Source organism: Colius striatus, chromosome 15 (assembly GCF_028858725.1).
Source record: "Colius striatus isolate bColStr4 chromosome 15, bColStr4.1.hap1, whole genome shotgun sequence".
NCBI classification, from domain to species: Eukaryota; Metazoa; Chordata; class Aves; order Coliiformes; family Coliidae; genus Colius; species Colius striatus.
This window is the reverse complement of record NC_084773.1, coordinates 2,874,465-3,162,822: the sequence shown is the minus strand read 5'-3', so window position 1 is coordinate 3,162,822 and position 288,358 is coordinate 2,874,465. Positions and strand designations below refer to the sequence as shown.

At 43.1% G+C, this 288,358-nt stretch overlaps 3 protein-coding genes across 15 annotated transcripts in view; 1 reads left to right on the top strand and 2 right to left on the bottom strand.

The window, feature by feature from the left end:
* Positions 1–108,267, bottom strand: part of FBLN2 (fibulin 2) — a 129,914-nt gene extending 21,647 nt beyond the window's left edge. Inside the window, exons 1-9 of one of the 7 annotated variants that reach the window (XM_062008453.1) lie at positions 90,344–90,376; positions 88,890–89,055; positions 59,644–61,111; positions 17,396–17,507; positions 12,690–12,819; positions 8,549–8,735; positions 6,934–7,140; positions 4,496–4,612; positions 3,957–4,058 (exon numbers count right to left, since the gene is read on the bottom strand). In XM_062008453.1, coding sequence (XP_061864437.1) covers positions 3,957–4,058; positions 4,496–4,612; positions 6,934–7,140; positions 8,549–8,735; positions 12,690–12,819; positions 17,396–17,507; positions 59,644–60,982 — 2,194 coding nt within the window. In that variant the 5' untranslated portion in view covers positions 60,983–61,111; positions 88,890–89,055; positions 90,344–90,376. Of the gene's footprint in view, positions 1–3,956; positions 4,059–4,495; positions 4,613–6,933; positions 7,141–8,548; positions 8,736–12,689; positions 12,820–17,395; positions 17,508–59,643; positions 61,112–77,678; positions 77,767–88,889; positions 89,056–89,442; positions 89,496–89,844; positions 89,932–90,343; positions 90,418–108,224 lie in introns of those variants that run through there. The other 6 variants (XM_062008452.1, XM_062008454.1, XM_062008458.1 and 3 more) reach the window with 6 other exon arrangements.
* A 53,751-nt stretch (positions 108,268–162,018) lies between these two features.
* Positions 162,019–217,957, bottom strand: HDAC11 (histone deacetylase 11). 7 transcript variants are annotated; one of them, XM_062007977.1, is made up of 11 exons: positions 217,566–217,957; positions 217,184–217,275; positions 187,714–187,862; positions 184,635–184,735; positions 179,474–179,590; positions 175,057–175,099; positions 173,705–173,781; positions 172,065–172,127; positions 170,627–170,723; positions 167,391–167,569; positions 162,019–163,951 (listed from the first exon to the last, which is right to left on the bottom strand). In XM_062007977.1, the coding sequence occupies exons 3-11, from the start codon at positions 187,778–187,780 to the stop codon at positions 163,709–163,711; spliced, it is 987 nt and encodes a 328-aa protein (XP_061863961.1). In that variant the 5' UTR covers positions 187,781–187,862; positions 217,184–217,275; positions 217,566–217,957; the 3' UTR covers positions 162,019–163,708. The 7 variants fall into 7 exon arrangements, with proteins under 7 accessions (XP_061863961.1, XP_061863962.1, XP_061863963.1 ...); XM_062007978.1 differs by having other exon boundaries at positions 217,612–217,957; XM_062007979.1 differs by having other exon boundaries at positions 217,814–217,957.
* A 113-nt stretch (positions 217,958–218,070) lies between these two features.
* On the top strand, positions 218,071–287,790 carry NUP210 (nucleoporin 210). Its single transcript, XM_062007974.1, has 40 exons — positions 218,071–218,251; positions 228,359–228,495; positions 229,274–229,405; positions 233,215–233,311; positions 236,045–236,195; positions 237,972–238,104; positions 238,924–239,082; positions 239,541–239,609; positions 239,948–240,054; positions 242,223–242,363; positions 243,574–243,711; positions 247,230–247,385; positions 251,048–251,246; positions 252,968–253,113; positions 255,188–255,409; positions 256,656–256,829; positions 258,100–258,292; positions 258,569–258,675; positions 261,292–261,396; positions 261,533–261,634; positions 263,294–263,422; positions 264,124–264,251; positions 265,155–265,290; positions 265,604–265,666; positions 266,274–266,453; positions 267,773–267,853; positions 268,752–268,883; positions 269,056–269,211; positions 270,497–270,588; positions 272,019–272,193; positions 276,208–276,383; positions 278,171–278,388; positions 278,919–279,055; positions 279,795–279,918; positions 280,846–280,992; positions 283,639–283,889; positions 284,475–284,685; positions 285,260–285,364; positions 285,533–285,613; positions 286,504–287,790. Exons 1-40 carry the CDS (start codon positions 218,091–218,093, stop codon positions 286,602–286,604), a joined length of 5,652 nt encoding a protein of 1,883 aa, XP_061863958.1. The 5' UTR covers positions 218,071–218,090; the 3' UTR covers positions 286,605–287,790.
* The last annotated feature ends 568 nt before the right edge of the window (positions 287,791–288,358 follow it).

The following is a 288,358-nucleotide window of genomic DNA, read 5'->3' as shown; positions in this document are numbered from 1 at the left end:
GAAAATTGAGATGGGAGTAGCAAAGAAAGTAGCAAAGCAGTCTCCCATCAGTGTGCATGTGGGTGGTGGTAATGACTTTGCCTGAAAGTCATCAGGAAAAGCAATCCACATTAAAAACATTCAGCCTGGCTCTTATCTCTGGAGAACATGGAGCTTTCAAGCCTAAAGACATTTTAATATCTGTTCCCAAAGTTACATAAAGCTAGTGTGTGCAAGCTATTTGAACAGCTGGTGACTCTTCATTGTGCATGGTTGGCTTTCAAGAATTCTGGATATCTGCTCTTGAATGCACCTGGAATTATAATCTCCCACAGTCTGACTAAAGGAAATTCAACAGATAAAAGGTTATCAGTTGTTTTGTTGCTGTGCAAAGATTGTTCCTCCCATCCCTAAAATATGCAAAGAGTAACATCATTAAAACGACGATTGGCAAACAAATCACCAAGGCTTCCCTGTGTTTGAGACAGCTCAAGATGGAGCACAAAAGCAGGGAAGCTGGAAAAGGATACCTTAGGCAAATGTGGCTGCAATGAGGCAGCTGAACAAAGCAGAAACCATGGTATGCTTGTGGTTTTCCCCTTTGACTAGAGAAGAAGGAAAAATGTTAAATATGGCAAATGTCCCCCAGGCGCCACACAGAGCAGAGCTATATATGAGTAAGGGAGTACACAGGGTGTAGCTATCCAAAAAGAAGGAGAAACTACAGGGTTTTCTAGATTATTTACAAGGATACCTGTAACAACCTGCCTTACATTACAGAAATGCAGAGGGTTATTATTCAGTGAGGGAGAAGATGATCTTCCAGCTTTACAAATGAGAGTTGTATCTTTCATTTTATTACCAGGCTTGAGGTTTACCTTACATCAGTCACAATAAAACTCTGTTAGAATGTCATAGTGTAGAGGACAGGAGAGGAAGAACGTGAATGAAAGGAAGCACTTTGCATCTTTTATAGTATCTTCTGCCAAAGCTGCTGACAAACGTGCATTAATTCAGTTTCAAAATGCTCCTGGGAGATGCAGAAAAGGACAGAGGTATCCCAACTGCATAGTCCAGGGAGAACATCAGAGGATTAAATGGCAACATTTTGAAGCAGAAAGCAAGGTGAGGCAGTTCCTTCAGCTGCTCCCTCGCAGATGTTATAGTCAGAAGTGTGGTCCACACAGCAAGCACTGTGAGGGCCACAAAACACACCACGCAGCCTGTGGCCAGCTATAAACACCATCTTCCATCTCACAGTCTGTAAAGGCATCCTTCCTTCCAGCAGTGTTCTCTCAGCCACTTAATTTAAACTAAATAATTCCATTCATTTGCCATGCTTACCAATATCTCTGCTTTAAAAATAAATCAGAACAATTGCTTTCCAAAACTCAACTTTTACAATTTAAGGGAAACCCAAGAAGACAGAAAATCACATTTCTGCTCTGAACTCTGACTGTGTATGTGTGATATAGGCCATATCCTCACACCACATGATGGTCATCAGTAAGATGAGACCATGAAGAACAAAATCAAAGCTGTCATGGTCAGAAAAATTATGTTATAAATGTAAGGAGAAGGACAGGAGTGGAGGTGAATGCATTCACACATGACATTACAGCCACAGGCACTGCTGCTTTCATTAATGACCAGCAGTCTCCAGAGGCTCAGGTCTTGGCTTTTTGAAGCAAATCAAATCAAATGAAATCAAATCCTCATAAACACACTTGTAAAAATGGATTGGCTTCTTGTATGAACTTATGTAGCAGGGATGATACAGCAGAATTGTGATGCAGCTTTGACTTTTACTGAAAGAAATTTATGCCAGAATCGACAAAGTACTAGTCTGAATTTTAAAATTCCATCACTTTGGAATGGATCTTTCCTACTACCTGGACTTCTGTAGATTTCTTGAGCTGTAGTTCTGAAGTTTGGTTCTTTGGTGTCTAGGGATTTGGCAATATTGAGATCTCTGTCCAGAGAGACCAACTGCTATGTTTTCTTAGTCCAATTAATAGTCATCAGTACTGCTGTGGTCATCACACCTATCAACTTTTATGACTTTTGAGCAAAGTTTTACGTATCCTGAGAATGTATTGCTAGGGAAAAAGCCAAATAGCATACAACTCATGATGTTAAGTCACTGAGCAAATGCTGCACATGTGTTTTTACTAAGTCATATTGAAATGTCATATGCAAAGATGGCCAGAGCATTTTAGCACAAACGCTTTAAATGCGTTGCAGAGCATGAAGAATTATGATGCTGTGGTGAATGGCTTATACCTATCATCTTACCAACACATTTTCTATGCCTGTGGAGTAGAAAGCCCTCTGCATAGATCACTCTGTGGTTGACACAGTAGAATGATCCCAATGTGTTCACACATAATTGTCCTCTGGAACAAGAGTGAGCACCTGTGAGGCACTCATCCAAATCTACATCAACGTGTTGCAACCAAAGGGGAAAACCAGAATTCTACTAGAACAATTGCTGAAATGGAACAACACTCCTTTCATGCTGGAGATGTCTAAATGAAGTGTGTTGGAGCTACCTCATCAGCACCACACTATAATATATACAGTGTTACACTTAGAACAAGCCTGGAATAAACCCTCAGAGATCATCTAGACCTTGCTCACACCCCTACGCTTTTGTCATTCCAGAAAGAGCCAGTCTTAAAAACAGGCAGTCACACAGAGGCAACACAGACTGCCAAAAACCTGTTCCATTGCACCCCCAACCCCACCATCAAACACTTACATTAATATAGATTATAAATGCCCCTTGCTACGATTTAAACTCTCTGCTTCCACTGACATTTCTGGGTTTTTTTCACCTCCTGTAGGGAAACAATTGCCTTGAAATGCCTCTTTTGATTCTGACATTAATTAATCAAATTAGCTTCCACCACACTTGAGTAAGCAATGTACAGTGAATATTTTATCCACTGGTATTAAATTCCCATTTTCTTCACAGACTATCTGGAATATCATGAAAATCATTTGTTATTCAATAAGATCTGAGATTAAGGGAAATGTGGATCACTTGTGAGCAATTCTGAGCATCAGAAACTTCTCCCTGCCTTTCACTGCTAGCTGTTACTGCTCCCAGATGTACAGATCTATAATTAAGATATGTCACAGGGCATTGCTTAGAACCATTTTGGTTGGAAAAGACTTTAAGCTCATCAAGTTCAACCACTAACCTCACACTGCCAAGCCCAGCACTAACCCATGTCCCTCAGCATCTCAGCCACACAGCTTTGGAATCCCTCCAGCGATGGAGAATCTACCTGGGCAACCTGTGCCAGGGTTTTTGAGCCTCAAATCTTTCCTGGGTGAACATACCCTGTGTCACTACCCAAACATGTCCACTTAAAACTGATATCATGTGGACGATGATGACGCAGCTTTGGAGTAAACTGTTCATCATTGTGCAGGCCTGAGCTTTGGTGTCAAGTGAAGCACACACAGAGACAAACCAGCTCACAATAGCACATTCTTCATAGCAATGAGGCCTCATTGAACTCAGGTTTTCAAAGAAAGCATAAAAAAACCCACCCCAAAACAAACAAAAGTGCCAGAGCAGAGCTGTAGCTCTGAGCAGGCTCCTCAGAACAGTGAGCACGTCCATGACCTACTCCCATTCTCAGGAAGAGAAGCTGCATGTTCCTAGAAAGGCAAGTGAGGAGAGAAATTGAGAGAGCTGAAAAACAAGCCTGGAATGTCAGAGGGAAATAGTACAAACCCAGGCTTGCTTTCACCTCAAGTGCCTAGGTAATAGACACACTGGACAGAAATGCTTCAGGAGTTATCTGTGAAGCAGCTTCTGCCAAATGGTCACTGTACTGCCACTTGCAATGCACAATACTGAAAATAAAGAACTCTTAAAGAAACATTTAGGGGTATGAGATCAATGAGATCTATATATAAAAAGTGTTTTAACCATGTCTCTCTGGTGAACCTGAGCCACTCACCTTCACAAGAGATCCCATCAGCCATGATAGTATACCCAGCCAAACATGAGCACACAACATCTCCTTCCTCAATATTGCAGATGTGCTTGCAGGGGCCATTATCTGTCCACAACAAAATTGCAAAATACATTAACATTCACAACACAGATCAGCTGAAGTTACAAACCTCCAGGTCATCCAGGCAATGGGGAATGAAGTTTGTAAACAATCTGCCCAGGTAGCCCTAATCACTACTTACAACCCCTACTAGTAAATAGAAACACACCCTGTGCCACTCTTACCTGTACCGTTCAGGTTGTGCTGCACAGCTGCACTGCTTACCTTAAACTAAATAGCAGGTGTGTAATAACTCTGAAATGAGAGCGTAGCCTCAAATTACTTCCTCAGGTTTCCCCTTAAAATTCCTCAGCCTTACACTAGAGGTAACAAATTAAGGATGTGCACTGAAATCAGATGGGTGAAGGATTGTGTGGAATTTTGTAGCAGCTCTTTAAACTTTCCTCACTCATTTGCATTTGCAATTTACACCCCCAACACACCTTTACACTTATCCTGCTCTTCTTGTAAGGACACAATGAGAAGAGGTTGAGAAGGGGAGGCTGGTGGTGGGATGGTGGCTTCTGCTTCCAGCCTTGTCACCTGGCCTCTGTCAGGATCTGTAAGGCAAGGGAAGTGGAAATGGATCAGGAACATCATCATCTTCACCAGACACCCCATGGCAAAGACCTGGTCCCATTCTCCCCACTCCATCGTGGTTCATAGGAGGAAACATTTTGGTGAGCTGGACAGAGTGCTGCATGTTAATGGAGACACACGTGTTGTGGATACAAACTGGGGAGCTTGGCTGGAAATAACTTCTGTAGAGTAAAACATTGCATCTCCTAATGAATCAAACAGAAACTGTTAATTTTACCCTTTAAAATGTTGCTACATTGTGAAAACAGTGGCTGTCTCTTTCAGTGTATGAGGAAAAAACAGCCATACCCAAAACAAGCCTTCAAACTTATCCTGTCCATCTTGTTTCAACGTAGACGAAAAGCAGACACTCACCTCTGCAAGCACAGGATACTCTGGAATGACTTTTACACAGCCAAGTGGAAAACATGACAGCTGATATCTGTCACTAAGATTTTCAACAAACAGTATTCTCAGTGGTGTCAGAACACTGTTTGTTTGTCTGTTTTTAAAAAAAGCTCTGCTACATCTAGAAGAGTGATCCAGTCTGTCAATATCATCAAATCAGAAGCCTAAATCCATATGGCTAAATTCTTCCTCAAGAGGCATGTGTTGAAATGTTATTGCAATACAGGTTTGAAGGATAGAGGAAGAGTGGTTTCATTTAAAGGAACAAATAAATGAAAACCCAGAGATACAATGGGCTATGACACAGAGGCAAATACAAGACGCCTGCTTGTGGCATCTCTTGAATGATTTCCCTAGGAAGAGGGCAGAGAAGTGAGAAGCAGCTTTTGAAATTTCACCAGCGTAGGCTTTCTCCTCACTTCACAAAACCATCACAAAGAACATCACCTCTTCCCAGCCTTGTGAAAAAGCATGACACGTTTTAAAAAGCAAAAGTGAAACACAAAAATGTTCACAGTCCGGCAGAGAGCAGGAAATGTACTGGGGCAGGTACAAACACAACAGCATTATATCCAGTCACAGGAGTAAAAACGACCAACAGTAAGAGATTTAAAAGTAGCTGGTGTGAGTTTCCATGTACAGACCACATGACAGAGGAAAAAGAAAGAGAAAGGCACTGTGCCACGTTGCCAGGCAGAGCACACGCAGTGCAGCCAGCAAGGTGTTCTGCCCTGCCATCTCCTTCAACTAGCCTTTCATTTGACCCAGGACTCCTGAACAGCAGACACAATCCTTCACTGCACTCTTCCTACATATCTCAGATGTCTCACTTGCAGTCCCCTAACCTTGTTGCAGCTCTCAACCTCAACCAGGCTCTGTAAATCCCTCTCCACTTCTTGGCACAGCCATAAGCACTGCAGATCTTGCAGATCTGCCAAGAATACTAACTATCCAGATACAAGATGGATTAACCCAAGCCTGCACCTTGGTGGAGTTAGTATTGGGAGAAGCAAAGCAAAACAAACCCACACATATGTTCCAGGTGAGAGACCAAGCCAAATTTCACAGTGCTAAAATAAGAACCATTTTCTATGCCTCTTTTGGATTAGGTTCCTTCCCCAGAATATTAGTATAAACAATAGAGCAGACAGCTGCTACAAAAACACTGTCCAAGGCATTATTCATGTGAGCACCGTAACAGCGTGTTAAGAGGAATGACATAATGAATGCTCATTGTTTGGCTTGGGCAGAAAGTATTTGAAGTCTAAGCAGTTTGGTCATTGGATGACAACACTTATTTTGCTTGTTGAATAACTGAAAGCACTTGTAACTGATGTAAGGTTTCAACTTCTCGGGTTATCCGATTTGAAATCTTGCCATTGGAGAACTCCAGATATCAAAACAATTACAACACAACAGCCCTTCTCTTCAAGACTTGCACCACACTGGATATTTTTAGATTCTGAATCACTGAAAGATGCTAATGAATTTTAGATAAAAATCAAAGTTCAGGAAGCAATGCCGTCTGTCTGAACCAGGGAAAGTTTATGTAAAGGGAAGCTCGCTGTTAATTACAGAGTGACTTAGAGAAGAAAAGTTAGTTCATTAACAACCTTTACAAATCCTCCCCTGAAAAAAGAAAACAGTCTTGAACATATTAAATATCACCCTCATCTCATGACACTGGTACACACAATAAGGCATAATTAAGATTCCTCAGTGGTGGTTTTCCTTGGCACTATTAACCTGTCCAATCTCTATGGAAAATATCTATGTATCAACATCCATAAAAACCCTCACAGGACATACAGAGAAATTAAAGCAAAGCTTGGTAGATCAATGCAGGTGGCACAAAGACATCATCATTCATAGTGTTTCCTGCCCGTTTGCTCACCTGGAGAGCAGCTGGTCCCATCTTCTTGCAAAACGAATTCTGGAAAACACGAGCACTTGTAGGAGCCCACGGTGTTGATACACAAATGCTGACAGAGCTCCCCACCATAGAGCAGACATTCATCCAGGTCATCTCCAGGCAGGCTGTTTGACAGTTCAGCTTCGTTACTGATGGACAAAGCTTCATTGTGATCTTCTGTCTCTGAAACTGCAACAGAACAACACTTGGTGCTTCTCTAAGAGGCTTTTGAGCATTAGGACTGTACAGTATGGAGCATTTGGTCACACAAACTCCAGCTGAGGTCAAATCTACCCAAAGCAGTTACTCCATGGACAAGAGCAAATGAACCCATCCTGAAGACAAGACCATTGTGCTGAAGGTCACAGAATCTTAAGGGTTGGAAAGGACCTCAAAAGATCATGCAGTCCAACCCACCTCTGTAAGGCTGAAGGACTGGCATTTTACACTGAGAAACAGGGTGACCCTGGGAGGTCATAAGCTCACCTGTCACACTGACTACTAACACCATCGCTATTCTTATTTTAACTCATTTGAACCTCCATCTGAAACTTGTCCCACTGAAGAATCCCACTGAATTTCTGACTTCAGGATGATAACGTACTCTGTTTGAAAAGTCTTTTCAACAGCACTATTCATTTATTGTCTATTTCTGAAGGTAGCATTACAAGCATTCTGGTACCCATGGCTATCCTACCTATTGATTTTAAACACTGGCAAAAGCACCATCCTTTCCATTTCCTGTTTGACAAGAATTTCTGTGACACTAAAATTAATTTTTCAGTGAGTTTCTCAGTCAGCTTTTCTTAAACACGCACATGCAAACTTCCTTGCTCGGTGAGGGCTCAGCTAGGTCAAAATAAACACTTACAGTTATGGGAGAGAAAAAAACCCAGCACATTTAGATCATGAGAATGGGCAAAAATTGAACTCTAGCATATGCAGGAGGTTATCACACAACTCATGCATGACGTGTGGCTACAGAGTAATGCTGGAAGGAGCGTGACCTCGGGCTGAGGGAGGAAGCAGAGCTGTCCAAGCTCCAGATTTGTCATGCTCCCTTTGTCCTGCCTCTAGTTGCAGGGATTTGATGCAGCTCTTCAGCATCACTATGTTCATATGCTGAAAGAGTGAAAACAAACTTGCAGTGTTCAGGGACTTGTACAGAATGCCCTGTGAGAAAGCTGCTGTGTCTTTCAGCAGTACCTTAGGAAATCCATTCCCAGGACATTTCATTGGCATAATTATCCATGGGACTACTGTGGAAAAAAACCTTATAATTTAACTTCTGCAGAATCTTTCAGGATTGCTTCTGTGAAAAGACAATGACCAGCTTCAACTTTGCTTCTTACCAAGGGTTAGTGGCAAGTCTCTGTACAATGTGGTGCAGGGGAAAGAAAAACAAAAGCCCATACTAAAGAAGGTATGTTTTTAAGGACCAGAAACAGCTACATCCTTTTTCAAAGGATCCTTTTTTAAGAACAAGGAATATGTAATCTGAGAGAAACTGCTCCTGTAACATTGCTTCTTCCAGCTCCATCTTGTATGAGACAGAGATCTTATCTGCAATGTCTTCACATCTTAAATGGACACTTACCTTTCTCAGGTGTCACTGTTGGCAAAGGCTCAGGATGCCTTTTTATTTCTGGATGGACAAAGTGATCTCCTCCTTCACAACAAGACAGCATCACATGACTGCAGGGATAGCCCAGATTAACATTGGACTCACAGGTTTTCCCCTCGCTCCTTAACCGCAGGCCCAGGTTACAGCAATCACAGCATTGCTGCAAAAGAAGGAGACTATCAGTAACGAGGGTTGACTACAGTCTGCTTCAGGGATGAGCCCACACACATACCTGGAACTCAGCTGCACTTCCCTTAACAGTGGAGCGTGTGGAAAAGTACTTAAGGTTTAGACAGTTGCAAACATCAAAGCTTTACTTGTGTTTTACTTGTGCTAGTTTTTGCCATCCTGCACAAGTGGGTCAACTGCAACCAGGCTCAACAGAATCTCACTGTGACGATGATTTCAGCAACCTGGCATGCTAGGAAATGGTGGTGCCACAGATCACCTCTTTCTAGCTCTCTCACACAGCCCTTGCCATGCATTAGATCTCAAAAATGCAGTTACTTGTTTGAAGCAATGTGAAAGGAATTGTCCCTCTATGTATCCCTGCCCTGCAAACCTACTATGACCTTTATATTTACCTAGCTATCCTGCACAGCATACCACTGAGGCAAGTAGCTAGAGAAGGGACAGAGTATGAGCTATTGGCCTTCCTTTTCTTTTCTGAGTGCATTTAAACAGCAGCTTCACTGGCAGGCTGATATAACGGGACACCCCAAAATGACTTCTGTCCTCTGGTTTCCTCTGCTGCAGGTGGCAGATAAAAACTGTGTTGTGCACATATAAATCTACTGCATGGTCAGGCCAGAAAAATGCATCAGATAAACAGTATCCAATTCAAAAAGTCCCTACTGTGTATGCATAGTGGTACCTAATCAAGCAAGGAAGCTACAGGGCCATACGTGAATTGAAGATGCCTGTCTGGATTTAAGTGTCCTGACATCCCTAATAGATATCTATCTTTAGATGCTTCCACTGACAGAATAGTTATAAAATGCAGAGTTGCTTTCCCTCTGCAGCTCTTTTGCCAGTGCAGCCAGCCAGCCCAGCAGCACTCATCTATCATCTGCAGCTGCATTGAAACAGGCTCTCTAAAAACAAGAGTGGAGATTTCAGTCCATTCAAGTATTTGATCTCTGAAAGGTGTCAGACACAGAGAGTGAAGATCATGGTTCACAGTGGCATCAGCAGCTCCATAAACAGAAAGCCCAAGGACGGAAGAGAAGGAAACTGAATTAAACTTTCACTTCCCAGGAGGGAGATCTCTGACCTGAGGACAGCAATTAAAAAGCAGGTTTCATGATTTACAATCCTAGACAGGCATTCACATTAAACCAGAGTCTGACTCCACCAGGGAGATGGGGAAACTCAGCTGCTAACAGCTGCATCTGCAGAAACTTCTCTGCTGAGTCATGTTTTTCAAGACTCAAACACTGTACCTTTGGGGTTGCTTGAGCATTTCACATGTGATATGTATCCCTTGCGTGTTCAGCCCAGTACCTAGGACCATAGCTCATGTCTTATGTCCCTGCTTTCTCAGCTGAAAAATCCCCAAACATCATAAACAGCAGACATTATTCACATTTGCAAATATGCACAGCCATAAAGAGTTGCCTTTACACACTCAGACACATGTTTGTGAAAAATTAACAGTACAGGTCCTGAAGACGACGAATGTTTGTTGATACTAAATGGTCTGAACCATCTTTTCAAATGAAGTATTTAAATAAACCCCCAAGAAATCTATTCTGTAAACTATAATGGATTGTGGTCATGCATAGAAAAGAGAAAATTCCTGCTTTCACCTTCCTCAAATTCAAAACGTTATGAACTGAAAATTTTACTGTCTGTAAATTCTGGCACAAGTTTTTCAGCTTCATTATGCAAAATAAAAGAAGTGAAGGTTAGCAAATGTTTTTAGTGAAGTACTGTGAAATACTGGAGTAGTTCCCTTGAAGGATATGGCTTTTTCACTCATAGTTGTGATTTGCAGAGAGTATTAAATTGGTCATACATGTTTGGGTTTACATATTTTCCAGATGAATATAATTGTCTCATTTTCCAGCAAAAAGCTTGTTTGTCAAATAGTTCCTTCTAAAATGCAAAAACTTGAAAGTCTTCATGTTCTCTTGGCTATGTTTTGAATTTCACCACAGTTCTACAACTGATTTGATAACAAATATGACTATTTTTACATTGCAATCGAGAAACATGCTTTGAGAAACCACTGTTTGATTCACAACTTTCTATGTTTCTCTCAAAAATAATTGTGCTGAAATCTAGCATAATTGCATTTACCACGGTGGCATTCTCATCCACTAGGGAAAAAAAAAAGTCCCTATGCATGTGCTTTTACTCTGGTATTTCCATCCAAAAGTCCCTAAGAATGTGCTTTTAGTATGAGAGTAAATCACAGTTAGAAACAGCCTCAGATTAAGTTGTACTGAACACAAGCTGAATGTTTGGATCAAAAAACCTGGCACTGTAGCATTCACCTTGAAGCAAAAATAAGGACTTCACATCTAAAATGACTGAAGAAGAGCTATACATATTTGTTACCTGGAAGTAAACCCCTTGGCTTTTGGCAGAGCAGTGTAAGTGTCTCACAAAGTGTTTGGGCAACAAAGTTATCTTTCCCCACCATTCCAGACAAAGCTGTTTAATTCCTGACACTCAGCCAGAGCAGTCACTAACAGTGGAGCCAATGAGGGGAGACACAGCTATACACTGTCAGCATTTGCTGTGAGGTCACCTCTGAATGTTTAACTATAATAAAACTCAAAAGTCCTTCTTAAAATCTCAACACTCTCAATATTTTTTTCATTTCTATTCTTTGTTATGCAATTGCTCCAATAACTAAGGAGCTAAAGGAGTTAAAGAGCAGAGCAAAGCTGTTCCTTCGGTAATATCACCAGTTCGGATGCTTTCTCTTGAAGGAAAGCATTACACTGACAGTGCCAGGAGTGTCAGTTGAACTGACACGAGGAGCTATGGCACGGGAGTATTTTGTAACTTGTTTCAGTTCAGACAGGAATGATTAAGTTTACCCTCTCTGTTTCTTTCTGAGGAATGCCATGTGTGACAAGACTTACTCCATGGCTTATGCTCTGTCTGGCATGCAAAAGAGCCATGGTGAAAACCCAAAGAATAACATCTGTCAAACTTCAGAAATATTAATGTCTTTTCCCAAATGCATGAATCCTCTTCTTATTCTAAAGGCAGACTCTAGACTCAAGTAAATAACAGTTCTGAAAATGACAAATTGGCATAGCTAATTAAACTGTAAACTCTGCAGTAGGTGTCCGTGCATTTTGCTCTTCCAGTGAGCAATTATCCACAAGAATCACCGATGTATAAGAACAGACAGAACTAATCAGTCTCCTGCTGAGACAACAGAAGCTGCACTTAAGCTTAGATACAGCTATGTAAATTATTATCAGAGTGAAATGAATTTTGAAATGCACTCTTCTGATAAAAACAAGACAAGTGAGCAAGGAAGATGCTGAATCTTCAAACTGGTTTAAATTGGTTTGGCTCCACTGACTCTCGTAAAGCAAATCTCATTTATATAAGCTGAGGCTGCGCCTCATGATTTGTGATTTGAACCATTTGTTAATGGTCTGCCTTTATGTATGAGGAAAAGCTTCCATCATCATCTAAAATGCTTGTTCCTCTAGTCCACTGTTTTGTTTAACTGAGAAATGAGGCTGCAATTCAACACTGTAACCCAGCAAACTATTCAGTAATGGGTTTTGCATTATATCTTTGATTAAGTTTTGCCCTACCATTTTCTTCTACACCATACATTAAAAAAATCTCCTAAAATGGTCTTTTCAGCTGTTTCCAAACTGAGGCAGCAGAAGTAATGCAGCAAGTACAATCTTAAAAATGAAAATGGAAATAATTCAAACTGACATTACTGTGAGGTTTTAAACGGGGCTGCATCACCAGGCCAAAGAAACCCAAACACAGTGTCATTTCCCTGCCACATTCCTGCAACTTCACCACTCCCTCTGCTCCACAGCAATGTTTGAAGAAATCGCTGCTAAAGGCAGGAATGAGTTACACCTTCTGTTTGAACAAAACCTCTAGAAACATGACAGAGACACACCTTATACGATGATCCCCCACAGGACTCGCTCTCCTCGGGCCCGCACGCATCACCCTCCTTGGCAGCGATCATGCCGGCCAGGCAGCTGTTCTCCCTCACGCTGGACACGCAGCACTGCTTCTGAGCAACTCTGCAGAGGAGCAGCAAGGTCAGGCACTCACTGACAGCCAGAAGACATCAGGATGCAATGGAAAAAAAACCCCAGGTCTATTGAATTCATAATACATCCCATAGATTTGGTCTCTCTTTGACATGTGTGTGAATACCAGTAGAATATAGACGACAGCACTGAGCTTTGCAGGACCCTTCCCCCACCACCCTCCCCCATTTCTAAAAGATCACAGAATGGTGGGGGTTGGAAGGGACCTCAAGAGCTCATCTAGTCCAACCCTCTTGCTAAAGCAGGTTCCCCTCAATCAGGTCACACAGGAACGTGTTCAGGTGGGTTTGGAAATGTCCCACGAAGGAGCCTCCACACCCTCCCTGGGCAGCCTGGGCCAGGGCTCCCTCATCTCACAGTGAAGTAGTTTTTCCTTATGTTTTCCTTTAAGTGTAATGTTTTGTGTTCCAGGTTATGGCTATTACCCCTTGTCCTGTCACTTGAGACAACAACAAAAGGACAACAAATGCCTTTTAAATATTTGTAGCTATTAATGAGATTCCCTCTCAGTCTTCTCTTCTCCAGGCTGAATATTCCCAGGTCCTGCAGCCTGTGTACCGATAAATGCTCAAGAAGTCTCATGTTTAGATCACTGTCTCAAAGACTGGTCACCAATACCCCTTATAGCTCTTCTATCTTTATGCAGCAACCCTTCTTCCCCGTGTTTTGCTTCTCAGAAGCCTTCAGAAGGTTTCAGAATCAGAAAACAGACACAAACCTTCTTCTCTGGAAAGTAAGGAATGGAAAATGCATTCATACACAGTTCCTTCCCCATCAACCAGAGAACTGAGCCTCTGGATAAGACATGAAGAACGTGTCATATCACAAAACACTTATAAGCTCCAGAATTTAAGCTTTCCTCCAGCTTCAGCTGTCAAAGAGAAGGTTGTGGTTGACTCAGTCACTGTATAGGAAGTACTTTGGGAACACATCTTTAGTATATATGACTCTTCAAATCAAACATTTTAACAAGATTCACTGAAAGTTGAAGTGAAATAGATTCAAAATCTAAATGGCAAATTCCTAACTGAAATAGGATAGATGTTAGTTGAAATAATAAGACCATCTTCCCCACTACTTTAAAGTCTATAGTGGCTTTTCCCTCTATCCCTTGAAAGGGTGTTTCTCTCATTCCTGTACAAAACCACACCATCCCTTTGGCTTTACTGCATGACCCTGCCTCTCAATCCATGCAGCATGGAGACAAGCAGCACCCAGGAGGCAAAGAGGGATGGCTGAGAGCTGTAGGACACAACAGTTCTCCTGGGGGAGAATTATGCTATGTTGAGTATGTTACCTATAGATTGGGCATATGTGACAGATGAACATGTTAAAACTCAGATGAAATAATATCTTGTGTTTTGAGTGAGGGTAAATTTCTGTTCTGGACAGATTTGGTGGTAGGAAAGAATCAAGCACTAGGAAGGAAGGAATCCTCTCTGTCTTTTGCTGCTGCGTTGTCACAGGGCACATTGCCTTATGGGGTATCTTGGCCAGGATGAATGGGAGGTTGAGGCATTTTCACAGTCACTGCCTCATAGCAAAGCAATTCTCCTGCAACAGAATGTTTGCAAGTGAATAACTTTCATCAGTCAGCTACGGTTATTATGGCAATAAAATACAGTTGGCATAGGAAACAAAACCTTTCTTTTCTGAGGAGAATCTATTTCCAATCCACAGCTCTCATCAATTGAAAAGGGAAAAAGAAATCACCAGGAAAGTGATGTCTCTCATTCCAATAGAAACCAGGCAGTGATGGCCACTTGGCCACTTTCCCAAGACCAACGGCTTCTGGTGTCAGCCTCACACTAACATTTTCCTGGTGGGTAGCAGAGGAGAGATGTGACCAGGAAGCAGTGGTTTCAGTTTGACTACAGGAAGGGGATTACCACCTCCACATGCTTTGTTTTCAAGGAAGTTAGTTTTCTAATCCAGTATTAATTGCCAACTGGAGAAATAACAATTTCTTGAGCAATGAATGCTTATTCTCAAAATACATTCAAGTACCAGCAACTTCAGTATTATTGCTCACATGAGACTTAGAAGCTTTCATGGTTTTATTTATTTAAAGAAAAACCTGACTGAAAGTTATTATCATTTGTAGAAATGATAAAATGCTACCAGGAGCAGTTTTATATAGGATTTATGTTTTTTATGTAGAAGGTGTGCAAAGTGTTTACTGTATTAAAACACTGGGATCTCTATAGATTCATGCTCTTCTGAAATTGACTTTTAGCCATGAAAAAAAGCATACCATATATTTCCCACATGAAAGGAACAGTACTGTCTGGAGCACTGGAATATTCACTGGCCATTTCTTATTATGGTATTTCTTTAACTATCAGCACAGCTCTGTTTCTGTTACCCTATTATGAGAATGTAAATGGGAAACTGTGTTACCCACATTCTCTTGTTTCTTCCTTACAAACCTACTCATCCACAGACCAGGTAAACGTGCTGTTCCTTCAGAGAAGATCCAGAACATTTCTGCTTTAGAGGAAGTTAATGAGTTAAGATCAGCAAAATGAAGTCAATGTATTAAACTGATGTGTCTAATTGGGACACTGTGTCAGCAAAAAGCAGGATCCATACTTGTACAGCTGATGTAAATGTCATCCAGATAAACATTGCTCTGTTATGATAAAACATGTATCAGCTATGAGATAAAATGTACTATACTGGGTCAGATGAGATTTCATCAGCCTAACATCCTACTTCTGGTACAGCCAGTGATAAAAGCTCTAGGAGTATTTTTACAGCTGGCTATCAATTGTCTATCTAAGAATTTCCTGCAACTCACTTTAAGTTCATTCATCTTGTTACTGCACATGCTTTCTTTCAGGTAGTCCCAGTTAGAAACATACAATGGTAGAGGTTGAAAGGGACATTTAGAGGTCATCCTACAGTTCCCATCCTATAGTCAGTGGTGTTGGTTACTACACAGAGACAGGCCAAATGAATATCCAGAGACATTAAGACACACCAACAAATAGCTTTAACATTTATGTTTTGCCACTTGAAAACCACAAAATAGCATTTGTAAACAACAGACATCTCAATCTGCAACCTCTCTGTAAACACCTATGGCCTCAGCAGATGCAGAGGAGGCTTCACTTCTTTGCCTCAAATGAAAAAAGCAATAAAAATCAATCCTTTAGTGCAGTGATGGACATTGTAAACCCCAAGGACTGATGGAAAACTACCCTGGCAGAACAGCAACTAATTTTTATCATTAGTCTCTATCTTCTACTTTTCAAAATCTTTAGATACTGAGCTGAGTTAGTGGACAGACTCTCTGGAACCTGTACCTACTTGCAGGCATTCTAGCACATGAAACTGAGCACTTGAGTATGGGTATATATGCAGTGACCAGCTCTCCACACTAGCACACCTCCCAGTGGGAGCAGCAAAGTCTTGTCTACCCTTTTCAAGGTTCTGAGGCCATGGGTTTGAATACTTTGTTAAATGAAATGTTTTCCTTTCACAGAATATTTACAGGTGGCTCCAAATCTTTAAAACAGGGGCACAAATGAAATACTGAAAGCAAAGCAACTGAACTGCTGATCTCTTATTCTTTTAAATCCCAATAGCTTCACAGAGACTGGAACACTTAGGATCTGGCTTTTTCATCTAAACCCAGGCTCAGATGTGCAGGTGCAACTCATTAATGTATTGGATTTGCACCTACTTAGGCTAAGGCTGGATTTTTTTAATCTGTCTTTACCTCATAGACAGTTGGTATGTGGCAGTTATGTTATGCCAGATCCCAGTGGGGGTGGATTTTAAGCTCCCAGTAACTTCAGAAAGGTGCAATGATACTAACTTTGATAAAAGTCTCTGTCAAATTCTTTTCAAGCTGAAAACGTTGGGATCACTCAGAAATCCATCCAGCTTATGGTGCACTGTGTGAATCTCAGATAACTGCCTTTATCCCTTCCCAAGGCCTGCTTCAGACTAGGGGGGAGGAGAGAGAGAGGGGATGAACTGTAGCTGGCGTTAGATGTTGTCCACATTACTCTGCACTCATTCTTCTTTTCTTGCTGTGCAGTTTGAATCTGGCACCCTCACTCAGAACAGATGCTACTGATACCAGCAGCAGTATCAAGGCCAACGTTCCCCACTCCAGCTGAACACAGACATCAGAACCTGGAGCCATTCACAGTAGATAATAAACACGTCCTTTAATGATTTGGATAATCACTGCATTTAGCACTTGCCAAGTGGAAGACAAACTCTGCCCTTCTATTCATCTGCAACTCCACAGATGCACATCAAACTGGGAAACAAAAATTTGTGCTCTGCTCATGTGAGAGAGGAAAAGAAACCTTAAAGGCTGGTGTTCAGATTAGATTTTGGGGAAAGGGAGGGGAAAAGCCTTTCTAATTTGTCATGACATATTGCCAGTCTACCAATAAATTATTCAATGAATGAAACAGTTCCCAGTCTCCTGGACATCCCAGGAATTGCATGATCATTTCATCAAACGGGTTTGATTAAAGTGCTGCTCTCTGTGTTAATCTGAAACGCTCAGGTTTGCCTTACATACCTGCAGATATCACCATCTGTTCCACTTACAGGGATCTCTGTGCACTCCCCGTTGTCTATAGCCCACTGCTGGCCAGCTCCACAGCAGCTCTCAATCAATTCCTTTGTGGAACCTGTATAAAACACACACCATTTTTTTTTTAGTATGGACTAGATTTGGTCCATCTCTGTTTTCTTAATTGAGAAGATCTTTAAAATAACAATAGCTCTTTTTTTGGTCTTTTTCTCCCCCTCTTTTTCTTTCTTTCCACATTTCATTTAATTATATGCAAAAAAAGCAAGGCAACTGATACCTGCAGTGTCTTGACATAGTCAATCACTTGGTAATGTCTATCAGTGAGGAACAGCAGAAGCAGATTAGGTTTTAACACAATATAAGACATAACTGATTTGAAGACAAATCCATCTCTGAACAAAACAAAACAACTCTGAAAAGTCCAATTTGGCTATTTAAGTTCATTTAAGAAGTCATTATGCTGTTGAAACAGTGACTTCACTAGCACTAGCTGAGCATGCATGAAGGTGTCCAAGAAAAGTCCACAATAAACAAACCAGAGCACACAGAATGCACACCAGTTTGGCACAGGGCACACAGAGGCTTCAGTAATTCTCTTATACCATACTATAAATATGAATTTTCACTGATGAGTAACAAGGAACTGAAGCACATTCCTTGTCACAGTCCCTTAATGTTCTTAGTATTTAGGAAGGGTGCTTTTAGTAGGTTTGCCATATGTAGCATTAAGAAATTGTTTCCATAAGACAGATGATGAAATTTCACTCCTTGGATTTACCTAGAGAACATACAGCTAGAGTGCCCTGCAGCTGAATTTGAGGGTTCAGCTGGTTTAAAACCATAATGAAAGGGTTTGAGAGACAAAGCTCTAACTGCCAATGAGCTCATGTAAAATGCTGGCACTAAGGTGCAGTAAGAGATGGACACATAGAGTGCTGGACTAGTTTTTACAATTTTCCTTGTGGATTACCACTTAAAATGCAAATATTCATGTTACAGGGAAATATGACTGAAGCTAGTAGATTGGCAATACACTACATACCTACTGTAGAAAACAGACTCAGGTCACATCAGACTGGAAAGAAACAGCATTTTTTGGAAGTCTCTAACAGAAGTTTACTTCATTTGCCACTCTACTGGGGTGCAAACACCAAACACAAACTACTATAAGCCAGCTAAACTGATGGTAGATTGCAAAGAGCCTGCTCCATGGCAGCAGCTGGCAAGTGCAGTGCCCTGTCATTAGGAAGATTCCTCCTGCAACTGCTCACACAGTGGATGGGCTAATGGGTCATGGGGCTGACGAGGGGCAGCAGCACCTGCTCTCTCCATCGGCACATCAGAAGTGCTGCAGTTCCTTTTAAAACAATTGATATGGACATTAGGAACTTTTTGTGCATTTTATTCCTACTTTCAGGCCAGTCTTTGGCACAGCTTGGGGTTAACATTAAGAGGAAACAAGACAAAACCACCCCGAAGCTGAGTTATGGGAGGTGTGTAGGTGCAATGGACATTGGGTAGCTCCCCATCTGAGAACTCCTTAATTAAAACCCAACAACTCACACTGCAGACCAATGTATTTTCAAGGACCCTCAGTCAGTTTTTAGGTAAATCCCTCCTGAACCAGTCCTGCTGACAATGGGATGGGGAAAGCTCTTTCTCTACACAGATTTTAGGGAAAATGGCAGGGCTGCAGAACAGCACTGCTGAAGGTGCAGGGCTCTCCTGACAAGGCTAGGCAACAAAGCTATATATTTGGAAGCCAGCCTCTGCTGGGCTGGCCTTGATCTGTCAGGGAACTGTTTTTAGGGACTCTGCATTCAACTCATTTGAAGGAGAACCCTCTCCTCCTGCACATTAACAGCAGTGTTAGCTGGCATCTTCTCCCATAGGCCAGATTTGATGAGAAAGTTCAGAGAATCCTTGGTTTTGTCTGCATTTGGTACATGGTATTAAGTAAAATCATCTTTCTTTCCAAATTTTAATGCTTTTATTTTAATAGATGACATATTTTTAGAAAAGGCTACAATACAAAACATCTGGGTTTGTGCATCCATGCTGTATAATCCAGAAGAAACAGAGACAGTACATTTCTGCTGTTGTGTACTTACAGCAGTTGTCCTATGCTACCAGTTGTTCTAGAGTTTCTTGTAAAGCTAAGTAGTCATTAGATATGAAGAGTCAGATGTTTAGGGGAAGTGTAGCTCTGTCTTCGGTGTTAAAAAATATTGGCACTTGGACAAATAATACAACCCCCTGCAGCAGAAGGCTATTCCTTTATACTTGTTACAGCTGATTTAGGGGATAATATTACATTTTGGAAACTGGGAAGTTCTCATCACCAGCAGGGCTTGCTTTAAAAAGAGCAACTAGAAAAATTAAACACACATACACAATATAGTGGTTGTGATCATGAGATATTTGCTCATGAGAAAACAACAAGGAACTGTGTCTAACAGGAGGGGAAAACAAAAAGGGAGAGAAAGAAAGAATACATGTCCCATTACTGACCAAGAACTTGTGGGAGAGATCTCCCAAATTCCCTTTCATTCTGTGATCTTTGATCCCTGATAGCACTCGTACTCTATAAGGAGTGCATTAACAGCCTCGAGTTTGATTTGGCTGAGCAGTGTTGACCACTCCAGTTGCCAGATGAAATGCAGTTTAGAGGGTGGTCTGGCAACACAATGAAGCCATGGCAGAGCACACGTGGGGGTGTGGGCTCTGTGGTGGGGGGGTTCTGCACAGAACTTTGTTTCTGACACAGGCTCCATGCTCATGAGAAGATGGGAACATTAAACATTTCCAAACCATGATTTCCAGTGAAAATCATTCAACTTTTTAATTACATTTTTCACAGAAAAGATAAAATAGTCTGGAAAAATAACTTCATCACTGGCTCAAGAGGCTCAGAGGAGGAGATTAGAGAAGTGACAAGACACAGCTCCTCACTGCTCCAGCCATGTGTGCCCAAGCCACATGGAGCACCAAACCCTGCACCACCTGCCACCCCAGTGCCCTTCTGCCCAAGCTCTTCTGCACTTTTTGTTACTGCATCCATCAGCAGTAACTCCAAACAGGCAGTAACAGGTTTGACAGTTGACAGAAAGAGGGGAAAGTTGGGCTTCCAGAACCAACCTCATCCTTTTTGTGTTCACAAGCTCCACTGGTGCAACTCCATTGTTACAAAGAGAAGGGGAAAGGTGTTAAGGTAACTAAATGTAGCATAAAAGCCATGTGCACGGTAAGGAGTGCAGATGAGTTGTGGCACAGAGAGCTCCATCTCCACCCCAAGTTCTCACTTATATGTTGGGAAAAAAATAATAGGAGTGAGGGAGAAAGTGAGGATGCACTTCAAACTTCTGTAAACTTCACTTTGTTTTCTTTGTGGCTTCAGGTAGAGACAGCCCAAAAGAGACTTGAAGTCATTGCAGCCTTACCCTGTACAGGTCAGCTGCAGAGAGGTTTTGATGACTGAAGCTGCTTCTATCCTCCCACATTGCCATGTTCATGCTCACACACCAGAGCACATAGCACTGTAACAAACTGCAACTGGACTTCATTTTATGCAGCAGATTAACAGTGTTGAAAATATACTCCCATCTTGAAAGCTGTATTACGTGTAAGAGTTGCTATATGACGTGAGAGGGATGATGTGTGCAGTTAGACTGTGCAGGAAATACACCTGGTACCAGATAATTACAAACCATTGCCATAAAAGTTTTGCAACAGTGTTTTAATTGAGTCCCTTGGTGGAAACACCATTCATTTTACCAAGTGTTGAATCACAGATGTTGCTACAGCATTGCTAGCTTTAAAACATCAGAAGTTACTAATCTCTATTGCAGTAATCTAAGTGATTTATAACTCAAGTGAAATGAATTGCTCATTCCTCACTAAAGACTCGATGTCAGATTGCTCTACTGAAGTGCTATGCTAGTAAGCAGTCTTATTTACAAAATACAATGCCTTTTGTTATGATCTTATGAATAATTACATCTGAATGCAGTGATAGTAAAATGAACAAACTGTTGTGTTTTACCTCAATCAGGGATTGCAAAAAGTAATTCATAATAAGACTCAGAGTCATTAGCATGGATTGATGATATTTTGATTAGGCATCAGTAAGAACAAATATATACAACTAGATACATGCACAAGGCTGAAGATCACACAGCTTCTATGCTGGATGGAGACTTCCAGTTGTATGTTTAACAGACTTTGAAATACTTCACACAGAGCTTTGATTGTTTGAGGCTTTCACGATATTGGCAGATTTTGAAGTAGATTTGCATCTGCTCATGGAAAAAAAGGGAATTTGATTTGAGAACACCATAATCCTGAATATTTGTCATACTGTGTGCACCTTTGATACTCCATAGAATCATTTAACAAGCTCTACTATAAAACAGCATCATGTCCCCTCACTTGTTTTCAATTTCTAACTTATCTCCTGCAACTATCACACTACATCACTCTGAAGATATGAACTGAAGTACACTTTGGCCTAATCTCAAAAGTTTGTGTATTGTCATTTAGGGACACTTAGAATTTAATTCAAATATTTAAAGAAACTTTGACTGTCATGTCTCAGTGCCTGGTCAAACCCAACTCGCAGTGGGATGGCCCCCCACTGACTTAGGGTCACATCAAGGTTTTCCATAGCCACATGATATCCACACAGCTTGTACATGTTGCTATCCAGCAATTTCACCTTTCAGCTAGAAAAATATGGTATGGGGGGGGTTGTGTATGTATTCTCACAAGTGTAGCTGAAGCTCAACACATTACCCTGAGCAAAACACACAGTTGAAGTCTACTGAATAATTTCTCCCCAGTCACACAATAGTCATAAGTTTGTTAGGGACTTTTTTTAGGGTTTGAAAAGGGATTTTAAAAGAAAAGCCTCTTTCCCTTTGTTTCCTCAGCCTTCACAAATCATGTTTCCAGAGTGAGAAAACATCAGACAGCTCTCTGACTGCTCAAAAAGGGACAGAATAGTTCAGTTTCTTGCCACTACAGTTTCACTGATTTCGGCTCCACCTGAATTGCCACTCAGAACATTTAATTGGCTTAACACCTTTATTTCATTCCTTTCTTCCAATCTCACTTTAGCTTTGCAGCCCTGCAGAATATTTACATTGACTGACCAACTGCTGTTGTGCAAACAGCCATTCTTTGAGCAAATGCATTAACTCACTGACTAGTCACTGACAAGTAGCAAATCACTGACTGAGCTATTAGGCATGGTTTATCTACCACTGTCCTGTTTCAAATGCTGCTTCTCTCTATGCAGAACACAGACAGATAGATCTTAAGACTATAGCACCTCCTCTCATGATTAAAGCAGCGAGCACTGACAATCACACCAACCAATCCATGCAAAGCCTTCATGGGTTAAATCTTGGCCATTAGCTTCAACAGTACCAAGATTTCATTCAGTTGAAGCACATAACGATTTTCCTTCCTACTAAAATTATTATAGGAACCATGACATCTTAAGTGACCCTTTAAGAGTCTCAGACAGTAATTTTTATCTACAGAGATCTCTGTAGACAGACATAATGCAGGAGTTGGATATAACCCCTTGATCCAAGAGACAGGTAAACTTCAAAAACAGTGTTATTTCCAACTAACATTACCTGTTAGCCAGGGAAAGTTAGTGCACCGTGTTCCAGCTAAATCACCAGGCATTTTAGAGTCAGCTTGACCTTATCAATCCTGAGCAGCTCTGTCTCTTCACTGCAGGCTTTAATCTCATGTTAATTGCTCCCATGTGAAAGAGGCAATGTTCATACCTCCATAACTCAGCTGAGCTCCTGTTCTTGTGATGAAGCATGTTATTCAGCAGGAACATAATTTATCTCCCCTAAAATTACAGTACTTATTCTTTTGGAAGTGGGGGATCTAAACCCCAACAAACAACACAGGATCTTGCAAGGAAATGAGCTTGTGCACTAACATTAATTTTGATCTGGAACATGCTGGAAATGAGGCACTCCATCAAGATGCAGCTTGATTTTGAGGATCTCATTGCTCATCCACAGGGACAACTGGCAGCTGTGACTGCTATAACATCAGTTTGAAAAAAAACAGCTGCACAAACTGCCCAAGTCCTGAGGCAGCATAAAGCAATCACCCCACAGAGCTCAGCAGAGCACCCTCACAGCCCAGCATCACCTGGATGAAAGGCAGCAGCATCACATCAGGTTAGCAAAGGTGCCTCTGAGAGCAGTTAATGAGCCTCCCCAGCAGAACCTGTGGTGGTTTATGATTTGCCAAGTAGCAAATCACAAAGACTGACTCCTGAGGTACTGGACTACATTAGCACCTTTTCACACCTTAAAAGAAAGCTGATCGTTGGTATAAAAGCTGATGCAAAGGGATAAGTTGCTTTCACCACAGCCTGGATGCAACCATCCTCAGACACCTAAAATGACTGAAAAAAGAGGTAGTATAAGAGCAGAAAAGGAGCAGTTTCCATGGTTTTTCCATGAGCACATGACTCAAGGAAGGGATCAGAGTCCTGCTTTTCCTCTCTACTCAGTGCTCATGACTTGTTTCCTACTCCCTTATAGAAAAAAACCCAAACCACTTTGACAATATCTTTATAGTCTTATAACTATCTTTCTTTTTAAAGGAATGGGTATCTAGACCTGCAATGCACCCAGCACACACATTTCACAAGCATTGTTTGCTCACACTGGAGAAAAAGGTATTATATTATTTCCTTATCAAATATCTGCCTAAGAACATAAACCCATCTAATATGGCAAATAATGAAGAAGGCTTCACAGAACAGTGATTAACTTGATGAAGTTCTTCAAATGCTGGAAAATACCCATTTCCAGTGGGTCTTTTTTCTCTTCTGGTCTCTTCATCATTTAAAGTTTTAATAAGCAATAAAAAAGTACTGTAGCTTTACCCCTTAACAGGCTGTCACTTCTTATCTCAGCGACAGCCTGAGAGGCTTTATTGAATTCCCTCACTGAATTTCACCATTTGGTTGTGCAGTGTAACATGTTCTTAACTTGATTTATCTCAAATGCTAGGAAGACATTTTAATGAGCAAAGGTAAAGAGGAGATGAACATTTATCTTGGCAAAGATAGCAGAGGGGAGAGTGACAACACAGCCCCAAAGCCAGCTGCTTTCACTTGAAACTGAGCTATCACTTACGTCATTAGGACTGGTTAAGCTTTCCTCAGGACCTGTTCCCAGATAAATTAGTGTATGCTTTATTCTGTGCAGGTTACTGCAAAGTGCCTCAGTGTTCAGGAGCATATTTGACTCTAAATCTTACTGAAATGAGAGTAGTGCTCAAGTGTTTCCATGATCAAATCCTCAGTTAGCTCATTGCTGGGGAAGGGGCTTTAACCCACATGTACTCATTAGACTTTTAGGCAGCAAAAGAGCAGAGTGCAGAAGAAATACAGGCTGAGCTGGGCGTTCAACAGACATCTCATGGCATCAGTCCAGTCTCTAAACCTTCTCTCCTCCATCATCCTCTTCCATTCCTACTGGACTCAATTTGCCATGCCATCACCACAGTAATCTAAGTGAGGTCCATCACACTTGCAGCAATCTGCCTTCATTTTAAGCTTCACATGGCAGAAGTATTTTTCTACAGTGACATACCTTCCTCTGAAGTCACCTGCATCTCTTTAGAAATCCACCCCACCATTCATCCAGGACAAGTTCCTGTTATATTGCCTTCACTCCTTGGGAGGCATCTGCTTTCCATTTCAACCTGAAAATGCTCTGTTTCTACATTGTTCTCTTTTTTTCATAAATTCCTCATGCTGGTTTGCTTGGCAAAATATGAAGAGTTGTGTCTGCCCAAAGGCACAATGAAAATCTGGATAAAACAAACCCAATGTTCTCATTTTACTGTGCGCTGTACAATAGAGACATACATCAACATAACCTCGGCCAGGATTGTTTTGGCAGATTTTGTTCAAAGTGTGAATGAATAGCAACCTTATATTCCCTCTGGCTTTAGTTCTGGATAATCCTTGTAAGCCAAAACTTGTATTACCTGTGCCAGAGGTCAGATAATTTAGACTATGTTTGGTCTTTTAATGTTTCCATGACAGCACCCTTTATTAGCTCCAGGTGAAAGAAGGGGGGAAGAGGGGGAACAACTAAATAACTCCTTTAGCCTTTTTCACTAACTAAAAAGCTAAGCAATTTCTTTTCCTGCCTTCTGAAAATTTGGCTCACTTGGATCTATCCTTCTGTCACTGAGTTTAAAGTGCAACGGTTCATACACAATCATCCTTCTATTAGCTACAATAATAACTCAAGGTAGGCATAATGTTTCTTGCCTTTCAGCGTAGTCTTGGCTGTATTTTTGTCCTCAACTTTCCTTCCCCAGATATTGCACAGAGTGTATTTATGCTGTCTATTAACTTTAGAAAGAGCTGAGGCTTTAGAAAGCCTGATTCTGATTATCCAGTCCAAAGAACTTTTATCTGGGAGGAGAGCATTCTCTTTGCATGCTCCTTTTTGTGGGTAGGTAGGCTCCTTTCTTTAAAGCCAGTATTTCCACCAGCCCTGTTTAATTTTGAAGTAAAAATTGAGAAGGCATAGTGTTTCTCAGGGGAGGTAGTCAGGGACTGTCTGTCAGAGCACTTGGGAAATAGAGCCAGGACCACTGAATCAAGCATTTAGTCACACAAGCTCTTGCAGTATGTTCTTAGCCACTTACAAATTGAGCTGAGGTTGTACTAGTAATTAAATTATACAAATAATATTCCTTTTTATAAAAAAAGGAAAAAGCTAACAAAAGTGAAGAGGACAATGGACATTGTAAGGCTGTAGTTTAGTTTGTGTGATTCTCCTGTTTCTGTGTGTTTAACTACAGAAAAAAATGTATTAGTTCCACCACGTAACTATTCAAACCCCCACACTGGGAAGCTGGGGACAGCCATCCATTAACACATGTTGCTGCCTTAAATTTTAAGAGTGTGGCAGTGAAAAAAGTCTTTGTTTTGGATTGAGAATGTTGATCAAGGACAAGTCAAGGTGTTGTGCCATTTTGGAGTTCAATTGCATAACAACACTAGACGCATCTTAATCATGCAACCCATGTAGATACGTAACTTGATCTCACACCAGTCACACTAGAAAATGTACTTTTGTTTGAAGTCATAAAGTAGGATTGTGCATGTGCACCTGAATTGTATCTTCTTCACTCGGGGCACAGATCACAAGTCTAGATACTGCACACACGCTGGCAGAGTTAAGATATAAGAGGGAATTGGTTCGGAATAGTTCATAGAGTCACAGAATGGTAGGAGTTGGAAGGGTCTTTAGAGATCATCTAGACCAACCTCTGCAGAAGCAGGTCCACTTAGATCAGGTCACACAGGAACACATCCAGGTGAGTTTTGAAGACCTCCAGAGAAGGAGCCTCCACACCCTCCCTGGGCAGCCTGTGCCAGGGCTCCCTCACCTCAACAATGAAAGAGTTTTTCCTTATGTTTAAATGGAACTTTTTGTGTTCCTGCTTCATCCCATCACCCCTTGTCCTGTCACTGGATACAACAGAAAAAAATACTGCCCCAACCTCCTGACACCCACCATTTAGATATTTGTAATGAGATCCCCCCACATCTGTTTGACAAAGCCAGCCCTGAAGTACACTCATCTTTCAAGTTGCAGTTGGGAGCTTTTAGGTAGCTTGGAGTTTTGCAGCTTTGGTAACCATAAAAAAACCCCAATCCCAAGCAGATGAGCAGGGCTTGATCTGCTTCCACCAGTGAAAACACATGCAGCACAGGCCAAAAACATGCACCCTCAGCTGTGCTCCAGGAGAGCTCATCCAGACAGGGTTCACAGAAAAACTCTGGAAGCATTTGGGGGTATAAAAAAAAAAAGCCCAGTATTTTCTTTCTCTTTGTATCCAATTCACAAAAAGTAGAAAACCAGTAAAATTCATCAGAGGAGTTATTCACTGTGAATTGAATGCTCATCTCTATTCAGAACATTACTGAAACAAACTGTGACAATTCACTCCCTGACTCATCCCCAGCTGCTGGTGACAGCCTGTTTCCTCTGCTACATTTCTCAACACCACTCTCAAAGTAGCTTAATACAATACATTAACAGAAGCAGCAGCCCCAGTCACACAGCCTTGCACACCTTCAGGAAGGGTAAGATCACACAATAGCATCAATCAGTGAGCCACAACACACCCCAGGACTCTATGTACCCCCTAGCTCTGTTTGCATGGGAGAACTGAGGACTGCAGACCACAACAATTTGAACACCAGGGGAAGGAATCCTCTGAGTTTCATTGATTTTCTAATTAGTGCACAGGGATGCTTAAGCTGTAAAGAACAGTTGGTGTAGGGCTCCTTACTTGAGTATTCTACCATACTCCCTGCTAGTCCTTGTCAGGTTTATAATCACAAATTGCATTGTTTATTTATTTTACGGTGTTCTGAAGAGCTCTCTCATTTCCTTTGGCTCTTCTTTATGAAGTTCTGCAATCAGTGTTTGTGCAAGAATTTCAGCAATAATGACTGTGGCCCAGGGCACTTCCTGGATTAATGATGGGCTGGAAGAGTTGATGGCCCACAGTTCTGCCTTCACCCATTAACCTCAAAGAGGTTTAAACTCTCCAAGCAAGCAGCCCCTGCCAGAGTAGTTATTGTGAAGGGAATTCAGTGCCATGCTTTAGTCAACAGCAATAGAACAAACTTCCTTTTATCCCTCACAAATGTAGGGGGAAATATTAATTCAAATGGGTTGATAATGATGGCTCAGAGTGTTTCAGGGGAATTTAGCCACTGCTAGCAGGAAGCACAGCAAGAAATCTCTCTTTTACCACACACTATGTGTCAGAACCAGAGCTGTTTGGAAACAAGATTTTTCAATTCTCTTAAGAAATTTATGATTGGGGGTGCAAATTAGGAAAATGGAGTTTTCAGCTTGTAAATGAAGCACCTCGTATGCTACTGTTGTTGTGGTTTCACACCAGAGGTATTGGGTGATTCATTTTGCCTATTTCCACTCCAGACTTTACCTCCAGCTCAAACTACCTCGTGTCCCACGTTGCAGCTCAGTATAACCCTACTGAAGCCTTTGGCCATGATATACCAGGAGAAATACAATGACAAGGTGTTTATTTCCCTGATTTCTGCCTGTCAAAAATCAACAGCACTCAGGTTGGACACAATATTTGTAGGTTTTGTTCCAGCTCCACATTCCTGATTCAAAGTAGCACCTCATGCTCCTACGTGTTCATTAAGAATAATGATGCTATTGTATACTTGCAAGCTCTGTTACTCAAGTCTCACTGCTAGCTTCAGATAAGGCAACAACTTTCAAATTATTACTGACAGAAGTGGATGTTTTCACCGAAATCTTGTGTTTGAAGCAGTGCCCATGGGCACATACAGGCTCTGTCTGCTCCTTTACTAAGAATCAGAGCACAAAGCTGTTGAAGAAGCAGAGTGACTATGAACATGTTTATATGTAAGCAAGTGCATAGAGCTCAGAAGCACTGATAAAACTCAGACAAGTGTTGAAGTCCTTTGCTGACTCGAGTCCTGTATGAGGCACAGTGAGATGGAGTACACAGTGCTTCCCACAGGGAACATTCCACAAGTAACATCTGCCTCCTACAAAGTACGAAATAATCACAATGATGCTGTGAATAGATTAGCATTTCATTAGCTGACAGCTTGTATCTGTCTCTAGGGAAACTATTTCTTCAGCAATCTCAGCATTTTACGCTTTCTCTAAGCTGCAGAGATAGTTGCAATGCTCTTCCTTCTCGAGCTCTTACATATACACCTCCCAAAACAAGCACAAACAGGGCTGGAAAGATAGAGCCTCAGTCCAGGTAAATCATGCTCCACAAACAGCTGGGAAGGATATTTCTCTTTCTGATCCTGACCAGCCCAAGGAGGAGGAGGACTGTGTGCCACAGCAGCACTGGGGCAGGCTCCACCAGCCCACATGCAGCACCTCAAACAGGCGTGAGTTAAATCTCAGCTGGAATTCCATCTCCTGCAATGGACTCTGGCTACACTTCCCACTTGGAAACTGCAGGCTGCAGCCAATTTTAAAGGAATTTACATTCCTGAACATATTTTACTTTGGAACCAGAGATGAAGAGAGAGAAAAGGGACTGACTTGTGAAAAGCTCCAACTCTGTGATTTAAATGTGTTTTGGAGCATTTGGGATAAGGCAGCAAATTCTAATGAAGGGTGGAGGAGTCTCTTCATCTCTCCCACAAAGACTCAGAGCAGTTACTTACTGCAGCAACATCTGAAACAGAGCAAAAAAACACTGAAAGAGGCAGAGCTGTACATACTACTTCATCCATGCATTTTAAAAACCCAGGTTTTATGATTTGAATGTCAATAAGTACAGAGCTCACTGCTCATTTTCTTTCTTTTTTTAATGCTCAACCAAGAACTGGGCAAGTAACATTCACTGCAGGCTGGGGGAACAGGAGCTAGGTAAGGGAGGAGCTGATGGAGAGCAGAATCAACTGAAAAACAGGGCATGGAAGGGCTCTTAGTGCTTCGTGTTCAAAGATCAAATTGTAAGTGAATGATCAAAGCATCAGCTTGGTTCAATTCTGAAACTTCTTATCCAGGTTTGTAGTTCAAGCCAGCCTACTAATAGCTAGTGATAAGTCTTAGTTCAGTACCAGAGGCTGTTGATAGATCCATACAGAGCATTTTGTGGTGACAGAAACCTCTGTGGGTGCACATAAGAAAGGAACTGAGTGTCTGTGTAGTCAGAGCCAGAAAAGTCTGGACATAGCTACAAAAAGCAAATAACTTGCTGAGTCATGGCCCATGAAATAGGGATCCAACACCAGGCTCATGGTGGTGGAGAGGTTTTGGAGCACCACCAAATTGCACAGGCTCACACAGACAAGCACAATTCTTAGGAAGGACAAGGTCCTTTACAGTATTCTCAGCATTTTAGCTCTTAGCTGAACAACTGTGCTTCATTAGCTGAGTTAGCCAACAGCTTCAAATGGGACAGTGTTTGTTTATAGACTTGGGCTACAAAGTGTTGATGTAGAGTCAAGCTTTTTAATGTTCACATGTGTTTAAAAGAAAAGGTTTCCTCTGGTCCCTCTTGAGTTCTCAGTGGTCTATTCATTTCTAAGGAAAATGAGCACAATCCTTGCATTTCACTGAGGAAATGCCCATTTTTTTTATGGAGAATGGAAAAATACATCTGCAGCCCAATAAAGCATAAATTTTATCTTCACAGATGAGGCAATTACTTCATACAGAGCTGCCTGCATGATGAAGAGCTACAAACACAAGCACAATACTGGTAACTACCGACACATCATTAAAAGCATTGTTTACATGCCCTGCATTGTGTCTAGAGGTGGCTTCACAGCCTGGACTCCATCTGAAGTGTGTGGTTATCACTTCAACAGTGTTTCAACAATCTGGCTCCATTTCCCCCCTTGAAATGAAAGGGTTGTATTTATATCCTGCACAGACACCAAAATCACTAAGCAGGTATTTTTCCTTTGGTGCTTTTCTGATGTCAGCACACTTCATGAAAAAGACATTCTTTAAATAAGGTCAGAGATCATGGAGATGATGTGTGACACATAAACCCTCTCTTGTTTTTTCAATAGTTCCAGACCAAAAAGAGAAGTATTTTAGTGCTATCTATGCACACTGGCTGTGCCACTTATAAACACTGACATCATTCTACAAAAGGGACTGTAATGTAGATTTTTAATCCTGTCATTGATTTAATCTGATTTATCCTGTTATTTACATACATGAAGGTAAATCAGCACAAACTAGGTCTTTTATGAAGTACTCCATAGAAGCAGGACTCTGTGTGCAATTTCTGGTCTCTACAGCAATTTTAAGACTTTGAATTCTTGCTGAGCTCTAGTTTGATTTTGTTTAGATTTACCAGTTGCACATTTCTATGATGTATCAAATGGATATGAAACGGGTCTAGAAAAGCAAAATGTAACACTAGGGAGCATCCACAGGCAACCCATGGATCTCAGTAAACTGCCAGTGGTATCTTCCCATTTTCTTCCCTTCATTTTCCTCCTCAGATACAATTTCTTCCTCCTATTAACCTCTAAAAAAAAGCCTTTTTTCCGTGAAAGGACTCTGATGAACTAAGTAGCACATCCTGCACATCCCAAATGGGATCCTGTAGGCAGAAAGGGAGGCAAGTTCCTCTAGGAAGGACTCCCCTTACCTCTACCAGGCTCCAGGTCACATTTAAACATGCTTAACTTGCAAGCTCAATACCCAACTCATGCGAAGGGAAATCCTCCTTCTTAAAGTGCTAAAACTCAAACGTTTGAAGACTTCAGATGTGAAACCTGACATAAGGCAGACATGAACTCCAGCATAATGTGCCTTCCAATGACAGCTATGAGATCAGAGCTTCTGCACTTTGCATTTCCACAAGGGCTACACCTCCCTGTACCCTCCATTGCCCCCATCACTTATACACTGATCCAGACCTCAGTGGGAGGGGGAAAGGGAGCAACGTGCAGGACAAAGAGGAAAGCAGTACAGCACGTTCTTGGCAGTGGCTGGGCACCAGCCAGATCCCTCCCCCCATAAGGAATGCATCTTTCTTAATCAAGGGAGAGATTCAACTTTGAACTTGCTGCTTCTCCCCATCAACAAACGCTCTTTGTTAACTGTCAGCTGTTTCCTAATCACTGCAAGACATCAGCTTTCACGTAGGACAAGGGCCATGCAGGGGGAAGAGGTGAAGAACTGTTCCCCTCTACCAGACAGCTGAAAACATGAGGCCAAAATCTGAATTGTGCTGTGGCTCTGCCACTCTGCACAAACCTACAGTGAGAAGGAAGCTGGGAGGAGGGAAGATGGGGTCTGTATGACTGAGGCAGTGTTATCAGCACAAATCTTCACAGTGTCTGCAAAGCCAAATGAAAGCCAGAAATTCTTACCACATCAGATCCCTGAGTCCTTTTAAAAAGCTCAAGAGAAATGTGTCTGTTTCCAACAAAGGAGTGCTCTGGAAGTCCACTGACCCAACCAGCCCAAGCTGTAAGTAGCTAAGACACATTTTGATTTGATTTTCCAGTCCTTTCCACGGATGAGACAGAAAGCTTCCAGAGACCTAACACTGCCCCTATGGCTCTGAGGCTCAGCGTGAGGGCATGGGAGAAGGCTTTTCTGGAACAGCAGCACAACCAAAGGTTCGGGCTGCTGTGCCAGAGGGAGCTCCAAAGCTGCTGGGAGCAGCACCAGCTCTGAGCTGTCCTCCCACCAGCAAAGGTTAGGACCACACACAGAGTTTATTGGCCAGGCTGCTTTCAGGGAGGAGTTGTTTGTTTTTAACTTCAAGTTAAATGCGCTGCGACCACATTCTAATGAAAGATTGGCTATCTGGCAAAAGACAAATAGCAAGCCTCTTGGGATCACAAGCTTTCTAGGCAATTTGTTACAAAACTTTCACATCAAAGATGAATATTCAGCTGTCAGCAACAGAGAAGTGCCATTCACATGGTTCAGGTTAGGACTGCTTTCTTTAATCTTCTTGTCTCACCCAAATGCCACCGGGCAAAGGCAGCACTGTGCTGGCAGCTGTGACCAGGAGCTGAGCCTGCAGCTCGCCTGGCACCCTACCAGGTTGATAAAAGCACCAGTCATCCAGCTGCCAGGGCAGACAGACCTAGCTACAGCAGCGACAGCTCCCTACAAAACTAAGCCATGTCATCTGTGTCCAGCTGGCTTTCTGCAGCCCTTAGCCTGGAAGGTTTCTCCATTCTGCTGGTTCTTTTCTGAGTTCCTTAGTCTTCCCCCTTTATTGCCTGCATACATCAGTCCTATTTTTAATGCCCTCTTTTTCCTTTTCTCCCCCCAGATGCCATCTCTTTTCCAGCAGCTTTTAGGAAACTCTACAACAGAAAAAAAACTCCTATCCCTTCCCTCCTGTGTCAGGACACAAAACAACCACCCAGTAAGCCCACAATTATTGATGCTACATTTACTGGCCACCACACTTCTCACATGGCTCACACATTTCCCCCACTCTTTGTCAGTCTGAAACCTTTTTGCACTTTCGCTCGCTGACTCAGCAAAGCTTCCACTGTCAGTCAGGACTCTCAGTGTTTTCAAAGTGCTTTCTAAAGTGCTGCCAGCCCTGAGCTGGTTTTCAGCAGGTGTTAAAGGTCTGAGAAGATCCATTGTGCTGGTGCATGCTGTGCCTGCACTGCACCACCCCACTGCACAATACCTGTTTGCAACCACCTCAAGCCAGTGGGTGAAATCAGAGTAATATGATACTTTCACCTAATTCATACAATTGGAAAAGATTTTATTCCTGTGCAGCAGTTCATTGGTTTTTATATGAGTTTTCATCCCCAGTGTCTGCACAGAAAACTGACTGGCACTATAACAGAAAGAATAACGTTTCAAGAGCTTGAGGGAACGTGGAAGCCTGAGTTAACAGTTCCATGAATTCATAATGATGTTAAGATGACTTACATTTACAGTGTATGAGTATCAAGCAAAACTGTCTGGTGCAGTGCAACAATTTGATATCGAAGCCTAATTACTTTTCCACACAATCATCTGTTAAAGTAATGATTAGCTCAACTCTGTGTGCTTGATTTGTGGGTTAAAGCGAGGAAGTAATACTGAATACTGAAAGGAAGGGAAAGAAGCCTTCTAAATACAGTTTTGCTTTCCACATTCTCTTCCTCTCTACAAATGTTCCCATATTATAGTTATTTAACCCCCTAAGAATGGGGGAATTCTCTTTCACCACTCCCAGCTTTCCAAGACTTATATCAATTTACATCTAACACAAAGAAGTTTGAGGATATAATTGTCACTGAGAGTCAATGATTAAAAAAGGTATTTTACAACCATCTGTACATTGAGGTTGGCACATGAAGCCAACTGGTAACAAGGAAAATACACTGGCATTTAAACACAGGTTACATTCATTCCCAAGAGCCAACATCTGGCTTCAGACAAAATCAGCCAAAGAAAAACCAGCAAGACCAGCAAGAGCCCAAACTGCCCAGTTTTCTGCCAGCAACATACACAACCAACTTGAACAAGAACAGCACTGCCAGGTAGGGCTTTCTAAATGGTATTTCCATGGAATAGTTCCAAAACACTTCATATGTTTAAGAAGTCAATTAAGTTTGATATGTTTGCTTGACATCCAGTGACATTTGCTGAAAAGAAAGACTCAGTATTTTTAACTCTTGATGTAATATTTTCACATCCAGTCCAGTATAAGAAAACAAGTTAGAAGTTGAACGTATGAACCATGTATCCAGCACCATCCATTACCAGCCCTGCTGGGGGAATGCAAGTGATCTGAAATGTGACAAAGATATACCTACAATCAGCAACTGAAAAAAATTACTATTGATTATAAGTACAATCACAGCTCCACAAATGCTCAGCCTCTCATGATTTCTCTCCATTGCACAGCATTTGCTTTTATAGTAACTCTTTTATTACTTTAAATTCTGAGGACAGATTGACCTGACACTAATTAGATGACTTCAAGCTGAGGAACTTTCCCTTCAATATGGCCATGAATTTAAATCTCAGCAGTCTCACTCACAGTAATCTCTCTTAATGCATATCTTGAAAATCTTCTCAGTGCCATAAAATCTGTTTTGGCTGCTAGTGTGTGGTTTTGTTCCCAGCTATAAATTTATGTACAGCGTGGCTAAGATCATCTTCATCTCATACACATCTCTTGCTCAGATGACTTTTTCTTTCCTTTGTCACCACAGATAAACAAATGGTTCCATCACACATTGCCTTTACAGAGTGATTTTGTTTTAAAGCACCTAAGCTAGCATGCAATTTATATATATATCTCAACCATATGATCAAGGTACTTTTCCCTTAATAGCAGTAATTGTCACTCACCAGAGCTGATACAATACAACCCCCCCAATCCTTCCCCATAGAAGATTATGGATTTTTTCTTCTTTCTTTTTGTTTTCTTCATTAACCACATTCATTTTCTTTTTTGTAGCTGTCAGGATTTGAGGAAACTAAGGTAAAAGATAAACATGCAGTGGGGCTACGGTCCCCTGGGCTCCTGACAACTGCAGGGAGGGACAGGCTCCTCCAGACAGCAAGGCAAAACATTTACACTGAATTCCTGCTCCACACCACTTTCTCAAGCAAATGTTGCCAGCTCTTGTGCCAAAAGCCTTTGCAGGTGCCAAGTCACAGCAGCTGCCAAGCCAAAGGGAGGGGAGGCTGCAGGAATGGCTCCTGCACAGGGAAGTGCCAGCAAATTCCCTGGAGCTGGATGGATGGCCCGACACACCCGGGTCCTGGGATGACCCTCCAGCACTCACCCGCAGCCCACAGATGGGGCCTGAGGCACAGCCCAACACTGCGGGGTCTCCAGGCTATGTTCCTCCTTCATCTGGGGAAGGAGACTAGTGATCAGCCTCTCCAGGCAAAAGCTTTCTCCTTTGTGAGCAATCCCCAGCTCTGCTGGCTGCAGAGTTCATGCAAACTGCATGCACTGGTCACTCGGTGTAAAACTAACACATTCCTGCCTCCCTCCAGAGCTCAGCTAGCTCCAGCTCATAGGTATGAGCATTGTGTTAGGCTTCATTTACTGTCACATAGATATAAGTTTATTTCAGCTGACAGAAAAGTAGAAAAAATAATACAGATAAAATAGAGGAGAGGAGAGGAGAGGAGAGGAGAGGAGAGGAGAGGAGAGGAGAGGAGAGGAGAGGAGAGGAGAGGAGAGGAGAGGAGAGGAGAGGAGAGGAGAGACAAAGGGAAGGGACAAAGAAAAGAGATAAAGGCCAGCTATATGTCCTATTAAATCCAGAGGATTGCACTTTCTACAGCTTAATCCAATGTTGTGAAAATCTGAGCTCTGCCTTGTTTCACAGTATATGGCTTTTGAAGGACATTCCCAAGGATTACATTTGTAAATAAGTCATAACTTTAGTAAAATGAAAGACTCAGGTCAAAAAAAAAAGCAATGCTCTGGCAAGAAGCCAACAAAAAGGAAGAACTACATGTACTGCTAAGTTGCTTTCTGACTTCCTTAAAAAGGGATAAGGTTATTCACCAAAAATCCCTCACACTTTACTTATTATTCCCTGCTTCTTTAATAATATCTGAGAAACTGTGGTGCCAAATATACAGATGCCTGTAAAATAGAGCTGAAGCTGCAATTACTTACCTATTCTATTACCCTGATGCAATGCTTTGTTTTCTCTTTCTTTATTTCATTAGATTTCACAGAAATTGACTTTTTACCTGTAGGGATTAATGATGCTTATCATAACACTGTACCCAGAGGTAAGTCATTTTGTATACATTAATTGTTCATAGGAAGACAGTCCTTCAAACTGCAACAACAGCTGAAGCAAAGATGCTGAGTACATCTTCCATCACCCCGAATCTCTCTTCTGTATGCCTCATGGCAGCTTTAAGCCCTGTGTGATGCAAAGCTGTTTGCTTTGTCAGACTGTTAGGAGGTAAAGTTAGCTTTTTCCTTTTCTTTCCTGACTCAAGAGCCCAAGTGAAAGACCTTGTGTGTGACTGTGCTAAAGTGCAGGTGATCCCCACAGCCCTGCACAGGCCTCCTTGTTACTCCTTGCTCCCTCAGCTACGTCAGCTACAGGCTTCAGCAGCAGCGACTTTCCAGTTTAAATGTCTGATTAGAAAAAGCAAAAGGAAAAAAACAAACCCTAAATGCTGTTATGGGACCCACTGGAACAGCACACATTCTCCTCTGCTCTTCTGGCTTTCTCACTTTCATACCTCATGTCAAAATGAAGTGTCCCACAGAACTGCACATTACACGTCTCTGTAACAATTTCCAGTCTCATCCATTTATTCAGTTGTTAGCCAAAGTTCCAGCTGAAGTTGCCAGAAAGACAGTGTCATCAAAGAGGTGAGGCTCCTGGAAACGTGAGGCTGGCTGGTCTGTGCCAGGAAAGGCTGGCCTGTCCCAGGGAGCACCAGCTTCATGTCAGGCAGGACCTCACTGCAGGCACACTGAAAATATCTCTGGAGGATTTCAGTACCTGTCCTCCCAAAACTCAGCTTGCATAACCAGTATTTAGGACAAATGACACCATATTTCAGTGCAACATAGGCTTTGATCATTTAAAAGTTGGCAGATCCACACCTTCTCACACATATTTTTCTCAATTTAGAGATGGGAAGAGGAAAACCAGCTTTGCTAGACCTTGAGATCCCCCACCTCAGAGCAGTTTCCAGGCTCCAGTGAAAGGAATGGTTGGATTAAACTGGCATCATCATGGAGATGATACTCTCTGGGTCTGCAGCAGAACCTGCAAGTCCCCAACACCAATTTACTGCTTGGTGAGGTCGGTGCCCAGGCGTCAAATTCACCCCTTTAATTCAGTTCAGTTCAGTTCCCTTCCTTCTTTTGAGAGAACTTCAGCTGCACACACTAATTGTTTCAGCAGCATTAAGTTAAATCCCAGCTACTTCATTAGTTAACTAAGGCTTTTCTTATCTTCTGCACACACAACCACTGTTGCTCATTCTCTGTTTCAGTCACTGAAATCCTTATCCAGTAGGAAACATATCCATCTTAACCCTTCCCAAAACAGATATTACAATCACAAGCCATCTTCTTCGTATCAAGCCCCTCTCAACCTGGAAGAGGCCGCACTTCTGCACATCAGTGGTGCCAGTCCTGTGTAAACCCTTCTTTACTTGGGCACAGGCATGTTTCAGCCACTAAACTTCCATGTCACTTAGTAAAGCAGCACCATAGTTACTTATATTTCTCTCAGCACACCTCAGGTGTTCTTTCAATCATGACCTGGTGACATTTCCCTGGTGACACTGCAGAACCAGGTGGATTTGCACTGCATTAGAGCTCTGCTGTGCAAGATGCTTTCTTGGACTCTGCAGCTCAAGTCAAAAGTACAAGTGATGAACAAGTTCAAAATCATTAAAATAAATATAACTCCTTCAAAAAACCCTTTAAAATTTTCTTACAGTACTGTTTCTGCAGATCCCAGAATTCCCAAATGGTGGGGGTGGAAAGGGCCCTGCAGAGCTCATCCAGCCCCAGCCCCTGCTAAAGCAGGTTCCCCTGGCTCAGGGGGCACAGGAACGTGTTCAGGTGGGGTTGGAAACCTCCCAAGAAGGAGCCTCCACACCCTCCCTGGGCAGCCTGGGCCAGGGCTCCCTCACTTCAGCACCAAAGGACTTTCTCCTCATGTTCCAGTGGAACTTTTTGTGTTCCAGCTTGTGCTGGTTATCCCTTGTCCTGTCACTGGCCACTACAGAAAAAACATTGGCCCCATCCTCCTGACACTCACTCTTTAGGTACATATCAGCATTAATAAGGTCCTCCCTTCAAGTCTTCTCTTCTCCAGGCTGAACAGCCCCAGGTCCCACAGTCTTTTCTCATCAGAGAGATGTTCTATTCCCCTGATCATCTTGGTGTCCCTGCACTGGCCTCTCTCCAGCACTTCCCTGTCCCTCTTGAGCTGAGGAGCCCAGAACTGGACAAAGGACTCCAGATGAGACCTCAGCAGGGCAGAGGAGAAGGGGAGCAGAACCTCCCTTGACCTGCTGGCAAAAACAATTACAAAAATAACATACAGATATCCATAGAGCTGGGATATCTGGTGCATTCCAGCTGTACCAACTCTGTTATGTATCAAACATCAAAGAAATGCCTCTAAATTAAAAGAGAAAGTCTCTTGTTCTTCTTTTAACTAATGGAGGTGTTTAAAAACAAGCCCCACTAAAACACATAGAAGCTACCACAACAGCCTGCTACCTGTCCCAGAGAGAACAAACTCCATTTGTAAAAGCACAGCCCTGAAGTGACAACTCAAGGTTTTAGAATGATAGAAAAATGTGCTCCTCTGCTCGTAAAAAGACAATTCAAAAAGAAATTTCTCATTCTGTTGAGCCAAATGACTAGCAAACAGCTATTAAATGCTACTGAATAAATCTTTGCAGGCCTCAGACTCTTAATTTCTTGATTGTATGTGTAATAAATACCAAGAGCTTGAGGTAATATGATATGCAAGAGGACTGAATCATTTTTTGGCCATAGAAAGAGGAGATAATTTTAAAACTTTACGTAATCTTAGCAGACTGATGGCTGAGGTAACTACCTCAAATGACAGATATATCTAAAGAACTATATGAAGCATGGCACTATCCCAAAGGTCCTCTCTCTAGCATCATTCATTGTGGGAAAGCTATTGTCAGTGGGCAACTTTTAATACTAGAACCTGTTTTCAGCATAGAAAGAAAACCTTTACCTAAAAATGACCTAAGAAGCTTAAATAACTGGCAATAAAACAAGGAATGGAAAAGTTGACTGAAAGTAAAGATGATCTGCTATCATGAAGCAGTGACAAGAAGGTAACTCCAGTAGTACAATGGCAGTGTCAGTTCAGAGTGCAAAACATCAGTGATGAAGGCCCTAGAAAAGCATAACAAATTATTTATTCACTGCAATGCATGGTATATTAAACATCAGATTCCGTTTTGCTCATAGGAGGATGAGGGTGAGTGAGAACAAAGGAAAAGAAAGCTTATCTCTACAACTGGATGAGTTGGACAATGGACCAGTAACCCAGACAGACACGCAGAGGAAATACTGAGACGGGAAGGAAAGTGTCCCCTGCATCAGAGACCTTTGCTTCCTCCTCACACACCTACTGATCACCCACAGGACACTTGCTAGAAGCTTTTGGCGTTGCTTCAGGATCAAAAATTCATTGTAGCCTTGAACTAAGTTCTGCTGTACCTCCCAAAGCTGACAAACGTGTCACACTAGCAATGCAGACACCAGGGGAGACTTGTCCTCAGCCACACCACAGCTTTGAGGGGTCTGAATTTACATGGGTTAGGACATAATGTCTGGAAGCACATAACACCTCAGAGTCTTGTCCTCTGAGTTGTATATTCAACACAGATTTCTTTGAATGCTGTGGTTTAGTTTCTTAGTGCACTGTCCACCAATTTGTTTCCTTAAAACTTTTTATCTACCCACAAGCTTCAGCAGCAGAATCTCAAACCCTGCTACAAAGGTGATAGGTGACTGAGCAGCACTCCACACAGACCAATGCACCACACATGTCTTTTAACTCCTCAAAGTCTAATTGAAGCTATAGGATCACACTGATAATTTTTTATACCAGCAAACCACTACAGCAAATCTGAAAGGAAGAAAGGCTTATTCCCACTATAGATGCAGATAAGGACAAACAGGCAAACAGATTTTGCAGTCTGGGCTTCTCAGCTGCAGACTCAAGACCTCAGACAATCTAAAAACCATGAAGTGTGAATCTTTAACTTTAAACTTGCTTTGAATTTGAGTTAAATTTGAAAGTGTAGCCAGCAGTGCCAGTCATTTTTAAGCCAGGGGGAGAATGAAGTCCTTAGCAAGGCATACATTTTCACAGCACAATAGCAACAAGAGAAGATGCTGATGATAAAGAAGCTGAGTCAGATTGAGAATAGACAGCTTGAGAGCATCTGCAGAGCAGAATGGATGAGAACTCTGCTGTGATGAGTCACCAGAGATATGCAGGAAATGAGGATTACTCAAAACAGGGACAATTATCAGAGCAACATAATGTATTTTAATGGGAAATTAATGTTTTATTCAAGTGATGTTTGCTAGATGTAATTCCTTGTATCCAAGCAAGTCCAGAAATCCAGCTCCACCTTCAAGACTTGGATGTCATTTTCTGCTCATTGATGAACTCCCACAATTGCACAAGCCTCTTGAACGACAGACTGTGCCTTTTCACGAGCTGGGAGGCTGAATGGTACAAATCAGATTTCTCATACATAATCTCCTATCGACATGGATGAATGGTGTGGGGTTTTTTTCCTGAATAGATAAAAGCTCTTTGGGAACAAACATTTACCCCAGTATACAGTATAAAAGATAAACAAGCACTATAAAGTCTTTCATAGATTTTGAGTAAGACTGAACCACAAAGAACATTCAGCTCCAGCCTTATCCAGCAATGTAAACAGTTTAGGGGGGCTGGTTGTTTTCCACAGCCTGCAAGTAATTAAGCACTAATTCTCTACCACCTACCAAGCAAGAAATTGGAGAGGAAATACGACACAACATGGAGTGTGCACTTTTCAGGCCAGACTCAACTGATGTATTCGGTGCATCTCCGTCATCTTCTTTGTACAAGTGGTGATTTGCCCTCCCCATCTAAAAATGGACAGATGAAACTAGAGATCTCCAAAGGCAGAATGACAGATTATCATCTCAAAGAGAGGGATTTCCAGCCTCAGCTGAAATTGTCCCAATACTTCCACTACCATTCACAAAGCCCAGGGATAGAGTACACCATTTCCAACTCCCTTAAGTGGAGCTCATTTGTGATAACCAAATCCTTGAAAAGACCTTCATACATTGCAGAAAACATTTTCCACTTTGTTTGCAGATTCTTTCTCACTGAAAGAAGATGAAACGCTTAGTTGTCTTATCTGTAATTAGATACACATTTGCCACACATTCCTGGGACGAATAAACTGAAGTTACCTTACTAGGATGCTTTTATCCAGCTGAACTACTTTAAACTTGCTGCTGCTTTGTTGCACAGTAACACAGTTTAAAACAAAATCAAGCCCAGTCCCAGGACAGCAGCATTCCATGGCCTTTTTTCCGAGCTCTACAGGCCTCCTGGGGCACAAAAAAAGGAGGAAAACCTTTGAAGCATGAAGGATTTTTCCCTTCCCAGAGTCTCCAGGCCTATGTGAACCCTTGCTGGAGCTGCTCAGTGACGTCAAGCACATCCACATCCTCTGAATCATTGACTGTGGCATCGCAGGTTTCAGCATGACTCCTCAAACCCACTCAGGTTTCATCACTCCCGTCCAAGTTTGGCTTTGGTGGACCGACTAGAAGCTTGGTCCAGACTTATATTTTTCTTCTAGACAAGTATCTATGGCAACTACAATACTATTTTAAACCATTGCTATTTAACCGCCTCCAGGTTGAAAGCAAAATAGAAAGAATGCAACATCCATCCCATCACCCACTCCTCTAACAGCTCATAGCGTGCAACTATGTAGGACATACCTGTCTGCTAATTTCCCTTCTCTGGTTGTTCCCTCTTGAGTGATTTCTGGGGGTCTCAGCAAGCATTAATTTAGCTCTCATACTCCAAATCTATCTGGCTTCCTTTTAGTTTTTCCTTGCTGCAGTAACCAGAACCACCCCACCACCACAGCCCCTGCCACCACAGTGCCCAACTGCAGCAGGGCCTGGGCAGAAACATGTACCCATTAGAATCCTTTTCATCTGGTATCTATTTACAAGGTGGGGGTGGAGTTGGTTGGTTTAAACATGTCAGATTTAGTTTTTCTCCTTAGGAAAGGCGCTGTGGCTCTCCTACTGTTTGGTTTTTTTTAAAGGTGATATTTTTGTGCAGCCACTCTGGGAGATGGAAACTTACAAATAACCCAAATATCAGATCGTTTGAAACATCTTGTAGGATTTGGCACTCCTTATTTAATTTTGTAGGTGATGTCCAAGACATAGATTTCCATGCTGGAAAGTGTTTCTTAGTCTCCTTGACAAGTCAGCATGGGGCAACATTTGATGAGAAACTTTACCACACTCTACTTTTTCACTCTTCCTCATTCTGAAAGTGGCCTACTCCAAAAGGCAGAAATTGGCCCAATTAATCAATTTGCATAGCTAGCAGTTATGGATGAAAAAGCCAGGCAAGTCTGAGCTGAGAGAAATGCTGCAGTTCAGTGTGAAACCAGGTGAAATCTGTTTACATATCCCCTTGCTATCAAGCTGCAGTTAGAAGGCATTTGCTGTACTGTGTTGATGTTGCAAACCAGGACCTACTTTACGTTACTCTGAGGATTTTCTGAGCCCTGGGGCTCAACTCAATTACCCAAGCAAAGGCTCTTTGATTCCCTAGGGAAGCCTTGCTGTATGCCTTGACCTTCAGCTCCCAAAGCCATGGATGGGGCTCTCTGCAGCACTACACTTCAAAGGAACATGAATGAAGCTTTTACATTGAGCTAGCAAGCATTCCTACAGCACCATGCAAACCTGGGGAGTAATTCTGCCACTTAGAAACTCCTGCTTGCAAAACTTCTGTTTTCAATTATGTAAGTTGTGGCAATGGCCATCTCTACTGCAGAACTGAGCTCTCCCTGTCTTGACAGACTCACTCAGGGAATGTGTTAGGAAGGATTTTAGTGTCAGACTGAGATAGTTTAAGTATAGACAAGTAGTTAAAAGTTGCTTGCAGTTTGAAAGTTAGAAACCTGGTCTTACCAGGGAATTAGAAGAGGGCAAAAAAGATAAAAGGCATTTTCCAGCCTTACCACACAACTTCCCACAGCTGGAAGTTACTTCACAACATTTTTAAGGCATTTGATACCCAACAGAGTCTCACACAATCTGTCCATCAGTGTTGGCTGCATTAGACATTCATCCTGCACGCTCTCTGTGTGTAATTTCTGCAATGAATACCCACTTTACATTCTGCACTATAGCTCAGCCTGCACATTTACACACATGGGTATAGCTGGCTCCTTACTCTCCACCATCTGCATGCATAGACACAGGCCTGAAACTGGTCTGCAGTTGCTGCATGTAGGTCTTCTCCTAATTAGATCAAGATAGAGCATAGACAAAGCCTGAACTTTACCTTTCAGTCCCATGAGAAGCACTGCTGAACAAACCTGTGTGGTGCCACTAGCACTACCAGAGCAGCAGAGAAGGAGACAGGTTATGAAAACAGATGATCTGCTTTACATTCTTGGGAGAATGCACAGATAGGGAAACACATACCCATGGTACTGAGCGTGCCATGGGCTAAGACACCAGAAACATCAGTCCTCTTAACACTATTCCCTAACTTGTGTTCTCTTTGCACTGCACCAGTAATTGCTCTCCTTTATTTCTCATCAGTTTTGGTGATTTTCAGGTTCTGAAGAGTCTGGAACAGACTCAAGGAGCAAAAGAAAATATCTCAGCAAGGTGGCAGCAAACAGCCAGCCAAAACAAACAAGCCAAGTTTAGAAACCCTCTGGAGTTCATCTTTGAGAACAGAACCAGTCACCATTTCAGCAGTGTGGGACTCTGGCCTTCCAGGAAATGCACTAATTCCCTACTCTTGCAGTATACAAATATGTTTGTTTGTTTATTTATTGCCATTAAAGAATACAAAATATGAAAGCACTGTGAGGATTTCTTTGCTAGTATCAGGGCTTACCTGTGTTGCAATTGTGCCAAAGTAAGCCAAGGTCTGCTCCAAGAACAGCAGTACTCTAGCCTAGTACGCAAGCAGTACCCGAGGACAATTCTCTTACCAACACATTTAGGAGACAGTGCAACCACTCTGGTTTATACAGTAGCAAAATAATTAATTGCTGTCTGGCTAGTATCTGAAATTCAGAGCTATATCCATCTACAAAACTGATCATAATCCACATACTTATGGCCAAGAGTATGATTTACTATCCGGGGGAGAGTCTGGACTTTTCTGTGTCACACTTGAAACACACCAGTGCGAATCTCAGTTCTATTATACGAGCATGGATGGGGGAAGCACATTCATCCATCAACTTCAGCCCTTTTTTTCTAGAGGAATGTGGTTTGTGATGCTGTCACAGGGAGAGGGGCTCATTTGTGACCCTGGGCACCGTGCTGTGCAGTGGGCTATCAACTGCATCTCCATAAACATCCATTACCCAGACATTCAATTTGTGGAATTTACACACAGAAAGACAAATGGCTCTAATAATGTATTTGTATAATGATCCTACTTTTGATGAGGTATTCATTTACCATAAATTAACTCTAAGATCTGGGAGAGGAATTTGAGTCTGCATGAAGAATCTAACAGACAAACAAGCAAGTTTTTTTGTGACTGCAACGAAAGTCTTGTGAAGTGAGACCAGCTGCTGTATGTTCATATCAGATGTAAGGAGTTTTTTCTTACAGATGGCATTTAATTTTTAAAACTTCTAATGCTTAAGAGTTGCCCTTTACCATTTAAAGTAATATAGAAGGAAGCAATACAGCTAAAATGAGTGTCTACCTTACTGAAACTAATGAGGTTTATATGGCATTGACAGGTCAGGATTTGACCTTCAAAGTCTTCTTTCAAGAAAACTGTTTTTCCCATTTAAAAGCTGAATAACAGTGAGTAATCTCTCTGAAATATCAGGGTCAGATTTCAAGACTCTGTAAAGCTGTTCACCATACCAAAATGGAGCTTTAATATTACCTAATAAAGGTCAAATCCCACAGTTGGAAGGAGTGCAGGCAAACAGGAGTGCTGCTGAAGCGTTCCACTGTTAAAGTCACTGGTGGTACCTTACACATGAGCTGCTTGCCCTGCCACACTGCACTGGCATTCTGCAAGGCTGCCACTCACCAAAATGAGAATGAAGACTTGCAACTGAAGGTTAAAGGATGCTGAGTTTCATACTCAAAGCCTCATTTAACTGTAGCACACGAGTGTGAGCATAAACAGTAAGTCTAAGCTGGCCTCTCTGTCACATGCCAGAGTTTTTCGGCATACCAAACTATTCACACTGGAAAGCAAATGTATCTGGTTGACTCCAAAAGCTCCTATTCATTTTAAGTGGTTGGTTAAATTCATCAAGAATAAGAAAAGCAGGAGTATAACTCTTTTTTTCTTCTATTTTGCTTAGTTTCACCTAATCCCAAGGCAGTGAGGGAGTCACTATACATCCCACATGGGATTTTTGGTGATGCCACAGGACAAATCACAGAATGGTGGGGGTTGGAAGGGACTTCTAGAGATCATCCAGTCCAACTCCCCTGCCAAAGCAGGTCCCACCTAGATCAGGTCACACAGGAACACGTCCAGGTGGGTTTTGAAAACCTCCAGAGAAGGAGCCTCCAACACCCTCCCTGGGCAGCCTGGGCCAGGGCTCCCTCACTGAAACACTGAAAGTTTTTCCTTATGTTTAAATGGAACTTGTTGTGTTCCAGCTTCTTCCATCACCCCTTGTCCTGTCACTGGATAGAACAGAAAAAAGTGCTGCCCCAATCTCCTGACACCCACCATTTAGATATTTGCAAATATTATCGAGATCCCCCTGCAGTCTCCTGCTTCTCTTGTCCCCAAGGCCAAATACAAAGAAGAAAGAGTACAGTCACTACCAGGAAAATTGCTTCCCAGGGCCAGAGGCTGAGGAAGGCAAAAGTCCATATTTCAAGAACATAACTGAAGCACGTTCATTAGTTTAATGCAGCAAGCAAATCTTCTGAGACTAGTGCACAAGATTTTGGAAAGTCTTTGTATTTATCTTCCACCTCACTTAAAGATACAAGCAAAACAACAATTTGCTTGAGACTGCATTCAATCCAAGCTGATTGAAATTAAACATTTATATAACCTTCTATTGTAAAGCCTAGTCATACTGATGCTTACCATACTTCTCTTTTGATTCCAATGCCATGAGTTAAGACAATGCTTATCAACTTTGATCCAGAACCAGTAAAAGTATGAATTTTATCATTCTTACATGAGACATTACTTAAGTGGATGTTATCTTCAATGAAAACAGTTCCTTAGAGTAAATCTCTTACAAAATCATTTGGCTACAATACTGTAGTTTTGAATCTGGAAATGAAAACCACTAGTAGTTCATGCAAGGCAATTCCAACATGAGGAAAATTAATGCACATTGCAGAGGAAGAATTCTTGGATAAGAGGGAGAGCTATACTAATCTTCAGCTGTTTATAGGCCATAAACAAGACACTTTATAGAAGTAGCTGAAGACTTACAATTGGGTCTACTTGAGCTTTAGAGAGAAATAGCCATCAACTCAAAGTTTGATAGCCAAATACTGACAGCACTTGGCAGAGTTTTGGAGTGGGTTTTAGGCTTTCTATGCCACCAAGCAGATAATGGGTTTACTTAATACTGTTATCTAAAAGTCCTCCTAGTGATTTCTCAGTCATTATTTCAAAAGGCTCCTTAAACACCATTAAACTAGATGGAAGATTTCCTAGTCAGCTTGTTCAATGCAAAAGGGCTCTTTAACCTCATGGAAAGAGTAATAAGAAATCAGCATTATACATCCTAAGTTCCATTTTCATTTAAAAAAGTACATTTTCAGTAATGAACTTTGGTTTTTTGTGACAGACTAACCAAGTGTTAACATGAATCTTCTACAAAGCTTACCCTCCCAAAGCACACTGCCTCTATGGGGCACACAGGGCCATCCACACATGCTGCTGGAGCACATTATGTGCTGTTTATTTCAGTGGTCCCTTTTCAGGAACTTCTGCTCCCCACTGAAGCAAGGTTTGTGTTCCTGGAATTCCTTTTGTGGGTGCATTGTGCTGTTGGCACACTGTAGGTTTGGTATTAAGTATCATAAATTCTATGTTGTAAACCACTGCTAGCAAAATAGAATTGTTTCCTCAGTCCTTGTCGGATGTTTCATTCAGAGAATGAACACAGGAAGCCCTTTTGATGCTTCACTTCATAGAAGATGTTTAACTCTAGAATATTAATCAATTTAACTTGTGCTCAGAAAATGATTCCAGTAAGTAGCACATACAATGCCTTTCAAAACTCTGACAGAAACTAACATATGAATAGTGAGAGGTGAGAAGAAAAGGAAACTTAAGTATAGCCAGATGTTCCTGTTGCAAGAATTCATTCATTTTCTTCTCAATTCTGTTCCCTGCATATGAGCCAGCTTCAGTCAAACTCCAGCTCCCCTGCTCCAAACACAGCTGATGCTGTTGCTCACAGTGAATGTAAGGAGGACGTGAGTGGTGCTACAGCTCAATGCCAGACTGTAGCCCTCACACAGTGCTATTGAGCATTAATCAAAGAAATACACCAAAGGTGTCTTGGTGGCAGGCTAAGACCAGAATGTATTGCGTGAAATTGGCTTAAAATGTCTTGGGCTATGTATGATATCCATGGCAAATGCCATTTTTTCCTGCAGCTCTCCCAGAAGAGTTCCAGTACTGGTCCCCAATATGTAGTAGCCCACACCAGGCTGCAAAGTGTCTGTGCTGGGTCACAACATCTCCATGCTGGGCTCACAGCCACTCACAGCCATTGCAACAGTCAGGGGCTGATGCTCCACCTCCAACCTGCAACTATCAGCATGCCCCAGAGTGCTGAATTCAAGTGAAAGGAAACATTTCTTCAACTGCAAAGCCACAAAAGCTGGCTCTGTTAAAAAGTTACAAGAAGCCTAAGGGAAAGAGAGGAGAAGATACCCAGCAAAGGAGGAGGAGGAAAATCCACAATGATGTCCAGTGACAGCCAAAAAAAGCAGGGAAGGTAGAGGTGCAGCACAAATGGCTAACACAGGAGAGAAGAGGCAAATTCTCCTTGTAATAAAACATCTACATGGTGACCTCATACGAAATAAAGCTTATTCTCAACACTTTCTTTACTCTTGAGATAAACTCATGTGCCCAGTTCAAATGACCTTTATGGAAACATGTACAACACTGTATACAAACCTATTACTTGTGCAGTCTGGTCACTGGAGATGCACACAATAACTTGCCCTATGAATGCAAAGCTACAAGGTTCCATTTGATGATTTTCATTGTTTTTAAGATGCATATTATACACAGAACAATGGTCCACAAGAGCACCAGCTTTTGTAACATCCTTTAAAAGAAGTCATTGATGTAAATCCTTCCCTTTCATGCAACTGTTTATACTGTTGAGAGTTTTAAACCCACAGTTCTTGGAACCATAAACATTTATTTTATTATTCTGGTACTCAAAACTATGGTCAAACATCTCTGAGCTCCATCAGCATCCCTGTGCTTCACAACAGCAACATGAAAGCAACAAGCACTCATAGCAACAAGGGAGAAGGAATAACTGGCCTGTGTGGTTTTCTTAGTGCATGAAGGGGTAGAACTGCAGCCAGTATGGCCAGGCTGTGGAGGGGCAGGCAAGGCAGCTGTGCACACATAGGCTCAGCACATTGCCCACACACCCCTGTTAGCTCCTCAAGCTGTCTGCAGGGACACCCCAGAGCACCTTCGTTCCCAGCTGCTACCATCTAATTAGGTTCTCTATCACCATCAGTGAGTCCCATCCCAGTAATTCCATCATGCAGTGAACAGTTTCTGGCCCAGAGGCTCCAAACTGCTGCAGTGAATTCATTTGTCACAGGCACTCCCCATGCAGCGTCAGAGCAAAGTGGCACTGCAGCTCCCTGCCCCCCTAGGTAAAGACACTGGAGGGTTGCTGGTCCTAAAAAAAGCACAATTACCTTTTTCCCCCCTATCCCTCTGGCTTAGTGGCAACAGCAAGAGTTGTTGGGTTGGTGGTTTAGGATTTTTTGGTGGTTTTGGAGAATTGGTCATCTCAGGCAAGGCACAGACAGACTGGGAATAGTCAATGAAACATAAAATCTTCTCACACATAAGATCTTTATAAAATTCCAATTACTTATGGCTTGTTACCTAAGAATCCCTAAGAGGTAGGAGATATTGCTTGCTGTGAGGCCTGGGGTAATGAAATTACAAATCCCTTCATGAGTAAGCACAAGCTAGAAAGCTACATTTATTTGGCCTACATATTTGAAACTGTTCAAAAGGTTATTGTCTCACAAAGTTTGGATCAGAAATTACTGGTTTTGTTTGCCTTTCTGTAACAAGGAGCTATATTCAGGGTCATTTTTAATTCCTCAGTGATCGATTAGAATACTACAAACACCACTGCAGAGAAGTCTCATTGAAATTCTGTTTTCTGAAGAAATATCAAACATGCATACAAAAAATTACTCTCAAATATATATTATAAATAACCAGCAAATGCAAGCCCCTTGGGAAACCTGGCGAGCCTGACAGCCTTGTCTTTTCCAGTGGTTAATTAAGCTGTACAAGAAACCTCCCATCTCATTTCCATAGTTTTCCTCCAGCATGTCTTAATTACAGAATCAAGATCACAGAATCTTAAGGGTTGGAAGGGACCTGGAAAGCTCATGCAGTGCAACCCCCCTGCCAGAGCAGGAGCACCTAGGGCAGGGCACACAGGAACTTGTCCAGCTGGATTTCAATGTCTCCAGAGAAGGAGCCTCCACAGCCCATCTGGGCAGCCCCTGCCAGTGCTCCCTCACCTCAACAGGGAAGAAATTTTCCTTTATGTTTCTTTGGAACCTCTTCTGTTCCAGCTTGTCCCCATTGTCCCTTGCCCTATCATTGGCCATCACTGAGCACAGCCTGGCTCCATCCTCCTGACATCCGCCCTTTATGGATTTGTAAACATGAATGAGGTCACCCCTCACTCTTCTCCAAGCTGAACAGCCCCAGCTCCCTCAGTCTTTCTTCACAAGGGAGATGCTCCATTCCATCATTTTGTGGTCCTCCTCTGAACTCTCTCCAGCATCTCCCTGTCCTTCTGGAACTGAGGTGTCCAGCACTGGACACAATATTCCAGATGTGGTCTCATGGAGGGCAGAGTAGAGGTAGAGTAGAACCTCTCTCCACCTACTGCCCACAGACCTTCTAACCCACCCCAGGATGCCATTGGCCTTCTTGGCCAGGAGGGCATGTTGCTGGCTCATGCTCATCCTGCTGCCCACCAGAACCCCCAGGTCCCTTTCCCCTGTACTGCTCTCTAACAGTTAACTCATCAAATGTTCTTGTTGCAAACCACTGATGAAGCTGACTTTTCACGAATGGTGATAGGGTACACAGGAGAAGCTTCCAAAACTATTTTGATGCCATCATATGTTAGGTGCTCAACTCCAGCTAAATTTATTGTTTCAACATATAAGATTAAAACTATCTTGTTAACTAAAGGCTACAAAGTTAAGGGTATCTGAAAACCCTAGTCTATGTTCAGTGTCACTGTGGAAAAGCTGCCTTTGGGGCCAGCAGTGACAGCAGTGCTGAGCAGCTCCTGCCAGGATGGGACACTCACACTGCCAATATCCATTCTCCAAACAGGTGTGAATGTTTCACCCCGTTTCACTTTTTCTTCAAACATCCTCTGCACCTTGGTGCCAACACTTAGCACAATAAATTTCCTTATAAAAAACTGCTCCAGACAACTGCACGAGTAACAGTCCAGAAAGAGCCCAGTGAGTAAAATGTGTGATCAGCAGATGGGCAATCTCATTACACCACACCACTGCACCAGGAGCTGGGAAAAATACCTTGTTCTTCAGAATGCATTTAACAAAGGCAAAACTAGCAAGATTCAAAGGAACATATGTGTTTGTTCCACCTGGTACTGCACACTGTACCCGCTTGCCATGGTCCTCAGTGATTCATGGCCTTATCCCTAAAACCACAGTGAAGTGAGGAGCTGTTGTCTTCAGTTGATGGGTAACTCAGGAAGACAGAGCAACCTTCTCAATCATCCCTAGTTACCAGATTGGCAGTTACTGGAGTTTAAAAAGACCTCAAGACCTGAGCATCTCCCTAAGTTGTTTAGGCTCCTAAAAACCTGCATACATCTGACTAGACAGCTTTTAGTAAAGCATGGCACTGAAACTTGTCATTCTGTACACCAGGCTTGTGCTTGCACCACTTCAAAGATCTTCACATCTTTAAGAAAAGATCCTGTAAACCATTTTCTCTCCCTAAAGATCATGAGCTCCTGGTTCAATACATAGCTATCACTTGAAATACTCTAAGGATCAAAGCAGCACCATAAAAGCCTGACACAACAGTATTGTTACTCAGGAGCTTCCAACCCTTGATTACTATCTCCATCTCAGCAAGGTGATGCACATGATGAAGAAAGTCTGTGGCAAGGAGGGCTCAAGCTCTACCATACTATGATTCCATGATTCATCAGAGAAATCCTTGCAAAGACAGAATAATGGTCCAAACGGAGAGCCCACAGCTTTGAGAGGCATGCTTGAAGCCCAGCCGGCTGGAAAACCAGCAGCAGTGACCTGACCTGTAGCAGCTCCCAAAACACAACCAGGCAAGTGGCAGTCATGCAGCAACACATCCAGACAGATCATCTAGACACAAACACCAAACCATCAACACTGACCCCAAAGTATGCTCCATGGTAGGGCAAGTCTGGATACTCAAAATTCGGCTGCTGCCTATGTGCCTTGGCTGTCGGATCAGATCAGATCAGCCCTCCTGAGCCATGCTCAGATCCCTCAAAAGCAGGACTATTCAAAGCACTTGATACAGACCTAATGCTGCATCCACTGAAAGCTTTGGGAATGGAATCCAGGCCCTATCTGGCAATTCAGTGAGATTTGATACTTTTGGCTACTGCTTATTTCAGAGTCTGCCAACAACTAGCCTGAACATACTCCTCCATGCTGGAGAAGCTCTAGCTTTCCTTGCACACTTTAGCACACACACACACTTGAAATTACTGGTCTTGTTAAAGTGGAAAGTACCAAGAGAGCCCATCCCAGCACAAGTGACTCCCTTCACCTTGTCGTCCAGCCTCAGCTCCTACTTATGCTTTTAGGTATTGGAAGGAAGACCAATAAAAAGACAAGGAAACACAACTGTGGTGTCTACGGCACTTTAGGGAGGTTTCCTTCCAAACCTCCCATGCAGGGGGCCAGACCCAGCCATGCTTCATCCCACGTCTGTCTGCTGGAACACAAACTTGAAACGACAGCAGGGCTGGTTGGCAGCAGCCCAGCAGTCCAAATGAGCCAGAGGGAGACTGCTGCATGAGCTGCTCATGGCTCCACCACCAGTGGAGCTGGACGAGGAGTGGGTGGCAGCCCCTGGCCATGGGCACTGGGGTCACAGGACTGCAGTGAGCAAGGGAAAGGGTCTAGGAAGACATTGTGCACTAGAAGCCATGAGAGGATCAGCCTCCCCCACACCATACATGTCATTTTTCATTTGGGAAATGGTTGCACTTCTTTTTTTCCCCTCTTTCCTCCTAAACTCGCATCCAGCTACCTAATCAGGTCTGAATGTCATTATTGGCAGAACAGATCAATCTATTTTGTGATTCTCTCTTAAAACACTTCATTGTTTCTTTCATTGTATAAAATTTTACAGCATTTCAGTCTTTCTGTAAGTACCTCAGCTTGCCTTACACCCATTCACAATATATTCCTCTACAATCTTCCTATCTTGGAACTTCAACTAGCACAGAGGCAACCAAACACTGTCAGCTGGAGCTGTAATTCATGCTGATTCACACTTGCTGGCCCACAGGCTTTATCTCCCCACATCTCACTTTCCTGAGGTTTATTTTCATTCCTCAGTTATCCTAGTTTGAGGGCTCAAAGCTGATTTCTTGCCTTTGCAAAGAGAACTGGTATGAAGTAAACAACATAGGATTGAGCCTGAGGTAATTCAAGTAAATGGGAAAGAACACTTCACCTGATATCAAAAATTACAAAGTAATTGCAAGTAGAATTTGAGTTTCTGAAGCACCATCCATAGCATTCTCCCACTTCCAGCACATTTCATGGTGGCAGTAGGAAGGGCAAAAGGTAGGTGTGTTCAGAGAATGCCTTGGAAACCCCCACTGCAGGACTGCTTTACGGATCTCATTTCTTGTTAGTCTTCAGTTCAGAAATCCAAAGTCATCTTTCTTCATGAGCCTCAATATCAGTTGATAGATTGGTTGAAATCTCAACTGCATCCTTAGAAGTAACACAAGAGCCTCCCAACACCTCCTACCTGATCAGGATACACACGCAATAAACACTGTTCTCACATCCACCGATCTCTGCCTGCAAATATTTACTTGGTGCACTTCAGTCGGAGAGCAATTACACTTATCTCTAAAAATGACCATGATAAACCCATCCACAACTGCTGAGTTTTTTTTTTCCAAGTGGAAAAATACCTCCATTCTGCAACACAATGGTTCCAGCTAGACACAAATTGCTACTCAGCCTGCCAAACCCAGAACGCAAACCGTAAAACATTCCCAACGAAGCTGTTAACTACCTGAGTTACATTTATCCAAGAAAAGGTACTCTCCTGGCAGAGCACAGGGAAATGGAAAACAGGGGGAATGTCTTACTTGACAGTAAGATCTTTAAAGATGTTTTATTCAACCTTCCCTGTTCAGAGCAGTTTTAAGATGAGGAAATAGGAAATTAAAACTGCCTTTGTTTGCTACTCTTGCGGTAAGTGACAGGGTAAGATCGATGTTTGGAAAGAGACTGAATAAAAAGAACAGTCTCCCATCAATCTCATCCCTTCCCTTGGTGAAAGTACTTAATTTACACTTTCTCAGCTGAGTAATTACCTCTACATTACACTTACAGTTCCTCTAGGAATGGACTAATTAGCATTTACCACAGAAACTTCAATAGGGCTGAAGAAAGTTGCTCTTTAGTCTATATTCAAGATCTATGACAAATGCAATCATGCATGGAGTAAGAGACAAATGTTTCCACAGCAGGGATTGCTATGGGCTAGCACAGAGCACATGGGGATGAAGACTCCTGAGATGCAGCACCCACTGAGCTCACACAGCACTGCAGAGCACTTCCAAACGAGCCACCACAGAGGGCCTGACTGCACACAGCACCCAGGTCAGGGGCCAAATGGCTGGTCCAGAAAAGCTACAAGGAGCCAAAAAAAGGAGAGGGGGAATAATTCCCCAAACAAGTGGTAATTCACTGGAGTCCATGAGTGAAGATGCTAAACAGCTCATCTTAGCTGGCTGATGGGATATACAGTGCAATATTACATCTTGCCGTATCTGCTCTTTAAAGGTAGAGTTATTTTGGTTGCTGGGCTGGCTAGAGCTCAGCACATGCCCCAGGGCAACCTCTACCTGGGACCAAGCCACATCTCAGCCTCACAGAATACTGAAACACAGAGGAAAAATAAAATGCAAAAGGAGAATAGAATCAAAACACAGAGTTAATCTTTCCTGAGCACCAACATACACCACGTTGTTTCTACTGTTAGATGACATACGAGCCATCAGAGATTTGGGAGACCAAAACTCAGCTACATATTAAACCCAAGTGAGATACATAAAATGTAAGTAATTAAGCCAGGTTTTTAACCAAAGGCATCAGATGTACAACCACAGCTGAGTTCTAGTGCCAGAATATAGTTAATAGGAAGAACAAATGCAATAGCCGTCTAACTTGGCCTAATTTTTAGTGGCAGCAAATGGTTCTGTGAAGCCTGCTATACTTTTCTAAACTCTGAAGGAAAAGAAAGACTAAAAGAAAAATACCTACAATGTCCCTACAGTCACAAGAATATATCTCCCAGTGACTCAGAAACCCACGTAAATGTATATTTCCAAAAAAGAAAGATGAAATGTTAATAACCATATTGATGATTTCAAGGAAGGAAAAGCCCAAAAGAAAGAAAGCCCATTCCATGCAGAGACTGATGAGAAAAACAGGAAAATGAAGTGCAAAACCCCTAAACAAACCTCTAACCCAGCCCTCTGAGGCAGCCACTTCCAGTGCCTTGGGCTGCAAGCACCTTCCCTGTGCCCCATGACTCTGCAATCACACAGCATTCACGGCAGCCCAACCCCCCTCCTCAGGCTGTGAGCAATGGCCTTTGCACCCCACAGCACCCTGAAAGAGCTGGTTGAACAAAACCTGCACTCGTTGCTGGTGGGCACCCATGGGCAGCGCAGGGTGAGTGGGCAGAGGCCTGGGAGCACTTTGCTTTTGAGACACAAAGGACTCTGTGCCTGCCTGAGGGCTGACTCACATCACACCCCAAAGAGCTAGACGGGATCTGAATGAGGGGATCAAGTGCACATTTGTGGAGGCATATATGTGTGGAGGCATATATGTGTGTGAGGGCAGGAAGGCTCTTCAGAGGGCCCTAACCAGGCTGGAACCATGGACTGAGGGCAATGGGATGAGGTTTAACAAGGCCAAGGGCTGGGTCCTGCACTTGGGCATCACCAACCCCAGGCAACGCTCCAGGCTGGGACAGAGGGGCTGGAAAAGCTGCCTGATGGGAAAGACCCTGGGGGTCTTGATTAAGAGTGGCTGAACATGAGCCAGCAGTGTGCCCAGGTGGCCAAGAGGGCCAGTGGCATCCTGGCTTGTATCAGAAATAGTGTGGCCAGCAGAACCAGGGCAGTGATTGTCCCCCTGTGCTGGGCACTACTGAGGCTGCAGCTCGAGTGCTGTGTTCAGTGTTGGGCCCCTCACTACAAGAGATGAGATGCTGGAGTGTGTCCAGAGCTGAGCAGTGCAGCTGGGGAAGGGGCTGGAGCACAAGACTGATGGGGAGCAGCTGAGGGACCTGGAGGTGTTTGGTCTGGAGAAGAGGAGGCTGAGGGGAGACATGAGCACTCTCTGCAACTCCCTGACAGGAGCCTGTAATGAGGTGGGGATGGGTCTCTGCTCCCAAGTAACGAGTAATAGGACAAAGAGGAAAGAGCCTCAAGTTTCCTCCGGGGAGGTTTAGATTTGAGCTGAGGAAGAACTTTTTCCCTGAGAGGGTTGTCAGCCCCTGTGCCAGGCTGCCCAGGGAGCTGGGGGAGTCCCATCCCTGGAGCTATTGCAAAGCCATAGTGCTGAGGTGCAGGGAGCCATGCAGGCTTTAAAAATTAGGGTGCTGATGCAATTTATATCACACTGCTGATTCTTGAGGGAGAAAAGAAGTTATTTGGTAATTCTGGTAGCTTATGCCATTTTAGAGTTAGAAATACATGTACAGAAGTTATGTTTTTTCATTCTATATGTGAAGGCAAAATCAATTTCTCTTTCAAGTCTGACTAATATCTTTATTTGCCCTCTACCACTGGCTCAGGAGTCACTCAGAGACTGAAGATAGATGTGTTTTATTACTTGAAACTTATGGATCTACTTGCACAAGTCGCAGCCACGTCAATTAACAGAACAAGTGAAAATCCAGCAGCACTTCAGGCACCTGCTTGCCATGTCAAGGGACAGTCCTGATTTTTGGAGAAGGTTCTGTAGTTCCTTTATAACCTGTACAGATCTTCTTCCACCAACTATGCCTAATGGGAACAGTGGAGCAGATGGGGGGCACAGGCAGCAGCTGTGGGATGCTGAACGTGGTGCAATGACACTGATGCTCATACCCAGGATATGCAGCAGCTCTGGGGGTCATGCATAGAACCAGCAGCCTCACAGCTGCACTGTCTGCAGCCTAACAGGGAGTGCTATGCTCTCTAGGGCTAGTTATTTTCATTTCTACTTCTAAACTATTAAAGCAAATGATATATGTATATCTCAGTTACGGCAAAAATGGCATCCAGTGATTTCCAAGACTCCTTCTCTAGGCTAGAAAACTCATGTCTGACATCCATCACATTTTGCTCTTACCCAACGGGTATCCTGACCTTATCCAAACCCCTACCAGACCTGTCTCAGTCAAGTAGTTCCTCAGCAATCACAGATTGGATATCAGCCACTAGACTCTAAAATCTAATAGTTAGCTCTGCTGCTAAACACTTTCACTCCAAAAGGCTTTCTTAAACCCTCTCACTGAAAGTGTCAGGGTAGCCTATCATCCATCTTTGCTTTTTGAGAGGGAAAAAAAGGGTAATTAAATTTTAAATACACTGGTTTTAAGTTGCATCAGAAAACAGGTTATTGCATGTTAGTCCTGACTCAGACCCACATACAGCCTTGATGAACAGATCAGATTAGAGTTTGTGGTAGGCTGCAACAGACATAGGGGAAGAGCTTCATGCTTAAGCAAGTAGGGTAAAATCTGACTACAGCTGAACTCAGTCCACCATGTAGGCAGGTGCTTTTTTCCACTTGTATTTGCCCAAAGCAGATGAAGGTTTTATGGACAGATCCACTTATTCAGACAACACAAACTGGAAGGCTGGGATCAGTTCACTACTCCTCTAGGATAATCAGCCACTCGCCCTTATTTGATTCATCTTTCATGTAACAAAAGGAGTTAGAAGTAAAATTCAACATCTGTGAAGAGAAGGTAGGATAGAGGTAAGACTTGGAGCACACTATCTCCTAAACCACTTGTGAAAGTCTAGGCTCCCTAATGAAATCTCTCTGGATTACATGTATGCTCAGCTAACGTTTTCTCCTTTCAATGTGTTGCCTTCCAACAACTACAGAGCAGGAAGGTCCACCAGGTAAGGCTGGTTTCTGGAGTATCATCTTGGTGAAATGAAGAAGTCAAGGTCTGACTGAGATTATAGCTCCTTACACTATTTGTGAGGTCAATGTTTACAATAAAAATAAGTGGAAATGAAAGAAAAAGGCTTCTGTTTCCATTCATGGACCTCATCCATCCTCTGTGTGGTAAACAGTCATGAGGTGCTGTTTGGGTTGGGAGCCTCAGCTCCAAATCCACTCTCCTCCTATCTCTCTCCAGCTTCTTGAGTAGAAGCACTGGGCAGCTCAAGATGTTTAAGGGCTATCTAGATAACCCAGGAAGAAATATCACTGCCTAGAGAGTAATCAGTATACTCCACTCAGACTGCAAGGATTACACATCTGAGTCTCATGAGAACATTTTGTGCCACGTCTTGAAAAAGGAGATATTACTCTTGATTTGATGAAAAATGAATTGGAAATACGAGCTGTATATGTGGTAATTTATAGCGATGAAGTTTGCATTCATTACAGTAATGAGCACTGCACACAGCATATAATCAACGTTCACTGCAGATGTCAAGAGGAACCCAGAAGCAGAGAGGAAATACGTGCGCTTGCCACAGTTGATCATAAACATCATAAACTTCCAGCCCCCAAAATACACAAAGCAAGAAGCAGTCCTTTTTCTCCCCACTAGTCCTCAGGGGTATTGGAGTATATCTATCAAGTTCTTGTACTAGCAAGCTTAGACAGCCTTTCAATCAGAGGATAAATATTACAACAAGTGCTGTAAATATTTTTGTAGTAGAAGCACAACTGTTTCACTTCCTCCCCAGCAAAAAACAAAAGCTACAAATGTGATTACATTCAGTCCTTAACTGGAGGATCCAAGCAGATAACTAATGAAATCCTTTTATGTAGAGCAAGACGCTTCTTCAACATCACTTTAGTAATTAAAAGTAATGGAACAAAAAGAGCTCATAAACCATCATCTCAGATAAAGTTAAAATACTAGAAAACAGCATAACCACAGTCTGCAAAATCAAAGCAAGGTAGGCAGTGGTGAAATGGTGAACCTATTATGCCAAATGAAACACAAACCATCCTCTGAAAGAGATGAAAGAAGGTAACTGAAGGTTTGCTTGTTTTCATGTCCAGACAGAGCAATAAGGAGAAAGAAGAGTGGATGATGCACCAACGTCATAATGAGTAAACGCTCTCTAGAGATCTACATCAGAAGTGGTTCTTACCTTCGGGTAACCTGGGGTTGGCGTGGATAGAGTTGGGGTCCCCATCTTCCTCAGGGTGGTAACGATAGAGCGTCTGTGACTGCTTTTGGGATGACTGACTACGGTCTTCCTTTAGAGCAACGAGAGGAGAGGTTGTTGCACTGAACTTTACCTTGGGGAAAGCGTTTCCCTCGCGGGTTTCATGGGCAGATTTTGACCGACTCGGCTCTGTTAAATTCACCTCCTTCAAGCCCAGGTACATGCTGTTCCCCAGGTCTTCTTTTCTGGCGTGCTTTTTCATCTTAGAGTGGGGAGCTCTGTCTTGCTCATGCCTCTCTTTGTCCCCATGCTTCCCCTTTGTTCTCCTCTCCGATTCCTCCAGCTGCTTGGGTGCCTCAGTGGTGGCTGTTGTGTGCTCCAGAGGCGCAGTGGTGGTTGCTGGTGCTTCCTTATGCGTTGCTTGCTGCAGGGATGCTGCCGTGGTGCGGGGCACCCGCTTGCGCTCGCTTCTCTCTGTGGCGCTGCGAACTTCTGCCGGGGCTTTCGGCGCTGCCGTGGTGAGCGGCACAGCCAGCTCCTCGGTGTACGGATCGGCTGGAGCCACAGCTGAAGGAGCAACGCTGGCTGGTGGGTAGTCATAATCCTCACCTTGCTCTTGACTGATGCTCTCTTGCTCTAGGTGGGATGAAAAACTCCTGTACTTTTTTGGAGACTCCACCTGGGTGTTGTCTCCCTCTGGTGCCTCCTGGTCATAGCTGTAGGGATCGTCATAATGCCTCTCTGGTTCGCTATCTTCAGCATCTATTGGGCTTGCAGTGTTTAAGGCATAGGTGTTACAGTCTGGAAGCTGGTAACACATCAGCTCCCCACCAGCATTGGGGCAATGGCAGACCTTGCAGGGGGGCATGTGGAAGGTGTGCCCTGCTACGTACTTCTGACCCTCATGGAGGCAACCTATCCTCCCACACTGAGGGCACCCGTCAGCTGGCACCACTGCGTCGATGCAGTTTGGGGGCAGTTCTGGACACAGCATGAACTGGCAGCTGATCTTTCCTCCTCCCTTAGGGCACGAGCACTCAGTGCTTCCAAAGTCCACAAAGTAAGACTGCCCTTCGGGTACTTTGCCGTTGGTGAAGCCCACGTTGACACAGTCGTAGTACTGGTATCCTTCACAGGTGCAGCCATGCTGCAGACACGTGGCACAGCACTCGCCGGGCTCCAGCACGTCTTCAATGCAGTTGTCCAGGGGCTGGCACTCTGCCCCTGTGCAGTCCCTCTGTGCCCAGGAAACGGCGCTCCACAGCAGCACAAGGAGGATGCCATTCCAACAGCTCTGCTGCCAGCTCTGGTACCTATCCATAGTCTTCCCAAACAAGTATAGCTCCAGTCAAAACTTGCACATTCACTGGGGGGAGTTTTTTGTCCTAGAAGGCTGTGGGTTCAGCTCCAAATCTGCAGTGTTTTCTCAAGTTACCTTTTCTCATAGATCCTAGAGTTATGAAAGAAAACTCTGTTAAAGACTATACTCAAGCACATATCCTGTTAAACATTAGAGGTCTTTAAAAGTTGGGACAAAATCCAACATCTGGAAACCTAAGCACAAAATTAATCATAATGTCTTCCAAGCATTGTGGGCACTAAGTCTGGAGTTGCATGCTTCCCTCCCACCCCCAATTTGAAGACAGGGAGAAAGGGGGAGAGACAGAAAGACAGAAAGACAGAGAGATGTGTCTGTTCTCTTTTGAATCTATTCACATAATGTATAGATACCTCAACAAAAAGAAAGCCTTTATACTTCAATGCCTTGTTGTTAATCTTTCTAAAGATAGATTTTTTTGGCAGATAATAAGTAAATACACATGCTGTGTACACATGCTGCTGATGTAATTTTAAGACCATTATTCTTTATGTTTTAACTACAAAGACACAAAACTTGACAATCTTTCTTAGACAAAACCTCGTCTTGGGACATGAGAATTTGGCTGTACACATGTTAACACAAAACAAGAGGATATTTTTTCCGCCTCCTTCCCCCACTTCACAATCATTTGCACTCCAGTCTTCAGCACTAACAGCTATTTTTTTGCCCCAGCAGTGCTAAAATAAAACTTCTTTGTATATTGCGGTTACTCTGTGGTTAAACATCATATTAGCTATCCTGTAATACATATTAGAGGCCGGATCCTCAGCTCACAGAAGTTGGCACAGCTCCACAGCAGGCCTGGAGCTCATGGAGGGAGCGTCTCCGACATCACTACAGAGACAACTCTGTACGCCACCAGCTGAGAAACTATGAACAGAATATAAGTATGTAAAACTGAATTTGCATTATTATGGCATTAGCTAAAATGCCTCACAAAATCATAGAATGGTAGGGGTTGGAAGGGATCTTTAGAGATCATCCAGTCCAACCCTCCTGCAGAAGCAGGGTCACCTAGATCGGGTCACACAGGAACGTGTCCAGGTGGGTCTTGAAGACCTCCCAAGAAGAAGCCTCCACACTCTCCCTGGGCAGCCTGTGCCAGGGCTCCCTCACCCTTGCAGTGAAATAACTTTTTCTTATGTTTAAATGGAACTTTTTGTGTTTCAGCTTCATCCCATCACCCCTTGTCCTGTTGCTAGATACAATAGAAAAAAGGGATGTCCCATTCTTCCAGTTATGACACCCACCACTTATATACAATATTGAGATCGCCCCTGAGTCTTCTCCAGACTAAACAGCTCCAGGTCCTGCAGCCTTTCCTCATAAAGAAGATACTCCAGTCCCCTGATCATCTTGGTGTCCCTGCACTGGCCTCTCTCCAGCAGTTCCCTGTCCCTCTGGAGCTGAGGAGCCCAGAACTGGACACAAGACTCCAGATGAAGCCTCACCAGGGCAGAGTAGAGGGGGAGAAGAACCTCCCTTGACCTGCTGCCCACAGTCTTCTTGATGCATCCCAGGATGTCATTGGCTTCTTGCTTATGAGGGCACGTTGCTGCTCATGGTTAGTTTATTATCAGCCAGGACACTTTTTGTGTTCTTTACTTTTTAATTACTAAACTCTCTGACCATAGAAAGTGTAAGAGTTAAAGTAGCTGTTCTCCTTTAGATCAAAACCATGCTCAAAAAGATACACAATTAACATGCAAAGGAAGTGAAAACAGAAAAAAGCTTGCCCATAGAATTGTATAGGATCAGAGATCTGATTATTTTCCCAGAACCCCTCCCATCATCAAAAGAAAAAATATGAAGTCCCTACAACGTTTATCTCGGGGGTAAAATGCAGTCACATCACCCAGAACAATCAACCACACACGCAACAGGAATCCTGCCAGAAAAATCCATTCAGAAAGATTACTGCTCCCATTCAAACTGGGCTTCCAAGGACTCTGCTTCGGCACTGCTGCAAAGCGGCCAGCCCATGGGAAAAGTGTGCCTGTGCTGATAAGATATGGACAAACTGTGCTAAGAATTTCCCCAGCTCTGCCCTGGAATTTGAACGACACAGACGTACAGTTCTTACAGATGCAGGTTTTCTGTTACCAATTTGAGCGTGGTAGCTGTGTGTGCTAAAGGAGGCTGACTGAAGGACAAATAACATGGACAGAAAGTGTCATAAGGGCTTGGAAGAATCTCACTTCTTCAGAAGTGCCCTCGAAACTATTTCATATGAAGGAGAATTCTCAATGTGTGGTGCTGACATTAAGGCTTCAGAATCCAGCCTGGGAATTAATAATTTATCCTGCTTTCAGCAGCTTTTCCAGGTAATCCAAATTCATAATTATCACATAGCTCTAGCTAGGAAATAATTAATGGAGGGACAATTAAAGATAAGCTGCTTCTGTCATTGTCCCGGGGCAGGATTTTGTCACCATCCTCTCCCCTTGGAACCTCCCAGCTTTAATGCTTCAGTGCATACAAGTCTCTTGGCCAAACTTGGTGGCAGCCAAGCACAGCTCTGCCCTGGCCCATTCTTCCATCTCCTGCAGCTCAGAAAGAGCCTCTCCCCAAGCTCAGAAAGCCTCAGGCCTCTGATTTTGGGCTGTTTAGGTGTCACAGCCCCAGTTTGGAAAGTACAGCCCAGCCTTGCCTCGGTAATCAGCACTCATGGGCCACAGAAAGGGCACTCCTGTGTGTATCATCCACTATATATCCAAAGAGCAACTGCTTGCAGTCACCTACTCCTGTCCTGGTGCAGCATAGCCTGTCAGGTAAGTGGCACAAGACACCCTGGTATTTGCCTGCCCTGCTCCTACATTCCCATTTCCCAAAACAAGGACTCACTTCTCAGGCATAAACTTGAACTCCCAACAAGAACCCCCTCAAATCCTGAAGCGTCCTGAAGCAAGAAGCAGAAAGTCAGTCACAGCTTATGCCTAGAGGCTGAGCTCAGTTGGGACATCAAGGGACAGTTGTGCTTTTGGGAAATGAGCTGATGGATTGCCCTTCCCCTCCTTTCCTCATCTGCACCCTCCTTCTGTCCAAGGGTTTGTTTGCTTGTCCCGGTCACTTCCAGTTTTCCTCTGCTTGCTGCCTTGCCTCTCGCCCACGGAGAGGCCCAGAGAGCTCATGGACCCTCTCCTGCAGCAAGTCCTGTCCCTGCTCTCCGCCTCTCACACTTTCTGCTCAATGCCTCACTCAGCCCCTCTGTACTCTTTCTTCTTTGTTCATTTCCACATCCCTCAACATTTGGTTTCTCGAGCTACCAAGCTAAAATTGATAAGGCTGAAATCCTTACAAATCCCTTTTTCCTCCCGATAACGCCACAATCTTCCCTACCCTCAGCTCACTTTCCTTCATCAGAGGCTCTTGTTTCTGGTGCAATGATTCCAGCAAAAGTCTCTTTTTTATTCCCTTACACCACTGCATTTTCCTTGGGCTTTCTCCATCTGTTCCCCACATCCATTGCCCACCCATAAACTTTCATATCAAAGAAACAGCATCTACTTCAGGCAGAGAAAAAAACAGCCTTGAGTGAAGAGCACAGACAGGATTGTTGAGCCCCACTGAGAAAATGTGTCCCTCCAAACACAACGTGTGTGCTCTCTCCAGCCCACGCAGCTGATGTGCAACTGTCTCTGGATCTCTGCCCTTCCCCCATGCTGAAACGATGCTCTGGAGAGAGCAGCTAATTATTTGGTAATGGCATCAAAAGCTGAAGCTGTGAAATAAAGGTGTCTATAACCAAGAGGGTAAAAAACACACTGTCTCTGGAGGATAGGGGAGTTTAACACCAATAGGTATTATTGCAATAATTTGTTTCCATTAACTGCTCTAATGCTTTCTTTAATGCCTTTTACACCACTGGGACAACACACAAGGGCTTCACCTCAATGAGAATCAGGTCTTTTTACTCTCAACTCTGTCTCAATGTCACTGACTTTTGCTGCTCAGTTGGGTGAGATGTCACCACAAATGAAGCCCTGCATGCCTAAAATAAAGGTCTTTCAAAGTCTCAGCGAAAGCTTTATAGAGCTCTACAGTAAGATAACCCAAGGGCCACCCCCATCCTCATGCACTGTTTCATGACCCAGAAGGCTTCAACTTATGTCCTCTGTTTCCTAACCTGATGTGCTGCACATCCTGCTCTCTTTTGGTTCAGGTGCTAACCCAGTTGGCATTAATGAGGTTGTACCAGGCCATAACTAAAAGTAGCTGTTGCCAGTCCCGTGCACACAGTGCATCCTGAGAAAGCATGAGTGCCCATGCAAGGGAGAGCCAATGCTCTGGATTGGGATTGAATCCTTCAAAGTCAACAGAAGGAAACCTGAGAGGTAAATCATCACCAAAAAGAACAGTCAGAACACAAAGGAATGCCCACTTCAAAAACAATTCCTGGGAAAGGCAAAGCAAAGACACCTCATGGAAAACCAGATTGAAAATGAAACAAGACCTCAGGCACACATCTTCATGGCAAAGGAAATGAGTGTGCTTCACGTTGCAGATGAAACCAGTATCTGTGTGACAGGACATCCAAAGCAGCAACCATCAACATTATGACTAGCACTGGCTGAAAAACATCAAATTCCTGTCTCCTGGCAGGGGAAGTGAGGAGAACAAAAACACCCATCTCACAGTGATTATTTTAATTCAATTTGGGACCAAAAAGTTATAAATCCTGACTTTTTTTTGCAAAACAATATACTCAGAGTGATTTACTTCAATCAAAGCCATAACATAAAGTCGAAAGGAAGAATGTTGACTTGATTAAAACAGTTCAGCTGTATTACTTGAAAATGCTGATGAAACCAATGTGTTCCCGCAGAAGATCTTGGTGTTTAAATGCACAACTTCTTTAAATTAGGAGGAGTATTTTATTGGGAGATTCTTTTTCCAGATGGTTTCATTTCAGTGCTGAATCAGAAAGCTTATTCTAGGTAAGCAGAGGTGACAGCAGGCACTTTCCTTCAAAGACTTCACACCAACACTGTCTTTCTGTGTGAAGGTTGCCCAGAGACAGCAGAACCACTGCACAAGGTGTGCATGTGTGGAAGATATACTGCAGGATCACAAGCATTCTTTCAAATGTTCAGTGAATAAAAAGAGGCAGCCATTTATAATCAAAAAGCAAAGCCAGTCCATTGCAGAGGACACCACCTGCATGAGAACGCACTGACCTCCAGCTATGAGGACATATCTACCATTTAACCAGCTGCAGATCCCTGCAAATAGGTTTGGATTGGTTGTCTCTACCCTGGCTCTCAATTCCTCACTAAATTGCTCTTTTTGAGGAGGATAAAAATAGAAATGCTGTTTTGATACACAGTATATGCGTGGCCATAGGCAAGACTGCAGTGAAAGCAGCCAGTGGCAGATACCTGCGTGGTCCCTGCTGTGCCATGTCCTGGCCACACACTCTCTGCTGCCTGCAGCCACTTCATTTGTCTGTTAATTTACACCCGGCTTTGGGCCATACTAGGAGAGACATTTGCCTATGCACTAAGCCATGGGAAAGCAAATACACTTGTGGCACTCACCAGCTGTGCATAAAGCAAGTCCATCAAGCCACACAGATGCTGTGAATGGTTCTTCTGGACTCACAGCACTACCCAGTCCAAACTGGCTTTCCAGGTTCAGGCTGTACATGACCAGGGACCAAACACAGTCCTCATCTGTGAAGTTAAATCTCTTCTCTGTCACACTGGTGAAAGCCTTGTGAAAAGCACAGTAGTATGAACAGAGGCTAACGTGTTTTGTTGGTCTGTGTGTTTTAGCACCTCTCCCAGGCCAGAAAGTCTGGTCTGCTGCAGCTGCCAGCAGCTCTTAAATGGCTGTGGTCATAGTTCAGACTTAGGGAGGAAGAAGGGAGGGGATGGAAGGAAATATCAATTTAAGAACAATCCCTTTTAAATGCAAGAGAAAACTGAAATTTGAGTGAGATCTTTTTTTGTATGAAAATCAGAAAACCCCCCTAAGCTCAGTAACTCCCCACTGGGCTGTGCCAGCCAGTGGATTAGCTCTTCCTTTCACACCCTCTCAATCCGGAAACTTGTGATCTCATCAAGTGCTGGAAGGGGTTGCTGCTGGCTTCTCCCAGCCCTTCCTGCTAGCAGAGGTAACCAAAGTGCTATTCACCAGACACATGAATGAAAAGGGTTTCCTCTGCTGCTCTTACGCAATATGCAGTGCACAAAGCCCATCATTTCTACCTACTAATTACATTTGAGATATGCTGATCTCATTTGAAGCACCTGGGCTGGGGAGGAAGAGAAGAGGGGTGGGATAAACCCCAGTGTAAATCCAAATTCTATGAGCTCCTTTTCCTTATCGAAAGTAAAGCACGAGATGCTTAGTCACTTCAGTGTTGTCAACACTCTAGTTCTTGGCAAAATCAGCTGGTTTTCAGAAGTCATAGCTTTTGCAGATGGTTTTCCTCAGCTTTATTTTCAATAAGAAATCAGTTACCCTCCCTTTCACGGAAAAGCTTTTAAAAATGGACATTTGAGAGTCAGGAGGATCATTGCTTAATTCAACAGAGAACTTGAGTGGGACAAACAAGCAGCAAGCGATCAAAACTCATGCAGCTCCTGTAAGAGCTCCCACTCCCTTCCCAGCAGCAGCATCCCCATGCAGAGAGAGGTGCTGCTGATGCTCTCCAGGATATCCCCCACGCTCAAATGCAACCAGGAACCTGCCACGCTGCAGTCACGGAAATGCAACACCCAAGGTATTTCAGCTGAAGTAGCCAAGCATTAGCAAGTGTCACCAGGCAGCTCTGGGATGGTTTCTTCCAGAATGTGTAGCTTTGGAAGCCATTTTTGGAGTCCTGGAGAGTTGAAGGCAGCCTTTCTCCAAGTGAACGACAGGGCAGAGCTGAGGAGGGGAGAATCACATCTTGGGTCTATTGTGTCAGTGCTCCCTCTCACCCCAGACTGGCCCAAAATGACAGGACAGGTAGCTGGCTCACTGAGGAGTGAAATTCTGTGTCATTGGGAGTTGCCAGTGCAGGAGATGCAGAGTGACTCAGTGGGAGGATGGCAGTTGCAGAGGAGCCAGAGAGAAATGGCTCACATGGGGACGGGAGGCGAGCAGAGACGCCGTCCCGCCCAGCACACACGGCTGCTCCTCGGCTTAGCCAGAGAGCTCATGCAGGGCTTGGGGGCTACAGCAGCTGACACGTGCCAAGAACACGCCTCTGACAAACCAATCCACAGCTGGTTTCTCTCTGGACAATGCCAGTGCAGTGACCACGCAGAGGAGGCTCAGTCTGATGTTGCAGCTGGGCCAGGGGCACGCAGCTCTGCTGCAGAAGGAGCCTCGCTCTTTCCTTTTAGTTAAAATAAATGTGTTTATTATTGAGACACCTTTTTCTTTCTGTTATTTTACATCACCAGGTTTCAGGTGACTCTATATGCACCTCACAAACACAACTAAATAATCCAGCTAGTTCCACGACAGCCAAAAATATCTGGGAAAAGATTAAAGCAAACTCACAACAGCCACTCAAAAACGTTTCCCAAGGCACAGCCAACAAAAACTTGTCAAAGCTCATAAGTTATGAAATAATTTGCAGGGAGAGAGCTCTTTTGGCAGCAGGTAGGCAGAGCATGTCCCTCAGCTCCAGAGCCCCTCGAGCAGCTGCACACATGTGGAGACAGCCTCAGGAGATGGGGCAGAGCTGCTCCAGCCAGGGTCCTGCCCCAGCAGCCACCGCCAGCACCAGCCCAATCTGCTGGGCTCAGGTGAACACTGGCAGCACTGGCAGCTGCTCTTGATGAGTGAAGGAAAGAAGTTTTTCTCATTTGTTTCAAGAGTTTCACTCCTCCCTTCCCTCTTGGGAAGAAACAAATCCCTAGTTTCCATAATGATTCCTATTATTTAGATAGTCATAGTTTCTCACCAAAAAGTAACTCAAGCAGAACGTACCCCTGTACAGTCTCATAACTGTGCTCCTCATAAAGCATCCTTCCAAGATCCTGGATTAAATTTCTCTCATCCTCTTTTTCCCTGATCTTCCTCCAGGATACTCCAAGCCTCTGCCCCTTCCCATTGTTTTACAGAGCTCACATATTTGCAGGGCTGCTGCTGACTCTTACTGAGCAAAAAGAGCTGCAACCTCAAGGACAGTGGCATGCAAAGTCTGAGCATCTCATTTCCATTCCCTCTGCAGTTCCCTCATTTACTCTTTCCTCAATGAAGTGACTATGATGCTACTTAGAACTTTCTGTGAGCAGCAGATTTAAGCTTTGGGTTTGCTTGTCTTGTTAAACCAGGCTTGTCTTGTGCATGAGTCTTGCCAGCACTTTGAAGCTCACTGCCCTATGCAGTAACCATCAGTAATACAGATCATCTTCTCTTTTTATTTAGGTACCCAGTTCAGGAAGCCCTTTTGCAACAGTTGCAAACAAAAATTGTCCAACTCTCACCCTAAAACACAAATTAGGCAAAAGAAAGCCTGCTATTTAACTGGCAGCTTAGCAAGTAGCCTTTCCTGCCCCATGCACTGCTGTGTGCCAACTTGGAAATAATTAACAACTGTTTTCATTGAGGGAAAACTAAAGGAACTGCAACAGTTTTCCACAGTCTACCTCTGAGGCACAACTGCTCACCAGCCAGGGGAGTGGCAGATCCTCCGTCGCCTGAACCTCAGCTTCAGAACTGAAGAATTTGATCTGAGCCTCTCCAGAGTAACTCAGAAGGGTTTGCTTCAGTCTGTCAATTAACTCCAAATGAGTGTCAACACAAACTGTCAATACAGTAAGTTTGTGGTAAGCAGTTTTTCAGTACATGTCCCAGTCTTGTCACTGTCGTGATTAACAGTGAAATTCTATCTGCTGACTAGGCGAAAATAACACGGAGCATACAGTGAACATTTTATAGCCTCTTGCTAATTTGGCTCCAGTTCCTCCATGTCTTTTATACAGAAGTCTGTCAGTGTGCCTCTTTTGATCCACAACACATAGAGCTGCTGTCTACAATCAGGATTTCCCTGGGACTAGGCTGAATCTTGACATGTTCCCCTCAAAAGGCACAATGATTTTTCACAACGTAGCAAAATCCCCAGACGGATCCAAGATCAAACTCTTTTCATTTATGACTCAACAGGATCCAAATCTGCTCCTCAAGAGAGTAAACGTGCTCTCAGCAACCAACTGTAGCAACAAACCAACTCCTTTCATTAGCTGTACTCTGCTCCACAGCTGAGAAAATACATTTTCCACTCTCCCAGCTGCACAATGCACCTAGCTGAGACTTTCACGGCAGCAGCAGAACTGCTGCAAACACACTGTCCTGCCTGTGCTCTGGCTTTTAAATAAATAACACTTAAAGAGACAGCACACAAGGCCATCACTGTCTTTGTTCCACAGAGAGGGAATTTTCTGCCCTGTTCCTTTGGAAAAAGGCTGGAGGGAAAAACTGGAGAATGAAGACTCTTTAGCTCACTGCAACTGGTGGATAAAGTGCTAACTCATCATAGGCACACCACAGCTTGGGATCCTTTTCAGGTTTTGGAGGCTTCATTGCTGTTGTCTTCACCTTCACTTCACACTTTGAACAAATATCTCTGCATTGAGTCACTGGGTTGATATTTTCTTTGTTACAGTAAGTGTATTCACAAATTTTTCAGCCCTCTGTGTAGCCCTCAGTACATTAGCCCTGGAATCATCCCAGGTCTGCTAGTTCTGCCCTTGAGAACTATCCCAAGAGTTTGTTGCACTCCAATTTGAACAGAGTCTTCCAGTTAGAAGGAAGGGACACGAATAAGCAATGTAAGAAGAAACAATTGTCCTGACCCTAATTCTGCCTATAAGGTAAATAAATATAAACCTTGGAGCTTCATTACAGGACAGGTTCTGTAGGGCCTCTATTGTCAGAAGACAGTCTGTGCCTGAACCTGCACACAAGAATCATGGATATAGGATGAAATGGAGGTGTAAAAAATACAAGGGTGCATGTATCTTCCAAGAGAAACTGGTACCAGTATCACTAAATAGTCATCCATGCTTTGTCACTACTCAGCCCCATGGCTTGATTTCCCAGTCCCAGGGTTTTCTGCAAGCCATGGTGGAGGAGATTGGCTTTAGAAATCAACTCCACAAAGACTGGGTTAAGGGTCCAGTCTCGTAATCTTCCACTGAAAAATGTCCAGCTAATTAATCTCGTTGAGTATCTGCCCAGAAATCCTTTGGTGTGAAGAAAAGGAAGTTGGGCTTATTTCAGCACTCACATTCATGCCCCCTCTCCACCCACTCCCTGAGAGAATGGACTGCAGACAGAGCATATCTGCAGTAGGTGGACTGGATGTACCATGAGGCATATTGCCAATTATAAATTAATGAAATCCAGAAAAAGCAACAATGATCACTCCTGAGGAACAGTTTCCTCTCAGACAGTGACAAAAGAAATCCTGTATCAGGATTATTATATATATATATAAATACACACATACCCTCAATTAAATTCTTTAGCTAAAGCAAAAAATTATTATTTTAATGGAGAAAAAACACCAGAACAGTTGGTTAAAATGTTCTCACAGAAATGTTAATTACCACAGGCATTAAACAAATGGAAATCAAAGCCTGCCATTTGTTGAGTACTTTGAAAAGTTTTAACACCAAAAAAATGTGCTGGAGAGAAACCTTCAATTTTTCCTCATGAATGAGAGCAAATCCCTGTAAATGAAGCGACATCTATCATGCTGCTCATCAGTCAGCAGCCACAGATGTAACACATCAATCAAAACTGTTCCTGCACAAACTTTCCATAAAAGATAATGGAATTAATCTGGTTTGTTGGATATCAAAATGCAAGGAGATGCCTGCTCTGCTATTTCATCTCAGAACCTATCATTCAGACACAACAATAATGCCAGATGTAAGTAATAGGAGTTCTGCTTGCCATACCTCCCGTCTTCCACCCTGTGTTTGCTCTTCACTGATCCTCAAAGACTTCAGAGTGTGTAAGAGAAGCTGGGGGTTGCTGTGGGACTCCCATTTTTGAAAAGTAAACTATCCTGCACTTCACTGGCTGGGCATGAGGCTGAGGAAGCTTTTGCTCCTCAGAGTCCTTGAGGTGATGGGACAAGCAGCTCGGGGCCCATGTACCCTGCACACATGTACTGCCAGGGCACATGATTATATGAACTAAACTTGATGCTGACCAGGAAGATGTCTACCTCCTACATACAGACAGATTCAGTGCTCTGCCAGAGAGAATCTTGATGGATAGTGCTTTCAACCCTATTTATCCTTTGAGAGATGCCAAGGCCTGTAATGCTACCTCACCTACTGAAGATGAAAATGCAGAGAAGAGTTTCAGAGAAGGCATTATAGTAGATGTTGAAGAAAGTCTGGTTTATTTCTTCAGTGATAAGACTTCTTCTCTTCTGGACAGCAAATCTACTGACAAGCAGCCTGAAATAGATCTAAAGCTATTTAGAGGCCGTCAAAGCACGGACTGGTACTCTGAAACTCATAAAAGCAAAATATCTATTATTAATTCCTGCTGAAAGGTTTCAACATAAACAGACACAGAAACACATAAATACACATTCTTTTTGCACTCCCCTGGCATGCTTTTGCTCTCTAAGGAAGGTGCACAGCCCTGTTGCCTGCTGCACATAAGGAACCCGAGATCTTGAACTCCTTCCACTGATTTCAGTGGCTTCGGATTGTCCAAGGTGTAGCCTTAATTTTTTTTCCTGTATACTGTGCAGCATCTTGAGCTGACCAACCCAGTGACCACCAACAGAGAGTTTGCTCTATGTCTAAATACATTTGAACAAGTTCTGCCCCTGAATGCACATATGTAGTTCTTGTGTCCACAATGATTTGTGGTTCTGTACTGTATTTACCCTACGAAACAGAATGATATTAGAAGAGAATGCCTTGTTTACTTTGAAAGTTGTATTATATGTTCTCTGTTACCATAGGAAGCTCCTATCATCTGCTGTATAAATACATAGCTCACACTCCTGAATATTTTAAGTTAGTGACCATCAACAAATACAAATAAACCCATGACCAAACCAAAGGCAGAACATCAAGAATTAGAAATCTCATCAATCCAGAAACACCTTTATGGCAAAATTTGGCTTTGTTCTGAGGGGGGACATGCTGTGTTTCTAGGGCCTCTAACAAAAAGGAGATTCTACTTTAACTGCTGCCCAGAAGAGATCAGGTTGCATCACTGAAGAAATCAATGAGATGTCTCCAAAATTTATGAGAAAAATGCTGCTTGCACAGGTACAGGCTGGGGGTGACCTTCTGGAGAGCAGCTCTGCTGAGAGGGACCTGGGAGTCCTGGCTGATAATAAACTAACCATGAGCAGCAATGTGGCCTCATGAGCAAGAAGCCAATGGCAGCCTGGGATGCATCAAGAAGAGTGTGGGCAGCAGGTTGAGGGAGGTTCTGCTCCCCCTCTGCTCTGCCCTGGTGAGTCTTGTGTCCAGTTCTGGGCTCCTCAACTCAAGAGGAAGAGAAGTGCTGGAGAGAGGCCAGTGCAGGGCTACCAAGATGATCAGGGGACTGGAGCATCTTCCTTCTGAGGAAAGGCTGTGGGACCTGGGGCTGTTCAGTCTGGAGAAGGCTCGAGGGGGATCTCAATATTTATAACTATATAAGTGGTGGGTGTCAGGAGGTTGGGACATCCCTTTTTTCTATTGTATCTAGCAACAAGACAAGGGGTGATGGAAAGAAGCTGAAACACAAAAAGTTCCATTTAAACATAAGAAAAAAGTGTTTCAGTGAGGGAGCCCTGGCCCAGGCTGCCCAGGGAGGGTGTGGAGGCTCCTTCCCTGGAGGTTTTCAAAACCCACCTGAATGTGATCCTGTGTGACCTGATCTAGTTTGGACTGGACTGGTCCTTTCCAACCCCTACCATTCTGTGATTCCATGATTCTTTTAACACACTGGATAGGGAGGTAGCCCCATATTCACATCTAAGATTTTTGGGAAAGGAAAACACTGATGTAAACTTTGCTTTTCATGTCAGACCACACCCAGGTATTCCTCAGCTGCTGGAGTGAGAATGCAGAGCAATCAACTGATGAGAGCACTATTTTTGCATTAAATTATGCACATGCAGGTACTCCTCCTACCATCAAATACTGATTGGATATTTTTCTATGTTACCTTGTAGATGTGCATATGATTTAAACAGGAAGACTATTTCTTCTCCTTTCACAACATCTTGTTTTTGTTGAACACAGTAACCAAACAGCACACTGAGCCTGATTTTCATGGCAACGAACAATACTCCACAACAGTGCTATTTACTAGTACACACAATTTCTTTGCTCTTGGTACATTAAAATACATATATAGGTTTTCATCAATTTTCTCCTGGGAGAGGAGGAAGAAATCCTACAGCTGTACAGATGATTTATGCAAGGGGAAAAAGAAATCATTAACACAAGAGAAGAAGAATGAGTTGATACTCCCTTCTTCCACAGTTATGCACAGTTCAGCACATGACTGGCAAGGAAAATTAAGATCACAAAGTTAGTAATATGCAAAACAGAAAGTCTCCCAAAATGACAGAACAGTGGGTATGAAAACCCATCCCAACAAAAAGCAAACAAAAAACCCCACCAAACAAAACACCAAGGAAAGTGAGGAAAGAAAGTGAAATGAGAGGTGTTCCAGCTTTCCAGTCATCTCTCAAATTCCTCCAAAGGGGGCACCTGCAGAGAGCCTTCCTGTGGCACGACCCTGCCTCACCCCACGGTGATTTGAAACACTTTGGCAGCGCAGTCAGACGTTCACACCCAGTTGACTGAGTCTGGAGGCTGCAAGAGGGAAGGTTTTCACTAGGTTTCCAACAATACAGCTTTGCAGAACCACTTCTGCAAAGAACAAGAATAGGGCAAAGGGGACCATGAATTTAAATTCTCCAAAGATCACAGGTTCAGCTTAATTTCAGTTTTCTAGAAGCTGCCTCAGTGATGAAGCTTCCTCTACAGTCAGTGGTGAGGTGGGTAATAACTTAGAGGGCAACTAACTCCACTGATAACTTGATTATGATGGCTGGATTGCCCCTTAGATGTGAGACTGTGTTTGTGCACCTTATGGGCACCATACATGATTAATTGCTTCATTTTCAGGTAGGTAAAGATGAACACACTGTGATTTTCTCAGTTTGAAAAATGGAACATGAACAAAATTTATGGAATTTAAGACAGACAGAGAAACCAAAGGGGACATTGCTTCACCAAATGTGGGCTAAAAAAGTGCAGAAGGCAGTAAGAAGAAAGCAAACACTCCCCAAGGGGCTAACTGGAAGAATCACAACAGAGCTCTGAAAAACAGTGGATTCCACCATCCCAGCATCTTGGTCATTTGGAAGAATGGAGAAGGAAAGTGGTCCATCTTTTCACAATTCTGCTAATCCTCTGACTTGTAAGACCAGCTTTCATGGAGGGTGCAAGACGTGCATCATGATGGAGATGCCGAACTCAGTTCTGTAGCCTTGGCTACATTACACAGTGACATGATAAGGACTGTCAGGACCTCAGTCTTCACAGCTTTCACACTACTCTCAGAGAGCCAAAGCTCTATAAATCAAACAACACGGAACTGTATTTATTTCAGTTGTTTGACTGTTGATTTTACACAAATGCTATTCCTTTCTTACAGATGGATCTGATCTGCTGAAGACCTGGAACATTTTATCCCATAGCAAAACTCATTCAAAAGTACCATCTGTTCTTCCTGCAGGGGCACAGTAATGCCAGAAACTGTTTAACATTCCATAAATTAAGACCATATAACGGATGGCTCATTGTTAAAGTGAAGCAAGGAATCGCTTGGAACCTGATGACAGACATTTTGCTGGGATTTTGCCTTAAAAATAGTATCCAATGTATTATATTTGGGTTGCTGCTTTAAAAACCTCACGTTCAACATTCAACAGCAAAGGCGTGTCCCAGTCTAGCCCATCTTAGGGCCTGGCTTTAGCCCCACTTCCATCAGTGTCAGCAGGGTCCTTTCTATTAACTTCAGCGGGAGGCTTGGACTGGGCCAACGGGTTAGAACAGATTCACTGACAAACCAAATTCTGTTCTCATTTCCCCTGGTATGTATCTGTTGTGGTTGCATTATATACTTCTTAAGAGAACAGAATGCAATCTTCAAGTTTAGGAGCTATTAAAACGTGTCTTATTTGATAGGTGTTACAGTAACATATTACACACACACGCACAGCTCCCTGCATCGCCTTGTGCTTATTGGTAAGTAACCCTGGCCAGAAATGAACTGCCATTTGCTATTCCTTTCTACATCCAAATGCTAAGACATGCAGATGTTTTATCAATAAAAAGGCTGACATAAAATCCCGCTGTGAGCATGTATCATTCGAGTCAACATGAAAACCTCTGTGTGCCATTCATAGACAACGCAGATTAAAGAAAGTCTGCAACAGCAAACCACGCACAAAAGAAATCAACAGTGCTTAATTGGGGAAAAAAACCGGCACCATAGAATCTTCCACCCAAGAATGGGACTCAAGTGGCACTCTGCCCAGTCTCTGGGCTTCCTGGGGACAAGCAGTCCTCCCTGACATGCAACTCCTGTCACCCGCGCCGGGAGGTGCGTGTGAGCCGTGCTCCCTGCAAAACTTACACTGCTTCCATCAGAAAACTACGGTATCCTGGTGCTCTGCAGAACCCCTTAGCAAAGCACAGAAGTAGGTGACACTTACAAGCTCCAAGTGATAAGAATTATCATTTAACAATGGAGCTATTTAAACCCATAAAGCCGTTATTTAGGACTATGTAAGGATATACAACTATCATCATCTCTTTGCTAAGCTCTTGCATCGCTATAATAAAAGACACAGAAGCAAAGCACTTCTAGCCCTACCATTCCCATTCCCAGAGACAATGCATACATTTTTCCACCACATCAGATCCTAGACAGTGGGGGAAGGGGGCAGGAGTGGCAAGGAGGGGGAAAATGCAACCTGAGAAGTGGTAAGTGTGTCAAAATCTAAATTACTTGGAGATACTTCGCCGCACAATCATCCTTTATGCTTGTGCAGCTTGGTTCATATGGCTCACATTCAGCCTGTCACACTGAATCATTGCTACTTCTTGACTTACATTAACAAAAACAAACCTAACTTTCGCTTCAGTCTGTGAGGTAAAACGCTCTCTGAGCTCCCAGTCAAAGGGCCAGCAGCGGCATGACAAATAATTGCTTTTGTAAGAAGCTCACTTCTGAGGGGAAGATTAAAAAAAGCCCATGGAGATGTGACTAACAGCACAAAAACATGTGCTGCTTATGGAGTGTTTTGCAAAAAAAAAACCCACCCCAAACCCCGTACTGCAAAAAGCTTTGTCCACGAACAGAGCAGACACAGCTCTAGCAGTCTGAGCTAACAAAGCAAATCCCCCCCAGTATCTACTCAAGTCTTTAAACCCTATCAAAGACAAGATGCTTAACAAGAGCTTTAGAGCCTGATGAACAGTTAGAAAGTAAATCTGGAAAGCAAAGGAAAAAAAAGCAGAGAGAAACACAACCTTTGCAACTAGCAGAAGACAAGGCACAATGCAAAGCCAGCACTCAAACAAAGTTATTTTACACTTCTCCTAGCAAACTTGCAACAAATGTCCAGTTAGGAAGGATTTCTGCTGACCTGTGGATGTGCAGGAATGTAGTTGCAGGGAGTTTTCCTATCACCTTTTGTTCCCAGCCATGTCAGCTGTGCTCTGCTCCAAGTGCTGCTCACACTCCCAAATCCCCTTTCCCAGCTCTATCTTAGGAACTGCCCAGATTTTGTAGTGTAATCTGAGCAGGGAAGTACCATGTGCCTATGATATGGTTAATTCACTTCTTACCCCCTCCCTGCAATGCCTAAGGAAGCTGCTTCACATTTCAAAGCCCTGCCTGCGGCCGCCTGACCCAGGTACAGCCAGGGCAGCACTGGGGCTGCCTCTTCCCCTCAAATGGGGCTGTTACCACAGCTTGTTCCCACATACCAAACCCTGGGATGGGGGATTCCCTGGGCCACCAAGGCCCTTGCCTCCCATTCCCTGTGTGCCCAGTGCAGAGGGGACCAGAGCTCCCACACTGAAGCAGGCCACCCTTCTTTGCTCAAGGCCACAGCCACAGTGCTGGGGCCATTCCCAACCCCATGGCCAATACCAAAGCTCTCCACTGAGACAGCTCCAGTGTGGCCCAATGAAGCTCCTTCAGAGCCATCTCCAGACTGGGCATCTGGTCTGAGATCTTTTGCAAGGGAGGTGTTGCACAGGTTGGGCTGCAAGATCCCATTCATTCCTTTCCAATCTTGCCACCAGTTAAGTGAGAGACAATCCCAGTTTCTTTTGCTAACGGGAGAAACCTCTCTACTACCAAAAAACCACCCCAAACCACCCAAACAATTAAAAAAAAGAAGACTCTAAACTTTCTTCAATTAGTTCTTATGTGAATAATCTTCTGTTATCGATCCATTTCTGGTTTGTTTTTGCAATCAGCATCATGTTTAATGATGAGGAGATGACACTTCAGAGGTGAAGACAATGCCTCTTTTTCACTAATTCTGCACAGGGAAGAGCTAACTCAGTTGTGAAGCTACCAAAAATGCACACACCACAGAAGGCAAAGAGAAGAAGGGGCAGAGTAGTCCTCAAGTCTTGTCACTGCTGCTTATCCAGCCCCAACCACCCCATCAGGTTCTAAGCTCTGCACAACACACCCCAGGTGACTAACAATGATTTAACAACTTGCACCAATCTGGTGTTTAGGTCATGACAAGGCTGCAGTGCAAACTGTCATTGGTTGTGCCATTCCCCAGCTTTCTTGAAAGCAAATCCCATGCAAACCCACTGTCACTGTCTGAAACAGCACTAAATGAAGTAACACAGAGAGGTTGAAGGATCCCTCTTGGCAAAGAAATGGGAGAGTTCTCATCCTTCCTCTGCCAACCCCAAGGAAATGGGGGGAGCAGCTATAGCTGCTTTTAAACAGCTGGGAAAGGGCTCCTATAAGAGATTAAAAAGGAGAAACAGGGGAAAAAGAAGGATGTAAGACACAAAGATGGCAGTAAATAGAAAAGATTAGGGGTTACTTAAACTCTTGACCAGAAGATGACAAAGCAATTTCATGCAAGGAACTTGCTGCTTAGATTTCATGTAAGGAACCTGCTCCTTAAATTCTTGGCCTTGTAACACCTGCAAATCTCTTGTGTGGAATTTCTAATGGTTGTATTATGCATCTGTGGAGTTTTACTTTCTCCAGCCTCCAGACCTTTATCCTAAAGCAAAGGTGCCAGTTGCATCTTCCCTGCTGTGTAATTTACTAAAACCTGTAATGTTTGACACCAGCATCTGTGTAAGGTAAAACCTGAAATAATGGACTATAACAGGATTATTTGAGAGAAAAAAAATACACATTGTTCAATGATGAATTCAAGATCTCAGCTCAGAAGTATTTTAATCAGTTACAATGACAATTGCTTGCAATAAAAGTTACAAAAAGGAAGTGTAGTGATATCAGAAGTCAGGAATTGCAGCCAACAGACAGCTCTTATGTTGTCTGCCTGTGCTGGTGACCACAGCCTGGTGACCTCTGATAGACACAGACATTGTTCCCCCTGGTCCTCACCCATTAACATGGGACTCTACAGTCCCCACCCCTGATTCGTGCCAGTGACCCCTCTGATTTCTGTGGACCTCAGGTCCTCCAGGTCAGAGCCAGGGGCTGAGGGCCACACAGCTCAGGCAGGTCACAGCTAACTGCAGGAAGCCTGCTCTTCACTGCTTAATTTCATTAGCTTGTAAAATGGGCTATAATTTGCTGAAATGATGATTAATCAGATCTTATTTTTCTCTTAGGCAGTTAATGAACAGCCAATTAAGTGTCTCAGTAATTCTGAAATAACAAAGGAATACAACTAGCAGCTACTGAACAGCACAAGCTGGCATCCCAGTAAAAGCCAGTCAGGCTGAAAGGGCAGAAGATACGTCACTAGAAGGTCCTTTCACTCAAATTATCACAAAGCTACGGGTTTTTTTCAGCTTCAGACACTCCCTTAGGGCTCAGAGGCCCTGTACTGGGCACTGTGCTGGCACTGAGTGTGCCAAGCCAGGCTGCACCATCCCCACCATCCCCCATCACAGCTTGCTTCCAGGGCTTCGCTTTTTATTCTGCACCTCAGTCTGTAGCCACCTCCTTCCCAGCTGCAGCTCTGCAGAGGGAACCCACCACTGCCTCCAGCCCATCTCCTGTGCCCATTGCTGCACTTCAGGCCAGTAAACAGTGAGGAGGGCCAGGAAGCACTTGCTGTGCCACATAGCCAGGGCGTAGGGAACTCTGGATGGGAACTCTACCATATAGCTTGAAGGGGCTGGGCATTCCCAGCCTCCAAGGTCAGCAGGGCAGCAACTTTCTATCTTGTGGTTCAGTTCACATCTTTTCCAGACTCCAAACAAATCCATGAATGCCTACTTTTATATATCTTAATCCTGCTTTACATGATCAAACACACATAAGATTAAGATATATAAACACAGCTTTGTGGAGTACCCAAGAAGCAAGGACTGACAGTTTTAAAAGAAACCATAATCTTGGGTTTTGAAGTATTTCTTCAGTGGGAATTGTGCTGGAGCAAAGGACACATAACTCTGAAGCTTTCAAGAGTGGGGTCATGTGAAATCACTGCATTTCAAGATTTTTTCCAAATCACTAACACTTTGTTTCTGAATGGATTTGGAAGAACCTGCCAACAAACCATCTTTCACCACCAAAACAGACAAATCCTTTGCAGTTTGTATCCGTCCTCCCTTTTTCCCAGGTTTTAAGAGCAAAGATTTTGCACAGACCTTGTGCCACTTCTGTAGAAACTTCTGAAATCCACAATGACATTGCATATTTTTTCCTTTCCAAATAAAAAGCAAACCTCCCCTAAAAAGAACAAAGAACATCCTTCGCTTCGGACAAAGAATTTCAGGAGAAACCACAAAATGTTCAAGCAAAACATTAAACATTTGGTTTTCCACCCATTTTGCCAACAGTCTCAGTTTTCCCATCGTTCTAATATCAGTGGTAATGAGGAGAGGAGTGGAGGTAGGTCACATGGATGCTACACACCCTGCAACTTAAAATCTGGGCTAATTGCACGAAGATGAAAACAGGATGTGATTTAATTTCTTTAACTTTGCTTTTCTTTTCATGAGGAAATGAGATCTACTAAATTCACCCATCAGGAAAAACAAAAAGACATTGAAAAAACAACTAGCAGTTGTTCCTGGCATCATTACACAAACCCTGGGCTCTGCTCCTGCCCAAAGGCTTCACAGAATCACAAGGGTTGGAAGAAACCTGGAAAGCTCATCCAGTGCAACCCCCCTGCCAGAGCAGCACCACCTGGGTTTGAATGTCTCCAGAGGAGACTCCACAGCCCATCTGGGCAGCACCTTCCAGTGCTCCCTCACCTCAACAGGGAACAAGTTTTTCCTTGTGTTTCTTTGGAACCTCTTCTGTTCCAGCTTGTACCCACTGCCCCTTGCCTTATCATTGGCCATCACTGAGCACAGCCTGGCTCCAGCCTCCTGACACACACCCTTTATATATTTGTAAACATGAATTAGGTCTCACCTCAGTCTTCTCCAAGCTGCAGAGCCCCAGCTCCCTCAGCCTTTCATCAGGAGGGAGATGCTCCACTCCATCATCTCTGTGGCCCTGCACTGAACTCTCTCCAGCAGCTCCCTGTCCTTCTGGAACTGAGGGGCCCAGAACTGGACACAATATTCCAGATGTGGTCTCACGAGGGCAGAGGAGAGGGGGAGCAGAACCTCTCTTGACCTACTACCCATAGCCCTTCTAACCCAGCCCAGGATGCCATTGGCCTTCTTGGCCACGAGGGCACGTTGCTGGCTCATGCTCATCCTGCTGCCCACAGCACCCCCAGGTCCCTTTCCCCTACAGAACTCTCTAAGGGTTCATTCCCCAGCCTGTACTGGTCCATGGGGATGTTCTTTCTCAGATGCAAGACTCTACACTTGCCCTTGTTGAATTTCATTAGATTTCTCTCTGCCCAACCCTCCAGCCTGTCCATTTCTCACTGAATGGCAGCACAGCCTTCTGGGTGTCAGCCACTCCTCTTACTTTAGTATCCTCAGCAAACTTGCTTGCCTGTGAACACTTGGCTCTGCACCCATCAGAGTGACCAAGATGAACATCACATGCTTTGCACTCTTAGGGCTGGGGCTCAGACATAAGGATGCTACTGATGGTGATGTTATTTAGCATCTTGAAATGAGTTTTAGAAAAGCAGGCTTAACAAGAAATGGCAACACTGCACTTTAAGCCCAGTGGTGACTATTTTATTTAACACACACTTGCCTGCCACACCTCACTGCCTAGTTCAGTGTTGGGGTTTTTTTTCCAATGCAAAGAGCTATCACGATTGTGGCAGCACATAGAACCTTAGCTGCATGTGAAAGTTCCACAGTGCCCAGTGCTGCACAAGACATGTAACCAAATGCTAGCTCTAGCCTCAGAGAGGCAACCACAAACTGCAGAAATGTAACCAAAGCTAGGATTAAATACACGCAACTGTCCAGTCTAGAGGTATGTTTCACCCTCATGATAAACACCATAAAGTGCTAATTCATTTTTTCACTGTTTGCAGAAGGAGAGATTTTAGTAAATGTTAAGTATGGAGCAGGGAGTTTCCTTTTTGATCCCTAGCATCTTCATTCTACTTAAACACAGGAATAAAAGCAGCGCTCTCAACCTGTTTGCTCAGACTGAAGAGATATTATTACATATTCTTGGTCTTTTACACATCCTAACTATTCAGACACTTGCAACCCCCCCAGGGTATTCAGTACTATGTCAACACTTTGAGAAGAATGCACGAATCTTAATAAAAATGGAAAGACCTTGCTTATTATGTGCTCTCACTGTTAGTATCTGCACTTCAGGAAAGCCCACAAATCATTACAAACCCTTTCCACAGGACACATCCTTCTGGATATGCAGGCAGCTGCCCCAGGAACCAAACAGCATGTCAGAAAGGAGACTGCATTTTTGGTTTTGCCCTAAAGGCAAACTAATATTTCAGAGCAAAGTGAAGTTCCTCTTACTGAGCAGATCCATTTACACTATTTATCAATTTGGAATGGAGGGATAATACTCCAAAGCAACCTGTTCTGTACAGCATCAGCCTATCTCCTTTCCCAGTGGCCATCCAAGTTTTATACATTAATCATACCCAGCCTTTCAAGATCATCAGAGTGTTATATTGATGATATGACACACTCCATGCATGAGGCAAATTAGATAGAAACACATGATATGCTACCAAATGCTAGTGCTCTGCTTGGGAAAAGTGAATAAGTGAAAAATAAGCCTCGACAGACCTGGTACAGCCCTTGGGCAAACCTCAGCAGTTCAGCAAGAAAGAAGTTCTCCTTCAGTTACGACTTCATGAGGCTGTTAGTGAGCCCATGGTGACTATTCTTCCCCTCTCAGCTGCAGCTGTGCTGGTGAGGAGACCTCCAGCTGCAGGTCCTTACACCCCACAGCAGCCCAGCTCCCTTCAGATGTGGCTGCTTCAGCAGCCTCACACAGTCCTCCCTAATTCACTTCAGGAAGGGGAGAGGCAAACCCAAAGCCACCAGGATTATCTTCAATAGTCTAATTAGTGGCTTGAGATAATCCACTTGGGTTTGCCTTGAGCAAATTAGGAAACCTTGTTGTGGACACTGCAGCCAGCAGATCCCAGGGCTGCTACCTCCTGCCAGGAGGCAGTGACCAAGGAAAGAGCTCTGGCAGTGGTCAGAGGGGTCAGATATCTACACAGATGTGCACCCCTGGCCCCAGTCTCAAGGGGTTTCAGAAGGTGCAAGCCAGGCCCAATAACTCTGCCCAGCAGACCTGCTAGCATCCTCTCTGCCAATTCCAATAAAAGCCAGTGATACAAAAAAAGCAAAGGAAAAGTATATTAAAAATAAACTAAAATTGGGCTTTGGTATCAAAACTAAAACCTGGCAGGCTGTTCCCATGCAAAATCCACCATGAGTGATACATTTGTGGAGGACAGCTGGAACAAATCCATGACATTTAATGACATGGTAAAAGCAAACCTTGAGCAAACAACTTCAGATGGTTTGAAATACTACTGTGAGTAGATGAAGCTTTACAGCACTCACATGTTACAATAATTAATCATTTCCAAACAGTTCTTTCTAATTCTTAAAAAAAAAAAGTCATCCTTTGCAAAACTGAGTTTGTGTTTTCCCCCCATTCCAGACATATTTAATGCAGCATTCTCCTGTGAAATGGTTTCAGGCTACACATCACTTCAAGGTTTTTACATATATTCTGTCTGTCTCCTATCTAAAGATTCATGACACCAGCACAACAGTAATTTTCTGCCTTCCAATTTCTATTTTTATATATAACTAGGCCTCCAAAGCACAGAAAAGCAAGAGTCCTAAAACTTGTTTCCATAAAACACTTCAACTGGGATTGTCACAGACAACAAAATGCCTTTTAATTTAAATGGGAATTCAAATCTCATAGGCGTCCTCTAAACCTCATGCAGATCCAGCACCATCCTAAATGGTTCACAAACCCTCAGGTAAATGAACAAATCTGCCCTTTCATGTGTAAAATAGCTGTCCAGTCTGAACTACACACACACCCTGAAGGAGTTCAGCTGGTCTCAACTCATGATGGCAAAAGCACCAGTGACCTGTGAAAGTTACAGGAAGAACGGTTAATGGGACCTGAGCTCAGAGCTGGGATGGATAGGTGCCAAGCTGAAATGACTTAGGACAGTACAACTGAGGGCCTGAGGGGCACATCTTAAGCTGTGACTGACAGATATGGTTGATACTGGACAAAGGACTTCCCAGTTAAGCCTGGGGGACACCCAGAGGGTCTCTCCGGGCTGTGGCTGGAGTAGGAGCTGGCCAAGGACCAGCGCCTGGCTGGTCGTCCCACACTGCATGGCTGGCAGGAGTGAGAGAGGGAACATTCACTGTGCTAGTGCAGACTCAGCTACTTTAAGTCAAAACCAAAGGTGGTTTGAGCCAACCTCGTTGACTTTGCAGTGAGGTGGATTAAAAACACCTGTAATACCCCTTTTGCCAGCTCTGTTGGGGATACAATCTTTGCTGGCTATATTTTATCCTTCCAAAAACCACGGGTGCAGGAACATGCCTTTTCTCTCTCCCTCCACCACAAGTCTAGACAAAAACACATTAAGACCCTCTTTTTTTGACTACATGTGTGTGGGTGTAAGGAGTTAGCAGGAGAAGATGAGCTCCTTATGTCCCAGTGGTGTTCACTGCATAGAGTCAAGAGCAAAAACCAGAACTGAACTAAAAGAAGTGGCATACTAGAGAAGGAAAACAAATATTAAAAGGTCCTATCAAAACAGGAAAGGGTCTATGAGGTGAGAAGGGTCACTTTTTAAGCCTTCACTTCACAAAAAGGAGTATTTGACTCCCCAGCTCAAGAGGGACAGGGAAGTGCTGGAGAGAGGCCAGTGCAGGGCCACCGAGATGATCAGGAGACTGGAGCATCTTCGTTCTGAGGAAAGGCTGGGGCTGTTCAGCCTGGGGGAGAGAAGGCTGAGGGGGGATCTCATTAATATTCACAGGTATTTAAAAGGTGTATGTCAAGAGGATGAGGCAGCACTATTTTTTGTTGTCTCAAGTGACAGGACACAGGGAAACCAGCACAAGCTGGCACAGAAAAAGTTCCACTTAAACATAAGGAAAAACTTTGACGTTTCAGTGAGGGAGCCCTGGCCCAGGCTGCCCAGGGAGGGTGTGGAGGCTCCTTCTTGGGAGGTTTCTAAACCCAGCTGGACACATTCCTGTGCCCCCTGATCGAGGGGAACCTGCTTTGGCAGAGGGTTGTGCTGGATGAGCTCTAGAGGTCCCTTCCAACCCTCACTATTCTGTGATTCTGTGATACCCTTCTCCATGCCTTTTCCCCCCTGGAGTGCACTAAGGCTGGACATGCTGCTGCCCCATGCTGGGAACCACTTCTCATGCTCCTGTCCCCATCCACAGCTCAGCAACAACGGGCTCCTGGCCCTAGTTTGGCTAGCTCAGCAGTCACTGCCTGTCACTGGTCACCAAAATGAGCCCACGCTGATGAAAGCCACAGGCTTTAGTGCACCCAGTCATCAACATCAGTGACAGCTCCCAGCCAAACCTTCATATCCATGGCTGGCCTGACACAGGGATGTCACATCTGGGCAAGGAAGTCAGGGATCAGTGATGGTGCTTAAACTTCTCCCTGATTTTGGATTCACTCCACAGACCTCATTAGCAAACAAGACAGACAGGAATGTACATCTGTCTCAAAGCAGACCAGGAGGTGTAATTAAGACAACTTAATTTTCATTAATAATATATTAGGTTCATAATGCACAAGAATGAAAAGGTGCCTCAGAGGGTCTGGTCTTGCTCTAATCATGCTCAGTGGGAGGAGTGGGTCCAGGCCACAAGTGAGCTGCAATTTCTTCACATCTTCATGTTTGTTTCAACAGTTTAGCTCCTTGCAGAAAGACCACAATAATGTACACAGGACAAAACAAACCACTTCTTGGAAAGCCCCTCTCAGAAGTCTCTTTCTTTTAGCTCCTCATCTGTATGAACATGGAATTAGGAAAGGAGCTCTTGGGATGTAAAATGCAGGCCCCTGTTATTAAAGGCAACATGTCACTTCCTCCAAAAGAAAGGTTAATGTGATGCCAGTGAGCTGGAAGGAAATCCAGACTTCTGATGCAAGAGAATGAGGGGAAAAGCTAAACAAAAGTAAATGCATGAGACCACATCACTATATCAGAGCTTTATCCTAAACACACAGGCTCCTGGTACTTCTAAGGGGAGATAAGAGGCAGAATAACTGAGGTTCTTTCTGCCACCAGGGATATGCGTACAACTTTGGAAACAAACACCTCAGTATGGCTCAGCCCTGGGATGGAGGGGGAAGGGGAGCTCCTGGCAGGCATAGCCCTCTCCTGGGACAGATTGTGCTTGCCCCAAGGTCAAAGGCTCATGGAAGAGACAAGCAGCCTCCAGTACTGGATGGTCAGCTAGCAACACTCTGGTTTCTTCAGGGTATGATGTCAAAAAGCCTGAAGGCAGCTGTAGGAAAGCATCTGCCCACTGTAAGTCTTTCAGCAACCACAAACATCTCTGGATAATTTAAGGGGTTGGCAGAAGCAGTTAAATCCCACCTCTCACCCACAAACTAAGGGAAGAAACTCTAAGGCATGGAAAAATTTCCAAAGAGCAGCTTGAAAGAGACAACCACCATTGTAAACATTTGTCATCTCCTGTAACAAAGGAAAGAAAGCAGCTGTGAAAGGCATGGTTGGCAATAGGCTTGGCTTGGCTTACACTGGATGCCAAATCTAAGGGCACAAGGATGACAAGGACAGCATTTTAGCCATGGAGTGAAAGCAGGTCACAGCCTGGAGATGGGATTTAGTGACTCACTCCTGCTGCAAATCCAGAGGAACGGACATTCCCAAGGCTGGGGCAGTTCTGGCAGCCTGGACTGTCCCTCCTAGGGTGGAGGAACTGTCCAGCAAAACAAAGCTAACCAAAACAAGGTAATACTGGGGCTCAGTACCAACCAGAGAGAGAACAGCTGAGAAGATGTCATTTCCACTCTGTGCTGCTGCTCTGTAGCAGCCTACCACCAGAGCCAAAAGCCAGCCTGGCACGTCTGCTGGGCTTCCAGGAGTAAAGCTACACCCATGAGCACTCCAGTCCAGGCTCCTGTGTGCTCAGGGGGCTTTGCCAGTGGGTCAACTGATCCTCAGCTGTGCTCACCCACCCAGCACTCGGGGGTGTGTGCTGCTGCTCTCTGCCATGCTGCATGTCCAGTGGGACAGAAGGTGCAGATGGCTCTGGAATGTCATCATTAATGCCAACAAGCTCATTATTGCCTCTGAAAAGCTTTTTAAAACTCACCTGGACACATTCCTGTGTGACCTGATCTAGGTGAACCTGCTTTAGCAGAGGGGTTGGACTGGATGATCTTTAGAGGTCCCTTCCAACCTCTACCATTCTATTTACCCACTATTTAGCCCAGTATAGCTTGCAAAGCAGCTTATTGCAGTATGCTCAGAGCAGCAGCCCCACAGAAATGGAGTCTCTGAGGAGCTACCATGACCTCTGCTTTCTTGTCTTTACTAGAGAAGGTAAAGCTCCAGCCACCACACTGAACTGAGCAAATCCTGCTCAGAGCCTTTCCCGTGAGACACAATACATGGACACAATTAAAATAACAGGGCTTTTGAAGAATAAGGCAGCACTGAAAAGGTTTGCCAACATGGTGATGCCAATTAAGGGTGTGATTTTTGGATGACATTTTTATACCAAAATCAGCCCTGTTAATGCTGCTGTAATTCTCCTCAACATGATTTGGAAGGTCCAGCTGACTCCATTTGGGAAAATAAACAGTTAAAAGGCACTTTTTTTGGCCTCTATAGGCCTTCATCTGCCATTAGAGGAAAATCTTACTAAAAATAGTTTCAGCCATTCCACTAATAATGGTGGTTTGTGTCTTGACAACTGTATCTTTCTGAGATAATTTTGTGACCATTAACCATATACCAGAGGCTGTAGGTTTTGTTGTTAAATGACAGTTTAACCAAGTTCTAAGCAAAGCTGTGTCTATGGGATGTACCCATAGCCTCCTTCTGCAACTGAGAGGATGAGGATGCGGATGCTCAAAACAAAGATGAGGAGCAGGAAAGGAGAGAATTCAGGTGCTGATGGTGGGATAGAAAACCCCAGGAAGGGATTGACTCACAAGCACCACCCTCATCACCTGCAAGTGCAAAGAAACTGAACTCAGTACTCACCTAACTCTGCAGCACTAACATCTTTCCTTCAGTACCCAAGGCTTAGAGAATTAAGCTCAATGCCAGCTCCAAGGGCCTTCCTGCAGATGGTACAGCCCCACAGCACGGCCTCTGGCCTCGCTCCCTGAGCTGGGCTCTGGGTGGACCAGCAGGCTCCAGCACAAGCCTTTGAGTGACAAGAGGAAGAGATAAGGTGAGGGGAGGCGCGGGGGCAGAGGACAGGCTGGCTCTCGCTCAAGCCCTGCACGCAGCAGGAGCCATTCTGCTGCCAGAGGCTGCATTTCTGACCCCATCCTGCAAGCCTGGTTCCCCAGCCGCCCCATCACCGCCCGCTGATGCGCTCTGCCAGGCAGGCAGCCGCTGCGGACTTGCCCCAGGAGTCCAAGCACACCAGCAAAACCGGCAGAAAGCGCTTTCCTCAGCTGTCCCACACAATCTCTCCTCTTCCTTTCAAACTTCGCGTTGGCTTTCGTTGAGCCCACACGATTCAAACAAGCCTGCACAACTTGGAGAGCGCCTTTAGGGAACGGTTTTGCCAGATTTTTCCCCTCACCTCCAAACGACATTTGGTTTGCCAACACTCCCACCGAACGCGGGCTGCTCTCGCCTCCACCCCGGGACTTGTTTGCAACACAGCAACGGCTCTGAAACAGCTACAGCAACTTCTTTGACAATTTGCCACTTTCAGAGCAACAACAACAAAAAGTATTAAAAGGGGGAAAAAAAGAAAGGAGAAGGAAGCAGCGCAAGGAACTTTCTGCGTGCTCGTCCCATGGCCAGCGAAGTGCTGCGGTTCGTGGCCCCGCACCGAGGGGCTGCAGCTGGCTCCGCTCCGCCCGGGGCCGGGAGCAGCGGACGTCCCGGGACCTGCCGCGGGGGCGGCTCAGCGCTGCCCCTCCGCGGAGCGCGGCCGATCCGCGCCCGGCGCTCGGCTCCCGCGCCCCGCCGCACTTACCGCTCCGCGCCGCTCCGCTCCGCGCCGCTGCGCTCGGCGGGGGAAGGGGCAGGGGGACCCCGGGAGGCGGAGGGAGGGGCCGGAAAGCTGCGGCGGGGCTGACCGGCGGCGCGGGGCCTCGGGCTGGCCCGGCACCGGGGGGCTGCCGCCGCCCCGCTCCGCACCGCGGCAGCCCCGGGCGGGAGGCGAGCGGCCGCTGTCCCGGGCAGCCCGCGGAGCTGGGCTGGACGTGCTGAGACAATGAGAGCGGCCGTTTTGTAACGTTCACGTGGAGTGGGAAAGTCTGCAGCCTGGTTCCTGGGGATTGCGGTTGAAAAAAGAAAGAAATGAGGCGCTGGGGGTGAGCGCCGAGCCCTGCGGAGGTGCTTCTCCTCCCGGGCTTCCCCAGGTTCGGCCCCTCAAGCAATCGAAAGTGGCTTCGATATTGTGCTAAGAAGCACTTTTCATTATCCTGTCGTCCCGCTGCAGCTTACCGAGATCTGAGCGACCCCAAACTTACCTGCACAGAAGCAATTGGTGATTTGGATCCTAATCTTTACATCGAGCGGCTCTGGTTGTCTTATTTATATGACAATAGAGACTGTTTATAGAAACCCATCCTGGTATAAATTAGAGACAAGTCCCTGGGAAGAACAAAGTCACTGCAGCACTATGTCATGGAGAAACCATCCCTCAGAGGGTCTTAGGAATAACCCGGGGTGCTTTCTGCCCGTCAGTGTGCCTGCAAGCTCGGGCTCGCTCCAGTGCCCTGCTTGGGCAGGGGAGCCTGTCTCAGGCTGGATGAGGAGCTCTGGGACTTCCCTTTGGGACACCCGGCTCAGCTGCCCCCTGCATTGCTGGCCCTTCACACGAGCCGTGTCCAGCCCACAGCCTGGCTGTAGGACCAGCCCCCATCCACTGCCACAAGCCCCTGGGGCAGGCAGTGCCGGCAGAGCCGGCTGGGCAGGTCTCACACAGAATCACAGAGGCTCAAGGGCTGGAGGAGACCTCGAGAGATCATCTATCCCAACCCCCTTGCCGGAGCAGGGCCACCTAGAGTAGGTCACACAGGAACTCATCCAGTTGGGTTTTGAATGTCCCCAGACTGCACAGCTCCTCCATCTTTTCACTTTTTATGGGAGGAAGAGAATGACCAAACCTCCTCCACACATCCAAGCCTGGCTGCTCATCTCATTAGATGCCCACCAAAGCTGTTGGCAGAGAATAGCTCTGCCTTCATGGGAAGCATGACCTGCTGGATCAACCCTTGGCAAAAGGGCTCTGCAGCACCAGCCTCCCCCAGCACAGGCATTGTGGCCTGCTGCCTGCAGCAGTGGAATGTAGCAGAGCACTCCTGGTCTGGATGTTGGCCTTGCCTTGCTCAGCAACCAAGGGATGGAGCAGCATCTCATGCTGCAGTTGGTGGTGGGTGCTGCCTGCTCGATCACCTTCTCCCATGACTGCTATCCTGGGGGGAGGTTCCTCATCATGCCCTGCTCCTCCTGCACTCTTCTCCTCACAGCAAATGCAGCACAGCCCAGTCTGTGCCAGCAAAAATGTACCGTCATCAGAGAAACTTTGGGGCTGCCTCTGGCTCTCTGAAGCTCCCACTCACAGGCAAGTCTGAAATCTGCACAGACAAAATGTGTGTACAATTAGGGAAAAGCAGCAGGGTAAGAATTTCCATTTCTGAATACTGTGGTATCCTGCCTGTGACACAGCCAAAGCTTGAGAAAGCAGAACTGTCTTCTCATGTGATGTTACCGTGTGTGTGGGGAGGGGGTTTGCTGTCCATTGCTGCTGGACACCCTCAGGGTCAGAGTAACTACACACAATTATTGTGTAACTTTAGCCAGAGAGAAAAATGCTATTTACTTTGTGAGGAAACAATCAGCCCTCCAAAAATTATCTGACACAGTCCTGAATTTCATCCAAAGGAGAAAAAGAAAGGATTGAAAGAGCAGAGGACTCTGATTTCTCTCTACCTCTGGGAAGATGCAATGTGAGCACTGCTGCTCTGAAGGCAGCACTTACACTCTCCTTCAGTCATCAGGTGACAGCCCATGAGTGCCAGTTGCTGTCACCCAGCTGCACTGTGAGCATCTGGGAAGCAGCAGAGCCAGCAGTAGCATTCATCTGGCCTTTGCACTGGGTCTATGGCTGAGCTGGGAGTGAGCCCACATCTACCAGCTCCCTACTCCTCACGCATGCTTGAGGAAGACCAGGGGAGGCCAACGGAGTCAACTCTAGGACTGTGATAAAACTAGAACAGGCATTACAAGAGACTCCTGAAATCACCCCAGCAGGTTTTGCTGTTCAAGCCATGCTGGCCTCAGCAAGGCAAAGTTGCTCATCAGACCAATCGATGCACATGGAGAATACTTCTGAAGCTTCCAGGCACACAAATGCTTCCTCAGATCTATGAGGAGGATGCAAGCTGCACCCCTGATTATCTCAGATCTTCAACCTGAGGTTTCCTCTCCCTGAAACACCCATTGATTTTTAGCAACACTTTTACTCCATCGACACAACCAACAAAGGCAGAGGCAGCAGCAGATCCCAACAACCAGAGCCATTAAAGATAGAAGTTACAAATCCTGCTCACCATGGGTACAGCAGCCTCTCCAGTGCTCTTGGCTATGCCTAAATGTACAGCAATGGTGGGGAGCTGCAGGAGGAAACATGACCACAGGCTCAGCATTTGTTGGTACATCCTTAGCAGAGGAGAGGTGTGGGGAATTCATGAGCAGGGTCTCAGTTTTATGTCCAGCAGCTGAGGTTAGAGCCGAAGAAGAGCAGTGGCACTGTGAGGATGGACAGCTGTGACACAGGGAGCAGACTCTACCCCTGCTCTGCCAATGATCTCCTGACATATCACCAGGACAAACCAATTCCTCCCTCTACATATCAGTGTAAAGCAGCAGTAACGGATGCCACATAGCCCCTGAGGACCTTACTGCAGAGGATAGAAACTCCTCATCACAGCAGAGCAAAATAGCTACCAAAAAAAGCCAAAATCAACACTAAAGCAAAAGATGAAGTCCTATGCTGGTGGCCTGTCCTCAGGCAGTGCTCTCACTCCATTTGCCAGAGAAAAATCATGGCTGAGAAACAGAGCAATTTTTTTAAAGATCACAAGATGACTTCAAATATTTTGCATTGACTTCGAGTGACTCTGAGGAACTAACACATCCAAGATTTCATTAAATTAAGCTAAAGGGAAATATCCATCATTTCTGAAAGAAAGAAAACTGACAAAAAAACCCAGTGTTTGGGGACTGAAAGGATAAGGCAGGTCATGTGAATCCACACAAAGATGCGGAGCAGCCGTCGTCGTTGGTGGGATTAGCACATACCCACTCAGGGACTAGCTTTGGAAAGCAAAACTTGAAAGTTTGATTCAAGGAGGAGAAATGTTCTGTTGGACTTTCATTCTGCCATTTTGTTTTGCATCTCTGATGCTCCTGAAATTCTGAGCTCTGCATTGGGTGTTGAAGGGGAGAGGGGTAGCACTGCCTCCTTCCAAGAGACAGGCAAGAAACTGAAACACATCTGTTCATGGTGCAGTTAATGCTAGAGAAAACGTGACCCTCTTAGAAGCAACTGCATCTTGTTCCAAATAAAAGCCCCAAAGAAGAAGAACCAAATCAGGAGAGAGAAGATGGGACATTTTAGGATCCATAAAATCCCACAAAACAACAAATAAATAGTCTTTAGTGTTCCCTAAGCAACAATTTTGTAAGTGCAGGCCAGCAGGAACCACAGCACCAGCATCCTCTACCTGTTTTTCTCCTGCATCTGCAAAGGGTAGGAACTCTTTTGCCACATCTCTTCTGTGACACTCTCACCCATATGGCTACAGCATGCCCGCTTTGAAGTGCTGCTGCTCTGTCTGAACAACCACCAAGCAGAGCTGAACAACTGTCAAGTGCAGGCAGGCTCAGACTGAAACATTTCCTCATATGTCCTCATCCAACCACAGGTTTTCAGAGTTTGGGGAAGATGTCACGAAGCAACAGCAAACAATGCCTACTTGTGTAAAGTCAGGCAGTCCAACAGTATGCCTTTATTGCAGTGCATGGCTTAGAAAGGTAAAAAATGAACATCTCACATAGGAAACGTATATCTTGCATTCTCTGCATTATGCAGAGTCCTGCACCTAAGGAGGAACAGCCCCCTGCACCAGGACAGGCTGGGGGTGACCTGCTGGAGAGCAGCTCTGCAGAGAGAGATCCGGGAATCCTGGTTCATAATAAACTAACCATGAGCAGCAACATGCCCTCATGGACAAGAAGGCCAATGGCATCCTGAGGGCATCAAGAAGAGTGTGGGCAGCAGGTCAAGGGAGGTTCTGCTGCCCCTCTGCTCTGCCCTGCTGAGGCCTCATCTGGAGTCCTGTGTCCAGTTCTGGGCTCCTCAGCTCCAGAGGGACAGGGAACTGCTGGAGAGAGGCCAGTGCAGGGCTACCAAGACAATCAGGGGACCAGAGCATCTTCCTTCTGAGGAAAGGCTGTGGGACCTGGGGCTGTTCAGTCTGGAGAAGAGGAGACTGATGAAGGACCTCAGTAATACTTAAAAGCTGCATGTCAAGGGGATGGGGCAACACTTTTTTTCTGTTGTCTCCAGTGACAGGACAAGGGGAAATGGGCAAAAAACTGGAACAAAAAAAAGTTCCACTTAAACACAAGAAGAAACTTCTTTGGTGTTGAGGGGAGGGATCCCTGGCCCAGGCTGCCCAGGGAGGGTGAGGAGGCTCCTTCCCTGGAGGTCTTCCAAACCCACCTGCACACGTTCCTGTGTGACCTGATCTAGGTGGGACCTTCTTTAGCAGGGGGGTTGGACTGGATGATCTCTAAAGATCCCTTCCAACCCCCATCATTCTGTGATGCTGTGAAAAGCTTCTAGCACGTGTTGCTGCTCTGAAACACCAGAGAGGCAACATTCCCACACATTTGAAACAAGAGAAAAATTGCACAATTTACAGACTAGACCAACCCAAACAAATCAATTGCAATCTATGTCTGCTATGAACCCAGCAGAGAAAAGCTCATACTGTTCTGGAGATTTCTGACCACCAAGACTCAGGAAGATTCACTGTGACCTACATGGGTAAACTCTTAACAGTAGAAAATTAAAGAAACAGCTTGCAAGAGAAGATTCCTGCAGTGCTGGATGAATGCAGGGTGAGAATTACCTACTTGGGTAGTTTAGGGGGGAAACAGCATCTCTCTTTCTTTCTCATCAGCCAGTTTTTCTGCAGGTATTGGGTTAAATTCAATACTGTACCCATTCAGTGTCCTTTAGAGGAAGTGAAATCGTACATGGGGGAAACAGAGTAAAGCATAATTCTTGGAGCAAGGAGCACGTGTGCCCAACAGTGACTTGCTGTTAATTTAATGTACTGACAATTATAACCAGCATTTGAGAAGGTATTCTTTCAGACTCTGACATTTTACTGCAAGTGTCTGAGGAACATACCCAAAGCTAAGATCAAAGGGCTCTTCAAGACAAATGGCAGGCGAATGGTCTCTGTCTTGGAACCTGACTTGAAACTATTCCATGTTCTCAAATTGTTTCACCATCAATAAGTACACAATGGGAAGCATGGCTGTCAGAAACCAGCACGCTGATGCCAGCAAATGTCACAGCATCAGTGAATTTTCAATCTGCAGATGCTACTGAGACAAATGCTCTGCCAAGACGAGCTCTTCCTTTACCCTATAGCCATAGAAACAGGTACAAAATACCCTCTTCTAGCACTTGTTACCTTCATTATTGGTCACATGTGAAGTTCCCAAGAAACCCCGGCCCAGCATGTCAATCCCACTTTGGTTTGCACTAATTTCTGATGAAGCAGTAGTGACTCCAATCTGACATTCATACAGATGTGCAGTGAGCAGATGGAGCTGCATTTTCCCCATTCATCCCTGCTGGCAATCTCCCATTTCCTCCTGGCCATCCCAGTTCCTCTCACAGGATCTTCTGTACCTGAACATTTTGAGAGTGAGGAAGTTGTAAATGCAACTGAAGCAACAAGTTTCATTTTATTGTGCTCTTTTTTTTTTTGGAACCAATTGACCTTGAAAGTTTTCACAAACCAAATGAAGCTCCAGCTCTTTTTGTGGTGGTGGTTGAGCTGACTGATGCAGACTGTTGAAATCCACTTCAGATTTGCTACAGCAAGTTGCATGCAGGTTGTAAACAAAACAAACCCAATATCCAAGAGAAGAATGACCTCCAAGGTCCTGCATCCTGTGAAGCTGCCCTCCTCTGAGCACACCCTGCATTTTGAAAGGGTAACAGTATTGAGATGTCATTTCAGCAGAACATTACAAATACTGAGGGTTGCCAACTAGGACCCAGAGCCCACAGGCTCTTTCTGTGTGGGCTCTTTTTATGTGGGTTTTTGCACCCACGTCCAGCTCCACTAACGTCAGCAGGGCTCTCTGTGGGTGCAGAGACCTGTCAGCACTGCACTCAGCCTTGCTGGATATAGCAGTAGGTAGGATGCAGGACAGCAGCCAACCTGAAAGCCAGGATGGCTACAGGTTATAAGAAGAAAGTAAGCAAGGGGAAGTCAGCAGCTGGACCATGAGTAGGGCTGGGACACCCTGCAGAGCTGTGCAGGCTCTACACTGTTCTAAGTCTGGAATCCTCTTACAGTTTTGTCCCCTATGGATGCATGTCAAGAGATAGTAACTTGTCTGGAGAGGATGTACTGACAGGGCAAATAAGCAGCATTGCCCAGAGCTATACAGAGCAAAGGAAGAATTAAAGGGTTAGGGCATATCCCAATAGACATGGGCTGAGCAACCAGGCAGCAAAACCAGGAGAGGGACTGACAGCAAAGGAAACAGAGATAGCAAAGAGGCCCTGTTTGATAACATGAGACCGTTGCTTCTCCAGGTCCAGTTTGGATGGGGCATGAGCTCAGGGTGCTGCCAGGGGCTCAGGACAGCCATGGCTCTGTGCCCTGACAGCCTCTGATGCTGCACAGTGAGGAGAAGCACAGCAACCACCTGCCAGGGAAGGAGGAGGGATGACATGGAGGGGCTGCAGGGACATGTAGCCAGCCCCAGGCAGGATGGTGGGGATAATTTTAAGCTCTCCCTTAGATTTGTGGGGGCTTTTTTCTTTCTAATCCCCCTTTCAGTGCAAGCAAGGACTTGCTGGGCTTTTAACCTGAAGTAAACTGCTATTTTCTGTAATTCCTTTCCTTAGATATTTAGTTTACAAACCTCCCCACTGCTGAAGCTTAACCTGCTCATCTTCTACTGCCAGGAGCTTTTCCCTTTGTGGAAATATTTCTGCTCACAGCAGTGTGGTGACTCATACTTGTATGGCCACCTTAAAATGAATAATTGCTGCCAAGTTGAGCACGTATCCATCTCTGCAGTATCCTGTAGCTATCAGGAAGAGCTGCTGCTGCTGGAGTTAGTGTCTTTGCCCATTTACACCCTGCCCATGCATCAGAACTCCCCGAAATGGCATTATGTTCATTCATCACACCACAGACAGCCCTGCAGGCACCTCCTTGTGCACTCATATTTCTGCTCTTGTAGACTCTGGGGTTCACTCCCACACGCACAGCATCAGTTCTGTGTGCTTTTCACATGTACCAGCCCATGCAGGATCTTTCTTTCCTTTCCAAACTATACATTAATTTTTCTTTCTAGACCTGAATATTCTAATCCAGATTCCAATCTCAAGCTTGTCATCCCCATAACACACTCCATTATCAATCCAAAAGAGGAAGATTGTGTCTTCATCCTTGAAACAAGGTGTGATTTCCATGTGCTACTTCTGTGTTTCAGTGCATGGGAAGCACCATTTCCCAAGTTTCTGCTTTGCTCTCTGGAATTGTCAACTGCCTTTGCCCACTCCCCAAGTTGCCAGAAACATACAGCCCTTCAAAACCACTGTAATCACAAAGAAGACTCATCTCTAGTGCTCACAAGTGCAGAAGGAAACACTGTTTAAGACATACACAGTTCTCTGCTCTCCAGCAGAATCCCAAATCCCAGCAGCACTTTACACCACCTTGTTAACAGAGGCTGTTTCTTTGTCTCATCTGCTCCATCTCTCACATATGACTTGCACACAGGAGCCTGTTCTCACCAGCATGTGCACTGTTGTGGGGAACCTGATGTGACCCCAGCTATGGTGCCACATGAGACTAAGGCAGAGACTGCCACTGCTGATGAGAGGTTTTTGGCTCAGCTTGCACAGCCAGAGACCTGCAGCACAGAGACCTGTGCATTTGGAAGATACAGCATGGTCCCCTTTGACAAAGGAGTGTGTAAACCCTTATAACTACTTGACACAGATGACTGTTTTCCTCTGGTGGATAGCTCAAATAAGAGTGTTTTTATTGAGGCCAAGAATGCAGGGTCCAAGCCCTACTAACATCCTGTCCTTGTAATAAGTACCTACTGTACAAACAAGCCACTTGAATGGCTATTTCCCCAGATGTCACAAAGTTGCCCCCTGTGCAGGTTTGATGCTGCCTCTTCTCCCCAAGGAGCACGACAGGCAATGCCTTTCCCTGATACCTTTCAGTAGCTATTGCAAACCATTATCATTAAAGCATCCAAGAAGCTGCCCTAATCTGGATGTGGAGCCAGTCTGGAGGCTGGCAGAGCTGTGCCACACTGGCTGCTCTGCCCTTCAGTAACAAACCAACGTGGGGACAGATGTGGCACCAGCTGCTGGTTTTACCACTAAGTCTGTCTCTTGATCCCAACTAGGCAGTGGTGGCCACCACTAGAACATAATTTTGGGGGTTTCCCCCCCCCCAAAGTTATTGTCTGGTAAAAATCATCAGCTTCAGGCTTTCAACACCTTTCCCACAGAAAACCAGCCTTGCCCTAAACCAAACCAACTAGGTTAGAAGCTAACCTACTGTTTCTTAGCATGCAATTGTCACTGCTGATTTCCTTGCTTGTTTTAAAATGCAAATGAGGCAAAGAAACAAGTAAAGTTGTATTTTGATTGCTGTGGGGAAAGGGGTGACTGTCACCAAGTGCTGACAGACAATATCTCTCCTCCAGCCAGGAACAAGGCCTCACATTAGAGGCTTCCCAAATTGGATAAGGTGTGGAGCTAATAAAAACTTGAATCAGCCTAGAGCCCTGATGATTAAATCTTGGAAAGCTGGAGGCCATGTGAGCCGGTTAAGACTGACTTCTACCATGATGGATCTCTAACCACATGTGAAAGTTATCATCTAGTGAGGCAAAACATCCCTGTTGTTGGGCAGCAGAGACACACAGCAAGCCAAGTTCTTCGTAAAACCATCTCAAGAGCCCCACAGGGACTATTTGGAGATGTCATCCTGCACAAATATACCCAGTTCACACAAAATCAGCTTGGTTCAAAGTTAAGAAGTAGTCACAACGTTACCTACTCTGGAAAATCCAACTGAGATGTTTCCTTTTGGGTTTTTTCCTACTGCAGCTTTGGAGCTGGATCCATGCAGCAGATATTCACATGCAGCACATATTTCTCTGCTGAATTTATGGATGATGCTGCGTAGGAAAGTAACAAGGCTGTAATACTATGTGGCCCTGGTTACTTTGCACTCAAAGGCCAACTCTTGATTGCCTTGGATGTAATTCTCCTGTTACTACTGAAGGGAATAGATGACCCTATAAAACCGACAGCAGCAACGCCCCTTTCACAGCTGTCTCCAGTTTCTCTCCTGAAATTTGGCTGGGTGTTTTTGTCAAGATTCAGAACACAGATGTAAACTGTTTAGGGATATTCCTATATCCCTGTTTCTCCTCAACAGTGCCAGAGAGAATGAAAATTGTGGTGCTTTAGTTTTATAACAATCAGAAAGAAAAAAAGAAGAAGAAAAAAAGTCCCTGTGCAGTAAGGGTCTGACCTGTAGCAGGCTGGGCTGTTCTCTTCACATATTATGGGCTCTGGGCAAGTGTTGCTCTGAAGAAGTTCTCAGGCAGCAATAGGCAGAACCTCAACTGCCCACAGATTCCATTCCAGTGGTGTCCAATGTAAGAATCACATAATCCCAGAATGATAATCCCTGCAGAGCTCATCCAGCCCAATCCCCCGTTAATGCAGGTTCCCCTCGATCAGGAGGCACAGGAACACATCCAGGTGGGTTTGGAAACCTCCTGAGAAGGAGCCTCCACACCCTCCCTGGGCAGCCTGGGCCAGGACTCCCTCAGCTCAACACCAAAGTAGTTTCTCTTCATGTTCAAGTGAAACTTTCTGTATTTCATCTTGTGTCTGCTGCCTCTTTTGCTGTCACTGGCCACCACATCAGAAAGAGCGTCCCCATCCTCTTCCTACTCGTCCTTTAAGTGTTCATCAGCATTGATAAGATCTGTCCTCAGCCTTCTCTTCTCCAGGGTGAACAGTCCCAGGACTCACAGCCTTTCCCCATAAGACAGCTGTTCCAATCCCCTGATCATCTTGGTAGCCCTTTGTTTGATTCATTCTTTTCTTTGTTGTTGAGATCTGATAACTGATGTTACCAAAGCAGTGTGGTCCCTGCTCATGAGAAGGGCCCCACTTACCTGTGTTATCTGCTCACCTCCAGGCTCATCTCAAATAACTACACTGTTCCACACTTTGCCCTTGCACAGGGGATAAGGAGAGAGGAAAAACCCCAGAGTCCACATGTGGAGCCTGTACAAAACCCAGCCACCAAAGGAGAATCTCTTTTCCCCCTCCCTGATTTTAACATAAGCCAAGTATTATGAGGAGGAGAGAGTGCCACACAGCTGCCAAAGGCAAACTGGTGGGAGTAAGGGTGCCCATTGAGATGTGCCCTGGTTCAGGGGGCTAAGATGAAGGGAAAACACATGAGTAGAGCTGACAGACCCCTGAGGAGGGGACTCTGCCAGAGCAGTGAGCCTCTGACCTCAGGGGAGAGTGTCAGATTGGGGAATAAGGGACCAGCTGGAGTACAGTCTCCCAAGATGAGTGAGTTACAACTCCTGCCATATAAAATAACAGAAGTAGGAGTGGAGAGAGCGTACCCCTGCAGCCACAGCCATCCTTCCTGCCTCCTGGCACCCATCTTCACTCTCTGCTCTTGGAGCAGCTCTGGAGCAGCACAGTGGCTTTCACTGCGTACGGTTCCCACACCAGAAAGCTGCTTCCTTGTTTATCCTTGTACTGGGTGTCCGTGTGAAGGCTGTGGGGGCCTCTGTGAGGAAAGACCAGGGCTCATTCCAGCAGCCTCTGCCCAAGCCCCACTGCAGCCCTCAGGGAAGCTGGTGGGTCTGCAGGGAGAGGTTAAGAAAATACCACACTGCTTTGTGAAAAAGAAGTGCTAGAAACAGCCCTGTGACACCTAGGACAGGGGAGGAGGAGGGGAGAAGCTGTTTCAGGTTTTGGCTTCTGACTGTCTCTGCTTTTATCAGCAATAAATTAATTTTTCCCAATGATTGCAACTCCAACAGCAAACAGGGAACATCAGTCACCTAGGAAGGGGAAAAGGTAATGAAGATTTCCCTCTGAAGCATTATCTATGTGAGGTAGCACAAAACAAGGTGCTGGAAATTAATGTCATGAAGGTTTTCTATTTGTGACAACTGTGATGAGGAGTAGCTCCTACTCCTCATGGCTTTGGAGAAAGCCAAACCAAAGGCCAGTACCACACTAGCCTGGACCTCCAGTCACAAGCAGCTCTGGCTCACCTTTAGTCACACTGCTGTTGAATTTCACCCTGAGGTGTTGCATGCAAGGTGAAGTTAATCCCTTATTTATCTTACAGGGGAGCTGTGAAGTTTAATCAGAGCTTGGGAACAGCTCAAAGATCCTCTGATGCCAAACCCTGTGGCAGAGAAACTCGTGTTTCCAACCCTGCACCCAGCCATTGCCTCACATTTAGAAGTTTTCCAGCAAAATTTTAACAGTCTCCACACAAGGGCTAAATTTAAGCTGGATGTTATTTAAGAAATTACTATTTCTTTTTTAATGAGACATGTCTGTGTGCAAAGCACTTCACGGGAAGTGTGTGTGGGTGCGAGGAGTGGGAGAGAGCTGTGAATAGACTGGAGTTCTTCAGCAGTTACTGAAAGTCTGCTCGAGACATACATTCATCCTCAGCTCTTAGTTCTGAAGTTTTAAAAGCGTGTGCAGACCTGAGCTGGTGCTGTCTTGTTTGTTTTGTGTGGATCTTTATCTTCAAATAATACTTTGGCTTACACAAGGCATTGCCAAAGAGGGAGAGAGAGAGAGAAAGTCTCCTACCTTGCTGTGGCATCAGCACAGCATTCAATAAACTGCATCTCGATACAATAATAGTTTAAAGTTTGTTTTCCAAACAAAACTGTTGTTTGCCCATAGTAATGTAAATTTGCAGTTTGGGAGGGAAAAGATTTCAAGATCTCCCCAAAGGAGAGATTTAATTGTAAAACAAAGCACTAAGTATGACATTTAGCTGAGATTGTAAAGGCTACAGTAATTAAAAAAGACTGAAACATATGGTGCACTTCATGAGGGTGGTTAATATGATCTCCCAAACAGAACCTCTTTGGTTACTGAGAAGAAACAGGAAAACACCACTATTCTCCTCGGATTGAATCATAAAAGAAACCTTTGCTTTAGTCCTAGTGAATCAGGAATGGCACTACCATTTCAGTTCAGTTAATCTGGAGGAGGATGATTTCCTTTCATCTGCTAAGACAGACATAAGCTGCAGTTGTGATCTATTAATGCATTTACAATATGATATGAGGGAAGGAAATTGTCATTAGTGGCTTGTAATAGTCTGCCAGCTGATGCCAGCACGTGATAGTGCCATGCTTCAGCTGGAGAAGTGTCAGATAATCAATACTTACAGTATTTTTAGAGCATCCTCTCTAATCACAAGGTTACATTTCAGTGATGTTAGAGTTGTAACACGGACCACAGAAGGCCTTTGTCAGCAGGCTCTTTGACAGGCTTCTAACTGGAGATGTTGCAATGCAGTCAAATCCCATAACAGCAAACGTGGAGATACAAACAAAACCAAACCCACACCAACAACAAACTTGTGTAATCAGATAACACATAGAAGCTGAAAGCCAAATCCTTAGCTGGTATTAACTAGCACAGCTCTAGTACATCTACATTCACTTTCAATTCTGGGCTCAGTTCTTATTATTTCATAGTTTTTAAGCTCTACCTTCCCACTTCAAGGTGCAGAGAAAAAGACTATAAACTCCAAGCTACCAAACAGTTTGAAACTATGTTTTGTGAAAATCTCTACTTGGTTAATACCCATAAATGCCTTTTCCAAACATTTACATCTCTTGCTGATGCACATCAGTCGAGTACACTGGTAAAGTGTGTGTTTCTGATGCTATGTCAGTGCCTGCTGGCTATTTAAGCCTCCCTGCTAAGAGGGCGTTATGAGTGAAACTAAATGTGATGAATGTTTGGAGCTTTTTGGCTTTCTGGAAGATAGTCCAAAAGGAAGCCAAGGAAAAAGGTGAGGTTTTTCTTTCTGCTCCTTGAAAGTGCAGTCATAAAAATTAAAATATCAGCAAAAGGCCAAAAAAAGAGCAGATATGAAAATACATGTGACTGCTGTTGTGCCAAACACTGTTCAGTATCATGCACTTGGCCCTGAGAGCCTGGCACGTGATATATGCCTGATATATTGCATATATGTCATGCTACATAAAATGTATGACAATAAGACTATCTGATGCTGGGCTCATGCTTGTTACTAGTGCAATATCTGATAGCACCAGGGAAGATGACATCCATCACACGAGCACACAAATATAGCATTGACTGGGGTAATGGATGAAAGCTGGAACACAGGGAGTTCCACAAGTTAAGGAAAAACCTCTTTACTGTAAGGGTGAGAGAGCCCTGGCCCAGGCTGCTCAGGGAGGCTCCTTCCTTGGAGGTGTTCAAAACCCACCTGGACATGTTCCTGTGTGACCTGATCTAGGCAGGACCTGCTTTGGCAGGAGGGTTGGACTGGATGATCTTTAGAGGTCCCTTCCAACCCCCACCATTCTCTCATTCTGTGATTGACCAAGAACCCTCTTCCTCAGCCCAAACACCCATCACCACACAGAGCTCCTTCCCTGATGTCCTTTTAAAATGGCCCCAAATTCACAGTTCAGCCACAGTGCTCTTGATAAATGTCAGCACCCAGGAGCATATGCTGTAACCACCACACTCAGCCTAACAGCAAGCTCCATCCTCTCACTGCAGCAGGCAGGAGGGCTGATTCATCCCCAGAAATTTATTGATTCAAAGTGGCACTTTCAAAGGGAAGGAGAGGAATGTTGGCACATTTCTTGTGCAGGGTAGCCTGAAACTCATAGCCCACCGCCCCAAGTATCTGAGACATAGTTGCCCAGTTAAATAACATCACTGGTGGGAAGGATGGGCTGATCTGTCAGACCTGCAGAGCAACAAATGTGGGTAACAGCAGCAGTTAGAAGAGCAAGTGCATAGCAACAAGTAGCCCAAACATATAGCAAAGGAAGAAAAACTCTTCCCTGAGATAAACCTTTCCTGAAAAAGTAATATCAAGCTCATAAAAGCTGGCAGTTTGTTTCTCTTACATTTTTCTTCTTCTGTATAAGATGGAAACAAAACAGAAAGTAGAGGATGATTTCTCTAGTATTGAAGTCCTTTCTGACTGTGACTATTTCTGGATTCCCTAAACCCAACATTTGCAGTTTCATCCCAGGAGAAAATTGTGTGGTTTGCATTTTTTGGGGCGAAAAATTCTCAGATGAATCCGTCCAGATTTGGATATAAATGCCTTTCAGGCTCAGCTTCCATCACAATGGCAAGTCTTGATTGTGACTCCCCAACTGTCTGCAATCTTCAGTAATTGGAGCAGCCTGTAGGTATTCTTTCAAGTTGGGTATGTTTCATTCATTTGAGTATGAGCTGAAAGGCAAAAAATAGGTTCTCTTCTACCAGATGCCTTATTTAGATGTGATTTACATAAGGGAAGAAAGTGTGAGAAATACCAATGTTTGCATTTTGAACATGATTTCGGCACGTCTGTCGTGGTTCATTCATCTGCTTTTTGGCTCTTCAGTACATTTAGTTCACTTTTATTTGACTGCACAAGCATATGGGTCTCATTAGCTTAATGGCAAGCTTATTTATTCTTCATCCTTGCTGGCATTTTTTCACTGCAGTGGTGGGTTGAGTGCACTATGGTTGTGTTCAAAATTGTCCATACTATGGCTGACCTGATTGGTAACTCACTGATCCTGGCTAAATACCAGCAGAGGCTTTGGAGAGGGAAGGCTATCAAGGAGGGCTGCAAGTGTTCCCTGAAGCTGACTTGACTCGTAGCCTCCAGGTGTTCATGTTCTGAGCAGGCTGCCTTGGCTCTGATGCTGCCACATAGAAACCAACTCTTAGTGTTCTGTCTGCAACCAAACAGTGACATTACATATCCTACCTGAGCAACCAGGCAAAATGTCAGAGAGCAGATGCTGGATGTCCCCAGCTTAACAAAGGCATTCTGTGGGCTGGTCACTGCCCTGGGTGACACTGGGGTGCCACAGATGCCTCCCTGGAGCCCATGGAAAAATCCAGCACAGAGATGGGGCAGCTATTATGTAGGCCAATGGCCACCTCTAGCTTTGGATTCTGCTCCATGACAGTTTTCCTTAGGAATCTTCCCTGGGTGAGTTCAATGGGAGCATGGCTTTAACTTGAATAGTGTCGGAGTAGCAGACCTTTTATCCTTTCTCTTTCCTGAAGGGAGATGTAGGTAGAGATATATATAATCATTAAATGACTAAGCCAGCTCTTGGGATACAGAATAAACCATGTGCTTCAACAGCCTCCAAGGCCCTCAGAGAGGAGGTGGGAAAGGAAGGAGTGCTGCTTGGGAAAAGCTACTGAGAAAATCAAAGTGACTGCCTTTGCTAAGGAAACACTGCAACAGCCATTTAACACTCCGGGCTGAGCTCACACGTCTAGGAAGTATGTGGGTAATTTACCACTTATCAAGCATTAGTGTTGCATCGAGCCTGGCAGCTCATAACCACAGACCTGCTAGATATTTGCAAAATCTCTCAGAGCAGATCTCATTTTTCACTCTAATCCAACTGATTAAAAAAGAATGACTCGGTTCTGACCTCCCTTGTAAGACATTAATGCTACTGCTTCCACTGCCATTTGGATTTCTCTGTTTGCCTTCCTCTCACCACGGGCTCTGAGTGGCTGTGGCAGGACCAGAGGCTCCTTCCAGCAGCAATCCTTGGTGCTTGCTCTCCCTCACAGCTGCTGGATGCCTGGCTGTTGTTGAGCTACCCTCAGACTTTGCTGCTGTAGTGGTAACAACTTGAAAGCATTAACACCCACCTGACCTTCCAGAGAATGCTGAAAATCACAGCAAGTGAATTTCCTGGCTTACCAAGTGGTGGTGAACAGCCACCCTGTCAGCTTCCACACAGGAGTCCCTCACTTTATCTGTTGTTCCATCCATGCTGACAAGGTTGAAATGTGAAGCAGGCTGCAGAGATGGAGGGCTTTGTTTCAAAGCTCCCACAACCCCCTGGCCACTGAGGCTTTCTGTCAGGGGCCACTGAAAAAAACAGAGATTTGGCTCAGCTGCCCTCCTTGTGCTTCCCAAAACAGGTAACTCTCCAGAGCTCATCTTATCAAACTCCATCTTGTAGCCTACCAAAAATATCTTCTCATTTAAAGTCTGCCTTTTATGTTATACACAAGAGCGTAATTTCTGCAAGGAGCTACTGTGTGTAATACAAAGAGAAATAACATGAGAAGGGTTAAACAGAAAATTGCTTTTGTTTCAAGAAATCAGTTCCATGACAAAGAGCCATCAGCTTCCTGAAGCAGATGTATTGTTTCCTTTCAAATGTCTGCCTATAGCCAGCAGGAATATCTAAAATCATTTCACTAAAATAGACAAAAGAGGGAAAAAAACAATAACACTCTCTAAAATAAAGTCTTCTGTATGCAAGAGCAAGTGAAGGTGATAGGTTTTTACAGCAGAGGAACATCCCCAGGGCCCAGGGGATGGCTTATCCAACCTGTCCTACTCCTTGCTCTCTTCTGCACCTTCCAAACCAGAGGCCCCATCAGAGCTGGGGGCATTGGAGTGATCAGGAGTTTGTATCTGACCTCTGCTGAGCAGTCCCATGGAGAGCAGGAGGGTGCTCAGAGGCCAATGTCTGTTTAACTTGAGGAGACAGGGCAGAATTCTGAGCATTTATTCCCAGGAACATTTGGGTTTGCATAAATGAGTGGTTACACCCCAAGCACATCCCAAAGGCAGACGTGCATTTGGAAGGCCAGCCATGCTGCAGTCCTCCCTCCCTCCAGCACCTGGGCATTGCACTGTCATTGTTATCTGGCTTTTGTAGCCTTCCACGTCCATCCTGGGCTGTGATTTAAATGGTGTCTACTGTAAAAGCATCTAATAAGGGGTCATTGGTAGAGAGAACCATGAAATACTATGCTATTCTTACACAGAAGTCTTAGAGAATGTGATAAACAATAAACCTGCTCATCACCCAAACTTGCCCCTGGCATCCAGATTACCCAGGGCAAGTTAGGAGCTCAGGAGCAACAGCATAGATGGTCTAGAAAGTGGCAAAAAGGCAGAAGCACTCTCTGGTCAGTTATTCCCACCAGCCTGGGCTGAATGAAAAGTGCCAACTGATAGAAGTGCTGGGCATGGGGTGCCACCTCCCCCACACCAAGCACAGACCTCCGAGGGCTGTGGGAGGAGGCATGAGGCAGTGGTAGCCCACCCTGAGCTCAAACCAGCCACTGCCTTGGCTCCCTTCTGCCATTTCCACACTCCATCTTAATAGATGACCTTAAAACACAGGGGTTAACATCACCCAGCCAGAAGAACATAAAGCAGTGGGTTGCTGCCACGCTTGAAGCTTTCCCCAGCTCTGAAGCGTTGTGCACAACTATCAGCTTCACAGGAGCTGGGACACGAGCAGGGAAGCAGGAGGTAACATCATTATGTACCAGTGCAGAGAAGAGGGGAAAAGAGGCTCACTTGAAATTCTGTTTGTGCTTCTGGCATGGCAGTAAGGAGTGCAGTGAAAATGCCAGGGCAGCTCTGAGGCTGCAACATGGGAGAATCTTGCTGAAATAGCAGAAACTGGAAAACAGAACTAATGAAGCAGCTGCCATCCCAATACCGTTAGTACTGAGGCTGCGTTCTCTCCAAACTCAGGCTTGCAGGCAAAGTCAGCAGTGGTTTTAGTCGTACAAGGAATGCTGAACAGAGCATTAACTTGGTCTGCTGTGACACCAGCTAGCCCTCCTTCGGGGTGAGGCAATGTGAGCATTAACAATGAGACAGTGCACTTCTGGGCTGATGAAACACGGAGGCATCACAATCCAAAGCTCCCAGTCCAAGCCCAAGGAATCTCCTCCACACCCACAGTCCCACTTTGGTTTCCTACCTGCCCTTACACAGGGGATGGTGTGTGTTGTGTCCTGGTTCAAGCTCAGCAAGCTGTCCTGTATCTCTTTAAAGGAATCCGGCCCAATGTTAGGAAATGTTCCCTTAATATTTCGAGAATTAATGACACATGAGTAATGCAGTGCTCTGATCCAAGAAATGTTCCAGGATACTTTCAGATTATCAAGTTTTTCCAAACACCTAATTTCACTAACTACCCACAAAATATCAGGATTGACTAGTCATCCTCTGAGGAAGTAGCCATTGTAGTTTGAGGAGCCAAAGCAGCCGAGGCCCCTGCAGTCAACTGCTGGGCTCCCCAAAGGTGCAGGGGAGGGGATCATGAGCAGGCATCTGCAACGTGTGCCCTCACTCCCTGGAGGCTGTGCAGCTTCTGAAACTCACTTGGACAAGTTATTTGCATTAACTTAGACTTTGCAAAGAAGCTGTCCCGAGGCAGATGGGCAGAAAGCTGCACACCGGCATGTTCCCACTCTCTCTGCAGAAGCATCCACCGTGTAGTGACAGGTCTGTTTGCTTCTACCTTGTCAACCACACCACTTCTATTAACTAAAAGCCTTCTCCTAATCAGCATCTTTTGGAGCTGAAGAGTTTTGAGAACTCAGAAGATGGTACAGGGTTACTTAATGAATTGCATGTTTTGTCCAGCTTCTGCTAGTCTGGGCTTTTTAAGGATAGCACTCATCAGTCTGCCCTGCTCAGTGATGTCTGTTGGCTGTGCCATATCTCTCACCAAGATGTTCATGTGGTTGTGTTACAGTGTGTGCAGCTTCATAAAGCCTGAAGTTTCCTACCACAGGAATGGCTGCAGATACTTGACTCTGCTGAGTCTGATGTGCTTTCCTTGTTGAGGTAACTAGACTTAGCACGAGTTACCACCGAGGGGGTCGATAAGTGACTGCTCTCCAGTTCAGCTGCATTTCTCTTTCCCTTCACAACCATCACTGACAGTTGCTAAATCTTGTGGTGAGGACACCAGCAGTGTCTGTGTGAACTTGGATACGTATCTTCAGAAGAATGGATAGATCTGGGCCTTATTAGCAAGTCTGTACATTTCTCATGCAATACTTAAACCTGATCCACCCGACACTGCCTGGTAGTGGTGCTGCTGGTGGCAGACACAAAGAAGAGGTCACAGAATCACAGATTCTTAAAAGTTGGAAGGGAGTCTGAAAGCTCATCCAGTGCAACCCCCCTGCCAGAGCAGCACCACCTAGAGTAGGGCACACAGGAACTCATCCAGCTGGGTTGGAATGTCTCCAGACAAGGAGACTCCATGACCATCTGGGCAGCCCCTTCCAGTGCTCCCTCACCTCAACAGGGAAGAAGGTCTTCCCTGTGTTTCTTTAGAATCTCTTCTGCTCCAGCTTGTACCTGTTGCCCCTTGTCCTATCATTGGCCATCACTGAGAACAGCCTGGCTCCATCCTCCTGACACTCACCCTTTATGTATCTGTAAACATGAATGAGTTCTCACCTCAGTCTTCTCTTCTCTAAGCTACAGAGCCCCAGCTCCCTCAGCCTTTCATCAGACTCCACTCAAGGTCACACAACCCCAGGTTCTGCAGGATCAGGCACCTGTGGCAGGGCCACACTGCCCTTGTGCTGCTTTTTGATCCAGCTCTGTACTCTGCTTAGTGACCTCTTTTTTTGAGAGCGATTCCATTTTGCAGTTTGCCGTTGTGAAACCAGGCTGGTGGGGTTTCATAACGACCTGGAAATCCCTGGGAAATGATGATGTGTGCACAGTTCACAGAGGCATGGGGGTTTGAATTTATTGCTAAGACTCCAACCCCAAATCTGGGATCTGAAAAGCAAGCTGGATTCCTTCCTTGTCATATTCTAGCAAGAAGGATCTGTAGAAAAAGAATCCCTCCCTTAACCCTTCTGCCTAATGAAAACCATGCAGATCTGTGTCTCCTGAAGCTCTTTGTGCTCAGCAGTTGGGAGGGAGGAGAGGGCAGGGCAGGGGCAGGGTAGCCAGAGCTGACTGAGATTGTGCCTTCATTGAATTTGCACCTTAAAAACCAGGCAGTGCTTTCAACAACCCTTACAGGTTTCTTTAAATACACACTTTTCCTCAACAATGACAAACTATTTCTAGTGAAAATTCAGGTGATTATTAGATTTCCAGCAGCACTGTGACATTCTCCACAGTTATTTAATCTCATTGGATTAAAGACAAAAGATTTAACAGTGCAAACCCAGGGGCTTCAGCCAGTTCTCTCATTTCCCTGCTTTGGTCCCAAGATCATTTCCCAGTTGCAACACTACCCAAGGATTTTGTCTGTCACTGGCTCATCTGAAGTTTTCTGCATTTTTGCTTTCTCTATGTTCTACCCAAGTTCCCACAGTAAAGCCTCTTGGCCATTTATCACCCTGAGCCTTGACCCTCTCTCTCCTCAACCCTCCAGGCTGTCTGCACCTAATTGCAAGACATTTATAACGCTCTTTCAAACCTTTACTATTTAACAAAGGTAAATGCTATGGCTCTGCTACCACCTACCCTGTTCCAACTACCAGACTGTCAGAGCAATAAATAGGCAAATATTTTGCTTGGCAGTCCTGGTTGCAGTAGGAACATTGTTTTGCAAAGGGAATTGAATGTCTAAGGCAGTGAGCTCCTTTTCATAACACAGTAAGTTTGCTCTGTTTGCTGGACTAAGAATGGAAAGAAAATGACCATAAAAACCTCCATAAAAATATGAAATCAGCAGTTGGTGTCATTGCTTCTGTAAGATGAGGGGCACACCTGCAGCTGCAGTTTGAGTATATAGGCATGAAAATCACCCCTCACTATATTCATAAATAAGGAGATGAGATGACCTGAACAGATCCCTGAAGTGCAAACCAAAATTACCCCTTGCTTGCTGTAAGACAATGACAACAGGTCAGTGGACAGCTGAATGTCAGAGGTGTGTCCAAGAAACGCTGAAGCTGCTGTTGTAACCTTGACAGACAGATACAACCACGTCGATGCTTCCCATAAACCCTTATGCACTGTGAAAAATGTATGTGGTTTATTCTGCTCCCAGAGAGGTACACGAAAAAATGCTGCCTGTTTATCCCAGAGCAGCTCACTATGCTGTTGTGCAATGGAAAGACATTTCAGCACAGTGTCAACTTGCAACTGCATTTCAAAAATGTTGGGGTTTTTTTCCTTTGTGGTTAATGTTGCTGTTACTCAAAAAAGAGGAGAATAGTCTGTACTGGCAACAAACTCCCTTTGGCTTCACAGCACAGAGACTTCTGTGGGAAAGGTGGGATGCAGCATTTGTTCTATCTCTCACACATACACACATCCCCATCCCCTTTACCTTTCACTTGGAGGTGAGGAGCAATTCTTTTGACTCTTGTTAAGCATGGAGACATGGATGATGATGCTGCAGAACTGCTCTCCACGTACATCAGTAATCAGTAGCCAGATATGCCGTTTCACCAGGGCTGTTAAGCACAGGCAGCCCTCCTCATCTGCTCGTGGTGTCAGTGCAGAGACCCCCCTGCTCGTGCCAGGCTGTGCAGCTCCTGCTGGGAGTGAGGTTCAAAGCCACGATCCTCCTCTCACCCTCATGACTGTAAGAATATTTTCTGCATTACTGTAAATACCTAATGAGTTCTCCCAAGAGTGGCCTTCTTGTCTATTCTTTGTCCTTACCAGCCACAGAGAATCCAAAGGCCAATTTAGAGTTGAGAAGCAGCTTAGCAAATAGAGTAACAATAATAATAATAAAGGTTTAAAAGAGGTGACAGTTTTCATTCCTTCCTATTAAAGGTATTTATTAGGAGTTGTGTTTGATCAGAGTACTCATGGCTTTAATTAAGACCAGGCCTATCAGGTCTGCTTCACTTTTCCAAGTAACCAACTCTCTGCAAAACCTCAGAAATCAGGCTGCTTGGAGCAAAGGTAAGGCAAAGAAGGATCTGGTGGCAGTTGGCTCAGTAATCTCATTCCCAGAGCCACTTCCTGCAATCTCATCCCAGCACTGTCACACTGGCTGTGGTTCTCACCCCGACGTTTTGATGCTCAGTGGAGCAGCGCTGCTCCAGGACTCCTTCCAGTCCCCCAGGAGAGCTCAGTTTCTCATTTCCTCCAATCCATCATGTAATTGTTTAGTTGGAAAAGACTTTTAAGCTCATTGAGTCCCAGCCTTTCCCTCACTATGCCAAGCCCAGCACTAACCCACGGCCGTCAGCACCTCAGCTCCATGGCTTTGCAATAGCTCCATGGCTGGGGACTCCCCCACCTCCCTGGGCAGCCTGAGACAGGGGCTGACAACCCTCTCAGGGAAGAAGTTCTTCCTCATCTCCAGTCTAAACCTTGATTCTCTTCTTCCTTTTGTACTCCTATTCTCTCTGCTGCCCTCAGTAGAGGTCCTTATCCCCACCAGCTCGGTGGCCTGTTCAGATGGACTGTCTACAGGTACTCAGAGGGGAGCCAACCCCTTTGACCTTGCATTCAAACTCTCATTCTGTGTGGGGTGGTAGGACCTCATTAGACCTGCAGCCTCTCAGACTTCATTATGTACTTACCTTTCCTCTCTCCTCGGCTCCTTAGAGAAATTCTGCACATCTGGCTCATCAGAAGCAGCATTTTTTCAATGTGCTTTGGGCATACAGGGCCCTATGGCTCCCTGTAAATCCTGGGCATGGTCATCTGCCCATATTTTTCTTGCTGCAGGCCGATTGCACAGCAGCTGTTCTCACAAGCTGGCCTCCATCCTGGGCAACACAGGGAGGACACAGCCACCACCATCACTGCTGGCAGCTGAAGCAGCCTATGGCACCAGCACAGCTCTATCAGTTATAGGTATCTGCTTATGCCTCATGCAGCTGGAGGGCATGTTTTGGGTCTACAAAAGATTGAACCCAATCTGACTGAGAGGTTTTGTGCCTGATTTTACATATTCCTTCATGTGGTATACGGAGGAGTGGGACGCCTGCAGGAAAGAGGTGGCTACTGTACAGCTGGTTCTGGAGCCACGTAGGTATCTGGAGGCAGGAGAAATCTGATACAGCATGCTCTGAAATTCCTCTTTGTCACATTCCCGTTCCTCACTAACAAGAGAGGCCTTTCTGACCCAGCAGTGGCCAACTGGCAGGCGCATGCAGAGATGAAAGGCTTTCCTGCGCTCCGTGGCGGCTCGCTCTCCGCAGGTCAGCCCAATGCTCTGTGCTGTGAATTCTCTGACCCTCATGAACCTGCTGAATCAGGACCAAGGAAATGTTTGTCCCATCTGTAAAGTCTACAAAGAGCAGAGCTATTTTTTCATTAATTGCCAACTATTCCTCTTGGCAAGCTAGTTTGCCTCCCTCTTTTGTTCACTTGGAAAAAATGATCAGGAGCCCATTTTCTCCACGGCCACAGTGGGGCTGACAGTGGATCCCTAGTTGCTCTTCCAAATTCCCATACTCACTCTCAAATGTTGGCTTGTTCCAGTAACTAATCCAGTGCATCATCTGCTTGAACTCTGAGGTAACTGTGTTTTTAAAGACACTGCTTTAAAGGTACTTTTGAAGCTGTTTAAATACTTCAATAAACATTTGTATTTAATAGTTGAGCATTTCCATATTAAACATTTGACTTAATAAAAGTAGAATACTTTTAAAAATGCTTCTAAAGATACTGCTTTTAAAAGTAGCTCCAAACCAATACCATGTCTCAAAGAGAGCTGCAAGCTCAGTTGTGAACAGACAAGGTGAGAAAAGGGGTCAAAGCCATCACTTACAGCAAGAGGAGCTTGCTTCTGTGATGACAGCACAGCTGTGGCTGGGGGCACAGGGTTTTGGCAGCTGGCTTCAGCAGGCCACATTTGCATCTGGGACTTTCCAAGTGGCTCAGCTCTGGGGCGGGCATGTGTTGTGGACTGTCCCTGAACTGAGGCTGCTGCAGCCTCCTGCATCACCAGCTCCCAACTCCTACCACTTCTTGAGCCCTGTTTTTCATCAGGGCAGGATGGACAGGAAACCCACCACCAAGAGACATTGGGAACGTTCCCAGTACCCACATCTTCCTTCATAGTTTTCAAAATGAAATGCTTTGGATGTTGGACTCTGATATTTTCCTGCCAATGCTAATTACTAAAATTAGCTAAAAATCTGCTAATTACTCTAAACCAGAACTGACCACTGTTCAGCATCCCCAGCAGGGAGGCTGCTGACTTCTGACCAGTTTTAGTCACACCCTGACATGTCAGCCTGTGATTTTTTACTCTGATTTTTTTCCACGAACTTCCTCTTTCCTTAATTTCGTGCTAATTTCCCTTTTTGACTCGATGTAATCATTTTCTCCTCACTGCTAGTTACAAATTGAAAGTGTTTGTTCCTTTGCAGTCATCCATCCAATGATTGGTTTGTCTATGGTGAGAGTGGAAAGCAGCACAGTCGTTTCCTTGTTGCCTGGGAAACTCATCTAAGAGTTACCATATAACATGTCAGCAAGGCCTTTTAGACATTACCCAAAAATAGCAGCTCAATTGCACCTATCTGGAATTCACCCTACCCATTTCTTCTCAGGTTACACCAAGTCCCTCAGACAAGTGATGCACTGGTTTACTGGAGAGGAGGGAGACAGGAGGGATGCTCAAAAGATCCCTATCACAGTAGAGACATCACAGCAGTCGTCAGGACAGTCTAACCCACAATGTCCTGCAGGAGATTTCTGTTTTCATCCATCCTCTTCTACAAGATTAAAATCACAGTGTGTAAAATGGTTTGGAGAGCCTCCCAAGTCTCCCCAGGCATTAAAACAAGGGTTAAGCAATTTACCCACACTCCATGCAGCTTGAGGGCTTGGTTTTAATGGACTTCTTTTTATTTCTTGGTATCTTCCACTTCTCAAAGTAATTTCACGTACTGGCACTACAGAAGATTCAATGGCTGTTTTTTCTCCTTCATTCACAAGGTGTCTCTGGATCACTAAAGCTCTTTGCACAGTGAACATTGACTTCAAGGCTGACTGAACAGGGCTTCCCTTCTCCCAGCAGTGGGAGTTTAAGGTTTCATCCCCATTTGGTAGATCTGGGAGAAAGACTCCTATTTTAACTTATAAAAACCTGAAAGGAAAAAAACCCACCCAAATTTAATGAACAACTGCATATCCTGAGCCCCTCATAAAGCACACAGTAAGTGTGTCCTCACCAAGGTAAGCAGATGGGCAAAGGCAGAGATCAGCTCTTTCTGGGTAGTTGGCTGCTCTTTTTAACGGGTTTGTCTATTCAATTAAAGGTCTTGAAAAGGCAGTGACCCATGAGAAACATATCATTAGAAATGCTGTCTATGAAATGCCCTTTGGTATTCCTGGCACACAAAGTCCAAACAACCTCTTCTTTAAACACCCATGGATTTTGTCACTGGTTACTGACGTTGGCATGATGATAGACTCGGTGTCTCTCGTGTAATATTATATTAGGATCCATTAGAAAGAGCAAAACCCTCTCTAAATTTTTTAAGACCATTGTAAATAGCATCTCCTCAGCATGTTCACTGAATGATTAAATGATTAAAACAATCCAAGTTGGAAAGAGCAAAATACTGTCTAGAGCATCATTACAGAGAACATGTTAAAAATGTAAAGCAAACCCAGGGGGTCAAACCCAGCACACAACAGCTGGTAAGAACATAACATGTACTTGTGTACCAGCCTCACTTACAGATCTGTGGGGGACAAAAAGGCCTCTCCCAGAGCACAAGACAGTATTTCAGCACTAGCCACCACCTTTGGGCAGTATTCCACCTTCTTGTCGAGTTTGATATTGAATATGTTGTACCTGGGGGATGAAAAAGATGTAAGAGAAAATATTGATGATTTTAAAAAAAAGCTATGCACTTCTCTTTGAGTTAATAGTTCATGAAATGCCTTCAAGACTCACTTCAGTTCTGGGATACAATACAAGTCCACTCATATCACACCCTGTAGGGCCTCAAGTGGTGCAGGAGACCCCACAGCAGCATTTGCTAGACAAGTGGCTTTGCCTTTTCTATTTTTTTTGTTCTTCCTTTTCTTCTTTTTCTTGCTCTTTTTTCCCCCCATAGCCACAAGATCCTGAGCCCTTCAGACCATCTTGCTGACCTGGGGCATACAGGAGCTGCACAACACGCCATCCGCTGACCCTCTCCTTATTGTAGCTGAAGAAGGTACAGTGCAGCAGCGGTGCTGGCAGGAGCACAGGGCTGCCTCTGCAAGCAAGCACGTGGGAATTCATTTAGAACCTGACCAATCACCTACAAAAAAATGAAATTAAAATAAAATATCAGCAACTAAATCTTCTGTAGCTATTAATGAAGCTTATAAAGAGACTGGGAGGAAGGGTTCATCCCAAGCAGCTCCCAGTGACACAGCAGGGATCAGCAGGAAGATCTCTCATAGGGAGCTACTGTTGTTGCAGCATTTGCCCTCACTATTATGAAGGAAGAAGGGCTTTTCCCTGCAGGCTGGTTCAGCTGCTGGGGTACTGGGAGCTGCCAGGGAACTGCTGCAGTGACCAGAAGCAGCAAAGCAGTCAATGCATATGGAAGAACACTTCGGGGATGACACTGCTCAGCTCTACTACAGTTAGCTAAATGACCACTGGAGTGAGACAAGAGGGTCTGTTCTTTTCAATCATCTCCAACCAAGCTACCTAATGAAACTGAATTTGGGTTATACTGGAAGCATATGGTTTTGATTTGTTTTATGAGTGGTATTTGTCCCTTTTGTCTCTCACCTGCATCCTGTGTGCACTGGCAGCGGGTGTCCAGCGCTCTGCAGCAGTGTGTTGCAGTAGTTCAGAGCTTCCAGGCTCGCTCACTCTTTATCCACCTTTGAAGTGGTTATGGTGCTGTGGCTCTACCCAGAACAAAGACATTCTCATCCTTTGACATGCTGCACCGCCGAGGAATTTCATCTGCCAGATAGGCTGCAAAGTCCAGAATCACCACAGATGAGAAGTAGTTTATGGCTTCCATTCCTTCCCACCACCAACCACACTAACTGGCATTTACCATCAGGAAAAGGGTGAACACTTAGTCACTGGAATAAAAACAAAAGAGCAGACACTTTAAATTAAAAGAGGATTCTTAGTGTTTAAAAATCAAAATAGTATTGTCTCCTTTTTAAGTGATTAGGTGGGGGATTCATAGGAGACTCTGCCAAACACTCAAACGTGAACCCGCTTCATTGTGGGAAGGAGTGCAATGAGTTTGTGTGCTGGAGTGAGTAGTCAAACTGCAGGAGACATCCTGCCAAGATGTAAGCAATGAGGAGGAATTGTCTTCAACCCTTATTGCTAAATAGTCATTAATTTATGCAGTTATTAGGGGGAACTTCAATGAAAGAAGACGAATTCCAGCTCTGGGACAAGCAAAGACAGCACCGCCGGCTCTCCCACATTTCCAAACAGCCCAAGTTCCCATGATCTTCCCTCAGAAAAGGATGTGCTCAAGTTCTGCTGCACTTGAAGGCAATTAAAACTGGCCCCATGGAGCAGAGGGCTTGTTTTAAATCACTAAGCCCATGCAGACTCTGGGCGATGTCAGCGTCCCTCACCTCTGTACCACCCGGGCTGCGGCCCAAGGGCTCTGCAGAGATGGACTCTGCACACGCAGCAGCTTGTTTATCCCAAAAGTTCTGGTGGTTTCCACACATTATACTCAGAGTACAGCCTTTCCAGGTTCAAAGATTATATCTATAAAAACATTGATGTGAGAGAAACAGTCCCTGTGGGCTTTTGAAGAGTTGGAGAGTCTTTCCCTGAACTATGGCTCGTATCATTTCCTTAATGGAAAGCAGCTGGCTTAATGAACAGGAGTATTCAAGAACAATTTGCTCAGTGACCAATGGGGGTAAGTATCCCAAGTAATTTCTTTATGTTCTATGAAACCAATCTATTAATGAAGGCATTTATTCATAAGAAATATATTCAGCAATGATGGCGAAAATCAATCAAAGACATCATTAGCGATTCTTATGCCATCAACTCTAATTGAGAGATAAAATGTCCTTTAGATACAGTTTCTATGTAAAGTACACAGTGAAATCATTATTCAGGTACCAACACCAACAGCAGATTTCAGGGACAATGGATGCATCAAATAATATCAATTAAACTCGTTACTGGGTAAAAATTGCAACGTTCTCCTTGGGGTTTCTGCTGCTTTCTAGTTATTTTGCATTATTAATTTGGGGTAATGCTTACACAGAATACCAACAGGAATTTGATAGGAAATTAATGTAGCAACTCCCCCCAGAGATCTTAGATGTTGCTAAGCCCATTTTTCCTTACCCAGAGTTAATGAATAATCACCTCCTTGGCAATAGTTCCTGGAGTAGAGACTTGTACTTTGGTTCCTGTTAATATGGAAAAATAAAAAGTGACAGATAACAAAGGCACCAGAGGGATTCAGCTAAAGAAACTTAGTGAGTAAATATCCTCCAATGCAGTGAGTCATTTATTTGTTCCAAAGTGTTGAGTACATAGATACAGCTAATTTCAGTTTTAAAGAAAGTTTTATACACAAGTAACACTCCTGGACTAGATGATCTCTAAAGGTTCCCTTCCAACCCCCCACCACTCTGTGACTCCTGTTTGTTCTAAGGATACCTTGATGTCTCTACCACATACAAAAGCATTACTCCCTCCTCCCTTGGCCCTACAACCAATTCATAGGTCCAGGGATTTCTTTCATTCATTCATTCATTCATTCATTCATTCACTCATTCACTCACTCTCAAGTTGCAGAACAACTTCTTTCACAGGTGCTTGTCTGATATTTCATCACTTATTGCAGGCACAAAGGTGAGAGCTGGATGTCTTTTTCCTCTTGCTTTTGTGCTAAAGAGAAGCCAACCTCTGGGGTAATCTCACAGGGAGCAAGATTTCCTTGGAAAAGGCACAACTCTGAGCTAGATCATAACAAGCCCCTTCAGAAAACTGATGGTGTTTCCCCCAGTCACTGCTTGCTGCAGAACGGGGGCTGCTGCGGCTCCTGGGGCAAGCTCAGCTTTTCCCTCCCAGACAAGCAACATCCCCAGCATTGGCATGTTCTGCAGGCCAGGCTGGGCTTTCAGCTGCACTGCTGCTGTCTGAGCTTGCCAGTGGCCTCACACAGGATAGGGAGCCCAAGAGTGAGCTCATGTCATGGTGGGAATTCCCATCTCCATCTCCCGCAGTGGGTTGCATTCGGAGCAGAAGGGCACAACAGCCATTTCTAAGATCAGAGCAACCTTTACAGGCTCATCCATAACACCCACCCCAAGGAGAGACAGAATTACAGTGTTTTCTCCCAAAGCAGATAATATTGTCTCCTGCAGAGGATATTTTTTGTTCTGAAATGTCACCAGCTCCTGCTGCAGTGCCTCTCATGCTGCTGGCAGATTGCTCGGGGCCGTGAGCAGGGTATGAACCTTTGGAAAAGCCATTTCCAAGGTCCACCAATAGGTTGATGTCAAATCAGATACTGTGTATAAACAGGAGCTCAGGAACTGTAGGAGGGGCACCCTTACAAACGGTGATGTGCTCCCAGATGCAGCTTGCATGCACAGGTTGTGCTGCCTGGACCTGCCCAACGCGTCCCTTGTCCTGCAGGGAAGCGCTGTCTCTGCTTACCCACTCCAACCACAGAGTGAAAATCATTAAGCTTAGAGCAGGAAACATTCAACACAAACCTTAAAGAAATGAGAGGGAAGCAGAGGAGGGCAAGCAGACCCTATATGTGTGTGCTTGGCACAGTAGGTGGTTCCATGGTCCCACCTGGACTTGGGCACCTTTTCATGTCAGCAGCCTAAATGTGTAGTAAGGAGCTAACTAATAGTCTATGAAGAGGTTAATGTTGGGTGTGGGAGGTTTCCAAACCCATCTGGACACGTTCCTGTACCCTTTGGTCAAAGGGAACCTGCTTTAGTAGGGATTGGGCTGGATGAGCTCTGCAGGGCCCTTCCCATCCCCACCATTCAGGGATTCTATGGAAAGGGTTAGTGGTAATCTAGAACATGAACTGCAAGCACAGGAGAGGAAAGGTCAGGGACCATAACTGTGCTTTAAGCCCTCCTGTCAGACTATACCTCCACCAAGGGAAGTCCTGGGTAGGAGGAGCAGGGGCCAAGGGCCAGGGATGCAGGGACATCCCGGCCATGGCAGCCACACAGTGAAGGCTCCTCCATGACCCCACAGAAGGGGGCTGAGAGGGCTCTTTCAAACAAGGGTGATCTCTTCATCTTGTCATTTGATACCTGACCCTGAAGAATTGACTTCACCTCTCTGTGCTCCCACCTGAGGGTACCAAACATCTGCTGCTGGTGTGGGCTGGGGGTGAGCAGGGGACAGAGGATGAAGCAACAGCAAACAGTGCACAGCAAACACTCTTGCCCCGGTACACAACATATTGCCTTTCTGTAGGATGCAAAACAACAAGCGTGGTTTGGAAGTTGAGCCATCCCTCAAACACAGCTGCATCTGTAAATTCAGCCCTCTAATCACAAATAGCAAGAGAGAAAGAAATCAATCCATCCAGCCCACTGGGGACAACTAATCAGCTGTGGACACTACCCCAGGTTTGATAAGCTCTATTTGACGTCAGTAAGTCCAGGTTTCTGTTTGGAGAGTTCGGTCTCCTCCTCAAATAAAAATCAAATTCAAACAAAAAGGTAAATGTACAGAAGGATCTAGCTTATCCTAAGGTCTCTGATGGGCACCCAAGACCTCTGATTAATTCAGAGGGTATCTCTGCTGACTGCATTCAGCCTTCCCCTGCCCAGGCACTGACCTGGGAAGTGTCATCTTCTTGATAACTTCAGATAATACACTGAATTTGTGTGATGTTTCTGCTTTCTCTGACTCCCCTGCAAATATGAGCAAGTTCAGAGCCAGAACAGTGATTTTCTGTGAGATGAAGCTGGCAGAGCTCGCTGCAGGAGCTGAGACCCAAACTAAAATGACTCCCTTGAGGCAGGTCCAACGTGTGACTGAGTGCAAGGTTAAACCAAAGCCCCATCCATCCTCCCTGCAAGGACATGAAAAAGGCAAGTTTGTTTCTGGTATGATTTTGGAAAATCGTGGTCACAGAGTCACTCCACCAAAGGTGAGGTTTTCCAGGTGACATCAGTGTGGGTCAGTGCCTTCCTGAGCAGAAAGCTGCCCACACACAGCCTGTTGGAAGGGGAGCACAAAGCCTATGGAGCCAATTCATTCTGCAGCAGAAAACAGTCAAGATTTTGGCTTCAGGAAGCTGGTGAGGTGTGTGGGGCCAGGAGATGGCTACACATGGATGCTGTACCCACACACTCACAGTGCAGGGCTCTGACCCCAGAGCTGCTGGGGGTTTAAGACAAGCTGGGTCATGAGCTGCAAAGTCAAGAAGAGCAGAAAAGCTACTCCTCTCCTGGGAGGCCCTTTGAGCAGGGAGGAGTTTGTGTGAGCTGGAGGAGCTAATCATAGAATCGTTACAGTTGGAAAAGACCTATAAGATCCTTGAGTCCCAACACTAACCTAACACTGCCAGGCCCATCACTAAACCCATGTCCCTCAGCACCTCATCTATGCATCTGTTGAATATCTCCAGGGATGGGGACTCCACCACCTCCCTGGGCAGCCCCTTCCAATGATAAAAGCCTTCTTGGTGAAACAGTTCTTCCCATTCTCCAATCTAAACTTCCCCTGGCACAACTGGAGCCCATTTCCTTGTGTTCTATCATTCATTACTGGAGAGAAGAGATTGACCCCCACCCTCACTAGAGCTCCCCTTCAGGTGGTTGCAGAGAGTGCTCCCATCTCCCCTCAGCCTCCTCTTCTCCAGGCTGAGCACCTCCACTCCCTCAGCTGCTCCCCAACAGACTTGTGCTCCAGCCCCTTCCCCAGCTCTGGTGCCTGTCTCTGGCCACGCTGCAGCCCCTCAGTGTCCTTCTTGTAGTGAGGGGCCCAGAAATGGACACAGTCTTTGAGCTGCAGCCTCACTGGCACTGAGTACAAGGGTACAATCACCTCCTTGGCCCTGTTGGTCACCACTGTGATTGTCCCATTATCAATCACTTCAGACCTGATGAGGAGACAACCACCACTGAGAGCTTCATGAGAGAGATGCTCCTATATTGTAGAGCCCTGATCACTTCATTTGGGTGTTTCCTTGTGCTACCATTGGCCTTTTTCTAACACAGCCTGGTGAATGAGGGGACTCTGAATGCACAGAAAGTGCTCTCCAGTGGGTAGGTGTCTGTCTGAATGTGGATTATTCCTCTCTGGTTCAAGTAACAGCTCCCTCAATACTTAATGCAGACCAGGGCAGCAAATGGAGACTTGGGGAAAAAAGCAGTAATTACCTCAAAGTGGTGCTGGGAAAATGGGAGTTAGGAAAGCACAGGTGAAAGCAGAGAGTGTATGTGATGTAAAATTATTGTATTGTTTAATTGATATACTGCAGGATATTGTTCTAATGGTATGAGGAAAAAGAAATAATGATCAATTAACTCATTATTAATGTTCATTTTTTCCCCAGAACTGCCAGTGGGTTGAGTTAATTATTAAGCATGACAGTTGGGCTTTAATATATCAGCTATAGATTCCAGTCACAGCAGTCTAGTTCAATAATTGGGTTTCTTTCTGCTTCATTTTGACTAATAGCATACTTAGAGCAATTATGAAAATTCATCATGGCACGAAAATAGGCCATTTGAAACCTCCCCAAAAGCAGCACAGCCAACCTCTGCTCGTTATTCAGCAGCTGATCCAAGGCAGCTACTCAGGAGCTGAGCAGCTTCTCTGATAACTTCTCAACAGTCACAGCGTGAATGTGGCCACCCAGTGAAAGCCAACAGTGCTTCAGGTAAGCCAAGGCAGTGTCTAACTAACTGTCTGCTGTTGCTTTAGAACATGCATCCAGCCTTTGTACCCTGAAAATGCAAACTCATCTGTGATTCTTCAGCCACAGGTAGTTCAGCTGAGCCCTGGAACATTATCAGCCTTTGTGGAGCTATGTCAGAATACTGTTCATTGAGATTTGATAGATTCCCTTTGAATGGCTGTAGGTGCCAAATGGACAGAGCTTCTGCCATCAGGAACTTGAAATCCTTGATGCTGAACTTGCAGACTCTTCAAAGAAGTTTAACTTCCAACAGCTCTGCACAAGCACCTTAAAACTTAACACCTACCAAGGCATCCAGCAGAAATCCTGCACATTCCCCCCACACCAATGAAGGATGGGGCTTCCATCAGGATTGACAATTAGGCAAGATGTAGAGTGGTGAAAGATACAGGCAATTGTAAAAGATGTGGAATGGAATTAGGGAAGCTGAGGAAAAGCCTGGTTGTTTACAGCCGTGGGAAAAAGGATCAAAGGACTGCAAGATGCTACTCACCATGTCTTCCCACAAGCCCAAACACAAGGAGATGGGGTTTGGAACAGCCACAGGGGATGAAGTAGGCACCAAAACCCTGCAGACTTGAAACCTGTTCACAAGTGAAAATAAGGGAAGAATAATCAAGTAGTAAATGCCTCACACCTATGGTAAGCTGTAATACATGTGTGCTGAGACATGACCCACATAAACCATCACAAGCTCTTCTTGGGCACATTGCTTGGGCCCCACTTAGTTGACAAAATCCCCAAATGGAGGGGGCTAGAAGGGCCCTGCAGAGCTGCTCCAGCTCACCCACCTGCTAAAGCAGGTTCCCCTCAATCAGGGGGCACAGGAACGTGTCCAGGTGGGTTTGGAAACCCCCCAAGAAGGAGCCTCCACACCCTCCCTGGGCAGCCTGGGCCAGGGCTCCCTCACCTCAGCACCAAAGGAGATTTTCTCCTTCTGTTCCTGTGGAATTTTCTGTGTTCCAGCTTGTGCCTGTTACCCTTTGTCCTGTCACTGAGAACCACAGAGAAGAGATTGGATCCATCCTCTTGACACCCTCTCTTTAGGTATTTATCAGCATTGATAAGATCTCCCCTCAGTTTCCTCTTCTCCAGACTAAACAGCCCCAGGTCCCACAGCCTTTCCTCAGAAGGTAGAAGCTCCAGTCCCCTGATCACCTTTGTGGCCCTGCACTGGCCTCTCTCCAGCAGTTCCCTGTCCCTCTGGAGCTGGGGAGCCCAGAACTGGACACAAGACTCCAGATGAGGCCTCACCAGGGCAGAGCAGAGGGGGAGCAGAACCTCCCTTGACCTGCTGCCCACACTCTTCTTGATGCCCCCAGGATGCCATTGGCTTCTTGCCCACAAGGGCACGTTGCTGCTCATAGTTAGTTTGTTATCAACCTGCACTCCCAGGTCTCTCTCCTGGAGCTGCTCTCCAGCAGTCACCCTGTACTGGTGCAGGAGGTTGTTCCTTCTCAGGTGCAGGACTCTGCACTTGTCCTTGTTGAATCTCATGAGGTTCTTCTGTGCCCAGTTCTCAGCCTGCCCAGATGCCACTGAGTGGCAGCACAGCCTCTGGGGAATCAGCCAGTGCTCCCAGTTTGCTGCCAGCAGGGAACTTGCTGAGGATACAGCCCTCAAAACGAGTCCAGCAGCTGTTCCCACGACCAACAACTGCACAAGATCATTCAGTGACACATCCATTGAGAGCTGAAGACAAAACAGGTCACAACCAACTGTATCCCCCAGCTGTTGTGGAAGAGTCTGTAGGAAAAGAGGCTGGAAGTGAAACACACCAGTGTGTGGGATGTTTTGCTCTCAATCAAAACCCATTTGGCAAAGGAGCATGGAGCTTTCATGCCCTGTCCTGTGCTTCAGCATTTCATGCTGTTGTTAAAAGCTCTGTTTCTGTGCTCAGTTGCTGCACAGCCCATCACTTGGCTGAGCAGGCTGTTTGGAACACCAAGGGATATTATCAGAGCAGTGGAAATGGTGCTATAGCTGTAGGTTTGCATAGTTACCTGGTTAAATGGTCACCTGGGAAAAGAAAGACTATGTATCTATAATTAATCTACTTAGATTTCTATTGTAAAATAATCATATTGGATATTAAAAACATTCCCTATTCTCATGTTAAAAGACAAAACAATTTCTCATTGTTTTCATTCTGATCTCACCAGACACTGAGAAGCTGGACTTTGGTACCTACTTCTGTTATTGCCTATTGCACTGCCAGAAATGTGCCAAATCAATGAATTACAAGTTCCCTGCAGTAAAGAGCTGATCTTTTAGGCCCTCTGACATACAGATACCACAGTCAAACAAACAGAGCCAGTACCCTGTGTCCTTGGGGTGTTCACAGTACCTGGTCCCAGTGGGACCTGCACACTTGACCAGAGGAACCATAGCCACAGGGTTGTGTGTGCTATGAGACAGTTCAACTATGGCCCACCCAGAGCCACTGTTTTATTTCTCAGTCTTCTAATTCTCAGGTTTAAGTTTTCTATTGCTAATATTTACTGGCCCAAAAACTTCCCTGAAAGATGCAAGTGTGCAGGAAGGCCATGGGGGAGGCAGCAAAATCACACACAGATCTATCTATGAAAGGGATGGAAACCAGGGGAAGATGATCAGGTTAGAAGCATAAATAGTACCAAAATTAATGGTTGGACTTGATGATCTTAAAGGCATTTTCCAGCCTCAAGGATTCTATGGTTCTATGCCTATAAGAGTCAATGGACTGTAACATTTAAGAGTCTTACACCACTGCTGGGGTTGGGGAGGTGGGCTTGATGTCAGTGGGCACAGCAAACGGACGGGTAAGGCAACAGTGTGGGAAATGGAAAAAGAAGGAAAGGAAGATATTCCAGATCAGGAAAGTCACTATGAGTTTCTCAGGAGCTGCTGCATGGGCACCTTCATCTTCTCCCACTCCCAATGAAGACAGGGCAGGATCCCTGCAACACTTGCAGCTTGGCAGAACAGACCTTCCAAAAGCCTCTTCATCACAATTGCCACTCATTTGATTTATGTGTCTTGAAGAAAAACATAATCTTAGCCTGGAAAAGTGGCCCCTGTTCTGGTGGAGTCATTAAAGAGCATTGGAAAAGACCTTTAAGATCATGGAGTCACAGCCCTCCCCTCACCCTGCCAAGCCAGCACTAACCCATGGCCCTCAGCACCTCAGCTCGATGGCTTTGCAATAGCTCCAGGGCTGGGCACTCCCCCACCTCCCTGGGCAGCCTGAGACAGGGGCTGGCAACCCTCTCAGGGAAAAAGTTCTTCCTCAGCTCCAATCTAAACCTGCCCTAACACAATTTGAGCTCATTTCCTCTTGTCCTATCACAAGAGACTCCCCCACCTCATTACATCCCTCTTTCAGGTAGTTGCAGAGAGTGACCGTGTCTCCTCTCACTTCCAACCTTTTAGACTGCTCATTCCACTGCAATCACCAGCATTAGGGAAAAATAGTAGAAAACCAGTTCAGTTGCCTGATCCACAGCAGATACTGCTTTGGCATTTGCAGGAATGGCAAGAGACTCAACTGTAAGGCTGCTGTAGCAAATGCAGTGTGGCCTCACCAGCCCCAAAGTCCTCTGCATGGGAGAGACTTCTCCTCTTCAGGACATGCAGAGCCCACCAGCACAATGCACAGTAATACCAACACCAACCCAAAACTCTGCTGCTCTTCTTGACTGTTTCCCACCCAGTTGTGTTATGTGTCTGGTTTTCACCAGCTCGTAAGAACATCACAGAACTCGTTGAGGACAGCATTGAAGACTTCTAAAGGTCTGCAAAAACCATCTACTGTGTTCATGGTTCAAATCTGGGCTCCATTTCCTCTTCTCACCCTGTAGACTACACCTGAGAATGCTAAAAATGACCATTTCCTCACTCCTCTGGGAGTTCTGGTGCCTTTAGAGACACCAGTCTCTCCAGGAATATCATTTTGGTGCTCCAGTGCCTCAGGTTTTAATTCCTTTGGTCATATTTTTAGGTAAATGAGGCTCCCGTTCCAGGTGTATCACTCTACTGGACACAGCATCTGTTTATGTGAGGTTTAGTGGGTTGAACAATCTGAGCAGCACAGAGATACTCTGCAGAAACAAGTGTAGATGTATAGTTGAAGCTGCTGGTTTGCTACTGCTGGCCTTTGGGTCAAGGTTTCTGAATCAATCATCTCAGTACATCAAGTACAAATACTGCTCTCCAGGAGCCCTCTCACCCAGCAGCAGTGTGTGCAATAGAAACAACTCTTCTTTTTTAAAAGAGGGATATTTGTTGTTTTCTGGGGCAGTTTTGGGATCAAGTGCTGTAACATAAAGGCATTTTTTCAGCTTTGAGATAGAACCTCACCTTCACAGGTTCTGCAATGCAAATTGGTTGCTGAACACCACCTACATTAGCGACCAACTAGCCCAAACCTCTCCTTCTTGTCACTAACCTGTCTTTAGCTGTGACTCCACACATTCAGAAAGTGTTTGATGATGGAAGATTTTATCCTCTTAAAACCAGTAATGCACACACCATTTTACATTTTAATTATAACCTGGTCCCCAGAGATGCTCCAGTTACCTGACTGTTCAGAGGAATCCAGAGTTACCTGACTGTTCAGAGGAATCAATCTCCCTCAATCACGACTGCAACAGCCAGGGACATTTCATTTCATGGCCTGTGGCAGAAGAAAACCAGTGCTGCATGGCTCTGATGCCAGCAGTCCATGTTGTAAACAGAGCAGTTACTCTCTTCTTTGCTACTGATTTTCTCTGGCAGGGGGTGCAGGAGTGGGAACTCAAGCTATTGAACTCACCTGAAGCTGATCAACAGTGGCACCTATAAAATTGGTTTTACTGTCTTGACTTGAAGGCTAAGGAGAAGGAAATCCTTCAAGCTCTCCAGGGATCATATTCTACTCTCAGGTGAGCATGCTCTCCATGGGAAACTCCATCCATGTAGGGGAGAGCATAGCTCTTGCCAATGACTGCCTTTACCTGTTTCAGCTCACATCATCGTCGCTCTAGCAGGTCCTAGGTCTGTGGTGTGAGAACCTCCCCATCACAGTGGCTACTGCCAGGCACCCTGTGGCTACCCAGCCAGGTCCTGCTGGCACTGCCCACCCTGGGGATGTCCCTCCTGTGTACACACTTCATCAAAGCATTATAAACCACCAGCACTGTAGTGGTGTATTTGCATTACTATAAAGTTATGTCACTGCTTCCATCATAAAATGAGTTCAGCAGGTTGTAAGTCAGGTGTAAAAACCCTCTGTGGACTGAAACTTGGCGTGTGCGTGCAGACAGACACACATACAGCCTGATTTCTGGGAAGGGAAGAAGTGGACAGAGATTGGGTAATACTTCTGATTCCTTTGCAGGAGCAGAGGATTTTCTGTGGAGTGTTTTCATGGGGAGAAGCTACAGAGCTCCTGCAAGGGCAATGGGGAAGGCAGGGGCTGATGGAGGTGGAACAGAGACAAAACTGCCCTGTACTCCCATTTTCAGTCCCCTCCTTCCTATCTCCCAGCTCTGGAAATGACAAGGGAAAGGCAACTTCTCTGTCTGATAGAAAGTCCCTTAGGTGAGAGATACAAGCTCAGACTATAACTATGAGGGGATGGGGACAGCTCAGACTGCCCTTCACACACTGCAGCCCCCCAGCTCTAAAGGAGGATTTACCTGGAAGCCCACAGACACTAAACCAATCCTGAAACAAACTGTGCTTCAGGTTGCTGGGGATGCACCTGAGTGTTACTGCAAACTGCAGAGGAAAAAATGCCTTTATACATCCATATAAGAGACTTTCCTCTGACAGGACCCCAGTGTGCAACCCCCTGCATGCAGTGGGTCCTCCTGCAGCTAGGAAAAGCAGAAAGGAAAGGGAGCCTCTTGCTATCTCTTGACATAGCTCCTCATTTCAGAGCTGGAGCCCCTCTGCCTGAAGACAGTAGGGCACAGATTGACTCTAACTGCAGCATCATTTGCAGTTGAAGATGTTTGGTATACTTGACCTTTTGTAATGCAACAATAAGTCCAAGTCCCTCACACTTCCTTCACAGCCTACAAGCCTGTTAAGCAACAGACCAAACTTGCAGCCATCCTTTGCTGTGACATTTTGTTCCCCCAGTAACACAATGCTCCACCTTTATGTCAGTTTTCCAGAGGTTTTCTGGGTTGGATATGTGTGTGTAGCCCATGGGAGGTGAGTCATTTCCCCCATGAGCCTTCACTCTTGCTGCAGCTGTGGCTCTCCTAGAGTCTAGATGATGAACATATATAAAGAAAAGACATATAGAAAGAACTATAATAATATATTGCCATATTATCTAGCAATCAGAAAGAGAATGTGCTTGACAATAGGGTATTCTTATTTAATCTCACATGATTGTATTTAGTGATATTAGAGGTTTGAGCACTACTATCCATCATCCCAAGCAGGAATTACCTGGCTTTCTGGTTTCACACATCATTTGAATCCAGGAACACGTCACAGCTCCATCCTTTCCAGGCTATGGCAGCACCGGGATGTGAGGGGCTGTGTCACAGCCAAGCAGTTTGCTCCAGCTCCAGGCACAGGGTGATCCAAAAACTGCCAAAAGGTAAACTGTTAAAAGTATCCTTACAGCAGGAATTCTGATGGTTATCACGAGGCAACCATCACACATCTGCAGTTGTAGGACACAGGGCATAGTCTGGTGCTCTCTGTTCCCGAGTGACATGATCTCATAACCACACACCCCTGGAGCTGCAGCGTGGCTGCTGTTCACCGAGAGCTTTATGGAGGGGAAATGTGCATTTCTGTGCTGGAAGAACATGAAATTGGCAGCTCCTAGCATAGTTTACACAAAGCTGTTTGTTTCTGGTAAACAGATTTCTTTTCCTTCAGTGGTAGGGACCCAGGAGACCCACCATCCAGCAGCAGAACAGACAGCATCTTCTTCCCGAGCAGTAGTGGGGGTAGGATGGACCTTCCAGCATGGGCAGAGTGCTCCTGGCATGGTTTTGTAAAAATGAAGAGGTGGAGTAAATATGTGAGGCTAGATAAGGTCAGCTTTTGCTGTATGAATGAACTCCCTACAGTTTGTGTTGCAGAGGCTCCAGGCATCCTGCTCTGGGGCTGGGCTCCTGCTGGGCTCATAACTCTTCCCAAACGGAGGTAGTGCCACGTTACTCATTCCCTGGATCCTCACAAGCCCTGGATCCTTGTTCCTCACAAGCCCTGAGAATGGCTCTGGCCCCAACAGCTATTGCTCCAACAGCAGCCAAGATTAAACTGGCCCTTACCCTCCACCCAGGGAAATCCACTGATACAAACCCCACTAACTGTGGAAAACACTCACATACAAGGTATCTGCCATCTGACATGACTTTGGCTTGTGCACCCTCCTTGTGTCAGCCCCCAAAGTACAGCAAGAAGAGCTCTGTGACAGCTGATAGGATCAACACCAAAACTCCAACTCTCTCTGACTCCTGAGACCTCAGGCAGACGTGGGGCATCACTGCCCCCAGCCTGCCCTACACCTTCCCAGCAGTGAGGAGGGACAGTGCTCACTCATGGCCCAGGAGGCAGCTGGAGCTTCCACAGGTGCACTCAGCTGCCTCTGATCTAACCAGGTTGGTGTCTGGGAACAACCAGGGTGCTTGCTGAGGGCTGCTAAACCTGCTGGAAACATACAGTCATATTTAGGTAGTTTTCTACAGTAACCTCTATTTTTCCTTATGCTGTTCCTGGTACCTGTGCTGGGTAAACCTGGACTGTGGATGCCATCTGAGCTGAGATGAACCCTTGGGACCAGCTGTCTAATGACAAAGAGGTGAGAAACCCTTCAGAGTTACTGGTGTGCTCTGCTTAACCTGCAACAATAGCCACAAACTCTTTCTCTCTCATCTTATTTCTTATCCCTGGTCCCTCAGCTGCTACATCAACTCCTCAACCCTTTTTACCATCTCTCACCTCCTCTGGCAGTTGTAGGATCCTCTATTCCCTTCCCAGCAAAAGCACCATGGGCTCCTTTCCCTTCTCCAGTCTCCACACGTGACTTATTCCTTCCATGTGCTGGGAGATGCACTGGAGGATGGAGAGCACACAACAGAGAGCGGATAAAGTCATTCTACAGGAGAGAATTTCAAAGAGTATTTGATTATTAGGCTCTTTTTCATTCCTCTTTTTCCTTCTCTTCCTCTCTAGGAGCTGAGTGCTGTAGAGGCTGCCTGGTCTCTGACCTGGGCTCCTGATCCTTCTCCTCTCACAGAAAATTCACTCAAGTGGGACCTTTCCTCAGTGTGAAGGCTTCCTGCAGCATCTTCTGCTGCCCCTAGGCCTGTCCCAGAAGCAAATCCCGCTACCTTCCCACCTCCTTTCCACAAGAAGCAGGGTTCTTTTTTCCCCATCAATAATGAATTCTATATAGGGATGACTCCCAAACGTGGAGCAATGCACCAGGAGAAACCCCATAGCTTCTGCAGCATCAGCTGGTCTCTTCAGCCATACACCAGAGCCCTGAGGTGCACAGAGCAGGTACCAAGCAACAGCAGCAGCATTGGTTTCATAGCATCTTAGAGTAGTTTGGGTTGGAAGTGACCTTTAAAGATCATCTACTCCAACTCTCCTGCTATGAGCAGAGCCATCTTCAACCAGAGCAGATTTCCAGAGCCTCATCCAATCTGGCCTCGAACTTTGCCAGGAATGGGGCAACCCCCACCTCTCTGCCCAACCTGTGCCAGTCCTTCAGCACCCTCAGCATAGAAAATCTCTTCCTTCTCTCTAGTCTCAGTCTCTCCTTTTTCAGTTTACAACCATTATCCCATGTCCTTTTGCAACAGGCCCTACAAAAATGCCTGAGACTTACAGGCTGCTGTCAAGGTTTAGAAAAGCAAGACAATAACATGGGTTAAAGAGAGCTGAGAGGGAACCCAGAGCTACAGCAGCAAGGGGATCTCTCTCACTGGGAAACTGCAGCCAACCAGCAGCTCTTCCTACATACCCCAGCAAGAACTAAATGTTTCTCCTGCCAAGGGTAAAAAAGACCCACAACAGAGGAGAAGGGTCCCAGCAGCCCCCTGGATTCCCTGCAAACAAAATACAGTGAGCAAAGGACAAAACCTGCCACTGTCCTTGCCTGTAGCCTCTCTCTGTGCATTGCTTGTAGTGCCCTTGATGTTGGAAGATCAAAAGAACGAGGTCAGCTTTGTCAGGGACAGTGTAGAAACGCTGCAGAAGCAATGATTCAGCTTGAAACAATCCACTATTGTCTGTCCATTTTCAAAAGCAGACACCTCAGTAGGGCTGAGACTACTCTGTGAAGTCAAGAGCCCACAACAAACAGCCCACAACAAACATCTGCCAAATGATGGAGAAACTCGTTGGAAGGTGATTATGGCAGAGGGAGATGGAGACCACTGACTCATGGACCACCTCCTCAGTTGATACCCCACACCCACTGCAGAGGCAAGGGGAGCACACTGCTGACTGACATGCTCAGCAAAGACACTCAGACCAATCACTTGGTGGAATACTGATGCCCATATATTAACATATTGAATATGTAGATACTGTCTATGAGAGAGAGAGACCAGCACAGGGCCACCAAGACGCTGAGGGGACCAGAACATCTCTATGAGGAAGAAAAGCTGCAGAACGTGGGGCTGTTCAGCCTGGAGAAGGCTGAGGGCAGACCTTAGTCAGTGTTCATAAACACCTAAAGGGTGGGTGATAAGAAGATATGGAGATAACCTCTTCTGTTGTCTCCAGTGACAGGACAAGGGACAATTGGCACAAGCTGGAATACAGAAAGTTCCACTGGAACATGAGGAAAAACTTCTTTGGCGTGGGCTTGAGGGAGCCCTGGCCCAGGCTGCCCCAGGGAGGGTGTGGAGGCTCCTTCTCAAGAGGTTTCCAACCCTATCTGGACATATTCCTGTGCCCCCTGATCAAGGGGAACCTGCTTTAGCAGGGGGTTGGGCTGGAGCAGCTCTGCAAGGCTCTTCCAACCCATGATTCTATGCTAATCACCATTTTGGGAGCAGGGTGTGCTGCCTGGGGACAGGCACCTGTGCACACTCATTCCCTCATAAAACACCTCTGTCCTGTCTGTGAATTGGTGTCTGTGCACCAGGTGATGAGCTCCTGATTTTTGGGACAACACTGTCACCATAGTCCTTTCATAGTATCAGGTAACTGTACACATTCATCATGCTGTGCCTCCCCTTCCTCCAGGAGCACACGAGTAGAGGGTGGAGGTGTCAGCAGATGAGTTATTTATCTGACAGAGCAAAGCAAACTGTGCTCTTCAGCCCGTGGCTGGGAAAGAAACATTAATGTCCTTTTCCTCTTGTAACTGCTTGCCCATGGAAGCCTGTCTTTGATGCAACATGATTTTCTCTTCCAAAAGGTAACATGAGAAATCATTTCTATCTAGTTTAGCATCTGTGCCAAGGGAGGTAATTGAAAACAAACAGCCTGAAGGGAATGAGAGAGAGTGCTGGCCGGTGTTTGCCCAGACATGGGCTGTTACCCTTGGATTTTCCTTCCAGGAGTCACACACCAAGACTGGAATTCTCTCTCCACTTCACACTCACATGTCCTGGCTGCAGCCAGCCCTCACAGCCCATTCCAGGACACCATCCTCATCCTCACCCCAACCCAGCAGCTTGCAGTCAAATCATTGCTTTGTGTCTGTGCTAAACTTCACTGTCAGGACACATTCTGAGGTGATTCACATCTTAAGAAACACAGTGCTGGGTGGGTTTTGGCTTCTGGAGAAAACAAGCTATGCCTAAAAGAAGAGAGAAGTTTAGCTCCTACGTTGGTTTTTTAAAGGAGGAACAACTTTAAACCCATTTTTTTCATGGCAAAGAAAACCAAATGGTTGTCCCCCTTTGCCCCATCATTGCAGGGGCTAACTGGGAAGCTCTTCTCAGGAATTCTTGGGGTTGTGGAGTCTACTCCTCTGGAGACATTCAAACCCACCTGGGTGAGTTCCTGTGTGACCTACTGTAGATGGTCCTGCTCTGGCAGTGGGTTGCACTGGATGAGCTTTAAAGGTCTCTTCCAATCCTTGAGATTAGGTGAAACCAAAGCTTCTGCAAGAAAAAATAAGTTACAGCTAATTCTTAATCTTTACCCTTGGAAGTATTGAGTTACTCTAGTGAGAACTCACCCACCAGGCGGGCTCCTTCCCAGCTGGAGATTTTTACCTGCTCACAACTAAACAACTCCCAGCCTTGGCAATTCCAGTCCCTTTCAAAGCCATTTTTGAAGGTTTTTGCTCTTTTGTGCATTTGCAAGAACACTTCATGTATAGGGCATCTCCAGCAAGGTAACCTGCTAGTCTCCAGAGTCCAGCTTCCAGCACAGCAGGTTTAGGGAAGCTCTCCAAGGTGTGATGATGGTTTGCTTTGGGAAGAATTCCCTCCTTCTTGTAGAGCAGGGGAATCACTTCGTTCTAGGGCTGTCCCCAGCTGCAGATACCAGTGCTGACGCGCTTCCCGGCTCGCTTTCCCGTGGAAAAGGTTGTTAGAGCTGTAAAAGACATTACCTCTGCAAAAACAGCTCAGCAGGATCTGAGAAGCTCTCTATCCTTGTTTACATTAGCTTGGTGGATTCGCTGAACAAGTGCAGCTTTTGTTGAATGATATATTTCACCTGGCAGGAGAACTGATGCTCCATTTCTTACAGGGGCTAAACTCCCCTTGACTTTAATAGCTGTCTGGGCAGCATAAGACCTGGAAAAGCATTTAATGGAGCCTTTTAGTACTGAAAATGGCCCAATATATGTATGAAAAGAAGTTTGTTCAAATGTTGGAGCTGATTAGAGCATCCCTCAAATCAGTCAATGGCAAATCTCTCTCCCTCCCTCCCCTCCACGACTCGCAAGCAGCATGTTTGACATAATCCTTTTCCCCAGAAACTAAACTGCCCAGCTACATCTTTTTTGCCAGATCAAAAATGTGTTGTATGTTCTCATTATCACTAGAATGACCTGCTTCATAAAAATATGTTAACAACTCACACTATGGAGTTATTTCTTCAGACTGTAGCACTGTATCTAAAAGATTTCTGTAAGTGGTTATAGCACAGGCTACATCATCCCTTGAATGGGTAGAAGGGCTGTAAAGTTTACAAGCAGTTCAGTGCAATGCTGCAGCCTGCAGATATAACTCTGAAAGCACCCATAGCAGTGTGAAAGCTCCAGTGATTAGGCCTGAACTCATACAGCTGTCTGTCACACATCTGGAGCCAACTCCACCAAACCATGTCAGACACGAGCTCTGACCCATCAGGTAACTCATCGTGCTCAGGACTGACATTATCATCCTGCAGCAGCATTGTGTTGGGGTAAGGGCCAGAAATAATATCTGACAAAAGGGAAATAAGGCAAGAAAGATCTCCAGAGTCCCCTGTCAGACTGTGGGGGTGCCTGCCTGCACACAGCAGAAACAGAGTCCACCTGGAAGGGCCACTCAAATCAGATCTTGGAGTCCCCTCTCCCCATCCCAGGTTTGGATGAGTCTAGAGCTTGAGTTTTCTTCTGAGACTACAGTTGTCAACACAAGAAAATTAAGCAAATACTGTTCAACCACAGAGAACATGTCAAACCCAGCCAGCTTGTAGCCTTGCTGCTCTGGTCACTGTCCTGCTTAATCCCAGCTGCACCCTGCTGTGCTCTAAATTTAGAGCAAAAGGCTCTTACTTTTTGTCAGATGAGTTAGGGTCATGACACTGAAAAGAAAGTGAATCAGGGGGAGCAGACAGCAGTAGCCCAGTGCCACGAAGCAGAGAGCCCCATGCCTGGAAGATAACCTTGGGATATTTTGGGAGGACAGACTTGCAGCCCTGAGAAGGGAAATAAAAGTTCAGGGACACACTGTCTCTCATTTTTATCAAAATGCTTTGGATGGGAATGTGAAAGTCACATTCTTCTTTACGGCTAAAGCTGCTTTGTCCTGTGAGGACAGGAACTGTCTCTGGTTTTCTGACATTTGTTTCACACTGGAAAAGACAAGAGGGATGGAATGTCTTAAGCATCTTCTTCAGTGACCAAGCTCTGTGCCAGCTACTGTACCTCTAATTAACAACAGTGCTTAGAAAACTCACCTCAGCTCTTCTCCCACATCGCAGGACACGGGCAGCACATCCCATCTCCAGCTCCAACACTTCACCAGCCACTCTCCAGAACAACAAAAGAAACAGACACCTTGCAGATAACAAGTGTGCAGTTCCTGCTCTCGTGTGCAGAACACAGAATAAGGCTCAGACTCTGCCTGGGACTGAAAATGAACATGTCCAGTGCAAACACCACTTACACTGCTGTTAAGGTTTCTGAAGCTTGCAGGGTGTTGGTTAGTCACAGCTTACCCTCTATACATTCTTTTAACAGATGACCTTGGGTCTTTTCTCTCTTACTTTTCCCTTTGATTTATTTTTCACTTCCAAAAAGACACAGCAATGTAGGTTGGGAGCCCTGGGATCACATGTTCAGAAGATGTCAGGGGTACACAAAAACCTGTGCTAATTTCTCAGCTATACCCTGGCCAACTCCAACTACACGTTAACTTACATGGCCAAAAGAGGTTGTCTGCTTTAGGAAACCACATTATTGCTGATAAACTTTTAGCCCTGCTAAGGGAATTAACACTTCAAAAGTTAAAATCTTCTGACTGTCCCAGAGATTGGAAATTTTCTGCCTACATGGACAAAACCAGAAGTGAAGAATTGTATCAAGATACAACTGAAATGCCAAGATGAGTATTTTCTGTGGAAAATGGGTCCCTGTCCTTGTTTACTGAAAGCTCAACAACTTCCTAAACCACATAAAATCAAAGCAAGTTCCAAAACCCCAATCTTCTCTTGCAGCATAGGGATACCAAGATGATCTGGGGACTGGAGCATCTCTGTGAGGAGGAAAGGCTGTGGGACCTGGGGCTGTTCAGCCTGGAGAAGAGAAGGTTGAGGGAGAGCCTCATCAACACAAGTACCTAAAGCGTGGGTGGCAGGAGGATGGGGCCAGTCTTTTTTCCATGATGCCCAGTGACAGGTTAAGGGGTAACAGACACAAGCCAGAACACAAAAAAATCCACTTAAACATGAGGAGAAACTTGTTTGGTGCTGAGGTGAGGGAGCCCTGGCACGGGCTGCCCAGGGAGGGTGTGGAGGCTCCTTCTCGGGAGGTATCCAACCCCACCTGGACACATTCCTGTGTGACCTGATAGAGGAGAATCTGCTTTAGCAGGGTGTTGGGCTGGGTGAGCTCTTCAGAGCCCTTTCAACCCCCATCATTCTGGGATTCTGTGAGGTTAGGACCTGTCAAGCTCAGAGCCTCTCCCTTCTTTGTCCTTCAGAGCATGCCCCAGCCTGTGATCTCTCCCCACTTTGCATCCCTGCCTCCTGACAGACTTCTGGTTCTGGTGCAAGTCACAAAACCCAAAAATAGGTGCTTACAGCACTTTCCCTGACATGAAAACACAGGTCATGCAGCGACAATTACTGATGACACAAGCTGAGGTGTGTGTGCACTCTCACCCTCGCAACCGCTGCACCCTTGGCCTCTCCTTCACACCATCCTTCCTTGCTGAAAGCAGCCCTAGTCTCACACTCAGCTCTGGCCCTTCAGAGAAAGAAATACAGAGAATGTGACGTGGCATGAAAGGGGAAATGGAGGTCAGGGTCAGCTTTTTGGTACCACACACTTCCATCTTACAATTCTTACTTTTGCTTAAAACCTTTCAAAAGTCTACATATTTTTCCACTTGGGTGTAAAAGAAGCAACCTCCACGTGATACCCCGTGGAAAGGGAAAAGCCCCAAAGCAAATGTGTTCTCCTTAAAGAGAAGAAAAACCCCCCTCGTTTGCTGATGAACTCGGTACGTGAAGTACTGCGAGGCTCAGCCTTCCTGCCAGAGCTTCATGCCGCCCATGAAGTATTCCTTTAATAAAAAACAAACCCAGGAACGCTGATAAAAACCTGCTTTTAGTTGTGACCAAGGTAAATGCAGACGTGGAACAGAAAACAGTGTTGTAGTTGGCCTGGGCTGGACGGCTGAATCACCTGAAAGCAAATCCCTCGCAGTCACTGCGGGCGCTTGAAAATGTGTGTGCTAGCTTTGAAACGGATGATGAAAAATGTCTCTTTTCCTAAAGAGACAGCTATATTGTTGTGTAATGAAGAGCAGATGTCAAAAAGTATTTCAAAGCCTTGGGAAAAAATAAATCCAAACTCAGAAATAAAAGCAGCACGAGGCCCTCGCTCATCTCCATCGCAGACACTGACACGGCACTTGCTGGCCCTCGCCTTGAATTTGCGAGCCCTGTCGCTGGGAGCTGCAGCCTGTGGGGCCTGTGCCCATCACCCTCCACCACAGCCAGCCCTGGGGGAAAACTGGCAGCCAGATGTGGTGAGAAGCTTGTTTCTAAAGCGTGAGGCACAAGCAGGCCTGGGCAGCCTGCGACAGCGACACACGCTGCCCAGGGATGGTGGCCCTGCACACGCGCTTCAGGCCTTGGCCTCTGCAGGCAGCCTGGGGACCAGGGCAGGAGCCAGGACTCTCCCTCCAGGAGGAAAGGGATGGTGTATGGCAGAGGACAGGCTTTGGCCTGGGGCAGCACGGGTGCTGCACACCGCCCGGTAACCACCTCGTTTGTTAAGAGCGTTCAAACCGCAAAGCTCAGTTCAAGTTTCACGTACAATTTTATTAGAGGGCAGAGCTGCAGCCAACTGTTTATCTGGTGTCTGGCCTAAGTGCTGATAAAGACTTGGCTGAAACTTGTATGATCTGCCATTAATAAGCACAATTTATGATAGTCTAAAGGAAAGACATGACCGTTGCTGGCTCCGTTAACGGTACGCTCAGCAGAGGCCAGGGACTTGCTCTGTACAGAGACAAAGCTTAATTCATTGCTTCTCCCTAAATTCTTGGGATTTAGGTCAGGCTGGAGACAAAAGACTATGCAAATCTATAGGCTCCATTTCACAACTGTCAGGCTTTGCTAATATGAGCTCAGTTGCTTTAACACAACCCAATATCCTAATTTATAATTCCAGTGACCCATCTGAAGCAAATATTGTCTCCATTAACCACACTCCAGCTGAAGTGACAAGCCCTGAACCTCACATGATAGATGTGTGAGCTTAATTTTACACACCAGAAGTATTTCTGCTGAAGTGTGGTGGGGCAGAGCACAGCTCATAAACATCTTTTCAGAACTGGAGGCCTTGAGATTGAGACAGAGAGTACCTATTGAATCTTGTAGTCCAGCACCACTCTCTGAGGGTGAGGGAGCACTGGCAGGGGCTGCCCAGATGGGCTGTGGAGGCTCCTTCTCTGGAGACATTCAAACCCAGCTGGACAAGTTCCTGTGTGCCCTACTCTAGGTGGTCCTGCTCTGGTAGTGGTCCTGCTCTGGATGAGCTTTAAAGGTCCCTTCTAACCCTTAACATCCTGTCATTCTCTGACTTTTGCTTTGATAATTTATGAGCTGACACAGACTGTCCTTGTGCTTTACCTATACCCTTAGCCCAAATGCCAGGATCCCAGCTACAGGCAAGCTCTGTCCAATGCTCTCTGCAGGGAAACTCCTTGAACATTCCAGTGCAGTACTCTGTGAGAAGAAAGAACACATACAAGCTAATAACAACAACAAAAAGCAGGAATAACTTTGGTTCCCTTGCATGATGTCTGATCAGAACAGTTAATTCAAAGAAAGTCAGGTTCCACAGGGGTCAGTTCTACAGCCAGTCTGATACAACATTTTCATCAACCACCTGGATGAGGGGACAGAGGGATCCTCAGCAAGTTCCCTGCTGGCACCAGACTGGGAGCACTGGCTGATTCCCCAGAGGCTGTGCTGCCATTCAGCGGGATCTGGGCAGGCTGAGAGTTGGGCAGAGAGAAATCTCCTGAGGTTCAACAAGGACAAATGCAGTGTCCTGCAGCTGGGAAGAAACAACCCTGTGCACTAGGACAGGCTGGGGGTCAAACTGCTGGAGAGCAGCTCCAGGAGAGAGACCTGGGAGTCCCGATTGATAATAAACTAACCATGAGCAGCAATGTGGCCTCGTGGGCAAGAAGCCAATGGCATCCTGGGGGGCATCAAGAAGAGTGTGGGCAGCAGGTCAAGGGAGGTTCCGCTCCCCCTCTACTCTGCCCTGGTGAGGCCTCATCTGGAGTCCTGTGTCCAGTTCTGGGCTCCTCAGCTCCAGAGGGACAGGGAACTGCTGGAGAGAGGCCAGTGCAGGGACACCAAGATGCTCAGGGGACTGGAGCATCTTCTGAGGAAAGGCTGCGGGACCTGGGGCTGTTCAGTCTGGAGAAGAGAAGGCTGAGAGAAGACCTCATCAACACTTGCAAATACTGAAAGAGTGGGTGTCAGGAGGATGGGACCAGGTTTTTTTCTGTGGTGGTCAGTGACAGGACAAGGGGCAAGGGGCACAAGCTGGAACACAAAAAGTTCCACTGGAACAGGAGGAGAAACCCCATTTGTTGCTGAGGTGAGGGAGCCCTGGCCCAGGCTTCCCAGGGAGGGTGTGCAGTCTCCTTTTTGGGAGGTTTCCAACCCCACCTGGACACGTTCCTGTGCCCCCTGATCGAGGGGAACCTGCTGTAGCAGGGGTTTGGGCTGAATGAGCTCTGCAGGACCCTTTCCACCCCCCCAGCTCCCCACCATTCTGTGAAATACATGCATTTGGCACATGCTGTCATATTTTAACTCAGCTTAATGTAAAGGAGCATATTCCACTGCCTATGATACATTTAAAATTTACACTTACCATTAGCAAAATGTATAAAAATCTGATCCTTACATAAGCTCTACATATTTAAAGGAATCTATATTTAAATGCACATACACTTTATAGTTCTAAATTGTCCTTTGAAAAATTCCATGGTGCTATGGAAGCCAAGAGACTGTTTTTCCCCCCCCAAGATCTGTGATGAATGAGATCCAGACACAGGGCTGTTTCTCAAAGTACCATCCATGCCAAAATCTTCATCCAAAGAAAAATTCCAAGAACAATTACGAGGATCTAAATATCAAAGACCTAGTTGTGCTGTATTCCAAGCAAAAGGGAGATTTATAAATGTGAGGATAAATCACTCAAAAAGTATGTCAGAAAACATTAAAAGGCAGAAAATGTTAAAATCCTTTAAAAATCATTGCTAAATGAGTAATTTTTAAGTTATCTCTTCTGTGTCTAACAGAACATCACCGTGATTTAGTGCTAAGAGTTCCCACTGTGTTTACTCATTTTAACATGGAATTTAATCATCAGAGTTTAATTCCTTTAAATAATCTGGCTGCACAACAGGATGAGATTCAAAGAGGGTTACACAAATGACAGCAAAAGCTGCAGAATTTCACTGAGAAACAGTCAAAAACACAACTAGGCTCTTTTCTCCCTGTCCTCAGCCTACTCTGAACTACTCCAATACTCCCAACCAGACAGGGCAAAAACTTTTGGTGTCAAAGGTTACACCACTGGCAAAATTGTGCTCAAGGTATGACATCACACAGGACAAATTTTCTCTGACAGCTCTTGCCAAGAGACCCAGCTGACAAGTCCTCTTCCTGGTCTGTCCACTCTTCTCCCTGTCTCCCCTTCCTAAACACTTCAAGGTGGTGGGATCCCCACACTTACTGTCTGTGGGTTGCAATTCAGGTCCAAACATTTCTAACATGCAACCCTTACCACTGCTGGTCTCCAGAGGAGAGAGACAGAAAGCTGAGCTCTGTTGGACAACATCTGAAAACACCAACAACAGATGAACTGCTGAGCATTTAGGAACTGTAGACACCTTCTACTGTCCAGTGCATCTAATCCATGGCATTGCACAGGGAGCAGTGATGGGGATGAACTCCATTTACAGCCACTAACAAGAGAATTTTGCCTGTTTGGAATCTAAGTCAAAACCTGACTGTGCAGTAGGGGAAGGCACACATGGTGTATCTGCTGCTGCCGTGAGGTTTTCTGCCAGACAGCTTGACCATGCTGCTGCTCAGCCATCCCTCACCTCAGCACAATGTCCAGTGGAAAAATCCTCCTTGATTTGGCTCTCATAAATAGGGCTCCCGCAGGTACTGAAGTGTGACTAAGACAACTCTTGTGATCCCAAACTGAATGGCTCAACCAGTGGGTATTTCTCTGCTAAAAAACCCCACAACTGAACTTTGACATACCTAGAACCATTTTTGTTAACATTGATGAGAGGACATCTTGATTAAATACAGCAAACATTGGAGTGCTGAAGCCATGAGCCAGGGACTTGGTGGTGGTGCCTGTTTAAAGAACAGAAACACTTGATAAGACTTAGGTGAACCATAAAACTCATCTGTGGAGTCATCAAAACCCTTTGTGGCAGCACTATGCTTGAGAAAGCTTTCCACAACTTCAGCAGTGAACAGATTTATCCAAAAACACAGCTTGTAAACAAGAAGATTGTTAAATCTGCTTTGGAAGTTTCTGTCCCCCATGGCACAGGTGGTTTTCATTCACAGGCTGCATCCACCCAGTTTGTCCACCTGCAGCTGGGCATCCCTTGGTAAAGGATAAGATACAAGCCAAGACTGTGGGTAAGAGAATGACACATTTCCTTGACTCAAAGACACCAAGAACACATTTGGTCACACAGTAAATACATCACCACAGAGCAGTGAAACCATTTTCACAAGAATCACAGAATGGTGGGGTTGGAAGGGACGTTTAGAGATCATCCAGTCCAACCCCCTGCAGAAGCAGGGTCACCTAGATCAGGTCACACAGGAACGTGTCCAGGCGGGTCTTGAAGACCTCCAAGGAAGGAGCCTCCACAACCCCTCTGGGCAGCCTGTGCCAGGGCTCCCTCACTGAAACACTGAAAGTGTTTTCCCTTATGTTTAAATGGAACTGTTTGTATTCCAGCTTCATCCCACCACCCCTTGTCCTGTCACTGGATACAACAGAAAAAAGTGCTGCCCCAACCTCCTGACACCCACCATTGAGATATTTGTGAATGTTAATAAGATCTCCCCTCAATCTCCTCTTCTACAGACTGAACAGCCCCAGTTCCAGCAGCCTTTCCTCAGAAGGAAGATGCTCCAGTCCCCTCAGCATCTTGGAAACAAGGGCATAAAGGGGAAGAGTGTGTGGAGCCACAGCCTCCCCTTGCCATGCTGAGGCTGCCCTCATAGGCTGTGCTCTGCTGCAGGGGTGGCACGTCAGTGTTTCACACTTCACCCGTTAAATTGTGCTGATCTGGGCAACTTGTGTTTGTGGGGTGATTTTACTGTTTTCCTTTTAGTGTTGTGAGCATATGCAGAGCCTACTGAACATCCCCATTTAAGGCTGTTTTCATCACAGATTTCACTCGAGTTTGCTGCACTGAAGTGAACTCCTCCTGCATTAGCTGCACTTTAATGGGAGCGGATAGAGCACTAAATATTATTCACAGTGCACAGAGATTGCATTAGCAGCTGGGGAGCTGCACTAGCTCAGGCAGTAAGCAAGATCTCAAGAGAGAAGGCAGCACAACAACACAAATAACTATTTGCATGTGCAGGCAAGGCCTGAGAGGTGTAACTGGAGGTAATCCTGCAGAGAACGCTGACGTCAGCAAAAATCACCTATTACCTGCTTTGACACAGATGAGAGCTTGATGCAGTTCAACAGCAAGCTTTAGACAAAACCAAATGCTCTCTTAATTAAAAGGAACACATTCACATTTGTCATTGCTTGTGTAACTGATCTAGGCCTCCCCAGCTGTATGAAAATGATTGAGTTCTATACATCTCAAACAATTGGCAGGTTTATTGCATGACACATTCAAGGTTTATTATTGGGTTCAATGACTGCTCCCTATTAGATGCCACCTCATGTTTTGCCAAGTGTGGCAGGGAAATGTAGGTTACAAGAGGATTCTGTTCTACCTGGTGGTGTCATGGCAGTACCAGCTGCTCTGCAGAGGTGCCACTTTTGAGTTACAGCTTGGAAATGCACAGACACATTCTTTCAAGTCTTTTCCTCATATAGTGTTGCCCACTGATAACCTTTGGGGAAACCAGGTTGTGAGGTTGATACATATGCCAAGAATTGATAAGTTCTCTCATATTATGTATATTATTGAGTATAAATTCCAAACCCAGCTGGATGAGTTCCTGTGTGCCCTACTCTAGGTGGTCCTGCTCTGACAGGGGGGTTGCACTGGTTGATCTCTCAAGGTCCCTTCCAACCCTTAAGGTACCATGATTCTGTAATTATTAATTTCCACACAGACAATTATTAACCTCCCAGCTTTGACATTCCCTTTTCCCCAAGCACTACTGTGCTCTGAGCTCCCCCTGTCCTTACCAGAAACTTTTGGGCTACAAATCTCAGGCATCCATCAGTCAAAAATATGTTTCCCATCTGGCTGTCTTTCAGTCAAGCTGGAGCCTCAGGAGACCTTTGCACTGAAGCGATTCTCAAAGGAGCAGCAAAGCTGTTGAGCACACACACGGAGAAGGAATTCACCACAACTACAACAAAGGAAACTAGTAAAGCCATCCTACATTTGTAAGTGAAATCGTGCTTGCTGGTAGCATTCAGCAAGGAAATCTGCAGAGATAGTTTCTGAACAAAGCACAGAAATGCTTCCTAGGAAAGCAAAAATGTGCCAGTTCACCTCCCAGATACAGACCCTGCCTGTGGCCTTTACTGGGGTTCGTATGTCAGGAGTGCAACGTCCATCTACCTTTAGATAGTTCTACTGATTTCATTCCTTTTTAGTTCCAGGAGGTTCTTTGCATCTCCATTGTTAATATAACAATGCCAAGTTGTGCATATAAAAGGGGTATTTTGGGTAGCTTCTATTTATGGGCAGCAGACACTAGTATGAATATTCATTCAGCAGGAGAGAGTTGCTGAAAAGCAGTGAGAGGTGTTGCAGCTAAAAGCTGCTTTCATACAGCACACAAGGGTACACCACCATTACCATTACATGGGAAAAGGCTGATGAATATTCCCAGACTCTCCTATCTCCTCATGGTTATAACATCACTTTGTCAGAGCTGAATTCACTCTCAGACACCTTGTGATTCACAGCAACCGAGCAGAGCCAGATCCATAACTTAACCCAGCAAATTACCTGCTTCCAATCTGCAGGGGATGTGATGCACAAGGTACAGGAAAATAGGCAGCTCTTGGAGCAGATGCATTTACCTGATTCACGAGGGACGACTTCCCAACTCGGTAAATTCCTGACGCAGTGGAAAGGAGTTATGGGATTTCACACAAGAATATCTACTGCTATGCTCAGGTATTCCTCATGGTTAAGGCAGCTCTGGGAATGTAATCACGGTACTTAAAAAATCTAGACACATTCCTGCTGCCTCAGTGGGACCAGGTTACAATAAAACACTGTGATCAGTGAAAGGAGCAGCAAGTTCTATCAATTTGCCCTGAAGCATCTCTATATTCTCCTGTTTGGATCCAACTACAGGGGGAAAAAAGCAAGCTTGTTGAAAGACAGCCTGCTTTGGAAGCTCTTCTGCTTCAGAACTCAATTCTGATCAATTCTGATGGCAATTCTCATTGTCATTGTCTTGTTGGCTGAAAAAAATCTCATCTGGGTCCTGTGTCCAGTTCTGGGCTCCTCAGCTCAAGAGGGACAGGGAACTGATGGAGAGAGGCCAGTGCAGGGATACCAAAACAAGCAGGGGTCTGGAGCATCTTCCTTATGAGGAAAGGCTGTGGGACCTGGGGCTGTTCAGCCTGGAGAAGAAGGCTTAGGGGGGATCTCATCAACACTAATAAGTACCTAAAGGGCAGGTGGCAAGACCACGGGGCCAGTCTCTATTCTGTGGTGGCCAGTGACAGGACAAGGAGTAAGGGGCACAAGCTGGAACACAAAAAATTCCATTGGAACAAAGGAGAAACTCCTTTGGTGCTGAGGTGAGGGAGCCCTGACCCAGGCTGCCCAGGGAGGGTGTGGAGGCTCCTTCTAGGGAGGTTTCCAAGCCCACCTGGACACATTCTTATGCTCCCTGCTCGAGGGGAATCAGCTCTAGCAGGAGCTTGGGCTGGGTGAGCTCTGGAAGTTCCTCCCAGCCTCCACCACTCTGTGATTCTGTAATTCTGACAAAAAGACAGAGAAAGAATTGTACCTTCTTCCTTCCCTTCCCAGAGCAAGTGAAGCTCTATCCCTGACACCTTCACATGCCAGACCTGCACACAGGTCCAGAGCATCATTCATTTCCTTTCCTTCTGCTTCTGCCACAGCCAGAGCACAGCACATCATGGGCTGCTAGAGCCTGAGATCAGCACACTGCTCTGCCATCACCAGAGAATCCCAATAGTGAAAGGCACACATCTGTCACACTGCCTCCCAGCCAGTTGTCCCCTGCCTCTCTGTGGAGCTGCTCACAGGAGAGGTCTGAGATCTCCCTTCATGGACAGTCCTTGTTGGTGTGCTTCAGAGACAAGGCTAAAACTTACTAAGCCTGCAAGAGACCAACAACAAGCATGATCCTGGCTGATTGTTCACAGACAAGCTCATCCAACCAACTCACAGACCTCAATATTGTAGAGTCTTCACCTGTAGCTCTGCTTTCTTCAAGGCACAGAGCAATAAGATCAGGTGTTTGCTTTCACCTGGGGAAGGCCAGCATCGCTGTCTTTCTTGGGGCACTGAGCTCAAAGCAGAACCTGAGCATATGGCAGCACTGTGGGAAGTTATGGTGCAAAATTTAAGAAACCCCTTAATCTGAGATGTTTTTGAAGCCAACAGAAAGACAACCCCTGTAATTTAGCCTTCTGAACATGTCATGATTAATTTCCCTAACAATAATGAGGCAGTGTCTTCTAGTGGTTAAAGCTCTGGACCTGGAGTTACGAGCCCAGCAGTCCAATCCTCACTCTGCAGGTGGCTTCTGCCAGGCTTCTGGCAGCTCACATGAGATGAGCTCCATAAAGTGACCAAAGTGCTCAACATGCCTTTGATTCAGCAGGAATTAGGAACTAAATGAGCCCAGGGTGGCCAGATACAGTCAGAAACTTAGGGCTCAGCCAACACTTATTGATGGCCTACCTACAACATTTGGGACTTGTCAGGACCTTTTATTTCTTTAAGAAGACATGAAGACACAGAGACACCTTGCAGAGCTAGCACAGCACTTCTATACTGACAGAAAGGGTAAGACAGGGAAAAGGGCATGGACAGCCCTTTCAGCACATGGACAAGCTGCTGGGAGGCCCATAGCATGGAATGTTCTAGCTCTGTTCTTGTTAAAAGAAAAGGATGTCAAGCCACTCACTGTGAAGACTCGTGAGATCAGCTTGAATCATGCACATCCTGGAATAGGGGGTGTCTGAGGGCATCAGCACAACATAGGATCAAAAATATTGAGTATACCGAGACTGCATGGAACATCAGAGCCCCATTTTGCTCTTAAATTACTCTGTTATCAACATCTTTAGACTAGAGTAGTAACAACAGAAGAGTTTTCGGTTCCAGGTACGAATCACACCGTTCTTTCACTTGGAAGGTGATTTATTATTTAATTTGTTGGACTACCTCTTCACAACTTGCTCCAAAACACCAAGCCAAAGCCAAGAAAGGTCTGCTGCAAGACTCCCGTTACGCTGTCAGCCACTTTTAGACCAGAGAGCAGGTGCATTGCAATTCACAGCCTTAAGTGAAGCTGTCTGTATTTTCACCCAGAAAAGAGATATTCTAGAAAGTAAAAGACCAGCTAGATACAGTTCTCACAAAGATTTGGAGATTAGCTATACTGAAGTGAGCCATTCTCATAGAGTTCCCAATGGGAATGGTTCTAACAAGGTGACCACCTGGAGGATCTGTAAGGTCTCCTGTATGTAACACTCTGAATTATGCCAAGTACACTTCTGGACCTACAGCTAATTTCTGCTTTAGCACAGATTTAACTGGCTGCATCCTGAACATATATATCAGCTCAGACTGATTAAAAACATTGTCATTAATAAAATTAGATTGGACAAGCACTCATGTAACTAAATCTCATCCAAAGAACAGAACATACAGTAACACAACAGCGTGTAACACAAATGCAGCCTGAAACCAGAAGGGATGGAAACTATTTTAATCAGACCTCTCTACTAGGAGAATGTCATTGAGCACATATATAATAAATGCTCTCAGCTCACTGCAAAGTTGGTGGATTTCCAAGCAATAAGGGTTGTAACACAGGGAGACATGTTACTAGGGAACTTGATGAAATGCTGTAGTGGAGAGAAAAAGTTTTTGACCCTGTGGGAGTCTTGGAATTTCTCAGAGCATTGCATATTTCTAGCTACATTGCAGCCAAAACCAGCAGGCCAGCCTTCTCCATTAAACGTTTCTCCAGAGCACTTTCAGCCCCGACAATGGAGACAGAAAGCCTAATCACATTTTAATTGAGCTGGACCAGACTTCCAAATTCAACACACATTCGAGGGATGTTTCCTCCAGTTTAAATATAAACCCACCAGGCCCTTCTGCAAGAAGTGAGTAACTTAGGGAAGACAGATTGGAGGGTTTCGATATGACCACACGCACACACGAAAACACATCTCCTAATAGTGTTACCATGAAGAGGATAATTGGTATTGCCTTCTCTTCAAGGCAGTAGATTTTCCTCTCCAAGATTATGCAACCTATCAAAGCAGCTGGGATTCCCATTAGCCTGTTGCAAACACTGGCCATCTTTCCCATTACTGTGCTTTTTCAGGCTCTTCCCTGTGGAGAAAGATGAATATGGGATGGTGGTGAGATGGCAACGAGGCCAGAGAGGTGATTTACTGGAAGCAAGATGGGCCACACAATTACGTTACACACTGAGATGGAAAGAGAAATGGCTCACAAAAAGATTTCCACAGTATCTAAAGGCTTGTTAAACTGAGCACTTTTGGGGTTTTATTTGCAGGGTGCTTAATTTGTTATGAATGCAGGAAAAGTTCAAATAGCTTCATTTTAATAACACACTTCTTATGTTACTCTACCTGTTCAATAGACCTGCAGTGCCTGTGTTCTGACAGGCTCCATCCTACACAGCTCTGGCTGCTCCTGCCAGAACACACACAAAGCTGTTTTTGACTCTCATCACACAGCTGAGGAGCAAGGAACGCTTTTGTGGGAGTGGGTTTCAGTGGCTCATTAGAAATGGTACGTTTGCTTCAGCATGACATAACTTCAGTCTCTCAAATCTGAAAATTAAACTGGACAGAACCTTTCCTTGCATAATGCCAGAAGGGAAACCTGCCTCAAGCCAGTCACAGCACCTCCCAGCAGAGTCCCTGTGAGCATCAATCTTGCTCCTATGCTCAAAAAACCAGTTGTTTCCATCCTCAGAGGACACCAGTGCTGTAGATGCTGCACCAAGGCTCAGCAGCCTCCAACACTCAGCAGCTTAGTGGCCTACAAATTCACTTAGCATCTGCTCAAACATTTTTAATGCCTCAATTTGAATTTGAATGCCCATGCAGCACAAAAAGATGTCTTTTACCTCAGGCTGAAGTAGTAAAAGTGCCCAGGGACATGAGGGCAGCAATGAGCATTATTGATGTTCAGCTGTATATATCCTAAATCCCTATTGTACCTGGCTATGACTCTGCACTACTCTCCATGACGTATCAAAAGCTCTTGCCAGTTATCTTCATACTTAGTGCCACACAGGGAACTCAAGGTGCATTTTATAGAGACTGAAGTACCAAGATGCAGTACAGATTGTTTCCTGCCACACCTCAGTACAAGAGGCAGTTAGAAGGGTGTATAACATGCTGAAGAACATACATTTCAAAGCCTATATGCTGTCAAAAAGCTCAAATGCAGCAACACTGATGCTATAGCACTGACCCTCTCAATTATCTCTACTGCTTGAAGGAACAAGTGTGCTTTTGTCTAAGAATAAGTAGCATTTACAGTTGGGCTGACAATGAAGTGACCACAAACCCAATTCAGATTCTGGTTCTTTTTCTAGAGTGGTTATAAAACAGCTTTAAAAAGAGGAAAAATGCAGTTCTCTAGCTGTTGACTAACACAATCAAGTCCTTGTAGACAGCAGGTGTCTTTAAGACATCGAACTTTTCCCTCAACTTCTTTGACAAAAGTTTAGAACGAGTTTATTCTCCTGATCATCATGTGACTAAGTTTAAAGGAAATTTATCATTTGGTTCAAGCAAAACATTGCTATTTCCTCCATGGAAATGGAAACACTAAATCATACATTTTTCTCACATAGCATATTTTGAAAGGTCTGCATTCTTCCACGTTTCAGGCTCAAATGTTCCCACAACTAAAGCTTGTTATATAAAAGCACTCCCACCTCCAGTAACCAGTCAACCCAAAACACACCCCAGTTTTACATGTAGTGTCGCTCACCCAAAACAAATAACTCAGTCTGTTCACTGGAGATTTATCATCTTAATGTGCTCATTTCATTGTTGGCCTTGGCAGAGATGTCCAGGTCTAGAATGAAGGACAAAGAACTGACCAACCTTAAACCCCAGTGTGACAGAATTCTGTTAGATAGCAGATGGAAATGGTAATTAGCCACGACTCAACCATCACAGGCTTGATTGGGAGCTCTACTCCTACCAGACACGCTCCCTCAGAGATTTTATCTTTATGACAATAATGGCTATTATTTGCCTCTCCAGGTCCTTGAACTGGCACCAAACAAGGCATGCCTGTGACACCTGGAGAACAGAAGAGCCTCTAGCTGTCTCTGAATTCAGTGGTTTGCTTATATGTTAACAACTTACAGCAGTAAGCTGTGCAGGTCATCTTAGCGACACAAAGTCTAGCTCAAGAGTTTCTCTCATTGCAAGGGAGGAATACTTATCAAGTCCATGGTGGCAGCAGAAACTTCTCAACAGTCATCATGCAGTGCAAAAGACACATATTTAGATTTATATAAATATGCAGATAGCAATAGTAGCTTCCCCTAACCTCCCTACAATCAACATTTAACCACAACGTTGTTACTTCCTTCTTTACAATCACAAATGCTGGATAAAACTTGAGTACCTTCGTAATCTGCTACAGAACTCTACACTTAAGGAGGAAACAGGCAAAGTAAGTAGAAGTAAACCTGGCCAAGAAAGCAAAAGAAAATAAGAAGGGGTTTTCCAGGCACAACAGCACGAAAAGGAAGATTAGGGGCAATATGGGCCTGCTACTATACACAGAGGGTTCTCTGATGTCTGAGGATGAAGAAAAGGTCGAAGTACTGAATGTCTTCTTTGCTTCAGTCTTCACAGCCAAGGCAGGCCCTCGGGAAGCCCAGTCCAGTAAGGACAGTAGGATGGACTGGACAGCAGAGGACTTGCCCTGAGTGAGAGAGGAAGAGGTTAAAGACTTGTTGGCCAAGCTTAAGGCTCATAAGTCAATGGGACCTGATGGGATGCATCATAGAGTGCTGAGGGAGCTGCTGGTGGGATTGCTAAGCCTCTCTCTATTGTTTTTGAACAATCATGGAGCACAGGTGAGGTGCCTGAGGACTGGACACAGGCCAATGTCACTGCAGGCTGCAAAAAGGGCAGGAAAGACGACCTGGGAAACTACAGGCTGGTCAGCCTCACCTCCATCCCTGGAAGGAACTGCTGCAGAGAGGCCAGTGCAGGGACACCAAGATGATCAGGGGACTGGAGCATCTTCCTTCTGAGGAAAGGCTGTGGGACCTGGGGCTGTTCAGTCTGGAGAAGAGGAGGCTGAGGGGGGATCTCATTAATAGTTACAGATATCTAAATGATGGGTGTCAGGAGGTTGGGGCAGCACTTTTTTCTGTTGCATCCAGTGACAGGACAAGGGCTGATGGGAAGAAGTTGAAACACAAAAAGTTCCATTTAAACATAAGGAAAAACTGTGTCAGTGTTTCAGTGAGGGAGCCCTGGCACAGGCTGCCCAGGGAGGGTGTGGAGGCTCCTTCTTGGGAGGTTTCCAGCCCCACCTGGACACGTTTCTATGTGACCTGATCTAGGTGGGAGCTGCTTCTGCAGAGGGGTTAGACTGGATGATCTCTAAAGGTCCCTTCCAACCCCTACCATTCTATGATTGTGATAAATAGATTAACTATCTTTAAACACTGAAGTGGTGTGTTGATATTTGTATGTTATTACTCAATATAGGTCAGACCAATATTCCTCTAGAAAGACTTCTGGCAAATCCCTTTGTTTCTGGGATTTGTGGCCTTACTCTCCCTTAAAAAATTATTTATTGAGAGAATAAAACCTCACCAGCTCTCAGACTCAAACTCCTCAGCCTCTGCAATGTCCATATGTTTTCTATCCCTTTTGTGATAATCTGTATCATAATTAGTCACATTTTCACTTCATTTCTATTAAAAGGTAAATAATTGCATCTCTTGGTGTGCCAATTTACCCCTGTAACATACAAATTGCATGCAGCAGAGGAGAACACCACATATCTGGAAACACACAGGAACTTTCAAAGAGAAACTTCCATGCAGAGCTTTCTTCCATTTACTCATTAAGTTACTAAAAGGACTGGACTTGTGGCTGATGACATAGAATTCACATCTTCCCCTCTTCTACTGAAGAACAGCCTGAAACCCACTCATAGAAGGCAAAGAAGCAGCAAACCATTTCCATAGAAGCAGAGGAAGCATCATTATGAAAGCAGCATCTCTGTTTTTCAGATCTATAATTTCATTCTCAATGGAATTCCTCCAAATAGTCAAAGAAAGAAGAACTGAGACAGCCCTTTGATTTGCCAAACTCTTTTTTACCTCCTTTTAAAATAGATGAACTGCAAAACAGCTACAGCAGAGGAAGGAAGAAATGAAATGCAAGCAGAGCCCCGAGCATTCAATACTGGAGCTACTACAGCCAACAGTGGAAGTGAAATGTTAAAAACAAACAAAAATTAAAACATTTCTAAGCATTTGAACCATCAACTCTAAAATAAGCTTCACCAGCTGCCAGTCTCTGAGTATCCCCTCTATGAGAGGCTGTTGGCTTCCCTCCTCCAGACAGCACTGATGAGCAGTCACAGCTCAAGGGTGAGCGACAGCATTGTTCTCCCAGGAGTGAACTAACATCAAAACACATCTGCTGGGATATTACTCCTGCTTCAAATCTTGAACTGTTCTGATGACAAAAAGGACTCCCCAGATTCCCTGTACACTCCAGTTAAAATGCTGCTGGGTGTTAAAAAAGGCCATTTCCAAACATCAAAAAACAGCGAAATCAGCAGCTTATCTCTGTTGGGTGGCCACACTGATTTCATCACAATCAAAGCAAGGCAATTTGTTTAGTTGTGGGTTTTCTCTACCCTAGCAATAACCCAGTGGTGAAACTTCAATCAAACCCAACCCTCCAAACACCACCCTTGTTGTAGAGATGTACAATGAATCAAGCTAAATTTTGTTGGGGCTGACCTTCACAATTCTCCTTAGGTTTGTATTGCCCACATTTATGCTGAAATATTCCTTGTCCTTAGCAGGGAAAGGACTTGTATGTGAACTAAAGCTTACAAACTGCACTTCTCAACAACATTTATCATCTCTTGCCTCCCTCTCCATTATTTATTTTCAAGCAAAATTGACCTTAACAGCAAATGATTCAGGGAGCAGTGCAGCACCTGTAGTTACTTGGTTTAGACTACATTAGGCAGCTATTAAGTAAGGCTTGGTCAGCAGCACTGAAAAATAAGAAGGTTAGTCTTAGGTTTTACCTGTATACCAAGCAATGTTTTGTTTTACATCTCCTCAAATTGTTTGCTTAAGAGGAGACAACATGTCCAACCCCCTAGTTGTGAATGAGAACGGCTATAACACAGGAATGCCCGACTTCCAGCGCAGCATTTGGGGGAAAAGCAGCCTCCCAGCTCTAATGAGGAGGGATAAAAAAGAGGAAAAGCAGATGGCAACTTTTTGAGTGTAGTTTATCACATTCTTCATTTGGTGACTCAGCTTTATTTCTCAAGCTGTGTAGACCCATTGCATCAAGAGCCTCAGGTATTGAAGAATAGGACAGAATTACTGCAACTGTCCTGTGAAGAACAGGACTCTGCTACGGTTTGTTAACTTTCAGACACGCACATTTACTTTGCTGAGGTCAAAATAACGTACACTTTTTGAGTTCTTAATGTTGTTCTCAAGCATATGCCATCAGCTCTGAAAACCCATGTCTGCAGTTCATCAGCACTGCTGCTGCCACAGTTCGTGAAACCCTTCTAACTCGATCTGTGTGCTGCCATGGAAGGCGGCGTGCCTGCGGTGTGACTCGCACCCTTCCCCCTCCTGCTTTGCAGAGGCTGTTGGTCTGTGTAAATACTTTCATGAGCAGACAGAGTGAATGAAAACTAGTGCATATTAAACAATCAGCACTGAAATGAAAAGGCCAACAATGAGCTTTTGTGCTGCCTCTTTCCTCTATAAATCAAGAAATTCTATCAAGTGAGGCTGCCTAGCCTTTCTCTTTACAAATCCAATCATACATATTAATTGCTACTTCAGACAGTTTTTAACTCCTTCAAGTGCTGTTCCTGTTTGGACAGTCATTAATAACCTTCATTAGTTTGGTATTGCAGGGTATTCAGTTTGGAGTTGACACTAACGTGGGAGATGCCAACATCAAAGCACGTTCACTACACGACACTACTGAATGGGCTGCAGCACTCGGACCAACAGCCACACTGCTTTCTGGCATCTAAAGGCTCTAGAAGAACAGATTAATTCAGAAGGTAAATAGTGAGGTGGTCTGAAGTGTCAATCCAGGAGAAGATCCACCTTTACAGCTGCCATTCCATTCTGACCATGATTTACGGTATCTCTGAACTCAAACGGCATCGTGGATCCAGGAAGGAATGATCTATATGAAACAGCTTGGTTTTGTGCCTGTCACAGACATTCTTTGTGTGCTGAGTACAGAAATGGACCTTAAACTGCTTCCCAGGTGAAATGTAACAGAAGTTATCTTCTGCTGTAACACTTGAGGGAATGCACTGTAACTTCATTAGTGCTCAGGTCTTCCTTGTACAACCATGCACGCATCCTCACCACCTACAGCTAACATGCTGTAATTGCTGCTGACACACAGCTTCTGTGAGCAAGCAAGGATTCAGGGAAGTGTTTTTAAACAGCATTAATTCAAGCTTTGCTTTTCATCACTGCCTGAAGGCTTAGTGAGCTATACATTCACAAAAATGTCATCTTTCTTCACACAGCTTTTTTTCCCCCCCACAGCCTGTCTTTCTTTGAACTCATTTTTTCTGGCTAACCAGCATGGAAATACAGCTCATATTTTTCTTAACCAAAAGAAACTAGGCTGTAGAGCATTTAGTAATTTTCAGGATGTTTGTGACAGCCCAGGGAAAATCGACCCCAGCAGCAGGTGCATGGGGTTGTGTTCACAGACACAGGACTTAGCAGTTTCCAAATTAATTTATCAGTATATAGCCTTGGATCTAATTACAATGAACAGTGGGAAACCTCGATGGTCATGGGACCTCTGCAGCTCTATCACTCACCACTTTCATTTCAATATCCTACTCCCTAAAGGGTAAATGGATGCAGGCTAGAGAAAGCACAAAAGACTTCCCTTGCCCTTTAATGCAGCTGCTGCACATTGTATTCAGTTTTCCATCACAATGCAGTTTTTACTGTGTTATTTGTAAAACCTGTACTTAATTCAGGATGGGGTAAATCATACATCTATTCTACAGATCAGAGAAAGAGCCAAGCCTGAAATACTCCAGCTGTTTCCAACTTGCTAATAATATTAAAAACTTAACTCTCTACTGGGAACTCTTAAAGCTTTCTAACACTATCAACAGTAAATAGAAATCACAAGGAAAGCTGGCTTGAGATACACGAGTTTGTTTATCTTTGCCTACTATTTGTTTGAGTTGCAGTGAAGATTTACTTTACTGTGTTACTACTTGTTGTGTTTACGAGTCAGAAAACATGAGGAAGAATAGGAAGGAATCACCTGAGAAGCAAATCCTGGGGGATTTTCCCTCCAGGAATTGAAGTACAGCTATGTTTTACTATGGCTTCCACTGCAAAATGACATGTGAGCGTGCTTATCGTCTAGACACACTGAAGAGAGACAGAAAATTAACACCATTTACAGATCTGATGATACTGCTTACTGGAAAGAAAGTCCAAATCCGTGTTTTCTCCTTAAAAAAGCAAAACCAAAATGCAAAACTTATTGGGTTTCATACAATCTTGTTCATTTCTACCAACACAATTCTTTGACTTACTCGTTGCCAATTCTGTTCCATGGCATGACATCAAGCTCTACATCAAGCTCTAGTCTGACTTCATAACCTTATCACAGGATGTTTCTTCAAGCTGTCAGTACATCTTATTTCTGTTCTGTTTTGTTCCCTGATCCTACCATGGTGTCAATAGCTCATTATTTAACTGCATGCCTAGGTAAAACTCCTTAAAGCGTTTCCCATAGTTCCTGTGCTATATTTAGCACAGTGAATATTTTGGGCTTTCTTTTGTGATAGGGTGTTTGGGTTGTTTTTTTTTTTTTTTTAATTAACAAAAAGTGACTTTTGTCATTGGCCAAGATAGAGAAAACTAACCTCATGGTCCACTTCAGAGACAGCATCCCATGACGCTGCAGCAATCCATCCCGAAAAGGTGAATTTCATCGATATTTCTGCCTGTGATTGCCAATAGCCTAAGTACTTCCTCTAATAGGACTGCAGGAAATTCTCTGTGTGCTCTCCAAGGGTAACCTGAAAATGGACACAAGGTCAGAATCAGACCAGAACTAATGGCTGGTGTTCAGAGGTGTCAGCAACCTGCCCTTTGCAGGGCTGCAGCTGGAGCATGGCTTGCAGTGCTCCTGGGCATCCTGAGACACAGTCTGTGCTCAAGCTCTCTGCCAGGCTGTAGCTGAGATCACAGAATCTCAAGGGTTGGAAAGGACCTGGAAAGCTCATCCAGTGCAACCCCCCTGCCAGAGCAGCACCACCTAGAGCAGGGCACACAGGAACTCATCCAGCTGGGTTTGAATGTCTCCAGAGAAGGAGACTCCACAGCCCATCTGGGCAGCCCCTGCCAGTGCTCCCTCACCTCAACAGGGAAGAGGTTTCTCCTTGTACTTTTTTGGAACCTCTTGTGTTCCAGCTTGTCCCCATTGTCCCTTGTCCTATCATTGGCCATCACTGAGCACAGCCTGGCTCCAGCCTCCTCACACCCACCCTTTATGTATTTGTAAACACTTATGAGGTCACCCCTCAGTCTCCTCCAAGCTGCAGAGCCCCATCTCCCTCAGCCTTTCATCAGGAGGAAGCTGTTCCACTGCTTTAACATAGCCATTGCTTATGATGTTATTTTAAAAGCTCTCCTTTTAGAATCTGTACAAATCAACAGTTTTTTTTAAGTAAGCACAGCAATCTCACAATGTGGAAATAATTGTGTCTGCTGTAAGGAAAAATGGAAAATAAACAGGAATTAGAATCTTTAGAACCTCTCTCTGTGCCAGAGCTTCACTCTCTTGCTTATGTCCACAAAGCAATAGGCAGGGATCTTCTCATCCCACTGCTTGCTCTGCCATGCCAAAGCAGTGCTAGCACCAGTCAGAGATTGATCACAGCAGTTGCACCATGTCACCTGCAGCTACACCTCTCCCCTCTGCTTTCCATTCATCTGCACTCGGTGATTATCACAGGATGTAATCTTGGCAAAGACTACCTCACCTAATTTACAATAACACTCCAAGACAATCCCAGTATCATGAAATTAAGAACCATCAGACACTCCAGTTTTTGGAGGTCCCACAAAAAAAATCCATTTACCTCTGATATTTGTCAACTTGTTTTAATTTCCTGAAAGAATCAAATGAAGCTTTGATTCTGTTTCCATCCTTGAACAAGCTGTTAGGAATTACTTCTACTCAGGCAGCAAACATGTGTCTCTGATCCAGGACCCCACCAAGCTGCTTGTCCCAAAACACCAACAGCTGCTGTGTACTCAGATCCTCAGGTGCACATGCAGAACCTGCCCTGACACATCCAGTTTGAAAATCTCCTGTGCCAAACAAAATCCAAAGTCTAATGTGGCTGCAGATCAAACTGAGTAAGCCCAAATTTCACTGAGCTCTTATGCTGAGAGTTTCTGAGTAGCTGGAGGCCTCTGTAAAGTGAGAATCACTCTGTGGGATGCTCTGCCACACACTCATGGCCACCAGCACCAAAGAGCAAACCCTTCCTGGCCACACTTTTGGTGGGTGTTTGTCATAGGAAAGATTAGCAAAGACTGGAAAGAGACAGAAGGTGGGGCACAACATATAGAAGAAGCCAATAAACAGGCTGACAGCCACATACACCAGCAAAGATCCTACTGGACTCATACAGAAAAGGAAAGAGGCTCTTGCTGGCTGCAGCTCTCGGTGTCTCACACAAGGAAAGTGAAGAGCAGTCTCCAGCTTTTTGTTTAGGAAATGTTTCAGTTTCCTTATCTCTGCCATAGACCTAAATAGACCTGAAGTCTATTTTACCCTCTTCTGCACCTCTAATAAATGCAAGGACAACAACTCCCAGAGCACATACAAGCTCCTGGCTCGCTGGATGATTATAACCTTTCTTACATGTCAAAAACGAAAGAAAGGAGACACCTCTCTGCTCTTAGCACTGCAATGTTCTAACTCTACTAAAGACTAAATTTAACACACTATAAAGACCAGATGCATGATTTTAACTTGGCCTTTAATACATTTCCCCCCTGTTTCTCATTTTTTACACAAATCAAACGTGCATTTCCACAATAATCAGTCCCAGCCACACTCAAAGGATGTCTACTCTCAATTGCAAAACACAACAAGAGTTTGGATCTGATTAGTAAAGCATGGAACTAACCTTTTATCTGACAGCAAATAGTTCAACTAACTTTCTGTAATGTTACTTTTAAAGGAAGAAGTGATTTATGGGAGTGTGCTATGGCTCCATGGCCCACTGCACTGCCAAAACATAACGCTGCAGGATTGGTAACACACTATGTGCCTGGCAGGCTTCTCATGATTTTTGTACTTCATTCATCTCCAACCAGAAGTTTAATCTCAGGTAAGCTGTCAGAAGGGAAGTCAGGACTGCACTGGGCTGGTAAGTCAAAACCACAGCCCCAGCACAATAATTTCCTATGCCTAGCCAACCTGTTCAATCGAATTGGCATCTTTCCCTTACCACAGTAGTCTGAATTTAGTTCTAGGAAGCGAGTGCTATGTGCAGCACACAGTATTCCTGCACATTCAAAACACTGTAGTAAAGTAGGGCAGCAGGTATTTGCTCTAAGGTCAACAGTGTACTTGCATTAAGTCAGGCACTGAGCAAAATCAGCCTTCTTTTCTCACTGTCACAGCAAGCCTGGGAGAGAAAGGGGACTAGTAATAGGAATTAGTGCTTCATACAGCTTACCAAAACATCATATCTTAAAAGGAATTAATTCTATTGATCTCTGGCAAAAAGTGACTGACTGTAGCAAAATGGCCTGCATAAAGATCAAGAAGGGAAAAATCAGATGAGCACTAGATGGGAAATCGAAGAGATTACCAAAAGTGTTAGGATCAAGGAAAGTCTAAAAACCTGAAAACCACACATATTTAAAGCCCAAGCTAAAGGCTTGGCACATAATGAACAATTTGCAAGCTTGCCTCTGGAATGGCTGGGGAATACACAACCTGTGCTAAACTCAAGGCAAGTTCAGGACACAGCACCACTTGGGATTAGGGTCTTTGATATTGCTTCTGATATGCTCTACATTCCAGAATCAGTCAGGGGGTATAAGGAAGACAGTAAGACCACCTTCTCTTGGTCAAAGATAGCAAGTGAACTTGCTTCTCACCAACAGATTGCAGTTTTCTTGAAAGGAGAACGTTTTCAATTATCCAAACAGTGGCATAGCACACAGCATCATGACCTGAGACCCTGCAGCTTTCTGCACTCAGCAAACTCCTTCAGTTCCTGGCAGCACAGTGAGAGCCAAGTCCAGATCCAAGATTACAAACTTCATCACTTCTGGATTTGTCTGACAGCATTCTCCCCAAAGTGGCTCTGCTGCATGTAGGACACAATTGTATAGCACAACTTGTAAAAGTACAAGAAATTCCCAAGTGTCACTTCAGAGACCACAAAAAAAGCCCCATGCAGCCAGCACTGGTAAGGCACACAATTATGTGCAAGAGAAGGCAGAAACACCGCTGAGCAACTTGCTCTGGAAGCAGGAGCAGAAGGTATCAGGGAACAGCTTCAATGATCATTAGGTTCTTCAAGCTGCAGGGAACAGCAAGGAGGAGGAAAATTGGGAGCAGGGACTTTTATTACTCACCATACATAAGCATTACCTGCCCCCCCCAGCAATAAGCTGACAGGCAATTTTCATCTCTTTTGTTTGTTGTTTAAGCATAGTTACCTGACCACTGCATTTCTTCAATTCATCCTTCTATTCCCTGTGAGGGATCTCATAATGCAGGGTGTTCAGAAACCCAGAGTCCCACAAACAAAGAATCATACCTTCAGTGGGAAAAAATGGTATTCCAATATAAAGTTCAACTTGAGATCATGTAAGACCATCACCATAACACCAAGTTCTTAATGCCAAACTCTATACTGTGTGTCAACTGTCAGAGGCAAAGGGGGCTGGAGCTCAACATGCCAACTGTCAAATCAAACAGATGAAAATGCCAACACCTCAGCTTCCTTTTTAAATGAACCTCACAGATGGGTGACTACCAAGAAATGCACATTTGTGTGTTAACTGTAAGCTACTGAGCATACCTCACTATTTCTTCAAGTAATCTGGAGTCAAAAATAATGTCTTCTTATGAAATACAGGAGTCTGCTGGGTCTTTCTTCAAGATAGTATTTTGGTTGTAAATTGGGGCATCATTTTCTTAAACACTCCTTTTTATTATGGGAGGATTTTACAGTTACAATGACACTTAAAAACACCCAACAACAAACCAAACCCCAAAACTCTACACTTTTCCCCCCATAATACATGGGATGACATGCATTCTCCCAGCTGACTTACCTCAATCTCTGCATTCCACACAAGGTTTTGTCAAAGCCAAAGGTTTTGATGGTGGCAGCTCAAGGCAAGGTTTCCACCATGGTGTTTTCAGTGAGCTTGCCAAATGATAATAGTAGATGAACTATGAATCATACAGCATCTGTGGTCTAAACTGAATGGTTTCACCACTTCTTTTTGAAAAACAGTACACATTTATCTTGGCCTAGTTTCTTAACATGTAGAAATCAACCTTTTGGTTTTAACAACCACGTCAAATATTAAACTACATTAGAATTTTTAGAAAACATGAAGGAATTACCTGCTCACAATCCTAACTTTATAATGGACACTGCAAATGCAGTCAATATGTCCACTGCTTGATGGCTGCACATTTCAGATGTGTCTGACAGCCGGCAGGCTCTTCTGCAAAACAGTTTTCTCTGAGAAGTTACTGATTTGTAAAAGACCTCTAATAAACTTCTGCAGCCTTAACAGATGCTTAGCTTACAATTCAATAGATGTAACAAGAATATATTCAAAGTAGGAGTTTCAGCAGTGGAACAGGCTGGCCAGAGGAGTTGTGGAGGCTCCTTCCTTGGAGGTCTTCAAGACCCACCTGGACATGTTCCTGTGTGACCTAATCTAGGTGACCCTGCTTCTGCAGGGGGGTTGGACTAGATGATCTATAAAGGTCCCTTCCAACCCCTACCATTCTGTGATTCTATGATAATGGAATATCACTTGGAATTTGAAATAGATTTTAACACCTTATGATAACATCTGAAAAAGTATTTGGATGCTGAATTTCCAGGTTCACTTTAAGAGGCCAAGACATTAACTATCAGAGAAGTCATCTGCTGTTGACAAACCCTGTACTGTTGAACCATAAGAATCACAGCAGTTTCAGTTACACTTTAAGTATGAAACACACATCATCTTGTCTTCTCAATAAATTGCTCCTTTTGCATTTTTAGCAGCCAAGAAACATGTGAAGTGAGAGGACAAGTCAGGCAGCATTGTTCAACATCATTTTAATCTCCACTGAGGGGGAAATAATATAAACATGTTAACACAAACAGGAAATATTTTGGAAGAGACCACATGGTACTGTGACAGCTGATAGAAATGTCATTTATCACTTTATAAAAATGATGTGAAAGAACAACAACATCTTTCAGTAACATCAGACAGGATAGAAAAAATAAACCTCAGCATTAGTTGTACTCTGATGGTCCTTCTAGTAGGAAATTTCAAAGTGCTTTTTAATAAGAGTGGTGCAACTCAAGATTAGTGCAATATGTCAAATCTGTTTGAAAGCAGCTATTTATAGCAACTGTGCAAGTTCTTACCATTAACAAACCTCTATCGAAAAGAAAGTAACACTAAGTGAGGTAAGTGTTCTAATTAGAATTAAACATTCCTTAAATAGCTTACACATCAGTTCTACTACAAGGAAAACATTGATCTTCCTTCATAGAAAGGTTCAAACCTAAACATGACATGAAACTCGTGCTACAAATCAAGTGAGCACTGGGAAGTCAAAAAAAGCTCTTGCAAAATATACAGCTTAGTAGATTTACAACTCAATGCTACAAACAGTACCTAATGCAAAACACACCGAGCTAAATATAAACCCAACTTTACACTTAGTGCTTTTGAATCTTCTTTTGTTCCCAAAGCCTCCTAGAAGCCCCCATGTAAAGGTAGCACATGAACTTAATGCAGAAATGCCATGGTTTATGTGTCAGCATGAGCACTGTGGTTACCAGTGATGACTGCAGCTACGAGCACCATTACTCTTTGAGCAAGCAAAAAAGGAATAATCAGAATTTACTCTTCACTGCCTTACACATGACAAGCTGGCAATAGTAAGATACCCCAGGTTTCTACACAATATTTTCTGCAAGAGTTCTCAGATGCCTAAAATTCATTTCCATTCTATTGCAGTTTCTTTAACCTGTGATTTACGATGCATAGTAACTGTTGCCTTTTAAACACAGGCCTCATTTCAAGAGGTAAAAACTAGACTTAATTCTGAGCTCTATGGCTCATTTGCATACACAGCCAAAGGCATTTTGTATTTTTATTTGTCAGGGTGTTTATAAGTTGGATCTAAGTCACTATCAACAGCAAGAACACAATATAAATTAATGATCTTTTATTCTAATTGGCTTAAGAGCCTACCAACTGAACTGGTTTTTGTAGTATTGCACTTCAGTATTAAACCAACAGTTAAAGCCTGCACAGAACTCAGTTTACAAAAACATCTAAATGAAAAAAGCAATAAATAACATATAGAATCTAAAAAATCCCAGTAAGTTTAGTCCATATTTCTCCCAGCACAATCCAAACTGTATCATCTGAAATAGGTCTGGGACAGCTTTTGGATACCAACTGCATAGTTCTTTCGATATAACAGACCATCCATCACAAAAAGAGAAGCAATTAAAGCTTTCTACAGTAGTATTATAACCTGAAAGACAGTACCCTCGAATATGTTTCAATTAGCTTAAAAGGATTTGTTGCCTTTGCTCAAGATAGCTTCAGGAGTTAGATACAATTATTCTGTGACTGTATGTTACCTGTACTGTGTTATTTTACAGGCAAGTTGAGCCATTCTCAACATGTTCTATTAACCTTACTAATGATGTGGAGACTTTCTGCTCCTAAACCTGGAAGCCACTGCCTACAATTTTGCATCTTATCACTGTAGTGACAAATTGCTGAAGTCTTTAGCAGAGTCTCTAATCATCTGTTCTACCCTGGGATTTTCAGCTCCACTGGTTGCCAGCTCCTTGTCAATAAGCCCCAAGTTGTGCAAATTAAGGATGGAATCAGCAATAATCCGTGCTGTCCTCTTCTGGTAACCTCCAGACGTCACCATCAGGATGGGGATCCTGCGGCTTCTGGCAGCCTTGAACACGACTTCATCTCTCTTCACAATTCCCTGCAAGTTTACAAAGGAGAAAAAGAGGGGAAAAAAAGAAGTGATAGGAATATGGTATTTTAGTTCTAGCCTATGGTTTATGGAACAGACTGCAATGTTCCACTATGGCAGTGGAACAGGCTGCCCAGGGGGGGTGTGGAGTCTCCTTCCTTGGAAGTCTTCAAGACCCACCTGAGCATGTTCCTATGTGACCTGATCTAGATGAACCTGCTTCTGCAGGGAGGTTGGACTAGATGATCTCTAAAGGTCCCTTCCAACCCCTACCATTCTGTGATTCTATGATTTATGGTATTTGTTGCTTGATAAGCGACTAAACCCTCCATATTACAACACAAATTCATTTCCAAGTTCCATCAGCAGATTTACACGAATAATCATTAAAGAAGGGAAACCAGTAAATCAAAAATCCTGATGTGGTTTTAGAGGACACAGCAGATAAACATCTTTAGAATAAAATCCTAGAATTCCTGCCCAAAGGCCATAAAGCCTAAACTGACTACAAAGTTTAGAAATGTAGAGGTGAGAAGAACTGAGACAAAGAAAGACTGAATTCCAAGTGCTTCGCTTAACCTGCATTGCACCCTCTGACAGAAGTTCATCAACTCAATCAAGATGTCACAGGCCTACAGAAAAATCCAAAATTCAAATCAGATTTGGAACTAAAAAATAGCAAAAGATTGCTGGCCAACAGTTATTGTACTGTCAGTGAACCCACACAACAGAAGATGTCGAGTCTCTTGGGTTTCAAGTAAGTAGGTGTGGAGAAGAGAAGAAACCAGAAGTAAGTGAGAACAGAATTAAAACCTACTTTTGTGGAAAAAGTAAAAGCAGAGTTCCAGAGACACAGAAGGGGAATAAATAATCCCTCTGAGAATGGCCAGCTCAAGATTTAAGTAACTGCAAAGGCTGGAGAAGGGGAAAGGGATTAACATGCAAATCAGCTACAAAACCAAAAAAAGGAAGCAGCACCAAAAGTGTTGTAGCAAAATGAACATGGACTACACAGACTGGTTAGAGGAAGACTGAAAATACAACAAGAAACATTACTCTGCCATTAAAAAAAGACAGATCACAAACAAATGGTAAAGGGAAAGAAAATACAATTAAATATAGCTGAAAAACTATTTTGCTAAACCATGCAACAGTAATGGGCTTTGTACACTTTGTCACAGCTCTGTAAAAGAGCAATGGGAGTAAGGAACAATAACTGAAAAATTAGACAAAGGAAACAGAACTATATGAAGAACAGATCCTTAAAGGAAGTATAAGAATTAGAATGAGCTGTGTGTCCCTTGGGAAGCCTCACTGGATGCAGCCAACATTGTGCCACATAAGAACTGGAGTCAGTATTTATAGGGGCCTAACCATCTCATCCCTGCTCCAGAACCTCCAGTGGCTGAGCCTGGGAGAACTGAGGGGAAATGCAGTGGCATATTCCAGCATTTGCACATTACCAACAAAGAATATACATCAAATGAAAATTCCAGCCTCACACAGTTCCCACTTACAGACACAGGTAAGAGGGACTTAACTGCTACACCTCAAGTCTTCTGACTATAGCCTCAAGCACCAAGAAACAATCACTCATGGCACTCTCAGGAGGTATAATTTTGAGTAGAATTAACACTGGAGCAAGATTTTAAAATCTGAATGACATCTCCAACTGAAGGACTGAAGAGATGAATCATCCAGGTTCAGTGCCATCAGTTCCATCACCGTCAGTAGCCTGGGATTTGCAGCTTGGTTAAACACGCCATTCACACCTAAGCCATCCAGAGCAGGGAGACAAGAATCCCTGTCCTCAATGCAGAAACCAAAGGTTTGGGCTACAGAACCTTTTTCTCCCTCAGGCACTGGTTGGGTAGAGAAATGGCACTCCTGCCTTTCATCTCTACTTGTGATTAGAGGAATCATTTCACCCTACAGTTTGTCTCTTTCCCTACGCTGCACCCAACAAGCTACAGCAACTCGTTTTTTTCTCACTGTTCCTTCTCAAATGGCAGAAAAAAATTAGAAAAGGCACATCTTAAAGTATTCCCTCCCTAACACTAGCTTCTACTCTCTTAGTAGTTACTGCTTTCCAAGAAGCTCTGCTTCACCAAAGGAGACCTTACATCTCAGGTCTCTACAGCTACCTGAAAGGAGGCGAGTTGGTCTCTTCTCCCAAGTAACAAACAGAAGAAATGTCCTCAACCTGCACCAGGGTAGGTTTAGATCAGCTATTAGGAAAAGTTTCTTCATCAAAAAGGTTGTTGAGCAGGATCAGGCTGCCCATGGAACTGGGGTAGTCTCCATCCCTGGAGATACTCAAAAGCCATGTAAGACACAGTGCTGAGGAACATGGTTTAGTGGTGGCTGTGGCAGTGCTGGGGTAATGGTTGGACTCGATCTTAAAGGTTTTTCCAACCTAAACAATTACATGATTCTATATTCTCTTCAAAGTCAAACAAGTCCAAGCCCCTCAACACTTCTTTTCTCCTTACAGGCTTTTACACAGCCATGGAAGCAAAACCTCGAGATTTAGAGTGGCTCCCAAGTAGTTCCACCTTGGGCCCACTGACCTCACAGGCAGAGAGTAACAAATCAGCATTCAGTGACAGAGATAAGGTAAGGAAACCATAAACCCCAGCAAGGAATTAGAGTGCTGTGGAAAAGGAAGTATTTGAGAACGAAAGTAGTACAAAACAGAATGAAAACTGAAGAGATTTTAACTAGAGGGGAATCCAGGAGCTTAGAGATCAAGAAAGCGCTTGTCTATACTGAACTGGTGGACTCTTCAAGAGCCAAATGTGAGAACAGGAGGCAGAAGTGAGGGGCTGTTGGAAAAAGAATCATTAAAAAAAATGATATTTGTAAAAGGAGACCTGTCAATTTGTGCTTATTTTGAGAAGAGCAGACTTGCTCTATCTGGAAGGTGAAGACTTCTAGGAAGCTATACAGATTAAACCACAACTAACATCTGGTACCAAACTGGGAAGGAGGAAGATAAAGTGAACTGGAAGAGGGGAACAATATTTGTATAGAAGAGAATGAGAAAAGAGAAAGATCTGTTTGTTTGCTCAGAATACACAGACAGGCTGCACAAAATTGCTGGAACTAAGAAGAGACCAGAAGAGCAATTTAAAACAGCTGGGAGAGCTACAGAGGAAATTAAGTGTAAGATACATACTGGGGGCAGGTGACAGAAGAAATATATTGCCAAATGGGTTATACAAGCATCAAAGAAACAAAGAAAGAACCAAACAGGAAAAATAGGAGTCAGGTGAAGTGTGAAAATATATGTGTCTCTGGTTACTGTCTGGATGTTCAAAATCAGTGTGTGTTAGGAAGATGATAAATGACACTGCAACAGGCACACGAAGAACAAAAATATTTACTCAGGAAGAGACAACAGAGAAAGAGGAGTGAAAGTCTGTAGGTATTTTAGCATTATACAAACCTGAGGGGAAATAGCAAGTCCTCCCAAGGGATCACCATCCAGAATATCAGTCCCAGCATTATAAACAATGATGTCGGGTTTTAATTCGTTTAACGCTCCTTCCACGTGAGTATGCACCTTCTGAAGATATTCGGTGTCCTCTGTGCCCCACTCTAGTTCCACCTTGCGTTTTATGGCACCTCAGAAGAAAAAGTTTCCATGTCACTCAATATAAAAATTGCTTTGACAGAAAATGCAAGATTTAGGTAAGCAAGAGAGATGTTCTAATTCCTGGAAATGTTGTGAATACACTTCATTTTCACAGAGCTTTGAATTAAAGACATTTGTTCTCTGGAGGTCCCTTCCAACCCTACCATTCTATGATTCTATGATTTGTTTTCCCAGCAAATGTAAGCACAATGACCTTGAAAAAACTCCACTGAGGAGAGAAAATTAGATGCAGGGGGAAAAAAAAAAGAGAAAGTCTCAGATATAAGTGGAAAACGTTATTGAACAGCAGCTGATCTACGTGTCCTTTTACCAATCAGCAATGAAACCATAAAGAAAATTATTAACTTCAAAGTAACCTAAAGAAAGCGTCAGGGAAAGAAAACACTGAATTGGTACTGCAGAGGAAACAGTTGGGGAAAAGACAAGAGAAATATCACTGAGAAATTATGTTTTATTTTTATCACAACACTCAAAACTTAACAGCAAGGGATCATGAATTGATGTGAACTGCTTTATAAATGTATAACAAGGCTCAGCTTTGCCCCAGGCATTTTCAATTTAATGTTTTTACCCTGTAATCCTACCAGAAGACCAAATATCTCCTCTTAATTTAAATCAAATTATTACTAATGCTTCTAATAAAGCATTAGAAGAGAAGAGTTGAGAGGGCAGAGGGAAGAAACTCAAGGTTATGCAGCCTAGTTTTGAGTGCTTTCACAGAGTTATGTGCAGCTCTCAATCTGAATTCACCAAACCTATGTCAGAGGTGTTTCAGGATATGATTTCCACCTCATCATGCCCTGTACTTTGAATTAAGTGGAGCATTGAATAAAGTGGATTCAGGACCCCCCAAGTGTGCAGAAATGTGTTCAACACAGTGATATTTATTCTTATGATTGCTGGGTAGCTCTTCATTTTTCTGCTTTCCATCCTTGATCAACATTAGTGAGGCATTCTTTTTGCTTCCTTTGAAGCCAATTTTTATGTAATGAAACAAACAGTTTTGTTTCTTTATGATATTTTTTCCTGAATTCTTTTCTTCCTGTTACATAAATGTTCATGTAAGTCTACACAGCTGTGCTCTCTTGAGCAGCACTTAGAGCCTCTTTGGTAGAGCTGAGGAGGAGGTAAACACATTACCATGGGAAACAAATAACCATTGTCCTGATGAAACCATTAAGAAGTTGAGACAATATGAACAAGATTCCACACCTCTGTGGATGTCTTGTCTTCATCTCCATCACAAACCACAGAATAACAGCCATTAGTTACTACCCAGGTCAGGGACTACTGACGGGCAGGTGGTGGATCTGTAGGTTAGAATGAGCACAGCTTTTGCATTGTACAGCATTTTGTTCAGCTCTTGCTAATTGCTTCTACAGCTCTGAAAAATGGAAAAACACTCAGACCAACAGCAACACTTTAAGGCCTGAACTTTGAGTTTCAGCTGTCAGCATTTTTACTCCTCCTTCAGTGAACTAGTCTTTCTCCTTCTTCCCATCCATCTTCTCCTTTCTCTTCCTGAACCTTTGGGTAATTCCAAACTAGTTCCCCTTAGAGACTCAATGTGCTTACAGCTAAGCAAACAATGTCAGCTAGTCTGTCTTTGTTGTTTTCTCTAATGAAGTGCATAGGACAGGAAAAAAGCAAACATACAAGAGACTCCTGTGGTAAAACATGATGAAAATTAGTAGGAAGCCCTAGGACACAGTGATCAGTTAGTTTAGCCTAAGGATTCAAACTCTCGGGTTCAAGCCTCCGTCTCCCTTCAAAAAGGTGCCCTCTCTGATCTCATCCTCATCTGGTCACCTAGCAGGAGAGAGTGTAAAGCCTTTAGCTGATGAACTCCTATTTAGACATACTTATGCAAGCTACAAGAAACTACATATTCACATGCCTTTGCCCACAGTCTTCTGCACTTCATGCTTCATCTATAGAAGGAGAATGCTAGTATTCCCAGCTTTACAGGAGAGGGCTAAGTTCAGTATTTGAGACTTGGAGACAACGGCTTACTCTGTTTTGCACTTAATCCATCTGTTCAAAATGCTGCCATTTGATATGTGAATAAAGAGATGCTTTTCTTAGACAAAAACATCATCTCCATTTGCCTGCAGTTTGTCTGTTGACATGATGTGCTTTAAAAGGCAGTACTTTAGCTTAATACCTTGAAGTACATACCTTCCAATTTTCAAACACAGAAGCACAATGCACTGCACCTAACTCTTGCCAAGAATCCCCATTAAGTAGGCTCTCCAGAATGACAGTGTCATTAGAGAAACTCAACAGCAGTAGAACATTACCTCCAATGAACTATGATTTAGTCAACAAACTAAGCCTGTATAAATGATAGTGTAACAGAATCAAAGATGAAATAAACTCTGGGCTTTTGCAGTCTGACTTAATCATTATTTAAAGCCCACTAATGAATTGTGACAGGTCACCAGACACAATTGGCACATCCCAGCGGGGATAATAAACAAGGAACAAACCAAGCACCAGCTCTTCACATTTGCATGATTTCCTATTCCTATTCCTAACTTGTTTCATGTTCAGAAGCACATTGTTTTCTAGGTGCTTATAAAAACAGTTCTAATGGGAAGACAACATCTAAATGTGTTATAAGTTTCAAAAGAATATGAAATGTTTTTACACAGTATTAATTGGTCCTTAGTCAATCCTTTTATTGTGTAGGGAAAGAATAAGGTAAGATTCAGTTCTAAGTTACCTTCAAACCTAAAGGATGATGTAACACTGTTCTAAGCACTGTGAATGGACTGGTAACAAAATACACACAATGTCCATGCCTTGCATTCCAGAAATTCATCCCAGAAGTGAGGGAAAACACTACAGTAACAGTACGATGACATATCACAGTGATCATTGAAAACCGTGTGTTCAACGTGATATAAGAAAATAAAATACTCTATTTGACAGTGTTGTGAGGAAGATGATCAGTAGATGAAGCAGTTATTCAGCACAGTAGCAGGTGGTTTACATTTTGGAACAGAAATTCAAATGATACTTACGTTTAGCAAATCCATCCCCTGGATAAATGTATCTGTTGTATGCATCCATAATGTACACCCGGTGATCGTCCATGAAGTCCCTCTCATGGCCATTCCCCTGCAGGAAATTTGCAGTTAGCTATTGCTAGCAGACTAACACAGAAGGAAACAGTATGAAAATTCCAGAGTAATTAAGACTACAAAGATCTAACATTTCAAACTTCTGTCTCATTCTCTCAGTCAGAGTTATTCTGAGGTGCAGAGTATTGTGGGCACTGTCACTATCAGTAGCACCAGAATGGCATTTCCTGAGGCTAAAAGATGGCAACTCCTACTTATTCCTTCAGCACCTCTGGTCCACAAATAAACAGCTCTAGAAATCTAGGAATATGAATCTAGGTGGACAACTTCCTTATGAAAGGTGAAACTTGCCAATGCACCATTAATTGGATCACTTAGAAGATGAGAGCATCTGCATGCTGAAAAAGAATCTGCTGAGCTATTACTTCACACACCTCTCACTCCTCAAAGAAAGGACACAGAGGGGTGGTGCAGTGTGCAGACAGAGTGCTAGCATGACCTGGAAAAAGAATAAATCAAAATACAACCCAAGAAGTTGTTCTTGGGGGAAAAAACCCCAAATAAAATAAAAAATCACCCCCCCAAAAAAGCACAAAGAATCCACATCCTGAGAGAGATGGAAGAAGAGAATCATGAACACAAAACATCGTTCTACTGCATTATCTAGGCCCTTATTTCATGGTAATGTCAGAATGCCTTAATTTGCAGATTAGGGGACTGATAGAACATGGGAAGCTTGCAGCCATTCCACTTCCTCATTGCCACTGAGATACTTAAAATGGTTTATTTGCACATAGTAAATGATGTTCAGTGCTTTAGGATTGGACACACTTTTGGTGCATTAACTGCTTTTCCAAAAATACTGTTGCTCTCAAGATTTATTTTGGAAATCCTATCAAAAGACAAGATTTGTTCTCAATGCCCACAGGAAGTCATTCTACCAGGTGAAGAGTGATGTATTCTTCACCTCACCAGCCTGAAGCCAGGCTTTCCACTGAAACACTGAATGACGAATCCATCCCCTGCAATGACCATGCACGTTGAACTAACTGGAATTCTGCTTTAAGAGCTTCTTGTTTCTCCTGGGACACTGCTCTACCCTGGAGACTGTCATGCCTGAGATTGGCATGCAACCCAAAAATATTTTTACATCTAGCCACATGATGGAGCTACAATTCAGTCTGATTTTATTAAACTGGCTAAACAGCCTTTTGGACCATAAAGGAAACAAACAACTGTGCACAGTTTCCATCATGAATGATTAACTTAGTATTCTGTGAGTTGACAGTTTATACTACTATTAGAAAAAATTGTATTTATCACACACTTGTATTTGGAGGAAAATGACTGTAGACCTGAATACAGGCCAACTACTCACCTGATGGGCATCCAGATCAATAATGGTGGCTTTAGACACTCCTTGCACTCTTTCAAATAAGAACTGGACGTAAAAGCAAAGAGAAAGGCAGAGAAAGCTATAAAGTCAGTTGGCAGGTTAAACTGGAAGCTTGAAGCTTGCACAGTATGTTACTTTCTGACTTGAAAGTAGCACGTCTGTTGATTTCAGACGCCAAGCAAACAGCTAGTTGGTTCTAATATACTTAATAACAAAAGTTCTAGTTGTTTCATATTAAAAGATAACCTTTGTGGTTATACAGTTAAATGCCTATACATTTCCACCACATGAAATACACAAAATATGCATTTCAGTCATCGGTGCAGGTATCTGCCTAGCTGTAGAGAAAGTTGGTGGAGAGAGGGACGAAAGCTTTCTGCTCATACCCTCTTTCTCCCACGATGTACCAGACACAACAGAGGACCAAGGTGTTGTCTTTCTACAGCATCCCACACTAACTTGTCAAGTGAACACTGCCAGGGAGGCATGAGTCCAATAGCACTGACTAGCACAATGGGTACTAAACCCTGTTGTAGTATCAGTAGCTTTGCACAGGTGCAGCTGATACATTTCTCCATCCCACACCAGCCAGAGATAAAAGGACAGGTCCAGCTAGGGATTAGAGAGCTGATGGTGGCATGGGTGCTGCCAGAGGCTGGAAGGGAACCAACCGTACAAGCACAGAATCCACTATTTCAGAAAACCTGCTGTAGAGACTGTCTGCATTAAAGACACTTTTAGTAACAGAATTCATTTCTTATTTTCTGTCTGAAGAAAAAAAACCCCACTTTTTAATTCTTTCAGACTTAACTTTGACAAGTTACTATCTTTAACACAGACGTGGGAAAACCCAAAGGTTTTGCATAAACTGACACCCACTCTGCTTTCCCATTCTGTATTTTAATGAGGGAAAACAGAACACTGTGGATTACTTTCCTGCAAATTACCATGTACAGAAATTAGGATGTTATGTCATAGTGTGCTGCAATCATCAGAGGTTTTTTATGGTTGATTATTACTGAATAATACTCTAGTATACAAATATACCATAGTACATTTGATCAAAATAAGCCCTAATTGCAGAAGGGTCTTCCTTCAGTCTTTCAGCAGCTAAATACCAAATGTATTCATTCACATTCAGGGATTATTTTGGAGACATTCACATTTCTATTCACGAGTGTGAACCACTCAGAGCACTGTATACTGCAGCTTGATTCACAGAGTGGATTTCTGCCTCTGCATTCCTCTTGATAGTAACCATTAAAACCAATGGGGAATGCTCAGGTCTAACTGTAAAGCTGGGATAATTATCTTTGAGGACATGAGCAGTCAATCTGGTTTGATTTTGAATGTGGTTTTTTTTCAAGAAGACATTATTAATGCAATAGTAGTGGTTCAGATTTACATTCTCATCCTGACCCCTGCAGTTCTTCCACTTAACAATACTGCACGTGTTACGTTCTGCAGCACCAAGTACCACACCACTTCCCTGTTCCTGCCCATCTGTAGATGGCTTCATTTTCTCCTATTAAGATGTAAATTACTTCTTATGAATTTATGAGGATTCTTCTTTTTCCATTTGCACAAATAGTACAAAATACTGATTTGAGAGCACTTCTTACTTTTATAGCCAGTGTGATATCAGCATAGGCACAGAATCCTCCACCTTTGTCACTCGAGCAGTGATGAAAACCACCCCCTAAACACAGAAATGTCAAAGTGAAAACCTAGATACTAAGGAACAAAAATGGTCCTTGTGAATAGACAGAGATCACTCACCACACCTCAGGGATGGCTTTTTTTCTTTAGTAAATACCATACTTGGAATCATAGAATGGTAGGGGTTGGAAGGGACCTTTAGAGATCATCTAGTCCAACCCCCCTGCAGATTAAACCCTCCCCTAGCAATACAAAACATCTCACAGGGTTTCTGTACACATCTTAAACGTGGCCTACAAGAGCCTCAGGCAAAGGACTCATAGATGCCTGGACTAAAGGGAATTGTCCCTTTGACCCAGCAACCACCCTAAAAACTGAGCAATATCCAGATGTGACACAAGGTGCCACAACGAAGGATCTCCCTTTGGAAGGCATGTGGGAGTTGCAGGTTGAACATGATGGAAAGGATGTGTGGGAAGTTCTCTTCCCTGCTGAACACCGGGTCAAAAAACATACCAAACTAAGAACTATGGTGTTAGTATTAGCACATGCCATTGTCTTCTGCAAACATTCAGACCAGAAGAAACTTTAAGAGTTCCTCTTAAAAGCACAAACACACACATGAAAAAAGTACTTGGATTTCCCCTCCCAAAACATAGTTCTTAGATAACAAAACAGAACTTCATACTGAGAAATCCATTACGAATATCTAAGCAAGAAATGCAACCAGCTCATTTTATATACCAGTGACAGGCTTTGGGGTTTATTTCATTTTTAATATTGGATTTTCACTTGGCAGAAGATCTGTGGAAGAAATAAGGGAAAAATCCCAGACTTGATGGGCCTCTGTGTTCAGTGACAAAGCACTGCTCCACTGGTTTTGCACTGCTATTTGCTACAAGCAGGAGAGCAGATCTATATTCACTGCACTCCTCATAATGTGTTCATTCAAGTCTTTTCAGGAAAAACTGCACAACCCAAAATAGATAGGAATTGGTATAGGTCCTGCTCTCCAGCAGATCAACCAATGCCTTGAGCTGGTATCTTTCCTGATGACATAACATCTTCATCCAGTTCCCTTCTTTCAGAAGAGTATGGTATTTAATTATAAGACTGCAATACAGGTGACAGTGGATTAGGAAACAAATCCAGTACTTCTTTCATCTGTTTTTTCCCCTTTAGAGATGATTTTACTTAAACACATTCCAGTCACTTTCTGTTGTTATAAACACAGCACACACCATGATAAATTAAAAGAAACTTATTTTAAACACACTGTTTCAAGTGTCATTTAATGCAGCACATTTATACTCACCCACGTTGATTGCCCAGCCTCTATCAACAGCAAGTTTTCCTGCCTTAAGAAAATTACAGTGAGAACTTCATGAATGAAGGAGCCAACCATTTGAACACTGTCTGCTTCTACCTCAAATGCAACCCTGGGCATCTGGACATGCTCAGTGAGTCTTTGGATGTTTGTCACCGCAGATCATTCCAAATCAGATGTTTAAATAGGAACATACAAGACTATCCACAGCAGAATTTGCTGAAAAAAATAATTTGATCTCTCATCTGTGTTTCATTCCCTGTGCTTTGCAGAGATGAACATTGACCCCTAGCAGACAAATGAAAAAGGGCAAGCGCAAGTGTTTGAGAGAGTCAAAAATGAGCGAGAAACTCTAAATATCCTTCCTGTTCATTTAAAAATAGGAGGAATGCAAGCTCAAAATCCTGAAGATACAGATGAAAATAGTTTCAGCAAGGGGTGGGGACAGAGAAATGCTCCACTAGGAAGCATTCTGTGATTTATTTTTTAAGTAACAGGCATAGTACATAATATTATCAGTCTTTTTCCCTCCACAGAACTCTGCTTGTATTTCTCTTTTGAACTCAAATGTCATTGAGGGAAGAGGAAGAGTGGACAGAGAAAAGATACACAAGGCTTAAATGATGACATTTTAATTTAAAAACCTGACTTATTTTGGCCAGGAAGAGTGAAGCAAGTGTTTAAGTGCAGTATTCCTTTAGTGTCATGTGAAAAAAAGGATATTAGTAGCTATTTAATAAAAAAAGAGCAAAAGCCCTTTTCTGTAATCATGAGATGAACATATCACACATCCCATCTGAAAGGGAGTTTGGACAGTTGAGAATTCTTCCTCACCAATACTTGTGTTTGAAGAATTCTAATTCAGTATTAAGAAAACTACTGGGAAAGTAAACATCATCCTGTTAGGAACACCCTAACTTATAAAAACAGGATCTGGAGAGAAGACTGCAGTTGCTGAAGTATAAAATCCATGAAGTCAGAGGGAAAAGCACGTTATCTGTGATTTAGCAGACTTCTCAGGGATTCCTCACCAAAACTTAATCTTCTCTTATTGCTAAAAAGAAAAATCATTAAGAAGTAGAGAAACTCAACAGAAATTTTCATGATGAACAGGACCATGAGGAACAGCAGAAGATTGTACTTCTGACTTGTACTGTACAAATTCTGTTGTCTTATGAATCAAAACTGCTTTTAGAACACAGACCTCCTTCCCCATAATGAAAAAGAAAAAAAGGTAAAAAATAGCAGCATATGGTATCAAGATCAGTCCAAAAGAGACCAGAGATGTCATCCATATTTCAGGAGGCACAATACAAAAAACAATAGACAACTAGTGGCTCTCTCTTCCATGTGTCCCCATCCATAACTAGTGAATACAGGTTTATGAATTGGAGATAACACAAGCACAATGAAAAACATCACAAAGCTATTTAAGAGTATTGCCTAGTTGGAATCAAGTAGAAATAGATCTTCCACATGTGTACTGTCAAGACCCTCATCTCAACAACCACTACTGACTGCACAGAACAGAACTTGCCAGGAATCTGAGGTGATGCTGAAGGACTAAATGAAGTGACAACCAACAAATGTTAAGCTCTTTCAACTATATGAACCATATAAAACCAAAATTCTTTCTACCTTTATCTGGTCTGTAACACCAGGCTTTGGAATTTGTTATTTTAAGTAAAGGTCAAACTACCTCCCAACTTCCCAGCAGTGCCTTGAAAGCAAGAAACACAGATAGCAGTAAAACCATTTTGGCATGATCTCCAGCTCCTGCAGAAGACAACTCCTGGAGGAAACCACCATGAGAAAATGCTCCAAGTGGTTTATGCAGGTTTGTTATTAGGGTGATGCTAATAACTGCTTTGGCCAGTTAGCACCTACTAAAAGAGGTGGCAGGTTCTGATATCTAGCTTATTACCATAATCCAGTAACCCTAAAGATTTATCCAGAACATAGCATGTTCTTTCCAAACTCATATATTTAAATTGTCCTTCGACAAAAGCATCAGACAGAGCTACACTGTACAAACACTTTCACACATTTCCTTACCTCACTATCCTTGGACATTAAATAACATGTACATCCAAGCAGACAGAGCAACACAGAAGAAGTAAAGTAGAATTAGGAAATGGGATTTTAAGAATTGAGAACAACATTAGTTGGAGAAAAAGAGTTCTGAGGTGGGCAAAATATATACAACTTCTATTTTGGACAAGAAAGCCATTTCCCACTCTCAAGCCTGAATCAAAACCAGACTCAGCAACCTGCAAGGATATTTAAACATGGTACAGAACAGAGGCCTCACTATTGATGTAATGATTTAGGAAGAAACCACTGGCCATTTTTATCTAACAGCTCAGAGCAATAAGCAGCAGTTAACTGACTTCACACAGACAATTTCAGCATCAAGGAGGTGACTTTCTGATCTTTCCCTCTATGATCCTCATGTTCAAAAACTCCCTGGAAATCTTCCTTTGCTACTTCTCTGCTAGGATTATGACTCTCACCTTTTCCTTCAGTCATAAGTCAGATTTTCTGAACACACATAGATATAGCCACACATTTTCCAACTACTCCCAGTACTTCCCAGTGTCCTGAAGAACTACACTACATAAACACTGCAGTATCAATCATAAAAGGCATCAATTTGCATGCAGCACAGCTGACATGTGATGATATACTCCAACTTTCTGAAGAGCTCCAGGTATTTAAATATCTGTTACATTTTGGTAACAAGCCAAACAACTGGCAGAGATTTACTTTTACATACACGCTTGCAAATCCAGCACCTGGATGGGACACAGATGTAACAACAGAGCACTAAAATTCTGAACCAAACTGACAATTTGTGTCTGATGAAGAATCAGGCATCAAGTAGTTCTATCATTAACAAAGTAAATATTAAAGTGGGATATTTCATCTTGCCTTAAAATCTGATAACTGCCTTTCTACTTATTATTTCCCACAGCAAAGCCTAAGAGAGATTAAGAGTGATCAGATTCACTAAACAAACAAATGCTAGTATGAACACTTAAACTCATGTCAGCCCCATGAAGTTAAAGGAAACCTGAAGAAGTGCTTCACCAGCCTTTTGGGCTCACTCACATCATTCTCATAAGTCAGACTCAAACAGGTTCAACCTTCTCCATTGTTTCTGAAAGCCACACTGAATTGCTTTTTAATAACTAGCCATAGAAGAGCTTGTGATGTTACTTATGTCTTGAATAAATACTTGCTATATTCAAAAAAGATAAACATTGAAAAAGAAGAAACCTTGAAAAGAAATCTTCCAGTGCAGATTACTAAGCACCCACATTTCTGTGGGCAGAAGCAGGAAGATACCTATTAACCTACTTCTGAAAACAATGCCATTACTTCATTCTTCATTGGTGGCCTCCCTGTCTCACTCACCATTAACATCTAGTATTTGCAATAAATCACTTTCTTATATCTGGCACAGACATATCCTAAACAGTTTGCCAACCCACAAAACAGTGTTCTTCAATAGCTGTCTTCTAACAGATGTAGAAAAAGCAATATGGACCTCTGTCCTTTTCACAAGCACCCGCTGTAACAGCTGCCTTCAGGAATAGTAGTGAAAATGTAGTAAAGATCTGTTTGTAACATAATATTATTTCAGAGAGTATTATTGATCTTCCATTTATGTAACTGCTACAGCTCAGTGTCTGCAAAGAAAGATCAGGACTGTTACCATCTTCTCCCAGCACCATGCTGCTTCTGAACTCTAGTTCTAATAATGATAAGGAATGATAAAAAGGGCAGGAAAAGTACCACTAAGTACTGGTTTACAATCATGAAGGTATATTTTCCTCAATACATTCTTTAAATAACTCATTCCTAGCTCCAGCTGTTAACTGGTTTCTCTTACTTCCTCAGTGTCTCTACTGGCAATTTTCAACAGAACTGTCTGGCAACACTTACACAGCTCCTCTGACCAAAGCACTCATTTATCTAATTAGAAAGCAAATTGTTAAGGTGGAACAAGCTACATCTCACTTGAGTTCAGCTGAACTGATTATGTAGTATTTACAATAGAAAATGCAGACAATTTTAATAACTGCAGTTACTTTAACTAGGTGACACCGTTCCAAAATGTAAACGTTGTCTCAGGAACAACCAAACTTTGGTTCCAAGGCTGTTTGGTAAATACGTGCTTCAACAATAGCTTCTATATCATCAATTTTAAAGCTTCCCATTTAGTATTTGCCTGTATTTGAACACTGTCCAGTTTCTGTATTTGCAATACCTATCATTGCTTGCCCAAGCTGCCTCTTCATAAGATCAGGCACATCCTTCACCTTGATGGTTGCTAACAAGCAGTGACTTTGCTCATGTTTCAGACTGGACACAAAGAAAAAGTGAATCAAGAGCACCTTACCATTATTGTTCCTCCTGTCTGGGTTCGTAGAGGTTTCAAAACTTTTCTCTGAACAATAAAATTGGGAAGAAAGGCAACTGGTGGAATTTCTGTGATTGTAGCCACAACAAATGACCACTACAAAGAGGGGGGAAAAAAAAAGTTCCAATTAGTGTAGCCTGCCTTAATGATGACATGTAGATCTCTCATCAGTTGGTATTTACTGAAAAAAAGCTCACAGGTCCTTTACAAGATTTGTAATACTTTCAGATGATGACCACAACAGCCCTTTATTGGTAACCTTCAAATAGGGTTGTCCTCAAGTTGTTAGCCATGAGATTCACCAATCACCATCACTAGGTTTTTCAGATTTTAGTAACAAATGGTAATAAATCAGCAATTTTTCAGTAAGCCAATGTTTCAGAAAATCTAATATCCCTGGGACTGGGAGGAAGAATTGTAGAGTGTCCTTCAGCAGTATTTATAGCAAGCTATGCTTGATATATTGTTCAAACCTAAAATATCTTTTCCTGTGTCAAGCCAAAAGGATATACCAAGGAGAAAAGAAAAACAAACAGGCAGACAACTCAACTAAGAAGTTCAAACACTTAAGTGAACACACAGTACAAATTTAGGCATGAAGAATCAATTAAAATGTATTTAGCATATTAAACACTTCTGGAAAACGTTTCAAGGAAACATTTTGTTATAATGTATCATCAAGAAAATTATTTAAAGGTTAGAACACAAAGTATTTGCAGTATGTAAACTTCAAATTTTGAGTGGGAGGTTTTTTTTGTTTAGGAACTATTTTTTGCACTCAAATTGCACCTATGAGAACATCAGTTACTATTGCTTTTGGTAGATACTTGCTTTCAGCCATCAAATTACTGATTCTCTAGAAAGTTTTGCAGACATGTAATTATGGAACTTCACAGAAATTGAAACTTGGTCTGGGTTCAGGGAAGTGTAAGAATCATATAAACATTCTTTAGTAACTAAGAAGGGTAAGTAAAGCCACATTATCAACTCCATTTAACTCTTGATTTATTTCTGTATCGAACATCATAAGCTTCTGAAAAGTTCACCTTCCTGTGGGCTGGACATATAATTCAATGTATGAACTTCAGTTTCAATGAAAAATAATTAACTCCCTGTTTTGCTAACAGGCATAAAGAAATCAGGCTAACCCTTAACCAGGTGTATTGTCCTTCAATGTGTGCCTCCTACAAATTAACAACTAGGCAGTGTTATTAAATGTGGCTAAGAGTAACACTACACCAAGACGTTACATCTAAAAAAAGCCCCAAACCTAAATGAAACAAAATCCAAACAACTTCAAGAGTTCTTCATTTTCCTTCTTCAAGTTCAAACTCTACAACAACATATACATTTAATGAGGATATTCCTGCAGTACTCTATAAGTAAAGTATTATTAATCCCAACTTTAATTCCTTCATGATAAATCTCTCAGTAAGGTTAAATGACTTTAGAAATTACTTGAAATTATGACCCTGCAATGTGCCCTCGTGGCCAAGAAGGCCAATGGCATCCTGGGCTGGGTTAGAAGGGCTGTGGGCAGTAGGTCAAGAGAGGTTCTCCTCCCACTCTGCTCTGCCCTTGTGAGACCACATCTGGAATATTGTGTGCGGTTCTGGGTCCCTCAGTTCCAGAAGGACAGGGAGCTGCTGGAGAGAGTTCAGCACTGGGACATAAAGATGATGGAATGGGGCATCTGCCTTCTGATAAAAGGTTGAGGGAGCTGGGGCTCTTCGGTTTGGAGGAGACTGAGGGGTGACCTCACTCATGTTTAGAAATTCATAAAGGGTGGGTGTGAGGAGGCTGGAGCCAGGCTGTGCTCAGTGATGGCCAGTGACAGGACAAGGGGCAATGGGTACACAAGCTGGAACAGAAGAGGTTCCAAAGAAACACAAGGAGAAACTTCTTCCCTGTTGAGGTGAGAGAGCACTGGCAGGGGCTGCCCAGATGGGCTGTGGAGTCTCCTTCTCTGGAGACCTTCCAACCCAGCTGGATGAGTTCCTGTGTGACCTACTCTAGGTGGTGCTGCTCTGGCAGGGGGTTTGCACTGGATGAGCTTTAGAGGTGCCTTCCAACCTTTGAGATTCTGTGACTGAAAGTTGAACTGAAAAACCAGTTTTAGGAAGACAAATCTAAAGTATTTGCTTTTATGCTGGATTAATGCAAACAGCACAGTCAAACCCAGTTTCTGAGGCACTGTCTCTGTGCATTCATTGCATTCAGCATTTAAAAACAGCCAATAGTCCATCAGGTTTTTTTAAAATACACAATTTTGTTCTTTAGTATCTAAAATTAAACTGGGTTTACATCTTTTGTAAGCTCCTGGAGCTATTCCCAGCATCACAGATTTACAAACCCAACACCTGGGACAAAGCTGTTTGTGCTCATCTTCAACAGATAAAGTACCATTTTCGTTTAAATTAAGATAAAGACATAAAGGAGAACTTAAAGTGTGTAATTTTCACAGAAGTTACCAAGTCATGGATGAACACACTATTATCATTAGGAATAAGGCACTGCACTTGTAGAAACAGATGATAGCCAGGTGAAACACCCCAGAAAACCAACCAGCTAAACCCCAATTTTTGGTGCATCAATCTGAAAACCAATGGGCTGGAAATATTAAAAGGAAAGGAATAAACCATTGTTAACCGAATGCTGCTTTACCCTGAAGGGGTCCACTACTTGCTTTAGCTGCAAAGAATGCCCCACAGCATGTGCACAGCAGAGACTGAACTCCATCAGACCTCCTTCCCTAGGACTAAGTATTGTTTTTCAGAGTTTTCTCCAAACATCCTCAAAGATCATTACTTTTAAAATAACATTTTTTGTATATTCCTACTGACACATTAACATCACGTGGAAATTTAGGTCAAAGTGATGAAATTCATGTCTCTGCTCTCATGACCTTAAACACAACCATTTTACAGTAAACCAACACCAGCCTTTGTAAATTTTTTACCAATCAAGTTTAAGAAAAACTGAGCAAGGAAAAAAGTACAATGTAGGGAGCAGACAGAAACAGCAGAGAGCAAGATGAACTGAGGGACTGGGCAGGGGAATGCTGCTGCCTCCTCTTAGGGGGAGGCCTCCTCGTGCTTCCCACTGCTACAGTCTGGGGTCTCTCCTGTGGAAGATAGTCCTCCACAAACTGCCCCATGGAGACAGTCCTTTGGGTACTGACTGCTCCAGTGTGGGTCCCCCATGGGTCACAAGTCCTGACAGCAAACCTGCTCTACCACAGGCTTCTCTCTCCACGGGTTCCCAAGTCCTGCCAGGAACTTGCTCCAGTGTGGGCTTCCTTCCCACAGGGACACAGTCTCCTTTGAGTACCCCTCCCTTCTGGCATGGGGTCCTTCCCAGCTGCAGGTGGGTCTCTGCTCCCTCATGGCCTCCATGGCTGCAGGGGCAGAGCCTTACCATGGGCTGCACCACAGGCTGCAGGGAAACCTCTGCTCCAGTGCCTGAGTACCTCCTCCCCTCCTTCTCCGCTGACTTTCACGTCTCTGCAGAACAGTTCTCATATTCTCACTCTCTTTTTCTGCTGCAGATTTTTTTTAGCACCTGTGCAGCAATTTCCTCCCCTTCTCTACTATGTCAATCCCAGAGGTGTTCCCTCCATCACTGTTTGGCTTGGCCTCGGTCAGCAGTGGGTCTGTCTCAGAGCTGACTGGCACTGGCCCCCTCAGATACAGTGGAAGCTTCCAGCAGCTTTTCACAGAAAGCCACCCCTGTAGCCCCCCTGCTACCAAAACCAAGTGGGTCACACCAGCTCACTACACATGATCAATATATTTTCCAGTTTCTGCAGTTGCAGGAAGTATTCCCTCAAGAGAGGAAGGAGAGATACACATCTGAATCCACACACCAGTACTGGTTTTGAACACCAAGACACAAGTTATGCAGACAACTCCCTGTGAAACCATTCTGTAGGTACTAAAAATATTATTATGGTGTTCCAAACTGAGTTATGCACATTACACCCTGCTTCAAAGTAGTGATTCAGTACAGAGAGGTGGGTGGCTCCATGGAGTTAAAAGCCCAATATCAATAACAGCTGCAATAAGATCAAATCTAATGATGTCTGAAATTGAATGTAACTTTATAGCACGGAATGAAGACGCATAAGAGAGCTCAGAACAGGAGTAAGAATGGGAAAAGTTCACACAAATAATAGATCCTTTACACAGAAAAATAAAACATTCCAGAAATAGCATTACAAGGACTCTTTCACTGTTGAAGGGCAGAGATGACTCAAAATAACTTATTCTGACTTATGAAAGAAAAGATTATTTCTCATATAAATTCCTTCTCTGCCCTCTTAAGAGTTGCAAAATAAAAGCAATGTCACCTGCACTTATCTACTCTCCAATTCCACCTACAGATGCCTGAATATGTTCAGAAACAGAGATCTCAAATGTTTATGTTTTAAAGTGACATTACAGTTTAAGAAATTGATGTTTCATTTAGAAACACCCAACAAATGCTCTTTATCCCCAGTGAAGATATAATCCTGTATGAGCTGGTATTACAAATCTTCACATACAGGTCATGCAAGGTTACGCCCCTACTTTGATCTTTGAAATCTCTCTATATTCCACCAATACAGGTAGTGTTTAAGTATGAAGCCAGCACTTATCCCCACAACAGACAATTGAATCCCTACATGGATGCTCTTTTGAGATTACACGAGCCCCAGACCCATAAAGCAATTCGTGCATTAAAAGATATCCAATAAAATACTCCACTTTAGTGCTCTCCAATGTATTTTCAACTTTAGAACTCTCTTTTACTAGAGTAAATCAAAGCTTAACACTTTTGAAGACTAAACCCCTGGTACTAAGGAGAATATTATTTACATCTCAAACATTAACATTTTCCTGTGTTCATTAAACTTTCCCAAAACATCACTTCAGGTCACCTATATAACAAGGCAGACTCTCTTTCCCCTCCACCCCTCTATACTGTGAATTGCCTGATGCTTCCACGGTTTTCTTTCAGTATTCTCAATTAAAATGTTATCAAAATACACCATTCTATAATCTGCAAAAGCTGATTCTAGAATAAATCTAGTAAGATATCTGTTACCTTTGACTCTAATTGTAGATAGCTCGCTTGAAAAGCACATTAATAAGTACAGTACCTTTAATTTATTAAGGTAGCGCCTTGTGTGAACAACCAAGAGATCTTCATCAGTAGCTTCCCGTGCCTGTACAATCAAGTCATCTGCAATTAGTTTTTCTTCTGGAACAGGAGAGAAATAACACTTGTCACTGCACATTATCATTTAAGTTCCCATATTCCACCCTGCCAAAGAAACCACTTTGACCTTGACGTAGTAACTTCATCGGTAATGTAAACTCACTGAAACAACTTTTGTTTACTCAGCAGTTCCAAATATATCCCCTCATACATGTAAGCTATTAAGGTACTGTGTATATGATATTGTTTACAGAAAGTTTTCCTAGTGCAATCATGGTAACTTCTTGTTTAAACTGAAAGAAAACACAGGTAGTGGCAGAGGATGGACAGATACAAAAGGATTACAAGAGTCCTTCCAGTTTAGGGCTTGATACACTGGGGAAATTCTGGTGCTCATAACATCAAATAGTCACCATTCTATAGCTTGCTTTAAGAAATTTCACAGTTGATGTTAGTATTTAATTCCCTAAATCAGAGAAGAGTAATAAAAATAACCAAAATTCAAACCAAAATAACTGCTTGGATGGTCATGGAAGGGAATGCTCACACTTCATTACAAAAGATACCATGACCAGCTATTAATTCTTCCCCTTAGAAACCAAAACATAGTTTAAAAATCCAGTTTTGTAAGAGCAAATTACAAAATATCACTCCAAGATTTCAGAATGTGATCAGAGATTACATGTTTGAATGCATACATCTGGATACACATGCCAGAAAGTTCGAGTCCACTGAGAAAAGCTAAGCAGTGCACGAAACCAACACTGCTTTGCATATGACCACTACCAATGATAAATGTGAGGCAGTGCGCTCATCTTCCTAGGTTAATTTTGACATTTAATTACTGTGCAGAAGGCTGCAGTCATCTAAGACTCTACCTTTTCTCCAATTTTATACTTTGAGGAGGAAGAAAACATCTCACAAATGTGAGAGATTTTGTTCTGAAGTGTTATACCACAACAGCACCTGCAACAATATTTGTTTTGGCAAGTTTATGTTTCTCCCAGCTGAGGTTGGAGAAACATTTCATTCATTCACTGGTGTCAGACAGAAAGCCAAATTGAAAACAGTATAATTCTTGAGGAAGAAGGTAAGTGTAGAAAGATTTTCACTGGTGATTTCCCTGGTGATGATAGGGATCAGCTGTTGCCAGAGACTGCTACAGAGCCAGAGAAAACCAAGAGTGGCCTGGGGTGTCCCCTGGCTTCTCTCTCCTTTACAAAGCAAGGACAGTAAAGTGATTGAGAAAACTAATTTTCTATGAAAGACTGAGAGTAAAGAGTGGACACACCACACAGAAAAGAGCTAGAGAAAAAGAGTTAATACAGAGAAGGAGCAGAAAGGCAAGTTTTTGATTAATTATGAACAAAGTCACCAAACCTTAGGGTTGTCAGAGGAAAGATCCAAAACTCAGCTACTTTAAATGGAGTGGTAAAACTCATTTAACCAAGGTTAAAGGAAAACAAGGTAGCCTCAAGTCAGAAATGCAACATTTAACTGCAAAAGATCATAAGCTGAAGGGGTCATTAATAAATTCACAGAAATGGAAGAGGTCTGGCTCTCAGACAACCTTTGTCTTGGCAAGAAAAAGAGACTTTTTTTTTCAACTTGGTAAACAAGCTTAAACTTTAGATGCAGAGATGCCAAGATTCTACAGGCCCTGATCCTTGTTCTTACATTTGTGTTTCCTTAATGTACTTTTGCCTATATCTTCCAATTTAAATGGCAATAATGAGCACCACCACAAAAAGCTCTGCCTTTCATCAGAGGCAGCTCAAAGCTTTTCCCAAATATTATTACACTAATATCATAAGAATGGATTTACACAGCCTGCACTTAGCCTTCAGCCTGAAAAGCAGGATTTGCCAGTAGACTGCAATCCAAGTTGAATAACTAGGTTATATCCCATCATTAACACCTGTACTGTCACAAGCCACAAAGATTGCTTCAGTTCTTGCTACACCAAATGTAAAGCAATGGAAGCACAAGGCTATAGGAAGTTGTGTACAGTACTTCAAACTGCAACTCAGGTTGCAGCTAACATAGGAAGGACTTTCCAGGAAGTCTGTGTTCTGTTTTAGACTCAGACTTGGTCCTCCAAAGAAAGAAGAAACTAGATCTGCAAACGGGAGCTGTCCTAGAGAATAAATTTAGAGGAAACATTGTTCTCAAACATTAATCTAAAACTGAAGGAAAGTGTTTGAATCATTAAGTATCTAAATGCAGCACAATGAGCTACAGCCACAAGGCTCTAGCATTCAAGCTAGGCTGAAAGTCAAGAAGTGGAAACACCTCTTAGATATCACACATAAACATATCTTACAAAGACCAAGCAATGAAATTCTGCTCACTTCATGCTTTCATTCAAATCACAAAGACCAGAAATATTTTAAGATGTTGTAAGACATTAGTATGCTCATATTTCTCCTTCTTCCTTTTTACTCACAGTCTTGTAAAGCTCTGGGCTAGACTGAAATGAACAAAACTAGTTCCTCTGACTAGTATTATTCTTGCCTCTGGGAAGAGCAAATCATTTAATGAGCTTGAATTTTCAATCATATTTCTAAGTTTCGCTCTGCACAGGCAGCATGACAGAGCTGAAACCAAAACTGTGGGTTTATTTATTGGAGTGGGATAGAAAATACATTTTCAAAGGACTGTGAAACAAACCTCTGCATTAAAAAGCCCTGGTGTAGGATGTTTGCTCTAATGTTACAATTTCATAGACAAGATCTTCAACAATGTGTAACACACAATATCCAATCCACCTCAGAAATCTTACAGTTGATTTAACTTGCTAAGATTTAAGTCTGCAAACATATAAGGATATATAATATATAAGGATACTAAAGCACTCCAAATATGGTTAAAGAAAGTAGCTTAAGTCTACACAGTGAGCAATGAAGATGTACAGTCACTCTGTTGGCAATTATTAATGTGTCTGCACTGACTACTAACTACATAGTTGCTATTAGCTTTTGTACAAACATTTGTCTAAGAGATGCCTTCTGTTATTTTACCTTTCAGGAAATTGATGACTTTCCCCCATTTCCCTGCATCGAATGGATGCAGCTTCTCAAGTCCCATGAAGGTGATGTTGTAGTCTGGAGAATATACGATAGGCCAACATGCTGGTGGAGGAGCCTCGTAGAGCTCGGTTCTGTGAGGCCTTGAAAAGCAAAAATAAACCAAAGTGGTCATCATCTTTAGCAACTGTTTACAAAGCTGAAAGTTTATCACTAAAACCTCAAATTGGAGTCCTTATTAAAGTCTACATTAGGGACGATTCCTGAAGATGCTGTTTCCAACAGTTACTGAAGGAAGCACTTGGCTGTTGAACTGCTCTTCAGCAGTGGGGTCAGGGAAAGCAACATCCCCCACTACTAACGGGTATAGTTCAACTCTTGAATTAACCAGTGGTGGGGAAAAAGAGAATAACTGAATAATGTGCATTAATGAATTATGCATATGGAGTTCATTGCAGACATCAATTCAAACATTTGCTTTTCTCCCCTCACCTTCCCAAGTTCATCAAGCAGCACCTCTACCTTAGAAGGTGTATCCCATTTCACAGAGAACATTGTCTTCAACAGTGACATTACTAGACTCACATTTTGAAGTCTGTACCAAAGCACAATCGAAAAATAAAGCCACATGATGTTTCTAACAACACAAGGTTGGAAAGATTTCTAGGGCCACTTCCTAGCAGCAAGAGATTATTTTGTGGCCAGCTCAGCATAAGTAAAGAGTCTTGTTTTTGTATCTGAATACCATCTGATCACAGGACATACTCTCAACTCTAGATCTCACACCTGTAACCTTTAACCAATACTTCTCTTTGCGCTCCCTCCAAATTCTTGTATTCATCAAAGACAAGGAGAGAGAGCCTGTCCAGCTCAGAGCCCTCCTTCACCACCTGCTGACAGAAACCACAAGCAATGCTGCGCTCTGCATTCACAAAGGCACACATGGAGCATTCGGGGGACACCTGTGTGCACACACGGGTCCCCAGCTGGCCAGACTCCGTGCTCACCTCAGCCTGTTCCACCAGGCTCCCTTCTCTGCCCCAAGCCCCGCGTTACTGACACAGACTGAGACCTCTCTTGCTCTTTGAAATTTACCTGAAGTTTGCAAAAGTCTTTGCAACGCACTGAGCAAACAGGAAGGTCTTTTCTCAGGTTAATAATACAAACAGAAAAACTCTTATTTCCAGACTTATTATGCACAAAAATAGCCTTTGAAAATTCAGTTTAAAACAAAACACAAAAACCCACCAAGCACGACGACAATGGAGGCTTTTCATCAGAGCCAGCAGTCTTGATGCCCACACATCACCCACACCAGAGCCAAGGCTCCCTGAATCCTTCCCTCCTCCCTCCCCGCAGTAAAAGGCAGCTTTTGTACACGCGATGCGCTCTCCCCGGCCCCGGTTCCTGCCCTGCCTGGCAGCATGGCCTCGATGCTGCGGGGAGGGGACGTTTCCCCGGGGTGTCCTCCGGGCGCTGCTCCCCGCGGCCCGCGCCTTGCCTACACAGCGGGCTGGCAGGGAGCGGAGCAGCTGCCCCCTGCGCTCCCTCCAGCATGGCCCTGATGCCAGCCGACGGCAGGCGGCCCAAACCGCTCACCTGCCGCGGCTAGGGTCGTGGAGGGGTGAAAGCGGGCAGGACCGGCCGGGTCCGGCGCGGTCGGAGCGGCGCTGCCGCAGCCCCAGGCCACCGCCCCCGCCGCTCTCCGCACGCACCTTGCGGCCCTGCCTTCGGGTATGGGCGGGACACGGGCCCCACAGCCGGGCTGGCCTCCGCAGGGCACGGGCCCTCCACTCCCCGCCCTCCCCCGAAGAAGCCGCCCCCGCCAGCTGAGCCCCCGCCCGCGCCCGCGCCGCACCCGCGCCGCACCGCCCGGCGCGCTACTCACATCCCCCCGCCTTCCGCGGGCGCGCTGGCCTGGCCGCGCAGGCTCCGGGCTGCCCCGCGGCCGGCACCGGCAGCCCCGCCCCGCCGCGGGGCGGAGACACGGAGCGGCAGGGCCGGGCGGGGCGCGGAGGCGGCGGGACCGGCGCGGGGCTGAGCCGCTGCCCGGAGCCGCTGCCCGCAGCCGCTGCGCGGAGCCGCTGCCCGCAGCCGCTGCCCGGAGCCGCTGCCCGCAGCCGCTGCCCGGAGCCGCTGATCGCAGCCGCTGCCCGGAGCCGCTGATCGCAGCCGCTGCCCGGAGCCGCTGATCGCAGCCGCTGCCCGCGCTTCGGGGGTCGCAGCTCGCTCGGGCCTTGTGGCACTCCTGGGCGGGAGACAAGGACAGGCGGCTCGCAGAGAGCTGTGTGCGGGAAGCGCTGTCACGGCCCTGGGGAAGGTGATACAAAACAGGGTGATACAAGATCAAATAAAGAAGGCATTTGATCAAGGGAACTTGATCAAATACTGTAGGAATGAGAAAAACTCAACTCCAGTGACCAGGTTTTTACATGAGCTCCTGTCGCGACGTTATTAAGGGCCTCAAAGCAATTCAGCACAAGCCTTGGATAGGAAAATTGAATTCTCATTATAAAATGAAATTAACAAGATAACAGCAGGTGAAGAGACACAGCAGGTCAGCACCAGGAGGAGGAAAACAACGGTGGTATTACTTAACTTGGCAGCAGAACTCCCACTAACGTTGTCAGGTCAAGATTCACCCTAGGATTCACCATCCCTACATTCAGGCACACTAGAAAAATCAACTAGTTTCAAGCAAAAAGCCAGTTTCTAAATCTACTTCACTAATCCTTCCTGAATATATACAAAAAGCACTTCTTATGGAGTTGTACAGCAAAATCAATAATACCATCCTGAAAAACAGCCCATCAATACCAGCAATATCCATCACAGCCAGATGAATGTACAGAAGCGTTCTTTCCTCACAAGGAGTAATGTCTCTCTATAAGAGTTATATAATGCAATCTATAAATGTCTATAAATGCAATTCTCCTTAAAGTGTGCTGGCTCTGCCTTGGCATTCAGTTTTGATGGATGCTTGGACTTTTATCCTGGTATTTATTTAGCAGCATGAGACTGTTATCCCAATAAAGCAGAATCACAGAATCACAAGGGTTGGAAGGGACCTTTAAAGCTCATCCAGTGCAACCCCCCTGTCAGAGCAGCACCACCTAGAGCAGGGCACACAGGAACTCACCCAGCTGGGTTGGAAGGTCTCCAGAGAAGGAGACTCCACAGCCCATCTGGGCAGCCCCTGCCAGTGCTCCCTCACCTCATCAGGGAACAGGTTTTTCCTTCTATTTCTTTGAACCTCTTCTGTTCCAGCTTGTTCCCATTGCCCCTGTCCTGTCACTGGCCATCACTGAGCACAGCCTGGCTCCAGCCTCCTGACACCCACCCTTTATGAATTTCTAAACACTAATGAGGTCGCCCCTCAGTCTCTTCTCCAAGCTGCAGAGCCCCAGCTCCCTCAGCCTTTCATCACAAGGGAGATGCTCCACTCCAGCACCTTTGTGTCCCTGCACTGAACTCTCTCCAGCAGCTCCCTGTCCTTCTGGAACTGAGAGTCCCAGAACTGGACACAATATTCCAGATGCAGTCTCCCAAGGACAGAGTAGAGGGGGAGGAGAACCTCTCATGACCTACTGCCCACAGCCCTTCTAACCCAGCCCAGGATGCCATTGGCCTTCTTGGCCAGGAGGGCACGTTGCTGGCTCATGCTTATCCTGCTGTCCACCAGCACCCCCAGGTCTCTTTCCCCTAAACTGCTCTCTAACAGTTCATTCCCCAATCTGTACTGGTACATGGGGTGATTCTTTCCCAGATACAAGACTCTACACCTGCCCTTGTGAATTTCATTCAAAACATTTCATTCAAATTATTCCATCCCTTTGACATGATTTAATTAACATTTCTTTTTGCTCTGGCCCTTGGTGCACCACATCTGCCTCTTATTCCTTGTTGCCAACTACTTAATACTTGGTGCTTAATTAGAGTTGGAGTGTTGTTTGGTTAACAACATACAAATATAATGTGTTGCTATTTCACTTTCACTGACATTAACTTTTAAAGTGAAATTAACAATACACTTGCAGTTTCCATATTGGTTGGGTGTTGTAAATTGCTTTTCATGTGTGCTTTCCCATCCATCATTTGCATCTAAACTATGACACCTGCACTTCTCCAAGGGGAAAGTTTGCTTAGTCCTTCCTTTTTGTGCCACCAGAAATCAGATGAGAACACCTGCTCCTCAGTTCTGCCTAGCTGTGACATTTTCCTCCTCTTGTACCACAGGGAGCTGGATTGTGACCTGACCTTTCAGTGACATGTTACCATCAGTTTTAGATTGTCTCTTGAACAACATTAGAAAATAATGACACACAGAGATTTCCTCACACATAGAACACTAGAAGGGGGTTAAAACCTTTCACACACACTCACACACTGGTTATGTTGGGGCCTGGGCTATAATGAACGTTATGGAGTTAGACAAAGACAAAGTCAGCAGTTCATCTTTGAATCGCCTTCAGCAGCAGAAAAAGAAAAGAATGCCTATGTGACAGCAAGCTTGAGCAGGGAGGAAACCAAAACTGCAGACTGTAATGGAGGCAAGGTCAAAGCAAGAAGACAGGATAGAGCATTCAATTAAGCACTGTTAGAAGATAGAATAGAGCATTCAATTAAACATTGTGTGATCGCATGTATGTGACTAACAAATTGTAATATATGTAACTAACAGTAGTGTAAAGTTAAGCAAAATGTAAGGTCAGCATAACCACAGTCTAGTGTGAGAGAAACTGACTGAAGGCCAAATAGATGGGGTGATATTTAAGCACAATAAGGTTGGTGTTTAAGCACAATGAGGTTGGTGTCTAAGTTGTTACAAAAATGAAACTTTGAAGCTTCATCCATAGCGTGTGATCCTTAGTATGAACTAATTGTCATGGACTGTAGCACGTACACACCAGTTGGAAAAGTATATAAGTGATAATTATGTGGCAATAAGGTTGGAGTTGATGCACATCATATTGGTGTCTGATCATTCCCATCTCACATGATGAAGAAGAACCCCTGCATGGTTGTAACACATTAGATTGAAACACCTGAGAATTGCAGACCGACTGGGTCCTGCCCTTGGGCCACAACAACCCCAAGCAGGGCTACAGGCTTGGGGAGGAGTGGCTGGAAAGCTGCCAGGCACAGAGGGATCTGGAGTGTTGGCTGACAAAGGCTGAACATGAGCCAGCAGCATGACCAGGTGGCCAAGAAGGCCAAGGGCATCCTGACCTGGATCAGGAGCGGTGTTGTCAGCAGGAGCAGGGAGGTGATCATTTCCCTGGACTCGTCTTTGGTGAGGCTGCACCTCCAACACTGTGTCCAGTTTTGAGCCCCTCTCTACAAGGACATGGAGGTGCCGGAGAGGATCCAGAGCTGGGCTACCAAGCTAGGAAAGGGTTTGGAGCATGTCTCAGATGAGGAAAGCCTGAAGGATCTGGGGCTGTTTTGCCTGGAGAAAAGAAGGCTCAGGGGAGACCTTCTCACTCTGTACAACTACCTAAAAAGAAGCTGTAGTAACACAGGGGTTGATCTGTTCTCCCTAGTGACAAGCAATAGAAAAAGAGGAAACGGCCTCAAGTTGCATCAGGGGAGGTTTAGGCTGGGTCTGAGGAGGAATTTCTTTGCTGCAAGGGCTGTCAGGCATTGGAAGGGGCTGCCCAGGGAGGTGCTGGAGTCACTGTCCCTGGAGGGGTTTCAGAGACAGGGTGGATGTTGCACTGAGGGAATTGGTCTAGTGGTTGATAGGGCTGGGACAAAGGCTGCTCTCCACGAGCTTAAAGGTCTCTTCCAGCTGAAATGATTCTATGATTACACTTAGATTTAAAGAGCAACATTTTGTTCTGATCCTGTCCATGACACCAATGTGTGTTTTGCTAATGCACAAAGGACACAGACATCAAACAAAAAGGATATAACCTTAATTTTACTTACATTTAAAACAATAAGAGAACAAGTGAAATAATGCTGCAAGTTTAGTTTAAAGCAGCACAGAGAATAAGTAATGCAGCTAATCATTACTACATAAGGTTAGCTATGGTGATTAAGAAAGATACATCACTAGTTGCTGTAATACTTTCCCACCATCCAGCTCCACAGTGGCTGGGGAGCTCCAGTTGCAGCAAGGATCTGGAGAGCCTGACCTGGCAATTGGGAGCTCCTACACAGTGTGTCCTCTCATAGAGGAGATCTCCAAAGTCACTGCAACAGGGTCCAGCTTATGGAGTTCAATAAACAGGTTACATAATGTCAAATGCAGGAACATTTGGTTTCACCCTTTGTTGAGATGCCACCTGAAGCCTGGCCAGGGTTCAGGGAGGAACCAAGGGAGTTTCTATATCTGCTTGGCTTTGAGCACATACTTCCAAACAAGGCTGGTCACCTGGTTTTCCTGCCCTTGACAGTCTGCTTCTAAACAAGGAAAGAACTCTATTCTCATGACACTTATCTTCATGAATAATTACATTCTGTCTAAGCTACACCTTTCACTAATGATCACACATACTCCACTAATGATCAGATCCTAATTTTATACACATTTGGTTGGGAGGTTCATCTAGAGGTCAGCTTTGGTTCGAGGCCTGATGCTCAGGCCTCAATACTTCAACAAGTTAGTATTTGCTGCTCCTACAATGTTCTGACCCTCTTTCTTATCTCTTAGAAATGAAGAGCCATCATTCCTGAGGGGAAGCACAGCTCTTGTGAGGGAAGAAAGGGGCAAGTCAGCATCATCTTTATTGTCTCACCTTCAGAGATGCAGATGGAACGATCCTGATCTTTCCTGGGTCATGGGGAAAGACAATTCCCAGTAGGACCCTTTCCCATGCTTTATAGGCGTTGCCAGTTGAGCCTGCATTGCCATCCAGACATTAATCAGGGGCTTTAGAAAGCAAATGAACAGCTCCTTGGCTCTTCCACGTTGGGATCTTCCTGTTGAAACTGCCGTGGTTCAGACCTCATCACTGAACTCTAGGTCTAGGCCACATGTCACACAGAACAAAAGCAACATTCAGAGATCTGTTTTTCCTGCCATAGCCATCACAAGGCTTGCTTTAAAGCCTTTTCTCCTTTAAATCCATCAGACATTGCCTCTGATCTGCTCTGATGTTCATAGAGAATGGAGTGCAATCCTTCATTTGATTGTTCATTACATTTCCTCTTAATGTGTTGCAACGTGCCTGAGCTCCCCCCTTCCTCCCCTTCATAGGTCTAAATTCAGCCTTGATGCAAACAGAAATAACTTGCAATCCCAGCAGCTTCCAGATTTCCTGTCTATGTGCTGTTTCTGCTACTTTCAACCCATTGAGTGTTTCCTTTATTCCTTTTGCTGCTTTCCCTAGAAAACCCAAAGTGCTTTACAGCACCAGCAATGTTGAAAGTTCTTGGGCTGTCCATAATCTGATTCCACATTTGGACTCCAAACAGGCTCAGTCTGGTGACCCTGTAACAGAAGCTGCACTCCAGCTGAACTACCAGGGTTAGGGGAGCTCCCTGGTACCAAAACAAATCCAGGCTGACTGTTGAGATCTCTCTCTTCCTTTGTGAGGGGTGGTGCAGAAGAAATGCCCCTTAACACCCCAGGCTTTTCTTTGAGGGAAAAATTGCTCACTGTTGGTAAAATACAATGATGATACATATGAACCAAGGAGAAAAGTTAGTTTCCCATTCTTAATTTTCAAGCTTCAGGAGAAGAACTTGAGAAGCCATATTACCAAACCTTATGCCCAATTTACACAGAGAAGTTGTCTCATTAACAGCTGAAAAGTGAACCCAGGTTCATGCAATCTAAAAAGGAATCATAAGGTTTTGAATTTTGCCCATAAACCAGATAACGTGTGGAAGATTTAATGTCAGCTAAAGACCTTCTGTCAGACAACCATCACTTGCTAGGTGCCCTTTTTCCCAGCTTAAAAGTTGATGCATTTCTTGTGAGAGAAAAGTAGAAGGCCTGAGCTGTAGATCATACTGGGCTTTAAGGGCAGCTATGACCTTAAACTTGTAACTGAGTCAGTGAAGAAACGGATGAAAAAGAATGTTTTAACCATATCATCAATACTAAGTAGATTAACATGAGTACATAAATAAATGAATAAAAGTTCCAGTTGCTTTACCAGGAAAAGCAGATACTCTGCTTCCCCACCTGAGAGCAGGATAACACACCCCAGTGCGCACATGGGGGAGCCCAACACGTTTCTGCTGCCCCAAAACAAAAGAGGAAACTGCAGAGCGAAACATTCCAAGACGAATATTTTCACATCTCAGAAACAATCTTGACATGGTAAAGGCAGCACAGAGTGCCTTTGGTTAGAAAGCTGCAGTTAACAGCTCAAAATGCTTTCAACTGTGGTGTGACACTTCCCAGCAATACACTCACTCCCAGGCTATCAAGAATTTCAGTGGGACCAAATATTTTCACCTCAGAGCTTCTGTAGTAGTTACTTAAAAGTATTTCTGTTGGGTCAGCATAAAACCCAGGACTGAATGGCACCTCAGTGCCGATATGCTCTCCAGAGAAGAATCAACTACCCCAGGGGTGGAAGCACAGCCCTACTATTTGTCATGTACTAATCCACACTGTGCTGGAAAAAGGTGATGCCCCTGAACATCTACAATACATCAATGACATCATTGTGTGGGGCAACAAGTGCTTGAGATGAGGAAAAGATTAACTCAGATTCTTCTAAAAGCTGGTTTTGCTGTAAAGAGAAGCAAGGTAAAGGGGACTGCACAAGAGAGCCAGTTCTTGGGAATAAAATGGCAGGATGGACGTTCTGTGCCTATGGATGCTGTGAACAAAATAGCAACTATGTCCCCTGCAGCTAACAAGAAACACAAGCTTTCCTGAGCCTCCTGGGCTTCTGGAGGACACATATACCAGGTTACAGTCAGCTTGTGAACTTTCTTTATAATAGAGTAACCCAAAAGAAGAACTGTTTTGAATGGGCCTCAACAACAAGATTTCTTCAGTATTAGTCAGGAAATGCAGTAAGTGCCCGAGGGAGGCTGTGACCCTGTGGGAAGCCCATGCTGAGGTAAATTCCTGGCAGCACCTGGGAACCTGTGGAGAGAGGAGCTCATGCTGGAGCAGGTTTGCTGTCAGGACTTGTGACCCCATGGGGGACCCACACTGGAGCAGTCAGTACCTGAAGGACTGTTCCCCCTGTGGATGAGACTCACATTGGGGCAGTTTGTGGAGGACTATCTTCCATGGGAGAGACCCCAGACTGCAGCAGTGGGAAGTGTGAGAAGGCCTCCCCCTGAGAGGAGGCAGCAGCAGAGCCCATCTGTGATGGACTGACTGTAACACCCATTCCCCATGCTCCTGTGCCAATCAGGGGCAGAGAGTCCCAGGAAGAAGGGATGGGAAGGGGGAGGTGTCTTATGATTCAGGGTTTTTTAGTTTCATTTTACTGATCTGTTTTGATTGTTCATAAATCAAAGCAACTCTCCCAAAGTTGATTTCATTTGCCTGTGGTGGTAATTGCTAAGTGATCTTCCTGTCATTACCTCAACCCCAGAGCCTTTTGTTATACTCCTCTCTCCCCTGTGCAGTCAAGGTTAGGGAGTGATGGAGTGGCTTTGGTGGGCACCTGGCACCCAGCCAGGGCTAAACCACTACATAGTCACTCTGAAAATAACTTTTTTGAAGAAAATTTGGGCTCACATAACCTTCCTACAACATGGTAGTATTTAAAACAAAGTGACATTTGTCACTAGTTCAGTCTGTCCTGAAATGGTATTTTCAATCATCTAAGTGAAATATTTTTATTTTAAAAAGAGGAAAATGAGACTCCAACAAATACTAAACTTCTAAATTAATATGCATTCCCAAAGGGTTCTGGAACAGCTGAATTCATACTTCTGGCTCAAAGATGTCTCCTTTAAAAGTTCTGCTGATTTCTAACCTCTACCAATACGAAAAGCGAGGCAACAAGCATAAGTCATCAGCCAATAGGAGAGGATGATCTAAGTCTCTTAGAATAAACACACATACCCATCACAAGCAGAAAGTAGTTATAGATCATACAGAACCCATCCATTCTCTAAATTTCTTAGAATCCTTCAAGATTATGTCCCAAATTCACCATAAAAGTGAGAAAACAGAGCAACTGCAACCCAGCTCATGGAGTATACCAGTGTTATTTCTCAATGGATAGCTCTATTTTCCCAAGACAGAGGAAATGCTTTCTCATTATACCTTCATTTTGCTTCTGCTGAGACAGAGTGCAACCTGACTGGTTTTGACACCATTATGGATAACGCTGGAGTGCTGTGGTAAGGGAGTGTATTAATTGCTGCATACTTGAAAGCACAGGCATATCATTGTTATCATAAATAACCAGCAACCTATTAGCTCTCAGGGATTGGACTCTTTAACATGCTCTTTGTCATCCAGGAGATCGTTCATCTCATGTTGAAAATCTTAAAAAGCCCTTCTGGGAGACAGGCTGCCTTCCAAAGAGAAACGCTGTGTTTTAACAGGGGTCCAGTTTGAAACTGACTCAAAAGCCTCGATCTTCTGGAGAGAATTTCAGTCTCCTCATGTGATTGGTCTCTTTAAAGTTCAAGAGATCGACTTGTGCAGATCCATTTGAAGGTGGGTCCCTGAGTCTGAACTGCAAAACAAACTCCTAGCAAACAGGAAAACGAGTCTGAGTAACGTCCAATGTGAAAGAGGTAGTAGGCGTCCGGGAGATCTTGGGTTATAATGAGAAGTGGAGGGTACAGAAGAGGTGGGCATGGGGTGGAGTGAGAGGAGGTGCTGGTGTTAGCAGATAAAGCCACATGGTGTAAACAAGGGGTTGGAATAAAGTATCATCCATGCTGAGTTTGTGGTGATCTTTGTTCCCTCAGCGGTGGGCTGAGAGATCTGTGCAGGAGGCCTGGTAGCAGCAACAAGAGACTGGATGGTCAGGTCTAACAGTAATTGTGCCAGTTTATTAAATCTGTTCAAGTAGTTTGTTGCACATACATTCTTTGGGAGAATGTGGGAATTTGGCAAAAGCCCTTCATCAGCTTCTCAACCTGCCACAGAATAGAAAATGACTTCCTAGTTCTGATGTTCCAGTGAAATTACTTAAACATGATGACTGGTGAAACGTGGTAAGTGTTTCCATATCAAGAAACAGTGAAGCCAGAAACAAAAGTCAGTAGTAGCAAATTTATAGCAATACTATGAAAACTGAGACTACAGATCCAGTCATCTATAATCTATATTAGTGATGTAAGCTTTGGATCTCCTGCCTCACAGGTGAAGCAGTACAATACCAAATTAAGGTTTGATTCAACTTACAGTATTATTTTAACCTCCTAGAAACTTTCCAGTTACTGCCTGGAGCTGGAATAATCCCAGTAGGTTTGATCAGGTGTGACATGTGCAGTTCTCCTCCTCTAGACAGAGGCAGCTTAGCCACCTCCAAAGTCTCACCCTCATCTCTTGTCATGGCAGTCTGTCCTCTGGACAAAAAAGAGCAGTGTGCAAGTCAGTGATTTTGCTTCAATTGTGAGACACAAAACGTCCTTCCTTAAAGAGCCAGAAAACCTCAGGACTAAGATAAGAGCCATGTCACAAATAGTTTGCTTTCAAGTCACTGTGAGTTGAGGTTTTTGAAACAGGTCACATGAAGAAATGCACTACAGAGAAAATCAGGGATGAATCACTTGTAAAGGAACATATAGAAAAGGGATACTTTTATTTATATTGGGACTGACTTTTCCTGGGAAAAACTTGAACTCATTCCATGAGTTTCTACAGAAATTTTAATTAGTGTTTTTCAATCAGAAAATAATATTTTGAGAGTCTGTACTACTTTAATCTCTTTCATCCTGAGGGCTTTCATCTGCCCTGTGGTGACATGACTAAAATCAGGCATTTACTTCGTGGTGTGTGGTAAATGTGAAATTATTGATTCCCATAATCCAGCAGAGCAGAAAAACCTCTGTGCTTCATGGAGCTTGGAAACAGATAGTTTTCTTCCTTGCTGTTGCTCAGAGCAGCTGGAAATGCAAGGCCTGAATATTCCTTAAAGATATCATTATTCTCCTCACAGCACTCTTATTAGCCTAAGTCCTTCTCCCTCAATGAATTACATCTCACTGAAATCCTCAGTTTTTAAAACAATAGAGTATGATACCACTAACTACCCCTTTGTGCCTTCAGTGTTGTGCTAGTCTCAAATAGAGAGATGTATGCTACCACAACAGAATTCAGATTATACAAATCCTGCAAGGGTTTATCCAAAACAGACTTGAAATAGCTTTTTTCAAATTCACTAGAGGGTCTCAGCTTAATGCCTTCAGCTGACAAGCAGTGAGGGAAGCCATAAAAGACTTGATTTGCTCTCATAAGCTGTAAACATCTGCAAGTCAGTCTCAAAATGGAGAAAATGGAACTTAGTATGATGAGGGGCATTCTGAAGCAAGCAAAGTTTTCAAGCAAGTGATTTGTTTGCAAGTCCGTTCAGAGGTGTAGCTGTCTACTTAACTGGGTGAACATGAACACAAGAGAGAAATGCAAGTTAATTAATAACACATTCTCTATTACTTCAGATTTGTCTCCAAATTAATTTGAATCCTTTCTCCTAGAGCTTATTTATAAATGTCTGTATGGTATACAGTTTTGTAATTTCATTGTCAATCACACAGACAACCTGAGGTCTGGTACTCTGTTATCATAGAATGGTAGGAGTTGGAAGGGATCTTTAGAGATAATCCAGTCTAACCCCCTTGCTAAAGCAAGGTCCTACCTAGATCAGGTCACAAAGGAATGAGTCCAGATGGGTTCTGAAGACCTCCAAGGAAGGAGCCTCCACACTCTCCCTGGGCAGCCTGGGCCAGGGCTCCCTCACCTCAACACTGAAAGAGTTTTCCCTTATGTTTAAATAGAACTTTTTGTGTTCCAGCTTATTTCCATTGCCCCTTGCCCTATGACTAGATACAACAGAAAAAAAGTGCTGCCTCAGTCTCCTGACACCCACCATTATCCATCAAAATAAACAGGGTCATGTATAACATGTACAGGTTCATACCGTTCAATCTTAAGAACAACCATGAACACAAAAACTCTCTTCATCTAACAAGTGGCATCTTCAAATGAGTCCATTTAGTTGCTATTTCCTCTGTTCCCATTTTTGAGTGCCTTGATAATATGAGTGATATTTAGTCTGTTTATAATATGCAAGAGAGTGGCAAAGTAAACCATGAATTTCTGTCCTGCATTTTCCAAGTACATTCAATTGAACTGAAATTCAGTTCAATCCAGACATCTGGCACTTAGCTGGTGGTAAAAGTGTAATAAACATGGGCTAAATGTTTCAAAGTATACTATTCCTTATACTACCAGAATAAGATTAAATCTCAGATTTTGGGCCCCCTCTTTTAATTTGAGGTGGCCTCTTGCACCTTTCCCATTATTGAGATAAAAACTGCTACAATTTTCAATGTAACAATCTCTTAGTAACTAGTATTGGAACATAATCAAGTTGAGAGTAGAGGAGAGGAGGATGGAAATGCAGTTTTCCAGAATATTTCTAAATATAGCAATAATTAGAGAGAAGAATTCCCACTGGCATAATGTCTATGAAGGGACTAAAATGTCCAGTCCCAATCTCATTAGAAAAGGTTAATCTGAGTCATTGATATGACCTTTATATACACATAACACATTTCTTGGCATTACAACATCCTTTAGAAAAAGTACTGTACAACACATAAGGACATTCAAGCTTCTGCTGGAAAACAAATACACAGGAAAGTTCAAGTTCCTTTGAAATAACCCTCTCTAAAAAGCAAAGTTACTATAAAAATCTGGTTTCACCATACAGGACAATTATATTTGACTATTACGTTGTGATAGGTTAAAGTCAAACACATAAAGCATGACCAGGAGCATGAACTTTCTGTGACCAGCAGTACAACCAGCATTTACAGTCAGTAGGAATACTTCCACCATCCCAAGAGAAGTCAAGGGTTTAGTAGAGGAGGTGAGGTGTGGCTTGTGGGAAAAATCACCACGACACAAAACATACATGAAACCTTTCCCAATCCATTCTCCCTCTTCAGTGTTTTCATATCTTTGCACTAGTTTTAGAGTCATACGTTGCAATTTCAATTGTCACCTGAGTACAGCCAAGAAAAGCGAAGGAACTACAACGTGAACCATTACTAAACAACCTGGCTTCATTCCAGGCTTCCCAAGCTTGATAAGCTCAGAACTATTCAGAAGCTCTCTTTCAGAGTCAAAGGCCTTCAGATGAAATTCCTCACGGGCACCATGAGATGATTACACACTTAGATAGGGATGCCTTGAGATAACTCAATTGGGCATTTTATTTGTTCTCAAATATCACAGCATGACGTTATCAAATAATGTCACTCAAACCATATACAGCATCTTGAATTAATAGCAATGTTTTGGATTGCTTGTTTTAGCAAACAGGCAGCCAGTATAATCCAGCTCTTTATGTCTAGCATTAGTCAAGAGATATTGCAGTTGCTGAATGATGATGTAATGATCACAAGAAAATCCACATGGTAAAAGTAGTGGAATAGGGCTGCGGAGTTTCCAAGATAATGGCCCTGCATCACTGCATTCTGCCACACTGTGGTTACTGAAGGACTAAACTGTTACACAAACCATTTCAAAAGAGAAGTGGCATACATGTGTTGAAAAACTTCTCTACACAGGAATGCAGATAAGCCAGGCACTTCTTTATTATGCAGCACTGGGAAAACAGGGGGGATAGCTCCTCCATATGTGCTTAGTTACCATTTTCAAGGCTTTTATACACCTCAAACAAAAGAATCACATTTGCCAACACAAGCATGCATAAAATGTCCACCTATCAGTTTTGCCCTTCACCTTGATTGGTTCCCAACCAACACAGAATTTCCAAACTCACAGTAATTGCTCAAAAAAAGGTATCAGTCCCTTTGTTTTAGTAACAACCAAGGCAACAGCCAAGGTAACCTAATAAATACATTCACTAGGGTAGCTAAGGTAACAGGTCCCTATCAGGTGTGGTGTGTAACTCTTGCAGTTTGATCCTTATGTGATTCAAATGAATACTTACTTAATCAATAGGTGTTTGAGTTATTTGCAAGTGCTTAGCTAATTGATTCAACTATTATTAGGTGATTAACAAGTGCTTATCAAGTGCTTGAATACTTATTGTGATGATAAGTTGTTAACTAAAATAATTGTGTATCTGCAACACATGGGGGGATGCTAAGGGTATTCAGGGTTTGTTTTTAAAGGGTGAAGAACACTCCTTCAAGTCACAGTGATCAAACTCCTTACAGAACTCCCCAATGGTATTTTTTAAATCCATTTTTCAGTCACTTTAGGCAGCACTTTTTAAAAGTGGACTTAATTACCATTGATCCAGAATTGGATATACTGCTCACAGAAACAGAAAGCAGAAAACTATGAAGCAAAGATAAATCCTACCAGCACGAAAATGAAGTGCCAAAGGAGTGCCTGCATTTGCTCTGTGCAGCTACAGCATCACTCAGGGGTGGTCTGGTAGGTGGTCAGAGGAGCTGTCAGCCAGAATCTACTCAAAATCTAGTCATGATGAACATTGCCTCATCACACTCCCCCATCTGGGATGTGATCTGTGTTTATTTTCTGTCATACTAAATAACATTTCTTAGCTTTACTGCAATAAAATTTCCTCTTGGTGAAGAACCAGAAGGGATATATAAGCATATAAAAAGATAGGCAAAGTGATAAGGGAACAAAGATACACTCAGTGCACCCTAATGCAATCCCAGTTGAAGTTGCTTTTCAGAAAGTATCAAAGCCAGGGATCATTCATAATGTTCACACAACAAGATGAGAAACTCAGGAAAAGATGATCCCTTCAGTTTCCCTGTCTTCCATATGACACATTTTCCAACTACCTCAGCAAAACTCTTCATGGGGAAGGAGCAGCTTCTATCTTATTTTTATTCCACAGGAAGTTATTTTGACAAAGACACACAATGTGATGGTAATAAACCTCCCCTATTTCTAAGGCTAATAGACTGCTCATCAGTTGAAGCATGTCGATGACCAGTAATTAGCACCCTTCTCATTTAGCTACTCTGATTACACCAATTCTTGTATTAGTGCTGCATTAGCTGCACTTGATATCATCTTGACTTGGGGTGTGTGGTGATTTAATGCAGCAGCAGGAGCTAGAGGTCTTTTTGTTGCCTTTCTCAATGCCAGAAAAGCTGGGGAAAAAAAATCACCAAAACAACAAGTAAAGCAATTCCCCTCCCTGCCTGCTGACCTGCTGTGTGTCACAGGCATCCATTTCTTCTTCCCACTCCCTCTTTCTCTCTACAGTAAAACTCGTGAGCTGCCCTCTGCTAACTTTTTTTTAACCTTGGGAAATAAGGGATTAACTTCAAAATGAGTAAGTACTGCTGGGTCAGCCAGCTGTTGCAACTTCACACCTATGTAAAACAACATCACAGCTGAGCATGGGGAACCAAAATATACAGTGAAGGTCGTTCTTTTGAGGCTCTCCCCATTTTAGAGCAGTATCAACTTTGCCCCTAAAACTGAGCTCTTAATAATTCACCAACTCACCAACACTGCTGTTGAGGGGGTGTCTGTGGTTGGCATTACAGAATTGTTTCTCCATAAGAGTAACAAAAGTAAAATCTAAACGTATCAGTGTCAGAAATCCTTGAATATGTCTCCAAATCAGAGCATTTTGAATGATTAGGTGTGAATTGTGTATTTGTAGCTCAACTCTCCACCAGTGCATTTAGTATTATTGACACCATTTCTCCTGTAATTATGGCTATCCAGATTTTCCAGGGTTCAGAAATGTTGAGGAGATCTGTTCACTAGGAATGACTCTTGGATGGCTGGATGTGACAGAAAAGGTAATTAATTATTGTACTCCAGAGTATGCTTTCAATCATGTGCAGTAGGTAAGGATTCAGAGCGTATGCTTGAATAATGAAGAGAAAACAAAATAGCCAAGTATCATCATTTCTGTGCCCTTGAGTGGAGGAACAGTTCCTCTGACAGGTCCCTGTCCATATACCAGCACTGTTTGAACAGGTAGTTAAAGAGGACAAAAATCTGCATTTGAAAAAGAGGTGTATTAGGTTTGCCCAAGTCACCTTATTCCGGTATTTCCTAACTTTTCAGTGTTCTTGTTTTATTACAATTTTTAGCATATTTTTATCTGAACTTGTCTGCATGTTTTGAAACAGTCTGTCTTCTGGCAAGCTGTTAGTGGTTTACTTGAATAACTAAACAGTGGCATTTGGGGAAAAAGAAAACAAGCTGTCTAGTATGGGGGTTTTCCCTGAATGGATTACCCTCCTCATAAAGCCAAATATTCTCCTCTCCACAATGCAAAACTAACCCAACTTGGAAGCCACCTTCCCTGTAAGCACAGCTGGAGAGCTTCAGTATGGTTCATTCATTTAAATTGTTGAGACAACTAAGCCTTTGGGGAGGCACCTTCTTCATACTTTCAAATGTATTTATGCTGAAGGCCAGAGGCCTGTGATCAGTCATCACAGATTACTTTGATCCCACTGTAAATGCTGCATTCATTTGGTACAATGCCAGTGTCCTACTGGGAGGACCACAAAACCTGATAGGCTATTTTGGACTCAAGGTGAGCTGACAGATATATCAAGTCACAGATAATTAGAAACAAACTCCCTGGTAAATGCACAGCTCCAGAAACAGATGATTATGAGTAACTCCGGCTGGGTTTGAAATAAGCTACACATAATATTTACCCAGATTGATGGTGTCTCCTGGTAGAGCAATATGCTTTAGGTTTTACTGTGCTTCATCTTTCCTCTCTCCTGGTGTACTTGCAGGGAGCCGACTGACTAACCGTTATGTAGTCAAGCATAGGTACTGTTTATCCCTTTCTGGTTTTGGCAACATATATGCTTACTTCGACCTCTCCAGAGAAATGTTCCTCCTTCCTGGCATCTGCCTCAGAACACTGAGTGGTTTATCCACTTTGTTAATTATTAGACAATCACGTTTCTCTGCTCTTCCTATAAACCGAGACGCAAGGGATAGCTGGGAGAAAGGGAAAGACAGAAAGGGGCAAAGGACAATTACATATAAACATAAAACTTCAAGTGCCTTCTGGTTTTAAGTATCAGATATATAAGCTGTTGGTTCATTAATCAAAAAGCAAGTATTTATACTTTACAGAAGCCTAAATTTCAACAGTTTGCAAAGTGTATCTGTTTCTTTCAACTCCATTACTAAGTCAAGGTATGTAATAACCATTTGTAAAACCATAGCTAAAAGGTAGGAAACATCATTCTTTCATTATCAATGTAGTTTAGTGCACTAGGGATTTGCTGTCTTCTCAGGCAAAAAGGTAACATAGATGAAGAGTAAACGATGAACTGCAACAAAATGCAAACACATGATGTATGTAAGTACATAATTGGATATAATCAATAGCCAGGTATAAATTCAGGTCAGCAGCCCGAACTAGAAGTCTTGGCTTGCCAGGCAGATAAGCTCTGTTTTGGGAATGATGTGTAGACTTGTTTTTCATTGAAGTACAAGAGACATGTAAAACCATCTATGTTCTGCTTGTCAACTCCTTACAGTCCCCTCTGAAAGAAAAGTAGATTTATCTCTGTCAAGAGATATCTTGCTTGGCCTTCTAAGGCATCAAAGTCTTACTTTCCCTTTGCTCTCTAACCACACTGACCCAGTGCCACTGGAAAGGAATGTAGAGTCCCTCTCAGGACTCAGGGCAGGATTTCCAAAACATCAACATTCTACTGCTGCAAAATGTGAGCAAAAGTGAACTCCAGGCCATATATCCACTTCAGATACACTCATCTCATCAGGCTGGATCAATTCATAGCAAAAGATGCAATTTAAAGATAACAACTGTGAGGGCACACAGTGTACAGGGGTAAGTACATGCATAAACCTGCTGAGGGTCAGAGCACCTGCAATTATGATGTGCCATTTTGTAAAAGGATTGGGAATCTCAGCAAAATATTTAGACCTTTTACAGATTGCTTTTGCACGGGAGTATCTAATGTTCTACTGAATCGTTTCTAATTGAATGATGTCCTTTCCAACAGGATCTATGATTAAGAAAAGAGCATATGTGACTGAGATATTGCTTAATATTTGATTTTTGAAGCAAATGTGTTTTTTTTCAAATACAGTATTTGCATATGCCCATAGTCTTGCAGTATAACTCATCCATTTAGTTCACTGCAAGATGAAAATCAGGAAGAGGTTGGAAGGAAAAGATCTTTATGGCGCTTTGAGCCTAATTTTTTTTACTGGAATAGAATTACAATCCCTTGAGCTAAGCAGATGCAAGATGAGATTAGAAAGAAAACTCCATGAAGGTCAAACAGAATGTGTTCTGAACTCATGAAAACAAAGTACATCTTATCACAAAGTGATGGAATAGATAGTATAGGCTGTATGTTGTTGGGGTGAGTGTTTTGGTTTTATTTTTAAATCTGGGTTCAAATTTCAAACTTAGGGCTATTCATTATTTATAAAGAAACTATTTGCCTTCTTTTCACCAAGTGCTTTTCATTTTCAAAGGGTCACTTGATTGTAGTTAAGTCAAATGTTAGTGAATAACTCACTACCTTTCTCCTTCATCCTATCCTATTAATTAGAGCCAAAAGGCTCAAGTGTTCAAATTATAACAAATCTGTATTCAAACAATTGATGGTAATCACAGAATGGTAGGAGTTGGAAGGGACCTCTAGAGATCATCCAGCCCAATCCCCTGCCAAAGCAAGTCCACCTAGATCAGGTCACACAGGAATGCAATAATAAAAGGCTCAAAGCTGTTACAGCAGTCAGTAATGAACAAAGAAGATTCTGTTTGAGAAATGAGAGTTAGTAAGTGAAAAATTAATTCTTCATCAATGTCAATATTTCCCAAAAATGTAGGACTTCATACAACATACTATTGGGAATCTTTGTGTAACCTCATTTGATAAACACAGATTTTTTTGCATCATTGTAATTAATTTATGCTGTGGCATAAAATTATGGGGAGAATAATTTACAAAGAGAAACTATGTGCTGTAGAGGGGCTTTAAATCTTTTTTCCTCTTCCTATGAGTTACATCAGATGCTGAGTTACATAAAAAAGCATCACACTTGTGGGGGCTCCTGAAAAGTTCTTTAAGTATTTCAGTTCATAAATTTTAAGTAGAACTCAGACTGTGAAATAAACCAACCTTGGGCTATATGGGGATTCTTCTAATTTTATTCATGTGCTTCACACATCTCGGTGCAAACCTCTTACATGATAGAAGGAAATAAAAAATACTGGTCCATTGTTACTAAAATGAGTGAAAATTCTAACATTACATGAAAATCTGTTGACAAGCATCTTTCTGTAGTTTCAGTTCTGGGTTACCACCACCACAACTACAAAGGACTGTTTGGCAGTTCCACTAGAGAAAGTTAAGAAACGCAATTTGGTGCTGGAGTAGAGTTCATCTAAGAAAAATATTTATCCTTGTAGGATTATTGTTGCTTACAGTGTAAGTAACCTTGGCTCTAAACACAGCATGTGTAATGCTAATGAAGTTGTAAGTTGATCTTCCTGTCTCTTTATCCTTCCATCAGTATGCTTGTTACACAGGGAACTGATCTGAGATCGTGAGAACTTTCTCCAAAGGAACTCAAACTAATAGAGAAAAGCAAATGGAAAAAAGGGAGAATAAAAATGTGTCTCCAGGATCCCAAGAGGAAACACTTACAAAGAACATTGAAAAACAGTGTCATCAAGATGCCAGGTAGTTAGGAGAAATAATATGGAAGATTCATGTTGATGTGCTCAGGGTGATCACGAACGAATAGAAGTAGACTGGTGATATCTTGTAAGGGCAGCTCTTCTCTTGATAAATCGACAGAAGTACATTCAAGAGAGTATCACCAAATGGCACCAAGCTTGATAATGAAAAGCAAAGGGAGGTAAACTATCTTCACAAGTTTCTACACAACCCTGCAATAGGCTTCCACCTTCTTGTGCAGAAACAAAATAGACTGGAAGACAGATTTCAGAATTATTAGAGACACAGCCCTCTCCTATCATATCTCACGTGAGATGGAATGACCCTAGCTGCTTGTAAAGCTCCCAGTATGACAGAGACATACATTTTCCCACTGTATTGGGGATCTTTCCTATGTTATTTTATATTACAGCACTTTATTTAGATTTTTGGCTGCTGCTGGGCATGAAGAAGAGTTTTTAATTGTGCTGGGTGCTCTTTTTCCCTTAGCAGTAAGTTAGAATTGGGAGGGCTATGTGTACAGGAGGTTCAGCTTTTCATTCTAACGTGCTCTGCCCGGCATTTGTCAGTGTCTGAATTTCAGCAACCATTAGGCTGCCAATTTGTCTAGTCCTGTTTCTGTGAAGTTCATCACAGCCTTCTTGTACAAAGACTTACACTAAATAATTTTGTCATCTGCAAATCCTGCTGACCTCATTTTTTTTGTTCTACCCTTCATTTCTGCCTTTCTGGATAATTAATGAATGCATTAAACACTAACTACAGTACAGATCCTTGGGACATACTAATATTAACTTCCTACTGAATTGAAAACTGACAGCCTAATGAATTGAATTCTCTACATAAGAACAACAGTGACAGTGAAAATCGAGATGACTTGTGATTTATCTCTGATCTGAAGAAAAAACAACAGAAAAACAAACAACCACCTAAAACTCTGCAAATGCAATTACCTGCAATTTACAGACTTTTATGGTACTTGTGAAAAAAAACATCAGGCTACTTAAGGAAAAAACAAAAGCAATTAAAAGAAGAGGAAATATCACCTCTGTATACCTGTGTCACTTGCAGGTTACAGGGTCATTAGGGTATTGAACAGCATCTTGAGCATTTTTTCCCCTGTGAAATTATTAAAAGTGCCTTGGCTAGAATATCCTTGGATCATGAAGACTTTAGGTGTTTGATCCAGAGCAGACAAGATAGAGAATTTATAGCTAATCAAGCCTAAGGTAAAAGATGAGCAAAATGAGCTGAACTGACTACTAGAGCTATAATCATGTTGGCAGGACATGATTTCTTGTCAAAGTCATGTAGTTTTTTCCAGATATCTGAAAATTCCTCACATTTCTCTGACACTTTGATGCAGTATCTGTAGCAGACGTTTCTATAAGCAAAAAATATATTTGGAAGGAACATCATCAAGCCACGGGCGGATTCTTAGTGCTCTGCCACTGTTACAAAAACTACTATATTGAAACTTAGATGTGTTATCATAGAATCATAGAATGCTAGGTTGGAAGGGACCTTTAGAGATCATCTAGTCCAAGCCCCCTATAGAAGCAGGGTCACCTAGATCAGGTCACATAGGAACATGTCCAGATGGGTCTTGAAGACCTCCAAGGAAGGAGCCTCCACACCCTCCCTGGGCAGCCTGTGCCAGGGCTCCCTCACCCTCATAGTGAAATAGTTTTTTCCTTATATTTAAATGGAACTTTTTGTGTTGCAGCTTCATCCCATCACCCCTTGTCCTGTTGCTGGCTACTACAGAAAAAAGAGATGTCAGAATGTCTAGAGCTCTTTCTGAAACTGTTATACTTCAGCATGTAAAAAAGTGTGTAATTTATACAGCAGATTAAAATCACTCTAATTAGTGTCTTCCAAGTCCAAATCCTGTTGAACTCTGTACCAGAGTTAGAAGATTAGTCAAAAAAAATACTAATTATTCACATGCACCTGAAATGAACCTCCTTCATTCATGAATGTCTTGAGATCAAATTTTACAAGCATAAATGTTGCTAACAAGGTATAGTTATGCATTTAAATTATCAACATTTCAATAACCTGTATTAGTGAACTAATATATCTTTTCACAGGAGGCCTTAAAGTCCTTTGTAAAATGTGCCATGACTTACTAAAGTTTTCAATATAGGTTCTAGTCAAAGCATATTTCTTTAATTAGGCTGGAAGATGTCACAAAATGCCTAAAGGCAGATACAGGTGCCTAATGTGGTGCTGAGGAAAAAAAAAAAAACAACTGGGAATCATAGAATAGTAGGAGTTGGAAGGGACCTTTAGAGATCATCCAGTCCAACCCCCCAGGTGAAAACAGATCCACCTAGATCAGGTCACACAGGAACATGTTGAGGTGGCTTTTGAAAACCTCCCACGAAAGAGCCTCCACACCCTCCCTGAGCAGCCTGGGCCAGGGCTCCTTCACCTCACAGTGAAAGAGTTTTCTCTTGTGTTTAAATGGAACTTTTTGTGTTCCAGCTTCTTCCCATCACCCCTTGTCCTGTCACTGGACACAACAGAAAAAAGTGCTGCCCCAACCTCCTGACACCCACCAGTTAGATATTTGTAACTATTAATGAGATCCCCCCTCAGTCTCCTCCAGACTAAACAGCCCCAGGTCCCGCAGCCTTTCCTTGTGAGAAAGATGTTCCAGTCCCCTGATCATCTTGGTGGCCCTGCACTGGCCTCTCCCCAACAGTTCCCTGTCCATCTTGAGCTGGGGAGTCCAGAACTGGACACAGGATGAGGCCTCACCAGGGCAGGGGAGAGTGGGAAAGAATCTCCTTCAACTTGCTGCCCACTCTCTTCTTGATGCATTTGAGGATGCCGTTGGCCGCCTTGCCCATGAGGCCTCATTGCTGTCTCATGGTTAGTTCATTATCAAGCAGCACTCCCAGGTCTCTCTCTGCAGAGCTGCTCTTCAGCAGTTTGACCCCCAGCCTGTCCTGGTGCACAGGGTTGCTGCTTCCCAGCTGCAGGACTCTGCCCTTGTCCTTGTTGAACCTCAGGAGGTTCCTCTCTGCCCAACTCTCAGCCTGCCCAGATCCCACTGAATGGCAGCACAGCCTCTGGGGAATCAGCCAGTGCTCCCAGTTTGGTGTCAGCAGGGAACTTGCTGAGGGTCACTCTGTCCCCTCATCCAGGTTGTTGATGAAGATGTTGAACAAGACTGGCCCCAGAACTGACCCAGTGGAACCCCACTGGCCACAGGTCTCCCACTCGATTCTGTGCATTGATCACCACCCTCTGGGAAGGGATATTGAATGTTAAGAATGGAATTTCTAGCATAGTCTCAGATTTCTTTATGAATTTTTAGTTGCATGGCTCCAAATGGGGTAACAGACAGCTGTGAAAACACATTAATTAAGTAGTTGTGATGCACACTGTACCAGTGGAGAAGTGATAGAAGTATAGAAAGGACATAAGTGAAAATGAGGTTTGCAGGTAACCAGGATGAGTCAGAGTCAGGACAGAAACAAAAATCAAAAAAAGGGAAAAAGATGTAGAGATGGCCACAAGCTGCAAAATTCACACCTCAGTTTCAAAGGCCATGGAAATCAGCTTGCTATGCCATGTTCTACTAGCCTAGGATGAATTTTACTCATGTAAGCTGTGTCGGTGTTCCTGGGATTCTGAAAGTATTTTTAAAACACAAGAGATCTTTAAAATATCTGTCCAGTGCCTTACTATGGGCAGTGAATTTCTCTCAGTGACACTATGTTTAGCTGGTCTTGTTACAAATCTACAGTTGCAAATTCATCTTGAAGATCCCATTCGTAAAACAAAAAAAATCTGTTTTTCCAATGTTGAATATTCCATTACCCCAGGTAATTTGATTGGCAGGTGACCTACCTGGAAAAGTGACTCTGAAAGGAATTAATGAGACAAAACCAGAAATCAGTTCACTTCAGTGCAAACTGTACAGGATATGTCACATGCTGTTGTGGATTTCAGCACCTCTTGCTTTTCTAGTAACATACCACAGCAGTGAGTGAAATCTCCTCTGGAAGGACTCATTATGTACGTAACAGAATTTGTGTTAAGCTTCTCCAAAGTCAGCAAGAATTTCTTGTACTTATATATACACCAAAATGGAAAAAAAGAGAATTTATTTCGAATCAGAAGTTGTAATTTTACCATGGAAATCCATACTATATACCGCCAGTAGAGACGGAGCAACAGAAAGGAAGTCTGACAGTCCTGCTGTGTGGGTACAGAAGCCCTAGAGATCATTACCAGTAGCAAGTTAAGTGAGGTCAGAGAACAGGAAAAGCAGAAAAGATGATGGAACTTTAGAAATTGTCCCCTGTTGGTGTTTAAAGCCCAGAAAACAACAAACCAATTCAGAACAGTGTTCATGTTTAAAAAGACTCGGAATTATTGTACTCAATCACCCACTTAAAATTTCTGAGGTGTACACACCATAATTTGCAGCCAAGTAACCTTGAAAAGATCACAATTCACTTTTCTTAGTGCTATTAACTAAGTCATTAAACATGTCCACATGCCTGTTTATGAAGTGTATTAATTATTTTCCAGATTTAAGACTATTGTGCTTTCCTAAATTTCCCTGATGTATTTAAAGCAGGAACAAAGGTTGGGGGTTTTTTGTTTGTTACTTGCCTTGTGAATTCTCATCACTCATGCATTCATTCAGTTGTTCACTGAAAAGCTCATTAATATGATTTCTATCTGTATTATAAAGGCACATGGCAAAAGCACTGTTATGTAACAGCTTGAAAAGGCAGCTATAAATAACCTCCTTTAATAACCATAAATTTACATTAGAAAGGTAGATAAACTCTGAAGTGAAAAACGTTTATTTTTTTAATCTGATGTTACTGTTTCATCATTTCAGTGTTATCAGACTCATCCTGCATAATTTAGTAAGGTCTTAGGGTTCTATTCCATCTGGGAAAGTTGTGCATATCAAATGGATTTTATACGCTAGGAACAGAGATTTGAAGACAGCAACTTCTCTCTTTTGAGACTCAGTCTTACCCACCTGGTATATTCAAACACTGCCTGTGACATCCTGGCAGATTAGGCTACAAAATCACTGCAGCTTTGGCCCTTATTTTCCTGGTTTTTCTAAACACAAATGCTCCTTTCCAAATAACCTGAAGGAAATCAACCTGGATGGAATTTTACATGTCCCTTTGTCATTACCATTAATTGCCTGCCTTAATTTTGGAAACTTCCTGAATTTATGCCTGCCTTTGGCCAAACATCTTCCCTTGGAAGGAAAATACTGGCAGGCATAACCAAAGTGTTCAGTTTTGGAGGTGTTATCAATCCACCGTTATCTCTGTAGAGAATAGTTGTAAGGCTGAGAGGATGTTCTCATAAAATCTTCAGTAAGCACATGAAGATACAGGAAGCCTAATACAGTCAGTTGAAGATGATACCTATACTCATAGAGAGAGGGATAAAGACATCATTGGAAAGGGAATGTTGCTATATGTACTCTGGAAGTCTATGATACCACATTGAAGTAATGTAGTGCCTCCTCTTACCATCCAAGCTCTGAGGGTAGGCAGGAACAGCTGAGCAGAGACTTCACGCAGGGGCAGCAACCTGACCCCAGCACCAGCAGTGCTGAATTCATGACTTTGCCAGTCCAGCTTAACAGCTGTGCACATTTGTATGTATGCAAGCTCTTCCATGTCATTTTTAAGTAATGATGTTTATAACCACATGCTTGAACACAATAATTTCTAAACTGCTAACTCTGTGAGACATATGTTGTGAATGTTAAGGGAGGTCAATTATAATCTTGCTCCTCTGTTGACTCTTTTTTAAGTATCTTTCCACATCTTGAACTGCTTTAAATACTTCTTTGACTGGGGTTTCTTTGGAGGAGATGTTTTGCAAGGTTCTGCAGCTATATGGGTGGAACCAGACAGCAAACTAAGGAGGAAAAAAGCCTGGCAATGAAAGCCATGAAGCTGGTCAGCCAGGAAGTACCCACAAAGCTCTGTACTTTGAGATCAGCAATGGGAAAAGCAGACAGAAAGGGGGCAGCTAAAGTGTTATAATATGCAGTATAATAAAGAGGAAGGAAACTGTTCAGCTTTCCTTACAGTCTTTGCAGGACAGTGTTTTATTCAACTTCAACACAGACAGCATCAGACAAAAAAAAAGGACCTTCACTGTAATTGTCAACTTAAGTTACTATTCACAGAATCATAGAATCTTAAGGGTTGGAAGGGACCTCGAAAGCTCATCAGTTCAATCCCCCTGCCAGAGCAGGACCACCTAGAGTAGGTCACCCAGGAACTCGTCCAGCTGGGTTTGGAATATCCCCAGAGAAGCAGACTCCACAGCTCATCTGGGCAGCCCATTTGTGCCATTCAAATACTTCTTTTAACAAGGATTTACAATTATTTCCCTGCAAACAGATCACCTCAGATACTGATATGGTTCTTTTCTAGCTTTATAAAAAATATAATTTCACCAGGAACTGATTAACATAAAAGTTTTAATCAAAGTATATGTTTCCCTGCTTCCTTGGCAGTATTTTCTGATCTTCAGACAAACAAAGTGAGCTCGTAAAGTCTTTCAGTAATTCTCCCTCTTATTTTCGTGGTTCAGTAGAAACATTATCAGCACCTGGTGTTTTGATATTTACTGCATGTATTTTGATTGCCTCTTAAATCTCTTTAAAACATAATCCTTCCACAAATGGCTCAGCTTCTTGGAGAACAACTATTTACTGTTTGCCTTTATCACAGCCACAATCAAGCAGCTCGTTGAAGTACTCCCTCTATCGTTCTATAATTGCATTCTTTGTGACTAAGAAATTTCCTCTTTTCTTCTTTATCAGACTTAGGCATATATTGTTATCCATGTAAAATTGTTTCATTCCTAATCAGTCTACCTTGTTCCAGTTCTCTACCACTCCAGCTAACCACTCCTCCAACAGAGGGTATTTTTATGTTCCTTGCACTGTCATTTTAGTGTAAGGACAGAGGTGCTGACCCCATACTGGTCTCACCACTGCAGTATGGAAAAAGGAAGTAGTGCACTGCAGCAACTATGCTAAAGAAGCCCATGATGTTGGTAACCTCTCACAGAGCATGCAGTTAACACTGTCAGCCTACTCTTCTCTATCCAACATAGTCTCTAATGCTAACACAGTGCTGCAATGCATGACTTTCAATTTAAGTAAGTAGAAAATCCACTTCATAATTTTCCTGTGTAACTATGGAGTTGCTCATCAGTCTCTCCTCTTATTCTACTCTTACAATTGCTTTCTATGCTTTTGAATACGTTCTGAAAGATGTGTCAGACATTTAATTGCTGTACTTAACCGTCACATTTCATCAATAAGCTTTAAGGCCCTAAGTGAGCTTTGCTGTTCCTTATGAAAATCACTCAGGTCTAAGAAATATTTGAGAAAAACAATAATTTTCCATTGAATACTCATCACCATACACTGCTGATGAAAGAAAGCAGAGACACATTGAGACTGCAAAACCTGCTTTCACAAGCTAGGAAGTACAGGGAGACATGTTCTCACCTCATTCACTGCACTGGATGGAAGGCACTATTTACTTATCTACTTGGTTGTAAGAATACTGACTGTAAATATATTGTACTGATTTAGACATGGGCTATTTTATCACATCCTTCCCTGAGTCTTTACTGAACTTATCTTCATAACATGCCTATGAAGGAAGGTTACAGATTACTGTTTCTGTCAACTAAAGAAGAAAAAAAAACCCCTCTGTATTTTGAGGAGCAATTTAAGGTGTAGTGTTTTGATTTGCCAGAGCTTTTAACACCATATAACTTTCTGGTCCCAGCTTCCAGTGACAAATTGCAGCTGTGAAGTTCATCTCTAACTCAGACCATGAAATTTCAAGACAAGCATTCACAAAGTGAGTAATATACAAGAGAAGCTGCAGTGAGAAGGGAGCTGTCCAGCAGTACCCAGTCCTCTGGGGTAGAAAATGGAACAGCCTTTGTCATAGGTAAGGACAGGCACATCCTCCACACAGTAACTTCATTCACTAAATAGCTTTGATTAACTCCAGGAGTGTCACCTTTCCCATGCAGCATGAATGGTGAAGAGATCCTGCCATTAAACATACGTGGGAATGACAATACCCATGAATGCATAGAGACCACAGGGACAAATTAAAATTGCAATATCAGCCTGACTTTCCACTTCAAAAATGGAATGGTCTTTTCAAGAGTACTCTTGGGTGTGTTCAAAGTTTCTAAGAAAGCAAATTATTAGCTACACAGAAATTCTATCCCATGGAATCCTGTCTATGCCTACACAAATCACCATTTCATTCTTCTCAAAAGCACCCCTAACAGAGCAAACTAAGTAGTACAATTCCATCCCCTGAAAAGTCCAATCACCTCCAGGGACTAAAATACACATACAAAATAAATCAAATCGAGGCCTGTCATTCCTGAGGTCCATTCCAGGCTCTGAACACATTTAATGATTACAGATCTGTCAGTGATAGGTAAAACTTCCCTCCTGTTTTGTTTTTTCTTTCCAATAGTGTCCTACTTCCCATGCTGTTCCACCACATATTTATGGAATACATAGGAAAGGACCAGGCTTGCATTAGGCTGGATGACGAAATCTAGTTACTCACTGGGGTACTTGGAGGAGCTCCAGGCAGCTCAGCCCAAGATGGCTTGTGGTACTTACCTGCTCTGCAGAGGTCATGTACCACCAAGTTCCTCATCTCCACTTCTTCACCTTTTTCTGCACTTTGGTCTGCATACCATTTTTTTTCCCCCCTAGGACACAAAGGGTACAGGAAAATAAGTCTTCTAACTTAAAAGGTACAAGGACATAGAAAATCGTTATTTTTATAACAAAAGACCTGTTGCTTAGTTTGTTAGCATCACTGTATATACCATAACGTGCACACTGAAATAGCATCTCATGTAATACTCATATCCTCCGTAGATTATTTTAGGGTTCTCCCAAGACGGGGGATTTGGGATTTAATCCATTTAGTTGTTTTCTTTTAATCCACAGGTCCTATTTAAAAAAAAAAGCCAAAGCAAGCCAAACACCACCCCACCTCGCTCTGCCTTCAGCAGCGCTGAAACAGAAAGTGAAAGACTGACTAGGGCAAGGTGAAGGCATCCTGACACTCCGTGGTCTTCACCCCACGGCCCCCGCGGCACGAAAGCGGCCGATGCTCCGCCTGCAAACGCCTCAAGGCGAGCTCCTGAGGCGACTCCGGGAGGTGCTGAACACAATCTAGGCCGCAGCCGTTGGGTTCATATCTTCAGCTGGCACGGGCCGGGCCCCTTGAAGAAAACGCACCTCCCTCCACAGCTGCTCGCAATATGATAGGAGCCTTTTAACCGCCGAAATCGGCGGTAGTTTGACTTGGTGGGCGGGCGTCGCTCCCCTCCGTCGCCGCGGTTGCTGCCCGGGGAGGCGGCGCCGGGGCAGCGCGGTTCGCGGCAGGCCCGGCCCGGCCCCTCTCCTGGCGCCCTCCGCCCCCCGGGGCGCCCGGCCCCGCCGCTGACGTCCCGCCCGCCCGCGCGCACTGCCGCCCTTTACCGCCCCCACCGCCGGCGGCTGCCAGCGGCGGACCATGGCACCTCCAGCGCCTCAGGCGATTTCTGTCCTTCTCCTCCTCCTTTCCTTTCACCTCGCCGCCTCCTCCAAGCTCAACATTCCCCAGGTGCTGCTCCCCTTCACCCGCGGCACCCGCGTCAACTTCACGCTGGAGGCCAGCGAGGGTTGCTACCGATGGTGAGTCGCAGGTGCCGCCGCCCTTTGGCCGCCGCTTCTCCCCTCCCGCCGCCGCGCCGATGCACCTGCGGCGTTGCCTCAGCCCGCGGCGGGATGGTGGAAGCGCGGCCCGGCGGGGGCTTCAGCGTTTTCCCCCCACACACACCGCGGAGCCGTTCCCCTGAGGGAGCCATCAGCACCAGGCCTCCCCTCGCCGGTGTCACGTTACTTTGGGTGCTTTTTAGGGTGGCTCAGCAGTGTGGGAGCAGAAGTGGAGATAATCCCTGAGAGCAAAGGATAGCCTTTGCAAACCATGTGGGGTTTTTTTCTCTGCAATGATGGTTAAGTCTGCTGGAGAGGAGCTCTGGCTGGAGGCTGGATCTGAAAAGGTCTTGAGGGGACGGTCTCTGCCATATGGGAGCTTCCCGCCATCACTGGGCATCTCACGTGTGCCTCACCCAACATGGGCTGCTGCCCAGCACACCTCACACGCCCGCCTTGCCTTCACGTGTGTGCAGCCTGCCTCCACACACACCGTGTGCTCACCCCACTGCCCTGCATGCCCACAGTGCTGCCACACAGTCCCTATGTCAGCATAACCCTGGCGTATAAATATCCCTTCTCTCACTATGGTCAATGGCAGGACTGGTGGCTTTGATTTCAGGGTGAAGAAGAAGGGATTGAGTAGCAGCACCTAGCTGAGGTGAGAGCCCCTCATTGCTGCTGGAAGGGTAGGCAACACCCTGAGTATGTCACTTGGGGATGATGAAGTCAAGTTTTAAAAGCTTCAAACTTTCCCATTTTTCTTTTGTTGAGCATCAGGGGCTAAAGGCAAATACCATGATGTATGCAGATTTAGAAACTGCCACATTCTTCATGTTAAATGAGTTTTACCAGCTCCTTGGCCTTCCTTTAGCATATCAGAGTTATAATTTGGATCAGTAATGAGCAGAAGGTACCCACTGAAAAATAACCCACATCACTCATGATATATTTAGGATGCTGCTTCCCTGTGTGCCACATGGAAGCATGTAGCAGTTTTCAGTTATTATTTTGTGTCTGACAGTTACTGAAATAAATTGCGTGGCACTGTGTTTTCACTCTATATCAGTTTATTTGCCTGGTGGTTCTACACTTCTCATCCCTAGGCTGGTTGGAAGCTTTTGACCTGTGACAGCTTACACATTTGAGGGTGTTTGTGCAGAAAAGCATCATTAAGAGTTTCTCCAAGGGTTGACTGAAGGGAAGTTATTAGTCAAGCAGCTTGTGGTCGTGTAATTTAATTTTTATATGGACTGTTTTTAGGAGTATCTTGTAAGTATGGGAGAGGTTTTTTTTATTCCTTACTCTGATCTTTAAATGCAACTAAATGTTTAAAAGGATGTGGTGGATGTGGTAAAGTATATTCAGTAAAGGTAAAAAAACCCATCAAAACACTAGTAAAGTCTAGCAAGTGTAGACTGTGTTTCCTGTTTTGCCAACAAACTACTAGATGATGCTGGCTACAGCCATTACTGTGTGTGCCAGGCACTATCCAACTGTCAGAAGTTGGATAAACTCCAAATCTCACTGGAAATACTAGATTTGATCCATATGTATATCTCTAATGAGAGCGGTTCATAGACATGTTGGAGCATGTTATATTGGTGCCAGTTGGCAGTGCTGGGTCGTATCCCTTATGCAGAGAGGCTTTGGTATGCTTTTTTGTCCTCTCACTCTGTCTGCCCTTCAGAGATTGATTTTGGTTGAGAATTAAGGAAACTACACCAACTTCATACAGAGTGTGTTGTCATTTTCTGTACCAGGGTTGTAAATGTGTATTTATTCACTTCTGCTTTGCAGGGGCTGGCAGGATGTGGGTGGTAAAATTCAACGTGTGCTTACAAAACCATCAGAAGGAAGCAGTAGCTGTGTGTGTGTGTGAGTGAGCAGAAGCAGTAATACTTGTCATGGTGCTCAGAGCACGTTCATTAGATGGCCTCTGCTACTCTTTCCCCTGACATCCTTGCCCCTGCAGGCTTTGAACTGTAGAGAATTAGAAATGTTGGAAGGGCTGGCAACTCCACAGCTACTTGCTGACAAGTTTCCTCTACTTTCCTCTTAAGCCATCAGTAATAGCTATTACTGGAAGGAGACTGTTAAGCTGAAGAAGTTAGAAAGTACCAAATGTAATGACTTAAGAAGTAGTGACTGTGCCTCACCCAGGATTTGTAAAATGAATGGGTTTGTGGGGATTTGGAATGGCAATTATAAGATTGAGGCCATTTGTGTATGGAGAGGGAAATGAGGTTGTGTAATATGGTGATTGCAAGGTTAGAGGTATCTGTGAAATCTGTCTTAAAGTGTGTATCTTCAAAAGACATCCTTTGAGTATCTTGAAGGATTGTGTTGTTCATTCAGAGTTCATCCCTGTGTCCAGTTTCATGAAAACACAGTCTGTGGCATGTTGTGACCTTATTTCCTTCTAGACTCCCTTTGAGGCTTCAAGTTTACCTCTGAAAGCAGGAGATTTTCAAAGTGATTGTAGTAATGTCTGAGGATTACAGTGATTCAAAGGGGAAAGGTCAAATTTTATCATCATCCTAGCAGATTGGGAGCAATAGTAGTTACAAGGATGGCTTTAAAGTATTTTGTGATTTTCAAGCTGCTCAGGCCTTCTGGAGTTTAGGTTGCCATCATGTTAAAATTATTCTTTGTTTCAAGCTTTGTTTTGAAAGCATCCAGTGTTTCCATCTGTAAATAGTGTACATGATACTGTCTTCAGGAATAAAATACAGTCTGTGTTATTTAAACACAAATTTAAATTACATCTGTATTTATCTTGGAATCACTTTACTCCAGAAATTGCACCTGGAGAAATGAAAGCATTCAGAAGCAGAATTCTCTCCTTGAAATCTGCTTCACCATAGTAATATTTAGGGGGAGGAAAAAACTAAAACAACAAGCCATGTTCCCCCAACATATAGAGCATGGCAGGATATTTGTAACAGAAATTCTCTGTAGAGTATAAATATGCTTACATGCCTATAACAGTATTATTTCATGTCCTGTAGAATTGAGATACACAGTGAGAACTGGTGTAAAGTTTCAGCTTCAGGAGTTGTCTTTGAGAAATACAACTGATGGACTTTGACCACTGAAAGTCAGAGGTTTTACTGTGGAAAAGTTAGCAGCTATAGGAAACTGTTCAAAGGTGCTAATGGCCCCTTACAGTGCTGTGTGTTCTAATTATAATGAAGGAGAGTTTATTGCAACTTTAAATAAAACTTTTTGCATGTGCTACTGAAGCTCCCCCTGACAGGTAGAGCCCATGACTATTGGAAGAGGGAACAGCTGGCAGAGTGCTGGAGTGAGAGATCCAGTGGCTGAGTAGTTTGCACTGCATCGTGCACAGGTACTTTCAGAGAACTCCAAACCTATGTTCAGTGCTGCTATTACAGTCGTTGACTGGCAAAGCTCTTTTTCTAGCTTCTTATCTTGTCATGTTTCTGATACTGGGTTATAAATTGATCTTATCACTCCATAGGATGTATGTGGTGGCTTACTGTTTTAAAATAGAGTGCTGCTGATCTAGATCTGTCCCTTTGCTATAAAAGCAACAATCTCATCTCTGATAATGTGAGGATTTTGTTGTTACTTCATGTACTGCCTATTTTACCATGGGTCTAAAAAACCCTGCCTTTGGCTCTCACTGAAAAAAACGTTTTGTGTGAGATCCTGTTAATTTCCGTCTTGTGAAATGACATGTAAGTAATGATTGCTATCCCCTGCTCTCCTTACCCTTTCATAGGTTCTCACCTGTTCTGCATTTCCTACTCATAAAGTCATTAGAGCAGGCAGCAAAATGTTCTTCTCTCAGGAAGGTGCCTGTGCAGTGGGCTGGCTGCACTGTGGCGTGTTCTTTCCCAGCAGGACTTCAGGCTCTTGTAGCTGGCAGAATAAGCTCAGAATTGGGTTGAGACGTCCTGGTTGGTAAAGTGATGTGAGCTGTGCCTCCATAGTTCAGATCTCTGCTGCCTGAGTATGTTGGCTCAAAATCAGAGCAGGTAGCATAGGTCTGTGGCACAGATGTTCTGCCAGAGTTGAAGAGGCAGAAGAAATAACCATGTTCTTTATCTTAGCTGATGTGTCAACGTGCTGTGCAGATTTGCAGTTGGAAAAGCTTTTTCTGAATCTGAGCATGGCTTTCTGAGGAAAGAGGACAGAAAGAGTAGAGTCTGTTGTTGATTTTGGGCTGTTTTCGTTGCTGAACACCCCTGAAGTGTGTTTTAAGACTTTTTTGCACTCTTTGGGTGTGGGTCTCGCCTCAATATTAAGGATGTCCCTGTGGAAGAAGATTTAACAGAGTGGATAATTGGAAGCAATGCAAAATGTGCCATTTGTATTTTGTAAGTAAATGTTTATTTTTCCGTTTTGTTTTCTATTTTGAAATCAGGTTAATTCCTGAACAACTTGTGAACAACCTTTATTTGTTGTGTTCTCTTAGTTGGAAGATGACTATCACTAGTGTGGCATGTCATTTTCCTTCATGTAGCAAGAGAAGGTACAAAGATAAGCACTTAGGCTAAAATGCTTTTGGCCACCAGTTGATGTGACAAAATATACAAGTTAGTGGGACATCTGGCTTGGATTTTGAGTCAATCATCACTGACTTATCTCAGTTTCCTTTGAAGTTAATGGACGTGCCAGCTGATGACCATTATGAAGTCCCATGAGCAAAAGCTTCATCTGTGGCTGTTCTGTGGTGTGTCATGTTTCTGTTTACTTTTAAAGCTGTTGGGGCCTGGACTATAATGAATGATATGAAGTTAGACAAAGATAGAGAAACTCAGCAGTTCATCTGTGAATCGCCTTCAGCAGCAGAAAAAGAAAAGAATACCTATGTGACAGCAAGCTTGAGCAGGGAGGAAACTCAAACTACAGACTGTAACAGAGGCAAGGTCAAAACAAGAAGACAGGATAGAGCATTAAACTAAGCATTGTTAGAAGACAGGACAGAGCATTCAATTAAACATTGTGTGATCACATGTATGTGACTAACAAATTGTAATATATGTAACTAACAGTAGTATAAAGTTAAGTAAAATGTAAGGTCAGCATAACCACAGTCTAGTGTGAGAGAAACTAACTGAAGGCCAAATAGATGGGGTGATATTCTGAGCACAATAAGGTTGGTGTTTTAAGCACAATAAGGATGATGTTTTAACACAATGAGGTTGGTGTGTAAGTTGTTACAAAAATGAAACTTAGAGGCCTTGTGCAGAGTGCGTGATCCTTAGTATGAACTAATTGTCATGAATTGTAGCATGTACACAGCAGTTGGAAAAGTATACAAGTGATGATTATGTGGCAATAAGGTTGGAGTCGATGCACATCATATTGGTGTCTGGCTGCTCCTGTCTCGCATAATGAAGAAGAACCCCTGCATAAAGCAGAACTGGATGGAGGATGTTTTTGTTGCTTTTTGTTTTCCCAGTACAATATGAAACATCCTAGGAGAGGATTGAGTGAACAATGGGGAGATAATCTGCCTCTGTGTTGTTAAAAAGTCCTTAAAGAGTTGAGGGAAGTCTGCCAGGCTTCCTCTGTGTTTTCATTGGAATGGGATCGGTTTCCACATCCTTGGTTCTCTGGGAATCTACTTTTTATCATACAACTACAGTTGCCTGGACTCTGTGCTGGCTCTTGTGTCTCCATTTTTGTATATCGACAGTGTTAGTCCCAAGAGTGACTAGAAGATATCTAGTGTATTGGTCAATCCAGTCTTACCAAACTTTTGAAAAACTTTACTATCCCATTTCCCTCTGTCTGCATATCTGCCCCTATGCCTGCTACAAGTTCTAAAAGATTAGATGAACTGACAGTTATGAGGCATCTTCACAAAGATGGGTGTTTGCTAATTCAGTCAGTTGAGTTTACTTTTGTAAACTTGTCAAGAGCTGACATATCAATGTAAAATGCTGAAGCAATAGGAGTCAACAGAGTATTGCTAGAGTGAAGGAAAGAGCAACACTTGCTTATTTTTTTAAACTAGACAATAAATAAAATATAAACCTTGAAGTTTCATGTGATACTACAGAACAGTTTGTTAAACTGTTGATTAAAAAATGCAGGTGTAAGTTTGAGTAGATCCGTAGATACATCTTGGCACGAGTCCGTGACCTGAATGAGCAAAAGTCATGAATGAAATGGAAATCAGCAAGAGGACTGTCAATTTTTACTGCAAGTGTCATTAATTCCTCAGCAAGTAAGGTTTTATTCTGAGGGAAATAAATATTAGGACTTTTGTTAGCTTTTTTCCCCCCTCACCTCATTCTTCTTTCTAGTGCTTCCTCCCTTGCCTTGCTCTTTCTTGCAGACACTGGTATGGGACTGAGAGCTGGTGCCAGGAAAGTTTCCCATTGCTTGTTTCTCAGGATCTAATTTTGTCCTGTGACAAGCCTAGCTCTCAGTATCACATACTGACATGCTACTGAAGATCTGCTATAATTGGCAGGTGATATAAACTGATGTCATTTTAAAGCAAAAGTTTCTTGTCCATTCAGCATACAGCGGTGATCCCTGTGTGTATTACAGCAGAGTAGTGCCACTGGAATATACAGCCTATTTGATTAGTGCTTTATCCTTTCTGTACTTGACCCTGAATCAGATGTAGCTCTAAAGAGAATTTGCTTTTGATGTTGACAAATTGTACTGTGGGGTCATCAGATATTTCATATGTTAAGGTGTAAAAACCAGGAGTCATGCAGATTGTTTTTTAATGTGTATCAATAGTAAACCAAGCCTCAGAATGGCCTCACCTCACCTGCCCAGTGCAGGTGATTGTCTAAAATAGTGCACATTCTACTGGTAATAAAATGAAAAATGTATTTCATTTGGCCTGTTAGAGGCCCAATAATATCTAGACCCAGGTTCTCTGCTATAGTGACAACTAAGAGTTAACCAACATTCACCTGTAAAAGCTTAGAAGTTCCAATACTGGAGTGTATGGAGGTTTACAGCTAAAATCTTTTAGGTTATCTTTGTTCCTGCCTTTTCTAGTCTGAAAAACATCCTGTAATTAGATTTAGTTGTGCAACGCTGCTATTAGTGCAAACTGTAGTGCTTATGTATTACAATACATAGCCATACATTAAAAGAACAAATACAAAACACAGTGAACCCCTCATTGTGTTGTAAACACAATCAATTTCAGACTGTAAGAACATAAAAACCTTTAATTCATTTAAAAAAACCTAATGACAGAGAATATTAATCAATGAAAAGAACTAAATAATAAGAGGAAAAGTCAATTCTATACCTATAATGCTTATTTAAAAATGCCTGCATGCATACTAAGCTAGAGCTGCATGCTCAGCTTAAAAAGACTACCAGCCAAGTAGAGACAAAGCCATACTGGCTGTGAATACTAACGTTGTTTAAAGAAACTTGCTAAATGTTGGAAAACTCTTTGATGGCTGCCCAAGAAGCTACAAAACAACAGGAAAAGAACTAACTGTTCGCTCTTCATCGCTGTGAAATTAAATGTGCCAATAATATAGAAAAAAATCGTGTGTTTTAGAGAAAGTGTAAACCCTAACACAAAAAATATGTTCATATTTGTGGACATTGTTTATCTGCCTAGAATATAACAAATAATTTTCAAGTTTAAGCTTCTAATTGGTGTTTAAATTGTCCATTGCATACTGCTGTGGGTTGATTTTTCCCTGATCAGATAAAATCCTTTGAAATTTCTGTGTTTGCTTTTGCTACTGTAGTTTCAAAATCCCTTCAACCCAGCTTTTGTTTAAGCAAAATATTGTGAATTAATAATCCAGTTAATTAATTTTCCTCAAGACAAAAATACCATAGTGTTGTGCAGTGCCTGATGAGCCTGTATGCTGCTGTTAGCGTGCTCAGATACAAAAGTCCTGGCAGTTTGTGCTTTGGGATTACTTTTGAAGCCTTATTCTCTACAAGGAGGCCACTCAGGTGCTGGAGAGGATCCAAAGGCAGCTACCAAGTTAGCAAAGGATTTGGAGCATCTCAGTTGAGGAAGGGCTGAGGGATCTGGGGCTGTTTAGCCTGGAGAAAAGAAGGCTCAGGGGAGACCTTCTCACTCTCTACAACTACCTGAAAGGAAGCTGTAGCGAGGTAGGGGTTGGTCTGTTCTCCCTGGTTACAAGCACTAGAACAAGAGGAAACAACCTCTTGTTGCAGCAGGGGAGGTTCAGGCTGGATGTGAGGAGGAATTTCTTTGCTGCAAGGGCTGTCAGGCATTGGAATGAGCTGCCCAGGGAGGTGCTGGAGTCACCATCCCTGGAGGAGTTTCAGAGACAGGTGGATGTTGCACTGAGGGAAATGGGCTGGTAGTTGATAGGGCTGGGACAAAGGTTGCACTTGATTATCTTAAAGGTCTCTTCCAGCCAAAACTATTCTATGATTCTATGACCATATAGTATGATGAAATCCAGACTCGTGTAAGGAACAATAGAGCTGACACACAGGCATTTTTGTTTCGTGTGGAGTTTCTGTGAGAAATGCAGTGTTTGCTGTCTTATTGACAGCTTCTGACCAAGGGAATCTCCATGTGTCACACAACTAGATTTATCTTTAGAATTATGCTTTTCATTGCTTAAGGCTGAAAACAGGATTTGCCATTTTATCTCATTGATTATAACCATGTTCATGTTCACCTGGGCTACAAGCTGGGTCTGGGCATAAGGGCATGTCGCTGTGTGTTTGAAACTCTTCTCCTTGCTGGGTCAGAAGAGTTTTTTTTTCTGAGGTAGGCATTTTTTAATATCCTCCAGTAGAAGAGTCTAAATCAGTCCTTCTTCACCACCTTCACCAGGTAGGGATCTAGTGCCCAGTTTGGATTGCGTTTACCAGAAAATGCAATGTTTTCATCAGCACTGCTGTCGTCATCTTGGGAGAAAGGCTGCCTGAACAGCTTTGTTATCAATGCTTGCTTTCATTGTTGTAATCCTTCAAAGGACCCTTGTGAAAGAGCTTTGACTCAGGATCCCTGAACAAACAGTAGTAACTGTTTCAGACCCTTAATTCATTAGTGGCTTAAAGCAGGGTGCTGGGCTCTGGGCTGGAGGCTGAGCAGGCTGCCTTGCTGCTTACTCTGCAGTAGCTGCTGCAGGCATAGCATGAGTGAGCAGTTGTGTTGAGCAACCTCGACCAAGTTGTCCAAATCCATTAGTCAGCAGCTCACCCCATTTGGGAGAAGTGATGCTTTTTAACCATTTGCAAGAATATGGCCGTTTGTTGTAATTGCTTTCAATACTCCACATTCAGGCCTCCGATGCAAATTGTCAATGGCTCAAATTTCATTTCAAGAGGCTTTTTAATAACTTGGACTCATGTTGACACTTTTGGCACACAAGAAGTGACAACTGGGCTCCAATTCCACAGTGAGCTTTTCACAAGCTCATTCCTGGAGCAGTTGTTTTCAGAAAAACTGTACAAGTCAGAGCAAGAAGTAACAGATGCATCAATTTGAGGTCAGAATTCCATGTAGGCTTGCGTTTCCCCAAAGGTGATGATACAACTTTACATATTTTACACAGTGCTGATACTTCAGCTAAACAGACTGAAGAATTTTTTTACTATGTTTCTTGATTAAACAAATGTTGTTTCTTGCTTTTTCAGAACCTCTGCCATAGATACATACATAATTGTGATGATCTGTCATCAAGGAATGCTTGTAGTTGTTTCAAACTTCAATGCCACCACAAGTGGTGAATGGAGCTTTTGCTATAATTAGTTTACCTTCTGCTTCAGTATTCTGAGTGTGTTTTTGCTTGTTCCATGCCTCTAAGCTAGTAAGTAGTCAGGCCAAAGGCTTTGTAACTTCATTAAGTAGCTGGGTATAGCTCTGAGCTGACTGCATTGCATTCAGTGACTGTGCCAGCGTGGAGAGAATGCTGTCTTTGTCTGCCTGGGCTCTGGTGGGTGTCTGATCCATGCTTTCACCCTTCCTCAGCCTGCACTTGCTTTTGCCAGAGTCTTCAAAGAGCTCTTGAAATCCAGGTCATATAAAAGTCAAATCCTGACCATGTAGTACATCCAATGTAAATTATTTTGATTTCTTTCTAGCAGTAACTTAAGTGCTGCTAACACAACCAACCAATCTTGTAGGTCCTCCACCCGGCCAGAGGTTGCGAGCATAGAGCTGGCAGATCAAGATGAGCGCCAGTGTTCACAGAAAGCAGTTGTCCAGGCACGATCCTCACAGCCCACACGTCTGACAAGTATCATCTTTGCTGAAGATATAAGTAAGTTTTAACTTTTACAAGCACACCACTACTTGGTTTTGGGCATCCTGCCATCCTCCAGAAACAAAACGGGGCTTTAAAAGCACACAAAATGAGACATTTCCATTCATGTGCATAGTCATTTCAGTTTTTCCCTGGGCATGCCTTTTAAGTTCTGTTTGTGAAAGGCCTCAGTGAAGTGTTAATGATGTTAAGGATACATCCAGGAAAATGAGTAATTCTTAAAAAAAAAAAAAAGGAAGGGAGGGAGGCTGAAAATACTTTTCAGTGCATTTTATATAATGCAAATTCAAATGTTTTGCATTTAGAAACCTGGAAATTGTGTCTGTCATACAATACACCTGGTTAGTTTTTATAATGACAGATAGGCAAAACCAGATGGTCAGTTAATGTCTTGCAGCCACTAAATGAGGGGATTTATCGTCTGTGGGTAAAAGTCATTAAGTTCTCAAGGATATGAGCCATGTCTGACAGTTGCACTGTAGAAACTCTTCAAATGTACTCAGAGAAAACATCTATAACTGTTAGTGTAGATGTAAATCATGTTTTTTTATGATTTATTCTAAAGTTCAGTGAGGAAGGGAACTGCTTTTCTTGCTTGCTTAGCCACAGTCACCGTTTGACCAACAGTTTCTTAGTCAATGTCATGACCTAGTTTCAGTTCCTTCAGTGTCCTGTGTCATTAGCTAAAGTTAAGGTGCATTTTGTCTTGTTGCTGCTCTTGATGAGTACATCCAGTATTGCTGATTTCATGTGCTCTTTCTGATATTTCTCCAAGTGACTGGACAAGTGCTTCGTTGTGATGCTATAGTTGATATAATTCATGACATCCAAATTGTGTCCACGAGAAGAGAACTCTATCTTGAAGATTCACCGCTGGAGCTAAAAATTCAGGCTTTGGATTCTGAAGGTAAAGTATTTACTAGTGGGTAGAATATATTTATCAAAACTCTTCATTGTCTGATATTTGCCATGGTTTTATTTGTGACACCATTGAACGTTAGAAGCCAAGCTGAGTGATTTAATGGGAGTTCTCTAGATAATACATACAGGAAACTATTGTTTTGGTTTAAGTGCAAAATCTACATACCACCTGAACAGCAAAATAAAACACAGCTTGGTTTCCAACAGCTTTTGTTAGCCTTTTTTTCCCTGTTTTCCCATGAAACTTAATTGTAGTGACAAGAGTATTTTAGAAACTCAGAATTTTAAATCATTAAAATAAAGATGTGAGCTCTTAGCAGTTCTACCTCCAGATCAGGAGTAAGAATGTAACAGACAAAATCCCAACACTTGTCCTATTGAAATGTCCCATCAGTATTTAACTAGAGTGAGCAAGGCTGCACAGAAAGGTCAAGTAGTCTGTTCAGTTGTTCTTCTTGTTCTTTTTTTCTTTTGAGCTGAAGTAGTCTAAAGAATTTTACAAAAGGATGTTGTACCTGAATTCAATCAAGCATCCAACAGGGTGTTTGGAGATGATGTTGAAGACCAAACACCTCCTTGCTTGGATTAATATTACTTAATTATTGTAGAGAAACTCACTTTAGGGAGGTACCATTTAGGCTCATAAAAGTCAATGCTTTTAGACAGAATGTATAATTATTTAATAGGAGCAGAAAACTTCTGCTTTTCATATTGTCTGTAGGATCAGAAAAGAAGATGCTAGTAAGAATTCTGCTTCGATTTTTAGGCACACATCAACATTTACACAAACCAAGTGATTTTTTTTTTTTAGGACAGCTACTAGGCTGAAAGGAAATGATATATAAAGCAGTTATAAAAGGTTAAATTGTTTGGTTTAGGTATTTAGTAAGCCTATCTTTCATATGTTTGTTTCTCAACCATTAATGATAGGTTATGTATGGCCATGGATGTTACTAATGAAAAGTAATTTAATTACATTTCATTACATTTCTTTTTCTCACACTGTGTAACAGTGGATTCTTGGCATTCCTGCAAACTCCCAGGCATGGTCAATGGACAGATTGGCTTTGGAAGCCACCCGAGTTAGAGTCTGAACAGCAGCAGTGCTTCAAAATCCACAAAGAAGGTTGAATTTGTGTGGCTGAAATAGGTGTTGGTTAGGAGCCATGAGACTAAACTTTCCAGTCTAAGTTTAGGGGATCATGATACACTCCAAAGCTTTGAAATGCAGTTCCTTTTGACCCAAATAACCTTGGCTAGATCCTTCCATGGGATGCTACGGAAATCTGTAACAGGAGAGCACCTTTGGACATACTAGACTCTCAGTGTTCTTTCTTGGCACACATTAAAAGAAGAGCAGTAGCAAGTTCATTAAAGAACATAAATATTGAGGAGAAGTCAGAGAATTAAGTAAGGAACTGGTGAACACTTCACACTCTGAATATTTTAAAAAAATCCATATAAAATCCTGAATATTCATTGCACTGGGTAAAGATTCTGCTTAGGTTTGCTGTAACTTGCACAAAGAATGGGTGTCAAGTGTGTTACTGTCACCTATGTGAGAGGAGGAGCTAGTAGGCACTTTGTATTAGCTGTATCAGTGTACAATGTGCCAATGAGGTAGCTCTTTCCCTGGTATGTAAAGATGTTAAGTAGACCCTAGATATGTACCAAGTGTGATTTGTTTTGGGCTAGTGGTGATTATTGTATCTGGTATGAGTCAGACCCTTCATTAATATTGATGGTTCTACTCCTGTGAGTGTCAGTATATCTTCAGGAATAGTTTTGTTTCCTTGTTCTGTTCCATGTGTATGTAGTGCAGCTATATTTTTCCTAAGCTGTATTTTTTTAATCAGTTCTGTTAGTACAGATTCCTTTTTAGGACATGGTTTTAATAAGCCACTCCAAGTATAAATTCAATCCCCAAATACTATGTTTCAAAGATTACTAATGCAAGAGAGAAAGATGATCATGGAGGTCTTTGGCCAAATTAAGTCTAGAATGCAGAGGGGAAAAAGTCATACTGTATATTGTTTTCTTTTGTCTGTTACACTTTGCTCAAGTTGTTTTATTATGACTTAACTAGAGGTGACTTAAGTAAGAGAAAGCCTTAAAGATGTGAGTTGATGTTTCTTTGGCCATGAGTGTGCAAGGAACACTGGCTTCCTGCACTGGTGATGGTGCAGAGTATATCAAAACAGCTCTCTGATTACTGGGGTTTCAGCCTTGCCAGGGAGAGTTGATTTTCTGCTGAAGCATCACAGAGTAGAAGCTCAAGGCTGGTTTATGGCTGTGAAGCAGGAGCATAAGTCACTGCCTACATGGACATCCAAGGAGCCTGGGAGGGTAATGTTACAGCAGGCCTGGGCATCTGGTCTGCAGCTCCAGTGTCAGCTGTGTTATCCTGCAGGGCAGGACAAAGACGACATACAGCTGATGCCAAGTGCTGTATTACCTGTCTGCCTCCCTGGGTGCAGGCTTAACCTGGAGTAGCTCCTACCCTCCATGCCTCAGGGATGGCTGATCCTCTCTTGAATGAGCATCATCTAGGGATTGGCCATGGTAGTTTGTCTAGGCCTAGTGGTGGCTCAGAGGCTGAGGATGGTTTTGTGCTGTTGCTGCCATGGCTGTGTCAGGGCCTTACCTTTGCAGCTGGAGCAGAACAAAAGACTGTAGTGCAGCTTTGTGAAGTCAAAGCATGTGTCATTAAAGAAAGTTACACTTGAATGCATATGGAATAATCCAGTTTCAATCAATTTGAATGGTATTGCCTTGTGTGTTTAGAGTTTTGCATTTAAAATCCTGTTTATTTGGGATTAGGAGCTATCTGCAGTAAGTTGTACAGAAATGGGAGAAACACTATACACCGTATCTTGTGTTAATTTGTCTTAAAATATTTTTGTGGCTTAAAAATGTCATAAACCCTTGAGCATAAGAAATTCAATAATAAATTTGGTTTGATTCTTTATTACTGCAGATACAAATGTCAAAGGGAGTAACACAAATGAAAATCTGTTTAAAAATAAATACTGGAACTTCAGTTTCAGTGTCCACTGGCACAAATAAATATGCAATTCACAGCAAGACTCATCTTGAAGACTGTAAAATCTTTCAGATTTACAGCTTCTTATAATTAAATGTAATCGTGGCAAGTCTTTGTTTTCTGTCTGTTTATTCCTTTCTATTCTTTAATATTTGCAATTTCTCAGGTTCTAGTTCTTCAGCTTCTAGAAAGAAGGTGCTCAAGTTGAGTTCTCTGAGTGAAGATTTATTATGGTTAAAACATGGTTGTGCTCAAAACCAGAACAATATACGTGGACAGTGCAGTTCATCAGTGCTGTGAACTCAGGTTACCAAATGGTATCTGAGATCCATGTGTTTGAAAATGAAAGGTAGTTTAGAAGGCTTTTTTTTGATGTTCCTCTAACACTCAAGAAACAGTAAGAGGGGTTTTAGGGTCAAAGGGGAAAGGAGATGGTGTCTGCCAAGGATATCTTAGGATCAGACAAATAGGGGGGTAGGTGGTGACACTTGCACTTATCTAGTGGGCTTTGTGAAAAATGGATAGTGACTTACATTGTTGCAAAATGAGTACAGAAAATACAGTTAACAGAGACATCTTAAATTTGCCAGAGTCAGTAAAACAAGGTAGGTTGTGGTTTTTGACTATGCAGTGATGATCCTTCTTTTAGAGACAAGGTAAGAGGAATTTTGTAGGGGGAAAATCATAGTTTGTGTTCCAGGAAGATTCTATCCTCGTTATTTATTTTTGGTTTTCATCTGATTTGTTTACAGGAAACACTTTCAGTACATTGGCAGGGTTAGTCTTTGAGTGGACAATAGTAAAAGACACAGAGGCTGATGGCTTCTCAGATTCCCACAATGCACTACGGTAAGTTCCTTTCATTTGTTCTCAAAACTCTCGTGTCCATTAAGTTTGATGTCTAAATATTTCCCCCCATCTAGGCCTGAAATAATGCTGTGGGTCAATTGTTTCAGAGGAGGTTTTTTTTAAACACCTGCTCAACAGCCTGGGCACTCTCATCCCTGTTTAACAGCTGACAGTGTTAAGGAGCAGCCCAGGTAGCTCTAATGCACCAACCAGAAATAAATAGATGCAACTGTTGCTCTTCCTGAAGCACCTTGTGCAAAAGCAAATGTATCAGTAGGACTGATATCTCAGGATTTCAGCAGAAAAATGGATTTATTTTTTAATTATTAAGGAGCTCTCTGAACTTGAACAATTTCAGGTTTCAGTCACACTTAGTTCTGGTGTTGAAATAGCTTTCAGAGCAGCTGACCTTTCAACTGAAATGTACTAAGTGGCTGTTAGTGAGGTAGATCCAGCTCATAAGGCCAGGTGAACAATTCAATGGAAGGTACTCAAAATACCATCTCTCAGACAAAAAAAAGGAATGGAAAATACTTGCTTGGTAAATAATCCATGATGCTTGGTTCATCATCTGAACTGACTCAAAGAATAAGTTATCTGGAATTTACAAGTAGTGTATTTTGTGGAAACTTCTATGCAAAGATCTTGAAAGTGCTTTTCAACTCACTAATGAGAGAAGTGTTTTGCAGCATTTCTGTTTAAGGAAATACTTCTCCCTTTGATGGAGGTGAAGTTCTCACCCCAAAGTCAGAAAGCTCACCTATGACAAGGATGGGAATTGAAAGCAGACCTTATAGGATGGGGTTTCTAACATTTTTTCCTCCTGTATGTGTCACCAGACTATCATTGGCTTCTATTTTTGGTATTGGGTGTGTTAATATTGTGTTCTGTTATTTTGCATGTGCACTGTGCAGTTTTAAAGTGATGGCTTTGTTGTTCTGTTCTTCAGTGGCTTCAAACAGAAATGTGAGTTTCCATCCTTATTAAACTAACCAGAACTGAACACTGCTCAGCAGTACCTTCTATGGGATATTTTTCAAATTGGACTTTGAGTTTTATCTTTGCACTGACACAACTCGTGTCAACACCCTGGGATCCTGTTATCTCACAGTGTTATACTAGTATTCATCACTTGTGTGCCATGGTGAATCTTGACTTCATGTCAGTGTTGGTAGAAGAAATGCCTCCCTGATATATGTTAATTTGACCAGACTTAAGGACATGAAACATGGGGTATTCTCACAAAACAGTTTACAGGCTTTTCAAGGAAAAGTTATTTTACTGTTGAGGTGAGGGAGTCCTGGCCCAGGCTGCCCAGGGAGGATGGGGAGGCTCCTTCTCAGAAGATTTTCAAAACCTGCCTGGACGTGTTCCTGTGTGACCTGATCTAGGTAGGAGCTGCTTCTGCAGGGGGTTGGACTGGATGATCTCTAAAGGTCACTTCCAACCCCCAGCATTCTGTGATTCTATCACTCCTTGAGTGCAGCTTTAGTCAAAATTTTCCTAAGGTATAGGAAGCTTGTGAGATGAAATAGATTCAAACTTATGCACCAGAGGCTTCAAAAAGCAGGTTCCAGCAAAATGTAGGTAGATTGCAGGACATAAAGTAGTGTGGGAGACTATGTGTTGCTGTAAAGAACGTGACTTTATTCATATGGTGATTCTATGAGAAGCATGGGAGGAAGCTAGTTCTTTTAGAAGGCAGAACCCTGTAGCTGATTTCCATCCTCAAACCTATATCCCAAATACATTGGGAATGGGCCGGGGGTAGCAAGAAAGACTCTTCTGCTGGATTAACACAAACTCCAGTTTTGCAGACTTGGAGAAACAAACATACCTGAGGAAAGCCTGTTAAGCCCATAATCCACTTGAAGCTGCAAGTATGACTGTATGGCCCCTATCTACAGTGAGAGCCACGCAGTGTGCTAGTAGCTTGGTGGGAATTAGGGTCCAAATCATAGTCCATAGAGAGCTTTTGGCTTCAGTGAAATATTTGCTAGGGATGTGATTTTAACCAAACTAATATTGATATACAGTGTACCCTTAGCACAGCCATGATAACACCACAATGTTCTAATGCTGTTACATCTTTAAACAACAAACTGTTATAAATATGTTAATATTCATACCTGTTCTCAATGTGACTTTACTGATTTTAGTGTTAGAGTGCACATAAAGCCAAACAAATCATGTGCACACAGAAGATGGCAATCTTTAAAACATGGTCCTCTTTCCATGGCAAATCCCCTTGCTATCTGTTGTCACATCTCATTGACATTTTTAACAGGTTTTACAAGTAATCTGCTTGTAGATTTTTTTTCATAGTCATTTCTTAAATGCATCTTAACTCCATCATATAGGTCAAAGTTATGTTCTGGTTTGTTTAGCTTTCTGTTAATAAACATAAGCTTTGGGTCTTTCACATCAGTTGTTCCACAGCTAGTCTTGCAGTCTACACCAACTGTGGAAATCGGAGAGTTTGTTGTAGACACCATGTGCAGTCCTCTGATATCACTTGAAAGCCCACAAAATGGATTCAAACAAACTTATCAGCACAGAAATGAGCTGCAGCTATCTTAAAGAATGAGTAAAACTTGGATATCTGGTCCCAGGCAGACAATTTAAATTTGCCTAAAAATGGAACTGAGTGGGAATAGATGCTGGTGTTGTTTCTATGTGGGTTTACAAAGATTGACTAACAATTCCCTATTCCTATTTTGGTTCACCTTTCAGTATACTCAAGTTCTTAGAATCCACTTACGTTCCACCTTCCTATATATCAGAGATGGAAAAAGTTGCCAAGCAAGGAGATACCATTTTGGTGTCTGGGATGAAAACAGGGAGTTCAAAATTAGAAGCAAGAATACAGGAAAGTGTCTATAAGGTAAGAAACTTGCATTCATCTGTTTTTATAAAAAAAATTTATTACTGTTTAGTCCTACAGTCCAATGTTCCAGGAGTCCTGGAAGTTTGCCCTGCTGTATTGTTCCCATTGTGGATACCAGCTCAGCATCTTGGTCTTACTGGATTGACTCAGTAGTTCACATCATAAAGGATGACAGTGCTGCTCACCTTGGAAAGGTTGGAGTTTGGTACAGTTACCTAACCCAGGATGATGTACGTGCCAGAGGTCATTTCTTAAACTAACTCTCTGTCAGAAGGCCCTGCAGCAGAGGAATACACTTCAAACAGTTCTGGACAACTGTATTATTCCTCATGGCCATTCATATTATATATATATAGCTAGAATCATGCTGGATAGGGCATTCTTCCTTCAGCTCTATTTTAAAAATCAATAACTAGAACACTTTAGGTCTTTTTTTTTTAACAAATAAATAGCTAGAACAAGCATTGCTGTATCAGATATACCTTTATCTCCTACTGTGCTTAAATGAGTGTCATATGGATACTTCATTAGTATTTAATTCTGCCTCATTATATTCTGGTCTCCAAGGAGGGGCTTTGGGATGAGAATGTCAGTGCTACAAGGGTGTTAAACTGCAGTATTGGCAGCCTTCCCAGCTGTTATGTAGATCTATGCTCTTTCTGTCTTTTTAACTTGTGGTGACTGAGTTTTTCATTTAACTTCAGTTTTCTCTTAATAGAATTTACAAACACCTGAGAGAATTTTCATGGGTCACCACTAACAGGAATACTTGGCATTGTGCTAGTACCAATACTGCACCTTAAACAAAATCCTTCTGTAAAATACTGGTGTTTTTCTGAAGTTCTTCTCATATCTGCAGTCTGTTTCTTGCAGATTTGTGTTACTACATGTTGTACTTGATGTTTTTGCTTAAAGCAGAATTGCCTTGGAGTATCTAACCCATACCTGTAGAGATGTTCTATGAAAATATTACCTAAATGTATGTAATGTATGTAATACTACTAACATGGCAAAAATAATAGTGCATGCCAAGACTTATATTTTTGTTACAGTTCTACTTAATTATCCTGAATACAGTTACTCTACATGATATCAGTCTGACAGCTTTTTTCTTGAAGGCTTGTAGCTTGGTTAGTTTTCTGCTTTACAATTTAGTTTTCTGAATTAGTTTTGAGCTGATAGTGTAAGTGAAATTGAAATAATGTTGTTCCATCTGCAATTTTTTATGGCTTTTCAGTTAGTGGTTCCTTTAAAGCTTTCACTTCTGCCACACTGCACATTTTCAGTGAACATCCCTCAAGCAACTGTAATAGAATGTATATTATCTGTCGTATTCCTAATTTAATAGACCAGTGGGTTTGATACAGATCCCTCAGTGAAGTTATAATGGATATGTTGTATGGAGATACCATGTTTTACAGTAGGGAGAGTGAATTTCATGATATCTGAATAGTCACTGTGCATCTGTCTCAAGTTTTTCTGTATTCTACAGAAAACTGAACCAAAATGATGTCCATACAAACATGGTATTTTCCCCTTCAGCCTTGCACGGTATGCACAGAGCAGATCTCTGTGCTGTTTGATGTCCCTTGCTTTTTCCCTGTTGTGACAAAATCTGGGAGGATAATAAACAGCCAATTAGAGAAAGTAGTGTTTTTCACTTATAGAATCTAAGGTATTACTGCATGGTCTGTTTAAAAAAATGAGCTGCTTTAAATGTGGTTGCTTTTTCTTTTTTTTGTGTGTGTGTGTGTTTTTCCCCTCAATCAATAGCATGTACATCCTGCAGAAATCAGATTGCTTATTTTGGAAAACATCCTTTTAAATCCAGCATATGACATTTATCTTCTGGTAGGAACATCAATTCAGTACAGAGTTCAGAAAATAAGGCAAGGAAAGATTACAGGTTTGTCCTGCTCTTTGAGTGTTTTTAATGCTTTGTGTGAATTTTTAACTGCTGAGAAATATCTAATTCTGTTTAAACTACTTTGTTAATATTTAATCCTGTATACTAAACACCAGTGATCATACAGCTGTTTAGGTTTTTCTGTCAAATTAATTGTCTATAGACACTTGCAGGTTTGTCAAGGTCATGAAGGTAACTTAGGAGCTAACACCATCCTTTTAGGTGTACAAATGAGTATCGTAGAATCCTTTTACATTGACTGAGAAACTGTGTGTGACTTTCTTAGTTGAATCACATTTGGATTAGTAACTTTTGCAACAGAAAATATGTTCTTTACAAAAGGATTTGCTCCACTTCTACAAGTGTAGGTCAGGTGGCTATATCCATTTAAAAGTGTGGAAGTTTGCAATTGCATCTGTTGCTTACAAAGAGCCTGTGCTGGTGATGACTTTGTTCTTGTCTAAATGAGAAAGTGTTTTACTAGTCTCACTATGCCAGCTCGTAGTTCAGAGTGGAGCAGCACACATTGGCAGTAACTTCTAGAAAGTTATTTGACCACTTTGGAAGCTGGGGATGAATTGGATGTTAAGTGTAGAGGGGGATGATGTTAGTTGGAAATTCCAGCTTCAACAAAATTGAAGTGAGATGAGGAGCTCGTATTGTGTGTGTGTATAATCACGGAAATGCTGTGGCTACAAGAGATCAGAAATAGTGATTTCATGTGTGCACTAGGCAACACAAATTAATCAGCAATGATTAGCAGCATCCTAGCATCTGCTTGCTGTTACTGTTTCACGTGTTGTATTGTTTCACGTACAGATTTAACGATGCCCTCTGATCAGTATGAACTGCAGCTACAGAACAACATCCTTGGTCCCGAGGCAGATGCGTCTCAGCCGGTTGCCAAGCTGAACCAGGCAACATCGGTTGTAACTGCATTTCAGCAGGGACAAACTAACCTCGTGCTTGGACACAAGAGTATCCTTCCTAGGTGATGCTTTTCCATCTGGAACTTCATGCCAGGAGATAAACTTTGCACACAAGAAGATAAAATTACCCACGTATGTACCAGCAGTCCTGAAAATTGGGAGCACCTGATGAAGCCATAGAAAGCAGTGCTGCTGTGAGTTCAGTCTGAGCAGAGGTACCTGGTGCCTTGAAAGGTGCTCAGAACTTAGGCTGGCAAAAGATCAATTAAATCACACCTATTCCCTTCAGTCAATATGGAAATGTGATGGGGCTTCATTTAATTTTTATATTTAAAGCATTATACTCTAGTGGAATCTTTCTAAAATGCCTACTGTCTTTCAGGGTAGTGAGATGACATGTATTTTCAGTGTACAGTTAGCTTTAAAGATCCAGATTGGCCCCAGGAGTAAGCTGATCTTTACTTGACTTCTGTCTCAACTTTTCTGTTCCTTGACTTGAGACTTCAGGTATTCGCATGCGAGGGGTTTCCAGGTTACCAAACAGCACTATCTATGTTGTCAATCCTGGGTATTTAGGTTGGTACTGGCTGCACTTTCCCTGACTGCTTAATCTAATTATCTTGCCTTGTTTTTGTGGTGATGTTTTCCTGTGTGTATTTCCATGTCTGTTTCTTGTATTACCTTTCATAGACAAGTAATTTTACTCATAAAAGTAGTTCAATGTGAAATAGGTTTGGTAGTAAATATTTAGTAGTAAAGTATTTAGTAGTACAAACGTTTCTTTCATCTCTGTATTCAGCAGCAATAAACAGTGAATGTGGATCTTCAAAGTCTGAGCACCAGAAGCAAAATGCTTATATCCATTGTGCAAAGAGGCTATTGATTTGTGCTATTCAATATTTCCTGTTTTGTAGGTTTTGCAGTTCATCCAGGTGACAGATGGGTCCTAGAAACAGGCAGACTTTATGAAATTACAATTGAAGTTTATGATAAATCAAGCAATAAGGTGTATTTATCTGATGTAAGTTGAAACGTTGCTATAGTTCTGAGTATGTCTCCTAAATCCCATCTGTCTTTGAAATTACTTGACCTGTTTCTTTTTTACGTTGAGTTTGGACTTTTCAAAGCATGTTTCCTGCATTTTCATTTATTTCCCCTTTGTTTTCCTGTTGTTCTGGGTTTTTCAATGCTTTTTTTGTATCAAAAGCACTCTGGGCAACTCATGTGAAAGGGCCCGTGGGAATCTTAAGCACTGAAGAAAAAACTGGAAGCAGTTGGACAGTGCACTTCAAACATGTAGCACAGGCATTGTGCTGCAAATTGCAAACCAATGTGACTGCTGGTCATCAATCCCACCCAAATATAATATTGTCATGTCCAGAGACAATCTTCCCTATTAAAGAATGAGGTGTAAGTTAGGCTAATAACAATCCTGGGGAGATACCTGTTTCCTTTCAGTTGACTTTACTGTGATTTCGGTGAAGCATTTGACACCATCTCCCACAGCATCCTCAGAGCAAAACTGAGACAGTGTGGGCTGGATGATCAGGTAGTGAGGTGAATTGTTAACTGATTGAAGGGAAGAAGGCAGAGTGGTCATCAATGGGGCAGGGTTTGATTGGAGGCATGTATCTAGTGGAGTCCCTCAGGGGTAGGTGCTGAGACCAGTACTATTTACTATATTTATTAATGGCCTTGCTGAGGGAACATAGGCACTGTCAGCAAGTTTGCTGAGGATACTAATCTAAGGGGAGTTACTGACACCCCAGAAGGCTGTGCTGCCATTCAGTGACACCTGGACAGACTGGGGAGATGGGCAGAGAGAAACCTAATGAAATTCAACAACAGCAAGTGCAGAGTCTTCATGTGGGAAAGAACAACCCTGTGGACCAGTACAGGCTGGGGAACGAACCCTTAGAGAGTCATGTAGGGGAAAGGGACCCGGGGGTGCTGTGGGCAGCAGGATGAACATGAGCCAGCAATATACCCTCGTGGCCAAGGCGGCCAATGGCATCCTAGGGTGGATTAGAAGGGCTGTGGGCAGCAGGTTGAGAGAAGTTCTCCTCCCCCTCTCCTCTGTCCTCGTGAGACCGCATCTGGAATATTGTGTCCAGTTCTGGGCCCCTCAGTTCCAGAAGGACAGGGAGCTGCTGGAGAGAGTTCAGTGTAGGGCCACAGAGATGATGGAGTGGAGCATCTCCCTTGTGATGAAAGGCTGAGGGAGCTGGGGCTCTGCAGCTTGGGGAAGACTGAGGGGCAACCTCATTCATGTTTACAAATCCATAAAGGGTGAGTGTCAGAAGGATGGAGCCAGGCTGTGCTCAGTGATGGCCAGTGACAGGACAGGGGCAATGGGAACAAGCTGGAACAGAAGAGGTTCAAAGAAATAGAAGGAAAAACCTGTTCCCTGTTGAGGTGAGGGAGCACTGGCAGGGTCTGCCCAGATGGGCTGTGGAGTCTCCTTCTCTGGAGACATTCCAACCCAGCTGGGTGAGTTCCTGTGTGCCCTACTCTAGGTGGTCCTGCTCTGGCAGGGGGGTTGCACTGGATGAGCTTTCCAGGTCCTTTCCAGCCCTTGAGATTCTGTGATTATGGCCAAAGCTTAAGATGATTAGCTAACATTAAAACTCTTCACTGCTTGGTGGTTCAATAAGTTGAATTCTAGGAATGAGGTACCAAATATACATCGCTCTGAGAAAAATAAGGAAAAATTTAAAGAGTTCATTTGCAAGCAGAAAAAAATTATTATTACTTTTTCACAATATCAAATGTGTGTGAATGTTATTTTATTTGCACTTATTTGCTTCCTGCTTTCTGAGTTTTAGCTACATCTCTGAAATGAGCTATTGAGCCATTACATTTGCTTGTGTTTAAGAAAGTTAAGAAATTATTTTAAAATACAAGCTAGTGGTACAAATATTGGTACTTTTCATGTACAATTATATGTTGCTGATAATTTTTAAAGGTAAATATTTTCTGTACAGTCAGTGCTGTGTCTAAAAGCTATCATCTTGGTGAAAGATGGAAAATGTCATAGTGAAGAATTCCTACTCAGTTCTAGATAAGTTTCTCTGAACTGTGTTATTAAACAATCGTTTTTATCTTGATTTGTTGCTGATATGTTTACAGCTGTCAGTAGGGGTAATGTCTGTTACCTGTGACAATATCTACTTGGTGTTCTGGTTTTAGGATATCAGAATTAATACAAAACTGTCCAAAGAATATTTTGAGGTGCTCCACTCATCTCTGAATGGATCGTATCATTATGTGAAAGCAATAAAGAAGGGTCAGACCGTTATTGATGCTGCACTGACGTCAGTAGTAGATCAGGTATGTTTTTATTAAAGCTTCTGCTTTACTGGCTTGCCTAAAAGTAATTTACTTGTTCAGTAGTGAATAGTGACATAGTAAAAGGAAACCTAAGAATTACATGAGTCTAAGCTGTCTTGATGAAACAGATTAAGAACCAAATTCTAAAATCCTTACTTCAAGAAAACTGTCAATTAAGTCAACAGAGGATTTGCTTAAATAAAGACTGTGGGATTTTACTACCAAGTGTGTGGCAAACATCTGTTAAACTGTTGGTGCATAGCATGGCAGGTAGTTATGTGGGCATCTATCATTTCCTTGTGCTGGTCCCCTCACATTCTCTGAGTGAGTTTTACAATGTGTTCTGGTAGGATCATCAGTATCATGCCCTGGCCTTGTTGTGCCTTCAGTTACATCTGGAAAGTTTTCTGTTATTTGGTATAAGGTGTTAAATGCTGGAAGGAAAATCTGCCAAATGTATAAGTCTGCACATTTCTTCAAATTAGTATTCATTGGCTTTCTGCTGTTTGCCAGGCTGCTGAATGTATGACTGACCAGGGCATGTCCTGGGAAAATGATTTGGTTTTGCTTGAAATGTGGAAAAAATCAACATTTCAACCCATTTTGAAATAACTTTAGAGATTCCTACAGTGGATTGAGTAGATCCTTGTATCTGATAATCCACGCTCATTCTCTGTGTGAGAGGTACTCTTGAATGAAATGAGGTGTTCTGAGAACTGTTAAAATTTTCCTTCAGAACTCCAGTAAGAAACAATATGTTGTGCCAGAGGGTCGTGGCATTACAGTTCCAGCAAAGGTGTTAAGGCCGGTATTTCTGGATAGATAGAGGAATGAGTCTTATAGGCTGAGTTTCATCTTCATCTGCTGCAGAGTAGAATAAACAACGTGTAAATGCAGATGTGGAGACACAGAATTGGTTCTCCAGACAAGCACTCAAAACCTAGAGTTCCTCACAGTGTATTTCTTCTTGTTGTTTGCCTTTTAAATTCATGTGAGCACCTGTATCTACAGTAATACATTTCACACAATAGCACCAATTGCTGCCGTGAGCTGTTTGCTCCCAAGTAACACTGTTCATAAGTGACCCTTAATAGTTACTTTCCTTTCTCTCTGAGATGTTATCAACAACTTGTCTATATATATGGGCTGAACATTAATTCTAGGAAGTGCTGTGGTGCCGTTTATAACTCCATTGTGTTGCTTTTTGTAGGATGGAGGTGTTCATACATTCCGAGTTCCAGTTCGAAACCAACAAGATGTTGAAATATATGGTCCCATAGTTCTTTCACCCAGCATTTTGACATTTCCTTGGCAGCCAAAAGCAGGAGTCTACCAATACACCATAAAGGTATGCCAAAGAAATACCTATCTGCATGAGGCATTGCTCAGGCAGGGGCAGTGAGGCCTGAAGGCACTTGGATAGAATTGACTTTGGGTACTTCCAGCACAGTGATACCCAAAACTTTGTTTGGAGGAGTTTGTTTGGATGTTAGCTGCAGGAATTGATGGATAGTTTAAAAAAAAAGAGCCAAGAAACCAACAAAGATAATAACAGCACCTACTTTTATGTCTTGTCTTTCATTCACTTTCTATCCCTCCTAACACACATACACACAGAAGGGTTTGGAATTACAGAAAACATCCTGGTTTCTAAACTTCATATAATAATTAAAAGCTACCATTTGCTGTAAAGAGATGGAAGTATGGGAGTGTGAGCTGGAGTGTGAAAGGACTGCAGAAAGGACATGACAAGATTAATGAACAGCACCCTCTCAACCTTTGACGTCAATTTCCTTCATTTGCCACACATCTCATGCTTCTAATAAAAAGTTACAGGAAGGCAAAGGGCACAATTTCATTTTCAGTATGCCCTTCTAAAAGGGCTTTTTTCTTAAGTTTCTTATGTGTGTCTTTGCTCCCTTGCTGCCAGTCCTTCTGTACACTTCATGAAGCAAATGACTAATCTGCCAGTATCCAGAGGGTAGTCTATCTGGAGGAAAGAATGTTATGCTTCCCTATCCCAGACTCTTATCCTAAGACAATGATACCTAGATCCTGCTGACAATTGTGTCATGCAGCTTTCTTACCTTTCCATTTTTGAAAGAAATTGTGCTGAGTTTTGAATCTGTCTTCACATAAACAATGTATAAAATTGTGAGTAGGGGACACACTGTCTGAAGTGAATCAAAGGGATAAAATTGCATTCCCTTGTTTAAATCTGAAGTTTCTGCTGTTGTGTTTAGCACTGTCATCTGCACTTTTGAGTTCTGTGGGATTAGTTTGATTTAGTTCATGCTATACCCAACCACACCAGCAGAGTGTGGCAAAAATTCTTAGTACAAGTACATATTTTCAGTACTTCATCATAACCTCTGCTGGAGTTTCACCAGTAAGGAAAGTAAATATGATTTTCTGTTTCCCACTTGTGCAGTTCTGTTTTTGTCACACCTTACCTTGCATATATCATGGCTAGATCTCACTAGAGAGCACGCTTTCATGTTCATCAGTGTTCTTACTTGTGTGATTATTTTTTTCATTAAAAATGTGACAACATTTCTCCCAACATTTAAATTAGTTTGCATTGACTGAAACTGAGAACATTTCCCCAGTCTCCCCATTCAGCAGTACTAGTGGCTGTTTACAGTAGCACACAGCTTGACTGTTGTTCCTGGCTGTAGATGAGTGTTTGCCTCCCACTGTGTGGGTTTGCAGTCAGGCTGTTTTAAATGGGTGGATACACTTTTTCTGAAAATAAGTTGAAAGGGATTTTTGGAACTAGCCAAATTCTGTTTATAGCTGAAGTAACTCCTTCCAGATGGTATCAGAATGACTTCTAGGTTTTACTTTGTCAGCTGTCTGGCTTTTAGTTGATTGCTTTGTTCATGCTTTTGCTAATAAGATGTCTTCTGTTGCGAGTGCCGTCCCTGCGATGTTTAAGTACGTGGAGGTTGTTCTATTCTGGTGAGGGCATCACCTTCACTGGTAACAGTTTGTGGAGTGGAGATCAGCTAGCAGGCTGTGGATAATAATTAGACTGAACTAGAAGCTGCTTTACCCTTTCTCTCCTTGGTGCAAACTGACTAGAGAAAAATGCAGTAATGCATCTGGTTTGTATGGCAACAAGATGTGACCCCATAGAGTTATTAAGAATTGGGTATTTCTGGTTTTATGGGTTTTGCTCACTTCCTTGTTTCAGTTGAAACTATCTTTACAAAATATTTTGAACTTGTACATTCTTTATGAACATTACTTGCTATATCCCATGTGTCTCTGTGTCAGACACCATGACCTATGTATCCATCTGTCTTTGTTCAGTGCTCTTTCTGTAGTTGGGCTGTGCACATGCCCATGGGAATGAGAAGGGGAAATGATTGTCCTTTAGATACCCCCTGCCCTATTTTTGTTGTTATTATTATCATCATTATTTATAATAATAAAAAATATTAGCTAATTTTGTGGTGTTCATTTTAATTATGAAATGGGTCACAGCAAGTGCTGAGGAAGTTAAAGAAATTAAAACAACACATGCAAACAAAAAACTGCTCCAGTAGAACTTGAAAATTTATTTGGGAGTGTGAAAGTCTCTCTTTAAACTTGCTTTTAAAAATGTGCTATTCTCAGGATATCTTTCTACACAGTATTTGTCTCAGCAGACGCTTCCTGTAGCTCACAATAGTGTTTAAAACCTATACCTTTGACAGCATTGTTATGATTATGTTTCTTCAGTAACTATTGTTACACATCTAGGAGGACAGTACTCTGCTTGTTTTGCCAAAATGTTCTTTAGCCCTTCACTTTATTGCATATGAGCCTGCAGCAGACATTACCCTGTCCTGGCACCAAGTGCTTCTACAGTGGGTATAATAATTTGTCTCTGTTTATGTGGACCATAATATCAAGTAACTAGTTCATCCCGTTCTGCGAAGTAATTCTACTCATATAAGCTCTTATCATGAAATGACAGAATCATAGAATGGAATAGAATAACTCCTTTAGAGCTGGAACCTCTGGGAAGAAGGTGGGGTTTTCTGTTTTGTTGGTTCAGGGTTATTTATGGGAATGTCCATGATAAACCTGAGCCTTGTATGTTTGGCGATTGCTGCCTTCTTCCTCGAGAAGCCATTGTGAGGGTGTAGCCTGGTTGTTTCACAGCCCCTGCAGTGCTTGTGGCAGGAGTTTCTATGTGTGTGTGTATATTGCTTGTTCTCTCAGTGGTCAGTCACTGGAGCAGCACATTTGTTGACTGGCTCAATGTGGAGGTGCTGATTTTCAGTATAAAAATAAAGAAGTAATGCCAAGAAGAATGACCTTTTTTTCCCCCCTCTCTTACCTCCTTCCCTCCCTGCCTGTTACCTTCTTTTCTCTTCCCTTTAAAATCCCTTAACACTTCCTATTGGAAGAACATAGTAGGTACAGAGTGTCAGATTAGCAGCTCTGAGGCCTGAAATCAGCACTTTGTCAGCAACAGAGAAACAGTGTGAGTCTTCAGAAGGAATGTAATCCCACGTGCCAGGCCTTCAGTGTGCCAATGGTGAATGCTCTGCTGACTCTAAGCACTGTCAACCACTGGAAGTGGTGCAGCCGTGAGAGAGATTTGAGTTAGCAGCACTGATGATCATATAGGGTATGTGCATGAAGAAAGATGAAATTCAACTGAATGAAGGGTAGTAATCTTCTCATCTCTTGCTTCACCTTGCTTATCTGAAGGTTCCGAGGTGTTATTTTGTTTGTTTCCTCAATAATAACATTGTCATTGCTCAACATGTCTCTGATTTTCATGCAAGATATTCCAAGGCTTGACAGCTAAGAAATATGAGAATAGTATATTTGATAGAATATGTGAAAGATTTTCTCTCTGTATTCCAGGCTCATGGTGGAAGTGGGAATTTCAGCTGGACCTATTCTAACCAGGCAGTTGCTACAGTGACAGTCAAAGGAGTAATGACAACTGGAAGTGATACTGGCATCAGTGTTATTCAGGCAATTGATGTTCAGAATCCGTTGCATTATGGAGAAATGAAGGTAAAACTCTTATTTTTCCCTGATCACTCTTGAATGGTTTTTGGAAACAGGGAACAAGCTGAGAATACTATAAGCATTTCCCTTCCCAAAACAATCCCAAGAGGTTTCCCTGCATGTTCTGTGGCAGGTTAAGTGTTCTTTTTAAGAGTTTGTACTCCTGAGGATTCAAGCTCTCTCCACTGCATCACCTTTACTCCAGTTCTTACCCCTTCCTGATTTCCTGGGCAAGTTTCTTGTTGAAAGTTTTGAGTGCAAGAAGGAAATAGTAGTTTACTACTGGCCTAGCCATCTAAGTAGCCAAGCCAAACCAAGAATACATTCTGCAGAATGGAAAAGGATGACAGACACCATCAAAATGTGCAAGGAAATGCCAGCATGGAGGAGTGTCTGAAATGTAGTGCCACATAATGAACCTAGATAGCAAAGCTGACAAAGAAAAAGCTGACCTTTTATGAAAAGTGAGCAGAAATGGCAATGAAAAATAGTCCTTCCAAGAAGGATTTTGTGATCTTTGTGGAAGTCATACCCTGTTCTTAGGATCTGGTCAGTGTGATCAGTGTGTGCTCTGTTTTTGCTCTGCACCAACAGTGTATGAAATGGCCCTACAGGAATGAGTGCACAAAGATAGGTCAAGAAGCTGCTCTGGTCACCACTGTAAACCTACAATCGTAAATACTTTTCTTTGTAATGTTACTGATTCAGAATATCCTCGTAGCCTTTGGACACAAATAATTCTCCTTGATGGGACTGGTCTTACTTTCTCTGTCAAGCTGTTAAGAACTGTCAGACCAGTAACATGATAGAATAGAAACTGTTACTGTGATGTGTATTTGGTAATGTGAAGAAATCCTACTCTGCTACCTCCACAAATTCAGGCATTTTAATCATGGAATGATAGAATGGTAGGGTTGGAAGTGAGCTTTAGAGATTATCTAGTTCAACCTCCCTGCTCAAGCAGGTCCCACCTAGATCAGGTCACACAGGAATGTGTCCAGGTGGGTTTCGAAGACATCCAGAGAAGGAGCCTCCGCACCCTCCCTGGGGAGCCTGTGCCAGGGCTCCCTCACCTCACAGTGAAGAAGTTTTTTCTTATGTTTAAATGGAACTTCTTGTGTTCCAGCTTATTGCCATTAGCCCTTTAATCTATGTTTTGACTCTGTGCCTTTTGCAAGAAGCTAAAGCATTGGAATGGAAACCTAATAAAGAAGAGGAAACTTAGCTCCTCACCTCAGAAAAACCAAGACATCAGGCACTGAGCACGTGTGGCTCAGAAATTGGGGATCCAGAGGCTATGTTTGTCTAACTGCGTGGTCATAAATGAAATAGATTTGTTTATGCCAAGCAGATCTTATTGAGGGTGGCAAACAACCTCCATCTGGCTAAGGCTTTAGAAAGGTGATGGTCTTTGTTTCTGGGGGAGCATAGAAGTTTATTTAGGAAGCATGTCTCTGAAGCCCTAGGGCTATGCACATTCCTTCCAGGATACATGCCTGTAATTTAGCAACTGCTGGGGAACAAGCTCATTGCATCAAATACTACACCTACATTAACTATACAAAATACCTCACCACTTCAAAGTATTCCTATGTGCAGCACTGCTGTGTTTGTTGTACAGTACTTCTATTGCACCAGGGCCCATTTTGACAAAGTGTAAAAAAATGTGTTTGGTCTGCCAGGTCTGTCCCATAATGGACTATGAAAGCAGATATCTTTCCTCTCTTCTTGGTGTGGAGATTTGGAGGTTTTTTGTATGTGTGTTTTGGGAAAGATATCTCTAACCAAATTTTACTTGAAACAGCTGCATCTACTAATGCTGCATTTGTTGAGGGGGAAATTAGTTTGGGTTTTGTGCTCAGATTATCTGTGTCAATTCTACACAATGGATTTGGAAGGTGATAAATTTCATGCTTAAAATAATGACTCATGCTTAGAATGATGGCACAAATTAAAATCTGGACAGAACTTCATTTACAGAATTGCTCTGAAATTTTTCTCTGGACAACCCAGGATGCTTTTTACCAGTGTGACAGTGATAAGCTTGAGATACAGGAATGAAGATTTTTCAGTTAAAGCTTCTTATCCTTAAACATAAGCCAAAGCCTGAAGACTGAAAAAAAACTTCTCTCCATGTGAGCTTTCAGAGCAGTGTATTGCATAATCTGAATAGATTATTTTTGAATGCCCTTGTTCTTGTCTTAGGAATTGCTTTCTCCATAGAGTAACTCTGAAGAGTTCAATGTACTGGCCTCAGTGAGCAAGTTTGAGAAATAGTTGACTGTGTTCCACAAGGATTACAGTTTTAACTCAGTACCAGATGGTTCAGTACTCGATCCTGAGGCAATTTGCAGATGGTTAGGAAGTTAAGATGCTGCAAATGGGAAACTTTTATAATGTGACTGCATCTGGAATACCGTGTCCAGTTCTGGGCCCCTCAGTTCCAGAAGGACAAGGAGCTGCTGGAGAGAGTTCAGCACAGGGCCACAGAGATGATGGAGTGGAGCATCTCCCTCCTGATGAAAGGTTGAGGGAGCTGGGGCTCTTGAGCTTGGAGAAGAGAAGCCTGAGGGGTGACCTCATTCATGTTTACAAATACATAAAGGGTGGGTGTCAGGAGGATGGAGCCAGGCTGTGCTCAGTGATGGCCAATAACAGGACAAGGGGCAATGGGTACAAGCTGGTACAGAAGAGGATCTGAAGGAACACAAGGAAGAATTTCTTCAGTGTTCAGGTGAGGGAGCACTAGCAGGGGCTGCCCAGATGGGCTGTGGAGTCTCCTTCTCTGGAGACATTCCAACCCAGCTGGGTGAGCTCCTGTGTGCCCTACTCTAGGTGGTGCTGCTCTGGCAGGGGGGTTGCACTGGATGAGCTTTGCAGCTCCCTTACAACCCTTGTGATTCCATGATAATTGTTACAAAATGTGTGATCATTTGGTGATGGATTCTTTTCATTGCTGTATCATGTGCTTCAATAGCATGGAATAGCTATTTCTGCCATTCCTATTTCTATAAATAACCCTTTGGATTTCAAAGTTTCTCGCACATAAGGATCACTTGTTGAAACAGAAGGTTGTTAGGTTCGGAAGCAGATATTCACCTGTTTTAGACTTCTGACATACTACTGTTGGAGGAATGTTAAGCCCTGGCCATCTTTAAAAATATTTTGCCAATAGAAATGCAAAAATGGAAAAAAAAAGCTATTGAGGAAGTGTTTGGGCCATTTGTTCCCTTAACTTCTACATACCTACTGCTGTGAGTACTCTCCTAACTGTCAGACCTAGCTCAAATATGTATGTTGTGTGAGTCAAAGTGGGAGAGTAAATCTGTCCCAGTTGGTGGTAGCACCTCCTGGAGATATCCCACAACTTAGTCCAGACTGGAAAATCAACAAAGCAAAAAGAGAGTTATAGAGGTAGCAGTAAAAAGATCACCAAACTAAAGTGAACTTGGACTGTTATGGGGAAAGAACATTCTGATAGAATGCTGAGCCTGAGAATTGTTTTCAGCCATCAGCAGGAATTCAGCCACTGGGAGAAGCATCCAAGGTGGCTAATTAAAATAAGGAATGCATAATTAAGTCTATTTCTTTCCCTTTTTTGTTTCCTGGTACCTTTTTGTGGAGTGGTTGTTCATACATCTCTGTCTTGTGTTTCTTTCCTCCTTCAGGTGTACGTAACTGAACCTAGTGGGATGGAGTTCACCCCATGTCAAGTTGAAGCACGTGTTGGCCAAATATTGGAGCTGCCCCTAAGGATTAACGGGCTAACAAATGTTGAAACGGGTGAGACGGTCCCACTGAGTGACTGCTCACACTTTGATCTAGTTGTGGAAGTAGAAAACCGTGGTGTGTTCAAGCCACTTCAAGGTGATTTGACTCCCTCCCTGTTTTGAAAGTTAAAATGTTCCTAAGTTGCACATCTCCTTTAAATCACCATTTCAATTGCTATGTACAGCATTCCCAGAGAGGTTCTTGACTTCAGAGGTGGGAATCAAAGTAGTTTTATTTTGAGGATGTGCTTCTTTTATGCAGAACTTCTCTTTGGTATTTTGTCATGCTTTGGGTGATTCTCCAAGCGTTTTGGCAATTATTTTATTGGGTAATGTGTAGTCTCCTGTACGTCTTTCTACTATTTTGATATTTTTAAGATGCTTCTGTAACAAAGCTGATGTATTTTCTCATAGAACACATCCATGTATATTGTGTTTTGAGCTAGCATTGGAAGACTTATAAGGCCACTAAGATTAATAACTGCTTTCCCTGAGTGGTCCAGTTGTTCTTTCTCTTTCCCGAGTTCAAGAGGGACAGAGAACTACTGGAGAGAGGCCAGTACAAGGCCACCAAGAATATCAGGGGACTGGAGCATTTTCCTGATGAGGAAAAGCTGTGGGACCTGGGGCTGTTTAGTCTGGAAAAGAGGAGACTGGGGGATGGGGGGGTCTCATTAATATTTCTAAGTATATAAATGGTGGATGTCAGGAGGTTGGGGCAGCACTTTGTTGTATCCAGCAACAGGACAAGGGGTGATGGGAAGAAGCTGGAACACAAAAAGTTCCACTCAAACATAAGAAAAAACTCTTTCAGTGTTTCAGTGAGGGAGCCCTGGCACAGGTTGCCCAGGGAGGGTGGGGAGACTCATTCCTTGGAAGTCTTCAAGACCCACCTGGACACGTTCCGGTGTGACCTGCTTTGGTAGGGGGGTTAGACTAGATAATCTTTAAAGGTCCCTTCCAACCCCTACCATTCTGTGATTTGGTTCTGTAAAGATGCTGTTGTTTGCTCACAAGGAACTAAGACATTCAACTGCATAAATTTTGCTGAAGCTCTGTCACTGTTTAAACTCATTGCTTTAAGAAATGCTTCTTGTCAGGTTTGAGAGTATAGAATGTACATGTTATTTTTAAAGATTGCCATTAATGTTACTGGGCTAAGTGAGCACTGAGCAACGTGCTTCTTCCTGTGTCTGCTGAATTCAGTGTATTATTCAGACTTACCATTATTTTTTTCCAAGTGTCTCCTGTACGGAAGCTCTTTCCTGTGCTATTGAGCCAGTGAAACCAGCCTGCATTGTACCATCTGTTTGCCTGAGAGGCAGCTATTTGAAATGTCACTATGTAGTGTACTGTTGGGCTGTTTGTTTGAAAAAAGACCCTTCCCAGACCCCCAAATGTCCTCTAAGTAAGCAGAGGAATTTAATGAAAATACCTTACCTTCAGCTAGACAAACTGTTGCCTGCAGTTGGTCTGTGCAGGAAAGCTTGTCTAAGCAGTGTGACTTTTTTGTGCATAGTTACATGCCAGTCTCATTTTAGAAGAGCAAGATGAAAGTATTCAGTAAGAGATAAAAGTGGTATTGTTTTTTCACCAGAGTAAAGACTCATGGCCTCTTTAGGACAGTGTGAAAGGACAGTTTGTTAGATGTAGATCCTTTGGTAAGTGTTGGGTTTGAGATAATTTGGTTGGAGAAAACGTCTCCACTTACTTCTGGTGGAACTGCTTTTGTCAAGAAAAGCCATGTTGAACTTGCATGAAAATACTGGAACGTTTCTTTCCAAATGGGTATTTATTTATTGTTAATTTATGTGACAGGACGGCTTAAGCCATCTGCTGATTTCTGTAGTGGAGTCAGAGTGAAAGCTGAAACTCAAGGATACACAACCCTTGTTGTGAGTTACACCCATGGTCATGTCCACCTCCGTGCTAGCATCACCATTGCTGCTTATCTACCATTAAAAGTAAGTCTGTTTTACTGTTCCTAAAGTAATCCAGCACTTTAAATGCCTCTAAATGCCAAATAACAAGTTGATACTATGTAAGAAATATGTTTAAAAAAGAAAATGAAGTGGGTGGGTGATTCATAGGGAACAGGTTATGGACTGCTCTGGAGAATCATGTTTTAACCCTTTCCTCATGGAGCATATAAATACATATATAGTAGAATTTGCCTACCTGGACATTGCACAACAACTACAGAGGAGTGAGAACTGCAGTAGTGAACCAACTTCTGAAATGGGAAGTGAGTTTGATATCCTGCAGCACAGTAGTAGCCATAAGAGGCATCTTCCTGTGAGTGAGGATGTGTAATTTCTTCTGCACAACACATCTGAATTAGTAAATTACTTTTCAGCAGACTCTAGATAAGTGGGACGTTTTGTAAGACTCAAATTGTTTCTTGACTGTCTGTTTTAACTGATTAACAAATGGCTTAATAAGGTAATAAGGGGACAGTCAGGATTCTGTGTCCTTAATGGCAAATGGAAGTAGACCTAGCTTATGACTTCTGTTTCATGGTATATCAATTGATGTTTGCAAGAAGGCACTGTTGGCTTGCCTATATGGCACTGAAACTATACACTCCTTCCCTGCAAATGGGAGAATCATGTTTCACTGTTGGACAGTTCACTAAGGAAAACAGGAAGAACAAACTTAAGGTCAATATCTGGAAATATGAAACTACCCTTATGTTACCTTGAGCTTCAGAGACCCAGCACTGAATCTTCACATTGATGTGTGATGGATTTGACCACACCTTTTTCCTCCAAATCTGAAACAGTCTGTCACTGCAATTATGATTTTACTTTTAAAATATGCTTTTCTGCCAAATAGTGTGATTATTTGAAGATACTGAGATATCCTAAGCAGACCATGTAAGTTTTCTTACATGTTATTGGCAGCACTGTGAGAAAGAAGGATGATCCCTTTAATTAGGAGTGTTTCATATCTATTAGGTCATTCACATTTATTTGCAAAGTCTCTTGAGGTAACACTGCTTTTCACATATAAAGTTAACTGATTCTAGGGTACTTAACAGAGCCACCACTTGGTGACAAAGACTGGATGTTAAGTGCACTTTAAAACAGAAGAAACAAATCTGTGCTTAGATACCTCAGTGAAGAACTTCTTTGAAGTGTAGAACAGTGATATCCACGTTCTTTTATCTTCTATTTATGATGCCCAGAAATGGAAGGCAGCATTTTTCTGTCAGATTAGTTATTTAAACAAAATTGTAACATAAAAAGTGGGAGAAAGATAATCAGGAGTCAAATGGCAGGCTGACATTTGAGACTAAATCTCATGGTTTTCCAGTAGGTATATAACAAGGGAGTAAATGGGAGGAAAGAGGAACATTTATGCCAATCTTTGCCTTCTCTCTCTTCTTACCAAAATGTATCCATGAAAATAATGAACCATCCTTTATGTTAGCTGCTGTTTCTTTCTTAGTAAACACCAAACTAGTGTGATGATGTGGAACATAAGTTACAAATGGTTATTTTGTATGAAAATGTCAGGTTAACTTCAGTGATGATAAACAGTACAGGCTGTGCCAGTGATGTACATCAAATTGTTTTAGAGGTTTGAAGTAAAACTTGTGTAGGAGAATAATTATGTGCACAGAACTGTTCTGAAGAGAACATTGTCAGGTGAAAGTAAAATTTGACAGTATTTCATTAATTTAAAATACTGTCTGTTTAAAAAATACAGAATACTATCTCAGTGTGCTCAGAGTGTGTTAAGGATCTTCCTCTTGCTGCAGTTCTTCATGGGAGGTGTGATTAGGAAGTAGTTAAACCTTTTCTTTGGATCCATGGGTTCCATTAAAAATAATCCAACTGGACAGAATTGTTGTAAGTGATGCTAATTACTTTGGTACAACTCTGATCATAAATAACCATGCTTACAAACTATTGTGTGGGAAGATCATAGCCTGACCCAAGTAGCAAAGATAACTCTTCTATTAAGAAGAAAGTTGCAAAGTACAATCAAACTATGTGTAAACAGAGTCGTTACCTTGTAATTAATTCATTACAGGCTGTTGATCCTTCATCTGTTGCTGTAGTGACCCTGGGCTCCTCTAAAGATATGTTGTTTGAAGGAGGACCTAGGCCATGGGTACAAGAACCTTCAAAATTCTTCAGGAATGTCACTGCTGAGGATGCAGAAAGTATTGGTTTGGTTTTACTTGGACCTCCTACATCTCGAAATAACTTCCATCATTGGGTTAGAGTGTCTTGCAAAAGCCTGGGAGAGCAAGTAAGTGCCAGGAGGTGATTTGTATTGCCCTCCATCAAACACTGAGTTAAGGCAATTGGCAACAGACTTCAGACAGATTTATGATACCATATACCTTTTATATCACAAGTAGTTTTTATAAGAAGCCAGTAAAGAACTTGGGTAAGTATATTGTTTATGCATTGTGATGCTGGTGCAGGTTTTAGAGTGAGCATTTCATAAAGTGGTTTATGATGGGTTTATTGCAGTGTAAAGCCAAGTTGGAGAAACCTCGTGTTGTAGAATGCCTTAAACAGGTCCTAAAAAGTGCAGCTTCAGTTTGTACAAATAGAATCATAGCAGAAGGTTACTGCAGTAAACTGACTTTTCTGTCTGACCAGCTCCTCTTAACCAAGTTACCTTCCAGTATAATTCTGTTTCTTCAAACAGCTGTCAGCCCTATGAATTTACTGCTCTGATATTTGTGCAGGCTTTGTGATAGTGGCTGCAGTCATTTCCCACCTGGTCTTGTTTTCTCCAACATGCAGAAATCATTTATCTTGCTTTAGTTGCCCTGGTCAGTCAATAAAGCATTTAGCTTTGATCTAAAGTGTTTTCTCCTGTAAATCTGCAAGGCCTAAGCATTTTGATGTGGCTGCCAAATTGTTTAACTGATTTCCTCAGTGGACACTGTATAAAGTGTAGCTATTTCTGTAAGTGTGAATTCAGAAAGGAAAACCTTTGTTTGTGGTGGTGGTGTCTATGATTTGCATGTCCCAAGTGCTGTCCAGAATAGATCCCATCTGCATGGGCTTGGCTGACATCACTGAGTGGGTAAGACAGGTAACCAGAGCTACCTTAGCCTCCTGGAATAGCCTTCTCTGTGTTTGGATCCACTTTGTTTTGTTGAGGACTAGAAAATAAAATGTAAGATGTGAAATGACTATAAATATTGTCTTTGGACTGTTCTGTTCTCACTCTGCAAGGAAAACAATTGCCTGTTAGCTTTTGAAGCTATAAAAAGTTGTTTGAATCAAATTTGATAGTAATAAACGTGAAGACCTAGGAAAAGTTCCCAGGAATAGTACTTTGACAATGGTATAGAAGTGTTCTTGCACTATGTACTTTTGTATCTTCCTATGTCTTAATGGTACTGTAAATCTCCAAGATCATGTATTGACTTGTGCACTGTGACATCAGAATGTAACTGAGATCTGTGAAACAAACTGTGTCTGAGTTCAGCAGTCCTTTTCTCTTTTCTCACTTGCCTGTTTTCACAATTGTGCAGGTTATTGCCTTAACAGTTGGAAACAACCCCACAATCACCAACCCTTTTCCAGCGGTTGAGCCTGCAGTTGTGAAGTTCATCTGTGCTGTCCCTTCCCGACTCACTTTGACTCCTGTTTATGGCAGTCCTCAGCTGGATCTCTCCTGCCCTTTGCTGCAGCAAAACAAGCAAGTGGTAAGGCTGAGAAGTTAACAGGAAAAGACTTAAAAATCAGTATTTGGACCTCCAGACAAGACATAAAGCATCTGACACTGCAGGAGTGACAGTAACTCAACCCTAGTGTCTAACTCTACTGTTATCCTTGTCTGCTCTTGCAGAGAGCAATTGGAACTTGAGTTTCCTACTGCAGTCATTCAAACAGCTTTATAAAGGGACCAACCAGAACAGGAGTACATCTAAAAGCATTTGGGTTGTGGCTTCTCACCAAAGTGTCCCTGTGAGGAAGCCTTTCTGACTTCTCTGGAGAGAAACTTCTTTTATTTCTTGAAAAGAGCAAAAAAGAAACTGGGGGAGAAGTGTTCCCAGTGGCTGTGGCCAAAGAAAATGCTTTTCCCCTGTACCACTTCATTCTAATCTAACTTGCCTATTGAGTATATAGAGACTTAGTTTTCTGTACATATATTATTACATGAGTGTACATTTGTGTGTGTCTTGCCAGTAAAGGCACAAACACTGCTGATGTGAAGATACCTCTGTAAGCTGATAGAGTGAGCATTGCTCGGTGCCATCAGATGTATTCAGCTTTGCAAATCTGAGTCATGGTAGAGGGACAGTGCCTAGATTTTAATGCCTAGAATCTAATGTGTAGATTATCAAGCATGAAGAACTTGTTCTCCTATATCCTAGTGAGTGCCATTACATGTTGTCTGCTGAGTAAACTGTGTTTTCTCATCTTAGTATTGCCAAGCAACTGTAAAAGTCATCCTACTTTAATAAAACTGCAATATGTATTGAGTTGATAGATCATTTCCAGTAACTTCTAGGTAGTAACAAGATGAGAAGGAGATTTTTCTATATTATAAGTCGCTTCAGAGCTCACCTGTTTTTCTGGCTGGGTGATGTGTCAGACTACACGGGTACAGTGCTATCGCTAATGTGTTTCACAAGGGGAACACTGGAATTTAGAGCTACATCTTCTGATAAATAGCAGGAGTTTTTGTTCTTTGCTTGAATTACAAAGACAAAGTAGTTGAGCTGTGTGGTTTGTTTTTTGTTTTAAGCAAATTCACTAGCTAAGAAACCCCTCATTCTCCCGTACCCCCCAAAAACCCCTTGCAGTTGAACTACAGTTTAATGACTCCGCACTGATGGCTCATTTTAATGAACATTACTCATGTAATAAGTGTTGTAATAAATCTCATGGAACACAGCATACATTTGTTTCTTTTAATGATTCAAAAGTCCCCTTGCGTCTGTTTGGTTCAAACTATTCATTCTTTTTCAGGTTCCTGTTTCAAACTGTCGCAATCCAGTGTTGGATTTGGCTGTGTATGACCAAAAAGGCACTAAGTTTGATAACTTCAGTTCTCTTAGTGTTGTCTGGGAATCAACAAAAATGGCCTTAGCTAACATTGAGCCTGATATTTCAATGGAGCTGACTCTGAAAGAAGATGAAAACGGTCAAAAGAAAATGCACGGTACGAATTAGTATCAACAAGCATTTCGTTATTTGAAGGTCAGGATTAAATCATTTGCTAATGCCTGAGCTTGATTAAGGAAATCATATTCCAGCTTGTCCTCAACATGCTTTTTAAGTGTGCTTTATTTAAAAAAAGAAAACAAGCAAACAAAAAAGCCCAAAACCTAAGGCCTAGAACCTGTCTTGAGAGAGAAATCCTCATCAGTCTAGAATGGTAATGGAAGAGATCAGCAGTGCACGTTTCATCAATTTCTTCCTTTGTCTTTGATTCTAGGCTTGCAAACCATAACAGTTCATCATGAGTCTGGAACAAGTGCTGTCTCTGCAACTGCAACAGAGTATCAGCAGTCCCATCTGAAGGCAGCTGCAGTAGCAACACGGGTACTCACAACTGTGGCTTTTGTTGGGATTTTCCTGATGCTCAATGCGTAGGGTTCCTCTGTATTTATTTCCTCAGTGCCTAGCAGTGTAAAAGGCAGCTCCATAGCTGACTCTGAAGACAAATTCATACCACAATGTTTTTAGAGTGTTCACGGCTTTTCCTTCTTTCCTTTGCCCTATGTGTCACTAACTGTATCAAATATATTCAAGTCCTGGTTGGGTTGCTTTTAACCCCTCGGCGAGGGGATTACAGAGAATTGTTTCACTTGGTTTTGTTTTGATTTAGGGTTTTTAATGGATTGGTGAATCTCTGATGCTTGTCCTTCGCTAATGCAACCATGTGCTTAGTGCAGCTGTCACTGGGGAAAGCAAATGTATTATTTTCACTGCAAAGTTGGGTAGAAAGGTTCTGCATGAGCAAAGCAAAAGCTGGCTGATATCCTCATGTGGACCATATGTAAAATCTGGCTCTGACTAATACTCTTCTTTTCCTTTGGTCTCACAGTGATCTTACAGAAGATAGAGACAACTAATTTGTACAGTGCCAGCCATAAGCCTAGGCTCTAATTTTACAAGTCATTAGCCACTTCCTGAAATACTTTAGTTTGTAGATACTCAACGTAGGGAAGAACACAGCAAAAGTAGTGCTGATGAACAAAGAAGGCAGATGGAAACAGATGGCAGTTTTCTGTTTGTGTCACTTCTTTTTAACTGAGTATAAATCATAGAATCACAGAATGGTTTGTGTTGGAAGGGACTTTAAGGATCATCTTGTTCCAACTCCCCTGCCATGGACAGGGCTACTTTCCATGAGATTAGGCTGCTCCAAGCTCCATCCAACCTACCTTTGAATGCTTCCAGGGATGAAGCAGCCACAGCCTCTCTGTGCCAGGGCCTCAATGCCCTCATGTTGAAGAACTTAATATCTAAATCTCCCTTCTTTCAGTTTGAAGCCACTACCCTTGTCCTCTCACTCCAGGCCCTTCTAAAAAGTCCCTTCTAAAAACCTTCCCCAGCTTTCTTGTTGGCCCCTTTAGGGACTGGAAGAATGTAATCGGGTCTACCCAGAGCATTCTCTTCTGCAGGCTGAACAACTAGAACTCTCTCAGCCTGTCTTCATAGGAAATGTTCTCCAGGCCTCTGATCATCTTCACAGCCCTCCTCTGCATTTGCAGATCCAGAGGCAGGTTTCAGCCTGTGGAAGAGCCTGACATGCATAGTAACTAATTTTTACAATACCCTTCTTTGCTAAATTGAAACTGTGTTTAATTTTGTTAGTCAAGATTTGAGTGACTTTTGACTGTGTGCAGATCCCAGTCACCTACCAGAGAAACAGAGTTGAGACAAAAAGTAGAATGTGGAGCTTGAGGCTACAGTAATTTAAATTGAAAACAGGTAACAGATGGGTACTAGAAATGTGAAATATCCTGTGGCCCAAATTTCTGTTACTATGTCCAGGGTTTGATATCAAGGTGGTAAACTAAACTCAAAATTACTAGATTAGAAACACAATTACTTTGCCACCCAAACTGGTTTCTGTATCTTTCTACTAAGAAAATTGGATTGTAAAAGAATGGTGTTCTCCAGCCATTTTGTCATTTAGTGTGCTCTTTTTTTGAAACTGATATTCAATATTGTTTCTTACATGTAGAGGTAATTGGAAAGGTGAATTCTCAATACTTTGCCTCCACTTCAGAGGACTTTTTTTGTATTTCTGTGTAGGATACACACATGTAAAATGGCATTGGAGTTCTCTTAAGTTCTGGTCTCTGTTTAGGTTTGGGAATAGTCTTTGTGATAGTTGATAAGTAGCTCCAGATACCACTTCTGCTGCAGTTACACATGTGGTGTTTCATTACACGAGGCCATTGCCTGTTTTCTTCAAGTGCATTAGAGAACTGCTCTGTTCTGCTTTCAGACCTGTCCATACTTACACTTCTTTTGTACAGACAAAAACACAAACAGAAATCTAATAGGTGGTGTATTAAGATGTCTCACTCCTTGTTGCATGCTTCAGTGGAGCATCCTATTATGTCATTAGGGAAAGATGACATCCTTTCTACATCCAGGAAATAGTTCTACTAATCAGGTGAAATGGGCACATAATACTAACTTCCTCTAAAAAACATTTTCCCTTTCTAAACTAATGTTATTATGAGTGAATGATTAAACTTGGATCTGGTCCTGTGTTTATGTGCTTACATTTAAGGAAGATTTTCTTTTGGGTGGCTTGCTAGGAAAAATCCTATAAAAGATGAGCTTGAAGTAGAAGAAAACATTCTGTGTCTGTGCTTTATCATTTTGAATGAGCTTATGACATGTCTCTGAGTTAATATCCTGTCTGTGTGTGTCAGGCTTGGTTTACTGATCCTGCTGCATCTTTAGTGCTGCCTAGGCCTTTTGTTCTTTGTCTTGGACAGAAATGTAGATGCAACAGCATATCCTGTGCATGACTTTACCTGTAGAAGAGAGCCAGCAGCTGAGCCTCTTACTAGATCTTGTAGACTAAACTTCTCCAGCTCTGGCTCTTTGCTCGTCTTCTTTGCATGTACAAGAGACTTACATTTTTTTCTAGCTCTTAATCTTTGCTCTGACAGCTGAAATCGTTTCTTCCAGTATGAACCTCTTCTACCAGTGTCTGCCACTATTGAGCTGATCCTAGTGGAAGATGTAAAAGTGAACCCTACTGACACCTCCATTTACAATCACCCTGACATACGGGTAAGGAATTACTCTGCTGCTTTCTAACTGTACAGAGGAAATCATCAAAGATGATATGGTAAGTATCAGGATATTAATTCTGTCAATGTACTAGAAAGATACAAGCTAATTTTGGATGCTTTTCTTGGTTTTTCAGGCAGAACTTTTCATCAAAGGGGGTTCTGGATATTTTTTCATTAATACCAGTGTTGCGAATGTTGTGAGAGTGGCTCATGAGGAAACTCAGGGTATTGCTTTGGTGAGTGAAGTATTTTATTTTATGTCCTTTGGAGAATAGGACATTGTTCTGCCGTTTCATCTCAACTGATCATTCTCAAGTACACGTGGATAGCGGGGCAATAACTGAATCTTGGATGTGTTTGCCTGTCACGGTCAAGCTTCAGACAGGGGGGATCCTTTGCACTATCAGGTGTGGCTTCAGGTTCAGGAAGTTGTCTCACTACAGTTGTGATGCCTATGTATACTCTGTGCAGGGTAAAAGCCTGTACCAAGTTGTTCTTGTGAATAAATGCCTATTGAAGAGTTTATTTCTGATCTCTATAGTAAGATGTACTTTTCTACTAGAAGATGCAACTAATAGAGTGTGAAATACAGTGTCTAGTAGGGAGCCTTGGACACCTAATAGGAGATGAGAGCAGAAATAGATGAGATAGGAATAGTTGTTTTAAGTTTTAGTAGCCCTGCTTTCCCTTTCAGCCCTTTCATCTGCTTTTTCTCTGGTCTCCCAGCCCGAACTGAGCTCCATTATGTATTCTTCCTCGTGATCATGCTGCCTGCCTCCTGGCTGCATCCCCTTCTTTGCTTTCCATGGCTGTGTGTGAACGTGTGCCCCCAGCACCTGTATTAGCCACCTACTCTGGGAGCTGCTGCTGTTCTGAAAGCTGGCATTTATTAAAACTTTACATTCCTTTGTATTTTGAGGCACAAGTAAGAGGAGTGACCTCAGAACAAAATGTCAGCTAACTCCCATGGTGCTGCCAAGCTGTGCTGGGAATGATATTAAATCCCTTTGGAGTGGGAGGCCTGGCTCTGCCTCACCCCTTGTTTTCATCTTCATAAGCTATATGAGTACATAGAATGGGACACCAAATACCTGCATTGTCTCTGGCCAAAGTGAAGATACCTGTGAAGGTGAAGAGAATAGTTGTGATCATCCCTGGGGCGTGTGACAAGGTCAGGCAGATTGCAAGGGAACTGCAAAGTTGGTGTGGGCAAGGCCTGGATGCATGGCTTTGAGGAAGTGTGTGGAGATGACTTTGGGGTTGCTTCCCAGTCCTGAGGGCTTGTATTTGTGTGCAGAGATCTCTCTTCTTCACTGCTTGATACTCACTGCATTCTGAGGCATGTGTTGTGTGTCTTCTTTGTATAAAAACATTAATAGTAATAGTTGTATCAAAGAAATACCTGATTTGCCAGTCATCGTCTTACTGGAGAAGATCTACCACCAGATTTGGCTATTCATTCAGATTCAAGTTAGTAACTGTAAAGTATGAGTCTCATAGGAAGCACCGCTGATGGTTTATAAGCATAGTCTTTGTCCTTGACTTTCTTTTTTCCTTATTGTTTGGTTTTTCACTCCATGTGAAGTTTCATTGCTCTGAATGATTTGTTGTGGGGTTTTTTTTTGTCCTTCTGTTGGCAGAATAACAGGATGCCAGGCTGCTTCTGGATTAAGATGCATTAATTCAGCTGCTGCCCAGAGGCTGTTTGCATTAGCTCAATAGTATGATACCTTTTACATACAATTTATGACTTCACTTGGAAGAATTATCTGTGTATAAGGCTTGGGAGACTTCTACAACTAGTCTGCCCTGAAAGTGATATAAACTTTATCTTCTGAACAACAGACAAATGAAAATAATAAGTGCTGTAACAGCCTTTTCTTTTGGCATTGCAGGTGCATCCTCTGCTTCCAGGATCAGTGACTGTAATGATTCATGACTTGTGTTTGGCTTTCCCTGCACCAGCTAAAGCTGAAATTCATGTATCTGATATACAGGAACTGTATGTCCGAGTTGTTGACAAGGTTAGTAGCTTTGAGCCAACGTTATTAGCTGATCAAGATCACCCTCATCCCTTGTGCTGGTCATGAGCATAAAGATGAGACATGTACAAGATGATATGATGTTGTGGTTAAGGACCTCTGCTGCAGCTGTATGACCTTAGAGGAGAGTTTCATCTCTCTGTGTTTCTGTTTCTCCTTCCCAAATTTATCCTTTTAGGTTATAAGTCTTTCAGAGCATCGAGCGTGTGTTCCTGTTCTGTGTGGTAGCAATCTCAGCTTCTGCAGTTACACAGCAGTGTTAATTCATGCTTTATCTGAATACACTCATTTACATTTCCTGTTGTTTGAAGTGCACGGGAGCCTTTCTTTTAGGAGTAGATTTTGCCTCAAGGTTGTTTTCCATATGCCATGTTTTAAAAATGAGCAAAACTCAGTCCCAGCTCATTTTACTTACCCAGCTTGGGTGCATCTTATACAAAATAATATGATATTTCTGGATGTTTTAATTATGCCCTTGCCAGCTGCAAGACCTGAAGTCATTTGTTTAATTTGACACTAACCATAGCTGGCAGGAATTATTCTTCAAAATCAGTGCTAATCTAACCTTGGGGCATTATCACTAATACTCTACTAAAAGTGCAATACAACATAAAATTAAAACACTGATGTTAATAAATAAGAAGAGTTTAAATGAAAAATGACTGGATGTGACTGTGTTTCAGGTGGAGATTGGAAAAACAGTTAAAGCTTATGTCAGAGTTCTGGATGCCTCTAAGAAACCTTTTCTGGCAAAATACTTTGCTGTTATGGATCTAAAACTGAGGGCAGCATCTCAGATTGTTTCACTTGTGTAAGTTAATGGCTTATTTTTATCAATTTGCAAATCTGTTTATAGGCAGAATAAGCAAAAATGAGTAAAGGTTCTCCCTGGGAGACATGGTGATACACAGTGACTGCATTCCAATTGATTGTGTTTATGTGAAGTTTTAATTACCTGTTACATGATAAAAAATGGTTGTGTGGTAGGAAGATTGCCTAAGATAATAGTTTAAGTCTTGTTGGCTGGTGAATGAGAGTGTATTCATATGCTGTAATGTTTCATGGAGCCTATGTATCTTGAAAACAGGGACTTGGCATATAGTGACAGGTAAAGAACTCTGTTAGTGGAGACATCTGTGTTTTCAAACTCCTTCTGTCTGTTACTTAAGCTTTTAGAAACAGGAAAGCTAAATCATCCTGTTGCCTTGAAGCTCCTCATGTTCCTGTCTCTAAACACAATGATTAAAAGTACAGGAAAAGAAGAGGTTTTGGGTCTGTTGGTTTTTAGTGTTGAGGTACGCAGTAAAACGGTTCTGCTCTGTGTGGGGAAGTGTGTGTGCACCTTTGCATACCTGCTGTAGTGCTGCTTGGCTGCAACTATCACACTCCCTTAAATAGTGTCAAGGGGTGTAACCAAGCCTTGTGGCACTATTGTCCATACTGTTCAAACTGTTAGTGGGCTCCCTGGCAGAGGTTTGGTCTGTACCAAATAGAGCTCTTGTTTCATTTTCAGTTTAAAATAAAGCCCAGGCTACAAAGAGCCATTTTACAACGTTACATGTAGAAATGGGATGGTTGCCTTCATTTTGCTTGACATAGTCACTCTAGTCATCCTCATGATCAAAGTACTGTGCATTAAATAAGCCCTTTGAGTTTGTTATTCATGTAGATCATTCAGTGAACTTCTCCATTTTCATGTGTTTCTTTACTACAGCCCACTCAGTGAAGCTCCTGATGACCATACTGCTGCTTTTCTAGTGCATGGGATGACCATTGGTCAGACTAGTCTTACAGCAACTGTCGCTGACAGAGGAGGACAAAGAATCAACTCTGCTCCAAAACAGATTGAAGTAAATAATTTCAGATAGAATATATCAATGACATCCATGTTTTGATAGAGTAGGGAACAGTATTTTATAGTTAACTTTAACAATAACTAATTTGCCATAAGAAGTGAACAGATTGTTCTGTCCAGCAGTTACTCAAATGCTCATTTGTTTCATAGTGTCTGCTAACTGCAAGTGATGAGTTAAGTTTCTGCATGCTCAATTTACTGTAATTAACAAAGTGAAGACCTGATTTTACACTTGTGTGGACTGTTTTGTGACATAGTGTGTCTGACTGATATAATGTGAGCACAAGTATTCATAGTTGTCTTTTTAGGTCTTTCCCCCATTTAAACTACTGCCAAGAAAAGTAACTCTAATTATTGGGGCCATGATTCAGGTAAGGCATCATCTTACATGTTTTCCTTCTTCTGTGTTTTCTGTTTTAAAATATGTGTCACTTCTTTTTCAGGAGTAGATGTTCAGCTTGGCAATTTAGCTGCTTTCACACTGAATACTCAAAAATCATAGTTTCATTTTTGGACCACCTTCCATTTTATTGTATTGCCAGATCAAAGGTCCTGTATTTCTTTGTGTCAGGGGAGTGTCAACTTTTGCGGTGTAAAACACCAGCACAACATTAATAAGTCTGTCACCTCCATGGAATTAGGTGTAGTGGCCTAGTTCTAAAGACTGAAGCACCAAGCAGAGCTGTAGCAGGTATGGTGCAGAGAAAGCAAGGTAAATGCTTATGAAACTATCTAGGCTCATGGCATCAGCCTGTTAGGTTCAACATCCTGCTTAGCCCATGTGTTTCCCAGTCTGACATCATGCAAGGACCAGTGTGCAGGAGAAACAAGCCCTGAGTTGCTCTGGGAAGGTTCAGGCAACCTTTTCTTACTGAAGACGTTGAGGGGCTGAGCAGGACAAGTGTGCGTGCTCTAACAGTAACCAGAAGTAGTACCTGCTGGGTTAATCTTAGTTGTTATGTGGGCTATTCATTATAGATCACTTCAGAAGGAGGCCCTCGACCTCAATCCAACATTATTTTCTCCATCAACAACGAGGAGATTGCATCAGTGAACAGCACTGGTCTGGTCAGAGGAGTGGCCATTGGGAATGGAACGGTAACAGGAGTGGTGCAAGCTGTTGATGCAGAGACAGGGAAGCTGGTCGTGGTGTCTCAGGTAATATTCTGGGATACTGTTTGAGGCTGAAGGGGGCTCTCTCTTAATTAAAGGATATGACTCAAAAGGGGTATATAGCCTTTTTACATTAGTAATGTTATCTTGTGCACTTTCCTGGTTTCCTTCAGGAGATGAAAAGTCAGTGTTTCTTACTGCCTGGCTTGTGACCTTATGTGTGTGCTGATACAAGTGATACTTGCAACAGATAGCTAAAGCTTGCTTAACATTAAAACTAAGTTCTACTGATAACTTTACAGTCTGAAACCTTCAGAAGTGATGAGTAAATCTAGAAAAGCCCATCTAAAGAAGCCTTTCTAAAAGGCTTTCTTGTCCTTGCCTGCATGACCTTACCTCTTAGCAGCATTGTGTGGGTAGATGTCAGAAGGTAACTGCTGCCTAAGAAACGACCTATCTCTTAAGCTATAGGCAGGTTGTATAGGAAGCTGTCAGGCCATGCCGTGATCTGAATCCAACTGAAGTTCAAACAATGAATCTGATAATCCATCAGAATCTGTAATTTCCTACTGACTGAGTGCAAGGGAGCTGTTGAGTGAGCCTGTGGGAAGGACAAGTCCCTGGGATTTGCGTGAGACTCAGAACAACAGAGCTTGAGCCCAGTCTCACAGCTTTTCATTTGAGGTCAAGGCAGTACAGCTGCACACCACAAAGCTCTGCTGCTTGAAAGGTGTCACCACAGGCCAAGAAGAGACAAAGTAACTTAGAAAAATTACATATATATATGTCTCTAGCTGTGCTTTGTGCTGCGGGGGCAGCAGTCTGCCCTGATGCTGTGGCAGGAAACAGAATGAGCTTGAAAGCTAAATCTGCTGCCCAATGGGGTCCAGGTCTCACCTTTCCTCCCCAGTATACTGAAGGAATAAAATCTATCCGGAATGTCAGGATACATGAAGAGGAGACATCAGAGTATCACAGATCCTTCTATTCCTGGATGTCCTGTTTGCTGCTTACTCTTCATATTTCCTTCTAATTCTCTCATTGTCTTCTTTTACCTTCTGGGTTTATTGGTTCCTAGGGACTACTATGATCTAGTCTCTTGCTGTCTGTCATCTCTCAGCTCAGTCATTCATGTTGTCAGTAATTTAGATGTAATTTTAAATACCTATCAATCAAAAGTTAATGCTTTTGTACTTTTTTACAGTTGTGCTGAATTATGTCCATCTGTATTTTCTGTGCTAAGTCATATGCAAATTATATGACAATAGTGATTAGATAATAGCAAGATAGTGGATAGATCCTGAAAGTGAAATCTTGTTTATATTTGACAAGTGCTTACAACGTCTTCCCTTCCTCCTTTTTAGGACAAAGTGGAAGTTGAAGTAGTACAGCTGACAGCTGTCAGAATTTGTGCTCCAATTACACGAATGAAGACTGGTACACAGGTCAGTAGATTGCTATTTAACTTTCACTACCTTAAAATTTTGACCTATAAGCTGTGACCATTCCTGTTAGCTCATCTGGTAACACCACTCCAGCTCTTGGAGTGGTCGCCTGATCTGAGGAGTAGCACTGCTGCTGCTGGAATAAATGTGCTAGCAGTGGAGAAGCTTCAGGGCTGAACATATTAAAACAGAAATCAGGACAAATTTGCCTTGTACATCAGAAGCATTATTTAATCTGGAGAAGGATTCTGTCATCTTCATTCTATTTGCAGTGGAGATTTTTTTCACTTTGTATGCTGAAAGTCTACAGTATGTCTGTAACATCCAGAACAACAGATATTGTTCAATTGTCTTTTAATAGGTCTGGTTTTTAAGAGTCTAGATTTCCTCTATCAGTCATTCCAAAGTGGCTGCTGGTTCTAGCTCATTGGTCCCAGGTGAATGAAATCCTTTGAAGATTAAAAACAAAACCTTGAAAATCCCTGTTTTGTGTTTACATGTAAGGTTATAGTGATTTGGAGAGTTGGAAGGTTGATGTCCAGAGCAGAGTTAATCAGGGAGATCATCCAGACAAAGATGTAGAAAGCTTAGAGTGTATGACTTAACCAAGCTGAACTGATTCGATGCTACAAATGAGACGAAGAAATTACTGAGCTCATCACTTCTGATGGAAAACTAGTGCTTGTTTTTTTGTTGAGCATGTAGCAAATGGGAGTAAGTCTAAGTTTTCTTTTTGCATGTTGATGGTTGAGTCTTCTGCAGGGTACATCCTTGCAACCATTTGCTTTGTAAGAAATACCATCCCTCGACCAATGAATTTTGTTTAGCTCCGTTTGTTGTGTGCAGGTTTGGTTACCATCCTAGAACTACCTAAGAAAGTCATTTTCTGTATTCCTAGATGCCAGTTTATGTAATGGGCATCACCAGTAGCCAGACTCCATTTTCATTTGGCAATGCAGTGCCGGGGTTAACATTCCACTGGTCTGTCACAAAGAGGAACATTCTGGACATCAAGACAAGACACAGTGAGGTAAATTGTGTGTGTGTACCTGAATTCTTGTGGATCCTGGGAAAAGGAGACTGCCACATAATGAGAATTGAGAAAATATTGTTGCTTCTACTCAAAATCAAGGAGTGAGTGTTAGCATTGAGTGTGATGTTCCCTCTGTTTGCAAAATGTTATTCCCTTTGTCCTGTTCAAGGCTTTACAGCTTCCTGCAAAATACAACTTTGCAATGGATGTTCATGGCAGAGTAGAGGGAAGAACAGGCCTGACAGTTGTTGTGAAGGTCCTTGATCCTGCAGCCAGCCAGTTTTACAACATGGCCAGAGAACTGTCTGATGAAATCCAAATTCAGGTACGATGGTGTTTTAATACCTATTTCAGAGCTGTGTTACAGTCTGTATTTGAAGTCAGCAATTTGAAATGCAAAGGAGCAGTTCCAGCTTTGGTTTATTCTTGAGGTCTTAACTCTTGTTTGTATAACATTCCTCTGTTTGGAAACTTTTAAGTTCCCCTCCTGTTGGGAAGGTTTACACTGAATGGTCACATGCTGGTATGATGCCTGAATGAAATCCAAGAGTTAGTTTTTGTTGTGGAGCACCTGCAATGGAGGTGACTCGTGTCTCATGGGTAAGCAGTGTTAGAGCTGTAAAGGACCTTTGCTGCTGTTCCCCTCAGCACAATAATCACAGAATGGAAGGGATTGGAAGGGACCTTTAGAGATCATCCAGTTCAACCCCCCTGCTGAAGCAGGTCCACCTAGATCAGGTCACATAGGAACACGTCCCGGTGGGTTTTGAAGACCTCCAAGGAAGGAGCCTCCACACCCTCCCTGGGCAGCCTGTGCCAGGGCTCCCTCACCTCACACTGAAAGACTTTTTCCTTATATTTAAGTGGAACTTTTTGTGTTCCAGCTTCATCCCATCACCCCTTGTCCTGTTGCTAGCTACTATAGAAAAAAGGGATGCCCCAACCTCCTGACACCCACCATTTAGATATTTGTAAATGTTAGTGAGATCTCCCCTCAGTCTCCTCCAGACTAAACACCCCAGGTCCCACAGCCTTTCCTTATAAAAAGAATCTTCCAGTCTCCTGATCATCTTGGTGGCCTTGCACTGGTTTTAGTGCTTATCATACATATCTCTGCAAGCATGTTAATTTAGAGTAGGAATTAGCTTCTGAATCTGCTGGTTGTTCCCACCTACCGTGCTTTGGAGAGCAATTTGAAAGTGTGCAAACTTAATTCTTTCAGGTGGAAAAAAGCTGGGAGATGTGCTAGAGCAGAACATGTCACATGGGCATTCAGCTCATGGGCTTAAACTTGGGGTAACTAAAGTAACTGTGGTGAGCGTGGCGTCTTCAACACTATTTCCCTTCATGAATCTGCTTCTTATCTTATACTTCTTCATAGCCATAGAAATGAATGCTCTTCAGAATAATTAGCAGAAGATACTGCCTATCCCATTCTCAAATATTCATGTTCAATATTGATTCTCAACCATACGTGTTATACAAGGTTTAAAAAAAAAAGCATGTTTTACTTCTGTTGGGGTTTTGAGGGGTTTTTTTTGAAGGTGAAATAAATGGAACTAAGTAGTTGCTGCACACAACAGCAGGCTCAAATGGCTTTTATTTTCCAGGTCTTTGAAAAGCTTCATGTAGTCACTCCAGAAGTAGAGGCAGAGCAGATCTTAATGTCACCCAATTCCTTCATTAAACTTCAGACAAACAGGTCAGTGATCAGATTTCATACTGTGATTTGTGTCAGCTGTTTATCAAAACCATAAAGCAGTTCTGGTTGCAGTAAGCTGCTCCAGCCTTTTAAAATGAACATCTATATAATACACAATTCTCTGTTGATGAATGGTACCTTAACTGTACTCTTGGGCTCTGTCAGGTCTTGTATTAGTTAGATTATAGAAAGAAAATTCATTCAACGTTTGGAACATGTAGATCTTTCTTTTAAAAACTGCTGAGCCAGTTAAAGCAGTAGCCTCCTTCCACTAGAGCTTCTTTTCTAGGTGATCAAGGCTTTATGGAACGTGCTTCTTTATTTCTTACATGGAGGCTGTGACTAGATTTTGAGATTAAAATGTCCTTTCCAAGTGAAAAGTCTTTTTACATGGTATGTTCTCAAAGACTGACATTTTTGGTTCATCTCAGGCTTGAAATTTGGTCTGTCTGACATAAGAATTTGCAGATGCAGCCAGCAGGACCTAAGCTTAGGGCAAGCCTTGAGATACTTTTACTTATTAAGGGGAGAGAACCATTAGTTTCAGTGGAGTTCCAGCCACCATGATCATTCAGCATCTGCTTTTGAAAGAGTTGTAGGAGCACTGTCATTTGTAGTCACTTAGTAATGTCACCTTGCTGTCTCTTCTGAGCAGTTTTTCTGATGAATTAGACATTAAGCTGCTAGATACAGTTTGCACATGGTTCTTGTCCCATTATCCTCACTATCCAATGTCAGAGCCCCTGTGTCTGAACTCTACCACCAAAGCCAATTACACTCTTGCCAAGAAAATGGCAACTAAAATCCAGCTATAATGTTTTTTTGCCAGGATAGAGTGTTTCTGTCTCCATGGAGGAGCTCAATGTCCAGACCTTCTGGAAGGTGTGATGATCCTTAAATTAGGCCCACTAATTCACAGCTTCTGTGTTTGGCTCTTCATTAATATGCAAATAGCATGGTGAGAGATTTTCCAAAACTTAACCTTGCCTGCAAAACCATTTCCTGGAAACTGATGAGATTGACTTAATGAAATCCCTGACTTCAATACCAGCGTTGGCCCTGGCAGACTAATCACTCTCTGAACATTGTTTGCAGCAGATGACGGCAGAAGCTGCACGTTGTAGCCTCAGCCATGTTCTTTGGAATCAAGTTTACATCAATGAATGATGACACTGCAGGGCAGTAGATGGAAACTAGATTTCAGTACATGCCTTAACCCACATCAGTCTTCTTTCAACTGAGCTGCAATCAGAACTTAACTTTTTCTTCCTTAGACTAGAAGATGGAATTTTCAGCTTTTATTGCAGACACGTGGAAAAAGGCACATAGCAAATAACAGTCTTGTTGATTTCCATAATATGTAAAGACAGTTTTACTCATGTCAAGGAGTCCTCTTACTGTTTTTCTTTTTGTTTCTTTATTTCCCTAAGGGACCGAGTGGCTTCACTGAGTTACCGTGTCCTGGACGGACCAGATAAAGTTCCCGTTGTAAAACTCGACGAGAGAGGATTCCTTAACTCTGGGTCTTTGGTGGGATTATCAACAATTGAAGTGATTGCACAAGAAACATTTGGGATCAACCAGAGCATTGTAGCTGCTGTTAAGGTAGTATCATCTCTCCTCCTTTGCAGTTCTGTCTTAAAAGTATATCTTTCCTACTCTAACAGGGATGGTTAACTGCACATTTTGCACTGTACTTGAAAAGCTTGGATGCCTCCTTTTTTCATAGTTACTGGGTTTTTGGTATGACAAGTCCAGATGTTGCTGCTAAGGAAATGCCAGTGATGTGCTGTTATTAACTGCAATAAAATTATCATGTGAAGGGAGTTTTCCAAAGGGTGAAGTTACAACTGTGAACAAAGCACTTCAGTAGCAACTTCCCCTCTCCTCTGCCCTCTGTGGCCTCATCTGGAGTCTTATGTCCAGTGTGGGCTCCCCAGCTCAAGAGGGACAGGGAACTGCTGGAGGGAGGCCAGTGCAGGGCCACCAAGATGATCAGAGGACTGGAGCATCTTCCTTATGAGCAAAGGCTGTGGGACCTGGGGCTGTTCAGTCTGGAGAAGAGAAGGCTGAGAGGAGCCCTCATCAACGCTAATAAGTACCTGAAGGGTAAATGGCAAAAGGATGGGGCAACACTTTTTTCTGTGGTGGCCAGTGAGAGGACAAGGGGTAATGGGATGAAGCTGGAACACAAAAAGTTCCACTGAAACAGAAGGAAGGTGAGGGAGCCCTGGCCCAGGCTGCCCAGGGAGAGTGTGGAGGCTCTTTCTCAGGTTTCCAACCCTGCCTGGACACGTTCCTGTGCCCCCTGATCGAGGGGAACCTGCTTTAGCAGAGGTTTGGGCTGGAGCAGCTCTGCAGGGCCCTTCCAGCCCCCACCATTCTGTGGTTTTGAATTTCAATTATAAAATATGTAAAGTATAGGAATTCATAGTTCTATTCAGCTGTGAGAAGTTTCATATATTAAACTAGATGGATAAACGTTAAATCCCAGCAAGTTCTTAAATTTGATTCATTTTACAAATAGGCCTTAAAAGCTTTAAAGTTTGCCCTAAAAGTCTCTTAGAAGGCTGCTGTTAACGTCATAAACAGGCTTTTTTTAGTATGAGAAAAAGGTAAATATCATTTGGAGTAATAATATCAATGCAGAATCTGTTGTGAAGGGACCCAGGTGACACCTAGAATTTCAAGATATTAGAGGTGTAATTGTACAGTGCCCAAAATTTCATTTTCGCTGCTATTTCCCTGCAGTTCAGCTTTTATATGTAATGAGAATCTCTGCATGAGGAAGCCTGCCTTGTCAGATGCAATAATTTAGCTGCTCTTGCCTGTATTTGGTGAGCTGGAGAGGAACATGTCCAAGGCTGCTCTATGTGCCTCAGCTACACTCAGATGCAGATGCTTCAGGGAAGGGCAAATCTGTAGCAAAACTCAGCAGTTGGTTTCCAAGGCTAATGAAACATCTTTCTTCCTCAAAACTTGGTCTATTGTTTGAATGCTGTTTTGTGAAGTCTAATGTTACTGGTTGGACACTTGGGACATAAGGGAACACATGTCCTTCATTTTTGTTCAACAATCCTTGTGCTGGGAACTTTCTACATCTGGCAGCAGGAGCCTTGAGGTGCCCACTGCTCCACTACCTCTTACCCTTCTTATCTGTCAGCATCTTTCTGATGGCCCAGCAAAAGAAAAAGAGCAGTGCTGACTGTAAATTATTGTAAGTTTAGCTATTATGATCACTGTGAAGTGACTTGATGCTTCCTGAGTTTGAATCTTGGCTTTTGCTGTAGGACAGAATGTGTCTCTGTCCTCCTGGGTAGAGAGTGAAACCAGAAACGGTGCCTTAGTTTCGGTCATGTCACTCCTGCTGCTAGGTGGTGGCAGTGAATCTCTACAGATCTGTTACAGATGACCTTGTTTCTTCCCCTGACTGCTGGATCTGTTGAGTGACAGACGTTTAATGAGTTTGGGATCGGCTCAAATGACGTTTAGTCAGCATATGGTGGCACTGAAGTGAAATTCCCTCCGTGCACGGTTAGGGTAGTGCAGAACTCTGGAGTCAGTGCACTGTGATGTTCAGCATGTGAGCTCTTTGTAGTAGGAACCATCTCAGTTCAGCATCTTGTACAACTGGTTTGTTTTCCTGTACCTATCAGGACTGTACCACATCTGTGAAAGCAATATTTTTAACCTCAGAGTAACCTTGTGAGGTTACACAGTGCTGCTGCCTTCATTTCATGGAAGAACCCAGAGAGACTGAGTGGTTTTGCTGAAGGTCATGCAGAAAAACTTGTGACAGAGCAGGAGATGAGCTTGAATCTGTTGTGTCATTGTGAGGCAGAGTTCTCCCCTTCACTCTGTCCTTCCTTTCATAGGTTCTTCCTTTGTCTATTTCCAACTGTACACAATTAAGAACCAAACTGCTGCAGCAGCATCACTTAACACTTAGACCTTCAACTTTGCTCATAAAAAAGGGTATCTTACATAAGCCAAGGAGGACAGTGGAAGTAAGGTGTGCCTGTGCTTAGCATGGGAGCAAGCTCAGCACCTGCCTCTACCAGCTGCACTCTACTTTTTCTTTCAACTAAAAAGTACTTTAAAAACTGAGCTGCTTTAACAGTAAACAGCTGCTTTCATCAAGATTCTATGCAGCAGTTTTTCCTTGTGGGACGGTTTCTGAGATGTTGAAGTAAAGCAAGCTTGAAAATCACTCAGGGAAATGGTGCTTTTGTTAGCTTGTAACCTCAGCTAGTTGGGCAGATGAGTGTACACCCTGATACTGTACCTGATTATATCAGCCCATGGAGCAGACAGTTGAGTGTGCTCAGATTCTGGCCACTCTTTTTTCAGATTCACCAAAGATGCTTTTTGCTTCAGGCCAAATTTGTCCTTTTCCTTTTTAAGTTTTGACATGTATGTTTTCAGATTGCAGAGTTTTGCATTTTAGCTGAGCCTCTTAGGTCAGAAAAAAAGGAGTTTTCCTACAAGATAAGCTTAAGGGCTTCTTTTAAAATAGTTTTCTCTGTATATTTGAAGGGTTTTGCTTTCTCTATCCTTCCATTATTTATTTTCCAATGGCTATAGCATAAAGAACAGAGGTAAATTGTTTTGTTGGGTAATTTTGTTCGTTATCTTGGATAAAAAAGGAGAGCAAATGGTGAAGTCTTTGTCTTCAGACAAACTTCCTTCATTGGAGTGTTACTGCAAAAATGTGGGGGTGTGTACATATGGATAATCTAGGAGAATCTTCTAAAGATTTTGGAGCAGTTCCTAACTTCTGCCTTGGCTGAAGAGGCAGAGCTCTACTCAGACAGAGCTGGGGCTGTGAGAAACTAAGTGTATTTTCTTGGCTTTCTCACCTGGTGTGAGGGAACTGAGGGAGTAGTGGCTATTTCACCCACTTATTCTCACATCCATTGCAAGTTATTCCTAGTAACTGGGCAATGAATTACACTTTTTTATTTCAAGAATTACAGGAAGAGAAGTCTAGGGGAAACTTATTCCTCTGCATATCCAGAGAATCATAAACAGCTTTAATTTACAGGGTAATAATGTAGTGTCTGGAGTCTGTGGTGTGTGTTTCTATAGCATTATTGCTTGCTTTAATTGCTGTGCTATTAGAGAAGAATACTGAGAAACAACTCGATGGGAAGATGTGAAGAGAGCCAGACTCTTCCGAGCAGTGCTCACTGACAGGGCAAGAGGGAGCACACAGGAATTGAAGCACATGAAGTTCTGTCTGGATATGGGACAGCACTGTTTTACTGCAGTGGCTGTGGAACTCTGGCTCACATTGTGCAGAGATTGTGAAGTAACCATCCTAGGAGATGACTGCACGTGGTCCTGGGCAACTGACTCTGTCCCAGCTTGAGCAGGTGGATGTGGTCTAGACAGTTTCCAGAGGCCCCTTTAACCTTAGCTACTCAGTTATGCTGTTAAATCAATGTACTGATAGTACCAGTACTGTGTCTCAGGACTGACATATGGCTAAGCTTATAGGAAGTGGTTGATTAAGGAAACTTTGTGTGTTTGCATAAGAACCCTTTTAGATTACTGTTTTTACAGAGGCAGCAATAAAAGCAATCTGATTCGTGCATTTCCTTGGTTCTGTTTTTGCAGGTCTGCCCCATCTCATACTTGAGAATCTCTGTAAGTCCTACTCTGCACATACAACACAAAGAGGCATTGGTGGCTTTTCCCCTGGGTGTGACACTGACACTTACAGTCCATTTTCATGATAACTCTGGAGATACTTTCCATTCACATAATTCTCTGCTCAACTTTGCAACAAACAGGTAGGTGTCCATCATGGGTGTTAATTACAGAGAACAAAGAAGGTCAAATACACACAGCCCAGCCATGGCAAGGAACAAGGATTGTTGAAAGATATTGAATGAAAATATAGCTCGGGCTGGGATTCTCAAAGAAAGGATTTCATCTCTGTGGTTTTCAGAGGCACTGTAGCAGAAAGAAGAGTTCCAGTTAGCAATCGATATCCTCAGCAAATGGGAAGTTGCCCAGATAAGCATGATGGCTAGTGGGGCCTGCTGGGGTACATTTCTGCTTTAAGTGACTCTGAATCATCCAACTGCATACATCAGTGGCCTACATAAGCAATTGATCTTATTAGCATTTGCTTCATCTTGCCTCTTTTCTCCTAGTGCTTCGTTACCCTGACTCACTTAAGCCTTATATAAGATGCTGAACGTTCTGGATCAGGGGCTGTCTCTTCAGATACACTTGTACAGCCTTTGTGCAGCAGAGCCAGGCCTCAGAAGGCCTTTAGGTCTCTGCCTCAAAGAATAATAAATATTATAAAGGAGCCTTCTTCAGTCATTAGTAAGCAATCACTAATCCCATGACTACAACATAGCTCGTTTTCTGCAGAGCACCTCGCAGTGATCAGGACTGAAAGAAAAACAAAATGAGGGTGAGGGGTTTGAATGCAAGATTTTCTCCTACCTAAGTGATCTGAGGAAATTTCTAAAGCATACAGAGGTTCCTGACATAATACTGCTATGGCTTCCAAAACAGATGTGACAGAGCTGCTTCAGCACAGGGCTAATTATTACCCCCAGAGAAAGAATCCCTGCACCTGAGGGGCAGCCTTGTGGTGAGCCAGCAGTACTGCTGCCCCTGTGTGTCCCATGGGGTGCAGTCCCTGTGCTGGGTGCGCTGGCCACTTGGGAATGCTCACTTTGAGGAAACATCAGAGCTCAGAGTCAAATGTAATTTGGCTTCTTACCATTATGGCTGGAAAGTTGCATATTGATGTTGAAATTCCTTTGCTTCTTAACTCTCTGAGAAAAAGACATTGTGTCCAGTTCTGGGCCCTTCAGTTCAAGGACAGGGAGCTACTGGAGAGCACAGGGCCTGTGATGAGGTGATGAATGGTGTGTCTCCCTCTGATGAAAGGCTGAGGGAGCTGGGGCTCTTTAGCTTGGAGAAGAGGAGTCTGAGAGGTGACCTCATTAACGTTTACAAATACATAAAGGGTGGGTGTCAGGAGGCTGGAGCCAGGCTGTGCTCAGTGATGGCCAATGATAGGACAAGGGACAATGGGTATAAACTGGAACAGAAGAGGTTCCAAAGAAATAAAAGAAAGAATTTCTTCAGTGTTCAGGTGAGGGAGTACTGGCAGATGGGCTGTGGAGTCTCCTTCTCTGGAGACATTCAAACCCAGCTGGATGAGTTCCTGTGTGCCCTGCTCTAGGTGCTGCTGCTCTGGCAGGGGGGTTGCACTGGATGATCTTTCCAGGTCCCTTCCAGCCCTTGAGATTCTGTGATTCTGTGAGATAGATTACTTCATTGTAAAGTTCTAGAGTTCTTAAAATTGGGAGGTAGTTCTCATACTTAACTCTGACCTCAGGGTTTTCTCAACATAACCGTGTGACAACTGAAATTTGGCTCAGTAGCACTAGAGAAGTTTTTGTAGTTTTCCTTGTTTTATCAGACTTCATTAGAAGATAACCATCACCAAAACCAAGAAGTCAACCTAAAGTTCAATACCTACTATTTACTGTAGAGATAATGACATTAGCAAACTTGCCTTGCTTTAGAAGCATCTCCTTTTTATCTGCAGAGATGACTTTGTACAGATTGGGAAAGGAGCCACAAACAACACATTTGTAATCCAGACTGTGAATGTAGGTTTGACCTTGCTTAAAGTCTGGGATGCAGAACACAGTGGAATTGCAGACTACGTCCCACTCCCTGTGCAACATGCCATTTTCCCCGAGCTCACGGATGTGGTGATAGGTGACGTCCTCTGCTTGAGTACTTCCCTCAGGAGCCCGGACGGTAAGCGGCACTGGAGCTGCTGGGTCTTTGCAGCTGTGTAGTTTGACATCAGTGGGACTCGTTCTCAGGGAAAGGCATTGCATTATTCATGATGTTTGTTCAGAATCAAATGTCACTGTTGTTGTTAATGATAAAAATAGGTTTGCTAAACTCCTCCAGTTTTAATTGTCCGTGCGGCACGTTGCTTGTATCGAATTCGTGAGTCCCAGACTTCAGACATTTCCCTTCTGCTAGCTTGAAAGCCTGGGTTTTTAAGGGAATGCTGTGGAGTCAGGACTGTTTAACTTCACTCACTGTATTTGATTCTTAATATTAATGGGCTTTTGTCAGAGTAACTGTAAGTCAGGTTGGTGTTGGCCTGCCAGCCTTCTACCACATGAGACCCTGGAACCTAGCTTCTGTGAATTGACATGTGTGTGTACCCATGCTGCCCATGCAATGGGTACATACATGCAGGCACCAATGTGGTAAAGAAATGCTTCAGTGAGCAGAAATTCCTTGAGCAGTGTCCAAACTGTGTGTCTTCTCAGGCCTGCTGGGTGTCTGGAGCTCATCCTCAAGGAATCTGCTTCAAGTCGACTCCAAGACGGGTGCAGCAGTGGCAAAGGATTCTGGTGTTGTCGCTGTCTATTACGAGATCCCTGGATTGCTTAAAACATACAGAGAGGTGAGGTGCTGGTATATCCTATCAAAAAACTTCTCACCAAAAACATATCCTGTGGTTTATTTTCTTTTGGTTTTAAATATTTAGAATCATTCTTTGTGAAGGCAAGAAGTGTTTGATATGTGTCCACACGTGTCACGCTTTCTTTAATCATCTGTGTTAAGGAGGAAAATATCTAGCACCCTATTTTCTACTTTCAGCCTGTACTGTTCTTATATTGTACATTTTCATTCCTTTGCTTGGCTAAGTTGTTTCCAGATGCTAAACAATTTTTGAGGCTGTCTCCTTTTATGAATGAAGTTTCACTGCAGGATGAGATGCCAACAAGAATTTCTTGTATGGTGTTACTGTGCGTCACTGATCAGGGCTGATGAGTTAAATTATTCTGTTTATCTACAGCACAATCATCCTGCTGACACAGGTCACTGTATCAGTTAACATAAGCACTAGATCCTCTTCTCAGATTAAATTTAGATATAGAGCTTTCTGCCTGTTAACTTTTGGGGATTGAATAGAAAGAAAACCATGCTTTTATTAGCTTGAATTGTCTTGAAAGGCAGTTTCTAAAATGAGAGAAATGTAGGATTTCTCGTAGAGAGAAACATGACCCATTGGAGTTTCCTCTCCTGTGATACATACAAGGATGTGTGTGTTTCACAATCAGTTCAGTCTGGTCTTGCCTTGGGTTTTTATTTGTTAGATCAGTTTTTGGTAACAATATGCTTTGACCCTTATTTTTCAGGTGTTGATTAATAGACCTGGGAGAACGACAGCAGTGCACATAAGTGGAGTGAGAACAAGCTTGCAAGGAGTTGCAGCCTCAAAAGTGGTTGTTTCCATTGGGGAAAGAAGCACAAACTTGAGAGGTATGATGAAAAAAACCTGAATGGGAATTGTTTATTGCCAGTTTGTGTATTCATGATAAGTGGTCTGGGTGTGTGGTTTGGAGTTTTTTGTCTGTTTTTAAAGGTCTGTGAAGCTGGTGTAGCAAGATCTTCATGAAGCTCTAGTGCCTTTCAGGAGTCCCAAAAGCTCTGAGGAATCTCCAAATCTTTGGAAAGTGCTCTGGGGCACTATGAAGTTTTAACAACTAATAAAATGGGTAGATAATAGAAGTGTTATTTTGGGTTGTATAAAAAACAGTTAATAGACTATCAGCTGATTCCTACTTACATGTTTAATTCCAATTGCTGCTTTAAAGTTACCATTTTTCTTACTTGAGGGTGTTTAAAGTAGTTACCATCCTTAAATCTTTTACAGAAATGATCAGCAGTTGGATTCAGTACCAAGATTAAGCATCATATTGTGTCCTCTATTTCCTATGCTGTATTTTGTATGGTTATGGTTCCTTTTAGGTTTTAGCTGTAACATTTGGCACTTGTTAAACAGTATTTTATTGTGCCTTATGTAAAGTATTAGCCTACCAAAAACCATTTTGCCAGATGCTAAAATAGAAATCAAGATTCCCAGGATCATAGAAGTTATTCAGTGGACACATCTGAGCTGAAAATTCTCTCTAGCTCATTCTTTCCTGTAAATAAATTATTCCTGTCAAAAAAAAACCCACAACATATAAAATTTTCATTTGCTGTCTCTTTGGGATTAGAGCTGAGATAGGACAGCTGCCTGTGGCTGCCAGCTATTTTAAGATTGTCAGAACCTGGTGGAAACATTTCAGAAGGTGGCAGAAGAACCTGATATTTCAAGCCATGGTTTGGCTTTTAATTAATTAGAAGTGAATTGGTTATAATTTTCCTCTCTAATTAAAGAATTCCTTTCTTTCTTCCCCTTAGGGGAATGCTTGCCTGCCCAGATCGAAGCCATTGCTGAATTACAACCACAGTCCATTATCAGTTGCCATCTAGATTTTAACACTGATGCATTTGACTTCCCAGCACGTGATATTTTTACAGCAGAACCAGGATTTGATGCAGTTTCAGGTAAGATGAGACACGATGCCACACTCCAGGCACACCCTTTGAATGCTGCAGTGCTTTGACCCAGTAGATTTCTGTGTCTGAGACCTCTGAGCTTTGCTGTGTGAGATCTCAGGCTTCAGGGAGTTGTTTGTGTGTGCTCTCCTTGTTTAACTCCAGGCTCTGCTGCGTGTCACACAAACATTTGTTGGTTTTCAGAGAGAGAGGAATCATAGAATGGTGGGGTTGGAAGGGACCTTTAGAGATCATCCAGTCCAACCAGAAGCAGGTTCACCTAGATCAGGTCACACAGGAATGTGTCCAGGTGGGTCTTGAAGACCTCTAAGGAAGGAGCCTCCACACCCTCCCTGAGCAGCCTGGGCCAGGGCTCCCTCACCTCAAGGTGACATAGTTTTTCCTTATGTAAAAATGGAACTTTTTGTGTTCCAGCTTCATCCCATCACCCCTTGTCCAGCCTGTTTCATGTGTTTTTCAGAACTGACATAGTAAGTCATGAAGAAGTTCAGAGACATTCTTTTACTTGCAGAGTTAAAAACAGACTTTGATATGTTTTTAGACCACAGATTTAGGTCCTAATTTTGCACATTACTGCTCATGTGATTGTAGGTGTGTAGACAGTCCAGTGGTTTGTTGAGACAGAAGGGATGGTTTTGCAGAGTGCAGACACAGAACACTGGGGTCACAGACTTTATAGAGCCATCTATAAAGACCAAAACACACACTCCTTCAGCTAGCTCAAATGGTTGCTCACTTAGGTGAGAAATACTCCAAAATCTGGTGTCTCTGCAGCTGGAAACATTTTGTGGCTCCTTTAGGTGGGTTTTTTTGCCATACATCAGTGCCTTTACCTTACACAGAAATGCAGTGGAAGTTAAAACTAGAGGTAAGGGAAACAGTACTGAGTTTTCAATATCTGTGTACAAAGAACTTCAAATTATGCTCCACAGTCAAATATTCTGTGTGTTTGATGCTGGCTTTTAAAAGCCTTAGTGTGTAGTTCTTGTAGTATAAGTGACCTTAGTGACTACAATGAAGGAAGCAGTGTAAATGTGGACATTTGGTGAAGGTAATGCAGTGTCAATCCTTTGCAGCCTGCAATTTAAACATTTCTGGGATTTATCACGCTTTCAAACTTCCCTGAGTGCTGTAATTTCTTATGAAAGGTAGAATTCTTACATAACCCCAAAACATCAGCTGGGACTTGAGAGGAAATTACCAGATACTGTGCAAATGGGAATAAAATTGTGGAAGTCTACAACATGTGTCAGTGTTTTGTCACTGTGATGTGATCTTAAAAAGAACTCAGTGTTATTTCCATACAGTCCATGGTGTTTATCTGTTAGATTAGTCCTTGTACCCACTGTGTAAAGCACTATTGTACCCTGCATAACAGCAGTTGCCACTGTTACTTCATTAGGGAAAGAAAATAAGGGGAAAGCATGTACCTAGCAAGTTCTGCTTGTTACTTGTGTTGTCTTCCACACTGGGGGAAATGTTTACTACCTTTATCATTAATAACAGACACATGAGAGACTAGAAATGTGGTGAATAACTAACATTTAAAGAAGCTTTTATAAATAATCAACCATGTCTCCTCAGAACTGATGATGGTGATAACTGGTTACAACTCCAACATTAGGTGAAGAGAATATGAAATAGGATGTGAAATTTTGTTTCCACAAAAGCCTTTTTATCAATATTGGCATAAATGTTATATTCCAAGTTGAATAGAGTCTCACTGGCTTATTAAGATGTGACTGGAAACTGCCATTTTACTGTTTTTATCGTGGTGTTCCATTTGGGACAAGAAATACATTGTTTTGTACTGGGATTGCAATGCTTGGACCAGCAGTTACACTGTCTCACTGACCTGCAAACTCTTGGTCTTGTTTATTGTTGAACTTTGCCACCTCTTCTACTTGTTCTTCTCTAAAGATGTCACAGAAATTTTCATTGAGATTGCTGACAAATGGTCAGTTTATTATCAACCAATGTGCCCTCGTGGGCAAGAAGGCCAATGGCATCCCTCTCTGCTCTGCCCTGCTGAGGCCTCATCTGGAGTCCTGTGTCCAGTTCTGGGCTCCCCAGCTCAAGAGGGACAGGGAACTACTGGAGAACACAGGGAACTACAGGGACACCAAAATGATCAGGGGACTGGAGCATATTACTTATGAGGAAAGGCTGCAGGACCTGCGGCTGTTCAGCCTGGAGAAGAGGAGACTGAGGGGGGAACTCATTAATATTCACAAATATCTCAATAGTGGGTGTCAGGAGGTTGGGGCAGCACTTTTTTATGTTGTATCGAGTGACAGCACAAGGGATGATGGGATGAAGCTGGAACACAAAAAGTTTCGTTTAAACATAAGATAAAACTCTTTCAGTGTTTCAGTGAGGGAGCCCTGGCACAGGCTGCCCAGGGAGGGTGTGGAGGCTCCTTCCTTGGAAGTCTTCAAGACTCACCTGGACACGTTCCTGTGTGACCTGATCTAGGTTGGACCTGCTTGAGCAGGGGATTGGACTGGATGATCTTTACAGGTCCCTTCTAACCCCTACCATTCTGTGGTTATGTGAAATGTCTCTCTACATAGAGAAAAAACCCCAGCCCATAAAGATGAGCAATTAACAGTCAAATTGCTTTTGTTTCCATAGGACATTACACCTGCTCCATCACAATGCACAGGCTTACTGACAAGCAGCTGAAGCATCTCAGCATGAGTAACACTGCACTGAGAGTTACAGCTTCAGTCCAAGACAGACACTTCTCTGGAGAGCAGATCAGCACTGAGGTGCCATTCAGTCCTGGGTTTTATGCTGACCCAACAGAAATACTTTTAAGTAACCACTACAGAAGCTCTGAGGTGAAAATATTTGGTCCCACTGAAATTCTTGATAGCCTGGAGGTGAGTGTATTGCTGGGAAGTGTCACACCACAGTTGAAAGCATTTTGAGCTGTTAACTGCAGCTTTCTAACCAAAGGCACTCTGTGCTGCCTTTACCATGTCAAGATTGTTTCTGAGATATGGAAATACTCATCTTGGAATGTTTCCCTCTGCAGTTTCCTCTTGTTTTGGGGCAGCAGAAACGTGTTGGGCTCCCCCATGTGCTCACTGGGGTGTGTTATCCAGCTCTCAGGTGGGGAAGCAGAGTATCTGCCTGATCCCTGGTGGCATGGGGAGGTTCTTGCCCATATATTGTTTGACTGCCTGTGGTTCCGCTAGCTCAGTGAGAGATGCCTTGAGTTTTTGCCTGCACAGGGTTACCCAGCCCTGCAGGAAGAGCAGTTAATAGGGCAACCTTCACAGTAGTCAGGGGTGAAGTGCTGCAGATCTCCCTGTACAGCTGCAGCCGGGTCTGACTCCTGCTGAGGGCTGAGTTGCTCTTTGTTTCCATGGAATAACACATTGTTGATGTGTGGCCTGGAAGAGGGTTGTGTGCTGGGCTATCTCCAGCAGTCTGTTTCAGGTTGCTTGTTTTTCCCTTGGCAGGTGAAATGTGGATCAACAGCAGTGAAGGCATTTGAGAAAGAGAAATCCTATGGACTGCCTAGTTACATCGTCTACACCATTAGTCTGTCTGATCCACGAGTTCCAAGCCAGGCAGCCTTATCAACCACTCTGACTGTCTCCAGTCCTATGACTGACCAGTCTATCACCATCCCAGTCACAGTGGTTTACAGAAGCAGTGCACTAGTGAGGCGTAAGTTTATCTCTAGACTTCATGTGCCAGAACAAACCTCTGACTTCCAGTCAGGTTCATGAGGTTATAACATGTGGTGTGGTGTAAAGTCTGAGCTGGCAGCTGAGGTTATCATTGACGTGTTAGCTGCTCACTGTGACCAGAAGACTTCAATACAATTGCATATTATGACTGAAGCTGAATGTCTTTTCCTTTTGGGTCAGCTCCAAATACTCTGTTGAAGTTGGCGTAAATACCCCAGTGCCAAGGGATCTGAAAGTAAATATTTTGTGCTGTGCTTTCATTTTGTTCCAGGCACGCCTTATTATTTTGAAAAGAGATCGGTTTTGGGGCTGGGAAAGTAGAGAACATGCTGCAGACTTCATATATCAATGTCCTAAGCTGCTATTGGCAAATCTGGAAGACTGCATTGGAAATAGTCACCAGAATCGAAGTCGCATTATCTGAGTTGATTACACTTGCTTGCTATAAATAAATGCTCTGTGGGCCATTTCAGTTTGAGTTAAGAACTGTGAACTCTCAAAGCAGATTGGAAAAGATGCTCTTTTAACTCAATATTGTCTTCCCTTAATAGATTCTACAGATGGAGCCAGCCTATTCCAGCACTTCCTTGATTCTTACCAAGTGATGTTCTTCACATTTTTTGCCCTGTTAGCAGGGACAGCTGTTATGATTATAGGTAAGAGGACAAAAGATTGCAAAGGTATTTTTTCCCTGACTTCTTACAATGCATTAGCTGTAAGATGTAAAGGAGTGATTTCTGTATGAAATGATTTTGATTTTAGTTTGTGGTGGTTTGTGGGAGTTTTTGGTTGATCTGTTTCTTTTCCTTTTGACTGTCTCCCAGCCTACCATGCAGTTTTCTCACCAAGGGAACAGCAGCATCATCCAGCATTTATCCCAAGGACACCTCAACAGAGCCCAAACAGTAAGCAGCTGTTACCCAGTCATAAGTGCATTGAGAAGTTTAGCTGCTGTTGGATGTATAGAGGTGTGGCTGTGAGAATCTATTGGAAGTAGGAAGGGAGTTAAAAGTGTAAGAATTCCTGCAAATCACCAGACAGGTTGAGTAGAGAGATCCACAAAGTTGGCCCTGATGGGGGAGGTAAAGCAGAGCTCAGCTGCCAGCAGGAGTTGGCTAGTTAGTGCCATGACAACAGAGGAGCTGTGCTGAGAGGGGCTGGGACGGGCTGCTGTGAGATAGAGGGAAAGGCAAGTGTAAAGGGGCAGAGGGCACAAGTCTGTAGGCAGCTCAGTTGTGTTGCTCAGGAAATACTTTGTTCCTTCACTGTTTTTGCTCTCACAATGGTATTTTACCTATTTTTTTCTCTTATTTATTCCTTATTTTACCTATTTGTAGTGTTGCAGAATCAGACTCTCAGAAGTGCACAAAAAAAGCCCCATTCACATGGAATGTCTGTACTGAACAGTGGCTGTTAAAAGAAAGCTCCCAGTGACAGATGTATTTAAGTTATGGTGAGCTGCAGCCCTGTTTGTAAAAACATGTGTGATGCTAAACAAACACGTGTGATGATAAACCAAGGCAAATTCAAGCTGCAGGTTAATAACTGAGGTGAAATGTGTTGTGGCCACCTGAGAAGATTTAATCAATGCTTTAATGAAAGTCCTAAATAGGAAAACCTACTGAGTTTTGATACTTGGGTGTTCCAAACAGACAATGAGCTAAAGGGATGACCATTAGACTTGCTTGCCAGGTGTTCCAGTAGATGATCACCAGCAGTTCTTTGTTTCTTTCTTCTCCCACCATTCCTGAGTATGACTGAGTTGGGTTTTTTCTTCTTTTCACCTGTGTTTTAGGTTTCTCTTCATCCCCTGTGCTTTCCCCCAGCCCTCAGCTCTCAAGCAGGCAAACAAGACTGTCATCAGCACTCTGGAGCACTGGTTATGGCCCACGTTAGTGACAGCAGGACTCATCCTCATGCACTAGGGCTGGCAATAAAACATCCGTGCCTTGAACAACACCAAATTCAAGAACTTCCAATACAATCCAAGCCACCTCTTGAATCTAACTAGCTTCATTTATTTTTATGTGTAGAGCTTTGATTTGTGTTTTCTTCTGTCAGTGCTTCAGTTCTTAAACTTACTTTACCTGCTGTTCAACACTCAGTTGCCAAGGGTGGCAGAACATCAAGCAGTGTTCATGCTCAGCTTCCTTCCTTGCGCTCTCGAAGCATCTAGAAGTTGTGTCTAAGTCGTAGTGATAAAAGTTGTTCATTTGCTGTTTGTAAACATGAACTTTCTTTTTCAAGGGCTTTTTTTTAGGAAAAAAAAAAAGGAATTTAAAAAAACAGATGAAATATGAGCCAAAAAAATTGGAAAGGACTGTAGGTTTCAAAGAACTGCTTCTTTCTGTTGAGTTCCAAAGACTCAGGTATGCACTGCACTGATAAGTGTTCTTACATTTAGCCTTACAATGTGATTCATCACCGTAATTTGCTGTTTTCACATCAGGAATGCTGGAACCACTGTGAATAATCTGGAGGGTTCTTTACAACACCAGTGAAATGAGACGTAATTCCCTTAGTGTGGCTTCCTTGGGGTACAACTGCAGTATTCCTTTCTCGTTACTGTAAGCACTTTTTTCAGACAGGGAATGTGAAAATGTGTGCCTTCTAAGAGGACCTCTTTTTATTTTGGCAGTAAATATTTTCAATTGAAGGCAATTATTTCACCTGTGCTCTGATAGAACTAGAATTCATTCATGTAGGTCATTTCACACACAGAAGTACCTCCATTGAAACTGAGCCTCCTTTTATTACCACTAGTCACCTGATGCACTGGACATTATAGCATTGAACTGCCTAAATGTTAACGTGGGGGATTTTGGCTGAGGTTTTTCTTTCTCTTAACTGGCTGAGACACACAGTTAGACAATGCAGCACCCTGGGTATATCGGTCACAGCAACTATGTAGGCAAACTGAGGAGTGGAAGACTGGCACAGTTTGTGGCCTGCAGTTTTGGTTTCATGCAATATTACAAAAAAGCAGCTTTGTTACATGTCACTGTATTGAGTCTTGGTTAACTTGTTGGTTACTTTTGGAGAAGTTGTGCCTTACATGCTTGTACTACTTAAAATTGACAGTTTGGGTGTAAATAATCATCCATTTGTATCTGTTTTATTTAATAAAGCTTTGTAAGATTCCTTTAATGTGCTGTTGATGAATTTCATTGTGCTTTGGCTATTCAGAATTTAGCACTAGACTCTATTCTTTGTACTTCACCTCCCACAGCCCTCAGTATTTGCAATCATGACTTGACACTTGTAATTTTCAGTTTTGTTGACAATTGAATGTTTTTAAATACTCTGACAAATTTCATCTAACACTTGCTGTCAGGGGCCTTTCACACTTCTCACTAAGCATCTTCAGTTCCTGCTGAAGTCACTGGTGGCTGAAGAAGCAGCTCTTTATTTCCCTGGTTTGTTCAAACTTCCCACTTTTGTTCATTAGGGTTTTTAAGGAAAGACACCTTTATCTGCTTCCTTTCAGGGAAAAAATGAAAGGGCTATGAATATATCTCAGTGCTGTGATGAGAAACACTTCCGAAATACTTATAGGAAAGTTTTTCCTCTCCTATTCCTTCTTTTTCCCCTTTAGCCTACCAGTCTGGCACTGAATGTCCTGAAAAATGAACTGCTCCAAGTGGTAGGAG

Excerpts from the sequence above, each read along its gene's own strand:
- HDAC11 (XM_062007976.1), bottom strand. Across the intron at positions 170,724-172,064 it reads TTGATCTGGATGCCCATCAG|GGGAATGGCCATGAGAGGGA; the intron begins GTGAGTAGTTGG and ends AATTTCCTGCAG. Across the intron at positions 167,570-170,626 it reads AGGGGATGGATTTGCTAAAC|GTGCCATAAAACGCAAGGTG; the intron begins GTAAGTATCATT and ends TTTTCTTCTGAG.
- NUP210 (XM_062007974.1), top strand. The coding sequence starts at position 218,091 with ATGGCACCTCCAGCGCCTCAGGCGATTTCTGTCCTTCTCCTCCTCCTT. Across the intron at positions 240,055-242,222 it reads ATAAGGTGTATTTATCTGAT|GATATCAGAATTAATACAAA; the intron begins GTAAGTTGAAAC and ends TTCTGGTTTTAG. Across the intron at positions 268,884-269,055 it reads TCAAGACAAGACACAGTGAG|GCTTTACAGCTTCCTGCAAA; the intron begins GTAAATTGTGTG and ends GTCCTGTTCAAG.